The sequence below is a fragment of the Bombina bombina genome, chromosome 3 (genome assembly GCF_027579735.1).
Source record: "Bombina bombina isolate aBomBom1 chromosome 3, aBomBom1.pri, whole genome shotgun sequence".
NCBI classification, from domain to species: domain Eukaryota; kingdom Metazoa; phylum Chordata; class Amphibia; order Anura; family Bombinatoridae; genus Bombina; species Bombina bombina.
This window is the reverse complement of record NC_069501.1, coordinates 542,342,834-542,614,849: the sequence shown is the minus strand read 5'-3', so window position 1 is coordinate 542,614,849 and position 272,016 is coordinate 542,342,834. Positions and strand designations below refer to the sequence as shown.

Genomic DNA, 272,016 nt, shown 5'->3' with positions numbered 1-272,016 from the left:
CCCATCCATCTGGCCCATCAAGACTCACTCTCATTTCATCAGTCCATAAAACCTTAGAAAAATCAGTCTTGAGATATTTCTTGGCCCAGTCTTGACGTTTCAGCTTGTGTGTCTTGTTCAGTGGTGGTCGTCTTTCAGCCTTTCTTACCTTGGCCATGTCTCTGAGTATTGCACACCTTGTGCTTTTGGGCACTCCAGTGATGTTGCAGCTCTGAAATATGGCCAAACTGGTGGCAAGTGGCATCTTGGCAGCTGCACGCTTGACTTTTCTCAGTTCATGGGCAGTTATTTTGCGCCTTGGTTTTTCCACACGCTTCTTGCGACCCTGTTGACTATTTTGAATGAAACGCTTGATTGTTCGATGATCAGGCTTCAGAAGCTTTGCAATTTTAAGAGTGCTGCATCCCTCTGCAAGATATCTCACAATTTTTGACTTTTCTGAGCCTGTCAAGTCCTTCTTTTGACCCATTTTGCCAAAGGAAAGGAAGTTGCCTAATAATTATGCACACCTGATATAGGGTGTTGATGTCATTAGACCACACCCCTTCTCATTACAGGGATGCACATCACCTAATATGCTTAATTGGTAGTAGGCTTTCGAGCCTATACAGCTTGGAGTAAGACAACATGCATAAAGAGGATGATGTGGTCAAAATACTCATTTGCCTAATAATTCTGCACTCCCTGTAAATATATATATATATATATTTCTTTTTTTATATATATATACCCACATCAGCATTGGAGTACTGTGGGTCCTTTACCATAGCCACTATATCCATTATCAGCTGGTACAAACGTTATTTATATATATATATATATATATATATATATATATATATATATATATATATATATATATATATATACACATACACTGACATAAGTGCATTGGAGCCCTTTAAGTAGATGAAATCATGAAAAAAAACTTATTAACCCCTAATCTGCCGCCCCAACGTTGCTGCCACTATAATAAACATATTAACCCCTAAACCGCCGCACTCCTGCATCACAAACACTAGTTAAATATTATTAACCCCCAAATTGGCCGTCCCTAACGTCGCCGCCACTATATTACATTTATTAACCCATAAACCTAAGTCTAACCCTAACACCCCCTAACTTAAATATAATTAAAATAAATCTAAATAAAACCTACTATTAATAACTAAATAATTCCTATTTAAAACTAAATACTTAGCTATAAAATAAACCCTAAGCTAGCTACAATATAACTAATAGTTACATTGTATCTATCTTAGGGTTTATTTTTATTTTACAGGCAAGTTTGTATTTATTTTAACTAGGAAGAATAGTTACTAAATAGTTATTAACTATTTAATAACTACCTAGCTAAAATAAATACAAATTGACCTGTAAAATAAAACCTAACCCGTCTTACGCTAACACCTAACCTAACCCTACAATTAAATAAATTCCCTAAATTAAATACAATTAACTAAATTCAAAACAATAAGCTAAATTACAAAAAAAAAACCCACTAAATTACAGAAAATAAATAACAAATTACAAGATATTTCAACTAATTACACCTAATCTAAGAGCCCTATCAAAATAAAAAAGCCCACGCAAAATTAAAAATAAAAACCCTAGCCTAAACTAAATTACCAATAGCCCTTAAAAGGGCCTTTTGCGGGGCATTGCCCCAAAGAATTCAGCTCTTTTACCTGTAAAAAAATATATCTAAACAACCCCCCAACAGTAAAACCCACCACCCACACAATCAACCCCCCAAATAAAACTCTAACTAAAAAAAACTAAGCTCCCCATTGCCCTGAAAAGGGCATTTGGATGGGCATTGCCCTTAAAAGGGCATTTAGCTCTATTGCAGCCCAAACCCCTAATCTAAAAATAAAACCCACCCAATACACCCTTAAAAAATCCTAACACTAACCTCCGAAGATCCACTTACAGTTTTGAAGAGCCGACATCCATCCTCAATGAAGCCGGGAGAAGTCTTCATCAAAGCGGCAAGATGTCCTCAACGAAGCCGGCAGAAGTGGTCCTCTAGATGGGCAGAAGTCTTCACCCATACGGCATCTTCTATCTTCATCCTTCCGACGTGGAGCGGCTCCATCTTCAAGACATCCGGCGCGGAGCATCCTCTTCAATTGACGGCTTCTTCTGGAATGAAGGTTCCTTTAAATGACGTCATCCAAGATGGCGTCCCTTAGATTCAGATTAGCTGATTGGCTGATAGAATTCTATCAGCCAATCGTGGCGGCGACGTTGGGGGCGGCAGATTAGGGGTTAATAAATGTAGGTAGGTTGCGGCGATGTTAGGGACAGCTGATTAGGGGTTAATAATATTTAACTAGTGTTTGCGAGGCTGGAGTGTGGCAGTTTAGGGGTTAATATGTTTATTATAGTGGCGGCGATGTCCGGAGAGGCAGATTAGGGGTTAACAATTGTATTATAGTGTTTGCGATGCGGGAAGGCCTCGGTTTAGAGGTTAATAGGTAGTTTATGGGTGTTAGTTTACTTTTTAGCACTTTAGTTATGAGTTTTATGCTACAGCTTTGTAGTGTAAAACTCATAACTACTGACTTTAGAATGCATTATGAATCTTGCGGGATAGGCTCACTTTTTCGCCTAAAAAAAAAAAAAGCTTGTAATACCGGCACTATGGAAGTCCCATTGAAAATAGACTATACGCAAATTGCGTAAGTTGATTTGCGGTAAGGTCAAAATAAGTGTGCGGTGCCCCTAAATCTGCAAGACTCGTAATAGCAGCGGTAGTAAAAAAGCAGCGTTATGAGCCTTAATGCTGCTTTTTTACTCATAACGCAAGACTCGTAATCTAGCCGTTAGTTTGTTATTATTTATTAAAGATAGCACTAAGATTCTCCTATGAATCATAGCAGCTTTAGCCTATTACACTGGATATTGAGCTGGTTATATACAGGTCAGTATTGCATTGATATAGAGGAGGTATTTTGCTACAGAATCAAACCTAACATAATATTTAGTCACTAAACTTAGGTTAATACAAAATCTATTAAACTATATAAAGTCTCTTTTGTATAACCTGTTTAAGAATGGGGAAAAATTGTCTTTTTTTATTTTTAATGTTCTAGGAAGCTATAGACCTGTTGGTCTGACATCAATAGTGGGGAAGATAATTGAAGGGATTATACTGATGAGTATATTTGTGTAAAAAAGAATATGAGTTCAAATCAGCATGGTTTTATGAGAAATAGATTATGCTAATCTAATTAGATTATAAGAGGAAGTAGGTAAAAAATATAGATAAAGGGAAATTATTGGTTTGTGATATACTTGGATTTTGCAAAGGTGTTTAATACAGTGCCACATGAGAGATGTACAAAATTAAGGGACTGGGAATAGCTGAAAATGTTAGCTCATGGATAAATAACTGGATAAAAGAGGGAGCAACAAGTAGTAGTAAATTGATCATACTCCGATTGGCGAAAGGTAATCAGTGGAGTCCCCGAGGGATCAGTACTGGGTCCTGTTTATTAATGACTTGGAGCAAGGATTAAATAGCAATATCTCTATTTTTGCTGATGATTCAAAGTTGTGTAAGGTCATTAGGTCAGTGTAGGATGAACTTGCTTTACAAGGGATTCTACAAAAATAAATAAAGAATGGGCATGTAAATGGAAAATTAGATTTAATACTGGAAAATGTAAGTTTCTTCATTTTAGAAGTAAAAATAAGCAGCCAATTCATTATTTAAATGGGACTAGCTAAAGATTGGGTGCACAATGCAGGGCAGTGACTTATATGGTTAAAGGGACATAAAACAAGTTGGGTTAGAGACAAAAAAATATAATATGTACTTCAATTACTGTACCTGCAAATCTATACTGCAGTGCCTCGCCATTAACCCTTTTTTTTAAGTTTCTGAATTGTACAGCTCTAACTCTCCCCACACATTTCCTTCTATGGCTGTATCTATATCTACCATTGCTTTGGTAGAATGCAGAAGTACAGTGATTATCTGCTAGTGCATGTCTAGAAGCAAATAAGCTGCTGTGAAATACAATGCCTGTGTTTCTGATGCTAAACAATGATAATGTGGGGCTGGATCAGACTTTTCCAGACAGCATGGCTATACAAGTCATTTTGCTTATTTTTTAAAATTATTTTAAAATACTTGCCAGCAATTTTTAAACAATTTTTTTATGCAAACTATTTTTACTTAATTAGCGCTTTTTAGGATATGCACAGATCAACATGTTTTATGGCACTTTAATAAGATACTAGCATGATACTAGAGGCATTGATGCAAGGAAGGAAAACATAATTTGGTCACTATATAAATCCCTGGTAAGACCTCACCTTGAGTATGGAGTGCAATTCTGGGGAATGTAGAATTTAAGCTATGAGGAAAGGTTAGCCAAACTGCGTCTGTTTTCTCTAGAAAAAAAGACTCTTGAGAGGTGACACAATTTCTTTATATTAATATATTCAAGGCCCATATACAGATATGGCAGAAGCTGTTTATTCCAAGAAAATTGTCTGTGGCAAGAGGTCACAATATAAGGCTGGAAGAAAGGAGATTTAATCTCCAGCAATGTAAATGTTTTTTTTACTGTAAGAGCAGTCAAATTGTCGAACTCATTACCTAAGGAGGTAGTAAATGCCAATACCTTAGCTACATTTAAAAAAAACAAGGCTTAGATACATTTCTGGCTAGAAACAGATTTCAGGGATATGATTGCTTGTGTAAAATGGGTCACCTTTTTAATGGAATTAATTTTTAAAGCATATTAAGATGTGTATAGATTGAACTGGATGGAATTCTGTCTTTTTTTTCAGCCTCATCTACTATCTTACTATGCATTACACAAGATAATTTACATTTGCATAGTAAAAAGGGGGATTTTCAAAATTATTATTTTTAAACTCATGTGTATATGGCACCTCTGAAACAGTTATAAGGAAAAGCTTAGCAATTTAGCACCCTATAGAAGATATGACGACACAAACATGTACACAGCTACGCAGCTCTAGAGACCTCTCTCAGTCTAAGGTATTTCAATATGCCAATTATAGCTGCTGTGTATAATTTGAAAAGAAAAAAAAATCCAAACCCCTATGCATTTGTTTTAAGGCTTGCTTTCTTACCACCAGATCTAGTTCCCACAATGAACCTCCCACTACTCTCATTGGCTCTGATTCGCCATCCCCTTTGCAAACCACGTAATCAGAGACCAAAGCTTAGGTGTGAGGGAAGTGAAATATATATAGGGCAACCTCTGCAGATTGATACATTTCCCATTGGAAAGAAAAAAAAACTGTCTTTGCTCCTGCTGTGCTCACTGAGACTTGTATAATGGTGTACGCACAAACAAGCACCCTCCTTAGAGTAAACAGTGGTGGATAGACTCAGGGGAGAAGTGTGGGGAATGGGTAGTCCTCCTGTGTTAGCAATCAAACCTAGCACATGGTTTGAAACCCCGACTGTCAAGGACAATCCTGGAGAGTTGGCAACCCTATACCCATCAGCTCACTCCCCTCAGTATTTATGTTTTTCTTGTATATTCTTAATTTTTCTTTTCCCCTGCTTTGCTTTATCTTCTTCAAGATTTCACTTCAGATGTGTCTCCCTACTACTTTAAGTAACATTATATGCAATAGAGTTACATAATTAACAAATGCATAATAAAAACGCAATGCAATACATTTTTGTCTAGCAAATTTCAAAATACTTCAATTTCCCTGCCCACTGTATCATATGATGTCACAGACTCATGTACATATACACTGTGAGCTCTTGCACATGCTGTGTAGGAACTGGTGCTTATAAAAAGACTTTTAAAGGGACAGTCAAGTCCCCAAAAAACATTTATGATTAAAATAGGGCATGTAATGTTAAACAACTTTCCAATTTACTTTTATTACCAATTTTGCTTTGTTCTCTTATTCTTAGTTGAAAGCTAAATCGAGGAGGTTTATATGCTAATTTCTTAGACCTTTAATGTGTATTATTATAATTGAGTTGGTTGTGCAAAACTGGGAAATGGGTAATAAAGGGAGTATCTATCTTTTTAAAAAACAAAAATTCTGGTGTTGACTGTCCCTTTAATTTATAAATATGTCCCTTTAAAATACCACCTAATTTATATCATATTTGAACTAGCCCTCTCTTTCTTCATTCTCAGAGGTATATATAGGGCCCCATATATCTCAATGCTTTTGCGGTATATATATCTATATATATATATAATTTAAAACCCTTGGGGCCAGAAACGGTTTGGTTGTCGGAAGTGTTTGGATTTTGGAATATTTGTATATTTGCATCTGTAAAAACAGCTTAAAGGGGATAGGACCAAGTGTAAACCATCTTATGTACAGTAATTTAGGCAATATTTAGCTAATCTAGCATATAAATGCAACCTAAAGTTAGGTTGTTTTTCTTTGTTTTTTTTTATATAAATAAATACACACTAGTATTTGAATTTTAGAACACCATATCCACACCAAATACGCAGACAGAGAAGATTGTGACTTACTGGTGGGGAAATATTTTTAAATTTTGACAATTTTTTATTTAAAAAAAAATATTAATGAAAAAGTCTAGATATTATAGGTCTTAAGGACCGTTGGCCTTTTTATGTCAGATATAGCTAATAGGTGTCTAGGACTAGGATTCCTTCATGCACCCCATAATAAGCCATGCAAGCTCCACCCCTTTATCAAGGAAATCAATGACTGTACTTGACAGGGGTTAATTATATCACACATGACATTAACCATAATGCATTGGGTGTCATTGCTTACCTTTAACTGGCTCAGACATCTGTTTATCAGGTAGAATCATGGCATGTGCACAGCTTATCAAGAAGTGCAGTAAGGAGTTTTGTCTATTAGACACCAGGGACCACCACAGACCTGATAAATGAAATGGTGTTTATCTCTAGAAATATTGGTTTAAATCCCTGCTAGGTTCATGTTAAAGGGACCTGAAACCCAAACGTTTATTATTCAGATAAAGAATACCATTTTAACAACTTTCCAAATCACTTCCATTATCTGATTTGCTTCATTCTCTTGGTATCCCTTTTTGAATAAGCCAATAACATGAGGTATATATGTGCAGCCACCAATCAGCAGCACCTGAGTTTACATAGGTATTCTTTTCAATAAAAGATACCGATTGAACAAAACAAATGATATAATAGAAGTAGATGGGAAAATTGTTTAAAATCATTTTCTATCTGAACCATGAAATAAAAAAGTTGGGGTTTGTGTCCCATTAATGGTTGCAAAGAGGACAAAGCACTGCAATGTGTTAGTTATTTGCAGCATAAGGAATTTAATACTGCATGGTGGTTATATAGGGGTTACATTACTGTTCTGTGTGCACTACTGGCAATGTGTAGGAGCTATAAATGACATCTGTATATTTTGTATGTTACTGCAATCAGTTCAATCTCTGCTGGGTGTTTTACTGGCCATAAAGTGGTTAAATGGACATAAAAGTAAAAAAATAAAATAAACTTTCATGGTTCAAATGGAGCGCGCAACTTTAAAGGGACAGTAAAGTCAAAATTTAACGTTCACGATTCAGATAGAGCGTGTGATTTAAAACGACTTTCCAAATGACTTCTATTTTAAGTGTCTGTTCTCTAGCTATGCTTTGTTGAAGAGTAAAGCTAAGTAGGTTGATAGGATCTGAGGAGCATGCACAATGTGTCTTTAACAGTCTATGACAGCATTGTTTGCAACTATAAACAATGTTTAGATGGCTAAATACACATGCACACCCCTGAGCTCACATAATATTACTCTTTTGCAAAGGATACCAAGAGAACTAAGCAACATTGATAACCTAAGGAAATTGAAATATTTGTTTAAAATGAAATACTCTATTCAATCTATTGAAGCTTTAATTTGACTTTAATGTCCCTTTAATTGACTTTTTATTTTACATCTATTACAAAGATTTTTTTATCCTTTTTTTAAAAGCATACCTAGGTAGGTTCAAGAGCAGCAATGCACTACTGGGAGCTAGCTGGATATTGGTGGCTACAAACATATGCCCCCTGTTATTGGCTCACCAGTGTTAAACTAGTTCCTAGTAGTGCATTGCTACTCTGGAGCTGACTTTAACTATGCGTTTAATGCCTTTACAGGGCTTAAACAAATATCTATTTACAAGCAACAGAGCAATAATAATAAAATGCTCTAACATGAGTTAAAATAAAAGCTCAGATCACCCTACTATGAAACTTGTGATCATATTAGAAGAATGTAGATGATTACAAAGAAGTGTTTGAATGTTAGAGAGCAAATCGTTTCATTGTAATATAAACTGCTTAATTGTGTATTAAAAAAATATTTATTTTGCTACCTTTTCTAGTAATGTGTAGATTTCACAAGCCTAACCCTGCCACGCATCTGTCCCTAGCTGGCCTCAGCAGAGATAGATTAAGAAACAATATTTGCTCCTCTAGGTGAGGCAGTATAGGTGATAGCAGAGTTTGGCAACTGAAAAACAATTGCAGCAAACAAGGCGATGATGCATTTAAAAATGTTCAGTCAGTAGTTAACTTATTGTAAGAATGCAGAAATAAAATGCAATTTGTTTACTGTTTTTAAAAAACAGACTCTAATTGATATGGAATTGGTAATTACTAATGTTTATAAATTGTTATATTAATGGTTAAATAAATTACCACTAAACACCTTATTACAAACCATTTTTGTTGTCCTGCTAAAGAATAACATATCAACCACCTTTAAACATTTTCAAGAAAATTAACACCTTGTTTACTGGACCTGTAAGTATAATTTCTGCATAAAAATGAGCCCTTAAGGATACTGTTTAAAGAGGTTTTATCTTATACCAAATGGAACACAATGGGCGCGATCTGATATACGGCGTAGTTTGTGGCGCAAGTGAGGGAACCCGCGTCGCCCGCAGTTTCAGCTCGCAACTTGAGCTATCCAATATCCAGCGCCGTCAGATGCTAAACTGGCGTAAGTAGGAAAAACCGGCGAGCAGCTAAAATGTGCGCAAATACACATTTTAGTCATCGCAAGTACTTGCGCCAGTATTTTGTTCACGTAAACTCTCAATAAAGTGTAGTTTTATGCAAATTAGCCTACGGCTCTTAAAAAATTACGCCAGTTCTAAGAGATGCGCCACGTAATGATGAGATTCAAAATTCATACTTAAACCCCTGCGCAGCCGCCATTTTCTTTAGTGTGTTTGGTCGGTTCTTGGAGCTACAGCACACTACAGTGAGTAGGAGAAAGTCGTTAGAGTAGAGAGAGAGGCGCATTGCATAATATTTAGTTAGGTCGGATTTGGTGGATTTGTTAAGCTTGTACATTACTGTCACTTTTTTACATATTGCACACATTTTGCATACACACATATACAAAATACACAACACTTTTTTTTTATAACACCTTACACATTTTATTTATCTTTTACAGTGTGAAAGGCTGAGTGTTTGGTTGTGATTGTGTGTGATTGAAGTGGGAGTGAGTGTGAGTGTGTGAGTGTGTGTAGTGTGAGGATGTCAGGGAGAGCTAGGGCTGGGGGGAGGAGGGAAGGGGAGTTGCAGGGAGAGGATTATGGACAGGAGGAGCAGCAGGGTCCCCGTCAGGGAGTGAGCGGAGTGGGGAGAGCCAGAAGGGAGGATGGGAGTGGGGTTGCCCCAAGGCCAGGCACACTCAGAAGAGGGATAGAGGGTGCACATGGGGATAGAAGGGGGGAGGAGGGAGAGGATAGGGAGGAACCCACACCAGGGACATCCCAGGGAGGGAGCCAGGCGGCCTAGGACGAGGAGCGTATGAGGTGCCCTAACTTCACATTCGCAGAAAACCTCGCTCTAGTCCAGGCTGTCCTGGAGAACCATACCGTCCTCTTTGGCCAAGAGAAGGGCAAAGGAGTTGCCCGTAAGCGTAAAGATGCCTGGCAGAAGGTGGTGGAGGCCGTTAATGGTGTGTCCCAGCAGAGGAGGAATGTGGATGGCCTAAAGAAGAGGTGGAATGACTGTAAGAGGAGAGTTAAGGAGAAGATGGGCCAAGAAGCAATGTCCCAGAGGGCAACAGGAGGTGGGCCTCACTATGAGGCGGAATACAACGAGTGGTAGGAGCTGATTCGTAGGTCCCTGAGCGTCACAGCAGTCCGTGGACTTCCAGGGGCTCGTGACTCAGGGATTGCAACATCAGCGCAGCATGCTGGTGAGTAACATCCCACACACCAGTATTATATGTATTTGAGTTATAACATCCTATATTGTCACACATTCATGTACACAATGAGGAGCATGGTATTTGGCCTACTAACAAAAACATCTACAATGAGATTTAACATTAAAGGGACATGAAACAAAAATATTTTTATTTCATTATTCAGATAGAGAATACAGTTTTCAACAACATCCCAATTTACTTCTATTATCTATTTTGCTTCATTATTTTCTTAATCTTTGTTTATTAAATATCAATACACATGGGTGAGGCAATCACACGAGGCATTGATGTGCAGCCACCAATCAGCAGCTTCTGAGCCTATCTAGAAATGCTTTTCAGCTAAGAATATCAAGAGAATGAAGCAAATTAGGTAATGGAAGTAAATTACAAAGTTGTTTACAATTGCATGCTCTAGCTGAATCATGAAAGAATCAAAATGGGTTTCATGTCCATTTAATGCTACTTAACACATTGAAATTCATGATATTAGGTGGAATAGTGAAATACTAACATATCTCAGAGTAACACAGGCCACAAGACACATGTAGAGTTTTCAGTAAATGGACACTATAGTCATCACAACCATAGTGTCACTTAAAGAACACATTTTCTCCATCACTGACATGTACACAGAACTATTGTATGAAGCACATACATGTATACTTTGCATATGAAAAAACCCTCAAATCACAAATCTCAATGTGCTCATGCATGTTATAGAGTTTGACATGAGAATGTGTATAGGCCCTAGCATGTACATTGTATGCCCACATGGATATATATATCTAACTATACTAATCCCTCTCATCATTTGACTCCTCCACAGAACCTCCAGTCACCAGGTTGCCAACGCCCATGCATCCCCCTCCAGCACCGGAACAAAGTATTTCTCCACCTCGACCACCGGTCCGGAGAGTCCATCAGGAGTATGCCAGGCATGACCTGGGTTGGACTGCCTCAATTGATAATCCCAATGTTATGCCGCCAGCATTACAGGAGGATACCTGGCAGGAGCCCTGGCCGGAGGACTATTCCTTTAGCTTGGAGGGGGAGCCAAGCCAGCCCCGAAGGGTAGATGTCTTTACCCCCCCCAACAATATCATGCCACTCTGGGATTCTACCAGCAGGCTGAGTGGATGCACACCAGCAGGCAATGGGACTATCAGTCCATCCGGACATCTGCACCATCGGCTGCAGTTGGAAGAGCTCCACCAGCTGAGATTACACAGCCTACAACCCCAGCTGAGATTACACAGCCTGCACCCCCAGCTGAGATTCCTCAGCCTGCACCCCCAGCTGAGATTCCTCAGCCTGCACCCCCAGCTGAGATTACACAGCCTGCATCACCAGCTGAGGATATAGAAATGGAACCGGTACCTAGAGTCCCTGCTGGGGAAGAGCCCATGGATCCACTGACTTCCGCCATGGGCGATGAATACATTGCCCTACAGAGGAGGCAAACAGTGACCTGCGAGAGTCTCACATCAACCTGCGAGAGAATGCAGAGGGACCAACGCAGGTTCTATAGGAGCCAACAGACATTACAACAGCGTTCCATTGAGCTGCAACGGGACATGGCAGCATCTTTAACTGCTATGGTCCAAAACCAATCGCAAATGCTGAGAGTCATTTCTGACATGCAAATCCAGAGTGACAACAGATGGATGGAACAGAACCAACTGTTGGGTGTGTTGGTGGAGCATTTCACCCACCAGCAGGACATTGCCTCCAGCATCTCATCTGTGGCCAGCACTCCTGCAGGATCCTCACAATCAACACAACCCAGGAGAGGCAGGAGACCCACTCCAGGCCCCTCAGTCCCCTCATCTAAGAAGCCGAAAAGAAAATAAATCTTGTTATATTTAATCCTAAATCTTGTTCTCTGTTATTTACCATATAATTGTCATCCACATCCATGTGAGGGGTGTTTTAGTACACTAATATCTTTGAGAAATATAATAAGGCCTGTGTGGAAATGGCCCAGAAAAGGTAATATCATCATGTTTATGACATATTCATGTTCTCTAAACCACATCACATAGTTGTGTATGAAGGGTACATATAGTGATATTCACTTTTAAGATGTAAATCAAGGTTTCTCACATCCAATAGAAATTGACCCATGTGCAGGGATAGGCACGAGCCAAGGCTGTTGCTGACATTTTCTAAGGTAAAGAGTTTTAGTGAAGGACACCTTGCCTATCCCTGCACATGGGTATATATATCTAAATAATAATGTTTTTACAGAAGGTGTGAACATAAGGTATAAACATCCATTTTCATTCCTCAAAATGATAGTCAATAAATCATAGTGACCAAAACATGAATTGAACTAATGATATATTTTCAGTAATTAGGGTGGTTAAGGGAATGGGGGTGGGATATAGTAGTTTCACTTACATGCAGTGGAACTCCGCAGTATGTAATTCAATGACCAGCTGCAGCAGGGGCAGCACCATCACCATGGACCTCAGCAACAACTATAGATTCAGCATGTGTAGACAGAACAACAGGGGATTGTAGGGCTTCCAGCACCCCCTGGGCCCCATGATGTCTCCCTTGGCCCCATGATGTCTCCCTTGGCCCCATGATGTCTCCCTTGGCCCCATGATGCACCCCTTTGTGATTGGTTTGACAAACTTGCAGGGGCAGGAATATTAAATGCTTTTAAGAGGTTAACTATTGTGATCAAGCTGCTGATATGTATGTTGTTAAGCATGCACTTGTTAGGCCTTCCAAGAGTTACGTTGGTTTCTAAGTCAGTGCAAGGGTTCCTGCGGCTGAAATTTGTGGCGAGATGAGATTGGAGTAGATTTTCTGAAATCTGCGCGCGTAAGTACTTACGCCGTATATTGGATACCAAACTGCGCGTGTTTTGTATGTCAGTCTATGGCCCAAAAAACTACGGGCGACGCCAGAAATCTACGCGCGTAACTTCTAAGTTACGCCGTATATAGGATACCAAACCAGCGCAAATATTGGCGTCGCCAGCTTTTGCGGGCGACGATTTCTATCGAATCGGGCCCCTGATGTTCAAAATGTTAAATACATTTTTTTTTACAGACTTTTCTAATTCAGCCTAGAAAGATATAGTACAAGAGTGAAATGGATTCCTTAAAGGGATATCAAAGTCAATATTTAGTGGAGTGGAGTGCTAAATTATTGTGCGCCCATTTGCGCATGCACAAAAAATAACCAGCCATTACAAGTGGCTGGTTAATGCTACCAGTAGCAATTAGAGCTTATAAAGTTAACCAGAGATCATATCTCTAGTTAATTTTATAAATGTGCCCCAAAATTAAGTGTTCTTTTTTTTTTTTTTTTTTTTTTTTTTTTTTTTTAAAAAAAAGAAAACTAATGTAGCATTTTATTTATTTATTTTAAAAAGAAAAGTGCACTTAGCAGTTATTTGGGGGCTAAAATCGGCAGCTGTGGGGTGTTAGAAAAAGAAAACAGCACAAAAATGGTCTTTACATTGCTGTCTGGGAACTGTGTGTTCCCAATAAATATATATGTTACTATATGCTTATATACATATATATTTGTGTGTTAATATGTGCATTATAGATAGATAGCACAGGCAAAATCAGCTATTTAAAATGCAGAAGTAAAGTAAAAGGAGTTATTTGTAAACAATTTAATACACTCTAGAACATAAAATGGAACATTGGGAACAAATTAAAGGGGAGAAAAAAAATTAAGGTAAACTGTACATTTAATCTCACGTTAGTGATTATTTCCCTTACACTCTGTACAAAGGGTTAATTCAAAACAACTGTAGTGCAACCTTACGATGTGTGAAATGGCCGTTGTGCATGTCAGTTTCGGTTGGATTCCCAATTTTGATCGTGATAAGTACTTAAAGGGGTATTCCAGCGAAAATTGGAATCCACATGGTTGCATTTCAGTTTGAATAGAAGCTTTTTGTAATATACTTGTATTAGCAAAAATGCTTCTAATAAAATATATAGCTGTGTCAAGTATATATAAAGTGATAATAAACTTACTGAAATTTGTATGTATGTGTGTGTGTATATATATATATATATATATATATATATATATACCGGTATGTGTATGTGTATATATATATATATATATATATATATATATATATGTGTATTGTTGAAAGGCCACTGCAAATACGGTCAGGCAACTGTATTGTGTATGAAACTTTTCTTTAATAAAAGTAAAACAGTCTTTTTCCAGAGTCAGTTTATACTTCCCCTTTAAATGAAAAATGCTTTTCAGCAGCAACAGAAAATACAAAACAAAAAGGCCTACTCCTGTTAGGAGACTGACTAACAGTAGTTTCCCTAACTACTATTACTGGTCCAGCTACTCTGGCCCCAGTGAAAAACAAACAAGCATTCACAGCTTTTACAAAACAAGTGTTTTCTCACCAGACCTTTAACTTCCATGCAAACATAGGGTTGCCACTTTTTCCTAAAAAAAATACCGGCCATGTGTGGGCGGGGGCCGCAAAAGGGTGTGGGCGGGGCCACAAAGGGGTGTGGCCACAAAAAGGCAGGGACAAAAAAGAGGCAGATTCTATCAATGAGACATGCCCTTATTAGATTGAGCTTCAGGCTCTTCGGTACAGATCTGTGCAGACTGCCGTGCACTGCTGATGTCTAAATTTAAACGTACACCGTTACCTGCTGCTACAGCTTTCTACCTCAGTTTGATTTTGTTGTAGATAATTATATAATTAGAGAGGAAACAAAAAATATCTATTTTGATCGTGAACTTCTGCTAATTCCCAAATCCCAATATTAAATCAATAATTACTGGACTTAATTAACTTCAAGTTAATTAAGTCCAGTAATGAATGATTTAATATTGGGATTTGGGAATGAGCAGATGTTCACAATTAAATTAGATATTTTTGGTTTCCTCTAAAACTATATAATTATTTACAACAAAATCAGTTCTTTCAACTAAATTACACATTACTATGGTGAACTTGAACTTCTGCATATTTAACCGTTACCCACCCACCAAAATAAAATGTTTATCGTGATATCTGATCATTTTAGTAAAGTTAAACAGAACGAGGCTGAAAGGCTCCTTACCTGCGCAAGTCTTCTTGTATGATGAATGATCAGAAGCAGCGCGCACTCAAGCCGGTCAGCATCAGGTCAGCCACGCCCACACAGTCACATTAGTCAAGCAGCACGTCACACACGCTCCCAGCCTCCCCAGAGACAGGCAAAGCGCAGCGCAGCCATGGATTGGGTGATCATGGCTTAAGGACCTGCCACCCGGCAGTTAGAAAGTGTGTACACAACAATAGTCAGACCCAGTCACTCAGACAGACACACAGCAGGGGGGGGGGGGCGGCGGCACTGACACTGTCGTGCCTGCAGGATGATTGACTACGCTATGAGTGACAACGTGAATACTGATTGAATAGTGATGAAAATGACGTCACTGGCGCTAGCGAAGTAGAGGTTTTTTTTTTAAAAGTGCTAGCGTAGGGGAAATTTAAAAAAAAAACTGCTTTTGCATTACCGGTATTATACTAATTCCGGCACCGGCTCCAAATCTCTAATTACCAGCTAAGCCGGTAAAATACTGGCTGGGTGGCAACCCTATGGAAACAGGTCCTTTACAGGTCTCCACACCTTCCCAGTGCAGCCTGATACTGAAACCCCTTCCTGCTTTCTCAGAGCTATGATATAGCCCTGGGCCTAATTAACAAGGAACAGGTATACTAGCTAACAGAAAAACATTAACCACTTAACAACCGGGATAAATTGCTCTTTGTAACCTCTGACTGATATACACATGTTCCTGCACCCTGTAACAGTATATATATATATATATATATATATATATATATATATATATATATATATATATATATATATATATATATAAAGGAGGGGAATGTAAAGGAAATGGATACAGGAAATGGTTATATGGAAAGGAACAGGGAATAAAAAATAAATATATGAGTTATAGAGAAGTTTTGTATAGGGCATAGATAAATATTAGAGAGAATATTTACAGGTATATGATATAACGATGGAGAAGGAATTATAAAGGAAATATTTGGAAACATGAAGTATTATGGCCTAAGGTTACTGGAAGTTATATAACTGGTGTTGTAGGGGAAGACATAAGGAGAGTTTGAAATGGATTGAGATTAAATTGTTGTAAAATGTATATAACCTGAGCATATGATACAATCGAGAGAGTTTAAATAAAGATTCATGTGTTATATAGAAGAGTTATATTGGGTAGCTTGAATGCAAATATAAAAGGGTTAATGAGAATTGTGTCACATTTAGTGCTGGACTTTTGTTTTATTGAGAGGTAGGAATTCGAGATTGAGAATTAAGACCTGCAAAAAAAGGTTAAAAATAGCTGTAAGCCTCTTACATTTTCTGAATGGGAAAGATGAGTTCATCTCATTTTGCTTTTTCTCACATTTCCTGATGTTTCTCTCCCCCACCCTGTCTTTTTTTAATATAGAATTACCAAAGCTCATCCCATAATGCACCTACATGTAGAAGGCACATGCTACTGTTACACGGTTACTTAATGACTTCAGACAGCTGTCCCTCTGATACTAACAGCAGGAATAGAATAAATATACATATAATATGTGTGCTGTGTGTATGTATGTATGTGTATATATATATATATATATATATATATATATATATATATATATATATATATATACTGTGTGTGTGTATGTATATATATATATATATATGAGGCATATATCAAATAAACATATTTGTTTAAATATTTATGTACTATATATATATATATATATATATATATATATATATATATATATATATAAATTTTGAGTGTGAAAAATTAAAATATATTTTTTATTTTTTTTTACTGAAGTATATTGTCTCTTGTTCCATATAGCTCCTTTTAGTTTCATTTATTCTTCATTCATGCAATATGATAGGTACCTGAAAGGCACATACATTTCAAGCAATGTCCAAAAACAACATCTCAAGCTCATCTCCTAATTAGTAGCCCCTTCTTACCTGACTGAAACAGGTCTCTTGTTTCTGTGCTCAGATTTGACACACAGATGGGTGTACTCTCCCTTTTCTAGGTGTCACAATAGAGCATCCTTCATCCCTGCATTTCTCCTCTGGGTATCAGTAAGGGAACAAACCAAGACTACAAAGGGGGTGTTTGAGTATGCAACCACACTTCTGGCAAAACGTAAAAGTTTTCTGTAAAATTTAAGACAAATTTCTTCTTGGTGAATTTGTGATTATGTCTGAATGACAGAACACTTAATTAAATGTTGATTTTGTACCTCAAGTGACTTCAATTATTCACACCTCCCCCATCCTTTAGCACAGTGGTTGACTCTATTCTTTCCATTATAAATCAGCCTTTTCTCTGTGTAGATAAGGGGAGTACACTGTGCTTTACTAAGTGATAATAGCCAGAAAATGCTGGGGAGGAGAGCACAGCTGATGGATATTAAGACACATTGGTGACCATGCTAGTATAATATAAGTGATAACTTTCAGGCACCTAATGAAAAATAAACTCTTAAGTGCAGCTCAGGGATATGCAAAGACAAGGTTTAAATGCTATAATACTATAATATCTAATCATCAGAATTTGACTGGTGGCAGGTAATTGCAGAAAGTATTTCTGTATTTGGTTCCAAATGGATTGCTGCACTTCAGAAGTAACATTTCTTAAATTAATGAGTTTTTCCCCTGTCAAGCTCCAAAAGCATAGCATATTAGATCAACTTTTCAAGCTTCACATTTTTTTAAATGATGTATCTTTCCATCTCACATAAGCAGCTGGTTTTCTGAGTGAAGATGCTCTGTCTGTTGGTAATGCTATTTTTAGCTCTCAGTAAAAGCATTTGTCCTGTGTTGGTTGGCTGAATATTTAACCTATTTTTCTTGCAGATAAATTTACTATATCTTAACAAAAAACGTTTGTTTTATATATATATATATATATATATATATATATATACATATATATATATTATTATTATTATTTTGCAGTATGTAGCCATGTATTACTTTGTAGCTTGTTGTTTAATTGAGCCCATCCCAATTCTCATTAGAGATTGTAGAGACAACCATAGGTATGTGTGTACAGTATAACTGATTTTAAATGCATTACGTAATGAAATTAATTTGAGTAATACTCACCTATGGGATTTGCATGACACTAGCAGGTAACCTTACATACTTTGGCCAAACTATGGTAGTAAAACCTCCTCTTTTTCATATCATTTTAATTATAGTGCTTAGAAAATGTCTCATTTTGTTCTTGCAGGGCATTAAGCGTTTGATTATAAATGGAGCACTATTTATCTTGCATGCTAACTCCGCTAGAAGTAAGCTTTTTGCGAGTTCGGTAGCCAAACTTTGAATATCGCAATCACGTTAATGTGTTCTCCCACAGACTTCCATGGAACATGAAAATTGGTTAGGTGCGCTAATCCAAAATGAAATATTAAAATTTTACATTGCAATGTTCCTTACATAGAAGAATATGTTCTATTCTTAAATACATTTTTTTATATATATATATATATATATATATATATATATATATATATATATATATATCTCAATAGTCCCAAATATGTGCACTCACTGAATGTGGGGCAACTGCCAGGGTGCTTTCACTATAGACAAGGAGAGAAGAAATAGGCGCAGAGAGGCAGGACTCAAGTGAATAGCTTTAATTACACAAAGTAAGACACGCAAATAGAAATGCACTTACTAGATAAAAAATTATAAAATGCAATCAGATGGAGCGTTGGTGGTAAAGCTCTTAGTCACTCACAACAGGCTTGTTAGATCTGCCGTTTGATGCTGCATCAGAAGTGTCTGACAGGTTGTTCCGGATACACTGTCAGATGATTCCGTGGCTTTGCGAGGACAAGGAACATATACCTCTGTCGCCTCCACGCAGTTTGCTAGTTCCTGACGCGTTTCCCCCAGTCAGTGGCCGGGCTTCTTCAAGAGGAGAAAATGTAACGAATACTTCAAAAATTGCTCCCTTTGTGTTTTAAGGGACTTTAACCAATCAAAACATGTGGGTGTGTTTGATGGCTTCTTCATGATTAAAAATCAATATAATTGCTATATACAAATGGATATCTATCTTAATACAAATAACAATGTTATACATATCGCAGAAAAAAACAATACATCATATATTCAATTCATAACGTGCATATAAATAGTAGTATTACCACTGAATTTCATATTTAGTTAAAACATTTTGAGATTTATCGATGTATAATGCTGTGGATAATGTCGCTGTTGATTAACCTTAAAATTTATTTTTCGTAACATTCGCAATGTGTGTAAACTGTACTTTTTCAAATTGACTCACATAGTTAGCGGAAGATGCCTTTGCCTGGAAGATGTAGACATATATTGATACTACATATTTACTTTGTGTCAAGCTCATTTGGAATTACTATGTATGTTTTGTTTTGCTGTTTGGCTCGAATCTCATATATACAATTACTGATATAATGTATTACATTTGACATTAGATTTTCATGCCATTATGATAATACTTGAGCCAAACTAGTAAAACCAATACATCATGCAAAGAGCTGTGATAGGGAATAAACAGCTATATATCCCCTGTTTATAATTACTTATAGATAGTGCATATAATGGAATTTAGTTTTAAAAATACCTTATATCAGCCAATCGGACTTAAGGTAGAAAAAATCCTATTGGCTGATCCAATCAGCCAATAGGATTGAACTTCAATTTAATTTAAAAAGCTAGGTAGAATGGGAAACCCTTTTAGGTGCATATTTAAATATGAAATACAGTGTTCTCTTATGTATATTTAATTTATGTCCAATATAAAATAAGATATTTGAATTTGAATTGTTATTAATTGTTTTTAAATATGGGCATGGTATGTAATAGTTTTTAAATCTTTATTTAGCAATGTCCAAATAAGAGATATATATATAGATTAACAATGGCAAAGTATGAAATTTACTGCTTCGCAATATTAGACCATGTATTTTGTCTAAGATGGGCATTTATGCAAAGTGTCATTTTACACATGAGGTTACCTTTTAATTTTGCTTGCCGTTTTTAGTTATAGACATATGTTAAACTTATTTGTAGATTGTAGATTTTTATATGTTTTTTTATGGTATGTCTATTCCTTTGTGTGTCTTTCTCCGTGTGAGCTGTATACAGAAGTTAGGATGACGATAGCGATGTGTTTATTTTTGCTTAGAGGCTGGTCCTAATTACCTGAACGGATAGGCCGATGGTAAAACACATGGGATGGCCATAATGATAACAGATTGGGCCATGTTAAGATGACGTTAGTATTCTCACGCCCATAAACAGAAGGCTGGTCTGGATTGATCTAACGTATTGGCCAGATATTAACCAATTAGGAACTGCCTTTAAGGATTTAAGGAGACGCTGTATTACACAGCGTAGAATCATTTCCTCTTGAAAAAGTTTGCATAGGGCGAACGAAATGCATTGGGGCGGAGCTTGTCAAGGCTCCTTAGGACAGTGTCTGCAACAGAGAAAGAGCTGTGTGACTGAAACACCACTTTGATTCTAACTGGGGCTTTCTTCTCTTTCCCAAGATTGGGATACAGGCTTGTGATTTCTTTTTAATCTTGTAAGTGTTTTTAACCGCTAATGCTTAATAAAAACATAAAAAGTCTACTTTGATGTGGGTGTGCGCTTTGTTCTTTTTGCTACAAGCTCAGTGGACCCAGGTATCCAGAAGACGTACAACTGATTCTTCAATCAAGTGAATGGACTTTAACTATGCCAAGAGACAGACATTCTCTATAAGGACCATCTCACCAAATTAACAGGTCATATCTATATATTTAATGCAAAATATGAATACCCAATAACTTGTAATAGATATCACATTTAAAATAATTGTAAACTTTAGATATTGTTAATGTTGGTTATTTCAAATGCCTCCTGGGTACAACGGGAAAGACACAAAAAATAGACTTTTGTGAAAATAATCGCTCACCTATAGTAGCTCTTTATTTGTTTATCTCTTAAAAACTGATAATATGCCTATTTCTTTTAAATGTTTGTTAGGTGCTGCTTTTAATAAGCAGCCATTGCCACAACGCTTCTAGTTTCACATTTTGTTATTGTCATAATTATAAAACATTTTAAATAAGTTGTTTGACCATTGGAAAGCTGTCAAAATGCTTATTTGTACGGAGTGGGGTGCAGCCAGAGGGTTGAGATTTTGAATCTAGCTGCAGTTGATTTTCCCTTCACTTTTCAGTGACTATGTATGGAGGGAATTGGTCTGATGGTTTCCATGGACATCCCTTTTTGCTATTTTCTATACGAGGAAGATCATTCGGATCTGTCTCAGGAGATAGATTCGGATCTGTCTCAGGAGACTTTCTCCCGTGGTGGTTTTTCAGTAGTATCTGTCTCAGGGCGCGTGCTTCTGGAGACATTCCTGGGTGATGTGACCACGGATGCCAGCCTGCTGGGCTAGGAAGCAGTCTGGGACTTATTTAAGGCATGGATGTGTCTGCTTTCCTTTTGAACATCTTGGATTTTAAAGAGATTTGCAATGTTCTGATGGCTTGGCCTCAGCCGTCCTTAGCTTGGTTCCAGTCGGACAAGGTCACCTCAGTGGCTTACATCAGTGACCGTGCTGTCTAAGGCACTGGATTAAACCTCCAGTCTCCTTGGAGGCATGGGTTCGGATCCCACCACTCCAGAATCCATTTAACCTATGCGGTGCATGGACATTATTTAATCCAGAGGAACTCGGAGTTCCTTAGTCATAGGAAATGACTTGGATTGTCTGTGGGCGGAAGCTCACAATTGCTGTTTGTTATCCACTGGGATTCTAATTTCTGAACAGACAGATATTTAATCCGGGGAGTGGGACTCTCCACCCGGAGGTGTTCTCTGGGTAAACCCTCATATGGGGGGTTTCCGGAGTTGGCTTTTGAGGGCATTTCAGCAGAACGCAAAGCTTCCAAGCTACTGTTCAAGATCTAGTGATCAGCAGACCATTCTGATAGATGTTCTGGTGGCTTTTTCTGGGATTTCAATCTCACATCCCTGTTTCCTCTGTTTGCTTCCTTCCATGAGTCACTGCTCGTGTCAAACAGGAGAGAGTATCAGTAGTTCTGATAACTCCTGCGTAGCCTCGCAGGATTGGGTATGCAGACCTAATGGAGATATCATCTCTCTCACCTTGGAGATTACCTCTGAGGAAGGCCCTTCTAATTCAGGGTCTTTTCCTTCACTCAAATATTACTTCTCGGAAGCTGACTGCATGGAGATTGGACGTTTAGTTCTGTTTAAGCGTGGGTTTTCTGAGTCGGTCATTGAGACCATGTTTCTGGCTTGTAGCCTGTTACTTGAAACATTTACCATAAGATATGGCGTAAATGTCCTTATGGTGTGAATCCGTAGGCTATTCTAGGAGTAGTGTCAGGATTCTTAGGATTTTGCCCTTTCTACAGGTGGGCCTGGAGTTTTGTCAGTCAGTTCCCTGAAGGGTCAGATTTCTGCATTATCTTTTCTTGCTGCATAAGCGCCTGGCGGACGTGCCAGATGTGCAATTTTTTTGTCAGGCCTTGGTCAGAATCAGAGGTGTAAAAAATATATAGTGAACAGCGCCAAAAGAGAGGGCACACAAGCTCACTATGTGAAAACGATCACCTAACAGGAATGTTCAAAATTGTGAAATAGGACAGTGTATGAGTGCCACACAAAAGGAGGCTGAAGTGTGCTAGGAAATAGTTAAAATATATGAAAAAAATACTAGTAATGAAGGAAGTGAGTAACCGATTAAGCTATGTAAAATAATGTAAAAGGTATTATGTCTACAACCAACATATAGAACATATGTCAGATAAACATATGACAAACATAAAACCAGATAGAAAAAGTGCTCTTACAATGGGTTTGTATAAACCACTAGACATATATAGATGACAATCGTATATAAAACAAGATAAAGTGTACAATAATGTGCACTAAACAATCAGCTGATGCAATTAGAGTATGACATGTCATAAAGTGAGGAAGGGACACTGGGGTCCTTAAGATAAAGTCCAAGAAAAAATAATCCAGATAAAAATATATAAAAATTGTATAATATATAGTCCACAATAAGAATAATCCGTTGCCAAAAAAACAGTGTGTCAGGAAGTGAAAAGATGCTGTCAGATAGCTGGGAATCTATGTATTTCTCAAAGATATCTGGCAGGTACCTAAAAAGATAAAATATACAAGATGCACAAAATCTGCAATGCTAATGGAGATAAATAAGAAATGAGCTCACCATAGATAATGAAACTCGGGCTGGTTAGTCAGGGGTCAACGCATTTCGGCCTTTTTCAAGACAATACCAGCTAGTTCTAGTACCTTGTGTTATTTCCTTTTTCTTCATTTTCCTTCGGTCAAATGCCTGGGGATTGTGGGAAGGGAAGTGACATATAACAGCTTTGCTGTGGTGCTCTTTGCCTCCTCCTGCTGGCCAGGAGTGATATTCCCAACAGTAATTGATGATTCCGTGCTCTCACCGTATCCAGAAAGAAATTTATCAGGTACATTTTGTTTTTTTTAATCAGCTCAGTAAAACAAAAACATTTGTACATATCTTTATGTAAAGACCATGAATAATTTGTCATATGCATAAAACATCACCTCCTTAGTGACACTGATCAGTGAGATAGGAGACTGCTTTCCTCAGGGTGATTCCTCTCCTTTTTACTTTCAGGTTTAGCTCTAAGTACTTATCCGGTCTTAATACGCCCCCTTTGTGATCTTGTTGCTCTATTAGTATGATTGACATCCAATGCAATGCAATTTAACAGCTTCCTTTTAAATATATATATATATATATATATATATGTTTTTGGTGTTTTTTTTTTTTTAAATGTATATGCTTGTGATCTGTGTATTTTAACCTTTGCTATACCAGTAGTTTATCAAACAAGCAGTAGTGTTTGATAAACTACTAATATTTATTTCACATTACTTGTTAGTTATAGCAAGTTGTAATGTCTGTCTCAGGTCTCAGTGCGGGGTCAGGTTCTCAATATGACAGTCAGTCACAGCTCTCTGGGGGCAGACTGTGAGATGGCGCTGGGAGCCAGAAGGGGAACTTAACGGCTATTTTTCCTAATAGCAGCAACTTAAGCAACACTCTGTGCAGATCTCTTGCCGGGCACGGGGATAAAGGTGCAGCCAGTGCACAGCACTTTGGAATCGGATGATGCTGTCAGAGACTCAGAGTGTCACCTGCTTGCTGTCCATATCGCTGTAGCATGGGAAAAGTCTGTCTCTAACATAAGCTTGCTTCTCACTGCAGCCACCAACAACACCACGCCCACTCACGCTGATAGAGACAGATCAGACAGACTAGTGTGACAGGCACAGGAAAAAGGAAACTACTTCATCCCGCTATAACTGCCTGTCTCTGAGTGCTCTGACTTCCACCACCCAATCCACTGGCGCCCTGCCACTTTAAAACAATAAAAAAAAATATTAAAGTGCTCCCCACTGCTCCCTATTGTGTCCCAGGCCACTGCCCGGTCTGCCCGCCCCTATAAACGGTCTTGGGCCAAATACAAGCAATTAAAATGACCACCCTCCCGCAAATCTTATATATACTCCAAGCTGTCCCTATCCATTTGCCCCACTCTTATCTGACCGAAATACAGTCACTAATTAACACTTTCATTTGGGGGGGCATTAAACCTCAAATTAAAAGAAAAATACTATGCTGTCCTCTGGGTAAGGGAGGTATGGGGCTACCATCTATTCTGCAATACTATAATGCAGTAGCCCTTTAAAGAGTGTTATAATGGCACGAACACCTGTACACTAAACCACAAATGACTATAGACTCTCACCTACTAAACTCCCCAGCTCTAGGTCCTTTATGCTTAATCAAACATACCAATAGGCCGGTATTAGCGAAACACTCTTTATTATACGCCCACCTCTTCAAAACATGGGACCAGGTACGACTCAGAATGAAAGGAATATCTTCTACATTCTCCCCGATGACCCTCATCCCTATCAATAGAGAGTTGGCGGGTGGCCTTATTCTGAATGATCTACTAGATAGGAGACTAGGTCAAACCATCCCACTAACCAGGCTAACAGATAAAGGGAAACTTAAAGAACGAACAATTTTATTAGCTGGAGGCGCATTTACTCCTTGGCTTAAATATGCACAACTAGCGCACTTACTAGGAACATCCCCTCATAGCCAATTCAGAAGAAACTGATCCAATTTTGACACCTTTAAAGAACAAAGAAAAGTCCTTTACCAGAGGTTCATAGATAAGAGATATCCTAGAGATATTTTAGACAATGCTTTAGAGAAAACTGCCAGTCAAAATAGGGAATCCATTCTGAATACTAGAGCGAAGAACAAAAATTCTGATAAAGAAAACAAAATTATGTTCATCACCCAATACAATATTAATCACAAGAAAATTCATCTATCAATAAACAAACACTGGCTAAAAGAGACCCTATTTTGGAAAAAAATTATAGATGACAAACCAAAGATAGTTTACAAAAGAAACAAATTGGCACCCAGTAAGAGGGCCAAACACATACATTTTCACAAATCTTCAGGTTCATCAAACGTTCTTAAAGGGCCATGATACCCAAGTGTTGAAACACTTGAAATTGATGCGGCATAGCTGTAAAACGCTGACTAGAAAATATCACCTGAACATCTCTATGTAAAAAAGAAAGATATTTTACCTCAACATGTCCTAAGTATTCAAACACCATTGCAAAGGACTTTAAGCAGCAAAGCAGTATATGTCTGTCCCGGGACAGCCAAGGGAGCTTTGTGCACACTCATATTATTTCCCTATTCAGTTTAAGGAAGTTTACTATGAAATCTCAGGAGAGTTAAGTGAAATCTCATGAGATCACAGTAAAAGAGTTCATGACCTTAGCACTGCTGATGCGGATTGGCTGCTGTTCATTTCTTCATTTCTTTATTTATTTTTTTTACCTGCAGCTAAGCAGCAGCTGAAGTATAACTTTTTACACAGAACTTACTCTGATGAGCTGAGGAAATTGTGAGGTAAAATATCTCCCTTTTTTACATAGAGATCCTCAGGTGATATTTTCCTGTCAGCTTTTTACAGTTATACTGCATCAGTTTCAAGTGATTTAGCATATAAGTATTATGTCCCTTTAAGAAAAATCCTTTCTGTTTAAAAGGCATATACAAATGCAATAAAAGAGGCTGTACTGCCTGTAAGTACATCAAAGCAGGAGAAAAAAAATTTACATCCACAATTACGGGGGGGGGGGGGGTAATTTGAGATCCCCTATTTTTTCAGTTTCGAATCCAACTATGTTGTTTATCTTATAGAATGTTTATGTGGCCAACAGTATGTGGGGCGCACCTCTAGAAAAATCAGAATTAAATGGGGCGAACATTTTCGCAATTGCAAGAACTGTGATGATAGAAAAGTTAAACACAATATTCCCAGTCATTGTTATACCATGCATTCCATTCATTTTAATATCTACACGTTTGCCCATAGACTACATTCCCAAATCCACAGATCAGATTATAATAGATTAGTCAGACTTCGCTGGAGAGAGACTTTCTGGATCCACCAACTCAAAACCTTATTTCCTCAGGGACTCAATGCCAACATTGATCTGGCCGCTTTTAATTGATCCTTAAATTATTCGGTCACCCCTCAGGTAGTGCCTAACTCAAATATCAAACATTTACTCAACATCACAGAATTTAAAGCGACCCTAAACCCAAATGTTTTCCTTCATGATTCAGATAGAGCATGCAATTTTAAGCAACTTTCTAATTTACTCCTATTATCAAATTGTCTTCATTCTCTTGGTATCTTTATTTGAAAAGCAAGAATGTAAGTTTAAATGCCGGCCCATTTTGGGTGAACAACCTGGGTTGTTCTTGCTGATTGGTGGATAATGATAAGCAACGACAGACTTCGTTTCTTTGAAGTAAAAATGAATCAGACTGCTTTTAACAAATGTGGGTCATGGGTGGGAATTACGCATATAGAGTCAATTCATATATTAAAGAGGCTCAATGCACCACACCTACCGCATATGTAAGTCAAGCAGTTGTATTGCAAATGGAGTTTGTAACAGCGTCCATATTATTCAGATTCCAGTGCTTGACAGAAGAAAGTAGATCATGGGTATGATGGTATTTCCAAGAAAAAACAACTCTGTGAATTAGAGTTGGTCTCAACCACCTTACCTACTACTTAATTTCACAAGTTATGAGCAAATTTCTACGCGTTTCAGCCTAGTCAGGCCTTTATCTTGATAAAGGCCTGACTAGGCTGAAACGCATAGAAATTTGCGTTTCTTGGAAATACCATCATACCCATGATCTACTTTCTTCTGTCAAGCACTGGAATCTGAATAATATGGACGCTGTTACAAACTCCATTTGCAATACAACTGCTTGACTTACATATGCGGTAGGTGTGGTGCATTGAGCCTCTTTAATATATGAATTGACTCTATATGCGTAATTCCCACCCATGACCCACATTTGTTAAAAGCAGTCTGATTCATTTTTACTTCAAAGAAACGAAGTCTGTTGTTGCTTATCATTACTCCTGCACTCTGACCTCCTGACCGGAACCGGTCCACAGCACGGGACATCCCGCAAATACGGCTGTGAATGTGTCTTTGAAATTTAACTCACAGTCATTGGATACAAGCCAGAAGATTTTGCAAGCTTTTCGCTGTTTTAAAAACAACGCAGAGGGAATTTTCCAAGTCATACCTGCATTCATATAAACAGCTGGATCAGACACTCTAATCACTGGCCTGATTGTGAAAGGACGGTAACATTGACTCTGTTTCAATTTTAACATTGTGTTACTTTGCAACATATTATTATTTTTATAGTTTCTTATAGCACTACACACTGATGTTTTATAATTTATGCTGATTCTCATCCTATTTTAATTGTACTATTTTACTTTGTATCAGATGCCGGCATCACTTATTGTAATATAATTATAAACAAATATAAACGTTTTTATTATACTCTTGTGTAATCCACATTCCTTATATAGTTCTTTACCTCTCATATGCTGTTTTTTACAGCGCGTTCCCATATCCCCTTGTTCTTTTTCTATTTTGGTTTGATTTTAGGAGGTGCACTTACCTTTTGGGAATAGCATTTGAGATTTGAGCGTTGTATCTTATACCTACCCTGTTGTTTTAAAGGATATTGTATCTAGGGATGTATAATGAGACTGAAGCAGTGAGTAAGCATAGTCGTACATTAACTCTGTATATTGTGTGCGTATCATAGTATCCATCTAATGTGCTTTAAAGATTTGATTCCTATATAAAATAGGTACTTAAAGGGACGGACAGTAAATGTTGTTGGGAAAAATTTTAAATTCTGTCAGCGACTTTAGTTAGAGCAGATGTGCACACTACATGTAACTCAATGGCATGATCGTGCTCACTGTGATTAGTCAGTAAGACCATGATACACTGTTTCAAAAAAATGGAATGTTTTGCTGTTTCCAAAAAAAAAAAAAACTTTTGCACTTTGCATTGAAAGCAACAATGGCTTCTTGCTATTGGGCTTTGGGTACAAATTTTTGCATGTGAATTTTTAATGGGGGAAAGTACAAACTGTTTGCAACTGGGCTGCTGGTATGGATTGTTCCTATTTAAAATCACTGCACCATGATTGAGATCTTACCCTGTATTTTGTTCAAGTTGAGAAGTTTAGAAAACTTGATCCCAAAATGTATTATATTGCATTCTTTATATTTATTTTATTTGTGTTTGAGAAGTCTTTTTGTAACAGAATAAGTGACTATATCTGAAATAAATATCTGCATCTTTATTGAATATTTTTTTATACAGTTGGCAGTCAGAAATTTGCATGCATCTCAAACAGTATAATGAATTATAAAAAAATATGTTTGTGACTGACAAATAGCAATAGTATACATCCACCATACAATTGGCTAGAGACTTTTATTATCATGAAGTCTTCTTAGCCAATGTTCCATATGTATATGTAAATAGATAGGCACTTTTTGTTTTAAGAAAATAATGGCTGTATTATGAATCTGTATATATATATATTATCATGTACAGTCAGGCACATATTGGCAGTTCCATATTTTAGCAGCTGTACTTAGGTGATTGAACAAGAAATCTAATACTTAAAGGGACATGAAACCCAATTTTTTTCTTTCAGGATTTTGTAAGAGCATGCAATTTTAAACAACTTTCTAATTTACTTCTATTATCTAATTTGCTTCATTCTCTTGATATCATTTGTTTAAAAGCATATCTAGATAGACTCAGTAGCTGCTGATTGGTGGCTGCACATAAATGCCTTGTGTGATTGGCTCAGCCATGTTCACTGCTATTTTTTCAACAATAATATCTAAAGAATGACCCAACTTAGATAATAGAAGTAAATTGGAAAGTTGTTTAAAATTGTATTCTTTAACTGAATCATAAAAGAAAAATGTTGGGTTTAGTGTCCCTTTAAGTCTTTTTCTCAGGCATTTTTACAAGTATTTTATTTAGCTTTAATGGACTTTAAAAAAAAAAATTCAAATGTGTTTATAAGGGGCAATAAATTATGTATGCAAGTCAGTACTTAGAAACACAGTCAAATAACCCAATGCCAGGATTTCAGGATATCTCAAGCCATGAAATTGTAGATAATCCGTATAGCTCAAGAATGCAGACAAATTCATCTGTACACAGGGATAGCCTGATTTATTGGTATGTTGTGTTGGGACTATGGTGATAACCACTTTTCTATGGGATTGACAGTGATGTAGAACTATACACCACTGTTGCAAATCCAGTTTAACAATCAGGAAAGAGATATTGGTCTATTTATCAAGCTGTAAAAGCAGATTCTGAGCCCATGTGGTGCCGTCCCGTGTGTACAAGTCTGCATATGCAAGTTAAGATGAAGCGATCTGCTTTATAAGTTATTCACCACCTCAAAGGTAAGAAACTTAAATCACCCCAGGCTGACTTGCCCAGTATGGTTTACAAGCCCTGTTTTCATACAACTTGGTTAAGTAATTTGAGAAAGATAAATACAATTAGCAGATGACGCCTCACTAGCCCCAAAAGGGGCCCATAAACTCATTCTTCAGCGATATTCAGTTTTAATTTTATATATCCATTGCAGTTTTCACTGGAACATGATTATCCATTTGAGAAGCATACCTCAGTATTTCCTTGAATTCATTTAAGTGTAAAGCAAAAAGGCAGTTTACAATGAAAGAAGCAGTGTTTTTAAATACATAGAACAGCTGCCCAGCAGAAGAGGTCACAACTGATGTAGAATACACAAGTTGATGCTTAGAACCAACAAGATAGATGGAAAATCTGCAGCATATTTTCACAGTGTACTTTTTGTATATGCTGAGCTAGTGTCTTTCTTATGTAAACATTAAATGATGTCTTCTGAGCCATCTACATATTCTGTGATCTGAAACAGCCCATTAAATGTTGCTTGTCATCAATCAGGTATCTTGATGTTGGTGCGCTAGGATGAAGTCATCTTCTTCAGGCTTTCAATCTCTGACTGCAAGATACAAATATGTATTATTGACTGACTGTAAGGGATTGACAACTTTACATGATTCTATGCACAGATAATTAAACAGTAAAATATTAAAAGATCTCAAATCTTTGCTTTCAGAAAAAAACTAAAACATTCACCTGCTGCCAGGCTAGCAGACAAAAAATGAGGATTGTTTACGTTTTGCTCTGAGCTGTGGCCTTGAAGATATTTAGTGCAGTAAGTTTTAATACAGAGCATAGAATGGGAACTTAACTTTATTATGATGAATACTGTATTTTGTGTTTTTTAAATGGTGTAGGGTGGGCATTGCAGCTGGGTAAAAGTATAATGTTTACAGTATGACATAACTGAAGTATCAAGAGATAGACAGAGGGTTGGATTAAGAACTGGAGTGAGAAATAATTGATTAGATCAGAACTGAGAGCAAATTGAATAAAGCTGCAAGCAAATGAAACTTGAACATGGACTTTAATTGAACATAGAAATCTGTAAGATTTGGTAGCAGAGCTACTTCCTATCAGAACAAGTAGCTGTAGAGGTGAGACTTTGTGAAACACCTTCCACAAAGTGTTTTGTCGCCTTATGAGATGAAGTTCCTCTTGTTTGTAATTTCAGTGGTCTGTCTTCCTGCCAGTGTATGCCATCTTTTACAACTAACAAGCCATTAACTACTCACAGTTAAAGGGACATTGTACACTAGATTTTTATTTGCATAAATGTTTTGTAGATGATTCATTTATATAGCCTATACAGGGTTTTTTTATATATATATATAGTTTTGCTTATTTTTTAATAACATTGACTGATTTTAAGACTTCTAACCAAGCCCACAGTTTTAGAAGTATACTGATGTATACCTATTAGAGCTTGCTCCTGTTTGTGTAAAGAGTATTTTCATATGCAGGGGAGGGGGATTGTCTTCTCTTTTTGGTATACAACCACTTTCAGTGGGTGTTCCAGCTACCTTTTCAACAGAGCTAAACTAAGAGTTTCTAAGTAAGTTTTTAAACGGTTTTATACTGGATTTTTAGATCAGTATCTGTGCATATTATTATTTAACAGTAGTGTCTATTGCATGCAGTTATATGAAAATTGGTGTATACTGTCCCTTAAAGTATTGCGTAATTTATTCTCATTGATTTGTTTTATGATACGATCTGATTTCATAGCATTCTGATGTTCTCCCTTTTTCATCACTACAAGGTACACTTACCACTCTCCACACTGTCAGTTTATGTACTCAAAATGTTGTGGTTAAAAAGCTTATAGAATTATAGGAAATAATAGAAGCTCTTTGTAACAAAAATACAACACTTAAAGGTGGGCAAGCAATCAAAAAAAGCTATAATTATAGTATTAGCAGCAGCTAAAGGGGGAAACTTATTTCATTTTATAAACCATTAACTCAAATGTCATCTAGAATACCTGAGTGGGGAAAAATAATAGACATTTTCATATATATTTAAATATTTATTAGCACTCAGGAGAAAAGCATTCAAATAATTTTTAAATAATACAATATCATGGGATAATGATTTTAGTGTTTGGCAGGGTAACCAATTTAGAGATAAATATAAAAGTCTATTGGTTAGATTACGAGTTTTTGTCGGTAATGGTGTGCGGGTCTAACGCTCAGTTTCAGCTCACCGCTCACCTACAAACAACGCTGGTATTATGGGGTTTTTTTCAACCCGGCGTTAGCCTCTAAAAAGTGAGCGGAGAGCAAAATTTTGCTCCACATCTCACCTCAATACCAGCGCTGCTTACGGTAGTGGTGAGCTGGCTAAACGTGCTCATGCATGATTTCCCCATAGGAATCAATGGGGCTGAGCCGGCTGAAAAAAAACCTAACACCTGCAAAAAAGCAGCGTTCAGCTCCTAACGCAGCCCCATTGATTCCTATGGGGAAAGAACATTTATGTCTACACCTAACACCCTAACATGAACCCCAAGTCTAAACACCCCTAATCTTACACTTATTAACCCCTAATCTGCCGTCCCCGACATCGCCGACACCTGCATTATATTATTAACCCCTAATCTGCCGCTCCGGACACCGCCGCCACCTACATTATCCCTATGAACCCATAATCTGCTGCCCCCAACATCGCCGACACCTACATTTTATTTATTAACCCCTAATCTGTTGCCCCCAATGTCGCCGCAACCTACCTACAATTATTAACCCCTAATCTGCTGCCCCTAACGTCGCCTCCACTATAATAAAGTTATTAACCCCTAAACCTAAGTCTAAACCTAGGTCTAACCCCCCCTAATTTAAATATAATTTAAAATAATCAAAATAAAATTACTACAATTAAATAAATTAATCCTATTTAAAACTAAATACTTACCTATAAAATAAACCCTAAAATAGCTACAATATAACTAATAATTACATTGTAGCCATCTTAGGCTTTAATTTTATTTTACAGGCAACTTTGTATTTATTCTAACTAGGTACAATAGTTATTAAATAGTTATTAACTATTTAATAACTACCTAGTTAAAATAAAGAAAAATATACCTGTAAAATAAATCCTAAGCTAAATTACAATTACACCTAACACTACACTCATTATTATCATTAAATTAATTACCTAAACTAACTACAATTAAATACAATTAAATTAAATAAACTAAAGTACAAAACCCCCCCACTAAATTACAGGAAAAAAAATTATTACAAGAATTTTAAACTAATTACACCTAATCTAATCCCCCATATAAAATAAAAAAGCCCCGCAAAAAAGCCCTACCTTATACTAAATTACAAATAGCCCTTAAAAGGGCTTTTTGCGGGGCATTGCCCCAAAGTAATCAGCTCTTTTACCTGTAAAAAAAAATACAATACCCCCCAACATTAAAACCCACCACCCACACACCCAACCCTACTCTAAAACCCACCCAATCCCCCCTTAATAAAACCTAACACTAACCCCTTGAAGATCACCCTACCTTGAGCCGTCTTCACCCAGCCGGGCACAAGTGGTCCTTCAGAGGGGCAGAAGTCTTCATCCGATCCGGGCAGAAGAGGACCTCCAGATGAGCAGAAGTCTTCATCCAGGCGGCATCTTCTATATTCATCCATCCGGAGCGGAGCGGGTCCATCTTGAAGCCATCCGACGCAAAGCATCCTCTTCTGACAACGACTCCCGACGAATGAAGGTTCCTTTAAATGACGTCATCCAAGATGGCGTCCCTTGAATTCCGATTGGCTGATAGGATTCTATCAGCCAATCGGAATTAAGGTAGGAAAAATCCTATTGGCTGATGCAATTAGCCAATAGGATTGATCTCGCATTCTATTGGCTGATTGGAACAGCCAATAGAATGCAAGCTCAATCCTATTGGCTGATTGGATCAGCCAATAGGATTGTTCCTACTTTTATTCCGATTGGCTGATAGAATCCTATCAGCCAATCGGAATTCAAGGGACGCCATCTTGAATGATGTCATTTAAAGGAACCTTCATTCGTCGGGAGTCGTCGGAAGAAGAGGATGCTCCACGTCGGATGGCTTCAAGATGGAACCGCTCCGCTCCGGATGGATGACGATAGAAGATGCAGCCTGGATGAAGACTTCTGCCCGTCTGGAGGTCCTCTTCTGCCCGGATCGGATGAAGACTTCTGCCCCTCTGGAGGACCACTTGTGCCCGACTGGGTGAAGACGCCTAAAGGTAGGGTGATCTTCAAGGGGTTAGGTTTTATTAAGGGGGGATTGGGTGGGTTTTAGAGTAGGATTGGGTGTGTGGGTGGTGGGTTTTAATGTTGGGGGGTATTGTATTTTTTTTTTACAGGTAAAAGAGCTGATTACTTTGGGGCAATGCCCCGCAAAAAGCCCTTTTAAGGGCTATTTGTAATTTCGTATAGGGTAGGGATTTTTTTTATTTTGGGGGGCTTTTTTTATTTTATTAGGGGGATTAGATTAGGTGTAATTAGTTTAAAATTCTTGTAATTATTTTTTTATTTTCTGTAATTTAGTGTTTGTTTTTGTACTTTAGTTTATTTAATTTAATTGTATTTAATTGGTAATTAATTTAATGATAGTGTAGTGTTAGGTGTAATTGTAATTTAGGTTAGGATTTATTTTACAGGTATATTTGTCTTTATTTTAACTAGGTAGTTATTATATAGTTAATAACTATTTAATAACTATTGTACCTAGTTAAAATAAATACATAGTTGCCTGTAAAATAAATATAAACCGTAAGATAGATACAAATGTAACTATTAGTTATATTGTACCTATCTTAGGGTTTATTTTACAGGTAAGTATTTAGTTTTAAATAGGAATTATTTATTTAATGATAGTAATTTTATTTCGTTTTATTTAAATTATATTTAAGTTAGGGGGTGTTAGGGTTAGGGTTATACTTAGAATTAGGGTTTAATAAATTTATTATAGTGGCGGCGACGTTGGGGCGGCAGATTAGGGGTTAATAAATTTAGGTAGGTGTCGTGATGTTAGGGACGGCAGATTAGGGGTTAATACAATTTAACTAGTGTTTGCAAGGCGGGAGTGCGGCGGTTTAGGGGTTAATATATTTATTATAGTGGCGGCAATGTCCGGTCGGCAGATTAGGGGTTAAAAAATGTAATTAAGTGTTTGTGATGTGGGGGGGGGGGCTCGGTTTAGGGGTTAATAGGTAGTTTATGGATGTTAGTGTACTTTATAGCACTTTAGTTAAGAGTTTTATGTTACGGCGTTAGCCCATAAAACTCTTAACTACTGATTTTTAAATGTGGTAGGAGTCTTGACAGTAGAGGGTCTACCACTTACTTTCTCCAAGACTCGTAATACCGGCATTAGGAAAATCCCATTAAAAAGATAGGATATGCAATTGACATAAGGGGATTTGCCGTAAGCTCGAGTCGCGGAAAAAAAGTGAGCGGTACACCTGTACCTGCCAGACTTGTAATACCAGCGGGCGTTAAAAAGCAGCGTTGGGACCTCTCCACGCTGCTTTTTAAGGCTAACGCAAGACTCGTAATCTCGGTGAATGATTTTAAAAATGCATAGCAAATGTATAATGTTATTGAGATGACTAATTATGTTTATTCTTTAGCTTGGAATATCGCTAGATTAGATGGTACTTTTGTATTTTATATATTCAAAGAGTGCAAATAGCTGTCAATAACTTCATATTATTTAAAGGGATACTCAAGTCAAAATTAAATTTTGATGATTCAGATAGAGCATGCAATTTTAAACAACTTTCCTATTTACTTCCATTAACAAAATATGTTCAGTCTTATTATATTTACTGAGCATATGCAAGAATTCACAAAATATACATATATGCATTTGTGATTGGCTAATGGCTGTCACATGATACAGGAGGAGTGGAAATGAGTAGTAGATTTTTTCTGACAAATTTCAAAGCTATGTGTAAGTGCTATTGAATTGTCTTTTTATCATGCATTTGTTTATTATGCAAATCACCTGTATTTACTGGTCCTTTAAATTCATTTCTTGCTATATTGCTTACCTGCAATGCTGTTCTCTTGGTTCGTTCTTCATTTATCTCTCCTCTTAGAGTTTCTATGTCTTTCCTGCATGCATACAATAGAGTGAAGTGGTTAGTCTGTTATATGCTAGGTTAATACAATGAGAGGTACATTAATCAATCAATAAAAATATTTGTTGCAGGGTAGCTTTCTGTTTTTGTTATCAGCTAAAGAAACTGCTTATTTTTCTTTATCTTTTTAGATACATGAATCACATATATTTTCTTCTTTATAGCTTCTCTCTATGGCCCCAATATTCAAAACATCGATATATGTCGATATATTCTAAAAAAGTAGACAGTAGACTGAACCTCGCTGTGCCGACAAGTGGTGATTTATTTTCCTTAGGAAATAATAGGGATTGTGGCTTCAGTAAAAGTCTACCCACATCTGCGATATCAGTGGAAGGGGGGGGGGGGGGCTGTATTTGAAGTGTTCCTATACAACACAGGCAGTGCGTTTGCTGAAACAAAAAAAGGTTTCTGTGTAGAAACACTTCAAATAATGCCTGTGTAAGCTTTTGCTGAACCTATACTACATACCTCACACAGGGCAGCTTAGAATATATCGCAGTACTGGCGATGTTTCCCCATTAAAGCAGGTTATGTCAGGACTCATGTCACTGTACCTTTAAATCTTACCTTTTACACTGATCTCTCTGATTGGTTGCCTCACCTTTTTTAAGATTGACTCTCACTTCTCACCTTGCTTAGTATTTTGTATGTAGTTCTCATACCACTTGAATCCTGAGCCTTGGATTACAACTTATGAATTGATCTAAAACCTCACACAGTGGAATACTTTTCATTCACGGCACCTCACCGCATCTACTCTTCAGCTTCACTAACCGAGGATTAAAGCATTGCTTATGAGCTATATTGAACCGCAAGTATTATCAGCTACTTCAGTGGGGTAGTGTTTATCATATACATTAACATCGCACTGTTAACTTACCATCTTCAAGCTATTATCTTAGTAACCGGGACTCCGTGAACCGGGACTTTCACTGCAGCCTGACATCACATCCAGTAGCTACCGAGAACCTGCATCTGCGTTACAGACTACAGGGATCAGAGCTAACAGGACGCCAAACGCTGCAAGAGCACACAAGCAGGTACACTCTACCGAATACTGTTTACTACCTTGTAAAGAGATAATAGCGGAGTAGGAATAAATTGTATATATGTAAATAGTTATTTTGTGTACCCCTTCAATCAACTTGATACAACTTGTTACAGCCAAGTATTTAGACGCCTGATTTGAACTGTGGCATTTATTTATAGGAGCAGTCTCAGCACTAAATATTCATTCTCTCATATACCAGTATTACATCTAAGTGTTAGATAAGTAATACAAACTAAGTCTATGGACTAAGAAAATTATAAACATCACCAAAATAACAGGAGTCCATTCTCACCTTAGTGGATTACTCAATTTGGTGAAACAAAACACTCATTTATACTACCTTAAACTGCAGTTGTGTTCCAGAACCTTAATTATATATTTGAGAACATTTATCTTCACATTTGTCCAGAGGTGTGACATTGGTTTGACATAATACTAAGCCCTAAAAAGAAATGGAACCAGCAGATATTTCACAGGTGGTGTACAACCTATCTCAAAAGGTTGATCAACTTGCACAAAGATTACATGAAGTAGAAATTGAAAATAGAACCTTAAAATCTGTTATTAGAGATTCCATTGCGCTAAAAACTAATCAGCTGGATATGACATTGGAGCCACAGGTCCCTTTGCCAGATGTTTTTGCCGGAAAAAGAAAGGGCTACAGACATTTTAAAAATGCATGCCAACTGATTTTTACTATGAAGCCCCGAACCTACCCCACTGAGAGGCCAAAAGTTTTGACAACAATATCACTGTTAAAAGGTGAACCTTGCAATTGGGCTGACAACCTATTAGAATCTGATGACCCAATACTTGGGTCTTTAGAGGGGTTTTTTTTCTGCTATGGACGAAATGTTCTAAGATTCTGATGTACAGCTAACTGCTGAGACCTCCATGAGATCTCTTAAACAGGGAAAATGTCCTGTGGAGGATTATATCAGTGAATTCAAACAGCTTGCTAATGATTCCCTTTGGAATCCTATTGCTCTGCGAAACCAATTTCGCTTGGGACTCTCTGAAGCTCTCAAAGACGAGTTCGCTCAAGTGGAGATACCTAAGACCTTAGAAGGGGTCATGAAACTGGCAATTCAGATAGACCGTAGGCTAAGAGAGAGAAAAGCAGAGAGTAGTTGGTCAGAACCCAAACCACAACCTTTGCTCTCTTCTCCCATTCCTGTTTTCCACCCATCCCTCAAACCATCAGCTGAGGCAATGGAGATTGTAGTTATAAAGGGACCCCTAAGTCCCGAAGAAAAATTACGTAGGAAGGTTAAGAACCTCTGTATGTATTGTGCTAGTCCGGCACATACAGTACAGGATTGCTCGATTCTTCTTAAAAACAAAAGAAGTAAGTTGCAACCTTATATTTCTTCACTACAAAATGTATCTAATCCATCTTATTGCTTACTACCTCTCTCATTACAGTGGGACCAAGGTCAAGTGACGACTGACGCCATTATAGATTCTGGTGCATGTGGGAATTTTATCGATCAACAATTCTGCTCCAATAATAAAATTCCACTCGTACTTAAAAGAACTCCTGTACCTACTAGAGTGATAGACGGATCAACTATTACATCTGGTCCTATTACTCAACAAACCGTACCTCTCATTGTAAATATATCAGGTCATATTGAATTATTGGTATTCAATGTATTACCATCCCCCCATTTTTCTGTGATTCTGGGTTTAAAATGGTTGCATGTGCACAATCCCGCTATAAATTGGTTCCCACTCCAAATAAATTTTTCTTCACCTTATTGCAAAACTACTTGTCTCCATGATTATTTCTTATTGCATACTACAACACCACAACCTGACATACCTATGGAATACAAAGATTTCAGTGATGTCTTCAGCAAGACTGAAGCTGAAAATCTTCCACCCCATCGGGGGTACGATTGTCCTATATAATTACAACCAGGTGCCAGCATACCTGTTAGTCACCTGTACCCTCTAAGTCAACCTGAATTAGCACATTTAAAAGGTTACTTAGAAGAAAACCTAAAAAAAAGGCTTCATCCGTCAATCTACTTCTCCAGCTGGGGCTGGAATGTTTTTTGTACGTAACAAGGATTCAACACTCAGGCTGATAATAGATTATTGTGAATTAAATAAACGTACAATAAAAAATCGTTACCCGTTACCCCTGATTCCAGAAATGATTGAGCGGTTGTCTGAAGCCACTATTTTTACAAAATTGGATTTGAGAGGGGCATACAATTTAATTAGGATAAAAGAAGGCCACGAATGGTTAACCGCTTTCCGTACTAGATACGGTTTATTTGAGTATCTTGTAATGCATTTGGCCTTTGTAATGCACCCGCCACTTTTCAACATTTTATAAATGATGTTTTTCGTGACCTATTAGATGTTTGTGTTGTCGTGTATTTAGACGACATACTCATTTACTCCAAAAATAAAACAGAACATGTGAAGCATGTTAGATGGATTCTTTCTCGACTCAGAACACACAAATTATATGCTAAACCAGAAAAGTGTATGTTTCACACTGACAATGTGTCCTTTCTTGGTTACAACATTTCCCCTAGTGGAATCCAAATGCAATCCGAAAAAGTCAATGCAGTCACTGACTGGCCTCAGCCAAAAACCAGAAAACAATTACAACGGTTCCTCGGTTTTTCAAATTATTATAGGAAGTTTATTAAGGATTTCTCCAAAATCGTGAAACCACTTACACGTCTTACAGGTGCTACTACCCCTTATTGTTGGTCGCCTGAAGCAAATGAAGCTTTTGTTTTTCTGAAAAACAGATTTACTACTGCTCCCATTTTGCAGTTTCCTAATCCTTCATACCCCTATACCTTAGAGGTGGATTCATCTGGCTTCGCCATTGGAGCAATCCTCTCTCAACAAAAATCTTTAAAAGAACCCTTACATCCAATTTCATATTACTCCAAGATTATGAGTCCTGCACCTTTTTTAAGATTGGCTCTCACTTCTCACCTTGCTTAGTATTTTGTATGTAGTTCTCATACCACTTGAATCCTGAGCCTTGGATTAAAACTTATGAATTGATCTAAAACCTCACACAGTGGAATACTTTTCATTCACGGCACCTCGCCGCATCTACTCTTCAGCTTCACTAACCGAGGATTAAAGCATTGCTTATGAGCTATATTTAACCGCAAGTATTATCAGCTACTTCAGTGGGGTAGTGTTTATCATATACATTAACATCGCACTGTTAGCTATTATCTTAGTAACCGGGACTCTGTGAACCGGGACTTTCACTGCAGCCTGACGTCACATCCGGTAGCTACCGAGAACCTGCATCTGCGTTACAGACTACAGGGATCAGAGCTAACAGGACGCCAAACGCTGCAAGAGCACACAACCAGGTACACTCTACCGAATACTGTTTACTACCTTGTAAAGAGATAATAGCGGAGTAGGAATAAATTGTATATATGTAAATAGTTATTTTGTGTACCCCTTCAATCAACTTGATACAACTTGTTACAGCCAAGTATTTAGACGCCTGATTTGAACTGTGGTATTTATTTAAAGGCGCAGTCTCAGCACTAAATATTCATTCTCTCATATACCAGTATTACATCTAAGTGTTAGATAAGTAATACAAACTAAGTCTATGGACTAAGAAAATTTTAAACATCACCAAAATAACAGGAGTCCATTCTCACCTTAGTGGATTACTCAATTTGGTGAAACAAAACACTCATTTATACTACCTTAAACTGCAGTTGTGTTCCAAAACCTTAATAATTATATATTTGAGAACATTTATCTTCACATTTGTCCAGAGGTGTGACATTGGTTTGACAGGTTACTCCCATGGAATATCCAGCAAACAGAACACCTATATTTACACCATTTACACCATGTCTGCAATCTGCCTTGCTAAAAAGACAAAAAAAAAACTTCCTATTAAAGCTATAGAAGCTATGTTGATACATGTATATACAGTGTTTCATGTATATGTATCCTATTGTACAATGTGAGACTATATATGTTAAATATTGTATCAGTTTTAACCCCGCCGTTAGGACGTCCTACCTTATATGGCGTCCTGCAGCCTCCCCCTTTGATGAAAGCAAGAATTGGACTGGTGCGTGCCTAGCAGCATTGGCAGTTCCCCATGATCCAATGCCAGCTTTGAAATCACGGGACTGCATGACAATCACGTTATTTCATTTTTATTGCAATTGTTTACATCGGAACTTTGTTCTGATGTTAACACTTTGATGCCGGCATACAGGAGTTAAAAAGCTTCTTTTTTTTTCTTTTTTTTTTTAAATAAACAATATTTATTTTTCTTTAGAAAACATTGTAGTGCTACTTTATGGTTTTACATAACTGCATAATGTTTAACATTGCAAAGTTAAACAAATGCAGTTATGTAAAAAATGTAAAGTAGTCGCTACTGACTTTTATAATATTTATATAATGAAAAATAAATATTGTTTTTTTGTTTTTGTTTTTAAATAGAACACGCAAACAAATCCGAAAAACAGCTGTTTAAAATCAATACAATAATGAAAATAATATGCATTATACAAGAAAATGCATATAAATAAAACAGTTTATACATATAATGTGCCGCTAAACTATTAACCCCTTACGTGCTCTCACCCCCAGCGCAACCTAACCCCACTATACTATTAACTCCTAATCCACGACATCCCCCATCACAAACTTCCCCACTACACTATTAACCCCTAATCTGCCGTAACCCCTACACTATTAATCCCAAAACCGACACAACCCCCACCACAATTAACCACTAACCTATTAACATCTAAACCGCTACAACCCCAAACCACAATAACCCCTACACTACTTAACCCTCTAACAGCTAACCCCCCAAGACACCTAAGACCCCCTAAATGACAAAAAACACACTACCAGTAAAAAAAATTTTACCAAAAATAAAAAACACTACTAAAAAAAAGCCTATCCTAAAACGAAAGTACTCTTAAGCCCCCTAAAAAAAAGCCTAATCTAAATACGCTAAACCCCAAATTTTGTACTCGCCATCTTGAAGCCTTATATAGGGTGCCCTTGCATATCTATTGGTTGATTTTTTTTTTATTTCAATTCAAATCAGCCAATAGAAAAAGCTTTAATTCTATTGGCTTTTTTAATTAGAAATCAAAAATAATCTAATAGAAATGCAAGAGCATTCAATCTTCAGTGTGCTGCAGTGACCGCATGAAGACAAATCAGGTAGAAGAAAAGAAGATGACCGCTAAAGAGCATCCAGGAGCGTCGCCAGGGGACTACCACAAAAGTGGTGGACCCGCCACTGACCCCCAAAGAAGCCGGATTCAAGATGGTGAATACAACATTTTGGGGTGGGGGGAGGTTTAGTATAGGGTTTTGTTTTTTTAACAAAAAGCTATAATCACTTATGCCATTTTCAGGGCATTTTTTTAGAATAGGTTTTTTCACGAAAGAGCTGTAATTACTGCCCAACAAATGTCCTTTTAGGGCAATTTTTAGATTAGGTTTTTTTAAAGAAAGTTTTATTGGGGGTTATGATAGTTTTAGAATAGGTTTTTTTTGGGGGGGGGGGTACTTTAGTTTTAGGATAGGGCTTTTACTGGTTGGGTTTTTTTTATTTTTTTGTAACTTAAAAGGAAAATCAGCACCAAAATGTTTATTGTTTAAAAAGATAGCTAATGCCTTTACTACCCTTTCCCCAGCTTTGCACAACTCACATTGTTATATTAATATACTACATTTATACCTCTAAATTTCTGCCTGTTTCTAAGCCACTACAGACAGCCTCTTATCACATGCTTTTGTATTAGCTTTTCACAACAGGAGACTGCTAGTTCATGTGAGTCATATAGATAACATTGTGCTCACGCCCATGGATTGTGGATGACACTTCACTAATTGGCTAAAATGCAAGTCAATAGATAATAAATAAATAGCCATGTGATCAGGGGGCTGTCAAAAGAGGCTCATAGAGGTATATTAATATAACCATGTTGACTATTTAAAAGTGGGGCATGGATAATAAAGGGTTATCTATCTTTTTAAACAATAAAACTCATTGGGGCCTATAACTCCTACTGTGATAAAAAAAAGCAATTGAAGTGGCTTCATATGAAAGTCTTAATAAATTGCCTTCAAAGATACCCAATATGCTAATGCTAAGTATGATCAGTCCAATTGAAAACCCATGGGGTTTGAGAATGACCAACCCATACACTATGAAGTCATCTTTAATATAACATACTATTAATCAAAGTACAAGCATAATAACAATAACTTCAAGATACATATAAGATGGAGATAGGAACACATTGCAACAAGGTATAGATTAGGATGCAGTGGTAGAATAACTAAAAATGTAGGCACAAAGTCAGACAAACCAGGTAGAAGGTCAATATCCAGATGAAGAAGGCAAGCAAAATCCACAGGTAAGAGAGTGACTATAGAAAAAATGGCTCCAAAACATCATACAAAATCAAGATCATAAACAGGTAGTGGCCAGGCTCCAGCAAATCAACAAGTGACAAAGTACATATTTTATTAACAACAACAAACAAGTATCAAATAAGATGCAGAAGGGACACACACATTTTGCTTTAAAGATGGCACCTGGAATACAATCTGTCATGTAAAAAAGTTGTACAACAAAAGCAATCACAAAAATTAACAAAACGTGTACTGGCAAAAAAAAGGGTCCCATAATCCTGCATTAACTGCCAAATGATTCCAATACGAATAATAAATCGGTAAAATGCACTCATAAGTATAAAGCACCTGAATGAAAGGTGCTAAATATCACATGCTAGGAATTTCGTACAAGCCTCCAAGCTGATTTTATCTACATTCTCATTATACTCATTATCCATCCTGTACTTTGCTGGGAGGGTTAATAGTGACAATATTAAATCTACCTATCATATCGCATTCCAATATAGGAGCCTTTGATGTTAATTTCTGATTTACTGCTTTAAAATTATCCTCTAGAATTTGTGTAATTTCCTTATTTTTTATATTGTAATAATCTATACACTTATGTGTACGCACGTGTACCAATGATTCTTATTTGTGTATGATTATTACTTAAAAATGTAATAAAATATTTAAAATTAAATTAAAAAATGGACTAAACCTTAAGAAAATTATTACTTCATGGACAGAAACGTGTACTGTTTTACTTCATGTAATACACTGGTGTGAGCACTAATTGGGGCATATGTATCAAGCTCCGATTGGAGCTTGATGCCCCGTGTTTCTGGTGAGCCTGCAGGTTCGCCAGAAACAGCAGTTATGAAGCAGCGGTCACAAAGACCGCTGCTCCAGTCCATAACCTGTCCGCCTGCTCTGAGCAGGCGGACACACATCGCCAGAAATCAACCCGATTGAGTACGATCGGGTTGATTGACATCCCCCTGCAGGCGGCCGATTGGCCGCGAGTCTGCAATGCTGAATACGGCGAGCGTATTGCTCGCCGTATTCAGCGAGGTCTGGCGGACCTGATCCACAGTGTCGGATCAGGTCCGCCAGACCTTAATAACTAGAGGCCATTGTTTCTTTTTATGATCCTGTTTATTACTTCATGGACAGAAACGTATACTGTTTTACTTCATGTAATACACTGGTGTGAGCACTAATTGGGGCATATGTATCAAGCTCCGATTGGAGCTTGATGCCCCGTGTTTCTGGCGAGCCTGCAGGTTCGCCAGAAACAGCAGTTATGAAGCAGCGGTCACAAAGACCGCTGCTCCAGTCCATAACCTGTCCGCCTGCTCTGAGCAGGCGGACACACATCGCCAGAAATCAACCCGATTGAGTACGATCGGGTTGATTGACATCCCCCTGCAGGCGGCCGATTGGCCGCGAGTCTGCAATGCTGAATACGGCGAGCGTATTGCTCGCCGTATTCAGCGAGGTCTGGCGGACCTGATCCACAGTGTCGGATCAGGTCCGCCAGACCTTAATAACTAGAGGCCATTGTTTCTTTTTATGATCCTGTTTAAAGGGACATTAAACACTAAATATTTTAAACATATTTTTTAAACATAATTATAATTAATAAATATGGGATGCCGCCATATTGAAATCTTATTTTCATTATATTTACTGCATTCCAGTACTGCAACTCTCCTTCAGATATCTGCAGTGTAATCTAGGTTCCAAAATGGCGGCACTCAAAATTAAAGGGGTTACATGTAAAGGGTTACATGTAATATATGTAGTGTTTAATGTCCCTTTTTAGATTATTTAGTAAGTGTTTTGGGCCAAACATTAGCATTGCCATTGTTGCAGTAATTTGTGTTTTGTGTACATGTACTGGCATTAGAAATATTTGGAAGCCCTAACATCACCATGTCAGATCTAAGTTGGAAATTTAAAAAGGTAATAAGGTTTGTTATTTGTTCAATACAATGTCGGTTTTTCTTTTCTTTCTTTTTTCTAATATAACTGTGAAACCTCAAAATTAAACAAAAAACATAATTTATGCTTACCTGATAAATTTATTTCGCTTGTGATGTATCGAGTCCACGGATTCATCCTTACTTGTGGGATATTCTCCTTCCCAACAGGAAGTTGCAAAGAGAGCACCCACAGCAGAGCTGTCTATATAGCTCCCCCCTTAGCTCCACCCCCCAGTCATTCGACCGAAGGCTAGGAAGAAAAAGGAGAAACTACAGGGTGCAGTGGTGACTGAAAGTTTTAAAATAAAAATATATATGCCTGTCTTAAAAAACAGGGCGGGCCGTGGACTCGATACATCACAAGAGAAATAAATTTATCAGGTAAGCATAAATTATGTTTTCTCTTGTAAGATGTATCGAGTCCACGGATTCATCCTTACTTGTGGAATACCAATACCAAAGCTTTAGGACACGGATGAAGGGAGGGACAAGACAGGGACGTTAAACGTAAGGCACCACTGCTTGCAGAACCTTTCTCCCCAAAATAGCCTGCGAAGAAGCAAAAGTATCGAATTTGGAAAAAGTATGAAGCGAAGACCAAGTCGCTGCCTTACAAATCTGTTCAACAGAAGCCTCATTCTTAAAAGCCCATGTGGAAGCCACAGCTCTAGTAGAATGAGCAGTAATTCTTTCAGGAGGCTGCTGTCCAGCAGTCTCATAGGCCAAACGGATGATGCTTTTCAGCCAAAAGGAAAGAGAGGTAGCCGTAGCCCTTTGACCTCACAGTTTACCAGAATAAACAACAAACAATGAAGATGTTTGACGGAAATCTTTAGTTGCTTGTAAGTAGAACTTTAAAGCATGAACCACATCAAGATTGTGTAACAGACGTTCCTTCTTTGATGAAGAATTAGGACACAGAGAAGGAACAACAATCTCTTGATTGATATTCTTATTAGAAACAACCTTAGGAAGAAACCCAGGTTTGGTACGCAAAACCACCTTATCTGCATGGAAAACAAGGTAAGGGGAATCACATTGTAAAGCAGATAGCTCAGAAACTCTTTGAGCCGAAGAGATAGCTACTAAAAACAAAACTTTCCAAGATAGAAGCTTAATATCTATGGAATGCATAGGTTCAAATGAAACCCCTTGAAGAACTTTAAGAACTAAGTTTAGGCTCCATGGCGGAGCAACAGGTTTAAATACAGGCTTGATTCTGACCAAAGCCTGACTAAATGCTTGAACGTCTGGGACATCTGCCAGACGTTTGTGTAGTAGAATAGACAAAGCAGATATTTGTCCTTTTAGGGAACTAGCAGATAATCCCTTCTCCAAACCTTCTTGGAGAAAAGACAATATTCTAGGAATCCTAATCTTACTCCACGAGTAACCTTTGGATTCACACCAATAAAGATATTTGCGCCAAATCTTATGATAGATCTTCCTGGTGACAGGCTTTCTAGCCTGAATCAGGGTATCAATGACCGACTCAGAGAAACCACGCTTTGATAGAATCAGGCGTTCAATCTCCATGCAGTCAGACACAGAGAAATTAGATTTGGATGCGTGAACGGACCTTGAATTAGAAGGTCCCGCCTCATTGGCAGAGTCCACGGTGGAACCGAGGACATGTCTACTAGGTCTGCATACCAAATTTTGCGTTGCCACGCAGGTGCTATCAGAATTACCGAAGCTCTCTCCTGCTTGATTCTGGCAACCAGACATGGGAGGAGAGGAAACGGTGGACATACATAGGCCAGATTGAAGGACCAAGGCACTGCTAGAGCATCTATCAGTACCGCCTTGGGATCCCGGGACCTGGACCCGTAACGAGGAAGTTTGGCATTCTGACGAGACACCATCAGATCCAATTCTGGTGTGCCCCATAGCTGAATCAGCTGGGCAAATACCTCCGGATGGAGTTCCCACTCCCCCAGATGAAAAGTCTGATGACTTAGAAAATCCGCCTCCCAGTTCTCTACCCCTGGGATGTGGATTGCTGAGAGATGGCAAGAGTGATCCTCTGCCCACCGGATTATTTTGGTTACCTCCATCATCACTAGAGGACTCCTTGTTCCTCCTTGATGATTGATATAAGCTACAGTCGTGATGTTGTCCGACTGAAATCTGATGAATTTGGCCACAGCAAGCTGAGGCCACGCCTGAAGTGCATTGAATATCGCTCTCAGTTCTAGAATGTTTATCGGGAAGAGAGCTTCCTCCCGAGACCATAAGCCCTGTGCTTTCAGGGAGTTCCAGACTGCACCCCAGCCTAGCAGGCTGGCATCTGTCGTTACAATGAGCCACTCTGGCCTGTGGAAACACATTCCCTGAGACAGGTGGTCCTGAGACAACCACCAGAGAAGAGAGTCTCTGGTCCCCTGGTCCAGATGCAGTTGAGGAGATAAATCTGCATAATCCCCATTCCACTGTTTGAGCATGCATAGTTGCAGTGGTCTGAGGTGTAGGCGGGCAAAAGGAACTATGTCCATTGCCGCTACCATGAGTCCGATTACCTCCATACACTGAGCCACTGATGGCAGAGGAATGGAATGAAGAGCTCGGCAAGTGGTTAAGAGTTTTAATTTTCTGACCTCCGTCAGAAATATTTTCATTTCTACCGAATCTATCAGAGTCCCTAGGAAGGAAACTCTTGTAAGAGGGAAGAGAGAACTCTTTTTTATGTTCACCTTCCACCCGTGAGCTCTCAGAAAAGCCAACACAATGTCCGTGTGAGACTTGGCTAGCTGGAAAGTCGACGCCTGAATTAAGATGTCGTCTAGATAAGGCACCACTGCTATGCCCCGTGGTCGCAGAACTGCCAGAAGGGACCCTAGCACTTTTGTGAAAATTCCGGGAGCCATGGCCAACCCGAAAGGAAGGGCCACAAACTGGTAATGCCTGTTTAGAAAGGCGAATCTGAGAAATTGATGATGATCTCTGTGAATAGGGATGTGTAGATATGCATCCTTTAAATCCACGGTAGTCATATATTGACCCTCCTGGATCAGAGGTAGAATAGTCCGAATAGTCTCCATCTTGAATGATGGAACCTTGAGGAACTTGTTTAGAATTTTGAGATCCAAGATTGGTCTGAAAGTTCCCTCTTTTTTAGGAACCACATGGTATGTAGGTTTTCTACACAGCGTAAGAACGCCTCTCTCTTTGTCTGGTTTACAGACAATCGAGAAATGTGAAATCTCCCCCTTGGAAGGGAGTCTTTGAATTCCAGAAGATACCCCTGGGACACAATTTCTAAAGCCCAGGGGTCGTGAACATCTCTCGCCCAAGCCTGAGCAAAGAGAGAGATTCTGCCCCCTTCATGCTGTTTTAGAAGCAGCTGCAGGCTTCTTGGCCTGTTTACCCTTGTTCCAAGCCTGGTTAGGTCTCCAGACTGACTTGGATTGGGCAAAATTCCCCTCTTGCTTTGCAGTAGAGGAAGCTGAAGCGGGACCACTCTTAAAGTTATGAAAGGAACGAAAATTATTCTGTTTGGTCCTCATCTTTCTTGATCTATCCTGAGGGAGGGCATGACCTTTCCCTCCAGTGATGTCTGAAATAATCTCTTTCAGTTCAGGCCCGACTAGGGTCTTACCTTTGAAAGGAATGTTCAAAAGTTTAGATTTAGATGACACATCAGCAGACCAGGACTTAAGCCATAACGCCCTGTGTGCTAAAATGGCAAAACCTGAATTCTTTGCCGCTAATTTAGCCAGTTGAAATGCGGCATCTGTAATAAAAGAATTAGCCAACTTAAGGGCCTTAATTCTGTCCATAATCTCCTCTAATGGAGTCTCCATTTGAAGAGCCTCCTCTAGAGCCTCAAACCAGAAAGCAGCTGCAGTCATTACAGGAACAATGCACGCAATAGGTTGGAGAGAAAAACCTTGATGAACAAATATATTCTTTAAGAGACCCTCTAATTTTTTATCCATAGGATCTTTGAAAGCACAACTGTCTTCGATAGGTATAGTTGTACGCTTAGACAGAGTAGAAATAGCTCCCTCCACCTTAGGAACTGTCTGCCATGAGTCCCTTATGGTGTCAGATATGGGAAACATATCTGACACCATAAGTGAACGGAATACCTGGTCTATCCCACTCCTTAGCAATAATATTCACAATCCTCTTAGGGACTGGAAAAACATCAGTGTAAACAGGAACCTCTAAGTATTTATCCATTTTACACAATTTCTCTGGGACCACTATAGGGTCACAATCATCTAGAGTTGCTAATACCTCCCTAAACAATAAGCGGAGGTGTTCAAGCTTAAATTTAAAGGCCGTCATATCAGACTCTGTCTGAGGAAGCATCTTTCCTGAATCAGAAATTTCTCCCTCAGATAACAAATCACTCACCCCTTCAGAGCATTGTGAGGGCATATCAGATATGGATACTAAAGCATGAGATGGCTCAGCATTTTTCCTTAACTCAGAGCTGTCCCGCTTTCCTTTTAAACCAGGCAGTTTGGATAAAACCTCTGTGAGGGTTGTATTCATAACTGTGGCCATGTCTTGTAAAGTAAATGAATTCGACGCACTAGAGATACTTGGCGTCACTTGTGCGGGCGTTACTGGTTGTGACACTTGGGGAGAGCTAGATGGCGAACCCTCATTTACTTCTGACTGAGAATCTATTGCTCTATTTTTAAGTGCTAATATATGTTCTTTATAATTTATAGACATATCAGTACAATTGGGACACATTCTAAGAGGGGGTTCCACAATGGCTTCCAAACATATTGAACAAGGATTTTCCTTGGTGTCAGACATGTTAAACAGGGTAGTAATGTAACAAGCAAGCTTGGAAAACACTGTAATCAAAGTAAATAACACTTAGCAATAAAACGGTACTGTGCCTTTAAGAGAAAAAAAACTGCACAAGTTCTGCAAAACAGTGTAAAAAAGCAGTAAACTTAACAACATTTTTACAGTAGTATCTTACAGCCTTAGTAACTTTGCACAGCTATGCAAATAAACAATTAACCCCTTAATGGCAAAACCAGATTGAAAAAACTTCAAAATCGGTAAAAAAGACTTTCAGCGCCTTGCCACAGCTTTGCTGTGGCACCTACCTGCCCTTCAGAACGATTTGTGGGGGAAAAACCTCATTTACAGCCCTCAAACACAGCAGGAACCACTGGAGAAGCAGTTGGATGTCTTTAAGGAAAAGAAACTGCGCAACTAAGGCGCGAAAATAGGCCCCTCTCACCTCACTCAATGTTTTAAGGCCTATTAGAAAAACACCTGAGTGTCTCTTAATTAACCATGTGGGTTAAAAAACCCTAAAACAAGCCACAATGACCCCTTAAGTCCCTTCAAAAAAACGTTAGAATTGCATCATTGACTGAACAAACAAAAACGTTTTTTCCTAACAGTGTCACCAGTAACTTATGAGCCCTTCAAGCAAGCTGAAATTTCTATCCAAGTGTCTGAATACAGCTTACCCTTCCCTCATGGGGATATTGCCAGCCTTTTATAGAATTAACACAGTCTGTCTAGAAAAAATATATACTGAACATACCTCATATGCAGCTTAGCATGCAAACCGTTCCCCCAACTGAAGTTTTCCTGTACTCTTCAGCGCTTGTGAGAACAGCAGTGGATCTTAGTTACAAAGTGCTAAGATCATAATCCTCCTTGCAGAAATCTTCATCCCTTTTCTGCCAGAGAGTAAATAGTACACACCGGTGCCATTTAAAATAACAAACTTTCGCTTGAGAAATAAAAAACTAACATTTTTGTCACCACACTCACTCTGCCCTTCCTAGTTTCTTAGAGTAGGCAAAGAGAATGACTGGGGGGTGGAGCTAAGGGTGGAGCTATATAGACAGCTCTGCTGTGGGTGCTCTCTTTGACACTTCCTGTTGGGAAGGAGAATATCCCACAAGTAAGGATGAATCCGTGGACTCGATACAGCTTACAAGAGAAATACATATATAAAAGAATATGGAGGCAAAATTGGACCAGTCTGTAGTTGAATCGGCTTAAGTAAAACTGGGAGATTTCTGCCTACTTCAAGAAGGGCAGGAAGAAGTATACTCCACTAGAGCATGAAAGTGTGACAGAAAATACATTTTTGCGAAGTAATACTCCTTTTGTGATATTAAGATTGTACTCATGCATATTTGTTTTTCAATATTATTTACTTCATGAGCTTTAGCTATTAGTCTTTGGAAATACATCTTTCTTTCCATCAATGTTGTACTTACGTATGATTGTTTTTCAACATTTCCATCATGAGTTTTAGTGCTTTTATCTCTGCCATCAGCTCCTCTATTTGTAAAGTCTGGGAAGGTGTTACGTGGTTTTCCGTAGGCTCTGGACTCCTCTTGGGCGTGCTGTTTGTTGAAGGTGTTCGTGTAATGGTCTTTGTAGTTGTTGGGACAGGTACTTGATTCGGGGAGGTGGAGAACTTAGGTGAAGCCTGTAAAGATATATAATTAGCCATCTATTGGCTAACAGACATCACCACCCAACTACACCTTTTTATGCCTGTACCCAATATTTATACATACAACAAGTATGTGTGCAAATATAAACCAATTTAATTATAATTATAAAATCTAGTTTAATTAAAATAGACAGCTATTGTCTTTTCATTTGTAAACCACTGACATATACCATAATGTTGCTGTTACTCAAAAACAAATAATTGGTACATTAGATATAAGGCTAATGCAGATAAGATTTTATGGATTAGTTTAGAATATTTTACAGTATGTATAATAACTTTAAATAATGTTTTGTAATATCTAATATTTAATATTTTTTCTTGTGCGCTAAGTCTCCCCATATCCGGCCTCCTGTGCTACTGAGAGGGAAGATTCAAGTACACAGTGAAAGAGGGAAGAATCCTTTTACCATACTAAAGCGGCACTGAAGCGGAACAACTGCGGCATACGGGACCAGCTTTCTTAAAGGGACATTACACTTACCTCATACGATTGGGGTAACTTCTAGTAAGTGGGCAGTTATATCATTTTTATGTGGAAATTTCACAAAAGGATTGTTACATCAGATACAGAGTGACTTTATCCTACATCTAATTCAGATTGGATTTCCTTTTTATTGTTATATATTTTTTCCTGGATTTGAGGAGGAAATAACTGTGCAAAAGAACTTTCATTTGATTATTTTATACTGAACATTTGTGTTTTTATTCTTATATATATACTTTCACACTACATTTCTATATTCATATTTATTCCTACAGTCAGTAGAAACAATCATTACTGCTTTTCTGCTTTGTACCAGTTATATGATAGTATAAATAGAGAGTGTATTGGTTTTATTTATCTATTTATTACTATACTAGCATTCTCTCTAGAATTATAACTGGTAGGGGTCAGACAACACACTTTGGTCTGCCCCCTTTTTTTGCCTTTGTCATTTATTAATCTCTTCAATTGAATAGTGCACCTTTATACCACTCTTCTTATACTATACATATATATCTATAAGAATAGATACACAGGGATAGGTATATATAGAAATATGTATTTACAATAAAAAGCACATTGTGCTATGTGTGAAGAATATTGTAATGTGACATTTTCATAGCTCCTGTTGGGTTAGCGCAGTATAGGTTTTTTTTTTTTTTTTTCAACTCATAATACGCGCACTTCCTAGCGCACGCAAAAACCCTCAGTCTAAAGCCCCATTCATAACCTAGCCCTTAGTTGTATCTTGAATGAGTAAGTGACACATTCTAGTTAGAAGCAGCAGGAGATAGCTATGAACTTAATGTAGAAAGCAAAACAAAGTTGATTGAGTTGTTTCTGTGCTCTCGGTTCGGCCTTAATTGAAAGCTAAGGGTTTATATTCCTCTAAATTCTGAAAATGTATCCATATTTTATCTGCATTAATTTATCTTCATAACCTTTATCTAAATGATTACTTGATTCCTAAAATTGTTCTGTTCTCCCATAATGTTTACCTGTAATCTGGACACTAAAGTATTATTTAATTATTCTTTAGTAAAATGATGAGACCAACATCCAGAAATTTTAAACATTTCCACAGTGCAAATTTGTCTGCGAAAAAGAACTGCAATTTGCAAATACTGTCAAAAGAAATATGCTTTTCCAAATGCTACCAGGATGTCAAAACGCATCCTTGCATGCCAGAGGTGCCCTAAAGACATTGGAAAATACTAAATGTAATTATATAAGGAAGGCCATAGCAACAAAAATGCAAGTAGCTTTTCCCTCTTTCTGCTCCTTCGGTAACAGCTGCATCATCACCGGCTTCTCCACTAGAAGCATCTTCAAATAGGCAAGTGTTGCAAACAGCTGACTCCAAAAAAATATACAACACCTTCATTTATAGATAGGATGAGAGCTGAAAATCAGGAAACCTAAACTAACAGTTCAGAGTAATACTCACAAAGATGTTTGCACATGCAGTGCAATAACAGGTGAGCCGAAGCTTCAGAGCCGCTCGGCTGACTCGCTAGAGGGTGAAATCAGCTGTTCACTGGGTAATCACTTCACCAACGATGTGGGGAAAAAGATACCTATGACATAAAATATAGATACCGCCCTTGGTGCAGATTATCCCAGGCACAGAATACACATACAACAGGTGTCGAGAAGTTATACTCACAAACGGAGTTGCACAAGCAGTGCAATATCAGGCGTGCCGAATCTTAAAGAGCCGTTCGGCTGACTCCCTGAGGCCTGTACAGCTGCTCCTGGATCGTTGGAGGAGTGGTGGAAAATAAAGGTGGATATGCCGATAGAGGTTAATCCAAGCAAGGGATCAATAAGGCAAATAGAACAATTCACCAGCAAGGTAGACAAAATAAAAGTATTTATTAAAAATATAAAAATTACTTAGCAACGCGTTTCTCGGCTAACATGCCGTTTCATCAGGCTACATAATTCTAAGAGCTACCTTGCTGACTTAAAAGGACTGACAGGACCAATCAAAACCCTGAAAATTCACACACCTCCCTTGCTCAGGTGTACTATCTGATTACAGGGTGTCGCCCTGAGATACATAGCACTTTTGTTAAAAATGAATACAATTTATACAAACTTCAAAAAAATCTTTCTATATATACAAGGGCAATTTAACATGAATCGATAGCAAGTTTTAATCTCAATAATTGTAACAATAATATTTAGATATTTCAGTCTTACAAACAATATAACAATATAAAAGAAATACGATATAATAATCAAATATTTATAAATATAATAGATGAATTCTCAGTAATAAATTTATAATAAACATATAAATCATATAATAACAAATTATATATAAATACAAGAATAAATACTAAAAAAATATAAAAAAATAATTACTAAAAATATATATAAAGCCATATAATCGATCATATTACTACATCTAATGGTCGGATTAGAACTCACGACCTAGTGGCTGGGAAACCATCAACCCAGCCACTAGGCTATAAGCGGGCTTCTGATGCAAGTGTTCATAGTGTACTGAATGTATCTTGACAATGCTGTGACTGGTGCAAGTGGTGCATTATACAAAATAAACGTGTGTGTGAAAAAAGGTGTATAAATGTGATGTACTTGTGCCTAACAGATAGTGGTATTTACCTTTATAGTGATGTACATATAAGGGAAGCAATGATGTACCATTATGTGATGGATTGCTATGTGTGGCCATAGCAGATATATGTGACGTGTTAGTTAACATACTAGTGTGATGGCTAAAAATAAAATAAGAATTGACTAAAAGCCAATATTGGAAGGGGATACTAAAAACTTTACACCCATTAGGACTTAACCTTAATGTAGATCTGGCAGCCTTTTAGATTAATGTAGATTTGGCAGCCCTCTAGATTATATTTATTAACTAAAAGTATAAAGCTGTTATATAATCTCTCTCTGCCTATCAAAATTACCCCTATCTTATGTATTAGTATAGTATTGAATTAGCATATGAATAATCTTAATAGACCATATACAGCTGATTATAAGAAAATTCGACCAATTTTGGTACACATGCAGTTGTGGCCTAGTGGTTAGGTTGATAGTCTTTATATTATTAGGTCAGGAGTTCAAATCTGGCCATTATTGTTTATTAGTATTAATTTATACTAAATTTTATTTATATATTTTTTTTTTTTATTTATTTTTTTTTAAATTAACAATATAGACGCACAATTTTGCTATATCAGGAATATATTTAGCATATCAAACATGTCACACGAGTAAACGGAGCATTCTTAATATTCACCCACAATATCTTTTTAGTTAAAAATCTTTTAATACATTAGCACTTTAATAATCAATATTATTTATGATATTGGCTATCAGTCAATATTTATATTTAGGCACCACATTAGTATTTTAACTATTTGACCACTCTTTGCACACAGGCAGTTATGGCCTAGCGGTTAGCTTGTTAGATATTTATACTATGAGGTCGGGAGATCCAATCTAGTCAATGTTTAATACTAATATATATCACATTATATATAGTGGCTTAATACTGTCACATTAAGAATACATTAACATAGTAAATATGTCGTATGAATACACCAAGTATTCTTAATAATCATTCATAATATCTTTTTAGCAAATTATTAACATATTAGCACTATAATAATTACTAGTATCCCCTTCCAATATTGGCTTTTAGTCAATTCTTATTTTATTTTTAGCCATCACACTAGTATGTTAACTAACACGTCACATATATCTGCTATGGCCACACATAGCAATCCATCACATAATGGTACATCATTGCTTCCCTTATATGTACATCACTATAAAGGTAAATACCACTATCTGTTAGGCACAAGTACATCACATTTATACACCTTTTTTCACACACACGTTTATTTTGTATAATGCACCACTTGCACCAGTCACAGCATTGTCAAGATACATTCAGTACACTATGAACACTTGCATCAGAAGCCCGCTTATAGCCTAGTGGCTATAAGCCACTAGGTCGTGAGTTCTAATCCGACCATTAGATGTAGTAATATGATCGATTATATGGCTTTATATATATTTTTAGTAATTATTTTTTTATATTTTTTTAGTATTTATTATTGTATTTATATATAATTTGTTATTATATGATTTATATGTTTATTATAAATTTATTACTGAGAATTCATCTATTATATTTATAAATATTTGATTATTATATCGTATTTCTTTTATATTGTTATATTGTTTGTAAGAATGAAATATCTAAATATTATTGTTACAATTATTGAGATTAAAACTTGCTATCGATTCATGTTAAATTGCCCTTGTATATATAGAAAGATTTTTTTGAAGTTTGTATAAATTGTATTCATTTTTAACAAAAGTGCTATGTATCTCAGGGCGACACCCTGTAATCAGATAGTACACCTGAGCAAGGGAGGTGTGTGAATTTTCAGGGTTTTGATTGGTCCTGTCAGTCCTTTTAAGTCAGCAAGGTAGCTCTTAGAATTATGTAGCCTGATGAAACGGCATGTTAGCCGAGAAACGCGTTGCGAAGTAATTTTTATATTTTTAATAAATACTTTTATTTTGTCTACCTTGCTGGTGAATTGTTCTATTTGCCTTATTGATCCCTTGCTTGGATTAACCTCTATCGGCATATCCACCTTTATTTTCCACCACTCCTCCAACGATCCAGGAGCAGCTGTACAGGCCTCAGGGAGTCAGCCGAACAGCTCTTTAAGATTCGGCACGCCTGATATTGCACTGCTTGTGCAACTCCGTTTGTGAGTATAACTTCTCGACACCTGTTGTATGTGTATTCTGTGCCTGGGATAATCTGCACCAAGGGCGGTATCTATATTTTATGTCATAGGTATCTTTTTCCCCACATCGTTGGTGAAGTGATTACCCAGTGAACAGCTGATTTCACCCTCTAGCGAGTCAGCCAAGCGGCTCTGAAGCTTCGGCTCACCTGTTATTGCACTGCATGTGCAAACATCTTTGTGAGTATTACTCTGAACTGTTAGTTTAGAATCATTTGTAGCCAAGGATCATCTGCACCAGAGCGCCTCTTCTCTTTTTTTGTTTCTATACAGAACGCAGTCATCTCTTTTTCAACATCTTTGGAGAGAGCAGCTATCGTTTGGGACATCATTTCCAGATTGGACATCACTCTATATTGGGACTTTCACTTGCATCTATGGATGTATAATTTCCTAACCATATGACTGTGGTGACTATTGTTATGTATTTGTATTTATAATTATACAGTTCATATTGTTTATTTTTTGTAAGATATAAAACTTAGGATATATCCATATTATCACTTTTTTGAAATAGCATAAATTAGGCGCACCTTATTTCTGGACACACTACTTAGATATAGTAGAGCCCCATTGTTTTTGTATAAATCAGGAAACCGTTGATCAAGCTCTTCCAAGAGCAGTATATTCTTCTGCGATCAGTCGCCCAATCAGATTCTTCTCATTATCTAATGTCTATGTGAAAACTCATTATAATAGAACTATAGTTTTCTCATACTTAGGGGTCTATTTATGTAGGTGCGGACAGACATGATCCGCTATAGCGAATCATGTCCGCCACACATCGATAAATGCCGACAGCGGATTAATCATTGAACCAGCAGTTATGGAGAACTGCTAGTGCAATACCCCCCTACAGATTTGCGGCCAATCCGCTGCTAGCAGGGGTGTCAATCAACCCGATTGTATTCGATCGGGCTGATTGCTGTCCGCCACCTCAGAAGTGGCGGATGAGTTAAGGAGCAGTGGTCTTAGGACCTCTTCTTCTTAACTTCCGCTTCAGTCAGAACTGAAGCAGAGAGGGTTGGAAGCAGCATCCGCTGCTTCATAAATAGACCCCTTAGAGAGGAAGTCATTCTGGCTGTAAGTGCCTTTTTATGAAATAGCCACTTTAATAAAACAGGGCTATGAGGGACCTTCTAAACACCCATAAAGCACTTTAGCAATTCCAATTTTTTTTTCCAGAGAAAAAAAACTGTTTTTTTCATGGCTTGGAAATTTTACATCTCTAGTCATATATGACCCCAAGGCAGTAGACCAGAGGGTAGAGGTGATAACAGATATCCAAAGTAAGTGAGACTTGGGGAACAGGGAGATTGGTAGGAGGAGGAAATAGAAGGAGCTTGGTTTTAGAGATGTGCAGCTTTAGGTAGTGAGAAGCCATCCAGGATGAGATACTAGATAGGCAATTGGTGACACAAGTCAACAGGGAAGGGGATATGTCTGGTGCAGAAAGGTAAATTTGGGTGTCATCAGCATAGATTATATCCTTAGCAAGAGGATACTGAAATCCACAGGACTAAAGGAGTATACCAGGCAAATGCCTGGTGGGCCTGACTGGTTGCAGTAGCTCTGCCCAGCTATTTATTATGCACTGCACACACCTATCTGCTTTTGCCTCCCTCCCCCAGCTGCAGTGCGGTGTGCAGGAGCGCTCATAGTTAGCATGGAAAATTAGCACTGGGGTCATTATGGGTCCAGTGGTAGAGCTGATACATACCACAGGAATTTAGGAGACAGACTGAGACTTAAACTTCGGGGTCAAACGTCCATAGTTCTATAAGAGCTTTTCCACCTTTGCACACAATCTGCAGCTTGCATGGGACACATGGAGTGACTGCCTGGCTGTCGGAGGGCAGCATTGGAGTGTAAGCTGAAGACAGGCTTTTGAAGAAACGTAATTGAAATATGGCTGGTCTGGGACAATGTTTTAATTAAAATTAAGGTCTATTTGAATCATTTATCAGGGATAAATGGTCCATTAACAGTACACCACTCTTAGACCATGTCTTGAATAATATAAATGTGTGAAAACAATTATTTTTTATTACATTATTTGTACAATATGTAAGGTATTTCTGGCATATCCCAGAACATACTTGAAAAGAAGAGAAATCTCAATGTATATTTTCCTTGTAAAACATTTTATAAATAAATACACTATTAGCATATACATGCTGTAGCTAAAGTTAGCTCCTGTCTAGAGCAGCAGTGCTCTACTGTGACCTAGCTGGACATAAGTGGTGAGACAATGACAAGGCATATGTGTGTTGCCATCAGTCAAGAACAGCTAGCTCACAGTGGTGCATTACTGCTTCTGAGCCTACCTGTGTATGCGTTTCAACCTAGGGTACCAAATGAAAAAAGTAAATGTAATAAAATAAGTAAATAAAGAGAGTTTTTAGAGCATGGAATTTATCTGATTGATTAAAGTTTAAAGTTGGCTGTTATGTCCCTTTTAAGATCATAAATGTGGACCATAGAGGGGATTCTATTTATAAGAAATGTGCTTTCTTGTTTCCCATCTTAAAGAGATAGGAAAGTCACAATTAAACTTGCATGACTCATCTAACCTTTGTTAAAAACTATATGTACCTATACTCAGCCGTAGCAATACTAGTTGCAGATTGGTGTCCACGCACATTTGTCTCTTTGCATTGGCTCACCAGATGTGTTTAGTATGCTCCCAGTAGTGCATTGCTATAGAGCTGACTTTATGTGTTTAATGCCTTTGTATACGGGGGGGTGACAGAGAATTGCTCCTCAAAAAGCGAAAGGCTTTCTGGATTAATAAATTAGATTGCTTAATGCCCAATGGAATGAATAGGGAATTGGATTACAGTATATTTATGTAAACAGTGAATTATTAATAGGTTTGGAAATTTAAATGAAAAGGTTTTTCTTAAACACAATCGCCTAGATTACGAGTCTTGCGTTAGCCTTAAAAAGCAGCGTTGAGAGGTCCCAACACTACTTTTTAACGCCCGCTGGTATTACGAGTCTGGCAGGTACAGGTGTACCGCTCTCTTTTCTTCCGCAACACGAGCTTACCGCAAGTCCCCTTACGTCAATTGCGCATCCTATATTTTCAATGGGATTTTCCTAATGCCGGTATTACGAGTCTTGGAAGAAGTGAGCGGTACACCCTCTCCTGTCAAGACTCCTACCGCATTTAAAAGTCAGTAGTTAAGAGTTTTATGGGCTAACATCGTAACATGAAACTCTTACCTAAAGTGATAAAAAGTACACTAACACCCATGAACTACCCAGTAACCCCTAAACTGAGCCCCCCCCCACATCGGAAACACTAAAATAAAGTTTTTAACCCCTAATCTGCCGACCGGACATTGCCGCCACTGTAATAAATATATTAACCCCTAAACCGCTGCACTCCCGCCTCACAAACACTAGTTACATTTTATTAACCCCTAATCCTAACATTGCCGACACCTACCTACATTTATTAACCCCTAATCTTCCGCCCCCAACATCGCCGCTACTATATTAAATGTATTAACCCCTAAACCTAAGTCTAAACCTAACCCCCCCAACTTAAATATAATTTAAATAAAACAAAATAAAATTACTACAATTAAATAAATTAATCCTATTTAAAACTAAATACTTACCTGTAAAATAAACCTTAAGATAGCTACAATATAACTAATAGTTACATTTGTATCTATCTTAGGGTTTATTTTTATTTTACAGGCAACTTTGTATTTATTTTAACTAGGTACAATAGTTATTAAATAGTTATTAACTATTTAATAACTTCCTAGTTAAAATAAGTACAAATATACCTGTAAAATAAATCCTAACCTAAGTTACAATTACACCTAACACTACACTATAATTAAATTAATTACCTAAACTAACTACAATTAAATACAATTAAATTAAATAAACTAAAGTACAAAAACCCCCCACTAAATTACAGAAAATAAAAAAATAATTACAATTTTTTTTAAACTAATTCCACCTAATCTAATCCCCCTAATAAAATAAAAAAGCCCGCCAAAATAATAAAAATCCCTTATATATACTAAATTACAAATAGCCCTTAAAAGGGCTTTTTGCGGGGCATTTCCCCAAAGTAATAAGCTCTTTTATCTGTAAAAAAAAATACAATACCCCCCCAACATTAAAACCCACCACCCACACACCCAAACCTACTCTAAAACCCACCCAATACCCCCTTAATAAAACCTAACACTAACCCCCTGAAGATCACCCTACCTTGAGCCATCTTCACCCAGCCAGGCACAAGTGGTCCTCCAGAGGGGCAGAAGTCTTCATCCGATCCGGGCAGAAGAGGACTTCAAGACGGGCAGAAGGCTTCATCCAGGCGGCATCTTCTATCTACATCCATCCGGAGCGGAGCGGGTCCATCTTGAAGCCAGCCGATGCGGAGCATCCTCTTCTTCCGACGACTCCCGACGAATTAAGGTTCCTTTAAATGACATCATCCAAGATGGCGTCCCTTGAATTTCGATTGGCTCATAGGATTCTATCAGCCAATCGGAATTAAGGTAGGAAAAATCCTATTGGCTGATTGGATCAGCCAATAGGATTGAAGTTCAATCCTATTGGCTGATCCAATCAGCCAATAGGATTGAGCTCGCATTCTATTGGCTGTTCCAATCAGCCAATAGAATGCGAGCTCAATTCTATTGGCTGATTGGATCAGCCAATAGGATTTTTCCTGTGGTTACAAAGGTTTCAGGGTTTCTTAGGACTCCCTGTAGAGGTGCGCTCACGGAAGGTTATAACAAATAATGTCAAATATACAGTCCAATCGAATCCAAAATACGGCAGCTCTTCCAATTGTTTGTGGTACGATGAGCGAATCTAGATTGAAAGTAAGAAGGCGCCAGACATAGGGTAATATTGTTACAATCTGCAAACACGCTCAAGTAACATATAGATGGAATACTTACAAACGAAACGGCACCAAATCGTGCCTAGTGAGACAGACCGGGACCTCAACCGTCGCCCGGAAGACCAACCAATGGCATGCACCAAACTCCCGCAGTCACGTGAATGTTGTAGCCAATCACCGTTTCTTTGGGCTCACACACCTTCCTTGCAGACGTCCGATTCAAAAAATAGGATCACAGTGTAGACAAACCAGGTGTCCCATACACTGCGGTTTCAAGATATTGATTGGTAACAGTGCTAGAGTGAAAGTAAAACCCACTCCAAACGAGGTACACTAAAAACAATTTATTTAAAATGTTTTAAAATCAGCAACGCGTTTCTCGACCATGCAAGGTCGTTTCATCAGGCTTAAATACACAGTATGGTATTCCCGCTGCTTATGTACCTCTTCTAACCAATCACAACATCTAAAGCCTCACACACCTTTAAGGAGGGCGGATATGTTATTCTCAATGAGCACGTTTATTTCAGACCACATTGGAAATCATGCTATTATACTTAACTTTGCATTATATCATAACAATGCTAATATACGTCCTCTACATATTTGAATTTTATTTTGATCTTATGTTATTTCATTTCATTATACTATCTTGCGTGACTATTTCTCTTTGAATATTTCATTAATTATTATTATTCTATTTCCTCTATCATGAACTATATACTATTAAAAGATGTATTATATATAGAGCCCCTTTTAATAGTATATAGTTCATGATAGAGGAAATAGAATAATAGAGAAATAGTCACGCAAGATAGTATAATGAAATGAAATAACATAAGATCAAAATAAAATTCAAATATGTAGAGGACGTATATTAGCATTGTTATGATATAATGCAAAGTTAAGTATAATAGCATGATTTCCAATGTGGTCTGAAATAAACGTGCTCATTGAGAATAACATATCCGCCCTCCTTAAAGGTGTGTGAGGCTTTAGATGTTGTGATTGGTTAGAAGAGGTACATAAGCAGCGGGAATACCATACTGTGTATTTAAGCCTGATGAAACGACCTTGCATGGTCGAGAAACGCGTTGCTGATTTTAAAACATTTTAAATAAATTGTTTTTAGTGTACCTCGTTTGGAGTGGGTTTTACTTTCACTCTAGCACTGTTACCAATCAATATCTTGAAACCGCAGTGTATGGGACACCTGGTTTGTCTACACTGTGATCCTATTTTTTGAATCGGACGTCTGCAAGGAAGGTGTGTGAGCCCAAAGAAACGGTGATTGGCTACAACATTCACGTGACTGCGGGAGTTTGGTGCATGCCATTGGTTGGTCTTCCGGGCGACGGTTGAGGTCCCGGTCTGTCTCACTAGGCACGATTTGGTGCCGTTTCGTTTGTAAGTATTCCATCTATATGTTACTTGAGCGTGTTTGCAGATTGTAACAATATTACCCTATGTCTGGCGCCTTCTTACTTTCAATCTAGATTCGCTCATAGGATTTTTCCTACCTTAATTCCGATTGGCTGATAAAATCCTATCAGCCAATTGGAATTCAAGGGACGCCATCTTGGATGACGTCATTTAAAGGAACCTTCATTCATCGGGAGTCGTCGGAAGAAGAGGATGCTCCGCGTCGGCTGGCTTCAAGATGGACCCACTCCGGATGGATGAAGATAGAAGATGCCGCCTGGATGAAGCCTTCTGCCCGTTCTTGAGGTCCTCTTCTGCCCAGATCGGATGAAGACTTCTGCCCCTCTGGAGGACCACTTCGCCCGACTTCGTTGAAGACTTGTACCCAGCTGGGTGAAGATGGCTCAAGGTAGGGTGATCTTCAAGTCTTCAAGGGGGTAGTGTTAGGTTTTATTAAGGGGGTATTGGGTGGGTTTTAGAGTAGGGTTGGGTGTGTGGGTGGTGGGTTTTAATGTTGGGGGGGTATTGTATTTTTTTTACAGGTAAAAGAGCTGATTACTTTGGGGCAATGCCCCGCAAAAGGCCCTTTTAAGGGCTATTTGTAATTTAGTATAGGGTATCGAATTTTATTATTTTGGGGGGCTTTTTTATTTTATTAGGGGGATTAGATTAGGTGTAATTAGTTTTAAAAAATGTAATTATTTTTTTATTTTCTGTAATTTAGTGTTGTTGTTTTTTTGTACTTTAGTTTATTTTATTTTATTGAAATTAATTGTAGTTAGTTTAGGTAATTAATTTAATGATAGTGTAGTGTTAGGTGTAATTGTAATTTAGGTTAGGATTTATTTTACAGGTAAATTTGTACTTATTTTAACTATGTAGTTATTAAATAGTTAATAACTATTTAATAACTATTGTACCTAGTTAAAATAAATACAAACTTGCCTGTAAGATAAAAATAAACCCTAAAATAGATACAATGTAACTATTAGTTATATTGTAGCTAGCTTAGGGTTTATTTTATAGGTAAGTATTTAGTTTTAAATAGGATTATTTTATTTAATTGTAGTCATTTTATTTCGTTTTATTTAAATTATATTTAAGTTAGGGGGGTGTTAGACTTAGGTTTAGACTAAGGTTTAGGGGTTAATAAATTTAATATAGTAGCGGCGACGATGGGGGTGGCAGATTAGGGGTTAATAAATATAGGTAGGTTGCGGCGACATTGGGGGGCAGATTAGGGGTTAATAAATAGTATGTAGGTGTCGGCGATGTTGGGGGCAGCAGATTAGGGGTTCATAGGGATAATGTAGGTGGCGGCTGTGTCCGGAGCGGCAGATTAGAGGTTAATAATATAATGCAGGTGTCGGCGATGTCCGGGGCGGCAGATTAGGGGTTAATAAGTAAAAGATTAGGGGTGTTTAGACTCGGGGTTCATGTTAGGGTGTTAGGTGTAGACATAAACTTTATTTCCCCATAGGAATCAATGGGGCTGCGTTAGAAGCTGAACGCTGCTCTTTTGCAGGTGTTAGGTTTTTTTTCAGCTGAATCTGCCCCATTGTTTCCTATGGGGAAATCATGCACGAGCAGATTTTACCTGCTTACCGCTAACGTAAGCAACGCTGGTATTGAGGTGAGATAAGGAGCTAAATTTTGCTCTACGCTCACCTTTTTTTGCGGATAACGTCGGGTTTAAAAAAAAACGTAATACCAGTGTTGTCTTAAGTGAGCGGTGAGGGAAAACTGTGCGTTAGCAACGCACCACTGTTACCGCAAAACTCTTAATCTAGGTGAATCTTTGTTATTCTGGATATTAGATCTTTTGCTGACAACATTTGTGTGTTGATGTGTTTTTAATTTTAGAATTTTTTATTACTGTAGGTGTAGGCCACTAAAGGCAGTAGAGCTAAGACATTTTGTGTAATTAAAATGCTAATTAAAGAGGTGTGGCTTTACCTGCCTATAGGTATTTAAGGAGACTTGGATATGCACATTTTGTATGAACATGACTAAGGGTTTGTAACCCGAAACATTGTTCTTTTAATACCTGAAGAGGTTGAGGGCAGAGGAGTAGGAACATAGCATCATCTTGTAATGCAAAATGTCAGCAGAGGAGTGAGACTTCCTCCTATGTCGTTCTGCCGTGCAGATACATTTTTGCAAGTAATGTGTTAGCTGTGAATGCCATGGTTGGGGGTGTGAGCTATAGAAGGGGGGAGCTATTTCTTCAAGACTAAAGGTTAGAATGGACTTGTACAAATAGCTTCCTCGATTATAAGAAGAAGTGGATTTAGAGTGTTAGAGAGTAGTTTTGTGTGGTGGTGTGTATACTTCTGTCTATTTGAAGGTTTGTTTAGTGGGTGTATAGTAGGTGTAGTGATGCTACATGTTAAGAAATGGTGGTCAGAGAGTGGGAATTGTGAGTTAGTGAGGTGAGAAACAGAACAATGGCTGAAGATTAGGTCAACTGAATGGCCATCTTTGTGAGTGGTGGAATTAGTCTACTGTGAAGAAGGAAGAAGTGTTTCAAAAACTACAGGAGTACTTGAATTATCAATGGGAATATTGTATTCACCAAGAATGAGAGTAGGTGTGTCACAGGAGAGGAAGTCAGGTAGCCATGAAGCAAAGTGGTCAAAGTAATAAATTACAGCAACCCGTACAGATAAGGGTGAGAATAAACATATGGGCTTCAAAGGAAGAGAATGTGAGGGGAAAAATAGGGGGTATATGTTAAAAAGTACAGCTGATAGAGAAAAGGATCCAAACCCTTGCTTGTTGCCGGGCCTGGGTGTATGGCTTAAGTGAAATCCCGCATATGAAAGAGCAGTAGGGGAAGCTGTGCCTGAGGGGGAGAGCCATGCTTCAGTGAGGGCCAATAGGTTAAACAAGTGGGAGATAAAGAGGTCATAGAGCGAGTGTTCCATAGTGCACAAGTGAATGGAGTGTATGCTTTTTAGAGACATGGGATGGAAATTAGATAATGTGCATTTATTTTATTAAAGTTATGTATGAATAAAGTTACACACAAAAATAAAAAAACACGTATTATTGCAGTACTGAAATTAAAATAAGAGTTTAAGTTTCAAAATTTAAAAAAAGAGCTGAAATGTAACTGCTTTTTTATACTTATGTAAACGTGTGTTGCCATTGCGTTAACATATAAACACATTAACTTATTATAAATTTACTGTGTCACAAATGTCACTGTAATGAGGAATTTACAGAAATAGAAAGTGATCACTTGTGATGAGGTATAAAAAAAAGAAACAACATAAATTCTAGTCACTGAGTGATGCAGAATTCCCATTCCAGTCAGTACAATAGCCTTACAATTTGAGTCTGTATTCCGGTGTGGTGCTGCATGAAAATAACAGCTTTAAACCATTTTGTTTTTATATTATAGATTCACTGTTTTAAGCAACATTACAAGACAAGAACAGGTCAATGAGGAAATGCAGTTGCACTTTTACCTTTGCTGATGTGGGACTTTTACAGTGAGAGTTCACCTGTTCTTCATTCTTTTTTAAAACAGGTTCTGGAAGACTGATTACATTCTTTAAAAAAAAAAAAAATTAGACAGTACTAAGAAAAAAATAAACCAAATTACCTCTTGAACAATAAAAATAAGAAATTATGATTCAGAGATATTGCATGTTTGTTTCCAGACCATAGCAATAAAATGAGTCACATTCATGTTTTTGTTTCCCAGTGTAAATATGGATGGTCATTAAAACAGCAAATCTAATATATATTTATTTATTTTTTTAAAGTTGGAAGGTTTAAACAAATGATCAAATGAACATCAATGATATAATCTTAATGCACTATGTTTAAAAGGTATTAAATAGAAATTTCATTAATTTTTTGAAGTCAGTTGCGGAACTGATTTTATTATCTACCCCACTGGTTTTAAAACCTGTTCTCAGGCCTCCCTAACAGGCCAGATTTTGAGGATATCTGACTGGAGCAAAGGTGAAATAATCAGCTGAATAACAAACATGGTTATTTTACCTGCTCTTACCCACGGTGATCATGAAAATCTGGCTTGTTTGAGAAGCTTGAGGACAGGTTTAAAATCCAGTGATCTATCCCTATGGAATCTTAAGGAGAATTTTTTTTACCTAGTTAGAATATTGCAGAAGTTCTATAGAGCCAGAGTAAGACTCTCATACCAACAACATATACTCGCCTCAGGTAGACCTGTCTTGTTCTTCGGTAAACGTTTGCCAGGCATCTTTGGTCTGTCTGCTGTGGGATGTGCTAGCTTCACAGATGACACTCTGAGTCCATCTAAAGTAGGGTCTGTTCAAAGGAAAGGAATAAAGTAATTTGAAATGACAATAACCAAGATCAAACACAACTAGAATGGGCTTATTTTACTGTAAGTGTTCTTTCCAATCGAAGCCTGCTGCATAGCATTCCAACGATTAATTCTGAGAAGTATGTGCTCTGGGCTATACGATCAACTACCCTGAGTAAAAAAAAGCTTATGATCTAAGAAATTGAGTATGGTATACACTATTTAACATTTATAGTTTTTAGAATATGTCTACTTCATAGTTTCTCAGAAAGGACAGAAAAGGCTTTGAAGAATTATCTAGAATGAGAGGAATCCTAAATAGAGATTTTTAAAATAGTCCAAAATTTTAAAGCTGAAATTTCAAGTTCTACCATCCACTCCCATGTTGCCAAGTGTCCCAACTTACTTGAGTCCTTGGACTTTACCGTTGTATCTTCTACAGGTTTTGTTGGAGTTTCAGAGGCAGGTCTTGAAAGATTGAAAAATATCATTGTAAAGTATATCGAAACCATATAAAAATCAGATACAAAAAAGTGCATAAGATACAATGCACAAAGTGCAGGAGCATACAGAGAAAAGCATTAACTGAACACAATAATTGAGAGAAATAGAAATAACAATTCAAAGCCAACTCACTTTGCAGTAGGCACAGGATTTGGTTTGGACTTTGGCACTGGTGGAGGTGGAGTGGATTTCTTTGCTGGTTGATTTGTCACTTTAGGTGTGGAATTATTCTTAGCATCTTTTTGATCTAAAAACAAATGACACGTTAACTCTTATACATAATAAATAAAGCATGTTTAGCAACATTCCATAGCGTAAAGACTATTGTGTAATATCAAACCTCTGTAGCCAGCAAAATCCAAAACACTTTCACTCTCTGGACTGCAAAAATAGACCACATGCTGAAAATAAAAATACTGGTGCAAATCTGCATATATTTTAGATAATTTAAATCATGAAGGTTTGATCTGGACAATATGCAACCTGTTAGATTTCTTTAGTGTCCTAGGATTCAAAATTAAAATGGTTTGCAAAATGTCTTACCTTTCTTTAACTGCCAGCCTTACTTTCTCCTTTTACTTCAAAACTGCATGCAGAGCTTGTAATAAAGCTGTTTACTCATCCTTCCATATCTGACGTCTCAACCAACAATTCCACTGAGAGATAAGCTCTACACTCACAATCTACCTTTTCATAGGAAAGTCTAAATTCCTCTTCTCAATAATTTGCACCTTTCTAAGCTTTTATCTTTTCTCACAAATTCTTCCATGACACCATGTCTATGGCATGTTTCCCCTAGTTTCTATCCTCCCTTTCATGTGCTCTTTTTTCTGGCTCCACTCTACTACCACTTAACAACTAGAAATACTAATTGTACAGAGAAATACATTTAGAATTGATAGAAAAGAATACCACAAAAGTAATACATTTCAAACTCCAACTGAATGATATGGAACATTTTAATGTATAGAGTAATCCTATATCTACACCAATAGTTGGAGTTTGAAATTTATTACTTTTGTGGTATTCTTTTCTATCAATTCTAAATGTATTTCTCTGTACAATTAGTATTTCTAGTTGTTTAGTTCTGCTTACTAAGAATCCACAACAGATACGTATCTCACTTTTTATAAACTACTATATAGTACTGGTATATAATATACCTGTCGCGATTTATATAATTGGTACAGTATCTGTTACTCATTAACTCCTACTAATCCCCCCACATATTGCAAAGTCTACTACCACTTACACATGGGACATAACAAGTCTCATTTATCAACATTGCAAATGTCAGCATCACAAATTTTAAATTCAGAATGTTGCACTTTGTATTGACAATTTTCTTTACAACATTACTACAGCACCACCTGGAAGCCAAGGGGGTTAAGTAGAGTTAATAAGTTATGGGTAGCTGGAATTAGGACTGAACTCCAGCCATCTGATGGTGGTTTTAATTACTGGATATAGGTTTAGTGGCCAGTGCAGGTTCTCTTATACAGTGTGTCATAGGTGTATGCCCTGTGCTCAGCAACACAAGGTTGCCTTTTCCTCACCCTCTTTACAGTTTCCCATGCATAACTCATCCCAGCTTTTATGCCTTGGCTGCCAGGATGTACTGTAATGTTGTAAAGTAAATATTGACATTACAAACAATATTTTTATTGCGACATCTGTATCACAATAGTAAGACGGTAAATCCCTTGCCACCCAATTCTGTTCTTGTTGGTGTCAACATTACTCTCATTTATTACTCCACACCAGACTCTCTGATTCCTGGGGGGCGATTTATCAAGTGTCTGTCCGACATCCCCTCAATGGATCATGTCCAACAGACATCGCTGAATGCAGACAGCATACGCTGTCGGCATTTAACATTGCACAAGCCGTTCTGGTGAACTGCTTGTGCAACACCGCCCCCTGCAAATTCACGGCTAAAGTGTCAATCAACCCGATCATATGTGATCGGGCGGATTGCTGTCTGCGTATGAATTAAGGAGCAGCGGTCTTAAGACCACTGCTTCTTAACTGCTGTTTCCGGCGAGCCTGAAGGCTCGCGCGGAAAAAGCTACATTGGGGCCAATTGACAGCTTGTTAAATCGGCCCCCATGTATCAAATGTTACCAATCAGATATATGTTCTTAAATGTCTCCCCACTACCTAAATCACAACATCACAAAAACTGTGGGTTAAAGGGATGTTTAGTGTCTCTTGCTTCTGTGTAAAAATTGTGCTGTGTCTAATGCTGCCTAGAGAGGTCAAAAAGCTAAATCGGTAAACTTAGGTTTTCAAAATTTTGCACATTCCGTAAACTAGAGCTTTGATTTGCAGCATTTGCAGGTTACAAAATTTGTTTTTGCCTCTCTAGGAAGTGTGTGACAAAGCACATTTTATTTGTTTAAAGGGATATAAAAGCCAAATTTGTCTTTCATGTTTTAGATAGAGTATGCAGTTTTAGGCCACTTTCTAATTTACTTCTATTAAACATTTTTCTTATTTTTCTTTGTTTCTTTTGGTGAAAATCAGGAACATAAGCTCAGGTGCCTGCCCTTGTCTAGAGCACTATATGGCAGCAGTTTTGCAAGAATATTATCCATTTGCAAGAACACTAGATGGCAGCACTATTTCCTGTTGTGCACCCAGCCACCTACCTACCTAGGTATCTCTTCAACACAGAATATCATCAGAACAAAGCAAATTTGATAATAGAAGTAAACTGGAAACTTTTTTTAAAATGCACTGCCTGAATCACAATAGAAAACGTTTGGGTTTAACCCTTTCAGTGCTAACGACGGCTCTGAGCCGTCGCAGAGTTTCCTACTCAGGTGCTGAGCCGTTGCTAGCACTCTCCCACCTTGAGGGAGATCTAGGGGCTCCAACCCGCTCCTACCCCGGCGATCGGGCCTGTATAGCGACAGGCTGAGCCGGGGCTTCACGTTCTGCACGGTGACGTCACACGCAATGACGTGATGACGTCACGGCGCAACTTTATTTATAAAGGACAATGACAAGTATAGGGAAAGGGGGCATGCTGCTTAGCAGCCTGTATCTCAGGCATCTAAGCAGCTACAGACCCCCAAGACCCACTGTTGGAAAGTTAATCGCCTAACCTGTCCAACGGTCTACGTCTTGGGGATCTGAAATTTTTTAATTTTTTTTAAAATATATATATTTCAAAAATAAAAAAAACACTTAAATCAGTGACATTTTCTGTGAGTACTGTGAGTTCAACACCAACTACTAATTTCATCTTATTCCATTAGTGGGTGTAATCAGCCTTCTTTCCTGTGTTACTTGTTAATATGAGTTACACTGAATGTGTGCAACAAACCACACGTTTTTGCGCATAAGTTTATATTTCAATTCACTGCTAGTCATGATGAGTCACTTGTACTAGGTATGAGAAGTGTGTGTGTGTAACAGTAGATAGAGAAGAAAAGTTTCCTTAGTGGTAAAAAAATAATAATATGTTAAAGGGATATGAAACTCCAAAATGTTCTTTTGTGATTCAGACAGAAAAAAAGGTTTCCAATTTAAGGCTATTATCAAATTGTCTTTGTTCTTTTGTTATCTTTTGTTGAAAAGCAGGGACGTATGCTTAGAAGGCGGCCCATTTCTGGAGCACTATATTGCAGCAGTTTTGCAAGAATGTTATCCATTTGTAAGAGCACTATTTCCTGCCATTTAGTGCTCTGGGTACTTACCTAGGTATCATGGGATCAAAGCAAATTTGATAATAGAAGTAAAGTAGAAAGATGTTTAAAAACACATGCTCTATCTGAATCATGAAAGAAAAATGTTGGGTTTTATATTCTTTTAAGTAGATTCTGAAATATGAAGCAATAATTATAGAACAAAATTCCATATGCAATGGACAAGCAGAAATGTTTTTTTATGTTACAGATCATCAAAATGTTTAATATGATACCACTTTTACATCTTCTGACAAAAATCACAAGTGTCAGCGGTATATTGACTTTTTTAAAGTGAAGGTCCATTTTGATCAATTAGTGCCCGGTTTTTAATAAACCTATTAAAAACAAGGGCACTTTAATTCATCAAAATTGACATTTCACTGTTTTCTTCAAAAACTTACCTTTTAATCCTGGCAGCCGCTCCAGCACTTCCTCCACCCGTCGCAAGCCATCTTAGCGGGTCCAAAATGACGAATCTGGCTTCCTCCGATCACAGCGTTGCATCAGGCCAATATTCCCCCGGGGGGGAAGCTGTTATTGGAGGAAACCTGATTCGTCATTTCTGACGTCTGCAGAGGCTTCCGACGGCCGGAGGAATCGCTGGAGCGGCATTCAGGATTAAAAGGTAAATTTTTGAAAAAAACAGTGAATTGTCAATTTTGATGAATTAAAGTGTCCTTGTTTTTAATCCAAATTCTTTTTTATTAGAGGAATTATAAGAAGTTTACAACATGAAATCAGCCAGAACAAGCTTGTTACAAACATTCAGTTTCGTGAGCAATATCAAAGTCAAATAAACAATATATATATAAGGCTGAAGGGAGAATGGAGCGAGGGCAAGAGGGGAGGGAGAAAAAGGAGGGTAAAGGAAGGGGGAAAAGGGGAAAGCAGACAAAAGGTTTGGTTGGAATTAGGGTGGGGATGTCGTTTGCTTATATTGAATTAACAACGGTCATATGTATCTGCTAGAGTCGAAGTAATAGTGTGTCTGGGTCAAAAAGGAATGGTCATAATAGAGTCTATGAATGAGGGGTAAGAATGGTTAGTTAAGCGGTGTCTTGCACAGCAAGCGATAAGTCGAGAGTGGACTTGAGATACTGTTCCCATGTAATCTGAGCAGTGATAAAATGATCCCTATTATCTAATCTATATGCCCTGTATTCCTCAAGTTCTAGAAGATCTGAAACCTTGGCTCTCCATTGTGCAAGAGTGGGGGGTCTGTGGACTTCCAATTTTTGGCTATAAGGGATTTGGCACTGTTTATAAAGATGCGAAACAAGGTGATGAGTGGTTTGGATGGGAGCTTGATATTCTTATTTAAAAGGTATAGCAAGGGGTCACAGGTTAATGTTTTTTGGAAGATTGTCTCTATTTCCCCAATGATGGATCTCCAAAATGAGTTGATGACAGTACACCACCACCGCATGTGGCCCATGCCACTGCCCACGTGGCCACAGCGCCAGCATCGATTCGTAGTTGTGGGGTATAATTTATGTAGTCTGCGTGGTGTAAGGTACCAATTGTGGAGTATTTTGTAGTTCAGTTCTAGCAAGCCCGCAGAGGAAGAGGAGGATTTAGTGTTGATGAACATAGAGGAGGCCATCTGTGGGAGAATAGTGACCCCCAGTTCCCTCTCCCAGGATTCCATAGAATGGGGTAGGTTGCCAGGAGGGGGAGAGGTTAAGATGGAGTATATTTTGGAGAGGGTGTGATTAAGAATAGAGGTGGAGGAAAATAATTTTTCTAGGTTGGTCAGTGGTCTCAGCATGTTAAGATGTTGTCTATGGGATGTAATGTAGTGGTGGATCCTCCTGAAGGTGAACCAGTTGTGGGCCCAAGTAAAGCCTGACTCTATAAGTTGAGCTTGTGTCAGAAGGTGCTCGTTATCAGTGATATAGTATATGGAAATGTCAGTCGAGGGGGAAGGGTCCTCAGAAAGTCTCCTACAGGTCGTCAGGGAAAACTCATGATTAAAAAGTAGTGATGTCAATGGGGAGGGCCTGGATGAGAGGTAAGGGTTAAGCCTATTGATCTTGTCCCAATGGGTCAAGGTTTCTTTGGTAATTGGGTTCGTTATTCCTTCCGGTACAACTCCGCCCCCCGGGTCCCAGCAACAAGATTGTAAGTTAAGCCCAGTATTTATGAGTTCCTCTAAGACAACCCATCTTTTCTGGGAAAGTGTCCTTGTTTTTAATAGGTTTATTAAAAACTGGGCGCTAATTCATCAAAATGGACCTTCACTTTAAAGGAAAATTAAATACAGTAGAATTAAATAATTGAGAAATACACAATAAAAAGATAATGCAATAGCACTTGCTTTGAATTTCAAATGACCAGTAGTATCATTTCTGGCAAATTTTAAAGTTAATACAAATTTTCCCTACCCCTCTATCATGTGACAGCCATCAGCCAATCGCAAAATGCATATTTGTATATACTAAATCATGAAATTTTAACTTTAGTGGCCCTTTAAAATATAGTTTAACCCTTCTATTGCTGAGTAATTATTTTCTATATTTTGCATCACACATTTTACGGCTTCACACATAATTCACCTTCCCTCATTACCAAAATTTATGATTTTATGTTTTCTAATGGGGAAAAAATAGTAATTTTCAATATTGTTTTAGTCAATTTACATATAATGTAGAAAATGAGTTGAAATAAAATAATCTAACTATACAAAATACCAAACATTTCACAATTCTGAATTAGCAAACTATCCCCTCACAGAAAACATACAGCAAATATGCTACATAAGTGATATAAATGCAGCAATCACCTACCAAGGAGATGGGGATGGAATGGAAAGAAGGTACTCCACAGTTCCTAAAAGGGGCACATATTTGCACGTTTTTATTAAAAGAGGGAGGTGCTTTGAAGAAAAGCAAAAACATCCTTAGAGGTGGAAATGGGCCCTGCTTCAAAGAGGCAATTCCTTACTTTTAAATGAAGTATCTTAAAGGGACATGCACCAACTCCCTTAAAAGTGGGGCTACTGTAAATTAGTGGTGTGAGAGATAAGAATTATGTGCCGTGGTTTAAAAATCTCTCTCTCAGGCAAGATGATCTTAGAAGTCTTGTCAGAACGCTGAGGTCCCTCAAATAATTTAGAAACACTAATGTTGCTTTGAGAGATGTTTATCACACTGTGCAGGGTTCTGTATGTGAAGGACAGACTTCTATATTGCAATATAAGATCTAAAAGAAAGAATTATCCCCATGGCAGCGAGTCTTTGATCAAATGACCCTTAGGGGCATATTTATCAAAGTGTGAGCAGACATGATACAATGTAGCGTATTATATCCGCTGCACATCGATAAATGCCGACAGCATACGCTGTCGGCATTTATCATTGCACAAGCAGTTCAGCAGAACTGCTTGTGCAATACCGCCCCCTGCAGATTTGCAGCCAATCGGCCGCTAGCAGGGGGTGTCAACCTGATCATATTCAATCGGGTTTATTTCTGTCCGCCGCCTCAGAGCAGGCGGACAAGTTATGGCGCAGCGGTCTGTTTTTGGAAACAAGGGGCATCAAGCTCCATTCGGAGCTTGATAATTTGGCCCCTTAGGCTCCATAAGAACCCTCCCCCATAATATGAGGAACAAGAAAGTGCCCCTATCTGTGGACACTTCTTAACATCATCATCACACCAAAACAGAAGCAAAATTACTAAACATGAGGAAGGACCTTATTATTCGGTCTTTCGAAAATGACATGGTGTTATTATCCTCACAGTAAGGATAGCAGAGGAAAACAACATGTCATCTTTCAAACATAAAGAAATGTTCATAAAAAATTATTTGCATATAGGGTTCTTTTATAAGCACATTTCACCTCTGGCTGTCCTGGACCAAAAGAATGTAAATAAAAAAAAGATACTGAAACGCTGATTATATGAAACAGTTTAATTAGTGCATTTTAATATTTTTCTAAATTTTAAATAGTATAAAAATGTTAATGTTGTAACTAAGGTACCTAGAAATTTTACAACATGAAGGTGAAAGTCAATTTAATTCACTTTATTGATTGGGACATGCAACCCAAGCAATTTATTTCATGGTTCAGATAAAGAATACAATTTTAAACAACTTTCAAATGTACTTCTCTTATCAAATTTGATTAATTGGCCTCTATTTATCAAGCCGTCGACTTTCTTGCATTCGACGGCACCAATACGCTCGCCTAACATCGCCGCCGCGGACCTGAATACGTTCTCCAAAATTATCAAAAAAGCTGTCAAAAAGCCGCGCACCAAGTACGGAGCGATGAGCAGCGACTGTTGTTAACTAACAGTCATCGATCTCGCTGCTCTTCAGCTTTTTCACAGCTTTCTTGCTACCCTGTCACTAAGCACCCACACTATACTATACTGTTTTACCCCCTAAACCGCCGCTCCCGGAGCCCCCCGCAACTAAATAAAGTTATTTACCTCTAAACCGCCGCTCCCGGACCCCGCTGCAACTCTAATAAATGTATTAACCCCTAAACCGCCGCTCACGGAGCCCTCCGCCACCTACATTATACCTATTAACCCCTAATCTGCCGCCCCCTATGCCGCCGCCACCTACCTAAAGTTATTAACCCCTATCCTGCCGATCCCGGACCCCGCCGCAACTAAATAAATTGTTTAACCCCTAAACTGCCGCTCCCGGAGCCCACCGCCACCTACATTATATTTATTAACCCCTAATCTGCCCCCCCACACCGCCGCCACTATAATAAACATATCAACCCCTAAACCTAAGTCTAACTCTAACCCTAACACCCCTAACTTAAATATAATTTAAATAAATCTAAATAAATATTCCTATCATTAACTAAATTATTCCTATTTAAAACTAAATACTTACCTATAAAATAAACCCTAAGATAGCTACAATATAACTAATAGTTACATTGTACCTAGTTTAGGGTTTATTTTTATTTTACAGGCAAGTTTGTATTTATTTTAACTAGGTAGAATAGTAATTAAATAGTTATTAACTATTTAATAACTACCTAGCTAAAATAAATACAAATTTACAATTACATCTAACACTACACTATAATTAAATTAATTAAATAAATTAACTACAATGAAATACAATTAAGTAAAATGAAATAAAATTAACTAAAGTACAACCCCCCCCACTAAATTACAGAAAATAATAAAATAATTACAAAATTTTTAAACTAATTACACCTACTCTAATCCCCCTAATAAAATTAAAAAGCCCCCCAAAATAATAAAAATCCCTACCCTATACTAAATTACAAATAGCCCTTAAAAGGGCTTTTTGCGGGGCATTACCCCAAAGTAATCAGCTCTTTTACCTGTAAAAAAAAATATTACAATACCCCCCCAACATTACAACCCACCACCCACACACCCAACCCTACTCTAAAACCCACCCAATTCCACCTTAATAAAACCTAACACTAACCCCTTGAAGATCACCCTACCTTGAGACGCCTTCACCCAACCGGGCCTAAGTCCTCAACGAAGCCGGGGGCGAAGTCTTCATCCAACCGGGCAGAAGAGGTCCTCCAGACGGGCAGAAGTCTTCATCCAGGTGGCATCTTCTATCCATCCGATGAGGAGCGGCTCCATCTTGAAGACATCCGACGCGGAGCATCCATCCAGACCGACGACTACCCGACGAATGATGGTTCCTTTAAATGACGTCATCCAAGATAGTGTCCCTTGAATTCCGATTGGCTGATAGAATTAACCGTCATTCGTCGGGTAGTCGTCGGTCTGGATGGATGCTCCGTGTCGGATGTCTTAAAGATGGAGCCGCTCTTCGTCGGATGGATGAAGATAGAAGATGCCGTCTGGATGAAGACTTCTGCCCGTCTGGAGGACCTCTTCTGCCCGGTTGAATGAAGACTTCGCCCGGCTTCGTTGAGGACTTAGGCCCTGTTGGGTAAAGAGGTCTCAAGGTAGGGTGATCTTCAAGGGGTTAGTGTTAGGTTTTATTAAGGGGGGATTGGGTGGGTTTTAGAGTAGGGTTGGGTGTGTGGGTGGTGGGTTGTAATGTTGGGGGGGTATTGTAATTTCTTTTACAGGTAAAAGAGCTGATTACTTTGGGGCAATGCCCCGCAAAAAGCCCTTTTAAGGGCTATTTGTAATTTAATATAAGGTAGGGATTTTTATTATTTAGGGTTGCTTTTTTATTTTATTAGGGGGATTAGATTGGGTGTAATTAGTTTAAAAATCTTGTAATTATTTTATTATTTTCTGTAATTTAGTGTTGGATTTTTTTTGTACTTTAGTTAATTTTATTTAATTTTAATTAATTGTATTTCATTGTAGTTAATTTATTTAATTAATTTAATTATAGTGTAGTGTTAGATGTAATTGTAACAGGTTAGGTTTTATTTTACAGGTAAATTTGTATTTATTTTAGCTAGGTAGTTATTAAATAGTTAATAACTATTTAATAACTATTGTACCTAGTTAAAATAAATACAAACTTGCCTGTAAAATAAAAATAAACCCTAAGCTAGCTATAATGTAACTATTAGTTATATTGTAGCTATCTTAGGGTTTATTTTACAGGTAAGTATTTCGTTTTAAATAGGAATAATTTAGTTAATTATAGGATTTTTATTTAGATTTATTTAAATTATATTTAAGTTAGGGGGTGTTAGGGTTAGAGTTAGACTAAGATTTAGGGGTTAATAAATGTAATATAGTGGCGGCGGTGTAGGGGGGACAGATTAGGGGTTAATAAATATAGTGTAGGTGGCAGTGGGCTCCAGGAGCGGCGGTTTAGGGGTTAAACAATTTATTTAGTTGTGGCGGGGTCCGGGAGCAGCGGTTTAGGGGTTAAACAATTTATTTAGTTGCGTCATGGTCCGGGAGCGGCGGTTTAGGGGTTAAATAATTTATTTAGTTGCGGCGGGGTCCGGGAGCGGCGGTTTAGGGGTTAAACAATTTATTTAGTTGCGGCGGGGTCCGGGAGCGGCGGTTTAGGGGTTAATAAGTATAATGTAGGTGGCGGCGGTGTGGGGGGGGGCATATTAGGGTTGTTTAGACTTGGGGTACATGTTAGGGTGTTAGGTGTAAACATTACCATAGAAATCCATGGGATATCGGGCAGCAGCAAACATAAGCTTTCGCTGCTTTCAGACTCCCATTGATTCCTATGGCATCCGCCACCTCCAGGGTGGCGGATTAAAAACCAGGTACACTGGGCCGGAATAGTGGCGAGTGTACCTGCTAGTTTTTTGATAACTACCAAAAGTGGTCAGATTGTGCCGAACTTGCGTTCGGAACATCTGTAGTGACGTAAGCATCGATCTGTGTCGGACTGAGTCTGGCGGATCGTATGTTACGTCACTAAATTCTACTTTTGCCGGTCTGTAGGGATTGATAACTACGGCGAATCAGGCTTGCCACAAATACGCTGCGGAATTCCAGCGTATTTGCGGTTGACAGCTTGATAAATAGAGGCCATTATCTTATCTCGGATCAGTAATGTGTCAGCTGTATATGTGACAAGCTTGATATTATTTTATTTTCTTAAAGTTTTTTTAAACAAAAAAATGTATTTATCTAAGAATAAATCAATGTTTATCCTTATGACAATCTACAATATTAGACTGTACTAATTATATCAAGTGTTGCACACACTGACCACAGTGTCTAGAAAAAAGACATACTGTGGTTAGTCTGTCAGTATAGCATAGACTAGGTGCAAAAATATTACCAAGGTCACTGTCATACTGTCACATAGGTCTGCAAATGGGTTGCCACTTCAGTCATGTTAACCTGGGCAGTTATGAGTTACACATGCTGCAGGGTATGCAGAGAAGAACATCTATTGTGCTATTCATAACTAACTCACCCTGACGTCACATTAGAGTGACGAAATGTGTTGGTGGGCGGGGCCTGAAGTGTTTGATTTGTGCGTGCTTAAATGCCTGGATACATTATAGCTTACTATGGGTCAGATAACAAGTGTAGCTCTAATTAATTCTCCCGCTCGAGCATTAATTGCGCTAGAAGTAAGCTCTTAATTTCACATTCCAATGTTCTTCACATAGAAGAATATGTTCTGTTTATTCATAAATAACTATTTCTACAAATATCTGAAGGTTTTGTGGTACAATATATATAGGAATATCTATTTAGAAATACTTTTAAAAAGTGTTATACTGTGTATTTATTGGGTTCCAATGCATACTGTACATGCATATATCTTTAGAGATGTATATGTATGTATCTCAATATTAAAGCCATTGGCCTGCCTTTTTTTAACACCTGAGACTTTATATCTTTGAGCCCTTATAACTTTTATGTGCAATATTTTTTTTTAATAATAATTTTAATTAGTGTTATGAGTGTAACTATACTTTGTAATGTATTTCTGATGTGTTTTGTGCAACTTTTTATTTTTTGCAAAACAGTTAACCAGAGCTCTGAAGTCGCGGTAATCATTCTAGCTTAAATCGCAATTGCGCTCAAGCGATCACTTTACTTTCAACTCGTAATACCAGTGGTAAGCCCGACAAGCGCAAACACCTGTGATAAACCCCTCCTTGCTGGTGCGCACATGTTTGCGCTCCATTTGTAAACTGACCCTATGTAAGTTGTTAAAAGTATACAGATACAGTTAACGTGGATACTAAGAAAATATAATTTATGCTTACCTGATAAATTCCTTTCTCCTGTAGTGTAGTCAGTCCACGGGTCATCCATTACTTATGGGATTATATCTCCTCCCTAACAGGAAGTGCAAGAGGATCACCCAAGCAGAGCTGCTATATAGCTCCTCCCCTCTACGTCATACCCAGTCATTCGACCGAAACCAAACTAGAAAGGAGAAACTATAGGGTGCAGTGGTGACTGGAGTTTAATTTAAAATTTAGACCTGCCGTAAAAAACAGGGCGGGCCGTGGACTGACTACACTACAGGAGAAAGGAATTTATCAGGTAAGCATAAATTATATTTTCTCCTGTTAAGTGTAGTCAGTCCACGGGTCATCCATTACTTATGGGATACCAATACCAAAGCTAAAAGTACACGGATGACGGGAGGGACAGGCAGGATCTTTACACGGAAGGAACCACTGCCTGTAGAACCTTTCTCCCAAAAACAGCCTCCGAAGAAGCAAAAGTGTCAAATTTGTAAAATTTTGAAAAAGTGTGAAGTGAAGACCAAGTTGCAGCCTTGCAAATCTGTTCAACAGAGGCCTCATTCTTAAAGGCCCAAGTGGAAGCCACAGCTCTAGTAGAATGAGCTGTAATCCTTTCAGGAGGCTGCTGTCCAGCAGTCTCATAGGCTAAACGTATTATGCTACGAAGCCAAAAAGAGAGAGAGGTAGCCGAAGCTTTTTGACCTCTCCTCTGTCCAGAATAAACGACAAACAGGGAAGAAGTTTGACGAAATTCCTTAGTTGCCTGTAAATAGAATTTCAGGGCACAGACGACGTCCAGATTGTGCAGAAGTCGTTCCTTCTTTGAAGAAGGGTTAGGGCACAATGATGGAACAACAATCTCTTGATTGATATTTTTGTTAGTGACTACCTTAGGTAAGAACCCAGGTTTAGTACACAGAACTACCTTGTCTGAATGAAAAATCAGATAAGGAGAATCACAATGTAAGGCCGATAACTCAGAGACTCTTCGAGCCGAGGAAATAGCCATTAAAAACAGAACTTTCCAAGATAACAGCTTGATATCAATGGAATGAAGGGGTTCAAACGGAACACCTTGCAGAACGTTAAGAACTAAGTTTAAGCTCCACGGCGGAGCAACAGACTTAAACACAGGCTTAATCCTAGCCAAAGCCTGACAAAAAGCCTGAACGTCTGGAACTTCTAACAGACGCTTGTGTAAAAGGATAGACAGAGCTGAGATCTGTCCCTTTAACGAACTAGCAGATAAACCCTTTTCTAAACCTTCTTGTAGAAAAGACAATATCCTAGGAATCCTAACCTTACTCCATGAGTAACTCTTGGATTCGCACCAATATAAGTATTTACGCCATATTTTATGGTAAATTTTCCTGGTAACAGGTTTCCTAGACTGTATTAAGGTATCAATCACTGACTCTGAGAATCCCCGCTTTGATAGAATCAAGCGTTCAATCTCCATGCAGTCAGCCTCAGAGAAATTAGATTTGGATGTTTGAAAGGACCCTGAATCAGAAGGTCCTGTCTCAGAGGCAGAGACCATGGTGGACAGGACGACATGTCCACTAGATCTGCATACCAGGTCCTGCGTGGCCACGCAGGCGCTATTAGAATCATCGATGCTCTCTCCTGTTTGATCCTGGCAATCAATCAAGGAAGCATCGGGAAGGGTGGAAACACATAAGCCATGTTGAAGACCCAAGGTGCTGTCAGAGCATCTATCAGTACCGCTCCCGGGTCCCTGGACCTGGATCCGTAACAAGGAAGCTTGGCGTTCTGGCGAGACGCCATGAGATCCAGATCTGGTTTGCCCCAATGATGAAGCAGTTGGGCAAACACCTCCGGATGAAGTTCCCACTCCCCCGGATGAAAAGTCTGGCGACTTAGGAAATCCGCCTCCCAGTTCTCCACGCCTGGGATGTGGATCGCTGACAGGTGGCAAGAGTGAGACTCTGCCCAGCGAATTATCTTTGAGACTTCCATCATCGCTAGGGAACTCCTTGTCCCTCCCTGATGGTTGATGTAAGCCACAGTCGTGATGTTGTCCGACTGAAACCTGATGAACCTCAGAGTTGCTAACTGAGGCCAAGCCAGAAGAGTATTGAAAACTGCTCTTAATTCCAGAATGTTTATTGGAAGGAGTCTCTCCTCCTGAGTCCATGATCCCTGAGCCTTCAGGGAATTCCAGACTGCGCCCCAACCTAGAAGGCTGGCGTCTGTTGTTACAATCGTCCAATCTGGCCTGCGGAAGGGCATCCCCCTGGACAGATGTGGCCGAGAAAGCCACCATAGAAGAGAATCTCTGGTCTCTTGATCCAGATTTAGCATAGGGGACAAATCTGAGTAATCCCCATTCCACTGACTTAGCATGCACAATTGCAGCGGTCTGAGATGCAGGCGTGCAAAAGGTACTATGTCCATTGCCGCTACCATTAAGCCGATTACCTCCATGCATTGAGCCACTGACGGTTGTTGAATGGAATGAAGGACACGGCAAGCATTTAGAAGTTTTGATAACCTGTCCTCTGTCAGGTAAATTTTCATTTCTACAGAATCTATAAGAGTCCCTAAGAAGGGAACTCTTGTGAGTGGCAATAGAGAACTCTTTTCTACGTTCACCTTCCACCCATGCGACCTTAGAAATGCCAGAACCAACTCTGTATGAGACTTGGCAGTTTGGAAACTTGACGCTTGTATCAGAATGTCGTCTAGGTACGGAGCTACCGCTATTCCTCGCGGTCTTAGTACCGCCAGAAGAGAGCCCAGAACCTTTGTAAAGATTCTTGGAGCTGTAGCTAACCCGAAGGGAAGAGCTACAAACTGGTAATGCCTGTTTAGGAAGGCAAACCTTAGATACCGGTAATGATCCTTGTGAATTGGTATGTGAAGGTAGGCATCCTTTAAATCCACTGTGGTCATGTACTGACCCTCTTGGATCATAGGTAAGATGGTACGAATAGTTTCCATTTTGAACGATGGAACTCTTAGGAATTTGTTTAGGATCTTTAAGTCCAAGATTGGTCTGAAGGTTCCCTCTTTTTTGGGAACCACAAACAGATTTGAATAAAACCCTTGATCGTGTTCCGACCGCGGAACTGGGTGTATCACTCCCATTAGTAAGAGGTCTTGTACACAGCGTAGAAACGCCTCTTTCTTTATCTGGTTTGTTGATAACCTTGAAAAATGAAATCTCCCTTGTGGAGGAGAAGCTTTGAAGTCCAGAAGATATCCCTGAGATATGATCTCTAACGCCCAGGGATCCTGGACATCTCTTGCCCAAGCCTGGGCGAAGAGAGAAAGTCTGCCCCCCACTAGATCCGTTTCCGGATCGGGGGCCCTCACTTCATGCTGTCTTAGGGGCAGCAGCAGGTTTTCTGGCCTGCTTGCCCTTGTTCCAGGACTGGTTAGGTTTCCAGCCCTGTCTGTAGCGAGCAACAGTTCCTTCCTGTCTTGGAGCGGAGGAAGTTGATGCTGCTCCTGCCTTGAAGTTACGAAAGGCACGAAAATTAGACTGTTTAGCCCTTGGTTTGGCCCTGTCTTGAGGCAGGGCATGGCCCTTACCTCCAGTAATGTCAGCGATAATTTCTTTCAAACCGGGCCCGAATAATGTCTGCCCTTTGAAAGGAATGTTAAGCAATTTAGATTTAGAAGTCACATCAGCTGACCAGGATTTAAGCCACAGCGCTCTATGCGCTTGAATGGCGAATCCGGAGTTCTTAGCCGTAAGTTTAGTTAAGTGTACTACGGCATCAGAAATAAATGAATTAGCTAGCTTAAGGACTTTAAGCTTGTCTATAATCTCATCCAATGGAGCTATGCTAAGGGTCTCTTCCAGATACTCAAACCAGAATGCAGCCGCAGCCGTGACAGGCGCAATGCATGCAAGGGGTTGTAATATAAAACCTTGCGGAACAAACATTTTCTTAAGGTAACCCTCTAACTTTTTATCCATTGGATCTGAAAAAGCACAGCTATCCTCCACCGGGATAGTGGTGCGCTTAGCCAGAGTAGAAACTGCTCCCTCCACCTTAGGGACCGTCTGCCATAAGTCCCGTGTGGTGGCGTCTATTGGAAACATTTTTCTAAATATAGGAGGGGGTGAAAAAGGCACACCGGGTCTATCCCACTCCTTGTTAACAATTTCTGTAAGCCTTTTAGGTATAGGAAAAACATCAGTACACGCCGGTACCGCAAAATATTTATCCAGCCTACATACTTTCTCTGGAATTGCAACCGTGTTACAATCATTCAGAGCCGCTAATACCTCCCCTAGTAATACACGGAGGTTCTCAAGCTTAAATTTAAAATTTGAAATGTCTGAGTCCAGTTTACTTGGATCAGATCCGTCACCCACAGAATGAAGCTCTCCGTCCTCATGTTCTGCAAATTGTGACGCAGTATCAGACATGGCTCTATTATTATCAGCGCACTCTGTTCTTACCCCAGAGTGATCGCGTATACCCCTAAATTCTGGCAATTTAGATAGTACTTCAGTCATAACATTAGCCATGTCTTGCAAAGTGATTTGTATGGGCCGCCCTGATGTACTTGGCGCCACAATATCACGCACCTCCTGAGCGGGAGGCGAAGGTACTGACACGTGAGGAGAGTTAGTCGGCATAACTTCCCCCTCGTTGTCTGGTGATAATTTCTTTACATGTACAGATTGGCTTTTATTCAAAGTAGCATCAATGCAATTAGTACACAAATTTCTATTGGGCTCCACATTGGCCTTTAAACATAGTGAACAAAGAGATTCATCTGTGTCAGACATGTTTAAACAAACTAGCAATGAGACTAGCAAGCTTGGAAATACTTTCTAAATAAATTTACAAGCAATATAAAAAACGCTACTGTGCCTTTAAGAAGCACAAAAAACTGTCACAGTTGAAATAACAATGAACCAAAATAGTTATAGCAACCAATTTTTTACAGTAAATGTATTAATTTAGCAAAGGATTGCACCCACCAGCAAATGGATGATTAACTCCTTAATACCCAAAAAACGGATAACAATTTAATATTAACGTTTTTATCACAGTCAAAACACACTATCACAGGTCTGCTGTGAGTGATTACCTCCCTCAAAACTAGTTTTGGAGACCCCCGAGCTCTGTAGAGACGTCCTGGATCATGGAGGAAGAAATAGGAAGACTGTGACTAAATTTTTACTGCGCAATAAAGCGCTAAAATAGGCCCCTCCCACTCATATTACAACAGTGGGGAAGCTCAGTAAACTGTTTTTATTCAGAAACAAACGACAGCCATGTGGTAAAAATCATGCCCATAAAGTTTTATCACCAAGTACCTCAGAAAAAACGATTAACATGCCAGTAAACGTTTTAAAAATGAAAATTATGAAATGTTATTAATAAGCCTGCTGCTAGTCGCTTTCACTGCAGTGCAGGCTCAAATATTACTTAAATATAGACAGTATTTTCTTAGTGAAATTCCATTCCCCAGAAATACCTCAGAGTATACATACATACATATCAGCCTGATACCAGTCGCTACTACTGCATTTAAGGCTGCACTTACATTACATCGGTATTAGCAGTATTTTCTCAGTCAATTCCATTCCTTAGAAAATAATATATTGCAACATACCTCCTTGCAGGTGAACCCTGCCTGCTATCCCCTGTTCTGAAGTTACCTCACTCCTCAGAATGGCCGAGAACAGCAAGTGGATATTAGTTACGACCGCTAAGATCATAGACAAAACTCAGGTAGATTCTTCTTCTAATGCTGCCTGAGAAGAAACAACACACTCCGGTGCCGTTTAAAATAACAAACTTTTGATTGAAGAAATAAAAACTAAGTTTAACAACCACAGTCCTCTCACACGTCCTATCTATTAGTTAGGTGCAAGAGAATGACTGGGTATGACGTAGAGGGGAGGAGCTATATAGCAGCTCTGCTTGGGTGATCCTCTTGCACTTCCTGTTAGGGAGGAGATATAATCCCATAAGTAATGGATGACCCGTGGACTGACTACACTTAACAGGAGAAACAAATATATAGTCATTATGTGCTCAGAGTGGTTTATATGAAGACATTAGGGTCTCAGTCGGAAATCGGCAGATCAGGCTTTACCCGGGACGCTTGCAGGCAGGCAGGACGCCTTTCAGCACTTAGGTGTGCCTGTTTTTTATTGTGGCAGGAATACCCTTACCATTTACCCTTTAGTCTGTATGAAGTGTGAATACCACTCTATATGTGGAACTGTTTATCATGTACACTCGCATTTTACTCTCTCCCGGCCCTATGTTCTCCATTTCTTTTAAATTTCTGGACCACCGACTATAGCTATTAGGCAGGAAAGCTAGTGGTCCAAGCTTTTCAGTGTAGCCGAGTGTGTCCTTGCCTTTCTTTTTGAAGTTTTTAATGAGTTGTCTAAGATTAACCATAATAAAGTATTGTGTTACATTTTCGTAAAACCCACTTATTATTTTGTATTATTTGACTCATAACTGTCCACATGGTCAAGGTGACACCCTAGTCTACAATGGGATTACCTTAAAGTCATTAAAGGTATCCCCTCTAAATCGTATTTTTTTTTTTGTTTATTTAGTTCAGAACCAACCAAAATTGCCCATTCTAAGTACCAAAAGGTATACACATATCCTATAATCAGGTATATTGTAGACATTCTATTTAAAGCTCCAAGTTTAAATCCCTATAAAATGTATAATTATGCATAGTATAAAAAAAAAGGAAAAAAAACTGCAAGGTAGTTTTAATTTATTTTAGCTGCTTGCTTTTCCTAAAATTTCAGACAAACAAAGGAACATAGGGGGCGCCACATAGCATATCACCATTATGTATTCAAAATGAAATGTGCAATTCTACTCAAATTTAATAATCACCCATGAATAGTGAGAATGAGCTCTCAGAGCCGTTAAGCTGGCTCACTTCCAAATTGCAGGAACACTCAGGATAACCCACTGTTGTAAACTTTAGGGGAAGGTAAGTATTTTGACAAAAAAGATGCTTCCAAGTAGTGTGTAAAAGTTTAAAAACTTTGTGAGGCTGAGAAACCGGTTGCAGTTTTTACTTTTTAATTTTGACCTTATTTGGTTTTTTAATAGACTGGCTGTTTCATCAGGCAGTATAATACATATCACACACAGAAAGCTTTAAATATACATAAAAATGGTAAAACACGTGTGCATTCAATTACAAGAGTTAGTCACCTAATATTAACACATTCTAAACTATTAGGTATCACGAATACAATATTGATAACCTATACCCATTCACAATGAAATAGTTAACAATAATGTTTCAGTATGCCTGTATTAAATATTTTATCTACATAGATCTTGGTGCTGAGGTAACAATGTAAGAAGTTAAGTCTATGTTGTTATTGGAAGTTAAGCAAACCAGGAAAAAACAACATTGGCAAAGTATAAGTAATGTCAGACCTATAACCATAGAACCTGTAAGTTTTAATGCCTGGTTTACAGGAGAAGTAAAATTGCTCTCTGAGATCAAGCAGACTAAGGAGCCTATTTAAGAATGTGTGAGCGGACATGATCCGATATTGCGGAACATGTCCGCTGCACATCGATAAATGCAGACAGCATAAGCTGTCAGCATTTATGAATGCACCAGAAGTTCTTGTGAACTGCTGGTGCAATGCCGCCAAGCCGCTAGCAGGGGGTGTCAATCAACCCGATCGTATTAATTTGGGTTGATTTCTGGCGATGTCTGTCTACCTCCTCAGAGCAGGCGGACAGGTTATGGAGAAGCGGTCTTTAGACCGCTGCCTCATAACTTGTGTTTCTGGCGAGCCTTCAGGCTCGCCAGAAACACAGGGCATCAAGCTCCATACGGAGCTTGATAAATATGCCCCTTACCCTGCTCTACTGTCCCGGGCGCAGAAAGCTCGGCAGAAGTCATATAAAACAGTGGAGAGCTAATTACTGGTACTATATGTATACCAGAGTGCAAAATCCAGTATTATGCTTAGAAATCCTTCTTATTATGACAAAAAATATACATTACTCAAAGAGAAAACTTAAAATGTTAAAAACAAACAGTTGTAGCAGAACCACAATTATCGTATATGTCATATCTAACAGGATGAGATTGTGCATACATATAAAGCACTAATGAAAAAGGACACCGTTAAGGAATATCTTAGTCTGTATAACTTGGTAAATATCTGCTGTCTCTAGCATGTAATTATACTTAATAGGGTAACATGTGTGATCAAGTGAATAGGGAATGGTGGTCATATAAGTCCCTTAGATTATCAGATTGCCCATCTTCATAGTAAAGAACTCTAAATGGTTTTCCCTGACCATAGCACGTTAGACTAGCAGCATTGGTATAGTTACTGTTGTTATCAGTATTAATTTCAGTATGGAGCATTGCTGTCCATCGCAATGTCTATCTTGTAGTGGATGAAGTAATATAAGTCACTCCAGGGGTAGAGCTAATGCTTCTTTACCTGTAGTTGATGGCCAACTATTAAGAGTAGTAGTCTATTAGCCTACTCCTCTATTGCAGGTCGCCGGCATCTCCTTGTGACCCTTCCTTGCATTGCACTGTACATTGGCTGCATCCAAAGCACTGTACAGCCAAAGAGCTTTCCTGACAATCTTTAAAGACAAAGTAACAGAGGTGTGAGGTTTGCATGGTGGTGGTAGCCAGACTTCTCCGTAGCGCCGGTAATCCTCTGGTAGCTGAGTATCAACTGTCCCATCTGAGGGTCGCCTCAAGTCAGGGACTGTGTATGAGCCGGATGTTTGTAGGGTAGCTTTAGAATCTCTTGGCCTACTCACAATACTGATCTTTTGCTCAGTTTCAGAAGTGACCTCCGAGTGTAGCGAGATAGATGTATGTGATCTCCTTTTCCCCTTTTCCTCACGGTCTCCATCAGCATAGGTTGATTTTATCAACAGGCTCATCTGATTCTTCTTGGAGGGATGTTGAGAAAGAGGGGCCTATCTATCCAGCTCCGTATGGAGCTTGAGGGCCCGTGTGCTCGCCAGAAACACCAGTTATAAAGCAGCGGTCTAAAAACCGCTGCTCCATAACCCTGTCCACCTGCTCTGATGAGGCGTACAGGAATCGCCGCAATTCAACCCGAGTACGATCGGGTTTATTGACACCACCCTACTGAGCTGCTGGTGCAATGCTGAATACGGAGAGCGTATTGCTCTCCGCATTCAGCAATATCTGTCGGACCTGATCCGCACTGTCGGATCAGGTCCGACAGACATTTGTTAAATAGGCCTCACTGAGGCCTAGATTTAGAGTTCGGCGGTAAAAGGGCTGTTAACGCTCCGCGGGTTTTTTTCTGGCCGCACCATAAATTTAACTCTGGTATCGAGAGTTCAAACAAATGCTGCGTTAGGCTCCAAAAAAGGAGCGTAGAGCATATTTACCGCAAATGCAACTCTCGATACCAGAGTTGCTTACGGACGCGGCCGGCCTCAAAAACGTGCTCGTGCACGATTCTCCCATAGGAAACAATGGGGCTGTTTGAGCTGAAAAAAAACCTAACACCTGCAAAAAAGCAGCGTTCAGCTCCTAACGCAGCCCCATTGTTTCCTATGGGGAAACACTTCCTACGTCTGCACCTAACACTCTAACATGTACCCCGAGTCTAAACACCCCTAACCTTACACTTATTAACCCCTAATCTGCCGCCCCCGCTATCGCTGACCCCTGCATATTATTATTAACCCCTAATCTGCCGCTCCGTAAACCGCCGCCACCTACGTTATCCCTATGTACCCCTAATCTGCTGCCCCTAACATCGCCGACCCCTATGTTATATTTATTAACCCCTAATCTGCCCCCCACAACGTCGCCGACACCTACCTACACTTATTAACCCCTAATCTGCCGAGCGGACCTGAGCGCTACTATAATAAAGTTATTAACCCCTAATCCGCCTCACTAACCCTATCATAAATAGTATTAACCCCTAATCTGCCCTCCCTAACATCGCCGACACCTACCTTCAATTATTAACCCCTAAACTTCCGATCGGAGCTCACCGCTATTCTAATAAATGTATTAACCCCTAAAGCTAAGTCTAACCCTAACACTAACACCCCCCTAAGTTAAATATAATTTTTATCTAACGAAATAAATTAACTCTTATTAAATAAATGATTCCTATTTAAAGCTAAATACTTACCTGTAAAATAAATCCTAATATAGCTACAATATAAATTACATTTATATTATAGCTATTTTAGGATTAATATTTATTTTACAGGCAACTTTGTAATTATTTTAACCAGGTACAATAGCTATTAAATAGTTAAGAACTATTTAATAGTTACCTAGTTAAAATAATTACAAATTTACCTGTAAAATAAATCCTAACCTAAGATATAATTAAACCTAACACTACCCTATCAATAAAATAATTAAATAAACTACCTACAATTACCTACAATTAACCTAACACTACACTATCAATAAATTAATTAAACACAATTGCTACAAATAAATACAATTAAATAAACTATCTAAAGTACAAAAAATAAAAAAGAACTAAGTTACAGAAAATAAAAAAATATTTACAAACATAAGAAAAATATTACAACAATTTTAAACTAATTACACCTACTCTAAGCCCCCTAATAAAATAACAAAGACCCCCAAAATAAAAAATTCCCTACCCTATTCTAAAATACAAAAATTACAAGCTCTTTTACCTTACCAGCCCTGAACAGGGCCCTTTGCGGGGCATGCCCCAAGAATTGCAGCTCTTTTGCCTGTAAAAAAAAACATACAATACCCCCCCCCCAACATTACAACCCACCACCCACATACCCCTAATCTAACCCAAACCCCCTTAAATAAACCTAACACTAATCCCCTGAAGATCTTCCTACCTTGTCTTCACCATCCAGGTATCACCGATCCGTCCTGGCTCCAAGATCTTCATCCAACCCAAGCGGGGGTTGGCGATCCATAATCCGGTGCTCCAAAGTCTTCCTCCTATCCGGCAAGAAGAGGACATCCGGACCGGCAAACATCTTCTCCAAGCGGCATCTTCTATGTTCTTCCATCCGATGACGACCGGCTCCATCTTGAAGACCTCCAGCGCGGATCCATCCTCTTCTTCCGACGACTAGACGACGAATGACGGTTCCTTTAAGGGACGTCATCCAAGATGGCGTCCCTCGAATTCCGATTGGCTGATAGGATTCTATCAGCCAATCGGAATTAAGGTAGGAATTTTCTGATTGGCTGATGGAATCAGCCAATCAGAATCAAGTTCAATCCGATTGGCTGATCCAATCAGCCAATCAGATTGAGCTCGCATTCTATTGGCTGTTCCGATCAGCCAATAGAATGCGAGCTCAATCTGATTGGCTGATTGGATCAGCCAATCGGATTGAACTTGATTCTGATTGGCTGATGGAATCAGCCAATCAGAATATTCCTACCTTAATTCCGATTGGCTGATAGAATCCTATCAGCCAATCGGAATTCGAGGGACGCCATCTTGGATGACGTCCCTTAAAGGAACCGTCATTCGTCGTCTAGTCGTCGGAAGAAGAGGATGGATCCGCGCTGGAGGTCTTCAAGATGGAGCCGGTCGTCATCGGATGGAAGAACATAGAAGATGCCGCTTGGAGAAGATGTTTGCCGGTCCGGATGTCCTCTTCTTGCCGGATAGGAGGAAGACTTTGGAGCACCGGATTATGGATCGCCAACCCCCGCTTGGGTTGGATGAAGATCTTGGAGCCAGGACGGATCGGTGATACCTGGATGGTGAAGACAAGGTAGGAAGATCTTCAGGGGATTAGTGTTAGGTTTATTTAAGGGGGTTTGGGTTAGATTAGGGGTATGTGGGTGGTGGGTTGTAATGTTGGGGGGGGGGGTATTGTATGTTTTTTTTTACAGGCAAAAGAGCTGCAATTCTTGGGGCATGCCCCGCAAAGGGCCCTGTTCAGGGCTGGTAAGGTAAAAGAGCTTGTAATTTTTGTATTTTAGAATAGGGTAGGGAATTTTTTATTTTGGGGGTCTTTGTTATTTTATTAGGGGGCTTAGAGTAGGTGTAATTAGTTTAAAATTGTTGTAATATTTTTCTTATGTTTGTAAATATTTTTTTATTTTCTGTAACTTAGTTCTTTTTTATTTTTTGTACTTTAGATAGTTTATTTAATTGTATTTATTTGTAGCAATTGTGTTTAATTAATTTATTGATAGTGTAGTGTTAGGTTAATTGTAGGTAATTGTAGGTAGTTTATTTAATTATTTTATTGATAGGGTAGTGTTAGGTTTAATTATATCTTAGGTTAGGATTTATTTTACAGGTAAATTTGTAATTATTTTAACTAGGTAACTATTAAATAGTTCTTAACTATTTAATAGCTATTGTACCTGGTTAAAATAATTACAAAGTTGCCTGTAAAATAAATATTAATCCTAAAATAGCTATAATATAAATGTAATTTATATTGTAGCTATATTAGGATTTATTTTACAGGTAAGTATTTAGCTTTAAATAGGAATCATTTATTTAATAAGAGTTAATTTATTTCGTTAGATAAAAATTATATTTAACTTAGGGGGGTGTTAGTGTTAGGGTTAGACTTAGCTTTAGGGGTTAATACATTTATTAGAATAGCGGTGAGCTCCGGTCGGCAGATTAGGGGTTAATAATTGAAGGTAGGTGTCGGCGATGTTAGGGAGGGCAGATTAGGGGTTAATACTATTTATGATAGGGTTAGTGAGGCGGATTAGGGGTTAATAACTTTATTATAGTAGCGCTCAGGTCCGCTCGGCAGATTAGGGGTTAATAAGTGTAGGTAGGTGTCGGCGACGTTGTGGGGGGCAGATTAGGGGTTAATAAATATAACATAGGGGTCGGCGATGTTAGGGGCAGCAGATTAGGGGTACATAGGGATAACGTAGGTGGCGGCGATTTGCGGTCGGAAGATTAGGGGTTAATTATTTTAAGTAGCTTGCGGCGACGTTGTGGGGGGCAAGTTAGGGGTTAATAAATATAATATAGGGGTCGGCGGGGTTAGGGGCAGCAGATTAGGGGTACATAAGTATAACGTAGGTGGCGGTCGGCAGATTAGGGGTTAAAAATTTTAATCGAGTTGCGGCGATGTGGGGGGACCTCGGTTTAGGGGTACATAGGTAGTTTATGGGTGTTAGTGTACTTTAGGGTACAGTAGTTAAGAGCTTTATAAACCGGCGTTAGCCAGAAAGCTCTTAACTCCTGCTATTTTCAGGCGGCTGGAATCTTGTCGTTAGAGCTCTAACGCTCACTGCAGAAACGACTCTAAATACCAGCGTTAGGAAGATCCCATTGAAAAGATAGGCTACGCAAATGGCGTAGGGGGATCTGCGGTATGGAAAAGTCGCGGCTGAAAAGTGAGCGTTAGACCCTTTAATCACTGACTCCAAATACCAGCGGGCGGCCAAAACCAGCGTTAGGAGCCTCTAACGCTGGTTTTGACGGCTACCGCCGAACTCTAAATCTAGGCCTGAGTGTTCCGTAGGTAGGTGCAAGAGCTCATTCTTAAGGTCCAGCAGCATTGCATCCACAACGCTACAGAACTCTTCCATGGTGGTAAAAAAAGATGTGGTGAGGTCTTTCTTGGTAGTGTAGGAGGTGAAGGGGAGAGTAGCCGCTCTTCTGGCTTATCTCATTAATCCGGGTAGATGGAGAATGCAGGAGTTGCAGTCTATTGGAACTTTGTGTTCCCAGTAAATATATATGTAAATGACTATATACACATATTAACACATAAATATATATGTATATCGTCATATAAAAATATGCTGCCATCACTGTGCTACTTACCCCCCTTCAATGCGCAAGGTTCTGATGCCGTCTGTGAAGTCATCAGAACGAGGCTCCCATTGGAGCTTATAGACTAGCGCTCTCATGAGCGCAATGCTTTCCAGCAATGCAAGCGCAAGTTAACTTGTAATACCAGCGCACATTAGCAGACGCTGGTATTACACAGTGTAGCACAAATATTGCTTTCATGGCGCTAAAGGGGATGTTTGTGATTCATTTCCTATGGTGATCACTTTTGAAATCTAAAAAATTGTTGGAATCAACCTCTTTGAAATAGGTCTTAGTACACACTTTCTCTTCTATATCCCAACTTAATACTAAATCTAAAAATTCTATAGATTGTTCAGTTTTAAAAGATAAATTTAAGCCACATTTATAATTATTAAGATATTCCATAAATCTAGTGATACTTGCCAAGTTGACAAATCACCATCTCATATAAAAATAGTCATCAATAAATCTGCCATAGAAGACCAGACTAGCCCCAAAAGAACTCTCATAAATGTTTTCTAGTTCAAACAAACCCATATAAAGGCTTGCAAAACGTGGGGCAAATCTGGTCCCCATGGCAGTACCCTTAATATGTAAATCTAATCCTGAAAAACAAAATAATTTTGATCCCAAATGAATCTCATAGCATCTATTAAAAATTCAACTTGTCTATTAGGCATGTAGATGTCAGTTTCTAAAAATATTTAAAGGGATAGGAAAGTCAAAACTAAACTTGCATGATTCAGATAGAGCATGCAATTTTAATAAACTTTTCAATTTGCTTCTATTGTCAAATGTGCTTCGTTCTCTTGGTATCCCTTGTTGAAAAAGAATACGCACATATCCTACACTAGTGGGAGCTAGTTGCTGATTGGTAACTGCACACATTGTCTCTTGTGATTGGCTAACTAGATGTGTTCAGCTAGCTGCCAGTTGTGCAATGCTGATTAGTTCACCAGCATGAACAGCCAGTGAATGACTCTAGAGTCATCTCATTTAAATATTTTGGCCTGTGGGCATACTTCAGGATGACTTCTAATGACTAGTCTGGAGTCATCAATTACTTCAGATCATCCTTTTTGACTAGGGAAATTATGTGTGTAAAAAAAAGACCTGAATTTCCCTTTTTAAGTATATTTTTAATACAGCATATATTAAAAGCCTACTCTTCATATATATTACCCTTTCTGAAAACAATGCTTTAAGATACTAACACAAACATCTCTTGCTCAAAGATTTTTCATTAATAAATTATCAGCTTAATCTTAAGGATTTTCATTGCTCAATGAAAGCCAAATATCAGAATAAGATTCCATAGCATGTATATTACATCAATCACTCAAAATATTTCCATCAAACTGGTTGTTGAGTTAATAAGCAGTTAAAAAAAAATTGCTAAAATGTAGAGCTCTCTTTTGTCACATCCCGTGTGAATACAGATGTAATTGTACTCATGTCAGTAAATGAATTGCATTAGAGACATGGAATTAGATATATGCAGTTTCATTATTTAATGTTAATATTTGTACAGGGATTGATATATATATATATATATATATATATATATATATATATATATATATATATATATATATATATATATGTGTGTGTGTGTGTGTGTATATATATATATAATATATATATATATATATATATATATATATACTGTATATATATACATATATACATATATATACAAGTGTGTGTATATATACACACTTGTATTTCATGCTTCTAAACCTAGCTCCATTACCTTTCTGGCCCTTTGAGGCAGGAGACTCTGGTCTGCTGACTTCTGCAACTTTCTTGTCCATTGTAGTTACTTCGGCTTTAGCTACTGAAAGAAGAGATAACTATTATAAGTACATGCGCTAACTAACTCAACTCCTTACACCAAAAATATCTTACTTAATATATCCCATTCTTCTATACCCGATTTGGAAGCACTGCAACCAGTTAATACTGGAGTTAAACCGAGGCTTGTGTATTCTGCTGTGTTTCATTAAAATGACTTTGTAAATACCAAAGTAGATCTAACCTGTCAATTTCCTGCTCATACATCAGCAAGCTTCACCCTGCAATAGTCTGCACTTTTTTCTGGGGTTTGAGACAGCGTGCAAATCTGCTCATTATCACCCGGTTACTCAGTCTCTTCCTGTGTGGTTTACTGAACTGTAGGTTGTGCAGAAAAAAAAATATTTACCTCTGAGGATTTCCTATCTATTTTCACCTGAGAGTTAAAGATTGAGGCTGACAAATCAAAATGCTCTAAACAGCAAAGTATCAGGAATTCTTTCAATGGAAAGATGGAAACTTCAAGGTTGCTTGAATTGTGAAGACAATTTCAGATGAAGCAGAATATTGGACAAACCCTTTCATCTTATATCACTATGGTTTACTAGTCAGGGGTTAAAAGCTTCTAGCCCAGAGGTAAAAAGTTACTAGTCCACTCAATGTTAAAGACAGGAAAAAGTAAAATTTCTAACTTGTCCGCTGCAATTTCTAAGTCGTCCGGGACTAGTGGACCACTGGAAGTTTCAAGCCCTGTGCATATGTGTGTATATGTATATATGTGTGTGTGTGTGTGTATGTATATATATATATATATATATATATATATTTAAAATTAATTGTATCTACTTTAGTAAAATAACTGCTTTCATTAGGCAGTCTTCAATATTGAATTAGTTAGCAACCATACACATATATTTTTTTTTATTTAGGTTATATTGCTTTTGTTAAGGTTTGTAAAAATGATTGCGAAAATCCATTTGAAATTAAAGGGACACTGAACCCAAATTTTTTCTTTCGTGATTCAGATAGAGCATGACATTTTAAGCAACTTTCTAATTTACTCCTATTATCAAATTTTCTTCATTCTCTTGGAATCTTTATTTGAAATGCAAGAATGTAAGTTGCTGGCCCATTTTTGGTGAACAACCTGGGTTATTCTTGCTGATTGGTGGATAAATTCATCCACCAATAAAAAAGTGCTGTCCAGAGTTCTGAACAAAAAACAGCTTAGATGCCTTCTTTTTCAAATAAAGATAGCAAGAGAACAAAGAAAAATTGATAATAGGAGTAAATTAGAAAGTTGCTTAAAATTGCATGCTCTATCTTAATCACAAAAGAAAAAAATTGGGTTCAGTGTCCCTTTAATGTGATATTTCAGTTTCATAACAGTTTTGTTGTGATGCTATTTGTTAATCCAAGCAGTTTTTTTTAATTTGCACAGCAACTCTTCTTTTGGGTTGCAATTGATTATAAAACAAAGCAAAAAAAATAATCCAATCTGCCATACAGAGTTTTTTTTTTGTTTGTTTTTTTCAAATGGGAATTCTAATGGCCAGGAATGGAGCAATTGTTTTGAAAATGTTTACTTTCTGGCTTACCTGGTGCTTTTATGGCTGATCTGCGTGTGGGGAGCTTCTTGGTTTTCTGCAAATTTAAAGGACAGAAGGCTATTAAAGGGGCACTTAAGTCAAAATTAAACATTGCAATTTACTTTCATTATCTTAGTATATATATACACTTTTATTGGGCATACGTATACTAGTCTGTGATTGGCTGATGGCTGTCACTTGATACAGGGGGTTGGAAAATGAAAAAAAAAATACATTTGTCAGAACAAATCTACTGCTTATTTGAAATTCATAGTAAGCGTTATTACATTGTTTTTTTTTATTGTGCACTTGTTGAGTATGCAATTCTACTGTATTTCATGGTCCTTTAATTCTGACAGAGTATACAAGTAAAAAATAAATATTCCAAGTATTATTAAATGTACCTATTGTTCTTAATATATTTATCTCCTCTCCATGAGAACAAGCCTACATAGGCTCAGGTGCATACATGTGTCTTGATCACTATATGACAGCTGTGTTTACAATGGGGGCCAATTTCAGTCTTTCTGAAATTATCATTCACATTCAGTATCGATAAAACAGGATCAGCCGATATATTTTTATTAAAAAGGAACACAGTCTTATTGAGTCAAACACAGTTGAGCTTTATAACTCCCATGATATTCCATTTCCTCACAGTGGTACCATTAACAACTGATAATGGCTGGCGATCACCAAAAACTGAATCATTACACAAAACAATGCAAGTGTTCTCCATGATGCCCAGCTGCTATAACCAAGCCACTGATCCTCTGGTCCGGCATTCTCTCCTTGTCTAACCGTCTCCTCTTTCTATCCTCAACTATCAATATCTTGTAGATATGTTTTCTTCCTGGTTTCCTGGTATTCAGTATGTCTTTTTATTTGTTGGGATTCAATCATCATCAAAAAGGCCAATGCCATCTGCCCAGCGCCATCTTTCGTTTTTCCTCTTCTATTTATTTTCAGGTTTCAGTATGCACAGATAAGTGTCTGTAATCATAATTGTTTATTCAATGTGCTGAGAATTTATAAAGTACCTTTGGCTGTACAAATTGAGGTGTCCATTTTGTTGTCGATGTTTAGCTAACAACATGTGGATGGGAGGATTGTAATCACCAAATTCAATACTGTCCATGAATTGTATAGAAGACTTTTCCAATCCAATTAGATATTTGTTAAATACTAGTTGGTGGTATTGTTTGCATTGTGATCCTTCCAATGTTCAAAAAGGTGTATTGCCAAAAACAGCCGATGAACATGATTAACAAGATTGAGATTGACCACAATCACATTAAAACAATGTTATACATACAGTATAGTGCTCAAAATAGATTAGGTTACTGTAGAATGATATCATGGAAAGGAGGTAAGTTGCTACAAAAGATACCAACAGAAAGAGGTAAATATTGCAACAAATGTAACTGTGTACACTCTATCTGAATTATTATCATCAGTTTTAATATTGATAGGTGTTCATAAATAATCTGTAATTCACTTGGCTAAATGATCCGTGCACAAGAAATCACTTGTCCATTTTTTTCTCTCCTCTATGGTTTCTCCTATTTCTTGTATCAATTTATTTTTTATTTTATTTTTCTAATCTTTTTCACCTCTCACTACGTTTCCTTTGTGTAACAAAAGGTAAATAGATATTTTACAGTTACTCCCCAAATCTTACCCAACAGCACCTCCAAGACTTTTTCCATTGTACATTTAATGCACATATTTTTTTTACTTTAGAATATCAACTATCTCTGTGAAAAGGTGTATTGCCTACTAAATCCATCACTTTTTTGTGTATAATTCCTTAAATAGTCACAGTTCAGCAAAACTACCCAGAAGCTGTACAACAATTTCTTCTTTTACTATGTGTTTAACTTCTACAAAGGATATGACCAAGAATAGTGGGTCAATCACAAGCAGGCATGTGTTTGTTTGCTCCAGTGACTAGATGAATCCTTATCTGGAGTGACACATGGGTGTTGCAGGAGAATGACTTTTACTATATGAAGTGACACAGGTGTTGTGGGAGCATGACTTTGACTATACAGCGTGACACAAGGGTATTGCATGACCATGTCTTTGACTATACGGCGTGACACAGGGGTGTGGCAGGACCATGACTTTGACCAATTGATTATGACCTTTGCGAGGGTTAAACACATAATAAAAGAAGGATCATGCAACTAATGCTGTTATATCAAATAACCTATAACAAATATTTAATTGAAAAACATAACCTCCTATTTTCTCTGCCCTATAGATGCCCCAGACAAGCAGAACACTTACTGGCATTTTTGTGAAGCTACAGAAAATGTACATTTGACTCCCACAAAAAAAAAGAAAAGAAATCTTACAATATTAGATTTTGGAGGCAGCAATATTACAAAATTGTCTGGGAACAGGCCACTCCTTCCGTTAATTTCACCTTTCCACCAGCCTTCATCTTCAGTCTCCTGCAATGGAAAATCACAGTGTCTTTCAAACCAAGGGAACCACAGAACACTGCTAATGCAGCCACAGTGACTCAGTATTTAGCAGAATCCTTCTTTAAAAAAAGTATAGCAGAAAAAAAGAGGTAGCATACGGAAGAATGTTGTATGTTGGACAGAAGAGCTGAGGTGCATATGTGACTGAGAGACTGCAGAGCCAAGTGTCTGATCTTATATGGGTATGTGGCTAACAAAGGGGCTGCAGGGCCGGGAAGAAAAAATATGGTAGCATACGGAAGAAGAAATTATAAGCTTCCAATATATATATATAAATATAAAAATAAAATTAGACATCTGGAAAATCAGATCTGACTTCCTAATTTTATTTCATATTCTTGATTGTCTATCGTTTAATCTGTTAGAAACTTTCAATCTTAATTTGTCTCAACATCCCAAGAGCAAAACAAATTACCTTCCAGCACTTTTTACATCAGATAAACTTTTGGGATTTTAAAATTAATGATGGAACCCAACAAGTTTTGAACACAAAGCTAAAAAGGCACCCTAGAAACGATTTAATGTACTAAAAGGAATGTTTACATCAAAATTTAAATGCCTATCAGCGCTTTAATTTTTGATTGAATGCATGTTTGTAGTATTTTTATGTATTTATTTATTTTATTTATTTAAGCAAAAAAAAAACTTTTACTAAAGGCTATCACATCTAACTTTTGAAGCATACTTATGTATGTATGCCACATTAACTTGCATTTACAGTTTGTAGCTAGGGATGTGTTTATATTCGAATTTGAATGATAGAACAAATGTTATTGTAGAAATTTTATTTACATAATAGAATGTTGATAAGAATGAATATTCTTGAAAATTCTATTATCGAATGGTATAATGGCACTTTCGAATTTGAATGTCACATTCGAATTTGATTACATTTATAAAACACAGTTGTAGACTAGAAATACTATTTTGAATTCGAATGTCACATTCATAAAACACAGTATTAGACTAGAAATACTATTACGAATTTGAGTATTACATTCGATTTCTAATGTAGCATTCAAATTTGAATATTACATTTATTAAACACAGTTGTAGACTAGAAATACTTTTTCAAATTCGAAAGTTACATTCAAATTTGAATGTCACATTCGAATTTGAATATTACATTTTGAAATTGAATATATAGTTAAAGGGACATTGAACCCAAATTTTTTCTTTCGTGATTCAGATAGAGCATGCAATTTTAAACAACTTTCTAATTTACTCCTATTATCAATTTTTCTTCGTTCTCTTGCTTTCTTTATTTGAAAAAGAAGGCATCTAAGCTATTTTTTGGTTCAGAACCATGGAAAGCACTTGTTTATTGGTAGGTGAATTTACCCACCAATCAGCAAGAACAACACAGTGTGTTTACCAAAAATGGGCCGGCATCTAAACTTACATTCTTGCATTTGAAATAAAGATACCAAGAGAATGAAAAGAATTTGATAATAGGAGTAAATTAGAAAGTTGCTTAAAATTGCATGCTGTATCTGAATCACGATAGAAAAAAATTTAGGTTCAGTGTCCCTTTAAACATTCTATTATTCAAACGAGTATTTTTGAATTTTATTGAAAAATTTGAAATTAGAATGTTAAAATGTTATATAAACATTCGAAATTCGAACAAACGAATGTATCAAAATTCGTTTTAAATTTCGAATTTTTAGAAACATTCGGCCATCCCTATTTGGAACTACGCAGAGACCTGGGTGATGGATTATATAACATTGATGCCTACACCGTATGCGTCACCACCTACACATTTAGTATCCGCAACCTGTAAATATGTGTGGAGACGTATGTATTACTAAAACAGTGCTACCTTTTACTAGAAGCATTTTTGCTTAAAGGGACACAAACAGGCCCATTTATCAAGCTCCGTATGGAGCTTGAAGGGCCGTGTTTCTGGCGAGTCTTCAACTTAACCCTGTCCGCCTGCTCTGAACAATCGCCAGACATCAACCCGATCGAATACGATCGGGTTGATTGACAGCTCCCTGCTGGCGGCCGATTGGCCGCGAGTCAGCAGGGGGCGGCGTTGCACCAGCAGCTCTTGTGAGCTGCTGGTGCAATGTTAAATGCGGAGAGCGTATTGCTCTCCGCATTTAGCGAGGTCTTGCGGACCTGATCAGCAGTGTTGGATCAGGTCCGCAAGCCCTTTGATAAATGGGCCTGCAAAAGTGAAGGTCAATTTTTATGTGAAAGTGCCCGGTTTGTAAAAAATAATATTAAAAACAAGGGCACTTTCATTCATTAAAATTGACATTTCAGCCGTCTTTTTAAAATATACTTACCTTTTCTTCTTGAAGCCACTCCAGTGCTTCACCAGCCCATCACAAGCCTCTTCATACATCAGCAATGACGATTCCGGCATCCTCCAATCACGGCTTCCCCCCCGGGTATTTATTGCCTGAGGCAACTCCGTGATTGGTGAAAGCCGGTTTCGTCATTGCTGGGTAAGTAAACCAGGAAGAAGCAGGTGGGGCATCGTTTCAGAATGGAGCTCCGGCATTTCAGAAGAAAAAGGTAAGTATTTTTAAAATACGGTGCTATGTCAATTTTCATGAATGAAAGTGCCCCTGTTTTTAATAGTTTTTTTAAAAAACCGGGCACTTTTACATGAAAATTGACCTTCACTTTAACACATTATAAACTACATGATTATAAACCTTCATAAATAAGAATAATTTTGCATTGAAAAACTGCAGCTTTATTTTGTCAAACGATTATATTGTTTTATGTTTATTCTTTTCACTGATTTCCCTGTCTCCTAGAACAAAAGAACCCCTGCTAACAATCACAAACTAATATTCAGATACAGCACAAACTCTGGGTAGCCTGCACTCTTGTATTCCTCTAAGATGGTTTAGCAATGAATTAACTTGGTTACTATTGCAAAGAATGATTTGCCTATCATGATTGTTGATGCAACACTGATAATCCACCGTTTGCATGTGGCACCATAGAAGCTTAGGGAGGGAGGGTAAAGTTGTTTTACAGACATTAAGACTTAGCTGATATGTTATTTTATAGCAACACAGCAGAAATGCCTTATAATAACAAGGTTTATTGTCCCTTTAATTTCCTGTTTCATTTTATATAATGAAAATCAAAGGACACTCACAAAGAGGAAACTAATTTCTATATATTATGACTTATAATGTACTATAAAAATAATAAAATCCCCGGAAATATCTTTGGAATAAAGAAACAATGTAAAATAGGTACATTGGTCTTCTGCAGGTATTACAATGTAAGGTAATGTATTTGTGACTAAAGCAATCCTCAATAAACCAGTGACAAAGTGACAATTAATTTAACAAAAAATAAGTCTTGTAAATCTGTTAGCACCGTATCTAAATGTTGTTGATCTATGAGTAGAAGTGGTATTGGAATACTCCATAAAGGACTGGATGATTTTCGCCGAGCAGGAACAAGATTAATAATGGATGGTCTCAACAATAAGATTAAACTAATATAAAAGAGAGAGGTATAAAGTGATGGTAAAGTTTCAAATTAGTATAATCAGATCCGGAATGGAAATCATATTTTAGATGGACTTTAATTCATCTATTCTAATGAAGATGCGCTATGACTTACCTGCTCAAAAACCTCCTACATAGGTACAAACTGGAAACAATCTCTTACATTGTAAAAAAGTAAAACAAACACAGTATTTACAATGTAAGAAATTATTTCCAGTTTGTTCCTATGTAGGAGGTTTTTGAGCAGGATTCTATGAGTGGCAATTTAAAGTGATGGTAAAGTTTCCAATTCGTATAATGATCTAAAATATAATTTCCATTCCGGATCTGATTATACTAATTTGAAACTTTACCATCACATAAATTGCCACTCATAGAATCCTGCTCAAAAACTTCCTACATAAGAACAAACTGGAAACCATTTCTTACATTGTAAATACTGTGTTTGTTTTACTTTTCACAAAGGCATAGTGTACATTAAATATTTTCCCACTATTACTGAGATTAGCAACCTACAGCATGTGCAGCCTCCTCTTTGCTTGTCAATTTTGGCAGCCAGGCCTAGCACTGCCCCTCATCTTCATTCTGGCTATACAAAGCAGCTGCTGTTCTGAAGTCTGGTATGTGTATGATTATTATTATTATCACTGCTAATTTATAAAGTGCCAACATATTAAGCAGCGCTGTAACATTAAACCTATAGTTATGGAGTCAAATAATCAGAAGACATTTACATAAATGATAATGGTAGCGGGCCCTGCCCTTGAGTCACTATAAGCTGTAAACCATCTTTACATAAAATTATCAACCGGACGAGTGGACTCATGAGCTTGCATTATAATGGTATCATATTGATGTAATATTTTGGTATGAGGCTAATGGCGGGGCTGCAGGGCTCAGCTGTGGGTGTGGCTTGCAGTTCTAGGAGTCTGATCTCATGTGGGTATGTAGCTGATAGAAGGGCTGCAGGGCTCTGATGTGGGCGTGGCTAGCAGTCCTAAGAGTCTAATTTGATGTTAGATGTGATGTAGTTTTGATAAACATATACAACTACCATTCATCTAGTTACGTATGGAATTTAAGAGCTCTTAACAGTTATAATTAAATAAAAGCTGATTCTGGTTTACCAGATGACTATATTTGTTTGTTGTTTGTTATAGTCCTTCTACTTTCTTCCTCTATATTTAAATCTGTTACAAACATTCAACTCTAAAGATTCGTAGATTGTTACATCATCAAAATATTTAAGGCAAATAACCTTGGATCAAATTAATTTAACTAATTACTTACTACTTACTGCAGATAAACATGGGAAATGTAAAATTAGGTGAGACCTGAGAGAATTTTGAACATGAAGAAAACAAGGAAATATTTTTGTATTCTTAAAGAGTCAAAATTGAAATGCATACCAGAGCTTTCAGTTTTAATAAACCTCATTGTGTAATATACTTTAAAACAGCAATAACCTTTACTAGAAGCATTTATCCTTTAATAGTGATCACTTTTACTACACATATGACTTTTGGAGCATACTTATGTATACCACATTCACTAGCATGTTGAGTTTACAGCTGCTCAGATAGCTGGTGGTTGATTACATTGCATCAGTGCCTACACAATATGAGTTACAAACTGCACATTGAGCATCTGCAACCTGTGAATATGAGGAGAGGCTTACGTATCACTAAAACTGTGAAAGCTTTTACTAAAAGCATGTTTGTTAAAAAATCTCCAAGCCCTGCAGCCTTCCTGTGTACCACATACACACCAGATCAAACTTGTGGCACTGCAAGCGATCTGATTTTATGTCTGATTTGGTTAAGAGGTACTACAAGACCAAGGTTTTTTTTTTTTCTTAGCTCTTATGTCAGTATGGGGCTCTGAGGGATTTCAGCCAGTAGTAGCCTTATCTGATGTGGGTATGAGGCTGCAGAAACAGAAGTCTGATCTGAGGTGGGTATGTGACTAACAGAGGGGCTGCAGGGCTGGGAGTCTAATTTAAAGCAGGTATGTTGGACAGAAGAGCTGAGGTGCATATGTGACTGAGAGACTGCAGAGCCAAGTGTCTGATCTTATATGGGTATGTGGCTAACAAAGGGGCTGCAGGGCCGGGAGTCTAATTTCAAGCGGGTATATGGTGGACAGAAGAGCTGCAGGGCCAGAAATCTACTCTGAGGTAGGTCTGAGATATGTTTGTAGCTGTCTGTTGCTGTGTGGCCGACAGAGGGGCTACAGGGCCAGAGGTATGATCTAATGTAGGTATGAGGCTGATAGAAAGGTTGTAGAGCTTAGTAGTCTGAACTAATATTGATAATTTCCTGTTATTATTAATATGCAGAGGCATTAAAAAACTCTTAGTTTTTTTTTTTGGGGGGGGGGGGTTGTGCTTGTCCCACACTCCCTAGAGAAGCTGATTATATGTGTTAGATTTTTCAAATCCTGCAAATCATATAGATGAATTAGGCAATTTACACAGTAATTTCTAAACCTCGGTTACAAAGTTTGCTGTAAACATTTTGAAACACAAAAGCAATAAGTGTTTAATGTCCTTTTATTTATCAAAAACGATTCTGAAAAAAGAAAACACTGGCACACTGGGTTGCTTTACTGAGTTACTTTGATTGCTTTACCCTGGATTTACCAATGTGTGATAAATGTTGACATTTACAAACCTTGCTCAGAATTAGCACCATGTCTCCCTTCTTCATTGTCAGTTCATCAGGAGCAGATGGTTCATAGTCAAACATAACCCTGCAGAACTCCTTGATTATGGGTGGTAGTGGTGCCTGGTCTACAACAAAAGAATATATTATTGTTCTGAAACAAAAGATGTCTGCAGTCAGGATGTATGTACAAATATTGAGTCTGATAACATACAACATAGAAAAACTCAACAGGAAGAATACCCTTGAATTTCTAAAACTATAGAATAGCTTCTGTCTATAATATTCAACTATTTCAAAGCTTCAATACTTCTGAAACAATTTTAGAAAATGACAATATTGCACAAAATACGATTTAGCAAAATGTGCCGACAATATAGCAATGTTTTATAAAAACAAGGGCACATTTTGCTAAATCATAAACACTATTTTTATAATCCTTAGCACATTTCTCCAGGGCTCTTTACTGTACAGAGGAATGAAAGGGTCACTAAATATAGTAGAATTGAATAACAGAAAAATAGGCAATAGTACTTATTTTGAATTTGAAACAAGCAGTAGAATATTTTCTGGCAAATTTTAAAGTTAATCAGATTTTTCCTCCCACGTATCATGTGACAGCCATCAGCCAATCACAAAATGCATATACGTATATACTGTGTTTGCACATGCTTAGCAGGCACTGAAGCCTTATATAATGCATAAAGAATGTGCATGTTTTAATAATGAAAGTAAATTGGAAAGTATTGCTAAATTGCATGCTTTATCTGAGTCGTGAAACCTTAAAGGGACATTAAACCCAAAAAAATTTCTTTCATTATTCAGACAGAGAATACAATTTTCAAAAACATTCCAATTTACTTCAATTATCTAATTTGCTTCATTCTTTAGCTATCCTTAGTTAAAGAAATAGCAATGCACATGGGTGAGCCAATCACATGAGGCATCTATGTGCAGCCACCAATCAGAAGCTACTGAGCCTATCTAGATATGCTTCTCAGGAAAGAATATCAAGAGAATGAAGCAAATTAGATAATAAAAGTAAATTAGAAAGTTGTTTAAGATTGTATTCTCTATCTGAATCATGAAAGAAAAAATTTGGGTTTAATGTCCCTTTAACTTTGACTTTAGTGGTCCTTTAACAGTTTTACACCAATGAAGAGAAAGATCAGTTTTCTGTGCATTCAAATATCTAAAACCTTTCCAAAATTTCAATGATGACACAACATCAGCCATTGGGTGTCTTTTGTTTAGCTGTGCCCAATGACCTTTCTGCAAAAAATAAATAAAATCTTAGATATTTATCATTCATCTTCAAAAGTCCCTTCTTTTAGCTTCTTAATAGGTGTCCTAATTATGTAATGTAACTAGTCTTGAAACTTGAGAAGAAGGTGGCCGCTCGTGCCATTTGGCTATTTTCAGAGCTGAATTTATTCTTGTGAAACTGCAGCACAAGTATCTGGGACAGCCGAACAACACAGGCAGCCGCTCCAAATGCACATATCTAGTGTTTAGAGGTTTTCCCTAATTAGTTCCTGATTATGAAAATGGGTTTTAAATAAATTGTGAGCACAAATTAGGAAATTATGCCCACAGTTTATTAAAGCACTGTGAGAACAATTCTACATTCTACAGCAATGACACAGATAAAAATGTATTCTATTTACAGGAATAAACGTCCAACCAAGGACTGGCAATAATATGATGTCTTGTTAAATAGACAGTCTACTTGATTTTTTTTATTGTTTAAAAAGATAGCAAACACCTTTACTACAAATTCAACAGCTTTGCACAGCCAACATTGTAATATTAATATACTTTATAACAGCTAACTCTCCGTCTGTTCCTAAGCCCTTGCAGGCCGCCTTTATCTCAGTGCATTTAATTAGCTATTCACATCCAGACAGCCCTTGTTCATGTGTACTCTATAGATAACATTTCTGAGTCAGCACTGAGATAATGGGGCAGTCTGCAGAGGCTTAGATACAAGGTAATAACAAAGGTAAAAAGTGTATTAATATAAGAGTTGGTTGTGCAGAACTAGGGGAATAAATAATAATAACATAATCGGAACATTTCAAGTTCAAGTATACACCTTTTTTCTCAAGCCAGTGATCACTGTTTACAAGTTAAAAGCTACTTTGAAAGTGAACTGTTTTGGAAGTAAACGATCGAATTGAATTGATTTTAACTCCTTGTGTTCTATTTTTAATTATTTTTATTGTGGCCACAATTTTTCATAACAAGCGCTTTTTATCCTATTGTTATATCCATTGTTCTATATATTGCCTATTTTATATGATTTGTCCTACAATCATACCCACACACGATGCACTTTAACTATGCACTTATCTAACTAATTTATCACCTAATCTCTTGCACACCAAATTCGCTTTATCCTAAGTTTGATCAGACTTACTTGAATACACAGAAGAATACACAAAATCCACTTTTCAGCATCTCATTTAGAACCTCCAGTTAGGTGTTTTGTAATTGTGTTACATTGATCTTGTAATAAACTTTTAAACCTAACCTATTTTTTATATACATATTTATTAAATATCCTAACCTAGCTTTTTTAGCGCTCCTCTCTTTTTTTTCAGAATAAATAATAAAGGGCTTATCTATCTTTTTAAATAATAAAAATCTTCAAGTAGACTTTAACATTAAACTGCTCTGCAAGTCTGAACACTGATAAGGCCGTAGACGAGTATTGCAGAGAGACCTATTGTTTATTTTCTTGTCATTTAAATGTTTCCACTGCCCATAGACTGTGTAATGTGCATTCTGTGGAATTCAGAACTCTCACCCACCTACGTGAGGCACGGTGATATTGATATGATCAAGGGGCTCATTTATATATGTGATCCTAGCAGGTCACAGAGAACAAGATAATATAAACATACTCGAGAGGCCTTTCCGTCACAGGACTGCAAAAATAATTTTGCAATACAGTAATTTTAAATGTCCTATTAAGATATAATAAGGTACACACACATGTTTTTAAAATGCTGGTATTATTAAAGGTGAACTAAAGCTAAATGTGGAAGCTTAAAACTTCTGATTGCAAAGGTTACACATTTCACATTGCTATTTGCATGGTAGACTATAGTAGACTATTATCTGAATATTGGGTAGTTTACCACAATAAAGAATATGTGTTCAGTTTAAAGGACATAAAACCCTTTTTGTTTTTTTCTTTCTTGATTCAGACATTGGGGCCTATTTATCAAATGTCTGTCCGACATGATCCGATCAGCGGATCATGTCCGACAGACATCGCTGAATACGGAGAGCAATACGCTCTCCGCATTCAGCATTGCACCAGCAGTTCTTGTGAACTGCTGGTGCAACGCCGCCCCCTGCAGATTTGCGGCCAATCACGTGATCTCTGTCCGCCTCCTCAGAGCAGGCGGACAGGTTATCGAGCAGTGGTCTTTATAACTGGTGTTTCTGGCAAGTCTGAATGCTCGCCAGAAACACGGCCCTTCAAGCTCCATACAGAGCTTGATAAATGGGCCCCAGAATCTTAATGATGAAAGAAAATGTTTGTATTTATATAAACAACTTTGCATTTGAAATTTGAAAATAGTATGTTTTCCAAATCTGAGGAATGGAAGTGAATATTGCAGATTTCACCAGCCTAACCCTGCTACATACATGTTGCTAACTGGCTTCTGCAGGGGTTATCAGATAAGTAAAAAGTCCAGTTTGGCTCCACTAAATAAAGCAAGTGTTGGGAAGGAGTTTGTCTATTAAAAAACAAATACAGTTTTAATGAACTAAAAAAAATATTCACATGCACAGCCTGATATGTTAATTTCTTGCCAGACTGCAGAACAATAATTGTAATCACAAAGTGTCCCTTTAATGGTATCTTTTGAGAATACATATTTTCTTAATGATTCAGCTGAGAGTTTGCGTGCATGGAAAGCTCAGAAAATTCTTGAGTAAATTAAGATTCCAAAATATAAAATTAAACTATTTAAAGCATGAGGAAGACAAAGTTTGATGGGTTGCAAGATGAAATATGGAGGATGATTCTATCCCAGTAAAAAAAATATATATATATATCGTAAAATTCACATTCATAAAAAATTACTGATAAACGTTTCAGTAGGAATAAAATCTACCCATGGTTAAATGGACGTTAAAGTCAAGATTATAAATGTTCATTATATAATTTTAAAATACTTTCAAATTTACTTCACTTATAAAATGTAGCTTTCTCTTTGATGTACTTTGTTAAAACTTGGCTTTTTTGCATGCAGGCATACTGAGGTAGGCTCATGAGCATGCACGAGATTTGCATACTGTGGGCTAGATTATGGAGTGGAGTTCTATTTATTTCTCTCACTCGCTCGCGTGTTATGCATTATACAAGTTGAAAGTAAAAAGTTTTTGTACGAGTACTAACCTGACGCGCGCAAAAAGCCGAACTTCAAATCTTGTGATTTTTTTTGTACAATATATATATATATATATATATATATATATATATATATATATATATATATATATATATAGTGTAGCAGGGAAGTGCACTCTCACTCAAACGTCGGCTACCAGGGTGCTAGTGAATGTTCATAAACAGCATAGAAAGAAACTTGCACTCGCTGGATTTTCCAAAAACAAATTTACTGTGACCGTGTAACGTTTCGGGGATAATGTATCTGAGGAAAGGGATACATTATCCCCGAAACGTTACACGGTCACAGTAAATTTGTTTTTGGAAAATCCAGCGAGTTCAAGTTTCTTTCTATGCTATATATATATATATATATATATATAGTTATACTGTAGATATATACAGATATATATATATTTAGAAATACTTAGAATATATTCCCCATGTGAAGAACATTGGAATGTGAAGTATTTACAGCAAATACATAGTTAAACACTTTATTAAATATGAATATTGCATAAATATAATTTTACATGTTTTTAGCTACTTGACTGCAAAGGGCTCTATTGTACTTATATGTGTGTACATATGTATTTGTGTTAATATGTGTATATATGTCTGTAAATATATATATATATATATACATATAAATACATATGTCCACGCATATAAATAGGTATATGTGTGTGTGTATGTATATATATATATATATATATATATATATATATATATATATATATATATTTGTTATATAGAATGGTACGCACTACTTCATTAATCATAGCCTACTCATTCGAATTACCTGATTTTTAAAATCATATCAGGACAAGACTGTGCTCGGGGGGATAGATTAAGTACTATGAGTCTGGGGCTCATAGTAAGATCCCTATATCCGGCACCAGAGTTTGTGGTTATCTCTCACTAACTAGTAATTCATCAGAAAAGTGGTTTACCCTGTTAGTTCCCAAATAACTGTGAACACAAATTGCAATAAGTATTTTTACTCCAAAAAACCTATCGTACGCAGAAAATAAAAAATTATACTTTTAACAGTGCACATATGATTAAATTACTGCTGACAGAACCAAAATAATAGTAACTTGAAATAGTAATCTGAAACATTATAACAGTTCTATTGTTTGAAAAACAATTCCTTGTTTGTTCCAAAATGATTCCCAACTGTATCCAAAACTGAATCCAAGAACTATATCCAACGTTGTGAATCCAGCAATAATAGTAAAGTCACTGTAATGTGACTCAGCGGATTGTGAGGGGGACTTATCGCTCACGGGATCTATGAAACTTCACTATAGAAACATAGAAACATAGATATTGACGGCAGATAAGAGCCATAGGCCCAGCAAGTCTGCCCCACCTTACCTAACAGTATAAACTTATCTAGTTCGTAGGATAGCCCTATGCTTGTCCCATGCATTTTTAAAGTCCCCCACAGTGTTTGTTGCTACTACCTCTTGAGGAAGTTTATTCCATAAATCAATCACTCTTTCTGTAAAGAAGTGCTTCCTCAAATTACTCCTGAATCTACTACCCTTTAGCTTGAGCTCATGACCCCTTGTTCTTGAATTTTCCATTTTATGTAAAATACCCACAGCCTCAGTTTTACTAAACCCTTTAATGTACTTGAAAGTTGCTATCATATCACCTCTTTGTACAGTAGTTACTTCTTTCAATAGTGTAAGTTCATCAACAACAATATATGCTGCAGTTAGGAATACGATGAGAATGCCTACCTCGTTAGGTTATCATTTGAACTCCATTACAGGTAACTCTTTTACATTTACCTTGATTGTAGTTTTAGCAATCTCAGCTCACCTTTCTCCCCTTTGGGGAATATTTCACTTGCCGTCTTGTTTTGCCTCTATTTCAAGGTGTTATTCCGATCCCACCGTGAGCGTGCCTTTCTCTGCTCCACTGTTTTAGGTCCGGTTCAGCATGTAGAGGGCTCAGCTGCAGCCCTCTCAGTAATTACCTTCTAGCTACGCGCGTTTCACCCTTCAAGGGCTTCATCCAGATTAGTTCCCATTGGTCTCTCTTCCGACTCTTATGCCGTTCAGTTGTTCTAAATACTACAGACTATGTAAAAGAATGCTCAATGCAACTTTTTGATAGCAAACAATATACAATCTTAAAAAAGAATTCAACAGTATACTCTTTGGAACAACTGATCAAAGAAGGGGTACAAAATGGTTTGCTAAATAAGATGGAGGCAGAATTCCTTAAAGTAAAATTTCCTAGACTAGCAACATTTTACACAATACCTAAAATACATAAAAATAAATTATTACCACCGGGAAGGCCCATTATTTCTGGCCAGGGTTCTTTAACAGAAAAGACATCACAATATGTTGATTATATACTGAGACCAAGCTTACAAAGTTTGCCATCCTATGTGAAGGATACTCAGGATGTGTTAAAAATTATTGATGGAGTGTCTTTTGAGAATAGTTGGACTCTAGTGGCAATAGATGTAGAGTCCTTATATTCATCAATACCACATAAACAGGGTGTTGCAGCATGTGAATATTTTTTGGAACAAAGAGGTCAACTGTTCTCAGATCATACAAATTTTGTGAGTAAACTGTTAAGTTTTGTGTTAGAACACAATTTCTTCACCTTTGGTGGTAAATTTTATCAACAGGTGAGGGGCACAGCAATGGGAACTTGCTGTGCCCCCACCTATGCATGCCTTTACTTAGGCAAATGGGAGAAAGATGTTGTATATGGGGGAAGCCAGAGTGAACATATAAAACTCTGCCTTCACTTCATAGATGACATTCTGTTATTCTGGTCAGGAACAGATCAAATGTTACATAATTTCATGAAGGAATTAAATACAAATAATTTTAATTTAAAGTTCACTTATGAACTTAATAAAACAGAAATTACATTTTTGGACTTAAGAATTTCAGTTCAAAATGGCAAGGTAATCACAAACACATTCAGAAATAATCTTTTGATCGCAGATAGCCATCATCCCCCTTCTTTGATTAAAAATATCCCTAAAGGACAGTATCTAAGACATCGTAGAAATTGTACTGAATCCAAAACATTCAAAGAAGAGGCAGGATTTTTGAAAGACAGATTTAAAGTCAGGGGGTATTCGCAAAAATATTCTCAAACAAGCTTACACAGTTGCTATAAAAAGCAACAGAGAGGAATTACTATATAAGGAGAAGGAAACTGATAAAGAAAAGAAAATCAGATTTATTTCAATCTACAATAATAAATGGCAGGACATTAAAGCAATACTACAGAAACACTGGGCAGTCCTCACAATAGAGAAAGAAATTATAAAGTTTGTGGGAGATAGACCCTCAGGCCTCTAGTTATCAATGTGTCTACTTACCTGCCTTCGCCGGCCCCAATACGCCCGCCTAAGCTCGCCTCACATCGCCGCCGCGGACCTGAATACGCTCGCCAAAGTTATAAAAAAAGCTGTCAAAAAGCCACGCACCAAGTACGGGGCGATGAGCAGCTGACTGTGATAGTTATCACTCATTCGATCTTGCTGCTCTTCGGCTTTTTCCCAGCTTATTGATAAGCTGTCACTAAGCACCCACACTAAACTACACTGTTCTACCCCTATACCGGCGCCCCCGGAGCCCCCCGCAAATAAATAAAGTTATTAACCCCTAAACCGCCGCTCCTAGACCCCGCCGCAGCTATAATAAATGTATTAACCCCTAAACCACCGCTCCCGGACCCCGCCGCCACCTACATAATACCTATTAACCCCTATCCTGCCCCCCCTATACCGCCGCCACCTCTAATAAATGTATTAACCCCTATCCTGCAGATCCCGGACCCCGCCGCAACTAAATAAATTGTTTAACCCCTAAACCGCCGCTCCCGGACCCCGCCACCACCTATATTATATTTATTAACCCCTAATCTGCCCCCCTACACCGTCGCCACCTCTGATAAATTTATCAACCCCTATCCTGCCTCCCCTACACCGCCGCAACCTATAATAAAATTATTAACCCCTAAACCTAAGTCTAACACTAACCCTAACACCCCCCTATCTTAAATATTCACATCGCCACCGCGGACCTGAATACGCTCGCCAAAGTTATAAAAAAAGCTGTCAAAAAGCCACGCACCAAGTACGGGGCGATGAGCAGCTGACTTTGATAGTTATCACTCATTCGATCTTGCTGCTCTTCGGATTTTTCCCAGCTTTATTGATAAGCTGTCACTAAGCACCCACACTAAACTACACTGTTCTACCCCTATACCGGCGCCCCCGGAGCCCCCCGCAACTAAATAAAGTTATTAACCCCTAAACCGCCGCTCCTAGACCCCGCCGCAGCTATAATAAATGTATTGACCCCTAAACCGCCGCTCCCGGACCCCCTACACCGTCGCCACCTCTGATAAATTTATCAACCCCTATCCTGCCTCCCCTACACCGCCGCAACCTATAATAAAATTATTAACCCCTAAACCTAAGTCTAACACTAACCCTAACACCCCCCTATCTTAAATATTAATTAAATAAATCTAAATAAATTTAACTCTTATTAAATTAATTATTCCTATTTAAAACTAAATACTTACCTATAAAATAAACCCTAATAATTATATTGTAGCTATTTTAAGATTTATTTTTATTTTACAGGCAAATTTAAATTTATTTTAACTAGGTACAATAGCTATTAAATAGTTATTAACTAATAGCTACCTAGATAAAATAAAGTAAAATTTGCCTGTAAAATAAAAACTAACCTAAGTTTCAATTACACCTAACACTACACTATCATTAAATAAATTATTCCTATTTAAAACTAAATACTTACCCGTAAAATAAACCCTAAGATAGCTACAATGTAATTAATAATTACATTGTAGCTATTTTAGGATTTATATTTATTTAACAGGTAACTTTGTATTTATTTTAACTAGGTACAATAGTTATTAAATAGTTATTAAATATTTAATAACGACCTAGCTAAAAGAAATACAAAATTACCTGTAAAATAAATCCTAACCTAAGTTACAATTAAACCTAACACTACACTATCATTAACTTAATTAAATTAATTAACTACAAATACCTACAATTAAATACAATTAAATTAACTAACAAAAAATAAAAAAAACTAAGTTACAAAAAATAAAAAAATATTACAAGATTTTTAATCTAATTACACCTAATCTAAGCCCCCTAATAAAATAACAAAGCCCCCCAAAATAAAAAAATGCCCTACCCTATTCTAAATTACAAAAGTTAACAGCTCTATTACCTTACCAGCCCTTAAAAGGGCCTTTTGCGGGGCATGCCCCAAAGTAATCAGCTCTTTTACATGTAAAAAAAAATACAACCCCCCCAACATTAAAACCCACCACCAACATACCCCTACTCTAACCCACCCAAACCCCCCATAAAAAACCTAACACTAACCCCCTGAAGATCTCCCTACCTTGAGTCGTCTTCAGCCAGCCGACCACCGATGGAACAGAAGAGGACATCCGCAGCGGCCAAAGTCATCATCCAAGGGGCACTGAAGAGGTCTTCCATCCGATAGAAGTCTTCATCCATGCGACGTCTTCAATCTTCATCCATCCGGAGCGGAGCGGAGCCTTCTTCAAACGAGCCGACGCGGAGCCATCCTCTTCCAATGACGCCTACCCGATGAATGGATATTCCTTTAAGTGACGCCATCCAAGATGGCGTCCCTCGAATTCCGATTAGCTAATAGCATTCTATCAGCCAATCGGAATTAAGGTAGGAAAAATCTGATTGGCTGATGCAATCAGCCAATCAGATTGAGCTCGCATTCTATTGGCTGATCGGAACAGCCAATAGAATGCGAGCTGGATCTGATTGGCTGATTGGATCAGCCAATCGGATTGAACTTGAATCTGATTGGCTGATTGCATCATCCAATCAGATTTTTCCTACCTTAATTCCGATTGGCTGATAGAATCCTATCAGCCAATCGGAATTCGAGGGACGCCATCTTGGATCACGTCACTTAAAGGAATATCCATTCATCGGGTAGGCGTCGTTGGAAGAGGATGGCTCCACGTCGGCTCGTTTGAAGAAGGCTCCGCTCCGGATGGATGAAGATTGAAGACGCCGCATGGATGAAGACTTCTATCGGATGAAAGACCTCTTCAGCGCCCCTTGGATGATGACTTCGGCCGCTGCGGATGTCCTCTTCTGTTCCATCGGTGGTCGGCTGGCTGAAGACGACTCAAGGTAGGGAGATCTTCAGGGGGTTAGTGTTAGGTTTTTTTAAGGGGGGTTTGGGTGGGTTAGAGTATGTGGGTGGTGGGTTTTAATGTTGGGGGGGGTTGTATTTTTTTTTACATGCAAAAGAGCTGATTACTTTGGGGCATGTCCCGCAAAAGGCCCTTTTAAGGGCTGGTAAGGTAATAGAGCTGTTAACTTTTGTAATTTAGAATAGGGTAGGGCATTTTGTTATTTTGGGGGGCTTTGTTATTTTATTAGGGGGCTTAGATTAGGTGTAATTAGATTAAAAATCTTGTAATATTTTTTTATTTTTTGTAACTTAGTTTTTTTTTGTACTATAGTTAGTTTATTTAATTGTATTTAATTGTAGGTATTTGTAGTTAATTAATTTAAGTAAGTTAATGATAGTGTAGTGTTAGGTTTAATTGTAACTTAGGTTAGGACTTATTTTACAGGTAATTTTGTATTTCTTTTAGCTAGGTCGTTATTAAATAGTTAATAACTATTTAATAACTATTGTACCTAGTTAAAATAAATACAAAGTTACCTGTAAAATAAATATAAATCCTAAAATAGCTACAATGTAATTATTAATTACATTGTAGCTATCTTAGGGTTTATTTTACAGGTATGTATTTATTTTTAAATAGGAATAATTTATTTAATGATAGTGTAGTGTTAGGTGTAATTGAAACTTAGGTTAGTTTTTATTTTACAGGTAAATTTGACTTTATTTGATCTAGGTAGCTATTAATAACTATTTAATAGCATTTGTACCTAGTTAAAATAAATTGAAATTTGCCTGTAAAATAAAAATAAATCCTAAAATAGCTACAATATAATTATTAGTTAGATTGTAGCTATATTAGGGTTTATTTTAAAGGTAAGTATTTAGTTTTAAATAGGATTAATTTAGTTAATAAGAATAATATTTATTTAGATGTATTTAATTAATATTTAAGTTAGGGGGTGTTAGGGTTAGACTTAGGTTTAGGGGTTAATAATTCTATTATAGTGGTGGCGGTGTAGGGGGGGCAGGATAGGGGTTAATACATTTATTATAGGTGGCGGCATTGTAGGGGGGCAGGATAGGGGTTAATAGGTATTATGTAGGTGGCGGCGGGGTCCTGGAGCAGCGGTTTAGGGGTTAACATATTTATTATAGTTGCGGCGGGGGCCGGGAGCGGCGGTTTAGGGGTTAACATATTTATTATAGTTGCGGTGGGCTCCGGGAGCGGCGGTTTAGGGGGTAATACATTTATTTAGTTGCGGCGGTGTAGGGGGGGCAGATTAGGGGTGTTTAGACTCGGGGTACATGTTAGGGTGTTAGGTGTACACACTTCCCATAGGAATCAATGGGATGTCCGGCAGCAGCGAACATGAGCTTTCGCTATGGTCAGACTCCCATTGATTCCTATGGGATCCACCACCTCCAGGGCGGCGGATTGAAAACCAGGTACGCTGGCCCAGAATAGTGGCGAGCGTACCTGCTAGTTTTTTGATAACTCCCAAAAGTAGTCAGATTGTGCCGAACTTGCGTTCGGAACATCTGGAGTGACGTAAGAATCGATCTGTGTCGGACTGAGTCCGGCGGATCGAAGCTTACGTCATTATATTCTACTTTTGCCGGGCTGTAGTGCTTGATAACTACAGCGAATCAGCCTCGCCACAAATACGCTGCGGAATTCCAGCGTATTTGAGGTTGACGGCTTGATAACTAGAGGCCTTAATGTCAGCACGGAGGGCCCCAAATTTAAAAGATAGATTGGTTCATAGCCATTTCTCTGATACAACAAACATTAACTGGCTGCAGAAATATAAGGATAAAAAAGGAAATACTAAATGAAAAAGATGTTCAGTTTGCCCCAATATGCTACAGGGAACTAGTTTTGTTGATAAATTTGGGACAAATTATAGAATAAAAGGAAAAATTAACTGTAGAAGTGAGGAAGTTATTTATCTAGTTTTCTGCAATTGCCCCATGTATTATGTTGGGAAAACGTATCGTGAATTAAAGGAACAAATAAAAGAGCATAAAAGGGATATTTCACATGAAGTAAAAACAAGCAGTGTAGCAAGACACTTCAAAGCATTTCATGGTAGTAATGAGGAATCATTAAGATTTTGGGCCTTGGAGAAAGTGGATCTATCAATAAGAGGAGGCAATCTTGACAAAGTATTATTGCAGAAAGAATGTAGGTGGATATATAATCTTAAAGCCCTGAAACCTTCTGGTTTAAATGAAGAGATTAACTATGCCCCGTTCCTCTAACTTCATTTACAGATAACCCTAAATTCAAAGTTGCATTTTGTAAAGGAATTCATGAAGTCAGTTCAAGTAATATTTAGTAAAATTAATAAACTACTAATGCCATTTGTAGGTAGCTTAACAATCTCAAAAATTGTATGATATAGTGGTTATGTGTAACTACTGAAAAATAATATGTATCAAGTGTTAAAGTCAATTTATTTTTTGAAGAATTTTTCAATACATAGATTATTAATATTCCCTATAACTGAGGATACTGCATTGAACATATTAGGTGAATATATTAGTGCCATATTGATCTTGATAATATTTCACCCAGAGGGCGGAACAACTGAACGGCATAAGAGTCGGAAGAGAGACCAGTGGGAACTAAGCCAGATGAAGCCCTTGAATACATCACCACTAAGGGTGAAACGCGCATAGCTGGAAGGTAATTACTGAGAGTGCTGCAGCTGAGCCCTCTACATGCTGAACCGGACCTAAAACAGTGGAGCAGAGAAAGGTACGCTCACGGTGGGATCGGAATAACACCTTGAAATAGAAAACAAGACCGTCAAGTGAAATATTCCCCAAAGGGGAGAAAGGTGAGCTGAGATTGCTAAAACTACAATCAAGGAAAATTTTAAAGAGTTACCTATAATGGAGTTCAATTGATAATCTTGCGAGGTAGGCGTTCAGCCATAATCCCTTGGGGTGTCACGTACTCCTAACTGCAGCATATATTGTTGTTGATGAACTTACACTATTGAAAGAAGTAACTACTGTACATAGTGAAGTTTCATAGATCCCGTGAGTGATAAGTCCCCCTCACAATCCGCTGAGTCACGGACGTTTTATAAGTGCCCCACCACATTACAGTGACTTTACTATTATTGCTGGATTCACAAAGTTGGATATAGTACTTGGATTCAGTTTTGGATACAGTTGGGAATCATTTTGGAACAAACAATGAATTGTTTTTCAAACAATAGAACTGTTATAATGTTTCAGATTTCAAGATACTATCAGCTGTAAAGTGGGCCCACGTTCGTTAATTAATTAATAATTTAATCATATGTGCACTGTTTAAAGTATAATTTTTTATTTTCTGTGTACGATAGGTTTTTTGGAGTAAAAATATTTATTGCAATTTGTGTTCACAGTTATTTGGGAACTAACAGGGTAAACCACTTTTCTGATGAATTACTAGTTAGTGAGAGATAACCACAAACTCTGGTGCCGGATATAGGGATCTTACTATGAGCCCCAGAGCCCATAGACTTTTTTCTCTTTTTTGCAACAATATATATTTACACACACACAGTATACATATTTAGACATGTACTTGTATGTATCAGTATGTTAAAGTCTTTTGCAGCCCTTTTTTTCTAATACTTGAAACCTCGTATCTTTGAGCCCTTATACATTTTTAGTGCAATATTTTAATAATTTTTATTACACATGTTGTTATGAGTGTAAAACCCTGCTTTAAAAGAACATAAAAAAAATCACTGCCTTTGAGTATAAAAATGTCTTTGTTGAACAAGTTTCCTGTTGCAGAGTTCAGATATAATGATAATGTATAAACAACTGTTAGCTAAACTGCTCTATTCATACCATATATTCCTGAACTTTATAGCGGAAAGAGTTTAAGCTTGACATGTGCAATTCAATTCGGAAAATTCAGCAAATTTGGAGATTCGGATCGATTCAAATTTCCGAATTAAAATACTGCCGAATTTACCGAATTAGTTTGGATTTATTCGGTAAATTCGGATGGCCATGGATTACACTAGTATTGTACAGTATATTAGGTTATATCACTCTGCTATGGGTTACACCTAATATACAGTACATAATACTAGTCTAATACACAGCACACATACCGAAATTCCAAATTTCCGAACCGAACCGAATCCAGCCGAATTTTTCCGAATCCGAATGAATCCAAAACGAATCCGAAACAAATTCATTCGAAGTTTTCCGAATTCGAATCGATCCAAAACGAAATTCGAAAAACTCTGAATCGATCCGAACCGAAACCAATTTTTCGATCATGCACATATCTAGTTTAAGCTTGACTTAGAGAATTTGCCTCAGGGTTGAGGAAGTGTATAGTAAATGTTATAAGGGATGTTGTGCCAAGATGGCTGCAAAAGCAGTTTTTGAATCATAGTTATGTTTTTACTGTCAGGGGTTGTTCTAGACCAGTGATTTCCAACTTTCAAGCACACAGGGCCTGCAAATGAATATTTTAGAAGCCTTAAGGTGCCTCATATACAGTAAATGTATTGATATTAAAAAAACACAATATATAATTAGATAACAGATGTAGATAAGGTTGCAAGGTATTTTTTATCTGCTCTTCTTCCCGCAGTCTTCTGAGTTGTGGTCATCCTAAAAGCAAACATTTTGTATTACGCCAATTGGCCATCCCTGTTGTAGACCATAAAATTTTGGGGTGTAAAAAGCTATACACGGAAAGCTGAATATCATAGGTATAGGGAGTACTATTGGGTTACTTCATCCACAGTTGCCAAAATTAAAAAAAAAAATACAAAAAAAATTCCAGGGTCACTTTGCAGCAAAGCAATCCAGCTTTCAGGTAAAGCTAGCTAGTATTACTCAGTCCCAATGATGGTTTCCAAACCAAAATACTCAATGTAAAATGCACACAATTGCCAAGATTACAAGCAGATCGCTATTGATAGTGCAGAGTGCGCTATGAATATCGTAGGACCGTGCTAGGATTAGCGGGCAAATTCGTTTTACAAGTTCATGGTAAAGAAGAATTACCAGAAACATCCCTTTAGCATTACCTATACTTTCAATAGATATTGAGGCCACACTAAATATTGATGAGTTGCACTCGAGTAAAAGCCAAAATAGCACTTGAAGAATTAGAGCAACCTGAAGTCAAGTGTTAGAATGGGAATAAAACACATTTAAAACATATTAAAATGAAGTATTACGCTTATTATATATATATATATATATATATATATATATATATATATATATATATATATATATATATATATATATATATATATATATATATATACAGTATATAATATGAAATATATGTTTATTGTTGAAATAAATGTATTAAAAGGGTTTAAAAGAGATATGGTATATGTCAAGGTGTTTGATATATATATATATATATATATATATATATATATATATATATATATATATATATATACATATATATATATATATACAGTATATATATGTATATATACAGTATATATATATGTGTGTGTATGTGTGTGCATATATATGTTTAAGTTTAATATATATATATATATATATATATATATATATATATATATATATATATATATATATATATATATATATATAGCATGAGTTGGCCAGAGAAAAAAAGCCTCAGGAATGTAATCCTGAATAAAAGACAGGGAAATTCAGCACTCTTTTATTAGAAAGCAGCTCGTCTCACACATTTAAGTAAAAATAGCAAGATTTGGATGAGTTATGACGCTCCCCCCTCCACTCCAAGAAAGGCACACACAGACTTCAAATTGTAAATGTATAAGTTTTTATATCAATAATTGCAAATAAAATACATAAACCTAATGAAAATTAATAAAACAGAACTAGAAATAATAAATAAATCAAGTGAACCTGACCGGTCAGGGGTACATGCAAATGTCATAAGTAAAGCATCTATAACATTATATTAAGTAGACCATATTCAAGGTCTAGACCTAAATTGGCCCTGTCATGAGCTCCGCTCGTAAGCGTAATAATAAGAACTAAATCTGTAATAGAAACATGTCAGGGTTTCAACAAGGCCGAAAAGTTAAATAATGGTATCTCGTTACAAACCTGGATTAAAGGATATATAAGTGTGCAAGCTTAGTTAGATATACAGCGTTTCAGGCTTATATCTCATAGGTCCACTACAGTCAGACTACACCCGGCTGCACACAGCACCCCTGTAAGGGGGAGTAACGCTGGGCAGGTTTTCAAAGGGGATCTAAGCAGACTGTATAGTGGATCAAATGGATATGTACAGCGTATTATGCATACATGGAATATAACACATCAATATCCACTCTTGATGAAGGAAACATGTATGGCACTGCTTTAGGTCCCGCCATAGACTGTAAGGCAAGCGTGTAGGAAATCATGCAAGTTAAGGGTTAAAGCAACTGCTGTTGTTAGAGCAAGTTCATCAAGCAGTCAGATTAGTTAGTGCGGTCCAGAACTTCTCAAGTCCCATACATTCACTGTAAAAGCTTCCAAATATCAGAGGTAGTCAGCATGTATAACACAACAGATAAAGGTAATGCAACTGCCGTCACTTATACAAAGTACCATCGGCAACTTCAACCTTTGAAAACCTGCCCAGCGTTACTCCCCCTTACAGGGGTGCTGTGTGCAGCCGGGTGTAGTCTGACTGTAGTGGACCTATGAGATATAAGCCTGAAACGCTGTATATCTAAGTAAGCTTGCACACTTATATATCCTTTAATCCAGGTTTGTAACGAGATGCCATTATTTAACTTTTCGGCCTTGTTGAAACCCTGACATGTTTCTATTACAGATTTAGTTCTTATTATTACGCTTACGAGCGGAGCTCATGACAGGGCCAATTTAGGTCTAGACCTTGAATATGGTCTACTTAATATAATGTTATAGATGCTTTACTTATGACATTTGCATGTACCCCTGACCGGTCAGGTTCACTTGATTTATTTATTATTTCTAGTTCTGTTTTATTAATTTTCATTAGGTTTATGTATTTTATTTGCAATTATTGATATAAAAACGTATACATTTACAATTTGAAGTCTGTGTGTGCCTTTCTTGGAGTGGAGGGGGGAGCGTCATAACTCATCCAAATCTTGCTATTTTACTTAAATGTGTGAGACGAGCTGCTTTCTAATAAAAGAGTGCTGAATTTCCCTGTCTTTTATTCAGGATTACATTCCTGAGGCTTTTTTTCTCTGGCCAACTCATGCTACATTTTTCAAGGGTCTGCACCACTATATCCTTAACTTAACTGAGGCTATCCTGCCTACACATTAATAGTGATTTATACTATTATTCAGCTCTAAATATTACAATATATATATATATGCACACTATGGCCTCTAGTTATCAATGTCTGTCGGACCTGATCCGACAGTGCGGATCAGGTCCGACAGACATCGCTGAATACGGCGAGCAATACGCTCGCCGTATTCAGCATTGCACCAGCAGCTCACAAGAGCTGCTGGTGCAACGCTGCCCCCTGCAGACTCGCGGCCAATAGGCCGCCAGCATGGGGGTGTCAATCAACCCGATCGTACTCGATCGGGTTGATTTCCGGCGATGTGTGTCCGCCTGCTCAGAGCAGGCGGACAGGTTATGGAGCAGCGGTCTTTGTGACCGCTGCTTCATAACTGCTGTTTCTGGTGAGTCTGAAGACTCGCCAGAAACAGGGGCCGCCAAGCTCCATCCGGAGCTTGATAACTAGAGGCCTATGAGTAAAGAAGAACTAAATGACATACATTACTGTCACTTTAAAGAAAGGGAAATTTGCACACAAAAACGTTTTAGATAAAAGTGGATAAAAGTGATATATGTGACATACAAATAAGCAAATAGTATGAAAACTCAACAAAACATATAAAAAAAGAAAATGGAACAAATACAGGAGGATACTACCAGCCTCCATTATACAGCTCTCTCTGGAGTAGCACAAAGGTGGACACTTTTGGGAGGTACCCCCATGTTTGGTTTGTTTACGGTAGTTAGCTGGCCAGCTAAATTAGCAGAAGTTTGTTTGCTATTATCAGTATACATATTTACCGTATTAGCCTCTCTACCCTGGGAGTTAGTATCCTCCTGTATTTGTTCCATTTTCTTTTTTTATATGTTTTGTTGAGTTTTCATACTATTTGCTTATTTGTATGTCACATATATCACTTTTATCCTTGTAAATGGTATCCAATTCTGACACCTGCAAGTTGCAGTTAATAAATATGAGAGGAACCTTGTTCTCTCTAAAACGTTTTTGTGTGCAAATTTCCCTTTCTTTAAAGTGACAGTAATGTATGTCATTTAGTTCTTCTTTACTCATAGTGTGCATATTATGTCAAAGGGTTGCACTTTAAACTAATTATATTGTGGTATTATCTCCTCCCTCATATCCCTATATATATTTATATATATATATATTTATATATATATATATATATATATATATATATATAAATATGCTGTTTTTTTCTCTCTTTTGAAACAGTTTTATAATCATATTTTCCATACACCAGAGACAGTGAAAAATATTGCTTTATAACACTGTCGCTGTAGCTTAAAAGACTTTAATTAATTGCTCTTTGGTGCGGACCAAATTCTTTTTGCATACATATTTGTATATGTACATACACACACACACACTATGGCCAAAAATATGTGGACACCTTACCATCACACATATGTTTGATGGACATCCTGTTCCAAAACCATGAACATTAATAGTCCCCCTTTGTGCCTAAAACTCTTCTGGGATGGCTTTCCACAAGATTTTGGAGTGTGTTTGTAGGAATTTGTCCCATTTAGCCAAAAAAAACAGTTGTGAGGTCAAGAACTGATGTTAGACAAGAAGGTCTGGCTCGCAATCAGCTTTCCGTGGGGTTAGATTCAGGGCTCTGTGCAGACCACTGAAGTTCCTCTACACCAAACTGGTTGAACCACATCTTCATGGACCTTGCTTTGTGCACAAAGGAAAAGTCATGCTGGAACAGGAAAGGGTATTCCCCAAGCTGTCACCACAAAGTTGGGAGCACCCAATTGCCTAAAATGTCTTTGTATCCTGTAACATTAAGAGGCCATGCCCAAACCCTGAAAAATAGCTCTAGACCATTATCCCTCCTCCACCAAACCTTACAGTAGGCACTATGCATTATGGTAGGTAGCATTGTCCTGGCATCCACTACACCAAGATCCTTAAACCAGACCGCCAGATAGTAAAGCGTGATTAATCACTTCAGAAAACACATTGGTTTAATGTGAGGCGTGTGTACAGCTGCTCAGCCATGTAAACTCATTTAATGAATCTCCAGATGCTCAGTTCCTCTGCTGATTGTGCTAGCAAAGGCAGTTTGTGCTTTAGGACTCGGCAGCCCTGCTCTGTGAGTTTGCATGGTCTACAAATTTGTGGCTGTGCTTTTTTTTCTCCTAGACAATACACAATAATAGGACATACAGTTTACCAGGACAGATCTGGTAGGGCAGAAACTTCACAGACTGACTTGTGACATAGGAGACATCTTATGACAGTGCCATATTTAAAGTCAATGAGCTCTTCAGTTCGACCCATTGAACTGCCAATGCTTTTCTAGGAGAATTCATGGCTACGTGCTGGATTGTATGCACCTGTTGGCAATGGGTGTGGCTGAAACACTTCAACACAATAATTAGAAAGGGTGTCCACTTACTTTTGGCCATATAGAGTATACTGTACATACATACATTTACAGATATATACAGAAACATAAAAAAATGTGAACAATATTTGTTTTTTTACAGCATTAAGGGCATACAGTAGCCCCATATATATTTACCTTTATTTTGATTCTTCACTACAGGTTTATTTTCTTGAGCCTGTAATTACAGAAATAAACAATTCATATGAATAGAGTAGAAGGTTTCTAAGTTGATAAATATGCAAGCAGGAGCTAAACAGAATTATTTCTAAACATGTATGGAAAAATCATATTTACGGTGACAGAAATATCTCCAATCCCCTTGCTATAAAAGCATTTAAACACTGTTGCACAGAAAAAAATGAAAGTAATTTAACACTGTCAGTTTACAAGGTCTTGCAAATCAAAAGCAGACCAAGTATACTGCTTTGGAAAAGCCTGGTGAAATCCATGTTTCTGGTGTATTTTGCTGTGGTCAATTTGAGGCAGGGTTAAATAAACTTGCTGATCTGATCAATTTACAGTGAAGAATTCTGAATACTCAGGAAATTATATTATACATATATGACAAAGATTATCCAGTCTTTCTAGAAGTAGTGGAACAAGCAGACTTTTCTGAGGTATTTTACAGTAAAAGCAGGCAAATAATAATAATAAAAAAATATATTGCAATGTTTTATTTTTCATAATTCAATTTTCTTAGGAAGATCAATGTCTGCATTACCTACAACATTAAAGGGACAGTAAACTTACAGAATAATGTTATATAATTCTGCACATAGTGCAGAATTATATAACATTATCTTAGCAGCAGCTTTCTCAATCAAAAGCATTGCGAGATTTTTTTATTCCTAAATTGGACTTACCTGGTCTCCGCTCCAGGCTCTACTAAGCGGGTCTTTCTCTTCAAATGCGATTTGTGGGTGCGCTATCTAGCCACAGCGCACCCGATCGCGCCATTGAACTGAATGATCTGGTAGTGGGAGCGAGCTACATTCAGTTTAATGGCGCGATCGGGCGCGCTGCGACTAAATAGCGTTCCCGCAAAACAAGACCCGCTTAGTAGAGCCTGGAGCGGAGACTAGAAATCTTTAAAATAAAAACTTTTGCAATGCTTTTGATTTAGAAAGCTGCCGCTAAGATAAAAACATATCTGTGTTTGGCTATAATCTATGCCAACATGATATGGCTACCTCTCACAATATAGCATTTTGTAATGTAGCCTAACTGATAAAGTCAGAATAAACATAAAGAGCACCATTAAACATCTAACAGACATGGTTGCCAGCTAGGGAATTTGTCCACCCATATTCAAGGACGAGTTGTTTGTCCACTGTCTGCATTTATTATTGTACAAGAAAATTCTTATGCAGTACTGTCCCCTGCTCTTGAGTGACCTGTCAATCATTCAAAAAAACAGAATTTATGCTTACCTGATAAATTACTTTCTCCAACGGTGTGTCCGGTCCACGGCGTCATCCTTACTTGTGGGATATTCTCTTCCCCAACAGGAAATGGCAAAGAGTCCCAGCAAAGCTGGTCACATGATCCCTCCTAGGCTCCGCCCACCCCAGTCATTCGACCGACGGACAGGAGGAAATATATATAGGAGAAACCATATGATACCGTGGTGACTGTAGTTAGAGAAAATAATTCATCAGACCTGATTAAAAAACCAGGGCGGGCCGTGGACCGGACACACCGTTGGAGAAAGTAATTTATCAGGTAAGCATAAATTCTGTTTTCTCCAACATTGGTGTGTCCGGTCCACGGTGTCATCCTTACTTGTGGGAACCAATACCAAAGCTTTAGGACACGGATGAAGGGAGGGAGCAAATCAGGTCACCTAAATGGAAGGCACCACGGCTTGCAAAACCTTTCTCCCAAAAATAGCCTCCGAAGAAGCAAAAGTATCAAATTTGTAAAATTTGGCAAAAGTGTGCAGTGAAGACCAAGTCGCTGCCTTACATATCTGGTCAACAGAAGCCTCGTTCTTGAAGGCCCATGTGGAAGCCACAGCCCTAGTGGAGTGAGCTGTGATTCTTTCAGGAGGCTGCCGTCCGGCAGTCTCATAAGCCAATCGGATAATGCTTTTAAGCCAAAAGGAAAGAGAGGTAGAAGTCGCTTTTTGACCTCTCCTTTTACCAGAATAAACAACAAACAAGGAAGATGTTTGTCTGAAATCTTTAGTAGCCTCTAAATAGAATTTTAGAGCACGGACTACGTCCAAATTGTGTAACAAACGTTCCTTCTTTGAAACTGGATTCGGACACAAAGAAGGTACAACTATCTCCTGGTTAATATTTTTGTTGGAAACAACTTTTGGAAGAAAACCAGGCTTAGTACGCAAAACCACCTTATCTGCATGGAACACCAGATAGGGCGGAGAACACTGCAGAGCAGATAACTCTGAAACTCTTCTAGCAGAAGAAATTGCAACCAAAAACAAAACTTTCCAAGATAATAACTTAATATCTACAGAATGTAAGGGTTCAAACGGAACCCCTTGAAGAACTGAAAGAACTAGATTTAGACTCCAGGGAGGAGTCAAAGGTCTGTAAACAGGCTTGATCCTAACCAGAGCCTGAACAAATGCTTGAACATCTGGCACAGCTGCCAGTCTTTTGTGAAGTAAAACAGATAAAGCAGAGATCTGTCCCTTCAGAGAACTTGCAGATAATCCTTTCTCCAAACCTTCTTGTAGAAAGGATAGAATCTTAGGAATTTTTATCTTGTTCCATGGGAATCCTTTAGATTCACACCAACAGATATATTTTTTCTATATTTTATGGTAAATTTTTCTAGTTACAGGCTTTCTAGCCTGAATCAGAGTATCTATTACAGAATCTGAAAACCCACGCTTTGATAAAATCAAGCGTTCAATCTCCAAGCCGTCAGTTGGAGGGAAACCAGATTTGGATGTTCGAATGGACCCTGAACAAGAAGGTCCTGTCTCAAAGGTAGCTTCCATGGTGGAGCCGATGACATATTCACCAGGTCTGCATACCAAGTCCTGCGTGGCCACGCAGGAGCTATCAAGATCACCGAGGTCCTCTCCTGATTGATCCTGGCTACCAGCCTGGGGATGAGAGGAAACGGTGGGAATACATAAGCTAGGTTGAAGGTCCAAGGTGCTACTAGTGCATCTACTAGGGTCGCCTTGGGATCCCTGGATCTGGACCAGTAGCAAGGAACCTTGAAGTTCTGATGAGACACCATCAGATCCATGTCTGGAATGCCCCATAATTGAGTTATTTGGGCAAAGATTTCCGGATGGAGTTCCCACTCCCCCGGATGGAATGTCTGACGACTCAGAAAATCCGCTTCCCAATTTTCCACTCCTGGGATGTGGATCGCAGACAAGTGGCAGGAGTGATCCTCCGCCCATTGAATTATCTTGGTCACTTCTTTCATCGCCAGGGAAGTCCTTGTTCCCCCCCTGATGATTGATATATGCAACGGTCGTCATGTTGTCTGACTGAAACCTTATGAATTTGGCCTTTGCTAGTTGAGGCCAAGCTCTGAGAGCATTGAATATCGCTCTCAGTTCCAGAATGTTTATCGGGAGAAGAGACTCATCCCGAGACCATAGACCCTGAGCTTTCAGGGATTCCCAGACCGCGCCCCAGCCCACTAGGCTGGCGTCGGTCGTGACAATGACCCACTCTGGTCTGCGGAAGCTCATTCCCTGTGACAGATTGTCCAGGGTCAGCCACCAACGGAGTGAATCTCTGGTCTTTTGATCTACTTGAATCGTCGGAGACAAGTCTGTATAATCCCCATTCCACTGTCTGAGCATGCACAGTTGTAATGGTCTTAGATGAATTCGTGCAAAAGGAACTATGTCCATTGTTGCAACCATCAATCCTATTACTTCCATGCACTGCGCTATGGAAGGACGAGGAACAGAATGAAGTAGTTGACAAGAGCTTAGAAGTTTTGATTTTCTGACCTCTGTCAGAAAAATCCTCATTTCTAAGGAATCTATTATTGTTCCCAAGAAGGGAACTCTTGTTGACGGGGACAGAGAACTTTTTTCTTTGTTCACCTTCCATCCGTGAGATCTGAGAAAGGCTAGGACGATGTCCGTATGAGCCTTTGCTTTTGACAGGGACGACGCTTGAATCAGGATGTCGTCCAAGTAAGGTACTACTGCAATGCCCCTTGGTCTTAGAACCGCTAGAAGGGACCCTAGTACCTTTGTGAAAATCCTTGGAGCAGTGGCTAATCCAAATGGAAGTGCCATAAACTGGTAATGCTTGTCCAGAAAAGCGAACCTTAGGAACTGATGATGTTCCTTGTGGATAGGAATATGTAGGTACGCATCCTTTAAATCCACGGTAGTCATAAATTGATTTTCCTGGATAGTAGGTAGGATCGTTCGAATAGTTTCCATTTTGAACGATGGTACCCTGAGAAATTTGTTTAGGATCTTTAGATCCAAAATTGGTCTGAATGTTCCCTCTTTTTTGGGAACTATGAACAGATTGGAATAAAATCCCATTCCTTGTTCTCTTATTGGAACTGGATGTATCACTCCCATCTTTAACAGGTCTTCTACACAATGTAAGAATGCCTGTCTCTTTATTTGGTTTGAAGATAATTGAGACCTGTGGAACCTTCCCCTTGGGGGTAGTTCCTTGAATTCCAGGAGATAACCTTGAGAAACTATTTCTAGCGCCCAAGGATCCTGAACATCTCTTGCCCAAGCCTGAGCAAAGAGAGAAAGTCTGCCCCCCACTAGATCCGGTCCCGGATCGGGGGCTATCCCTTCATGCTGTTTTGGTAGCAGTGGTAGGCTTCTTGGCCTGCTTACCCTTGTTCCAGCCTTGCATTGGTTTCCAGGCTGGTTTGGGTTGTGAAGTATTACCCTCTTGCTTAGAGGATACAGAATTAGAGACTGGTCCGTTTCTGCGAAAGGGACGAAAATTAGGCTTATTATTAGCCTTAAAAGACCTATCCTGTGGGAGGGCGTGGCCCTTTCCCCCAGTGATGTCTGAAATAATCTCTTTCAAATCAGGTCCAAATAATGTTTTACCTTTGAAAGGAATGTTAAGCAATTTTGTCTTGGAAGACACATCCGCTGACCAAGACTTTAGCCAAAGCACTCTGCGCGCCACGACAGCAAACCCTGAATTTTTCGCCGCTAATCTAGCTAATTGCAAAGCGGCATCTAAAACAAAAGAGTTAGCCAATTTAAGTGCTTGAACTCTGTCCATAACCTCCTCATACGAAGATTCTTTACTGAGCGATTTTTCTAGTTCCTCGAACCAGAAACACGCTGCCGTAGTGACAGGAACAATGCATGAAATTGGTTGTAGAAGGTAACCTTGCTGTACAAAAATCTTTTTAAGCAAACCCTCTAATTTCTTATCCATAGGATCTTTGAAAGCACAACTATCTTCGATAGGAATAGTAGTGCGTTTGTTTAGAGTAGAAACCGCCCCCTCGACCTTGGGGACTGTCTGCCATAAGTCCTTTCTGGGGTCGACTATAGGAAATAATTTCTTAAATATAGGGGGGGGAACAAAAGGTATGCCGGGCCTTTCCCACTCTTTATTTACTATGTCCGCCACCCGCTTGGGTATAGGAAAGCGTCGGGGGGCACCGGAACCTCTAGGAACTTGTCCATCTTACATAATTTCTCTGGAATGACCAAATTGTCACAATCATCCAGAGTAGATAACACCTCCTTAAGCAGTGCGCGGAGATGTTCTAATTTAAATTTAAATGTCACAACATCAGGTTCAGCTTGATGAGAAATTTTTCCTGAATCTGAAATTTCTCCATCAGACAAAACCTCCCTCATGGCCCCTTGAGATTGGTGTGAGGGTATGTCAGGACAGTTATCATCAGCGTCCTCTTGCTCTTCAGTGTTTAAAACAGAGCAATCGCGCTTTCTCTGATAAGTAGGCATTTTGGATAAAAGATTTGCTATGGAGTTATCCATTACAGCCGTTAATTGTTGCATGGTAATAAGTATTGGCGCACTAGATGTACTAGGGGCCTCCTGTGTGGGCATAACTGGTGTAGACACAGTAGGGGATGATGTAGTATCATGTTTACTCCCCTCATTTGAGGAATCATCTTGGGCAATATCATTATCTGTTGCATTACTGTCCTTACTTTGTTTGGACACTATGGCACAATTATCACATAAATTTAAATGGGGAGACACATTGGCTTTCATACATATAGAACATAGCTTATCTGATGGTACAGACATGTTAAACAGGCTTAAACTTGTCAACAAAGCACAAAAAACGTTTTAAAATAAAACCGTTACTGTCACTTTAAATTTCAAACTGAAAACACTTTATTACTGAATATGTGAAAAAGTATGAAGGAATTGTTCAAAATTCACCAAAATTTCACCACAGTGTCTTAAAGCATTAAAAGTATTGCACACCAAATTTCAGAGCTTTAACCCTTAAATTAACGGAACCGGAGCCGTTTTTACATTTAACCCCTATACAGTCCCAGAATGAGGCTCTATCTATAACTAGAAAGGCCCCCATCTGAAAAAGGTGTCCAACACAGTGCCTTCCGTTTTTCTAAACGTTCCCCAAGATTATAATACCAATAATTAGTTAGAATCTGCATAATATGCCTAGTAAAGCAATTGTTTTAGCCCAGAAAAATGTCTACCAGTTTTTAAGCCCTTTTTGAAGCCCTTTATTCTTTTATGTTTAACTAAGAAAATGGCTTCCCGGTCCCCATGAGGGGAAATGACAGCCTTCCAGCATTACATGGTCTTGTTAGAAATATGGCTAGTCATACCTTAAGCAGAAAAGACTGCTAACTGTTTCCCCCAACTGAAGTTACTTCATCTCAACAGTCCTGTGTGGAAACAGCAATCGATTTTAGTTACTGTCTGCTAAAAATCATCTTCCTCTTACAAACAGAAATCTTCATCCTTTTCTGTTTCAGAGTAAATAGTACATACCAGCACTATTTTAAAATAACAAACACTTGATAGAAGAATAAAACTACAAAAAACTCTTAACCATCTCCGTGGAGATGTTGCCTGTGCAACGGCAAAGAGAATGACTGGGGTGGGCGGAGCCTAGGAGGGATCATGTGACCAGCTTTGCTGGGACTCTTTGCCATTTCCTGTTGGGGAAGAGAATATCCCACAAGTAAGGATGACGCCGTGGACCGGACACACCAATGTTGGAGAAATAGAAGTTTGTTTGATTTATCTTAACTACCTCTGAGGTTACAGAAAGTTTAAGAAGTGCAGTGGTATTGTTACACATGCTTCCTTTAATTCCATTGCTTAAAGGACCAGTAAATACAGTAGATTTGCATAATCAACAAATGCATGATACAAAGATAATGCAATAGCACAACTTCAGATTTATAGTAGATTTGTTTTCTGACAGATTTCAGTTATGTCTATTTCCACTTCTCCTGTATCATGTGACAGCCATTAGCCAATCGCAAATGCATATACTTATAATCTGTGAATTCTTGCCCATGCTCAGTAGGAGCTGGTGGCTCAAAGTATAAATACAAAAAGAATGTGCACTTTTTGTTAATGGAAGTAAATTGGAAAGTTGTTCAAAATTCTATGCTCTAGCTGAATAATGAAAGTTTAATTTTGACTTGAGTGTCCCTTTAATAAATAAAGCCCAAAAACTGTATAATTGGCTGCCTTGTAGATTACCAGTTGGATTCTATAAAATAGTTACCTTGCTTAGCATTAAGAATTATAAAAATTCAAGAGACATCAAATTCTACATGCTTTGATTTCATACAAAATGTAAAAAGTATTCTTTCATTTTGAAGTTAATACATATGTTTATATATATGTTTATGTGTGTAAATATATATATATATATATATACATACACTGTAGATACAGTTTATTTATTGGTGCAAACTTTTAACCACCTATAGCATAACCTAATCTTTTTCTGTCTAGCTGTCCCTATTTCTCTTTTCTCAATTGCTAAACATCTTTACTCACCCTCTACTTGTGTCTCTTATTTTAATACTTAAGCAGCAGTTGTTAGCTTTTATAATGTTTACCTTCTCTATGTCCTTAGGAGCAAAGTTGATGTCGGCCATTTTCGGCCTTTGTTTATTGTTTTTCTTCAGATCTGGCACCTTATCTGCAAAAAGAAATGAATTAATATGATACATTGTGGTATTTAAAATGGCATTAGAATAAGGTTATACAAGAGGCATTAAAGTGAAATGATCTTTCAAACAGAAACATTATAGAGTCTTGACAATTTTTTTATTCATAGACAGATAATTGGCTAGATTCATATATACTCGGAAAGTATTGTTAAAGTAAAATCATGTTCAAAATGCTTTGAGTCACTCTCTACCTATCTTTTATAGCATTTAATTAGTAGCCATTGCTGTTATTGATATATTTATAGTTGTGTTAAGTGCCCCGATACATGATATCTTGCACCTCAAATGAGAACTGGTAGCTATGCAGAAATGCAATATTTACAGCAATAACAGTTGGTAATTACAATTGTAAAATATTTGCACGTCTGTTTATTAGAGTAAAATAGTCTTGGTGGACAGAATGAGGACCATCCTAGAAACCACACAGGCGCAAACAAAGGGCAGGCCATGTGTGTTCTGGTCTAGAGAAATGCTCAGGATTTTTCACCTAAACTTCAACAAAAATAAAAGAATGTAACGACCTTTGAAATCGCTATAATTGATATTGACAAGAGATATTTCACAAGAGTAATAGAGTATGAATTATGCCTGCTTGAATGAACATTTTCTAAGTTTTTTTTTTCCATTTGTTCATATGTTAGAGGGGATTGTTTTATAGAGGGTGTATTGTTTCATGTTCATTAGCCTGTTTAGTAAGGTTTTGTACATGTTTTTTGGTGTCAGTCTCCTTTACAGTGGAACTAGTTCTATGCAGTGATAAGTGAATGGTTGTTAAATAGATCATCATCATTGATTATAATGAGCGACTCACAAAAAGCTAAGGATCCTACAGAGTAGAGAGAAGGGGATAAATGGTCTCCCAACTGAACTTGTTTGCATTATTATTAGGAGTGGTAAGCAGTAAGGAGTGTGCTTAGAGCATAAGGCAATATAAGGAATTCAAAGAAACACTCTATTGGAGAAATGGGGAAAAGGAATGCTCTTTCTGCACATCATTATTTGACTCAACTTTAAAATATAACTTTTACTTATAATTACGTTAAAATGACAGCCTCAATAATAATATGGGTATACTATTGTAGCGTGCCAGAAGAAAATAAAATCACAACTCCATGGGGTAGACTTGTTACATTCGCAACATTGTTGCTGGGTTCTGTATTGCTCCGGATGGGTGATATATTAGAAGGAAAAAGGGGTCAACAATAATTTGTTAAGGAAAACCTCTATTTAGGACCAGTGTCCTGTATTGCCCTATATTAGGGTAGAGTTATCACTTATTTATATTATAATACCCATTCCCATCTTTCCCCCCATACCAGAAGTTTTACAGCAATATTTTTAAATTACATTTTTTTTTTTAAGTTAGTCTTAACCAACAGAGTGCTATTAAAAAGTAAAATGGATGCCCCTGACGCGGTCGCGTTTTACTATACGTTTCCTCAGAGGGGTCCGGCCCGCGCACCGTTTAACCGCAATGGTTATTGGGTTAGGAGAACCCGCCTACTGAGCTCGGATTGGTAATTGCGCAATGCGGAAGTATTAGCTATTGATGCGTTAAGCTGTCAGTTTGGTTAGATATCTTAAACATGGGTGTTAACTCTGAATAGTCCGTGGTGTTTGAGGTAAGGACAAATAGTTGGAGGTTTGTGCACATATCGACATAATGATGGGAGATTAGATTATAATCACTTGTACTCCTCTGTGTTGTGAAAATGAGAGAATAAGTGAAGAGTGAAAGTATTGATAACTTTCAGTGTTGAACGTATGGCATCAATTTTAAAAAGAAAATAGTTTTTTATTATTATTATTATTATTATCATTTATTTGTATAGCGCCACGAAATTCCGTAGCACTTGGTACAGTTATAGGGGTATACAATGACAAGGATTTGTGATAAAATACAAAACATAACAAACTAAAAACATCTAGTACAGGAGGAGAAGGACCCTGCTCCGGAGAACTCACAGTCTACAGGTTTAGAGTGCAGAGACTTAAGACTGGGGGGAGCTTGTCACATCGGTTTTAGTTGCAGCAGTGAGTCAGGAAGTTCATGTATTAGTTTGGTTAGTATGAGAGATGGAGGAGAGATGGTAAGCCTCTCTAAATAGGTGGGTTTTTTAAGGATCGTCTGAAGCTATACAAGGTTGGAAACAGTCTTATGGAGCGGGGTAGAGAGTTCCAGAGGACAGGAGCAGCACGTGTGAAGTCTTGGAGATGGGAGTGGGACGTAGAGATAACAGGAGAGGAGAGACGTAGGTCAGAGGTTGATCGAAGAGGACGGGATGGGGAATATTTCACGATGAGAGAGGAAATATAGTTGGGAGTTAGACTGTTGAGTGCTTTGTAAGTTAGGGTTAATACTTTAAATTGTTTTCTGGAGTGTTTGGGGAGCCAGTTTAGAGACTGGCAGAGCAGAGCAGCTCATATAGATCGGCGATTTAGGTGGATGAGTCTAGCAGAAGGATTCATAATAGATTGGAGGGAGGAGAGGCGGTGTTTTGGAAGGCCATTTAGAAGTAGATTGCAATAATCAATGCGTGACAAAATGAGGGAATGAATAAGTATTTTTGTAGTTTTTTGAGTAAGGAAGGGACGAATTCTGGAAATGTTGCGTAGGTGTGAACGGCAGGATTTGGTAAGTGCTTGTATATGTGTTTAGTGCACATATTAAATAAAGTTAATGTTAAAATTTATAGAAGTGGTAATTAAATATTATAAAAACTAGTCCTAAAGCCCGTGTACACGGGCCAATTTTTTAGGTACCGCGGTTCCAACCCTTGCTCCCTCTCTCTCCCCCCTCTCTTTTGCGCTCTCTCTCTCTCCCCCCCCCCTCTCTTTTGAGTTCTCTCTCTCCCCCTTATTTTGCACTCTCCCCCCTCTTTTGCTCTCTCTCTCTCCCCTTTTTTGCTCTCTCTCTCTCCCCTTTTGTGCTCTCTCTCCCCCCTCTTTTGCTCTCTCTCTCCCACCTCTTTTACTCGTTATCTCTCTTCCCCCCCTCATCTGCTCTCTCCCCCCTCTTGCTCTCTCTCGCCCTCTTTTGCTCTCTCTCCCCTATTTTGCTCTCTCCCCCCTCTTTTGCTCTCTCTCCCCCCTCTTTTGCGCTCTCTCTCCCCCCTCTCTTTTGCTCTCTCTCCCCCTCTCTTTTGCTCTCTCTCCCCCTCTATTTTGCTCTCTCTTCCCCTCTCTTTTGCTCTCTCTCTCCCCCTCTCTTTTGCTCTCTCTTCCCCTCTTTTGCACTCTCTCTTCCCCTCTTTTGCGCTCTCTCCCCCTTCTCTTTTGCGCTCTCTCCCCCCTCTCTTTTGCACTCTCTCTCCCCCTCTTTTGTGCACTCTCTCTCCCCCCTCTCTTTTAAACTCTCTCTCCCCCCTCTCTTTTGAGCTCTCTCTCCCCCCCTCTCTTTTGAGCTCTCTCTCCCCCCACTCTTTTGCGCTCCCTCCCCCCTCTTTTTTGCGCTCTCTCCCCCTCTTTTTGCGCTCTCTCCCCCTCTCTTTTGTGCTGTCTCCCCCTTGCGCTCTCTCCCCCTCTTTTTTGCGCTCTCTCCCCCTCTTTTTTGCGCTCTCTCTCCCTCTTTTGCACTCTGTCTCCCCCTTCTCTTTTGCGCTCTCTCTCTCCCTCTTTTGCTCTCTCTCTCCCTCTTTTGCACTCTGTCTCCCCCTTCTCTTTTGCGCTCTCTCCCCCCTCTTTTGCGCTCTCTTTTAAACTCTCCCCCTCTCTTTTGCGCTCTCTCTCCCCCCTCTCTTTCGCGCGCTCTCTCCCCCCTCTCTTTTGTGCGCTCTCTCTCCCCCTCTCTTGCGCGCTCTCTCTCCCCCTCTCTTGCGCTCTCTCCCCCTCTCTTTTGCACTCTCTCTCTCTCCCTCTTTTGCGCTCTCTCTCCCACCTCTCTTTTAAGCTCTCTCTCCCCCCTCTCTTTTGAGCTCTCTCTCTCTCCCCTCTTTTGTGCGCTCTCTCTCCCCCTCTCTTGCGCTCTCTCCCCCTCTCTTGCGCTCTCTCCCCCTCTTTTTTGCGCTCTCTCTCTCTCCCTCTTTTGCGCTCTCTCTCCCACCTCTCTTTTAAGCTCTCTCTCCCCCCTCTCTTTTGAGCTCTCTCTCCCCCTCTTTCTCTCTCTCTCCCTCTTTTGCTCTTCCCCCCTCTTCTGCTCGCTTTCTTTCTAAATTCTTTCCTTCCTTCCTCTGTTTTGGTCTCTACCGCCGGCCACGCCCCTCCCGCGCACTCCCGTGAGGCCACGCCCCTCGCCACGCCCGTCGGCCACGCCCCCATCACGGCACGCCCGACGCCGGTCACGCCCCCACCAGGCAGCTTCCGCAGTGTGCACTACTCTGCAGCTGAAGGCCAGGTGTGTTTGTCCGCGCGCAGTCTCTACTGCGCATGACGGCTTCAGACAAACACACTTGGCCTTTTATAATATAGGATGGTGAAACGGCTCAGATACAGAAATTGAATACCGCTATAAGAGTGACGAATGAAAAGTGGAATGTGTGATATGGGGTTACATTACGTTGATTATGCAATGTTAGAATCTAGACTAGAGATCTATATTATAATTAATGAACTTAAACATGAAAGTTTTTTAGTGTGTATGAGAGTGTGGTGAATGTAAATAGATTGGGAGTGTTGGTATAGTGAATATATAACGTGAAAAATAGATGAGTGTGACAAAATAAATTGCTTAATAAATGTGATAAGTGACTTTATTTAATATGTGCACTAAACTATTTTCTTTTTAAAATTGATGCCATATGTTCAACACTGAAAGTTATCAATACTTTCACTCTGTACTTATTCTCTCATTTTCACAACGCAGAGGAGTACAAGTGATTATAATCTAATCTCCCCTCATTATGTCGATATGTGCACAAACCTCCAACTATTTGTCCTTACCTCAAACACCACAGACTATTCAGAGTTAACACCCATGTTTAAGATACCTAACCAAACTGACAGCTTAACGCATCAATAGCTTATACTTCCGCATTGCGCAATTACCAATCCAAGCTCAGTAGGCGGGTTCTCGTAACCCAATAACCATTGCGGTTAAACGGTGCGCCGGACCCCTCTGAGGAAGCGTATAGTGAAACGCGACCGCGTCAGGGGCATGCATTTTACTTTTTAATAGCATTCTGTTGGTTAAGACTAACTTAAAAAAACAAACAAAAAAAACGTAGTTTTATTGCTGTAAAACTTCTATCATCTGGTATGGGGGAAGGATGGGAAGGGTATTATAATATAAATATATGTTAACTCTACCCTAATATAGGGCAATAGAGGAGGACACTGGTCCTAAATAGGGGTTTTCCTTAACAAATTATTGTTGCCCCCTTTTTCCTTCTAATATATCACCCATTCCGGAGCAATACAGAACCCAGCAACAATGTTGCAAATGTAACAAGTCTACCCCATGGAGTTGTGATTTTATTTTCTTCTGGCACGCTACAATAGTATACCCATATTATTATTGAGGCTGTCATTTTAACGTAATTATAATTAAAAGTTATATTTTAAAGTTGTGTCAAATAATGATGTGCAGAAAGAGCATTATTTTTCCCTATTTCTCCAATAGGGTGTTTCTTTGAATTGATTATAATGAAGCTGATCTCGCAGTTTGCAGTGACAAGGAGCAATGATGGCCATTGTTTTTTCAGCGAAACTATTATGTAAAAAATAAGTTTATTGAATTTACACCAAAATTACTTTTTTAAACTTACATGGAAATGGAGACAGTCTTGCCTATCTAATATACTGCCCTGTTGTATTAATTTTAAGTATCAACCTAAGCCTAAAATATGTCTGTGCTTCTTGCTAGTTATAAGAATGCAGAATGTTTTACCTATTAGTTGCCACTCCTCTGCCACAACCTCTTTTCCTTTAGCACCCACCATCTATGTCCTCTGTTATCCTATATAACTCTTGTTGCTATCATTGGACCCTGTTTTTCTTAGGAGACCTTCACTTAGCCAAACCACTAGGCCAAAAGACCAAACGGAAGAGATGTTAGTGTCTCTGTTTTCTTCCCTCCTCATGTTGCATTTATCCTCCTCACCGACCATGCACACATCTGTCATCTTGAGTTACTGTAGTATTCCTGCTCACCTGACTACTGCTGCTGTCTGACTTCTGTCTTTAACTTCTTCCCTTGGTGTCAGATAGTGGACAACATTTCTAATACATGATCACTACTTGAATCATGTCTTCTCCTATGTCTGTTTTCTCTTTAAATTCTCCAATCCCTCTTACATTCTCACTATACCCATCTCAGTACTCCTACACCCATCCCTCATTTTGCATCCACAGGGTGATCCATGCTATCGACCTTCGGTAATTTTTAAAAGTTCTCTAACAATTTTTCTCAACTGTCTCTGCTCTTGCCTGGTCCGGCCTTGTAATTGCCCACTGTAATATTCCTGTAAAATATTCTATCTAGATAAGACTACATGTTAACTCCATAAAGCCACAAACCTACATACTAGACCAGTTCTCCAAACACTTACTCTCCACAACAGGCCCAGTTTTACAACCAGCTCACCATGCATACAACAACGTCACCCTTTGTCTCTAACACTTAGAATGATTAGAGGGCCACATAGCCCTGGGGAGCTTAGAATTAAAGTGCTATCTTAGTTTGTTTATTTTTGTGTTGCAGTTATTTATTGAAACCCACTGCATAGTCCTGAAGAATATGTTGGCACATTGCACAAAACTTATAATAATAAAAGTAGGTGTAAAAATTAATGGATATGAGGGTTCAAGGAACTAAGAAATTAGTGAAAACTCACCTGTTGGAGGCTCAGTAATTTCTTGCACAAAGTTTGACGGAAAAGCTCCAACTACTTCACCTTTCTTACCCAACCACCAACCATCTTCAATCTAGAAAAGTAGAAACACAATTTAATCTTATAAATTTTACTATTTACATGTTCCACAACCACATACTTCTATAGTGTTGCAGAATCTGTTGGCACTAATAATAATCCCATAACAACTAAAAAGACAGCCTAAAGGAACGGTGTCACCAGCACACTTAAAGGAAAATGAAACACAATTTGTTTATTTAATGATTCAAAGAGAGCATGCAATTTTAAACTTTCCAATTTACTACTATAATCAAATTTGCTTCATTCTCTCGGTACCCTTTGTTGAAGGAACAGCTATACACTACTGGGAGCTAGCTGAACACATCTATGGAACTAAGTTAAAGAGGCATTTTTGTGCATCCATCAATCAACAGCTAGCTCCCAGTAATGCATTGCTGCCCCCTGAGCCTACCTAGGTATGCTTTTCAACTCAGGATACCAAGAGAATGATGCAAATTAGATAATAGTAGTGAATTGTAAAGTTGTTAAAATCACATGTTCTGTTGGAATCCTGAATGAAAAAAAATTGAGTTTCATGTCCCCTTAAGACTGTGTGCTACCATAATGATTATATATGTATGTGTGTATATATATATATAAAATACAAAAAATATAACAAGTTAAAAACTTCTAAAACAGAGTGATGCTGCGATCGGCATGTTACAAACACCATGACTTAAGGTGGGGGCGTGGCCTTGCGCGTTTCACAGACAAAATCCGCTTTGCAGCATCGCTCTGTTTTAGAAGTTTTAAACTTATTATATTTTGGCCAGATATTGGTCTTTTTGTATTCTGTATTTGACATATACAAGTACCATTTACCTATAAGATCCGAGTCACCAAAGTACCAAGGACTGCAGTCTGGATTAATCTTTGCTAAGACAGTAACTTTTACCATTGAACGCTTACCTCACCTCAAATAGATTGAGGTTTTGGAAAGTGAGTAGCCATTTACTGGGGATCTGTTATTGAATACATTAGATGTTTATATGTATTAAACTTATTGCGCTATGAGGAGGTTCTTTGTGTGCTTTTCTCAGATGGTGATATACTAAGAAGATTTTAAAAAGGTGCTGGATGGATATTGCTTAACCCTTTAACGACCAGCGCCGTACCGTTAAGGACCAGCGACGTACCCTGTACGTTGCTGCAGTCCTGAGCTTCTCTCTGCCGCGATCTCGCTCAAAATTGCAAGTGGGGCACTGCAGAAATAGAGCTGCATCCGACAGCGGTGGGACCGATCGTTGGTGGGTGGGAGTGTAAGGAGGGAGGTGGGTGGGCGACCCATCGCTGGAGGAGGTGGGAGTGGGTGGGACCGCTACGCCACGCTACGGGGGAGGGGAAATTAAAGTTACCTCATTGAGGGAGAAGGAGGGAGGAGGGGCAATGAGGGGGATCATATGTGGGATCATTTGAGGAAAAAGGGATCTGGGAGGGGGAGGGGGGTTTGGGTATTGAGGGGGGGCAGCTACACTACAGAGAAATGGTTATTATATATTTTTTTTGTTTGCCTATTTTGCAGCAAACTGGGTACTGGCAGACAGCTGCCAGTACCTAAGATGGCCGCAAATAGGTAGAGGGGGGAGGGTTAGAGAGCTGTTTGGGGGGATCAGGGAGGTTGGGAGGTAAGGGGGGATACTACCCTGCAGAAAATATATAATTTGTTTTAAAAAATAAACCTTTTATTTTTATACTGGCAGACTTTCTGCCAGTACTTAAGATGTGGGTGACCTTTGGGGGTTGGGGGAGGGGAGCGAGCTGTTTGGGAGGGATCAGGGGGTGGAATGTGTCAGGTGAGAGGCTGAACACTACACTAAAGCTAAAATTAATCCTACAAGCTACCTAATTAACCCCTTCACTGCTGGGCATAATACAAGTGTGCAGCAGCGGCATTTACCTAAAAGCAATGCCAAAGCCATATATCTCTGCTATTTCTGAAATAAGGGGATCCCAGAGAAGCATTTACAACCATTTGTGCCATGACTGCACAAGCTGTTTGTAAATCATTTCAGTGAGAAACCTAAAATTGTGAAAAAGTTAACATTTTTTTTTTTATTTGATCGCATTTGGCGGTGAAATGGTGACATGAAATATACCAAGATGGGCCTAGATCAATACTTTGGGTTGTCTACTAAAAAAAAAAAGTTTTGATAGGTAAAAAATAAGGGCTCTATTTCTGTTTAAATATAGTGATGGCAAAAATACTCTGGTCTTTTGGGGAAGTTTTTGTCTGAAGTGCCCAGTTCTTAAGGGGTTAAGAAGCAGCCATTCTTATTATATTTTTCAGAGTGTGCAGCTTGCTTTGTTTTTGTAAAATATATATATGGAAGCAGCCATTCTTATTATATTTTTCAGAGTGCGCAGCTTGCTTTGTTTTTGTAAAATATATACAGTATATATTATCAGTATGTTACAGTTCCTCCAGTTTCTTTAAAAAATAGATACTACTGTGCTCAACAAAGCTACTTTTAAGTACAGGTGGCCCTCGTTTTACAACGGTTCAATTTACACCATTTCAGAATAATAACCTTTTTTTCCAGTCATTTGACTGCTATTGAAAAGCATTGAGAAGCAGTGCATTTAATAAAATAGCCAGTAGGTGGAGCTGTCCGCTTGTGTTGAAGCAAAGCCAAGCAAGCTGAAATGAATCAGTTTAACCAGACCTGAGCCATCAAGCAGATTTCAAAGGAACAAGATCTTCCTGTCTATAAATCAGTCCAGATTGGAATGCATAGAAATAACTGTTTGCAGAAAAATGCAAGTGAAGTCTGTGTTGTGTGATTATTTTATTAGGTTTATAATGCTGTTTAGCAAATGTTTTTGTTCATTTAACTTAGTTTAATTTCATATTCTGTGTTGTGTGATTATTTTATTAGGTTTATAATGCTGTTTAGCATTTAAAGTCTTCATTTCAAAGCTTTAAAAATAATGTATTAGGTGTTACTTATGACAATTTTGAGAGGGGCCTGGAACCTATCTTCCTCACTTCCTATTGACTTATATTCTAAACTGGGTTTCAATTTACAACGGTTTCGATTTACAACCATTCCTTCTGGAACCTAACCCCGGCGTAAACTGAGGGCTACCTGTATAATGTTGTTTATAGATCTGTGGGTTTTGCCTCTATCAACCAGCGGCAATGGATACTTAAAGGGTCAGTAAACCTTAAAAATAATGTTATATAATTCTGCACATAGTGCAGAATTATATAACATTACATTAGCCAAACTTTTTAAATCATATTATTGCCTTTTTATTTTGAAAAAATATCGCTGTTTTACAGACCCGCTCTCTGTACTCTGCTGAGCGGGTCTGTTGTTTTTACTGAGCGCATCGGGCCAGCTGTATAGTCACAGCCCGGCCCGACCGCGCCATTAGACACAGTGCAGCTCGCTCCTGCTCTGTCTGACAGCGGGAGCGAGCTGCACTGTGTCTAATGGCGCGGTCGGGCCGGGCTGTGACTATACAGCTGGCCCGATGCGCTCAGTAAAAACAACAGACCCGCTCAGCAGAGTACAGAGAGCGGGTCTGTAAAACAGCGATATTTTTTCAAAATAAAAAGGCAATAATATGATTTAAAAAGTTTGGCTAATGTAATGTTATATAATTCTGCACTATGTGCAGAATTATATAACATTAGTTTTAAGGTTTACTGTCCCTTTAAAGGGACTGTAAACACCTTGTAACTACAAGATGTTTCTGTAGTCTTATAAGAAATTTACATACCACGGGCTAGTTTCCATCGATGTGGTAAATTGTGGAAAGTATATGGAGACTTCTTAAGTTACCACCAGTTTCCAAACTTTACCACCTCAATGGAAACTAGGCCTATGTTGGTGTGATTTGCTGCAACATTCTACATAGTGATTGGTTAGGTAAGATCATTTACATCTCTCTCTAATAGGTCACAGCATAAAAGATCAGGAACATGGAACCCACCAGGCTTTTCAAGGAGAGTATATATCAGCTACTCTTAATTTGCAAAGCTGTATAATTTGGTTTTACAAAATGATACTATTAAATTATTTTAAATGCAGTGCTAACATATTCTGTGAGTTTAACGTAACTGTAAACATGGACTTAAAATGTAAATTGATTAAATGCTCTTAAAGAGACATGAAACCCACATTTATTTATTTTTTTCTTACGTGATTCAGATAGAGCATGCAATTTCAAACAACTTTTCAATTTACTTCTATTATCTAGTTTGTTTCATTCTCTTGGTATCCTTTGTTGAAAGGCATTCCTAGTTAGGCTTAGGAGGTGCTGATGGTGGCTGCACAGATATATCTCTTGTTATTGGATCGCCCGTATGCAGTGCTGTTTCTTCAACAAAGGATACCAAAAGAATAAAGCAAATTAGATAACATAAGTAAAATAAAAGTTGTTTAAAATGGTATTCTCAATCTGAATCCTGAAAGAAAAATCTTGAGTTTCATGTCCCTTTAAACCGCATACACTAACTTATCTTGCTTTGGAATCTTGGCAACAATACTTAATTAAAGGGTATTTTTTAAATTCCAAAAATGCATTTACCAGCAACTTAATTTGTGTTTTCTATGTCATTTAATAAACTTAAACACGTTACTTTAAAGGGAAATAAAACTTGTATTAGAAGTACTTGGAGCATACAAGTGAGATAAATAGCCTAACGGGCAGTGGGTTGCACACCTGATAAACACCTTGTAATTACAAGATTTTTTTCTACAGTTTTGTAATAAACTTACATACTGGGTGAGTTTGAAAATATTTGAAATGTATAATCACCTTGTATGCTGTAATAACTTGCCTTTTTTGGAGGAACCAACCTGAACTTGTTACTGGAGTAGCCAAGTCTAACTACTGTCATTATTAGGGATGGGCGAATGTTTTGCAACATTCGAAAATTGAAATTAATTTAACACGTTTGTTTGTTTCGAATTTTGAATGTTTGCACAACAACAACATTCTAACATTCGTTTTATTTAATAGTATTTCTAATGCTCTCTTTAAATGTAATATTCAAATTATGCAATTTTCAAATTTGAAAAATTAGAATCTATATTTCTTCTGTTAAGTGTGATCAGTCCACGGGTCATCATTACTTGTGGGATATTAACTGCTCCCCTACAGGAAGTGCAAGAGGATTCACCCAGCAGAGTTGCTATATAGCTCCTCCCCTCTACGTCACCTCCAGTCATTCTCTTGCACCCAACGACTAGATAGGATGTGTGAGAGGACTATGGTGATATATTTAGTTTTTATATCTTCAATCAAAAGTTTGTTATTTTATAATAGCACCGGAGTGTGTTATTCCTTCTCTGGTAGAATTTGAAGAAGAATCTACCTGAGTTTTTCTATGATTTTAGCCGGAGTAGTTAAGATCATATTGCTGTTTCTCGGCCATCTGAGGAGAGGTAAACTTCAGATCAGGGGACAGCAGGCAGATTAATCTGCAAAGAGGTATGTAGCAGTTTATTATTTTCTGACATGGAATTGATGAGAAAATCCTGCCATACCGTTATAATGTAAACTCAGCCTTGAATGCAGTAGATGTAGCTGATATCAGGCTGTCATGTATGTATATTTTACACTTCAGTTTTCTGGGAAATGGTACTTCTCTGGCTTTTAAACTGTATACATAGACTTAACCTATTTTGCAGGGACTTGCAATAGGTTTTAAATGACAATTAATTATTGAGGTAAAACGTTTTTTTGCTGGCATGTAAAAACTTTTTTTCTCTGAGGTACTGAGTGAAAAAATGTTTTGGGCACTTTTTTTCCACTTGGCAATAGTTTTGATTTAAATTAGAGCAGTTCACTGATCCCTCTCACTGTTATGTGTGTGGGGGAGGGGCCATTTTTGGCGCTTTTACTATGCATCAGAAAAACTCAGTCAGAGGTTCATTTTCTTCCTGCATGATCCGGTTCATCTCTACAGAGTTCAGGGATCTCAAGAGTCTTTTTTGAGGGAAGTAATCTTTACAGCAGAGCTGTGCTGATTGTATTGACTGTGATATAAAAAACGTTTATTTGTGTATTTTTTTTCTGCTGCCTGGGTTAGTTATCATTTGCTGAGGGGAACAATCCTTTGCTAAAACTGTATATTCTGACAAAGATTGATGCTATAACTTAATTATTTTATCTGTTATAATATTTTCTGTGCTTCTTAAAGGCACAGTTCGTTTTCATATTATTTGTAAATTACTTTGAAAAGTATTTCCAAGTTGCTGTTTATTTGCTAGTGTGTTAAACATGTCTGATTCAGAGGAATATCTCTGTGCTATATGTGTTAATGCCAAAGTGGAGCCCAATAGAAATTTATGTACTAAATGTATTGATGCTACTTTAAAAAATAGTCAATCTGTACAAATTGAACATATTTCACCAAACAACGAGGGGAGAGTTATGCCGACTAACTCGCCTCACGTGTCAGTACCTGCATCTCCCGCTCAGGAGGTGCGTGATATTGTAGCGCCGAGTGCATCTGGGCGGCCATTACAAATCACATTACAAGATATGGCTACTGTTATGACTGAAGTTTTGGCTAAACTACCAGAACTAAGAGGTAAACGTGATCACTCTGGGATGAGAACAGAGTGCGCTGATAATGCAAGGGCCATGTCTGATACTGCGTCACAGTTTGCAGAACGTGAAGACGGAGAGCTTCATTCTGTGGGTGACGGTTCTGATCCAAATAAACTGGACTCAGACATTTCAAATTTTAAATTTAAGCTTGAGAACCTCCGTGTGTTACTAGGGGAGGTATTAGCGGCTCTGAATGATTGTAACACAGTTGCAATCCCAGAAAAAATGTGTAGGTTGGATAAATATTTTGCGGTACCGACGAGTACTGACGTTTTTCCTATACCTAAGAGACTTACTGACATTGTTAATAAGGAGTGGGATAGACCCGGTGTGAGTTTCTCACCCCCTCCTATATTCAGAAAAATGTTTCCAATAGACGCCGCCACACGGGACTTATGGCAAATGGTCCCTAAGGTGGAGGGAGCAGTTTCTACTTTAGCTAAGCGTACCACTATCCCAGTGGAGGATAGCTGTGCTTTTTCAAATCCAATGGATAAAAAATTAGAGGGTTACCTTAAGAAAATGTTTGTTCAACAAGGGTTTATATTGCAACCTCTTGCATGTATTGCGCCTGTCACGGCTGCAGCAGCATTTTGGTTTGAGTCTCTGGAAGAGACACTTCAATCATCCACACTAGATGACATCACACACAAACTTAAATTCCTTAAGTTAGCTAATTCATTTATTTCAGATGCCGTAGTACATTTAACTAAACTTGCGGCTAAAAATTCAGGATTCGCCATTCAGGCACGCAGAGCTCTGTGGCTAAAATCCTGGTCAGCTGATGTTACGTCTAAATCTAAATTGCTTAATATTCCTTTCAAAGGGCAGACCTTATTCGGCCCGGCTTGAAAGAGATTATTGATGACATTACAGGAGGTAAAGGTCATGCCCTGCCTCAGGACAAGGCCAAAGCCAAGGCTAGACAGTCCAATTTTCGTTCCTTTCGTAATTTCAAAGCAGCAGCAGCATCAACTTCCTCTGCACCAAAACAGGAAGGAGCTGTTGCTCGCTACAGACAAGGCTGGAAACCTAACCAGTCCTGGAACAGGGGCAAACAGGCCAGAAAACCTGCTGCTGCCCCTAAGACAGCATGAATTGAGGGCCCCCGATCCGGGACCGGATCTAGTGGGGGGCAGACTTTCCCTCTTCGCCCAGGCTTGGGCAAGAGATGTTCAGGATCCCTGGGCGTTAGAGATCATATCTCAGGGATACCTTCTGGACTTCAAATCCTCTCCCCCAAGAGGGAGATTTCATCTGTCAAGGTTGTCAACAAACCTAACAAAGAAGGAAGCGTTTCTACGCTGCGTACAAGATCTTTTGTTAATGGGAGTGATCCATCCAGTTCCGCGGTTGGAACAAGGACAAGGGTTTTACTCAAATCTGTTCCCAAAAAAGAGGGAACCTTCAGGCCAATCTTGGATTTAAAGATCCTAAACTAATTCCTAAGAGTTCCATCGTTCAAGATGGAAACTATTCGAACAATTTTGCCCATGATCCAAGAGGGTCAGTACTTGACCACAGTGGATTTAAAGGATGCTTACCTTCACATACCGATTCACAGAAGTCATTACCGGTATCTAAGGTTTGCCTTTTTAGACAGGCATTACCAGTTTGTAGCTCTTCCATTCGGACTGGCTACGGCTCCAAGAATCTTCACAAAGGTTCTGGGCACTCTTCTGGCGGTACTAAGACCGCGAGGAATTTCAGTAGCTCCGTACTTAGACGACATACTGATACAAGCTTCAAGCTTTCAAACTGCCAAATCTCATACAGAGATAGTACTGGCATTTCTAAGGTCGCATGGATGGAAAGTGAACGAAGAGAAAAGTTCTCTCTTTCCACTCACAAGAGTTCCCTTCCTGGGGACTCTGATAGATTCTGTAGAAATGAAGATTTACCTGACAGAGGACAGGTTAACAAAACTTCAAAATGCATGCCGTGTCCTTCATTCCATTCAAGAGACCAGAAATTCTCTGAAGGCTCAGGGACTATGGAATCAGGAGGAGAGTCTTCTTCCAATAAACATTCTGGAATTGAGAGCAGTCCTCAATGCTCTTCTGGCTTGGCCCCAGTTAGCAACTCGGGGGTTCATCAGGTTCCAGTCGGACAACATCACGACTGTAGCTTATATCAACCATCAGGGAGGGACAAGAAGCTCCCTAGCAATGATGGAAGTATCGAAGATAATTCGCTGGGCAGAGTCTCACTCTTGCCACCTGTCTGCAATCCACATCCCGGGAGTGGAGAACTGGGAGGCGGATTTCTTAAGTCGTCAGACTTTTCATCCGGGGGAGTGGGAATTTCATCCAGAGGTCTTTGCCCAAATACTTCGACGTTGGGGCAAACCAGAGATAGATCTCATGGCGTCTCGACAGAACGCCAAGCTTCCGCGCTACGGGTCCAGATCCAGGGATCCGGGAGCGGTCCTGATAGATGCCTTGACAGCACCATGGACCTTCAGGATGGCTTATGTGTTTCCACCTTTCCCGATGCTTCCTCGATTGATTGCCAGAATCAAACAGGAGAAAGCATCAGTGATTCTAATAGCGCCTGCATGGCCACGCAGGACTTGGTATACAGATCTGGTGGACATGTCATTCTGTCCACCTTGGTCGTTACCTCTGAAACAGGACCTTCTGATTCAGGGTCCTTTCAAACATTAAAATCTAACTTCTCTGAAGCTGACTGCTTGGAAATTGAACGCTTGATCTTATCAAAGCGTGGTTTTTCTGAGTCAGTTATTGATACCTTAATACAGGCTAGGAAGCCTGTTACCAGAAAGATTTACCATAAAATATGGCGTAAATACCTATATTGGTGCGAATCCAAAGGTTACTCTTGGAGTAAGGTTAGGATTCCTAGGATATTGTCTTTTCTACAAGAAGGTTTAGAAAAGGGGTTATCCGCTAGTTCCTTAAAGGGACAGATCTCAGCTCTGTCCATTCTGTTACACAAGCGTCTGTCAGAAGTTCCAGACGTTCAGGCTTTTTGTCAGGCTTTGGCCAGGATTAAACCTGTGTTTAAAGCTGTGGCTCCACCATGGAGTTTAAACCTTGTTCTTAACGTTTTACAGGGTGTTCCGTTTGAACCCCTTCATTCCATTGATATAAAGTTGTTATCTTGGAAAGTTCTATTTTTAATGGCTATTTCCTCGGCTCGAAGAGTCTCTGAGTTATCAGCCTTACATTGTGATTCTCCTTATTTGATTTTTCACTCGGATAAGGTAGTTCTGCGTACTAAGCCTGGGTTCTTACCTAAGGTAGTCACTAACAGGAATATCAATCAGGAGATTGTTGTTCCATCCTTGTGCCCAAATCCTTCTTCGAGGAAGGAACGTCTTTTGCACAATCTGGATGTAGTTCGTGCCCTTAAATTTTATTTACAGGCAACTAAAGATTTTTGACAAACGTCTTCCCTGTTTGTCGTTTACTCTGGTCAGAGGAGAGGTCAAAAAGCTTCTGCTACCTCTCTCTCTTTTTGGCTTCGTAGCATAATTTGTTTAGCTTATGAGACTGCTGGACAGCAGCCTCCTGAAAGAATTACAGCTCATTCCACTAGAGCTGTGGCTTCCACTTGGGCCTTTAAGAATGAGGCCTCTGTTGAACAGATTTGCAAGGCTGCAACTTGGTCTTCGCTTCATACTTTTTCCAAATTTTACAAATTTGACACTTTTGCTTCCTCGGAGGCTATTTTTGGGAGAAAGGTTCTTCAGGCAGTGGTTCCTTCTGTATAAAGAGCCTGCCTATCCCTCCCGTCATCCGTGTACTTTTGCTTTGGTATTGGTATCCCACAAGTAATGATGACCCGTGGACTGATCACACTTAACAGAAGAAAACATAATTTATGCTTACCTGATAAATTCCTTTCTTCTGTAGTGTGATCAGTCCACGGCCCGCCCTGTTTTTTAAGGCAGGTAAATATTTTTTAAATTATACTCCAGTCACCACTACACCCTTGGCTTCTCCTTTCTCGTTGGTCCTTGGTCGAATGACTGGAGGTGACGTAGAGGGGAGGAGCTATATAGCAACTCTGCTGGGTGAATCCTCTTGCACTTCCTGTAGGGGAGCAGTTAATATCCCACAAGTAATGATGACCTGTGGACTGATCACACTACAGAAGAAAGGAATTTATCAGGTAAGCATAAATTATGTTATTTGTATTAGTATTTCTAATGCTGTCTTTAAATGTTATGTTTGAATTATGCAATATTCTAAATAGAAACATTTGAATTGATATATTTGCATCTATTATGTATCAATTTATTAAATTCCCTACCACATGAACTATTGAACTTCTGAATAGTATTTGTCAAATCGAATGTTACATTAGAAATTTCGAATGTGGATAATCAATTTCATTATGAACATTCGAAAACTAAAGTAACATTTGATTACCGAATTTTCATAGATTTTCATTCTTATCAACATTCGATTGTCCAAAACGAATGGCCACAGGACTATTCGTTCTACCAAACGAATTACACATTCAGCACATTTGCCCATCCCTAGTCATTATGTTGTCAAGCTCAGCATTGTTTAGCAGTTTTTATTTTATCATCTTTACTGAAGCCAATTAGTGACAGATATGGTGCAGGTGTGTTCTCACAACTGGAAAACTTAGTTGTCTCACTCAAAGGACAGAAAAGGGAGGCAAAATATGTGCTAAAGTAGTTGTTTTACTACATATAAATTAAGATTTTATAGTACAACCTTAAAATATTTACCGCCTTTATAAATCAGTGATAATTTTTAAAGTAACATTATTGCAGACAAATATCTATATGCCAAAATGCTGCTAACCGTAACTGAAATTATGTCCTATGTACTTTACTTACAGTTTGTTAATCCCTTTAATGATAGCCACATACAATTCAATAATCATTAAAAATAAATCCTGATACAACATAAGAACACTACAGATATTTTAATAATATACTTTGGCCACTCATAAAATAGTGTTATTGGTTTTAAAACTGAAGGGGGTGTATGCTTTTTGCTATACTGGCTGTATGGTTGCTCTGTTTAAAAGCACATTAAACACCTCTTTGCTTCTGTGTAAACATTGTTCTTTGTCCTACGCTCCCTAGAGAGGCTAAACAGCAAGATCTGTAACCTGCAAATGCTGCAAATCAAATAGCTGATTTAGGCAATTTTCAGCATTTTAAAAAACTAAGTTACAGATTTTGCTTTTTTGGCCTCTCTTTGGAGGGTGGGACAATTGGTAGTGGTAGTAAGGTGTTGCCCGCAGGTATCCTATATATGGTCTGCAGTTTGTGGTTGCCTAAACGTTGCTTTAGCGGCCAAATTGACCATTGCCATCACATTTTTAGTGCAAGTATCTATTTTTTATTCTTATTGTTGATATATCACTGTGTATAATTTTATATAAGTGATTGTCTTACATTTTGTTTAACCTTTTTGTGTATAATATTGCATTTCATCTGAAGTACATATTTGTTCACAGTACTTTTTATTGAACATTTATGTTCTCTATTTTTAATAAATTTACATAATTTTTTTTTATTTTTGTGTACATTGCATGGTGTTTGTAAGCGCTGTCCCATCTTTCTTTCTTTGAAAGATTAAATATACTGCTTATTTCTACTACGCATAGCAGCTAATCCATTGGTTTTCAATACAGATAATATATAGATAAACTACTCTATTTACTGATAAAATCTATTTACTGATAAAATTATTGTAAGGAGATATATCTATTTCAAGATTAATATATATCTTTGGAATGGGACCTAAAATACATAAATTACAAAATTCCCATCTTCGCATCAAAACAAAATCCAATTGCACGCTGACCGCAGTCCACTCTTTCAAATACTTGGGTATGTTGTTAGACCCCAATCTATCTTTTGGACTCCACATAGAAAAAATTGCCTCTAAACTTTATCCAAAACTAGGTGCCCTGTACAGAAACAAATCTTGCCTCAGCCCTACAGTAAAGGAAAAGATTGTACAGCAAATGCTGATGCCTATCTTGGATTATGGGGACATAGTATATGCACCTGCACCGCAAACTCACCTTAATAAACTTAATACATTGTATAACTCGTTCTGCTGCTTTGTGCTACAATGTAACTACAGGACCCACCATTGTGACATGCTAAAAGAACTAAACTGGCTGTCGCTGGAATCCAGACGCACCCTCCATCTTTCCTGCCTTGTCTTTAAGAGCCTTTCTGGGAAGCTCCCACCCTACCTGAGCAGAATGCTCTCCCCAGCTGTTCGCACCTCCCATAACCTCCGATCCAATAACAGCACAATATTTAGCTTGCCTCAATACAAAAAAAAAGCAGCTCGATCCTCGTTTTCCTACAGAGCGCCACAATTATGGAATGACCTCCCTCACACTTTAAAAACTTCCCCAAGCCTAAAATCCTTTAAGAGATCCCTCTCTACATATCTCAAAACAGAATGCTCCTGTCATGGTTGATTACATATTTCTTCTGTTAAGTGTGATCAGTCCACGGGTCATCATTACTTCTGGGATATTACTCCTCCCCAACAGGAAGTGCAAGAGGATTCACCCAGCAGAGCTGCATATAGCTCCTCCCCTCTACGTCACTCCCAGTCATTCTCTTGCACCCAACGACTAGATAGGATGTGTGAGAGGACTATGGTGATTATACTTAGTTTTATATCTTCAATCAAAAGTTTGTTATTTTAAAATAGCACCGGAGTGTGTTATTACCTCTCTGGCAGAGTTTGAAGAAGAATCTACCAGAGTTTTGCTATGATTTTAGCCGGAGTAGTTAAGATCATATTGCTGTTCTCGGCCATCTGAGGAGTGAGGTAAACTTCAGATCAGGGGACAGCGGGCAGATGAATCTGCATAGAGGTATGTAGCAGTTTTTATTTTCTGACAATGGAATTGATGAGAAAATCCTGCCATACCGATATAATGTCATGTATGTATACTTTACACTTCAGTTTTCTGGGGAATGGTACTTCACTAGAATTACACTGTAAGAAATACATAAAGCTGTTTAATAACTAGAGATTATGTTTAACGTTTTTGCTGGAATGTAAAATCGTTTTCATTTGCTGAGGTACTGTGTGAATAAATGTTTGGGCACTATTTTTCCACTTGGCAGTTGCTTAATCTGTTTTTCTGACAGTTTCTGTTCTCCCTCACTGCTGTGTGTGAGGGGGAGGGGCCGTTTTTTGGCGCTTTTACTATGCATCAAATATTTCAGTCAGCAACTCATTGTATTCCCTGCATGATCCGGTTCATCTCTACAGAGCTCAGGGGTCTTCAAAACTTATTTTGAGGGAGGTAATTTCTCTCAGCAGAGCTGTGAGAATTATAGTTTGACTGAGATAAAAAACGTTTATTCTGTAATTTGTTTCCTGCTTTCAGAATTTGTTATCTTTGCTAATGGGATTAAACCTTTGCTAAAGTTGTGTTGTTTACAAGGATTGAGGCTATAACTGTTTCAATTTATTAATTTTCAACTGTCATAGATCTTCTGTGCTTCTTAAAGGCACAGTACGTTTTAATATTATTCTAATTGAATTGTATTTCCAAGTTGCAAGTTTATTTGCTAGTGTGTTAAACATGTCTGATTCAGAGGATGATACCTGTGTCATTTGTTGCAATGCCAAAGTGGAGCCCAATAGAAATTTATGTACTAACTGTATTGATGCTACTTTAAATAAAAGTCAATCTGTACAAATTGAACAAATTTCACCAAACAACGAGGGGAGAGTTATGCCGTCTAACTCGCCTCACGTGTCAGTACCTACATCTCCCGCTCAGAGGGAGGTGCGTGATATTGTAGCGCCGAGTACATCTGGGCGGCCATTACAAATCACATTACAGGATATGGCTACTGTTATGACTGAGGTTTTGGCTAAATTACCAGAACTAAGAGGTAAGCGTGATCACTCTGGGGTGAGAACAGAGTGCGCTGATAATATTAGGGCCATGTCAGACACTGCGTCACAGGTGGCAGAACATGAGGACGGAGAACTTCATTCTGTGGGTGACGGTTCTGATCCAAACAGACTGGATTCAGATATTTCAAATTTTAAATTTAAACTGGAAAACCTCCGTGTATTACTAGGGGAGGTGTTAGCGGCTCTGAATGATTGTAACACAGTTGCAATACCAGAGAAAATGTGTAGGTTGGATAAATATTTTGCGGTACCGACGAGTACTGAGGTTTTTCCTATACCTAAGAGACTTACTGAAATTGTTACTAAGGAGTGGGATAGACCCGGTGTGCCGTTCTCACCCCCTCCGATATTTAGAAAAATGTTTCCAATAGACGCCACCACAAGGGACTTATGGCAAACGGTCCCTAAGGTGGAGGGAGCAGTTTCTACCTTAGCTAAGCGTACCACTATCCCGGTGGAGGATAGCTGTGCTTTTTCAGATCCAATGGATAAAAAGTTAGAGGGTTACCTTAAGAAAATGTTTGTTCAACAAGGTTTTATATTGCAACCCCTTGCATGCATTGCGCCGATCACGGCTGCAGCGGCATTCTGGATTGAGTCTCTGGAAGAGAACATTGGTTCAGCTACTCTGGACGACATTACGGACAGGCTTAGAGTCCTTAAACTATCTAATTCATTCATTTCGGAGGCCGTAGTACATCTTACTAAACTTACGGCGAAGAATTCAGGACTCGCCATTCAGGCACGCAGGGCGCTGTGGCTAAAATCCTGGTCAGCTGATGTTACTTCTAAGTCTAAATTGCTTAATATACCTTTCAAAGGGCAGACCTTATTCGGGCCCGGGTTGAAAGAGATTATCGCTGACATTACAGGAGGTAAAGGCCATGCCCTGCCTCAGGACAAAGCCAAAGCCAAGACTAGACAGTCTAATTTTCGTTCCTTTCGTAATTTCAAAGCAGGAGCAGCATCAACTTCCTCTGCACCAAAACAGGAAGGAGCTGTTGCTCGCTACAGACAAGGCTGGAAACCTAACCAGTCCTGGAACAAGGGCAAGCAGACTAGGAAACCTGCTGCTGCCCCTAAAACAGCATGAATTGAGGGCCCCCGATCCGGGATCGGATCTAGTGGGGGGCAGACTTTCTCTCTTCGCCCAGGCTTGGGCAAGAGATGTTCAGGATCCCTGGGCGCTAGAGATAATATCTCAGGGATACCTTCTGGACTTCAAATACTCTCCTCCAAGAGAGAGATTTCATCTGTCAAGATTGTCAACAATCCAGACAAAGAAAGAGGCGTTTCTACGCTGCGTACAAGAGCTCTTGTTAATGGGAGTAATCCATCCAGTTCCACGATCGGAACAGGGACAGGGGTTTTACTCAAATCTGTTTGTGGTTCCCAAAAAAGAGGGAACTTTCAGACCAATCCTGGACTTAAAGATCCTAAACAAATTCCTAAGAGTTCCATCGTTCAAGATGGAGACTATTCGGACAATTTTACCTATGATCCAAGAGGGTCAATACATGACCACTGTAGATTTAAAAGATGCTTACCTTCACATACCGATTCACAAAGATCATTATCGGTACCTAAGGTTTGCCTTCCTAGACAGGCATTACCAGTTTGTGGCTCTTCCATTCGGATTGGCTACAGCTCCAAGAATCTTCACAAAGGTTCTGGGTGCTCTTCTGGCGGTACTAAGACCGCGGGGAATCTCGGTAGCTCCATACCTAGACGACATTCTGATACAAGCTTCAAGCTTTCAAACTGCCAAGTCTCATACAGAGTTAGTGCTGGCATTTCTAAGGTCACATGGATGGAAGGTGAACGAAAAGAAAAGTTCACTCGTTCCACTCACAAGAGTTCCCTTCCTGGGGACTCTTATAGATTCTGTAGAAATGAAGATTTACCTGACAGAGGACAGGCTAACAAGACTTCAAAGTGCTTGCCGCACCCTTCATTCCATTCAACACCCGTCAGTGGCTCAATGCATGGAGGTAATCGGCTTGATGGTAGCGGCAATGGACATAGTACCCTTTGCACGCTTACACCTCAGACCACTGCAACTGTGCATGCTAAGTCAGTGGAATGGGGATTACTCAGACTTATCCCCTTCTCTGAATCTGGATCAAGAGACCAGAAATTCTCTTCTATGGTGGCTTTCTCGGCCACATCTGTCCAGGGGGATGCCATTCAGCAGACCAGACTGGACAATTGTAACAACAGACGCCAGCCTTCTAGGTTGGGGTGCCGTCTGGAATTCTCTGAAGGCTCAGGGACAATGGAGTCAGGAGGAGAGTCTCCTGCCAATAAACATTCTGGAATTGAGAGCAGTTCTCAATGCCCTCCTGGCTTGGCCCCAGTTGACAACTCGGGGGTTCATCAGGTTTCAGTCGGACAACATCACGACTGTAGCTTACATCAACCATCAGGGAGGGACAAGAAGCTCCCTAGCTATGATGGAAGTATCAAAGATAATTTGCTGGGCAGAGTCTCACTCTTGCCACCTGTCAGCAATCCACATCCCGGGAGTGGAGAACTGGGAGGCGGATTTCTTAAGTCGTCAGACTTTTCATCCGGGGGAGTGGGAACTTCATCCGGAGGTCTTTGCCCAAATACTTCGACGTTGGGGCAAACCAGAGATAGATCTCATGGCGTCTCGACAGAACGCCAAGCTTCCTCGTTACGGGTCCAGATCCAGGGATCCAGGAGCAGTCCTGATAGATGCTCTGACAGCACCTTGGGACTTCAGGATGGCTTACGTGTTTCAACCCTTCCCGTTGCTTCCTCGATTGATTGCCAGAATCAAACAAGAGAGAGCATCAGTGATTCTAATAGCACCTGCGTGGCCACGCAGGACTTGGTATGCAGACCTGGTGGACATGTCATCCTGTCCACCTTGGTCTCTACCTCTGAAACAGGACCTTCTGATACAGGGTCCCTTCAAACATCAAAATCTAACTTCTCTGAAGCTGACTGCTTGGAAATTGAACGCTTGATTTTATCAAGACGTGGATTTTCTGAGTCAGTTATTGATACCTTAATACAGGCTAGGAAACCTGTTACCAGAAAGATTTACCATAAGATATGGCGTAAATACCTATATTGGTGTGAATCCAAAGGTTACTCTTGGAGTAAGGTTAGGATTCCTAGGATATTGTCTTTTCTACAAGAAGGTTTAGAAAAGGGTTTATCTGCTAGTTCATTAAAGGGACAGATCTCAGCTCTGTCCATTCTGTTACACAAACGTCTGTCAGAAGTTCCTGACGTCCAGGCTTTTTGTCAGGCTTTGGCCAGAATTAAGCCTGTGTTTAAAACTGTTGCTCCACCATGGAGTTTAAACCTTGTTCTTAATGTTTTACAGGGCGTTCCGTTTGAACCCCTTCATTCCATTGATATAAAGTTGTTATCTTGGAAAGTTCTATTTTTAATGGCTATTTCCTCGGCTCGAAGAGTCTCTGAATTATCAGCCTTACATTGTGATTCTCCTTATTTGATTTTTCATTCGGATAAGGTAGTCCTGCGTACTAAACCTGGGTTCTTACCTAAGGTAGTTACTAACAGGAATATCAATCAAGAGATTGTTGTTCCTTCTTTATGCCCAAATCCTTCTTCAAAGAAGGAACGTCTACTGCACAACCTGGATGTAGTCCGTGCTCTAAAATTTTACTTACAGGCAACTAAGGAATTTCGACAAACGTCTTCTCTGTTTGTCATTTACTCTGGGCAGAGGAGAGGTCAAAAAGCTTCCGCTACCTCTCTTTCTTTTTGGCTTCGTAGCATAATTCGTTTAGCTTATGAGACTGCTGGACAGCAGCCTCCTGAAAGAATTACAGCTCATTCTACTAGAGCTGTGGCTTCCACTTGGGCCTTCAAGAATGAGGCCTCTGTTGAACAGATTTGCAAGGCTGCAACTTGGTCTTCGCTTCATACTTTTTCCAAATTTTACAAATTTGACACTTTTGCTTCATCGGAGGCTATTTTTGGGAGAAAGGTTCTTCAGGCAGTGGTTCCTTCTGTATAAAGAGCCTGCCTATCCCTCCCGTCATCCGTGTACTTTTGCTTTGGTATTGGTATCCCAGAAGTAATGATGACCCGTGGACTGATCACACTTAACAGAAGAAAACATAATTTATGCTTACCTGATAAATTCCTTTCTTCTGTAGTGTGATCAGTCCACGGCCCGCCCTGTTTTTAAGGCAGGTAAATATTTTTTAATTTATACTCCAGTCACCACTTCACCCTTGGCTTTTCCTTTCTCGTTGGTCCTTGGTCGAATGACTGGGAGTGACGTAGAGGGGAGGAGCTATATGCAGCTCTGCTGGGTGAATCCTCTTGCACTTCCTGTTGGGGAGGAGTAATATCCCAGAAGTAATGATGACCCGTGGACTGATCACACTACAGAAGAAAGGAATTTATCAGGTAAGCATAAATTATGTTTTCCTACCTGTTCTATGTTAAATGTTTGCATATATTGTGTATTAATATTGTTTTTGTATTTTATTGTACCCTATTGTATCAATGCAATGTTTTGTGATCCCAGGACATACTTGAAAACGAGAGAAATCTCAATGTATCCTTCCTGGTAAAATATTTTATAAATAAATAAATATTTAAATAATACATCTATCATCAGAGTATATTTAATTTATAGGCACTCTCAGTTTAAGAATACTATAAAAAAATACTTTTCATGTAATTTAGCTCTGAAAATTGAGCACTTTCTAATTCTCAGAACTTAAACGGCACCCTGCTGACTTCTCAAGGCTAACTCTGCTACATATATGTCTCAAATTGGCTTAATGATATAACAACTGCTAAACAATGCATTCTATAATACCATTATAGTCCGGGCTAGCCTTGTTGTCTGCAGACTAAAGCCCAGATTGGCTCCTCCAAATAAGGCAAATGGGTGAAGTTTGGCTATTGATAAATAAATGTCTTGTAATGATAAGACCTACTGTCCCTTTAATTGAAGCAGCTGTAAGTAAAGTATCCTGTCTACCATAACAGGTGCTAAATACATAGTTATAAAAAAAATTACCCATCTCCTTTATCTTTATCTCACCTCTTCTATAACTTCAAAGATTTCCCCCGCCACAAGCTCCAACTCATCTGCTTTTAATGGTGTATAAGAGTATTCAGCTTTACACAAGCGTTGCTTTTTCGTCTGAAGAGGTGCTGGGGTTACAAATGAAATAAGTTAAAATGAGGTTCGGAAACTCAAACTGTTTCATGTCAAGAACACAGCCTATAGTCTTCCTAATGTAACTGGTGACAGAGAGAAGGGATTTTGAGGAACTACATAAAAGGTCAATATGTGACTTATAATAAAGGTGTCTAACTGATCTGACTCAAACTGTAACAGGTTTACCAAAGGTCATTATACAATAAAAAAAACTTTATCAATGCAGTATATAAATGAATGACAAACAGAATATTTCACTGTAATATCATAGTAGGTACAGCATGGGTGACACAAAAGGTTAGGCATATTTAGTCAGACAGGCTGCCTTCACAGGAAATATAGATCATTTCTTATTTTCATTTTCAGTATTTAATTTGTGAATTGGAGCTTTTTTTTCATGGTAAAACAGTCAATGCTGTAATTGCCAGGTGTCAGGAAAGAGTATATGATGAGCACAGCTTATTAACGCAATGCAAATGAGGAAATGTCACAAGACGCATGCATCTAATCATACACGAGTGCTTGCACGCCTGTATTAAAAGGAAACCACATCATGTTTTCACAATTTGAAAATAAAATGTCACCAGTTTGCATTTTTTGAGAAGGAGGTATCAGGTAATAGATGAGCAGCCAAGTTATATATTACACAATTTCCATTTAACCACAAGAAACCTTCCACCAATTCCTCCCTGAGTCAGAGATTTGCCATCTGATATTTGCAATAGATATAATTAGCAACAAGATTATATAATAAATATACTAGAGTCACAATAAGGAAGGGCTGTGTTTATTTAGCCTTTAAAAAAAAAGTCAAACTTTTAAATGTTGTAATGTTCTTCAACTTGTGAAAATTTTAGAGACACTTTTGCTAAAGAACACTCATGTGAGCAGGTTACAGGAGTATTCATTATTCACACCAAATATTTCCATAGCTCCGCCCACTCTTCTCCTTCCCAAGACACCCAATATGAATTGTACAAAGTATTAAATATTATATTATTCAATCTATAATCTATAAACTGTGGGACACTTTGATGCCACAATATGCAAATATGTACATATGACCAAGGGCTCCTTTTATGATACGGTAGATGCGGCTTCAGAGCTGTTGTAGTACAGACTCACTTATGCAAGACTGCTGCTTCCTAACCTCTTCACCAACTTAGAGGTGGCCGACCTAAATATCCCAGACTGATCCGCACAAGATTATTGGCTAGCACTGCAGGCATCAGCAGATGTTGCCTTGTTCCCAGTGAACTAACCACGTGCATTTTCTGACAATTTTATTTTTTTCTCCCATTTTCCGGCCCCCCTATATCATGTGACAGACATTAGCCATTCACAGACTAGTATACGTATACCCTGTGAGCTTGTAGGATCTTGTTACCCAGAAATTGTGTATATATAAAAACTGCAAAATTTGATAATGGAAGTAAATTGGAAAGTGTCTTAGAACTGCTACAGCGAATCGTGTCTGCTCGACATCACATAAACTGTCCGCATTTGGCATCGCACAAGCATGCCACCCCCTGCTCACTGGTGACTAGCAGGAGCATCTTCAAAAAGCCCTCACAAAGGGAGAAACATGTTGATGTTTGCTAACAAGTTGCAGCAAGAATAATTTACAATATCTAAATACTTCCCATTCTCTATGCTGGGTACAAAGTTGTCTGCTGGGACTTTTATATAGGCAGATACTAAGGCAAATTGGCACATATACCTGGAGCCTGTGTTTACATTCATAAATCTTTGCACTGCATAAATACCAAAGATTTTACCATCGCTTGCTGAATAAGATTTCTTTTGGAATTTCTCAAGCACTATCTGAGTATCCTGCGTGCAAACTGCACTTAAGAGCGGATACATCCTTTTACTACATTAGGAGCATACAGATTAACCAGCTGGAAAAGTTTTTTTAAAAAAGAAAATCGACACCAGCCAATAAGATCTGAGTACTCTGACAGCCTCTGCACATGTGACCGCAACGGTCGAGGACTCGAATCTCCACGGAGGTAGAGCAGCTTGTAAGTTTGGTGTTCCCTGTGTCGAATACCACCCTGAATGAGTAAGGTAATATGTACTTATCTGTCTGGGACTGCTAACATAACGAACACTCTGCCTTGGATCCACATTGTCTTTTAACCGTTTTGAAATTTTTATTAATCAGCGGTCCTGACTGGAACTTTTAATATCGTTTGATAATCATCTTAAGTGGTGGCAATATTCTAGAGCAACTGATTTTATTTCTTTAAGTATATCGGAGACGTTCGATTTTTATATTATTTGTATCCAATGATTATCTGTTGTAGCTTTTTACTTATTTGTAAATGAGGTGTAATTAAACTTCCTTTATATACCTTTCTTTTGCCATCTAGTAGTTTTCACTTAGAACCAGTATAGATCTAAATTGCAAATGTGCCAAACTATCTGTAAACCTTTAGCCTTTGAGCGCTCCTAAGATATGTTTTGATTTTTTTAGAATACGTATACCCTGTGAGCTTGTGCACATGCTCAGTAGGATCCTGTTACCCAGAAATTGTGTATATATAAAAACTGTGCAACATTTGATAATGAAAGTAAATTGGAAAGTGTCTTAGAACTGCTACAGCAAATCGTGTCCGCTCGACATCACATACACTGTCCGCAATTAACATTGCACAAGCATGCCACCCCCTGCTCACTGGTGGCTAGCAGGGGCTGTCATCATGATTTCCGACAGGTTAAGGAGCAGTGGTCTTATGAAAGACGAACCTGAAACGATGGGGTTTCAAAGCAGCATTCGCCGCTTCATACATTTAAGATTTTTATATATAAACCCAGAAAATAAGCCAAGGGTGGTAATTGTATATAGTTTTACAACATCTATGTACTTATGCCTCCATTTTGTGTACGGGGTCGCCCTGGGTGGGGCTGAGTGATAGGCTGCACCACATTGGTAGCACAAGCAATCAGAAGGCAGGGCTTATGCAGTCTCTTAAAACACACAGAGATGTTGCAGATGGCAAGTGCCCAGATTCCCCAACATGTGACAGTCTTGCATAATGGACTTTTAATGAAATGTTCCGCTATAAGAACCCTGACATATGGATTTTTCATAAAAGTCCTTTTTTTTAAAGTGGCAATATGGCAACCCTAGTTTGGAAATATGGCTGTGGGTCAGACTTTGCTAATGTTTTGTGTGCAAAGGAATGATAGACATTGGTGGGGTTCTTTGGGCAAGGATGAGGTGATGCAGGGACGTGTATAGGCAGTCCCTTTGGTTTCACTTTGGAAACTGGAACTTTTATAACCACTTCTGAGGTGGTGAAGAGGAAAAAAGAAGCAGTTTCTGCTTCTTAAATATGTGGTAGCCGGCTCATTTACGTGAATATGCTCGCCGTAACAAAAAAATCCTTTAAGGGACATTCCGGTCAAAATTTAAATGCACATAGATTATTTACACCTTTAGTTATCACTGTTTTAGTGTTAGCATTTTTCTATGCACATTCTCTGAAGCAATGTTAAGTTAATGTTAAAAAAAACACAGACATAAATTCTTGTAGCAGGCAGAATTTAGAGCTTGATTAAGTCAGCTGGTTAATACAATCAGAGAACTATATATGATCAAGGAAGACACTGGTTAAAGGGAAAATAAAGTCAAAATTAAACTTTCATAATTCAGATAGAGCATGCAATTTTTAAACATTTCTATTGTACTTAACCAATTTGCTTCTTCTTTTGGTATCCTTTCTTCACAAGCATACCTAGGTAGTTTCGGGAGCAGGGAAGCTAACTGCTGATTTGTAGCTGCACATACGGTCATGGCCAAAAATATTGGCACCCCTGCATTTCTGTCAGATAATGCACCTCTTCTACCAGAAAATTGTTGCAATTACAAACATTTAGGCATTCTCATGTTTATTTCTTTTGTTTGTATTGGTATGACACAAAAAAGTGGATAAAAAAAGACAAATCTGACACATTACATGCAAAACTCAAAAAATGGACTGGACAAAATTATTGGCACCTTCTCAAAATTGTAAGAAATGATTGCATTCCAAGTTTGTGATGATACAGGTGAAGTTTAATTACAAATGACATGAGCAAATAACAGGTGCTGACTATATAGAAATCACACCGGCAACCAGTTAAAATGGTAAAAAACTGACACAACCTTTCTGTTTTGTGTCTCTGTGTGCCACACTGAGCATGGAGAAGAGAAAGAGCAGCAAAGAATTGTCTGAGGTTTTGTGAACAAAAATTGTGGTAAAGCATGGACAATCTCAAGGTTACAAGTCCATCTCTAGAGATCTTAATGTTCATGTGTCCACTGTGCGCAACATTGTCAAGAAGTTTACAGCCCGTGGCACTGTAGCTAATCTCCCTGAATGCGGACGAAAGAGAAAAATTGATCAAAGATTGCAACGAAGGATTGTTCGAATGGTGGATAAAGAACCTCAATCAACTTCCAGACAAATTCAAGCTGACCTAAAGGCATAGGTTACAAATGTGTCAGTTTGCACTATACGTTGCCATCTTAATGAAAAGGGATGCTATGGTAGGAGATCCAGGAGGACCCCACTGCTGACATAGATTGGAGTTTGACAAAACTTACATGAGAAAACCAAAATCCTTTTGGGAGAATGTGCTTTGGACAGACGAAACAAAATTACAACTTTTTAGTAAAGTCCATCATTCTACTGTTTTCAGAAAAAGAAATGAGGCTTTTAAAGAAAAGAATACAGTCCTTACAGTCAAGCATGGTAGAGGTCCACTGATGTTTTGGGTTTGCTTTGCTGCTTCAGGCACTGGATGTCTTGAGACTGTGTGCATGGCATTATGAAATCTGAAGACTACCAAAGAATTCTGTGGTGCAATGTAAGGTCCAGTGTCAGAAAGTTGGGTCTCCATCAGAAGTCATGGGTCTTACAGCAGGACAATGACCCAAAGCACATGTCAAAAAGCACCCAGAAACAGTTTAAGACAAAGCACTGTAGAGTACGGAACTGGCCTGCAATGAGACCATATCTCAATCTCATAAAGCATATGTGGAATGATCTCAAAACAGCAATCTGAGAGACCTGGAGCAGTTGGCAAAAGAAGAGGGGTGTGCTACCAAATATTAAATTAAGGGTTGCCAATAATTTTGTCCAGCCCATTTTTGGAGTTTCGCGTGGAATGTGTCAGATTTGGGGGGGTTTTCTACACTTTTTTTGAGTCATACCAATACAAACCAAAGAAATAAACATGATAATGCCTAAACATTTGTAATTGCAACAATTTTCTGGGCGAAGTGGTGCATTATCTGACAGAAATGCAGGGGTGCCAATATTTTTGGCCATGACTGTATGTGCTGCTTCACTTTGTAATCAGCTCACCCAATGTGCTCCTTCACCAAAAAATACCAAGATAAAAGAAGTAAAATGAAAAGTTGCTGAAAGGCATAATAAGGTCAAAAATGAAATGTGCATGGGTGCAATTCAATTTGACATAGAAGCATTTTGCAATATACTTCCTTTAGCAAAAAGGCTTCTAATAAAAGTTCTTACTGTTTTTCTGTGGCATACTCACATATGCTGTGAGGGCCGTGCACAAGTATTCAAACACCACACCTTCTCAGAGAGTCACCAGTAGTCTGTATGACACAAATTAAGTTTTCAAAACCAATTCACACCACAGCCACCTCTCTGTGCATGCATAGTGTTTGAATACTGGTGCACGGGGCCTCACAGGATATGTGTGTATGCTGCAGAAAAACAGTAAAAACTTTTACTTGAAGCATTTTTGCTAATAGAAGTATAGTGCATAAATGTTTATATTTCAAATTGCAATGCCCCCATGTACATTTAAATTTTGACCTTTCTATTCCTTTAATATTCTATGCTCTACCTGAAACATGAAAGAACATTTTTGTCAAATAATAGTACATAAAAAGATGGATAGATTAGATTTACAAATTAGCATGACTTGCACTGATTTGCAGCCATATAATATTTAAACTAGTTGCATTAGCTGAAATTCCCCTCACCTTGGGTTCTTCGGATAGATCTTGGGTACCTCTGATCATTATCATTTTTAAAGTTAGAGGGTATTTCCTGCAATGAAAACAAAGCGTATAAATCATAAGAGATGCTTCTTAAAGACACATTAAACTCAAATTGAATTCAACATAAAACATTTTCTTATGCATAATTAAATAATTTTGCAATAGACTTTATTTATTTTGCCTGCTTATCCTGTAAATATCACTGGTCCACTCATTCAAGGGAGGATGGAGTACATTCCCTGGAATGCAGTAGCCTGACACTGCTATTTGCTGCACAAGCATTGGATAATGTGTGGAGGAGCCTTTTATATCTTTTTGTAATTGGCCACAGTGCAGGAAGTAAGTGAAACAACATTAAATACATTCCTAAAGGGTTGTATCCTAGGCTGCAATACATTGTTTATTTGGGTAACAAAATAGCAGTTTTTAATTGATTTTAAAACATTGATTGTGTATGTAGGTCTGTTGAAATGGGGTAGCTATGACATCGCTTTTATCTAAATACTTGTGGCAAAATACAGCAAAAAAACAACAATTGGCTAGATAGATGCTATTGCAGTTATTTAAGGAAGAATTAAAATAAGATCATTTATGTAAGAACTTACCTGATAAATTCATTTATTTCATTCTTTCATGGTGGCGAGAGTCCACGAGCATAGTTTCTGATGCGATATACATTCCTACCAGGAGGGGGCAAAGTTTCCCAAATGCCTATAAATACACCTCCCACCTCACTCATACCTTAGTTTAACGTATAGCCAAGATAGTGAGCTGTATAAGGAGTAAAAGCATAACAAAGAGGAACAGGATAAATAATGTGCTTTATACAAAAAAATAATAACCACAAAAAAATGGGTGGGTCTCGTGGACTCTCACCACCATGAAAGAAATTAATTTTTCAAGTTCTTACATAAATTGTTTCATTTCATTTAGGTGGCTAGAGTCCACGAGCTAGTTACTGATGGGATATAATACCCAAGATGTGGAAGTCCATGAGTAACTATAGAGGGAGGGATAAAATAAAAACAGCTATTTCTGCTAAGAAATTAAATCCAAAAAAATAATTAAGTTTTCTTAAAAATTAAAAAAAAGTAAATTTATGCTTACCTGATAAATTACTTTGTTTTACGATATGACAAGTCCACGGATTTCATCCCTACTTGTGGGATATTAACCTCCTGCTAACAGGAAGTGGCAAAGAGCACCACAGCAGAGCTGTATATATAGCTCCTCCCTTCCCTCCACCCCCAGTCATTCGACTGAAGGTTTAGGAAGAGAAAGGAAAAGCTAAAGGTGCATAGGTGACTGAAGTTTACAAAAAATAAAATAAATCTGTCTTAAAATAACAGGGTGGGCCGTGGACTCGTCATATCGTAAAAAAAATTAATTTATCAGGTAAGCATAAATTTACTTTTCTTTTACAAAGATATGACGAGTCCACGGATTTCATCCTTACTTGTGGGATACCAATACCAAAGCTATAGGACATGGATGAAAGGGAGGGAACAAGACAGGAACCTAAACGGAAGGCACCACTGCTTTAAGAACCTTTCTCCCAAAAACAGCCTCAGAAGAAGCAAAAGTATCAAATTTGTAAAATTTGGAAAAAGTATGAAGAGACGACCAAGTCGTAGCCTTACAAATCTGTTCAACAGAAGCATCGTTTTTAAAGGCCCATGTGGAAGCCACAGCCCTAGTAGAATGAGCCGTAATTCTCTCAGGAGGCTGCTGTCCAGCAGTCTCATATGCCAGGCAGATGACACTCCTCAGACAAAAAGAAAGAGAGGTAGCCGTAGCTTTCTGACCCCTACGCTTTCCAGAATAAACAATGAATAATGAAGATGATTGACGGAAATCCTTAGTTGCCTGTAAGTAAAACTTCAAGGCAAGGACCACGTCCAGGTTATGTAACAGATGCTCCTTCTTAGAAGAAGGATTAGGACACAAGGAAGGAACAACAATTTCCTGATTAATATACTTATTAGAAACAACCTTAGAAAGAAATCCAGGTTTGGTACGCAAAACCACCTTATCAGAATGAAATATAAGATTGTAACGCTGAAAGCTCAGAAACTCTACGAGCAGAAGAAATAGCAACCAAAAGCAAAACTTTCAAAGATAACAATTTAATATTTATGGAATGCATGGGTTCAAATGGAACCCCTTGAAGAACTCTAAGAACTAAATTCAAACTCCAGGGAGGAGTAATTGGTCTAAATACAGGCTTAATTCTAGTTAGAGCCTGACAAAAAGACTGAACATCTGGAACATCTGCCAAACGTTTGTGAAGCAAAATTGACAAAGCAGAAATCTGTCCATTTAAGGAACTTGCTGATAATCCTTTCTCAAATCCTTCTTGGAGAAAAGACAGAATCCTGGGAATCCTAACTTTACTCCATGAGTGGCCCTTGGATTCACACCAATAAAGATATTTACGCCATATCTTATGATAGATCTTTCTAGTGACAGGCTTACTTGCCTGTATTAAAGTATCGATGACCGAATCTGAAAATCCCCACTTAGATAAAATCAAGCGTTCAATCTCCAAGCAGTCAGCTGCAGAGAATTTAGATTTGGATGTTGAAAAGGCCCTTGAATGAGAAAGTCCTGTCTCAAAGGAAGTTTCCACGGAGGCAGAGAGGACATGTCCACTAAATCCGCATACCAAGTCCTGCGTGGGCACGCAGGCGCGATCAGGATTACCGAAGCTCTCTCCTGTTTGATTCGAGCAATCACGCGTGGAAGGAGAGGAAACAGTGAAAACACATACACTAGGCTGAATTACCAAGGCACTGCCAAGGCATCTATCAGTTCGGCCTGGGGATCCCTCGACCTGGATCCGTAACGTGGAAGCTTGGCATTCTGTCGAGATGCCATCAGATCCAATTCCGGTCTGCCCTATTGGTGAATCAGTGAGGCAAACATCTCCAGGTGGAGTTCCCACTCCCCCGGATGAAAAGCCGCAGTCGTGATATTGTCCGACTGGAATCTGATGAATTTGGCCGAAGCCAACTGAGGCCATGCCTGAAGCGCATTGAATATTGCTCTCAGTTCCAGAATATTGATTGGAAGTAGAGACTCCACCTGAGTCCAAACACCCTGAGCCTTCAGGGAATTCCAGACTGCACCCCAGCCCAGTAGACTGGCGTCCTTTGTCACTATCACCCACAAGGGTTTGCGGAAACATGTCCCCTGGGACAGATGATCCAGCGACAACCACCAAAGAAGAGAGTCTCTTGTCTCTTGATCCAGATTTATCTGAGGAGATAAATTTGCATAGTCCCCATTCCACTGTCCGAGCATGCACAGCTGCAGTGGTCTGACATGAAAGTGAGCAAACAGAATGATGTCCATTGCCGCTGCCATTAATCCAATCACCTCCATACACTGAGCCACTGATGGCCGAGGAATGGACTGAAGTGCTCGGCAAGTATTTAGAATCTTTGATTTTCTGTCCTCTGTCAGAAATATTTTCATGTCTACCGTTCTACTAGGAACTAGTGAACTTTTTTCTATGTTCACCTTCCAACCGTGAGTTCTCAGGAAGGACAACACTGTGTCCGTGTGAGATTTTGTCAGATGATAGGTTGACGCCTGAATCAAAATATCGTCCAGATAAGGTGCCACTGCTATTCCCCACGGTCTGAGAACCGCCAGAAGGGACCCTAGAACCTTTGTGAAGATCCTGGGTGCTGTGGCCAACCCCAAGGGAAGAGCCACGAACTGAAAATGTTTGTCCAGGAAGGCAAACCTTAGGAACTGATGATGATCCTTGTGAATAGGGATATGAAGGTATGCATCCTTCAAGGCCATGGTAGTCATATATTGACCCTCCTGGATCATTGGTAAAATTGTTCGTATAGTCTCCATCTTGAATGATGGGACTCTGAGAAACTTGTTTAGACACTTGAGATCTAAATTGGGTCTGAAAGTTCCCTCTTTTTTGGGAAACACGAAAAGATTTAAGTAAAACCCCTGTCCCTGTTCCAGTTTTGGAATGGGACAAATTACTCCTATGGTAGAGAGGTCTTTTACACAGCGTAAGAACGCCTCTCTTTTTATCTGGTCTACAGACAATCGTGAAAGATGAAATCTCCCTCTTGGGAGAAAATCCTTGAATTCCAGTTGATACCCATGGGTCACGATTTCCAATGCCCAGGGGTCCTGAACATCTCTTGCCCAAGCCTGGGCAAAGAAAGAAAGTCTGCCCCCTACTAGATCCGGTCCCGGATCGGGGGTCGCCCCTTCATGCTGTCTTTGTAGCAGCAGCGGGCTTCTTGGATTGTTAACCTTTATTCCAAGCCTGGTTGGTTCTCCAGACGGACTTGGATTGAGCAAAATTCCTTTCCTGCTTTGTGGAGGAAGAGTAAGCAGAGGGTACTCCTTTAAAATTTTGAAAGGAATGAAAATTATTTTGTTTACCCCTCATCTTAACAGACTTATCCTGAGGTAGGGCATGGCCTTTACCTCCAGTAATGTCAGAAATGATTTCCTTCATTTCAGGCCCGAATAGGGTCTTACCCTTGAAAGGAATAGCTAAAAGCTTAGATTTTGATGACACATCAGCAAACCACGATTTGAGCCATAGCGCTCTACGTGCTAAAATGGCAAATCTTGCATTTTTCGCCGCTAATTTAGCAATTTGAAAAGCAGCATCTGTAATAAAAGAATTAGCTAGCTTGAGAGCCTTAATTCTATCTAAAATATCCTCTAAAACTAAAGGAGTTTCAACCTTTAGAGATTCTTCTAGAGCATCGAACCAAAAAGCTGCTGCAGTAGTGACTGGGACAATGCAAGCTGTTGGTTGTAAAAGGAAACCCTGATGAATAAATAATTTCTTTAGAAGACTCTCTAACTTCTTATCCATAGGGTCTTTGAAAGCACAACTGTCTTCAATAGGTATAGTTGTACGCTTAGCCAGGGTAGAAATAGCTCCCTCCACCTTAGGGCCCGACTGCCAAGAGTCCCGAATGGTGTCTGATATGGGATACATTTTCTTGAAATTAGGGGGAGGAGAGAACGGTATACCCAATCTGTCCCATTCCTTTTTTATAATTTCCAAAATTCTTTTAGGAACCGGAAAAACATCAGTGTAAGTAGGTACCTCCAAGTATTTGTCCATTTTACACAATTTCTCTGGTGGGATTACAATAGGGTCACAATCATCCAGAGTCGCTAAAACCTCCCTAAGTAACAGGCGGAGGAGTTCAAGCTTAAATTTAAAAGACATGACGTCCGAATCAGTCTGAGGTAACATACTTCCTGGGTCTGAAAGTTCTCCCTCAGACAATAATTCCCTGACCCTCAACTCAGAGCCCTGTGAGGGTATATCAGAAATAGCCAACAAAGCATCAGAGGATTCAGTATGTACATTAATACTTGACCTACTGCGTTTACCCTGTAACACTGGTAATTTAGATAATACTTCTGTAAGGGTAGTTGACATAACTGCAGCCATATCCTGCAGAGTAAAAGAATTAGACGCACTTGATGTACTTGGCGTTGCTTGTGTGAGCGTTAAAGGTTGTGACACTTGAGGAGAATTAGATGGCATATCCTGATTCTCTTCAGACTGAGAATCATCCTTAGGCACACTTCCTTTACCTAAAATATGCTTTTTACATTGTAAGGCCCTTTCAGTACAAGAGGTACACAAAGTAAGAGGGGGTACCACAATGGCTTCTAAACACATAGAGCAATTAGATTCCTCAATGTCAGACATGTTGAACAAATTAGCAATAACCACAATAGTCGTAAATCACCTTATTTATTGATTTAAAACACTTTTTGAAAAATGTGTACTGCGCCTTTAAGAAATAAAAAGCGCACAATTTTTCTCAGATTGTCAAAAAACGTTAATAAATGTTACACAATTAAATATTTATATTCAATTGGCCCAAAAATTATTGCACCCTTTAAGGAAAATGGAAATTTACCCTCTAAGAGACATTTTTAAGCAAAAAAAATATGTTTGACTGAAAAATGACCCCTGCACCTCGCCACAGCTCTGCTGTGGCGCCTACCTGCCCCCAGGGTACTGCAGAAAAGACTCAACAACGATCCAGTGAACAGAACAGAAATTTAGGCCCCACCGGAGCAAATGCCTGCTGCCTTCTCAGTCAGAATCAACTGCGCGTCTGAGCGTGCGAAATAGGCCCCGCCCATCAAGGACGTCGTGCTAATAGTCTGAACAACCGCATGGGAAGCAGTCTGAAAACAAGCCATGTGGTCCCTTTAAAAATAAACTTGCAGCCCTTGTTAATAAACTATAATTACTCAAGCTGCCTCTCCCAGTGTCAAGCCCCATATAGTATAACGTTATATGTTAGGCAATATGAACATAGGTCTCTCAGTAACACCCTCAGTGTACAGGTCTACTGCTTACCTTTTCCCTTGCAGGGAAAAAATGTCAGCCAGCTCTAATATACCAAGTCTCCTCAGAATAAAAGACTGAACATACCTCAATGCTGCTTGTAGCATGACACCGTTCTCCACACTGAAGATTTCTCTTGCACTACCTTCAGAAGCTCTGTGGGAACCAATATGGACCTTAGTTACATCTGCTAAGATCATCAACCTCAGGGCAGAAATCTTCTTCTTATATCTCCCTGAGGAAAATAGTACTCACCGGTACCATTTAAAATAAAAAACTTCTTGATTGAAGAATCTAAAACTAACACCTCGCTTTACCTCTTCCTATTACTAACACAGGCAAAGAGAATGACTGGGGGTGGAGGGAAGGGAGGAGCTAAATATACAGCTCTGCAGTGGTGCTCTTTGCCACTTCCTGTTAGCAGGAGGTTAATATCCCACAAGTAAGGATGAAATCCGTGGACTCGTCATATCTTTGTAAAAGAAACTTAAATCATAGGCAGTACAATCAAACTGAGACAGCTGCCTGAAGAACCTTTCTACAAAAAGCTGCTTCCAAAGAAGCAAAAACGTAAAAGTGGTAAAATTTAGTAAAGGTATGCAAAGACCACCAAGTGGCTGCTTTGCAGATTTGATCAACTGAAGATTTATTCTTGAAAGCCCAAGATGTGGCAACTGATTTTGTAGAATGAGCTGTTATTCTCTGAGGCGGAGACTGCCCCACCTCCAAATAAGAGATTGTGAAATTAACAACTAAAAATCAATGCGCTGGTGGTAGATAAAGCTCCACATAAAAATCAGATACCCCAAGTAGTCTGAATAAGTAACTAGTTTTAAGAATTTTTTTTTTCTATTATGCGTGCGCCTATGTTAAAAAACACTAGCTAAATATCTACCAAACAACAATGGTCTTAAGAATTGTTAGTTAATAATAAATAATAAATTAATGAAAACATGTATATATATATTAAAGAGTATATGCAAATAAATGCTCAAATAATACCATTAAACGTTTGAAAAAATAATAAATGTTGTGTTATTACCACTGTAATAATACTTTCCCAATGATACTGGTTGAAAAATATCTATTTATTAAATTCACATGTAACACATAAAACAGTTTAAAAGGTTTTCTAGTAGCGTGTATATATATAAAAGTTGGTACCAACCATTACAAAATAATAAAAAAAAAAAAAAAAAAATAATAATAAATAAATAAATTAAAGAATTACGATATACTCAAATCTGTAAAAAGTATATAGTAGATAAAATATAGTTGTGTGATTCAAAATCCTGTGAACATAAGAATCATACAAGAAGGGTACAGCAAATGTTTGCTATTTAGTGCTACCCCTCGAAAAACTAACCATCTATTAAAATAGAACAAACAAAAGGTTATATAAGGTAAAACCACTTGTAGGTTTTTCTTTAGTGAAACTGAATGATACACACAGCATTCAATAGTCTATATTACGTGGTTTGATAAACCGTTTGCAGTTCAGGTATTTTTCAGACAATTAGCAGTCTTTTGTAATGCAATTTTTAGGCACAGTCTTATTTCTTTTAATTTTGTTTTCTAATAAGGTACCTTATTTGCACAATCAACGATCCAGGTAGTGTGTGGTCACAGCGATAAACCACTGTGTATAGGTAGTTGCAGGTAAAAACTTATTGCAGGTATACTTTAAGTATTTTTCAACGATGCTCCGGCGTGTGCGTCTCCTGTTGTGCTCCTATGTCACTACGTGTCCGGTTCCGGGCACGCCCACCAATTGCGGGCTTGACAAGTAAGCAGATAGTAACGATGTGTGTGGTAATCCAGTGCGGTGTGTTCTAACACCTGCTTCGTTGTAGCAGTCTGTGTCCAAGTAGCTTTTTTTATTATTTTGTAATGGTTGGTACCAACTTTTATATATATACACGCTACTAGAAAACCTTTTAAACTGTTTTATGTGTTACATGTGAATTTAATAAATAGATATTTTTCAACCAGTATCATTGGGAAAGTATTTTTACAGTGGTAATAACTCAACATTTATTATTTTTTCAAACGTTGCATATACTCTTTTATATATATATATATACATTTTTTCATTAATTTATTATTTATTATTAACTAACAATTCTTAAGACCATTGTTGTTTGGTAGATATTTAGCTAGTGTTTTTTAACATAGGCGCATGCATAATAGAAAAGAAATTTCCCACCTCCAAATAAGTTTTGTAAATCAGAAGTTTTAACCAAGATGCTAAAGAAATGGCAGAGGCTTTCTGCCCTTTTCTGGAACCAGAAAAAAAAAAAAGACTAGAAGTATTTCTGAAATCTTTAGTAGCATCAACATAATATTTCAAAGCTCTTACCACATCTAAAGAATGTAAAGATCTTTCAAGAGTATTCTTAGGATTAGGACACAAGGAAGGATCAATAATTTCCCTATTAATGTTGTTAGAATTCACACCTTTAGTCAAAAATGTAAACGAAGTATGCAAAACAGCTTTATCTTGAATGAAAATCAGATAAGGAGACTCACAAGAGAGAGCACACAATTCAGAAATTCTAGCAGAAGAGATAGCCAAGAGGAATAACACTTTCTATGAAAGAAGTTTAATGTCCAAAGAATGCATAGGTTCAAAAGCAGCCTTCAAAGTCTGTAATACCAAATTCAGACTCCAAGGAGGGGAGAGAGATTTAATAACAGGTTTGATACGAGTAGAAGCCTGTACCAAACAGTGAACATCAGGAAGATTAGCATTTTTTTCTGTGAAATAAAACTGAAAGGACAAATCTTGGCAGAAAAACCTTTATCCAAACCAACCTGAAGAATCCTAGGAATTCTATAAGAATGTCAAGAATAACCATGAGTGGAACACCATGAAATATAGGCTTTCCAAACCTTGTAATATATTTTCCATGAAACAGGCTTACAAGCCTTTATCATAGTGTTTATCACAGAGTCAGATAAACCTCTATGACTAAGGACTAAGTGTTCAATTTCCATGCCTTCAAATTTAGAGATTTGAGATCTGGATGGAAGAAGGGGCCTTGAGGCAGAAGGTTTGGTCTTAAAAGAAGTGACCAAGGATGGCAACTGGACATTTGGACAATAACCACATACAAGAACCTGTGAGGCCATGCTGGTGCTATCAGAAACACATAAGATTGTTCCATTATGATCTTTGATATCACTCTTGGAAGAAGAACCAGAGGCGGAAAAATGTAAGCAGGTTGGTAAAACCAAGAAACTGCTATAGCATCCATCATTTCCGCCTAAGGATCCATGGACCTGGAGAGGGATCTGGGAAGTTTCTTGTTCAGACGAGAGGCCATCAGATCTATGTCTGGAAGACCCCACATCTGCACAATCTGATAGAATACATTTGGATGGAGAGATCACTCCCCCTGGTATAGAGTCTTATGGCTGAGATAATCCGCTTCCCAATTGTCTACACCTGGTATATGAATCGTAGTTATAAGACATGAGTTGGATTCCACCCAAGAAAGTTTTAGAGATACTTCCTTCATTGCTAGATGACTGCGAGTCCCTCCTTGTTGATTGAAATATGCCCCTGTTGTGACCTTGTCTGTTTGAAACCGAATATATGGTTCTCTCTTTAAAATAGGCCAAGCCTGAAGAGCTCTGAAAATAGCACAGAGTTCTAAGATAGGGATTGGTAACCTCGCCTCTCGAGGATTCCAAACTCCTTGTGCTGTTAGAGACCCCCAAACAGTTCCCTAACCTGTGAGACTTGCATCTGTTGTGATCACAGTCCAGGTAGGACAAACAAAGGAGGCCCCTTGAACAATAAGGTGATGGTTTAACCACTAAGTCAGAAAGAGTTGAGAGTTGGGATGTAAGTATATCAGTTGTGATATCTGAGTATAATCCCTGCACCATTGGTGCAACATGCAAAGCTGTAGAGGTCTCATATGAAAACGAGCAAAAGGGATTGCGTCCAATGCTGCAATCATGAGACCTAAAACTTCCATGCACATAGCCACTGAAGGGAATGATAGAGACTGAAGGTTTAAACAAGCTGAAATAATTCTCAAACATCTCTTTTCTGTTAGGGATAGAGTTATGGACATTGCATCTATCTGTAAACCTAAAAGGTGACCTTTGTCTGAGGAACCATGTCTTTGAAGAAACAAAGATTCTGCTAAATGAAAAGATTGAACTAATACCAAGATATCGTCTAAATAAGAAAACACTGCAATACACTGCTCTCTGATTACAGATAGAAGGGCACCTAGAACTTTTGAGAATATTCTTGGTGCTGTTGCAAGGCCAAACGGAAGAGCGACAAATTGGTAATGCTTGTTTAGAAAAGAGAATCTCAGAAATTGATAGTAATCTGGATAAATCGGAATGTGAAAGTAAGCATCCCGTAAGTCTATTGTGGACATTAAGGGACCTTGCTGAACAGAAGGCAGAATAGTCCTTTTAGTCGCCATCTTGAAAGTTAGGACTCTTACAAACGATTTAAAGTTTTCAGATACAAAATTGGTCTGAAAGAATTTTCCATCTTTGGTACAATGAATAGATTTGAATAAAAACCCAATCCTTGTTCCTGCTGTGGAACTAGGACAATTAACCCTGAAAGTTCTAGATCTGAAACACATTTCATAAAGGCTTGAGCTTTTACTGGTTTTTTTGGTACATGGTTAAGAAAGAATCTTCCCAAGGGAGGTCTTATTCTAAATCCTATTCAATACCCCTGAAAAATTATATTCTAAATTCCCTGATTTTGGACAGAATCTGTGCAAACTCTTTGAAATCATTTTACCAGAAGAACCGGCTTCATGTAGGTTTAGTGGCAGGATTTGGTTTCTTATAAGGTTTATTCTAATTCGGAGATGGTCTCCAATTAGAGTCAGAGGCCTTAGGGGAAGGAGTGGTTTTCTGTTCTCTATTCTGACGAAAGGAACGAAAACGATTAGGAGCTTTAAATTTACCCCCAGTAACAGTGGCGATAATAGAATCCAATTGTGAACCAAAAAGATTTTTATCTTGAAAAGAAAGAGATAATAATCTAGATTTAGACACCATTTCAGCATTCCAAGATTTAAGCCATAAAGCTCTTCTAGTTAGACTGGCTAAAGACATGGATTTGACATTGATCTTCACAACATCATATATAGCATCACAAATAAAATGATTTGCATGTTAAAGTAAAACAATAATGTTAGATAATTCAGAATCTAAAGACAACTGCTGTGCTAAACTGTCCAACCAAAAAGTAGAAGCAGCAGCAACAACAGCCATATATATAACAGGTCTAAGAATATAGCCAGTATGTAAATATTCCCTTCTTAGATAAGATTCAAGCTTCCTATCTAAAGGATCCTCAAAAAGAAGTACTGTCTTCCATAGGAAAAGTAGTACGTTTGGCAAGAGTGGAAATTGCCCCATCAACTTTAGGAACTGTTTCCCAAAGTTCTAAATTGGCCACAGGTAAAGGATACAATTTCTTAAACCTAGAAGGGTTAAAAGAGGTACCAGGCTTAGACCATTCTATAGCAATCACATTAGAGATAGCATCTGGAATAGGAAATACTTCAGGAGCAATAACAGTAGTCTTAAAAACAGAATTTAGATACTAGCTTTATCATCAGGAGGTTTAGACTCCTCAATACCCAAAGTAAACAAAACTTCCTTTAAGAGCGAGCAATATTCTATTTTAAATAAAAAAGATGATTTGTCTATATCTGTCTCTGACGTGGCATCCTCTGAATCAGAGGGAACCCCATCAGTAGAGGATACATCAGTATGCTGAAGGTCAGAACTTAATTCACTAGCCCATTAAAAGATAGACACAGTTACCAACAAGCATTCACTTAAAGGGTCATGAAACCCAAAAATTTTGTTTCATGATTCAGATAGAGAATACAATTTTAAACAACTTTCTAATTTACTTCTATTATCTAATTTATTTAATTCTCTTGGTATCATTTGTTGAAGGAGCCGCAATGCACTACTGGTTTCTAACTGAACACATGGGTGAGCCAATGACAATCTGCATATATATGCAGCCACCAATCAGCAGCTAGAGCCTATGTTCTTTGTTGCTCCTGAGCTTACATAGATACAACTTTCAGCATAGGATAACAATAGAAGGAAGCAAATTAAATAAAAGAAGTAAATTGAAAAGTTGGTTAAAATTGTATTCTCTATCATAATCATTAAATAAAAATTTTGGGTTTCATGTCCCTTTAATAATAAAAACATAAATAATTTTATTTTATTTTTTTTATTTTTTTTTAATAAGTAAGTTTTTATTAGTGAAAAGAATACAGAACCACATAACAAGACAATTATGCTCGGCAAAATTGATAACAGATTACATTTTAACAGTCAAGGGTTCATTAACATAAAAAAGAGAATCGTGTTACCTAACTCAGTGGAGAGGACTATAATGAGATCATTCATGAGCTGTGTATTCGTACGTTTCAGGAGTTATGTATTGGTCTGTCATAGAGAGAATTTTGCCTTTTTTTCTTAGGAATTTTAGGTATAGTATGGCCATTTATGCCATACATATTGAGCCTGACAGTGAGGGGAGATAAGGTATAGAACATATAAAATATGTACACTTGAAAGTAATACTGGGAGGGGTAGGCATCTACCTCTCTTTACAGGGAGGGGGGGGAGGTATCGGAGGGAGGTAGCGGCTTCAGAAAGTGGAAGGGGGGAGGGGCAGAGCAATGAGGGGCACCTCAAACCCTACACGGTGGGGCGCTTCCTCTAGGGAGGGGCAGTCCAAGTAGTCACAGGGAGGTCGCTAGGTCTGAGGAGACAGGGGACATCGTGTAGTTGGCTTTAGGTAAGTCTCCCAAGGTTCCCAGATTAGGGGAAAGATATCCGACTGTTTCCTAGTCCGGAAGACATAGTCTTCCATTGATTTAACGTACTGCAGGTAGTCGACAACTGCCTGCCATCTTGGGGGCTGTTGTTTCTTCCAATTCCTGGCGATTAACATCTTGACTGATGTCAGTATGTAGACTAACAGGTATCTCTTGTGTCTCGGTAGTTTTTTAACTCCCAGATGTAACAGGGCCAGGCCTGGAGTGTCCGGGGTCGGGAGTTCTAGAGCCTTGCAGACCTCACAGGTTTTCGACCAAAGAGGTCGGAGTTTGCTACATGACCACCACACATGGAGCGGGGTACCCGTCTCTCCACACCCTCTCCAACATAAGGGTGAGTACTCAGGGTACAGGGCCCGGAGTTTGGTCGGCACTAAGTGCCACCTGGAGATGATCTTGAAATAAAGTTCATACATTGTAGCACAATGAAGTGCTGATTTAGTCAACTGTATCGCCTTAGTCCAGTCAAGTGTCGAAAAAGTGAGTCTCAACTCAGCCTCCCAGGAGGTCATATGCCTGGTTTTCACCAGTGTGGGAGGACCCATTAGGGATCGATAATGGGCTGTGAGAGGTTTGCTCAGCTGGAGGTTTGCCCTCCATCTCATCTCCCAGATGGTAGGAGCTCTGAGTTTGTCAACTAAGAAACCCCAGGCTTTCATCAGGGATCTCAGTCTCATAAAGTCAAACTCGAGGGATCTGGGAATAGCGAATTTAGACAGCATGTCTTGCGGCATGAGAAGTTTCTCATTCAGGTAGAAGTCGCTCAAGGAGGTGACCTCTAGGGCTTTCCAGGGGGCAAGTCGAATATTTGTTAGCCCCTGAAGGAGCGACATGAGAGGGTGAATGGGCGAAGGGTGTGGGGCTATCAATTGGTGGTGTCTGAGGCGGAACCAAACCGATTGACATTCTTTGATGAGAAGGTTGGAGACCGGTATCTGTGCAGTCAAGTGTGGTGGAACCCACAGGAGGTCAGAGAGGTCGACATAGGCAGGGAGAGAAGCCTGCTCCAGTTCCCGCCATCTGGTAGGAGGCAGGGCAGGTCCCCACGCTGAGACGTGCGAGATCATCGCCGCATGGTGGTATAGTTGGACGTTGGGTAGTCCCAGCCCACCTCTGTCTATAGGAACCTGAAGCGTGGCCGCAGCCACCCTTGGGCGCTTATTGTTCCAAACATATGCATTGAATGCAGTCTGGAAGCCACTTAATGTCTTTTCCGGGACCGAGATGGGGATACACCGCATAAGGTAGGTTAATTTAGGGAGGATCATCATCTTCAGAGCAGAAATTCTGCCCATCCAGGAGATTTCCTCATATTTTCTAGATTTCAGTCTCGTCTCAGTCTCCCGTAGAAGAACACTGTAGTTCTCCTGCAATACCGTATTTTTGTCATGTGACAAAAAGACACCTAAGTGTCTGATCCCATTTGTTGACCACCTAAACGAGTAGAGTCGCCTAAGGCGTCTCTGCTCCGAATGCTCGATGTGAATCATGTAGGCCTCTGTTTTAGACACATTGACCTTATAATTCGAAATGTTACTAAAGGCGTCAATAATCTCAAAGAGATAGGGGAGTGATTCTACTGGGTTGGTGAGGAAGAGAGTGAGATCATCGGCAAAGAGTGCCAATTTCTGAAGTGTGTCGTGTATCTGTAGGCCCTGGACCTCAGGACTTTCTCTGATTGCCTCCGCCAGAGGTTCCATCACCAGCGCGAAGAGGAGCGGAGACAGGGGGCACCCCTGTCTGGTTCCGTTCCTGATCGCAATTTTAGGGGAGCAGAAGCCCATTCCCTTAATAACAGCCGTCGGGGAAGCGTAGAGAGCGGCAACAGCTGTGCGAAACGTCGCAGGGATCCCAAAACGTTCTAAAGTGTAAAACATGTAATCCCACCTCACCCTGTCAAACGCTTTCTCTGCGTCCATGGACAGGGTGAGGAGGGGTAGTCCCATATCAGCTGTTTCCACAAATATGTTCAGTAGTCTACGGGTGTTATCTGTGCCTTGCCTTCCTTGAATGAATCCCACCTGGTCCAGATGGACCAAAGAGGGCAAGTGTTTTCCAAGCCTAGTCGCAAGGACCTTGGCATAGATTTTCACATCTACATTAATGAGGGAGATGGGCCGATAGCTCTCGCAGAGCGTTGGGTCCTTCCCCTCCTTGGGTATAGTCAAGATATTAGCCTCCAAGAACTCAGGAAGGAAAGCTCCCTCTTCTCTAACCTCACCGAAAAGATGGAGTAGGATAGGAGACAGTACGTGGGTAAGGGAACGATAAAAGAGGCCCGTGAACCCATCTGGACCTGGAGCCTTGTGGGGCTTCAAGGTCAATATGGCTGTTTTGATTTCCTCTAAAGTGAATGGGGCAGTTAGATCCTCGGCTGAGTCTTCTGTTAGGAAGGGGAGGTTCAACTTTGCCAAGAACTGCTGAGCAGCTATTCTGCAGTCTCTGGATCCCGAGGAATTGCTATCAAGGTCATATAAGGAAGCATAGTAGTCAGCAAAAGCCTTCCCTATGCTTCTAGGCGAGTGGACTACGCCAGTCGCCGAAGAAATCATGGGGATTCTGGCCTGGACCGCACGATCCCTGAGTTTACGGGCCAACAATCTGTCTGCCTTGTTCCCCTTGTAAAAATACACCTGTCTGAGTCGAAGTAAGGTTGCCTGGACTCGTAGTTGCTCTCTCTTGGCAATTTCCTCCCTGATAGCGCCAACTCGGTCGCCCATAGTGGGAGTGGGAGAATACTTGTTAGTCAATTCTGCCTGTCTCAGTTCCGCATAGAGCTTAGCAAGGGAAACCTTGTTTTTAGCCTTTAATGATGCGCTTTTTTTTATAAAATGGCCCCTAAGGTAGGCTTTGAATGCGGCCCACAGGATTCCCTGGGTCGTGTCACCCGTGTCATTATGTCTCAGGAAATCCGAGATTGTCTCCACTAGCTGAGGGATTTCCCCCTCTGACAAGAGATGGTCAGGTAGCTTCCAAGAGGGCCTGGAGTCCGGGGGGCGCAAGATGGAGCACCCAGCACTGACAAGGTCATGGTCTGACCAGGGGCATGGTCTAATACGTGGGGCACAGAATTGATCCAAGGTCCAGGAATCACACAAGAGGTAGTCTATCCTGGAGTAGGAGTTATGGGGCTTGGAGAAATGGGTGTAGTCTCTTTCTGTCGGTGCAAGGCAGCGCCAGATGTCATACAGGCCATGTTGGTACATTAGTTTGCGCAGCGCATTTGACTGGGTGTTAAGGTTTCGGTCAGGGGGGCAAGCTTTTGGAGTTTTTTTATCTAGGGCAGGATCCCAGACCAAATTGAGGTCGCCCCCTATCAGTAGGTGTCCCCTCTTGACTTCTCCCAGTCTCCCTAGAAACTGTCTCAAAAAAGGGATCTGTTTGGCGTTTGGGGCGTAAAGAGAGACTAGGGTATAGAGGATTCCGTTCAGTGTGCAGATTAAGATTAAATATCTACCCTCCGGGTCACGATCTACGTATTCCACACTGCAACAGATATCTCTGTGTATCAATATTGCTACCCCTCTCTTTTTCTCAGAGAAGGAAGCGGTTTCGCATATGGGGTAGTGTATCGGGCTACGGAATGGCTTGGATTTGGAGTCCCAATGGGTCTCCTGGAGGAATACTATATGCAATTTGTGGGCATTGAGATAGTTAGATAAAAGGCTACGTTTAGTGGGGGAGTTTAAGCCCTGGGCATTGAGAGTGGCTATAGTTGTGGGTGCCATTGGGTTAAGAGACTCTAAGTCACTAGTTGAGTGAGCCTAGCGGGAAGTTTGTCTGTGGGGGCAAGGAGGGGGGGAAACAAAGGAGGGAGAGGTAAGGCTGTCTACTCTCAAGTAAGAAGTTAAGGTTGTTAAAAACTGTCAGGAAATAATTTGATGTGTATACTACACTATCGCTATGAGTGCTCTTACAAAAAAGTGTAAGAGATCACAACTATCAAGGTGGGGGGGAGGCCAGCATGCAGAGCCTGGCCCCAGTCAGTCATTCTGTGGCATGTGTCAGGTGGCCCTTAAGAGGAGGGTTCTCTGGGTAGGGCCCTGTGTATCATTTCGCATATGGTGTGCGGTAGGTCGTACATGGCAAATACACAGCTTAACATGAACAAAGCATTAACACGTCTCAGCTAGGGTAAACATAGCATAAGAAATTGAGCATTGACATAAACTTATTAGGTATCAACTAGAGCAGGCCATTTTTGGTGAACAAAACTGTGTTGTTCTTGCTGATTGGTGGATAAATTCACCCACCAATAAACAAGTGCTTTCCATGGTCCTGAACTAAAAAAAATAGATTAGATGCCTTCTTTTTCAAATAAAGAAAGCAAGAGAACAAAGAAAAACTGATAATAGGTGTAAATTATAAAATTGCATGATCTATCTGAATCTCGAATGAAAAAAAAATGGGTTCAGTGTCCCTTTAAGACAGGAGCTCCTCTGCTAAATTGCAAGTCATGTATACCTGGTGATGCAGTGGTGATGTCAACAAACACAGCGTGGACAGCTGGCCCGCAAGGAGCAAGTCAACACCTGTGGAGTGTGAGACGGACCCAACAGTGGGAGCGGCAAACATCTAGAGCTGGAGCGTTAAATAAGTTACCATACCAGTATTGAACTGTATGTACAGAGGGGTGTATACATGGATTAATGAGTCCAAGTAGTTTGCAGACGAGTACCCTTAGACTTGGGATGCAGTGAATACAGCAGTCATTGGGTACTGTTTTTTTAAACAGCTGGAGGATTCTCAATGCTCAGCAAAAAAAGTAACGTACTGTTTGCATCACTAAGTGCTTATTTACTACAAGGTTGACTTGAGGTGCCGCGGTCGTCATTGTACGCCAGTGATTATAGGTGAATATAAAAGCTGATGAACTGGCTTGAGAGAATAATGGATTTATGCTTACAGGATCTTTTTCTATTTAGGATGGACAATCTGTTTTAGAAATGTTATGAGAGAAGTATTTATGTTGGTTTTTCCATTTTTTCAAACACTCTTAGGGGGTATGTGTTTTGTGGTGATGTATAGGTATGTCACATACGGCTAGATTTAGAGTTTTGTCGGTAACGACCCGCGTAGCTAACGCTGCCTTTTTTCTGGCCGCACCATAAAAAAACTCTGGTATTGAGAGTCCACAGAAGGCTGCGTTAGGCTCCATAAAAGGAGCGTAGAGCATATTTAACGCAACTGCAACTCTCGATTACCAGAGTTGCTTACGGACACGGCCAGCCTCAAAAACGTGCTCGTGCACGATTTCCCCATAGGAAACAATGGGGCTGTTTGAGCTGAAAAAAAAACCTAACACTGCAAAAAAGCCGCGTTCAGCTCCTAACGCAGCCCATTGTTTGCTATGGGGAAAACACTTCCTACGTCTGCACCTAACACTCTAACATTTACCCGAGTCTAAACACCCTAACCTTACACTTATTAACCCCTATTCTGCGCCCCCGCTATCGCTGACCCCTGTATTTATTTTTAACCCCTAATCTGCCGCTCCGTAAACCGCCTCTACTTACATTTCCTATGTACCCTAATCTGCTGCCCCTAACACCGCGACACCCTATATTATATTTATTAAACCCTAATCTGCCCCCCACAACGTGTCTCCACCTGCCTACACTTATTAACCCTAATCTTCCGACCGGACCGCACCGCTATTATAATAAAGTTATTAACCCTAATCCGCCTCACTAATATAATAAATAGTATTAACCCTAATCTTCCCTCCCTAACATCGGCGACACCTAACTTCAAACATTAACCCTAATCGACTGGAGCTCACCGCTATTCTAATAAATGTATTAACCCTAAAGCTAAGTCTAACCCTAACACTAACACCCCCTAAATTAAATATAATTTAAATCTAACGAAATTAACTCTTATTAAATAAATTATTCCTATTTAAAGCTAAATTATTACCTGTAAAATAAATCCTAATATAGCTACAATATAAATTATATTTATATTTAGCTATTTTAGGATTTATATTTATTTTACAGGTAACTTTGTATTTTATTTTAACCAGGTACAATAGCTATTAAATAGTTAAGAAACTATTTAATAGCTAAAATAGTTAAAATAATTACAAATTACCTGTAAAATAATCCTAACCTAAGTTAATTAAACCTAACAGCCGAGCCAAATTCTTCATCCAAGCGGAGCAAGAAGAGGTCTCCATCCGGTAGAAGTCTTCACCCAAGCGGGGCAGAAGAGGTCTTCCATCGATTGAAGTCTTCATCCAAGCTGCATCTTCTATCGTCATCCATCTGCAGCGAAGCGGCAGCATCCTGAAGCCTCCGACGCGGAAACATCATCCTGGCGACGACTGAACGACGAATGACGGTTCCTTTAAATGACGTCATCCAAGATGGCGTCCTCGAATTCCGATTGGCTGATAGGATTCTATCAGCCAATCGGAATTAAGGTAGGAATATTCTGATTGGTGATGGAATTAGCCAATCAGATTGAGCTCGCATTCTATTGGCTGTTCTGATCAGCCAATAGAATGCAAGCTCAATCTGATTGGCCTGATCGGATCAGCCAATCGGATTGAACTTGATTCTGATTGGCTGATTCCATCAGCAATCAGAATATTCCTCTTAATTCCGATTCGCTGATAGAATCTATCAGCCAATCGGAATTTGAGGGACGCCATCTTGGATGACGTCATTTAAAGGAACCGTCATTCGTCGTTCAGTCGTCGGCCGGATGGATGTTCCGCGTCGGAGGTCTTCAGGATGCTGCCGCTTCGCTCGGATGGATGACGATAGAAGATGCAGCTTGGATGAAGACTTCAATCGGATCTAAGACCTCTTCTGCCTGCTTGGATGAAGACTTCTACCGGATGGAGGACCTCTTCTTGCTCCGCTTGGATGAAGAATTTGGCTCGGCTGGGTGAAGACGACTCAAGGTAGGGAGATCTTCAGGGGCTTAGTGTTAGGTTTATTTAAGGGGGGTTTGGGTTAGATTAGGGGTATGTGGGTGGTGGGTTGTAATGTTGGGGGGGGGTATTGTATGTTTTTTTTTACAGGCAAAAGAGCTGAAACTTCTTGGGGCATGCCCGCAAAGGGCCCTGTTCAGGGCTGGTAAGGTAAAGAGCTTTGAACTTTAGTAATTTAGAATAGGGTAGGGCATTTTTTTATTTTGGGGGGCTTTGTTATTTTATTAGGGGGCTTAGAGTAGGTGTAATTAGTTTAAAATTGTTGTATTTATTCTAATGTTTGTAAATATTTTTTATTTTTTGTAACTTAGTTCTTTTTTATTTTTTGTACTTTAGTTAGTTTATTTCATTGTATTTATTTGTAGATATTGTATTTAAATAATTTATTGATAGTGTAGTGTTAGGTTTAAGTGTAGGTAATTGTAGGTATTTTATTTAATTAATTTATTGATAGTCTAGTGTTAGGTTTAATTGTAACTTAGGTTAGGATTTATTTTACAGGTAATTTGTAATTATTTTAACTATTTTAGCTATTAAATAGTTCTTAACTATTTAATAGCTATTGTACCTGGTTAAATAAATACAAAGTTACCTGTAAAATAAATATAAATCCTAAAATAGCTATAATATAAATATAATTTATATTGTAGCTATATTAGGATTTATTTTAGAGGTAAGTATTTAGCTTTAATAGGAATAATTTATTTAATAAGAGTTAATTAATTTCGTTAGATTTAAATTATATTTAACTTAGGGGGGTGTTAGTGTTAGGGTTTAGACTTAGCTTTAGGGGTTAATCCATTTATTACAGTAGCGGTGAGCTCCAGTCGGCAGATTAGGGGTTAATGTTTGGAAGTTAGGTGTCGGCGATGTTAGGGAGGGCAGATTAGGAGTTAATACTATTTTTTATAGGGTTAGTGAGGGGATTAGGGGTTAATAACTTTATTATAGTAGCAGTGAGGTCGGTCGGCAGATTAGGGGTTAATAAGTGTAGGCAGGTGGAGACGACGTTGTGGGGGGCAGATTAGGGGTTAATAAATATAATATAGGGGTCGGCGGTGTTAGGGGCAGCAGATTAGGGGTACATAGCTATAATTGTAGGTGGCGGCGGCGTGCGGACGGCAGATTAGGGGTTAATTATTGTAGGTAGCTTGCGGCAACGTTGGGGGGCAGGTTTAGGGGTTAATAAATATAATATAGGGGTCGGCGGTGTTAGGGGCAGCAGATTAGGGGTACATAAGTATAACGTAGGTGGCGGTCGGCAGATTAGGGGTTTTAAAAATTTTTATCGAGTGGCGGCGATGTGGGGGGACCTCGGTTTAGGGGTACATAGGTAGTTTATGGGTGTTAGTGTACTTTAGAGCACAGTAGTTAAGAGCTTTATGAACCGGCGTTAGCCCAGAAAGCTCTTAACTACTGACTTTTTTCTGCGGCTGGAGTTTTGTCGTTACATTTCTAACGCTCACTTCAGACACGACTTAAATACCGGAGTTAGAAAGATCCCATTGAAAAGATAGGATATGCAAATGACGTAAGGGGATCTGCGGTATGGAAAGTCGAGGCTGAAAGTGAGCGTTAGACCCTTTTTTGACTGACTCCAAATACCGGCGGTAGCCTAAAACCAGCGTTAGGAGCCTCTAACGCTGGTTTTCACGGCTACGCCAAACTCCAAATCTAGGCATAGTCTTTTGGATATATCAGATGTGTTGTTAACAACAAATATTAAATTTTAAAAAGTTAAAAAGAGTGCTGTGTTCCTTACTTTGTAAAAAAAAATGGGTTTATATTTATATATATATATATATATATATTATATATATTTATATATATATATATATATATTAAATAAAGATGAATTATTACATTCCACAAAAACCTGTAGTTTTCTAACTGTAAGAAAAAAATAAAATGTGTTCATTAGCATCCTCTGAATAAGCTAAGACCAATCTTGTATATATTTTTCATTATTTTTGATTATTTATATTATTTAAAAGTCTGAATCTGCATCTATATCTAAAATGATGCATTGGGGATATAGTAAAAATAAATGGTATAGCACAACTGCCCAATTCTCAACATGACATCAAAACTATATATATGTAAACTAGCGCTACAGAATTTGGCGGCGCTATACAAATAAATAAATGATAATAATATTATAATAGACAACCCAAGGTATTCATTTAGGTCCATTTTAGTTTATTTCATGCTACCATTTAACCCCACCAAATGCCATCATATAAAAAAAACTTTTTTACAAACTCGGTTTCAAACTAAAATTATTTACACAAACTACTTACATGGTTGTAAAAGTTCTCTAGGATCCCCTTTGCTCAGTAATAGCAGACATGCATTGCTTTGGCATTTATTTTTTTGTAATTAGCTGAAATTTCTGACAGTGAAAGGGTTAATCAGATGTTAAAGGGACACTGTACCCAAATTTTTTCTTTTGTAATTCAGAAAGAGCATGCAATTTTAAGCAACTTTCTAATTTACTCCTACTATCAATTTTTCTTCGTTCTTTGCTATCATTATTTGAAAAAGAAGGCATCTAAGTTTTTTTTTGGGTTCAGTACTCTGGACAGCACTTTTTTATTGGTGGATGGATTTATCCACCAATCAGCAAGGACAACCAGGTTGTTCACCAAAAATGGGCGGCATCTAAACTTACATTCTTGCATTTCAAATAAAGATACCAAGAGAATGAAGAAAATTTGCTAATAGGAGTAAATTAGAAAGTTGCTTAACCCCTTAATGACCACAATGTACCCTGTATGTCACTGGTCGTTAAGGGTTTTTTCAGGACATAATAGCACAAGTCTAGCAAGAACACGTATTAATGCCTCCCTCCAGCAGGCTTTGTGGAATAGAGCAGTCTCAACGCTGGTGGCAAGACACGCGCTATAAAACAATCAAGTCCCAAAAAGGCCAGTGACATACAGGGTACGTCGCTGGTCCTTAAGGGGTTAAAATTTCATGCTCAATCTGAATCACGAAAGAAAAATTTTGGGTACAGTTCCTTTAAAGGGACAGTCAACACCATAATTTTTGTTGTTTTAAAAGATAGATAATCCCTTAATTACCCATTCCCCAGTTTTGCATAACCAACACAGTTATAATAATACACGTTTTATCTCTGTAATTACTTGCATCGAGCCTCTGCAAACTGCCCCTTATTTCAGTTCTTTTGATAGACTTGCATTTTAGCCAATCAGTGCTCACTTCTCTGTAAATTCACGTGCATGAGCTCAATGTTATCTATATGAAAACATAACTAACACCTCTAGTGGCAAAAAACTGTCAAAATGCATTTAGATTAGAGGCGGCTTTCAAGGTCTAAGAAATTAGCATATAAACCTCCTAGGTTTAGCTTTCAACTAAGAATACCAAGAGAACAAAGCAAAAAAAAAAGTTTAAAATTACATGCCCTATTTGAATCATGAAAGTTTTTTTTGGACTTGACTGTCCCTTTATGTGTATAATGTATTATACTGCAGTCATTACTAGATATGTATTAGATAAATAGAGGCGCTGGTCTTCAATATTATGGTGCACACTGAAGAAAGAAAACTTGACTTGTGATTTGCAGAAGTTAACAAACAAATATAATGTGCAGTATACTCACTCCGAAAATTTCAGGCAGCAAAAATACTTGTTGTATCAAACAAATATTTATTAAAACGTATTAAAAAGCTCTTTTTCAGCTTGGCTCTACGTGTTTCAACGACTAAATCGTCTTTTCAGAGCAGTAAAAAACAAGTATTTTTGCTGCCTTTTTTGGAAGTATTCTAAAGTTACCAACTATCTTTGAGGAGCCGGATTCGAATTACTCGGAATACTAAAGCACATCATGGGAAAACCAGGATATATATCTTTGAAGAAGCTGAACTCTGAATTTTCGGAGTGAGTATACTGCACATTATTTTGTTGTTAACTTCTGCAAATCACAAGTCAAGTTTTCTTTCTTCAGTGTGCACCATAATATTGAAGACCAGCGCCTCTATTTATCTAATACATATCTAGTAATGACTGCAGTATAATACATTTTACACATAAAGGGACAGTCAAGTCCAAAAAAAACTTTCATGATTCAAATAGGGCATGTAATTTTAAACTTTTTTTTTGCTTTGTTCTCTTGGTATTCTTAGTTGAAAGCTAAACCTAGGAGGTTTATATGCTAATTTCTTAGACCTTGAAAGCCGCCTCTAATCTAAATGCATTTTGACAGTTTTTTGCCACTAGAGGGTGTTAGTTCATGTTTTTCATATAGATAACATTGAGCTCATGCACGTGAATTTACAGAGAAGTGAGCACTGATTGGCTAAAATGCAAGTCTATCAAAAGAACTGAAATAAGGGGGCAGTTTGCAGAGGCTTCGATGCAAGGTAATTACAGAGATAAACGTGTATTATTATAACTGTGTTGGTTATGCAAAACTGGGGAATGGGTAATTAAGGGATTATCTATCTTTTAAAACAACAAAAATTATGGTGTTGACTGTCCCTTTAAAGGGACACTGTACCCAAAATTTTTCTTTCGTGATTCAGATTGAGCATGAAATTTTAACCCCTTAAGGACCAGCGACGTACCCTGTATGTCACTGGCCTTTTTTGGGACTTGATTGTTTTATAGCGCGGTCTTGCCACCAGCGTTGAGATGCTCTATTCCACAAAGCCTGCTGGAGGGAGGGCATTAATAGCGTGTTCTTGCTAGACTTGTGCTATTATGTCCTGAAAAAACCCTTAACGACCAGTGACATACAGGGTACATTGTGGTCATTAAGGGGTTAAGCAACTTTCTAATTTACTCCTATTATCATATTTTCTTCATTCTCTTGGTATCTTTATTTGAAATGGAAGAATGTAAGTTTTGATGCCGGCCTATTTTAGGTAAACAACCTGGGGTGTTCTTGCTGATTGGTGGATAAATCCATCCACCAATAAAAAAGTGCTGTCCAGAGTACTGAACCCAAAAAAGCTTATATATCCTTTTTCAAATAAAGATAGCAAGAGAATGAAGAAAAATTGATAGTAGGAGTAAATTAGAAAGTTGCTTAAAATTGCATGCTCTTTCTGAATTACAAAAGAAAAAATTTGGGTACAGTGTCCCTTTAACATCTGATTAACCCTTTCACTGTCAGAAATTTCAGCTAATTACAAAAAAATAAATGCCAAAGCAATGCATGTCTGCTATTACTGAGCAAAGGGGATCCTAGAGAACTTTTACAACCATGTAGTAGTTGTGTGTAAATAATTTTAGTTTGAAACCGAAGTTTGTAAAAAAGTTTTTTTTATATGATGGCATTTGGTGGGGTTAAATGGTAGCATGAAATAAACTAAAATGGACCTAAATGAATACCTTGGGTTGTCTATTTTATTATTATTATCATTTATTTATTTGTATAGCGCCGCCAAATTCTGTAGCGCTAGTTTACATATATATAGTTTTGATGTCATGTTTGAGAATTTGGGCAGTTGTGCTATACCATTTATTTTTACTATATCCCCAATGCATCATTTTAGATATAGATGCAGATTCAGACTTTTAAATAATATAAATAATCAAAAATAATGAAAAATATATACAAGATTGGTCTTAGCTTATTCAGAGGATGCTAATGAACACATTTTATTTTTTTCTTACAGTTAGAAAACTACAGGTTTTTGTGGAATGTAATAATTCATCTTTATTTATATTATATATATATTATATATATATATATATATATATATATATATATATATATATATATATATAATTACCCATTTTTTTTTACAAAGTAAGGGAACACAGCACTCTTTTTAACTTTTTAGAAATTTAATTTTGTGTTAACAACACATCTGATATATCCAAAAGACTATGGCCTAGATTTGGAGTTTGGCGGTAGCCGTGAAAACCAGCGTTAGAGGCTCCTAACGCTGGTTTTAGGCTACCGCCGGTATTTGGAGTCAGTCAAAAAGGGTCTAACGCTCACTTTTCAGCCTCGACTTTTCCATACCGCAGATCCCCTTACGTCATTTGCATATCCTATCTTTTCAATGGGATCTTTCTAACTCCGGTATTTAGAGTCGTGTCTGAAGTGAGCGTTAGAAATGTAACGACAAAACTCCAGCCGCAGAAAAAAGTCAGTAGTTAAGAGCTTTCTGGGCTAACGCCGGTTCATAAAGCTCTTAACTACTGTGCTCTAAAGTACACTAACACCCATAAACTACCTATGTACCCCTAAACCGAGGTCCCCCCACATCGCCGCCACTCGATATAAAAATTTTTAACCCCTAATCTGCCGACCGCCACCTACGTTATACTTATGTACCCCTAATCTGCTGCCCCTAACACCGCCGACCCCTATATTATATTTATTAACCCCTAACCTGCCCCCCACAACGTTGCCGCAAGCTACCTACAATAATTAACCCCTAATCTGCCGTCCGCACGCCGCCGCCACCTACATTATAGCTATGTACCCCTAATCTGCCCCTAACACCGCCGACCCTATATTATATTTATTAACCCCTAATCTGCCCCCACAACGTCGTCTCCACCTGCCTACACTTATTAACCCCTAATCTGCCGACCGGACCTCACTGCTACTATAATAAAGTTATTAACCCCTAATCCGCCTCACTAACCCTATAATAAATAGTATTAACTCCTAATCTGCCCTCCCTAACATCGCCGACACCTAACTTCAAACATTAACCCCTAATCTGCCGACTGGAGCTCACCGCTACTGTAATAAATGGATTAACCCCTAAAGCTAAGTCTAACCCTAACACTAACACCCCTAAGTTAAATATAATTTAAATCTAACGAAATTAATTAACTCTTATTAAATAAATTATTCCTATTTAAAGCTAAATACTTACCTGTAAAATAAATCCTAATATAGCTACAATATAAATTATATTTATATTATAGCTATTTTAGGATTTATATTTATTTTACAGGTAACTTTGTATTTATTTTAACCAGGTACAATAGCTATTAAATAGTTAAGAACTATTTAATAGCTAAAATAGTTAAAATAATTACAAATTACCTGTAAAATAAATCCTAACCTAAGTTACAATTAAACCTAACACTAGACTATCAATAAATTAATTAAATAAAATACCTACAATTACCTACACTTAAACCTAACACTACACTATCAATAAATTATTTAAATACAATATCTACAAATAAATACAATGAAATAAACTAACTAAAGTACAAAAAATAAAAAAGAACTAAGTTACAAAAATAAAAAAATATTTACAAACATTAGAAATATATTACAACAATTTTAAACTAATTACACCTACTCTAAGCCCCCTAATAAAATAACAAAGCCCCCCAAAATAAAAAAATGCCCTACCCTATTCTAAATTACTAAAGTTCAAAGCTCTTTTACCTTACCAGCCCTGAACAGGGCCCTTTGCGGGGCATGCCCCAAGAAGTTCAGCTCTTTTGCCTGTAAAAAAAAACATACAATACCCCCCCCCAACATTACAACCCACCACCCACATACCCCTAATCTAACCCAAACCCCCCTTAAATAAACCTAACACTAAGCCCTGAAGATCTCCCTACCTTGAGTCGTCTTCACCCAGCCGAGCCAAATTCTTCATCCAAGCGGAGCAAGAAGAGGTCCTCCATCCGGTAGAAGTCTTCATCCAAGCAGGGCAGAAGAGGTCTTAGATCCGATTGAAGTCTTCATCCAAGCTGCATCTTCTATCGTCATCCATCCGGAGCGAAGCGGCAGCATCCTGAAGACCTCCGACGCGGAACATCCATCCTGGCCGACGACTGAACGACGAATGACGGTTCCTTTAAATGACGTCATCCAAGATGGCGTCCCTCAAATTCCGATTGGCTGATAGGATTCTATCAGCGAATCGGAATTAAGGTAGGAATATTCTGATTGGCTGATGGAATCAGCCAATCAGAATCAAGTTCAATCCGATTGGCTGATCCGATCAGCCAATCAGATTGAGCTTGCATTCTATTGGCTGATCAGAACAGCCAATAGAATGCGAGCTCAATCTGATTGGCTAATTCCATCAGCCAATCAGAATATTCCTACCTTAATTCCGATTGGCTGATAGAATCCTATCAGCCAATCGGAATTCGAGGACGCCATCTTGGATGACGTCATTTAAAGGAACCGTCATTCGTCGTTCAGTCGTCGGCCAGGATGGATGTTCCGCGTCGGAGGTCTTCAGGATGCTGCCGCTTCGCTGCAGATGGATGACGATAGAAGATGCAGCTTGGATGAAGACTTCAATCGGATGGAAGACCTCTTCTGCCCCGCTTGGGTGAAGACTTCTACCGGATGGAGGACCTCTTCTTGCTCCGCTTGGATGAAGAATTTGGCTCGGCTGTTAGGTTTAATTGTAACTTAGGTTAGGATTTATTTTACAGGTAATTTGTAATTATTTTAACTATTTTAGCTATTAAATAGTTCTTAACTATTTAATAGCTATTGTACCTGGTTAAAATAAATACAAAGTTACCTGTAAAATAAATATAAATCCTAAAATAGCTATAATATAAATATAATTTATATTGTAGCTATATTAGGATTTATTTTACAGGTAAGTATTTAGCTTTAAATAGGAATAATTTATTTAATAAGAGTTAATTTCGTTAGATTTAAATTATATTTAATTTAGGGGGGTGTTAGTGTTAGGGTTAGACTTAGCTTTAGGGGTTAATACATTTATTAGAATAGCGGTGAGCTCCAGTCGGATTAGGGTTAATGTTTGAAGTTAGGTGTCGCCGATGTTAGGGAGGGAAGATTAGGGGTTAATACTATTTATTATAGGGTTAGTGAGGCGGATTAGGGGTTAATAACTTTATTATAATAGCGGTGCGGTCCGGTCGGAAGATTAGGGGTTAATAAGTGTAGGCAGGTGGAGACGACGTTGTGGGGGGCAGATTAGGGGTTAATAAATATAATATAGGGGTCGGCGGTGTTAGGGGCAGCAGATTAGGGGTACATAGGGATAATGTAAGTAGAGGCGGTTTACGGAGCGGCAGATTAGGGGTTAAAAATAATATACAGGGGTCAGCGATAGCGGGGGCGGCAGAATAGGGGTTAATAAGTGTAAGGTTAGGGGTGTTTAGACTCGGGGTAAATGTTAGAGTGTTAGGTGCAGACGTAGGAAGTGTTTCCCCATAGCAAACAATGGGGCTGCGTTAGGAGCTGAACGCGGCTTTTTTGCAGGTGTTAGGTTTTTTTTCAGCTCAAACAGCCCCATTGTTTCCTATGGGGAAATCGTGCACGAGCACGTTTTTGAGGCTGGCCGTGTCCGTAAGCAACTCTGGTATCGAGAGTTGCAGTTGCGTTAAATATGCTCTACGCTCCTTTTATGGAGCCTAACGCAGCCTTTCTGTGGACTCTCAATACCAGAGTTATTTTTATGGTGCGGCCAGAAAAAAAGGCAGCGTTAGCTACGCGGGTCGTTACCGACAAAACTCTAAATCTAGCCGTATGTGACATACCTATACATCACCACAAAACACATACCCCTCTAAGAAGTGTTTGAAAAAATGGAAAAACCAACATAAATACTTCTCTCATAACATTTCTAAAACAGGATTGTCCATCCTAAATAGAAAAAGATCCTGTAAGCATAAATCCATTATTCCTCTCAAAGCCAAGTTCATCAACTTTTATATTCACCTATAATCAACTGGCGACAATGACGACCGCGGCACCTCAAGTCAACCTTGTAGTAAATAAGCACCTTAGTGATGCAAACAGTACGTTACTTTTTTTGCTGAGCAATTGAGAATCCTCCAGCTCTTGTTTAAAAAAACAGTACCCAATGACTGCTGTATTCACTGCATCCCAAGGTCTAAGGGTACTCGTCGTCTGCAAACTACTTGGGACTTCATTAATCCATGTATACACCCCTCTGTACATACAGTTCAATACTGGTATGGTAACTTATTTAACGGCTCCTCAGCTAAGATGTTTGCCGCTCCCACTGTTGGGTCCGTCTCACACTCCACAGGTGTTGACTTGCTCTTGCGGGCCAGCTGTCCCACGCTGTGTTTGTTGACATCACCACTGCATCACCAGGTATACATGAACTTGCAATTTAGCAGAGGAGCTCCTGTCTTAAAGGGACACTGAACCCATTTTTTTTTCATTCGAGATTCAGATAGATCATAGCAATTTTATAATTTACAACCTATTATCAGTTTTTCTTTGTTCTCTTGCTTTCTTTATTTGAAAAAGAAGGCATCTAATCTATTTTTTTTAGTTTCAGGACCATGGAAAGCACTTGTTTATTGGTGGGTGAATTTATCCACCAATCAGCAAGAACAACACAGTTTTGTTCACCAAAATGGGCCTGCATCTAAACTTACATTCTTCCATTTCAAATAAAGATAACCAAGAGAATGAAGACAATTTGATAATAGGAGTCAATTAGAAAGTTGCTTAAAATTGCATGCTCTATCTGAATCACAAAAGAAAAAAATTTGGGGTTCAGTGTCCCCTTTGCTTAGCCTACAGTGCTCAGAAGGATACATTGTGTTGCAGGAAAAAAACACTTCAATATACGAGCAAAGTGCTGCATGCCCACCCGGTGTTCCCAGATGGTCTCCATCCAGGTACTGACTAGGAGCCTGCCTCTGCTTAACTTACGAGATCAGGGCTGGATCGGGTGCCGCCCACACTGCCTGAATGCACCAATATAATATCCCTTTACGTCTGGAGTAAACCACAGATGGTTGGATGAACATCAATCTGGACCTTCTACAACAGAGGAAGCATATGTTGTCCCAAGCTGCAATCCTTTGAAATAAGACAGACCTGGAGATCCCTGAGGAGACTCTGGAAGGGATCGTTGACTTATGTTCATTACTTATTGTTGACAACCCATCCATATTTCCCAGATTCTCCCATAAAATTATCTTTTTTTTCTTTCTTTTTATTCTCCTGGCTCCCGTTTTTACTCTTGGCCTCACAAGTATCTCCCGGCTTGGGTTTCAATTTGGAATAAAAAAAACAACTGCCATTTTTTAAAAAAAAAAAACTAAAAAAAAAACTAAAGTACAATGGTTGGACTTAGTTCTTTGTTGGTTTTTGTTTTTTGTAATGGGACCATTTCCCCCCCCCCCACACACTAAATACAAAAGAGCTTGAAACTCTGGAGGTGGGGGTAGCATGAAAGGCACCAGTGGTGGCTGATAGTATAAGAGGGCTGCGGAGGGCAGATACAGGGTGTGAAGCAGACTGACTCTGTGTGGAGTACTGTTGTCAGTGGGGGGGGGTTTTGGCGGCCGAGCATTGAGCTTGTCAGTGTTTGGACATGGCAGTGATGGACAGAGGGGTCCCTGGCCTGATGGGCAGAGTTAACTGGTAGCAGAAAGAGTGAGAGACAAGTGTCTTGGAGATGGAGTTTCTGAAAGACTGGTCAGGTGAGTTTTGGATGTGGATTCAGGGGTCAAGTCCAAAGCATGGGAATGGAGTTCCTGCACTAATTTTTGCAGGGTGGAACTATTTTTTTTCTGGACAGAGAACAGAAACACACTTCAGTAAATGCTGCTGCTGGTGGGAGGGAGCTTCGGCACAGTCTGGTTAGAGGGATAGTGAGATCCTCTAGTAATGGGCCGTAACACTTCCAACAATACACTAAATGCAAGCCCTGTCAGCAATCCTGTTGTGTGATCACTCCAAACTTTGTAGAACACATGGTGCTTACATTTCTGTGTGGCTGCTCTGGGGTTATTTAGCTGCCATCAGCAAAAATAAGACTATTGCATCTTAAGTGGGTGAGACTAGTGACAGAGGAGGAGACTGGAATTGCTGTCAGACACAGAGGTCTCAGCCCACCCTGGAAAGGAAGGAGGGTGTGAGAAACTGAAGGTAACCTTGCTATGTACCATGTGAGTTGAAAAACAAAGTATGGACACTCCTGGATCATGACATTAAAAAAACGGACGTTCATGTGTGTCTAGTTTAATTATTTTAAAGTTGTTTTTAAAAAAAAGTTCAGTGTTTCACCACAGAAAAAAAAATGTGCTCATCATGCAGGGAAAAAGACATGTCCTTTCAGCTTTCTCTCTGATTGGAATTCTCTTTAGTTCTTTCAGAGATTACAAGGGAAATACATGTGTACACACAAAGGAAAATAGTCCTTGCAATTAAAGGTGTTGTTGAAACATCTTGTAGTAGGATAAGCCCAATTACTTTAATTTATACACCAATAGTTTGTGCTGTCTGTTTATCTATGTTGGGGGTCTGTAGGTCTATCAATTTATGGTCAGCAGCCAAGGTTCTATGCAGAATGCTGACCTGTGCAAGATAATGTATTTGTTTGCAGATTCAACCTTACCAAATAACTGGGTGACCTGTTTTGCTTTCAATGTTACTGTGCCCTCATGCCTCCTGCTTCCTCTGCCAGTGTTACTTGCTTCACATTTACTTTGCTTTGTTACCATCATTTTACTTTTAAATCACACTATCATTGTTTCTTACTAGCAGAGTGAGTACACGCACAAACCTTATCAAGATCATTCAGATGTTTACATTACAGAGCCTTGCACATCCTGAGAGCCAGGGAGTAACATCTGCTAGATTATAACTAAGGCTCTTAGCTTTTTGGATTACTCAACATCATCTATATACAAATGGCCCCTTCATGTGTTCTAAAAAGTGTGTCGTCTGGCTTCTCAGTATTCCGTATCAGTTTAATCCTAAATTACAAATAAAAATGTCACCCCAGCCATGTAAAAATGTAACTATGGGTGTCTATCCTCAGGCCCAAAGGCAACTATTCAGTCCCTTCGTTAGTTTTAATTTGCTTTAATTAACCAGAGTGCATATAATAGTTTATACATATAAATAAAGTGTGTGTGTGTATAAAACAATATTAATTTGTGAGGGGGGAGGAGTCTTGGTTAGTTCCCACACTTTTTTTGTAGGACTTGACCCCTGATTGTGGACAGTACTTTTGGAATGTGCAGTACTTTTGGGAAGGGGGGGGGGGCTGTTGCATATGTGGAGTAGGTAGGGGAGGGGGGGGAGGGGCAGCTAGGCGGGAGCGAATGGACGGGGGTGTCGGCAGATCACACTATGGTGATCTACCCACAAAGACAGGTGCGTTACAGTCCTCTACCTGTCCAGGTCAGAGGTCATCAGTTCATGTGTAGCAAGTCTGCTAGTCTTGAGGTAATGATATCTTTCTAATTTTAGCAATTCTTCCACTCTAGCCTTCCACTCCTGATTGGTCTGGGACCCGGTTTGTTTTCCAGTGCCTGGGGATCAAGCCTTTTGCACTGTTTAACATGAGCAGTAGGAGTAAGATATCTGTCTTCCCCGATATATTTTGGGAAGCCCATAGTAAATTAGATAGGATGGGTTTTGGTGGGATTATGACCCCAAGTATCCTGCTCATTTCTCCCAGCACCTCCTCCCAATAAGACAGTATTCGTGGGCAGCTCCACCAGATATGAAGTATGGTTCCCTCCCCCCCCGCACCCTCTCCAGCAATCCCCGCTTGTGTGGGGGGTAAATCTTTTGTAACCTACTGGGAGTCAAATACCATCTGCTAAGCAGTTTGAAGTGAGCTTCTTGTATTTCATATAAATTGATGCCCTCCTAGCTCTACTAAAGATCTGGAGCCATTCCTTGTGTTCTATCTCTAGGCCTAGTTCTGTCTGCCAAGCGACGGTGTAGCTGGGAAGCTTATTTCCATCTCTCAGCAAGAGGACTTTGTAAATCCGAGAGATAAGGTGAGACGGTGTCTGTGTCATCGTGCAAAGAGTTTCAAATATTGTCCCTCTCTCTAGTGAGTTAAGATTTGTCTTTATGTGTCCTGAAGTAATGTGTGATCTGTGCTGTTCTGAACCAGGAGGTAAAAAATGTCTGGAGCCCACTCTGCCATTTCTGCCTGTGTCTTTGAGCTCACCCTGGGTGTAAGATGTTGTGTATAGAAATTTCTTTGAGGGTGTGTTGTGTTTCTTTCCTCATATGGTGTATTTTCTATTCCCAAGTCCTGGGTTCCCACGGATAGGTGTGTTAGGTGAGTCTTGTGAGGAGAGGTGAGGGTTTTCCCTAATTAGTTTATCCCAGGTCGCGAAGACCTCCATCATTAGAGGATATTGCTGTATTATAGGTGGGCGGTTTTTAGGCCGATACCCACGCCTGTGCCCCTGTATTGGTACGCATCATAATATCATTATCCATTTGGACCCATGCCTTATTTTGAAGATTGTGACTCCACTCTACTAATCTTTGTAACGATATTGCTCTCTGGTACTCCCTCAGTAGAGGTATACCCAGTCCCCCTCTGTCCCTGGCAGATAGGTGGTCTGTTTCTTAATTCTGGGTTTCACCCCGTTCCATATGTAGGATTCTATTGCGGCTTGGATGTGCTTAATAAAAGGTGAAGCTGGAGAGATCGGGAGTGTTTGCATAATGTATAACACCCTTGGAAGGATATTCATTTTAACTACCCCAATTGCGCCCCATCCATGAGATGGTTTTGCTTTTCCAATCATTTAGGTCCTTAAGGACTTCGTCTTGAATTTGTTTATAGTTAGTCTCTACCATCTCCTGGATGTCTGAGGTAATCGAGACACCCAGGTACTTAATTGAATGTTGTGCTATTTTAATAGGAACAGCCCGCCAGGTGGCTATCAAATACCACAGGTGGCTCCGTGATATTTAGTAATCTCTGATTTCTGGGGGTTGAGATGAAAAGTTTGAGACTTCTCCAAAGGCGGAGAACTCTTGTAGTGCCTCTGCCAAGGAATCAGGGGAATTAGACAACGTCAATAAGACGTCGTCAGCGTACATTGATAGTTTATACTCGTCTTCCAATTTAAGACCCTTAATGCGCGGGTTGGCTCTGAGTTTGCTCGCAAGGGCTTCAATAGTGAGAGCAAAAAAGGAGCAGTGACAGGGGGCATCCCTGCCTAGGGTCCCGTTATGAATGTGGAATGTATTGGGAGAGTGTACCGTTTACCCTGACTTTGGCGGTTTGGTGTCGAGTAGAGGGACATAATCATATTTATTAGCTTGGCCCAAAGCCGAATTTCGCAAGGGTATGTTGTATAAAAGACCAGCTCACCCGGTCGAACGCTTTCCTCTGCGTCCGTTGTGACCAAGGCGAGTGGCAGATTATGGACATGGGCATACGTGATCATCTGGAGAGTTTTGAGAGTATTGTCTCTTGCCTCCCGGGTGGGGGACAAAATCCCACCTGATCGGTAGAGATTAGGTCGGTAGCAGCCTATTAAGGCGGTTGGCTATGACTTTGGCCAATATCTTCACATCAGAGTTCAGCAAGGATATTGGCCTATAGTTTTCCGGCCTATTAGGTGGTTTACCAGGCTTCGGGATCACAGTTATATATGCTTCGAGCATAGAGCTCGGCAAGGCTGGGGAGTCAGAGAGAGTATTGAATGTCTTCAGCATTATTGGGGCCAAGGTGTCTGCATATTTTTTGTAATATTTAAGACCGAAGCCGTCCGGCCCCGGGGCTTTTCCCAGAAGCCGAATTTCGCAAGGGTATGTTGTATAAAAGACCAGCTCACCCGGTCGAATGCTTTCTCGGCGTCCGTTGTGACCAAGGCGAGTGGCAGATTATGGACATGGGCATACGTGATCATCTGGAGAGTTTTGAGAGTATTGTCTCTTGCTCCCGGTGGGGGACAAATCCCACCCTGATCGGTAGAGATTAGGGTCGGTAGCAGCCTATTAAGGCGGTTGTAGGCTATGACATTTGGCCAATATCTTCACATCAGAGTTCAGCAAGGATATTGGCCTATAGTTTTCCGACCTATTAGGTGGTTTACCAGGCTTCGGGATCACAGTTATATATGCTTCGAGCATAGAGCTCGGCAAGGCTGGGGAGTCAGAGAGAGTATTGAATGTCTTCAGCATTATTGGGGCCCAAGGTGTCTGCATATTTTTTGTAATATTTAAGACCGAAGCCGTCCGGCCCCCGGGCTTTTCCCAGAAGCCGATTTCGCAAGGGGTATGTTGTATAAAAGACCAGCTCACCCGGTCGAACGCTTTCTCGGCGTCCGTTGTGACCAAGGCGAGTGGCAGATTATGGACATGGGCATACGTGATCATCTGGAGAGTTTTGAGAGTATTGTCTCTTGCCTCCCGGTGGGGGAAAAATTCCCACCTGATCGGTAGAGATTAGGGTCGGTAGCAGCCTATTAAGGCGGTTGGCTATGACTTTGGCCAATATCTTCACATCAGAGTTCAGCAAGGATATTGGCCTATAGTTTTCCGGCCTATTAGGTGGTTTACGAGGCTTCGGGATCACAGTTATATATGCTTCGAGCATAGAGCTCGGCAAGGCTGGGGATCAGAGAGAGTATTGAATGTTTTCAGCATTATTGGGGCCAAGGTTGTCTGCATATTTTTTGTAATATTTAAGACTGAAGCCCGTGCCGTTCCCGGGCTTTTCCCAGAAGGCAGGTCTTTGATCGCATTTTTGACTTCTGTCAAGGAGATTGGAGAGTTCAAGTGCCTCCATATCCTGCTCTGTGATTTTAGGGAGAGCAGCCCCATCTAGATATTCCACAACCTTTCTTTCCTCCCTCTCCCTCTCAGAGGGATCAACAGCTTCTCCCCCCCACCTCTTTGATGTTGTATAATGTTGCATAATACTTTCTAAAGATGTCTGCTATCGAGTCCCGCATCAGACCTAACCTCTCCTCTATCGTCCTCCAATTGATATACATGTGATTTTAGTTTTTTACGGGCTAATGCTCTAGCCAGGATTTACCTGGTTTATCCCCTTGCTCAAAATATAGTTGCTTCATTTTTAAAGCCTGCTTCTGATAGTCTTCCTTTAAGAATTGCAATAGTGGCCTCCCTAGATGTGGTCAGTGCTTTTTGTGTGAAGTTCATCTGTCGGGTGTGTTTTATGTAGCAATTCTGTTCTCTCTACCTGTGTCAGTAAAGTTTGGTAACGCTCTTCTCCTGGCTTTCTTAAGCCTGGATCCCCTTTTGATGAGGAGGCCCCCTGATGGTGCACTTATGTGCCTCCCATATGGTTGTGTCTGGTATCTGGTCGTCAAGATTAATATGGAAATACTCTATGATTGCCTTATTAATGTCTGGTGCCAAACAGAGGGTCATCCAGGGAGGGTATCGTCTAGCCTCCATATATAGGGTGTGATAGGTACAGTGTGGCCACAAGATTGCGCACCCCACTGGAGCGTGATTCGACCATGTGATCGGGTAGATATTACTGCATTTCGTGATCGTAGGCCGATTGTGTCTGTGAACAGATAATCAATTCTAGAATATTTTCTGTGAGGATATGTGTAGAATGTATAATTTTTAACCAAGGGATGATGCGTTCGCCACACGTCATAGACAGCTAAGTCTGTCAGTGAGGAGGCGATACGCTTCAGGGTCCTATGGGGGACGCTGGAGAGGCCGTCAGATGTGTCCATCGATGGGACAAGTGGTGCGTTAAAGTCCCCTCCCACGTACAAGACCCCCACCTTCAACTCTAGGATCTTTCGGCTAACTTTTGATAAGAAAAGGTGCTGGGAGTGATTAGGGCAGTAAACATTTGCCAAAGTAATGGGTCTGTTATGTAGGAGCCCTGTGACTACTGGTATCTACCCTCCGGGTCTTTGTAGGATTGGTATAACCTGGAAGGGCATTTTGGCGCTGAGAAGCATTCCCACCCCGTTCTTCTTGTTAGGACCTGAATGCAAAGAGTGTTGTGGGATAGTGGCGGGAGTACCATTTCGGCTCATTATCCGCCTTAAAAGTGCGTTTCCTGCATAAATATGATGTCCGCACCTAGTCTGTGCATATCTTTAATAAGTATTGAGCATTTGTTAGGGCTGTTCAACCCTTTCACGTTAATTGTGATAAGCTCCACTGGCGTGGGTGTTTCTGTCTGTGCGTCATAATGTAAGAGCTAGGGTGTAGGTGGTTGGAGTACTTACTAGAGTTTTACTAGTTTCTATAACAAAGCAGGGGTAGTTATCCCTGCGCTTTCGCATTAAATATAAACCTATAAAAAACAACTTAGTGAATAAACGTTCTCTAGATATATTAACATTAACAGTGCATATAACAGTTAAGATGACCGGTAGTGCTGGGTCCCACAGGTCTGACAGTTAAACATTTGTTTCACTTAAGCAAAGGTATCAGAAAAAATCATAATTAATTTCTTCAGCATTTCTAGTGATATACATCATCTGAAATATATGTTTGCTCACTATTACAGTATCCTCTGTTTACCTACCCCCCCCCCCCCCCGTACAGGAATATCTTCGTTCCCTCTATGCTTTCCAATTTTACTAATGCATCTTCTTAGTGTAAGCATGTCAGTTTGCCCCCTGTTCTGTGTGTCTACCGTATAGTGTTTGGAGATGCTGTGGGAAATCACTATTGTGTTTTGCGCATATTTTCTGGCACTCCCAGAAAGGGCGAGTATTATCTACAAAACAATCATTAGGGGGCTTAATAGAGCGGTATAAGGGATAGGGGGTACAGCCTGGATCTCTGTCCTATGTGATATGAAGGCAGGGGTGTTTGGTAGCCAACTGCGTATCAGGCTTGGTTGTATCGTTAGTGGTCTACCCCCGCTAGTGTGAACAATGGGTAGTGCATTATTTGTGTGGTAGCCCCTACGTGTGAATTTTAATTCCTTACTTATCAGGTGACAGAGAAAAATGGCAATTAACATTCAGTATATATTAAAAAGTTCAACATAATACCAGCATACGACCTGTCAGGAGTCCATACACTGCCCGATCTGCTAGTGCAAATCTGTATGAATTAAATAAGGGAATATACTCAGTCACATTAACTCAGTTTGGCCTGATATAGGCTAGTGCTCCTCCCCACGGGGTCGACCAGGAGCCCTGCGAGTGTCTTCACCTGAGTCCTGCAGCTGAGTGATGCGGAGACCCAGGGCTTGGTTGAAGCTTGGGAGGTCTTCTATGGATTTAAGGACATGTGAGGCATTATTATTGGTTGCAATCAGGCAGGTGGGGAAGTCCCATCTGTAAGGGATACTTTTATCCTTGAGGACCGCTGTGATGAATCTCATGTCTCTTCGCTTCTGTAGCGTGGTTGGACACAAGTCGGAGTAGATCTGGATTTCGGAACCTTTGAAATCTATTGGATGCTGTGTTCTGGCTAGCCTCAGTATGTCTTCTTTGTCCCTGAATGACAGCAGCTTCATGATAACATCCCTGGGGGGGGGCTCTACTTGGCGGTTTGGGTCTCAGGGACCTGTGGGCTCTCTCTATTTGGACCCCTGAGGCTGAATCGTCTCTTTTAAGATGCCTGATAAATTCTTGTATGTAGGCTTGTAGGGCAGGAGGATCGACTGCTTCTGATATTCCACGCAGCCGGAGGTTGTTCCTCCTGCTCCTGTTCTCTAAGTCTTCAACACGGTCCATGAGAGATTGTACCGTGCCATCCTGGGCCTGCATATAGCTGGTTTGATGTTGTAAGTCTGAGCTTAAGGTTTCCTGTCTCTCCTCAATTAGGGTGACTCGCTGATCCACTGCCGCAATGTCTCTCTTGAGTTCCCCAAACATGCTTTTAAAATCATGCATTGCTTCTTTAATATCTTCTTTTGAGGAGAGATGTTTAATATCCTCTTTTGTAAGGAAGAAGGAGCTGTGTGCCTGCCCCCCAGGTTCTTGTGTCTGTGCCATTGTGGTTTGTTTTGCTGTGCTCTGGTTAGGCCCACCGCCCGTTGTCGCAGGGTCAGCAGGGATCAAGTAGTTTTCAATAGCTGAGGATTGTACACTTTTTAGTGGTTTAGCAGCTCTTTTACTTGCCATCACATATGTTTATACTCTGGTCTCGCTGAGACCCTGTCCCCCTCAGATCAGGAGAGTGCTGTATTTTGGTGTAGTGTTTAAGCTTCTATATGAGTCGCTGTGGAGAATTAGAGCTTCTCTATAAGGGTAAATTGCAGCTGTATGACACCGTGTCCTCCGGTGGGGTCTTATCTTATTCCCAGCAGTGAGGTGATCTTGCTTATGTGTGCTTATAGTTCATACTCCAGTGTCACAAAACCAGGCCTCTGTAAAGTATGAGGGGCGCTCAACCAGGAACAGCTTGTGTGAGTTGTTATAACCCCCACAGCCCCACGGCACTATGCAGGATGAGTATTTGTCTTAGTGTGCTAGGATTACTTACTGGCACCGCTTCTGGCTTTTATCCCCACTAGCTCCCCGCCGCAAGGTCAGCTTCTGCAGGGCCCAGTCCGGTCACATGGGCGCGGCCTAGTCTCGCGGCATGGAGCCGCGGCCGAGTGTGATGGTCCCCCCACAAGAGAAGTGCGGTAGGAGTCTCCGATATAGAGGTGAGTACTGGGTGTGCTTCAGGGGCCAGCGGGTGCGTTCCGGTCCTTTGTAGTTCTGCTCCGGGCGTGCAGGGAGCTGTAGTTTGGGCCGTAAGTGCCGATGAGACTGGCTCTCCAGATGACACAATGCTTTCTTCAAAAGTGGGTCTCAGGTGGTCTCCTTTGCCTCATTGAAGCGTGTGTGCTGTTAGTGCTGTTTATATTGGTGTGAGAACGCAAATTCTATGCGAAATACTACAGGGACTACGGAGCTCTAGAAAATTGCTGCCATCTCGGTTTGTGGCTAAGCTCCGCCCCCCCATCTAATTTTTAGGTGATCACCATGGTAAATACTTGCCCTAAGTATACACCCCTACTGTGTTTGAACTTTTAGAGTCCCCATCCCCCCCATTAAATAAGTATGAGGCCCCAGTTATATGGGGATTGCCATCTTTATGCCAATCACCCACCTTATGTATTTACTGTATGGGGCACAGTGGACCAAAAGGTTCCCCTATCCCTTAAAAACCGCATTCAACACACATACACAAAATACCTTTAAATATCAGGTAATTGCTATAGAAATAGCTTGATGCCTTTTACAGTTGTCTCTGGATAAAAAAGTACCCTTGCTCTATTGGAAGAGGCAAGGCAGCTCTTTCAAAGGAAGGGGTCACATGCCCAAGTGGTTATCCTCTGACCACTGTATTAACAGTGATCACCTGTTAGAACCATAAGCCTATGGAACAACAATAGATCATTTGTGTGGGTACCTCCGGAAAAAAAAAATGTATGTGTAAATTCAATGAGGGCCAGACAACTAAAAACTCCTCTAGCAGAGGGGTGTGAAATTGTCTCAGAAGTGAAAGGGTTGATTGGCAGACAAGCCAGCGCATTGTGTATACACATCTGAGATTGGGACCAGGCAACTGCACATGGTGTCATTTTTTTAAAAGGACATTAAAGTAAAAAAAAATTATACTTGCATTACATGTATCGGGAATTAAGTATTGGATTGTAAATTATCTACAAACCAATTAAATGCATTCAAAATTGTAAAATTATTATCTCCCTTATGTCTGACCAATCAGAGGTAGCTGAAAATGAACACATTGCACTACTCTATCCAATCACATAGCTGGTTTAGATAATTTGCAGCCTTTTGAAAAAAGTTGAGGTTGCAGAATTTGCTTTTCAGCATCTCTAAGGAGCATAAGTCAAAGCACAATTTTTACACAAAAGCAAGAGATATTTAATGTCCCTTTAAGTTTGAAAGAAAAATGCCATTTGTACTTATTTTTTAATGTATTAATAGTACAATGTGCATTAGAACTGTTATTTTTATTGATTGCCTTTTCTGTATTTGTGCAACTTTTCATTGTGATTTTCAATAAAGTACATGGCTTATCTGTAAGGTTTCCTGTCTCACTCAGAAGACATTTGACTGGTATTATGTTTTTCCTATGATTGAAAACCAGTCTCACTAGTTCTATGACATAGTTCACACCTCTGCATCCTCACTCCATAGCATCAGGCACTGTATTATAGTCTCATACTTTGATGTTTGATGTTCATATTCTGTTCATCCGTTTGTCTTTCTGTAGCAAATAACTTAGTGTTTGTGTACCTGTGACAAATCACACAGTGTAACACCACACCTAATAAAAAACAAAGGGCCGAACTTAGATTCCCCCATAGAAGTCAAAGGAGCGAAAAAGTGGGGGGAAAAACTACCCTACTTGCGCGCAAACCCAATTTCATATTTTCAAGTGCGCTAACCCAACATGAAAATATGAATATTTCACATTCCAATGTTCTTCACATAAAAGAATATGTTCTATTTATTCATAAATACATATTTCTACATATATCTGATGGTGTTTTGGTACAATATCTTTCTATATACTGTATATATATATATATATATATCTATCTATATATATATATATATATATATATATATATATATATATATATATATATATATATAAAAGGGTAACCACATGTGAAATAGGGCCCCATACACAGGCTTTTGGAGGTTATATTATAGTTTAGAGAGGCCCCATTGTTCAGAACAGAAATAAAAACATTTTTTTCTTGCAAGTTCATATCTTTTTTTTGAGTGAGGGACTTCTGTAGTAGAAAATAAACTGATAAAGGGTCCCTACACCTACCAGATTTTTTTATTACACATATAATGACCAATTCCCATAGACATCTGCTCTATGGTACTGCTCCATGTGATTATCTTTCAAATGAGGGGTCTTGCAGGTTTGTAGCTGCTATGGGAGCTGAGATCGAGGGGTGTGAAGAACCTCTTTCCATCCAGCTCCCTAACAGCTACACTGAGGTTCCCGGTTCTGTCCCCTTAGTGATATCACCATGTGCATACATGGTGACATCACCGCCACTCCCATGAAGCCTGGTAGCGCCTCCCACTAGGCCACCATTGATCCCCGGGCTGTAGTACGGGGGATGGCTGAAAACAGTGTTTGAGCGGTGATCTACCTGCATGACGAAAAGGGCTTGTTATGCGCACACAGGCCACAATATGCAGGACGGTTTCTGTTTCAACCCCCATTAAGCCCTTAATTCAGGCATTGTTTTTGTTTGCAGCAAGGTCCCCCCTGTACATTTACATATATGGAAGGTGCTAACCAGGCCATAGCTTCTGCAGAATGCACTCATGCTCCTACACAATAGGGGGCAGGGTCACATTGCATCTGACTAAAGTAAGGCACAGTATAATGCTGAAGCTTTCACAAAGCATGTGACATTATCCCCATGGAAATGAGCAAGTTTCTTGGCAACAAACAATAGCAGTACCTGATGTTCCTCCTCAACCCCCCCCCCCTTGCTTGCATAAGTAATTATCCTCACATGCACACTGTGATATATGATAGCACAAGGTTTGCACTAGGACACTGATAAGGGGGGTGGAGCAGGCTACATTTGGCAACAGTAAAGTGTAAGTAATTTTGCAGATTTTTAAAAGCGTTATTAAAATGCTTTTTTTTCTTCTTTTACACAGTTTTACCTCAGTTAACCCATTTATATTAGTATGCACATAACTCAAAATGTTTTATGGCAATTTTATCATGCATAGTAAAAAAGGAAATTTATGCTTACCTGATAAATTTATTTCTTTTACGATATACAGAGTCCACGGTTTCATCCTTTACTTGTGGGATATATTCCTCCTGCTAACAGGAAGTGGCAAAGAGCACCACAGCAGAGCTGCTATATAGCTCCTCCCCTAACTCCTCCCCCAGTTTCATCCTTTACTTGTGGGATACCAATACCAAAGCTTTAGGACACGGATGAAAGGGAGGGACAAGACAGGAACCTAAACGGAAGGCACCACTGCTTGAAGCACCTTTCTCCCAAAAATAGCCTCAGAAGAAGCAAAAGTATAAAATTTGGAAAATTTGGAAAAAGTATGAAGGGAGGACCAAGTCGCAGCCTTACAGATCTGTTCAAAAGAAGCATAATTTTTAAAAGCCCATGTGGAAGCCACAGCCCTGGTGGAATGTGCCGTAATCTTCTCAGGAGGCTGCTGTCCAGCAGTCTCGTATGCCAAACGTATAATGCTTTTCAGCCAAAAAGAAAGAGAGGTAGCTGTAGCTTTTTGACCTCTACGCTTTCCAGAATAAACCACAAACAGAGAGGATGTTTGACGGAAATCCTTGGTTGCTTGCAAGTAAACTTCAAAGCACGAACCACATCTAAGTAATGTAACAGACGCTCCTTCTTCGAGGAAGGATTAGGAAACAGAGAAGGAACAACAATTTCCTGATTAATATTCTTATTTGAAACAACCTTAGGAAGGAATCCAGGTTTAGTCCGCAAAACCACCTTATCAGAATGGAATATAAGATAAGGGGAATCATATTGCAATGCAGAAAGCTCAGAAACTCTTCGAGCAGAAGAGATAGCAACTAAAAACAAAACTGCATGGGTCCAAAAGGAACCCCTTGAAGAACATTAAGAACTAAATTTAAACTCCATGGCGGAGCAATTGGTTTAAACACAGGCTTGATTCTAATTAAAGCCTGGCAAAAAGCCTGAACATCTGGTACATCTGCCAGACGCTTGTGAAGCAAAATTGACAAAGCAGAGATTTGTCCCCTTCAATGAACTAGCAGATAAACCCTTCTCCAAACCTTCTTGGAGAAAGGACAAAATCCTAGGAATCCTAACCTTACTCCATGAGTAACCCTTGGATTCACACCAATAAAGATATTTACGCCATATTTATGGTAACTTTTTCTAGTGACTGGCTTGCAAGCCTGAATCAATGACCGGCTCAGAGAAACCCCACTTAGATAAAATCAAGCGTTCAATCTCCAAGCAGTCAGTTGTAGAGAAGTGAGATTTGGATGTTGGAAAGGACCTTGAATGAGAAGGTCCCTTCTCAATAGAAGTCTCCACGGTAGCAGAGATGACATGTCCACTAGATCTGCATACCATGTCCTGCGTGGCCACGCAGCCGCTATCAGAATTACCGAAGCCCTCTCCTGTTTGATTCTGGCAATCACACGAGGAAGGAGAGGAAACGGTGGAAACACGTAAGCCAGTTTGAACGACCAAGGTACTGCTAGGGCATCTATCAGCACCGCCTGAGGATCCCTTGACCTGGACCCGTAACGTGGAAGTTTGGCATTCTGTCGAGATGCCATCAGATCCAATTCCGGTGTGCCCCACTGATGAATCAGGGTTGCAAACACCTCCGGGTGAAGTTCCCATTCCCCCGGATGTAAAGTCTGACGACTTAGAAAATCTGCTTCCCAGTTCTCTACTCCTGGGATATAGATCACAGACAGATGGCAAGAGTGAGCCTCCACCCATCGAATTATCTTTCAAACTTCTATCATCGCTAGAGAACTCCTTGTTCCCCCTGATGATTGATGTACGCCACAGTCATGATGTTATCCGACTGGAATCTTATGAATTTGGCCGAAGCCAACTGAGGCCACGCTAGCAGCGCATTGAAAATCGCTCTCAGTTCCAGAATATTGATTGGTAATTGAGACTCCGCCTGAGTCCACACACCCTGAGCCTTCAGGGAATTCCAGACTGCACCCCAGCCTAGAAGACTGGCATCCGTCGTTACTATCACCCAAGATGGCCTGCGGAAACACGTCCCTTGGGATAGATTGTCCTGCAACAACCACCACCGAAGAGAGTCTCTGGTCTCTTGGTCCAGATTTATCTGAGGAGATAAGTTTGCATAATCCCCATTCCACTGACTGAGCATGCACAGTTGTAGTGGTCTGAGATGAAAGCGAGCAAACGGAATGATATCCATTGCCGCTACCATTAGTCCAATGACTTCCATACACTGAGCCCTGCAAGTATTTAGAATCTTTGATTTTCTGATGAAGATCCTTGGAGCCGTGGCCAACCCGAAGGGAAGGGCCACAAACTGATAATGTTTGTCCTCAAATGCAAATCGCAGGAACTGATTATGGCCCTTGTGGATAGGGACGTGAAGATACGCATCCTTCAGATCCACCGTGGTCATGAACTGACCCTCCTGGATCATAGGCAGAATTGTACGAATGATCTTGAACAATGGGATTCTGAGAAACTTGTTTAGACCTTTGAGATCTAAAATTGGTCTGAAGGTTCCCTCTTTTTTGGGAACCATGAAAAGGTTTGAAAAGAATCCCTGCCCCTGTTCTCGAGCTGGAACTGGGCAGATTACACCCATGGTGTAGAGGTCTTTTACACAGCATAAGAACGCCTCTCTTTTTGTCTGGTCTACAGACAATCGAGAAAGATGGAATCTTCCCCTTGGGGGAAAATCCTTAAATTCCAACTGATACCCCTGGGTCACGATTTCCAATGCCCTGGGATCCTGTACATCCCTTGCCCAAGCCTGAGCAAAGAAAGAGAGTCTGCCCCCTACTAGATCCGGTCCCGGATTGGGGGCTGCCCCTTCATGCTGTCTTGGTAGCAGCAGCGGGCTTTTTGACTTGTTTACCTTTATTCCAAGCCTGGTTAGGTCTCCAGACCGCCTTGGATTGCGCAAGGTTCCCTTCCTGCTTAGCGGAGGAAGGGGAAGCAGATGATGTTCCTTTAAAATTCTGAAAGGAACGAAAATTAATTTATTTAGTCCTCATCTTGAGGGGCTTGTCCTGAGGTAGGGTGTGACCCTTACCTCCAGTAATGTCAGAAATTATTTCCTTCAATTCAAGCCCAAATAGGATCTTACCCTTGAAGGGAATAGACAAAAGCTTAGACTTAGACTACACGTCCGCCGACCAAGATTTTAGCCATAACACTCTATGCGCCACGATGGCAAAGCCTGCATTTTTCGCTGCTAATTTCGCAAGCTGAAAAGCAGCATCCGTCATGAAAGAATTTGCAAGCTTTAGAGCCTTAATTCTGTCTAAAATGTCCTCTAAAGGTGTCTCAACCTTCAAGGACTCTTCCAGGGCGTCAAACCAAAAGGCAGCTGCAGTAGTTACTGGAACCATGCACGCTATAGGCTGCAAAAGAAAACCCTGGTGAACAAAAAATTTCTTTAGAAGACCCTCCAGTTTTTTTATCCATAGGGTCTTTAAACGCACAACTGTCCTCAATGGAGATAGTTGTACGTTTAGCTAAAGTAGAAACAGCTCCCTCCACCTTGGGAATCAATTAGCAAAAATCCCGCATGGTGTCAGATATGGGAAACATTTTCTTAAAATTAGGAGGGGGAGAAAACGGTATACCTGGTCTATCCCATTCCTTCTTAACAATCTCCGAAATTCTCTTAGGAACCGGAAAAACATCCGTGTAAGTAGGTACTTCCAAGTATTTGTCCATTTTACACAATTTCCCTGAGCAATAAGCGGAGGTGTTCTAATTTGAATTTAAAGGACGTGAAGTCCGAATCTGTCTGAGGTATTAAATTTCCTGATTCTGAAAGTTCTCCCTCAGACATAAAATCCCTAACCCCCAAATCAGAGCATTGGGAGTTTACATCGGAAATAGCGACTAAGGCGTCAGAAGGTTCAGTATTTGCATTAATATCTGACCTATGGCGTTTACCCTGCAAGGCTGGCAGCTTAGACAATACCTCTGTAAGGGTAGTAGACATGACTGCCGCCATATCTTGCAAAGTAAAAGAAGTAGACGCACTAGAATTACTTGGCGTCACTTGTGTGGGCGTTAAAGGTTGTGACACTTGGGAAGAAATAGATGGTATACCTTAATTCTCTGCAGACTGAGAATCCTCCAGAGGCCCACTATCTTTATTTAAAATGTGATCCTTACAGTGTAAGGCCTTTTCAGTACAATAAGGGCACAATGTAAGAGGGGGTTCCACCATGGCTTCTAAACACATAGAACATTGATTTCCCATGTAAGACATGTTGTACAGACTAGTAATAACAGCACAAGTCTTTCCCAACTTTATTGTGTGTAAAAATAATACAGTACAAAAAAACGGTTACTGTGCCTTTAAGAAGAAAAAGTGTACACTGTTTTGCAAAATCGATAAAACGATAATTAAAATGCAATATTTTGTTGTTTTGAGAACCTAAAATGCCTTTGGATGTTGCACCACCAGTAAAAGGAGAGTTAATTTTAAATTTCAACAAGTTAAGCAGGAGTAAAACGATCTGCAGACAATAAACGGTTAAAGTCTTCTGCACCTCAGCTGTGGCGCCTACCTGCCCCCAAGACCTGGGGAAAGAAAATAGGCCCCGCCCATCATATCTGACGAGCCAAAAATACAGAAAACCGCATGGGAAGCGTTTTCAAGTAATAAATGTACACACTGCTTCTATTAACAAATATGCCATGTGAACCCCACAAACAAAATTCAGCCTCAATAAACCTCATAATCGTTCTTCATTAGGTTTCCTAGGCTGCCCCAGTGTCTAACCACAAAGCCCTTAAGTGTCCCATGTTATTATAATGGGATAATAATACAGGTCAGCACAGTACCACCCTAAAACAAGGACTACTGCTTACCCCTGCCCCGCATGGGGTATATGTCAGCCAAATTCTGATATAACATGTCTCCTCAGAATGCAAATGACTGCACATACCTTGAAATTGCTTGTAGCAAGAACGCGTTCCCCCCTACTGAAGACTTCTCATGTATTTCCTCAGCAACGCTTGTGGGAACGAAAATGGATCTTAGTTACTACTGCTAATGTCATCAGACTCAAGGCATGATTCTTCTTCCATATCATGCCAGAGTAAAAACAGTACACACCGGTACCATTTAAAATAAAAAAACTCTTGATTGAAGAAAAATAAACTATCTTTTTATCACCACATAAACTTTACCCTTCCTATTGCTATGCATAGGCAAAGAGAATGACTGGGGGAGGAGTTAGGGGAGGAGCTATATAGCAGCTCTGCTGTGGTGCTCTTTGCCACTTCCTGTTAGCAGGAGGAATATATCTCACAAGTAAAGGATGAAACCGTGGACTCGGTATATCTTGTAAAAGAAAAAAGTTTTGCAACACATTTTCATTTTTTATTTTTCTTGCTTTTTACTGTAATTCAACTCTCAAAATTATGAGGTTATTTCAATTCTGGGAACTGGAAGTACAAACTGCAGACTTCACAAGCTTAACCTTGCCATATATTGGACCCTAAATGGCCTTGGCAAAGGTAATAAGATAAGAGTGCTGCAAAACACTATGTTTTGCAAACAAGAGTGGCAAGCATTATCTACTCCAGTAACAAGTTTGAGCTGGCTTCTCCAAATAAGACAAGCAGTGGGGTGAGCTTGGCTATTGAATGACGATTATGTGTTAATGTATTCAGAAAGTATTCATTCTTGGCTGGTATGTAACTTACCACAGAAATGTCTTGTATTTTCAAGCTGTTTCATGCACCTTTACATTTGTATATATATATTGATATTTTTATTTTCTTGTTTTCTTCTCACAAACTGAGCACATGCAGTACTTTAAATTTAAAATTGATACTTTTGTAAAGATAAATATAATCTTAACTATACCTTTTAAAAATAGCAATCATTTTACATATGAAACAAAAAAAATGTTGACACGAACTCCTAGTATTACTCAATATCCCCTAAATGCAATGATATAACATCCCTGTAATACAGCAGACAATTCACCACAATGTTACAATTACTCCAAATTTAGGGAAGTAGGTGATTCTGGGCTTATAAGTATTGTTGCTATTAGTGCAATATTGGTTGGTGGTAGCGTTTATAAAAAAAAATAATTTAATATACACAATAGATATAAACAATAAACAACACGCATAGAACATAGAAAATGCGGGGGGGGGGGGGGGAAAACAAACAGCAATGTAGGCCGATACATAGGAAGGCCTTCCATTAAATAGGCACAGCTCTGACCTGTGAGGTAGCTCAGAGGCTTAATTGGCCAAGTGAAGTACCTGCAGTAAATCTCTGTGTTCCCAATGGAAATAGCATTAGGAGAAATAGTGCCTTTAATTACTGTAAGGTTTATAAAAGGAGCACAGTCCAATCTAATAATAATGGATTTTAACATATAACTGACATTAGATAATTAATAGCTAAGGCCTTTGGTCTAAGAATTTTAAAGTCTCTTTAAAAAGTAAAGTAGCATTCAAATAATACTATTGATTTTTTATTAATTATTATTATTTTTATTATTATTATATTTGGAATTGATTTGACAAATGAATATCCATATAATGAATTTTGCACATTCCTTATTATTATTATTATTATAAGTAGTACTGTAGTAGGTTTTGATTACAATCTACTACAGGATATAATGAATACAAAGGAAAATTATAGCGTAAAATTGTACAGCAATTTAGTTTATTTTGGGGTTTTTTGTGTAAAACTACTATATTGTGTTTGAGTATTTTATTCTTGCACTATTACTTACATATAGCTGTATATAGTCCTTACAAAAGTCAGCTTTAGAGCAGCAATGCACTACTTGTGAGCTAGCTGAACTTATCTGGTGAGCCAATGTCAAGAGGCATAAGTGTGTAGTTACCAATCAGCAGCTAGCTCCCAGTGTATTTTGCATTTTTGAGTGTGTCTCCCCAACTGGAAATATCTTGGCTGCTTTGATTTCAACATTGTCACTAGAGATTATAAGAACCATTTTGGAATGTAAAGAAAGGTGCCATATATGGTTACTGTACATAATTAGTGAATAATTAAATTTGTAAGTTTTACATGTCCAACTTTATTTAAAGGAACATACAAGTTTAAGAGGGATCACGTGTGTAACCCATTACACTAATGTGCAGCTGCTGTTCTAATGCAGTTTTTTTTTTTCTTTCGAATCTTTAAGAACCTCTACAGTAGAACTGAACAACTGACAAATACAATAAAAAGACAATACAATAGCACTTACTTTAAATTTGAAATAAGCAGTAGAATATTCTCTGGCAAATTTCAAAGTTAATCCAATTTTACCTCCCCTGTACCATGTGACAACCATTGGCCAATCACAAAATGTATTTACATAAATTTAAATTCTGTGTACTTTTGCACATGCTCAGTAGTAGTAGTATATAAAGATCATGCACGTTTTGATAATGGAAGTAAATTGGAATTTTTTAACATTGCATGCTTAGTCTGAATCACAAGTCTTTAATTTTAACTTTATTGGCCCTTTAAAGTTGCTTTAGCCGGGGGGCGGAGCTAGCCTTTGTGGAGAGAGGACGTTAAATCCACCACTTAAAAGTGACTTTTAATGCTCTCTGGAGAGAATCTTATGCTCTGCTGAAGGGTGTTAGAACTGAAGAGGCAAAGAATTGAAAGTTATTCACATCGCCCCCTTTGTGTCAGAGAACAGCAGAGGCGATCTCGCAGAAGCACCGCAGCCTGACCGGAACATACAGAGACCTCCACCCGGCTGATCGGGACACACAGAGGAGGTATCTACACGCTGCGGAGCGGGTGAGTCAGACGCTTACTTGGACCCACATTCCCTGAAAGATAAGCCCACTGGTAATACAATTATAAAAAGGCGCGAAAGCACGCCATTACTAACCAGTGAAACCCGGAAGAGAAGGGGGAAGGCGGCCCCGGAGCGGGACATTATACAATAAACGGGGGCTTTGTCTCTATAACTAAAGAGGCACTAAAAGTTAACTCCACACACTCCGGCAACCTGCCTTTAAGATATAACAAAACAGAGTGGGGAGACTTGTTAAAATCCAAAGGGTCCAAATATCACTTTGTTGGTTCACTGCACACGGAGGGGAGTTTTATTACTGCTGCTGCTCTGGAGCAGGACTATAAATAACAGAGCGCATTGGCACACTATAAGAGGAGAAGAAAGTGTATGCTAATCTAACTAAACAGAAGTCAAAGCACTAACAGTAAGCAAACAATAACGCCACTGTAAGAACAAAACCACACAAATATTGGATACTGAGATTAGTCTATACAACTTAGAGCCTGACTGACACTCTAGCAGTACATGATCCTTGTGTACCTGTGCACCCCACAATATAAAGAGGTCTCCTTCTAACACCCTCTCCCCTTCCCTTTCCTGCCAGCCCTGAGTGGTGGTGGGTCATACCCCCCATACCCTTTCCCGAGATCATCCTGTGAGGATAACTGCCCTGGGGAGAGGGCAATCGCTGACTTACTCCACAACGGAGGCTACTTCTGAAATAGCACTACAGCATAGCCACTTCCGATATAGATACCATAACACAGTCTGAGCAATACATATTGCAGCTCCTACCTGCCATTAACTGACCTATAGCCATTCCCTAAGAGTTGCATTCAGCCACAGAAGCGGGGACCATCTGAGGAAGAGAATGTAAATAACACTCTGAATACTATAGGGGGAACGGGAAATTTAATCTCATAATGCCTACAACACCAATGTGAGTCTCAACATACAACGAGAAGAAAAAACATATCTTTTGTATATCTGAATACAATGCCTGCCTAATTATACAATATACAACCAAGTCTGTATGGTCAATACTTTTGAATAGGGTCACAGCTTATTCCTCTGGTAGCCCAATAATAAATAGCAACCCCATCTGCCAGCAATATAGATCTCCCCCCTGCGCTTTACATTTGTCCCAACCATCTCCACAGCGCAGAATCATGGCCTCTAGAAGACCCACTAAAGGAGATAAAACAATTAAATCCACTCCTGTGTCCACTTTCTTTAAAAACTCTCAAACAAATAAACAACAAACAGACACAGAAGTGGAAGAAGAATATGACATTGACTCTCAATTACTACCACAAGATCAAAGTCCACTAACAAAAGCTGATCTTAAAAATTTAGTATCCAAAAAGGACATTGCAGATAACTTTGAAAAACTGTGGGAGAAAATTGACTCAATTGACTCATCTGTCACCAATAGCCTCTCTGACATCAAATCCGACTTAATGGAAATGGGGAACAGGATTGAGACACTGGAAGACCAAAAAGATGCCATGGTAGATCAAATGGATGAAATGTCTCAGACCATGTCCTCTCAACAACAAATGATGGAAGAATTTCAAGACAAATTGGAGGATTTGGAAAACAGGAGCAGAAGGAACAATATTCGCCTCAAAGGTGTTCCAGAAGAAGTGAGTCCTGCAGAAATTCCAGCTTATCTCACCCAACTTTTCATGCAGATTACAAATTCCGCAGCTGATTATGTCTACCATATAGAGAGGGCACACAGGGCCTTAAAAGCCAAACCCAAAATGGGTCTTCCCCCAAGAGATATCATAATCAAACTTACCTTCTTTCAAGACAAAGAAAAAATCCTACAAGCGGCAAGGAAACATTCTACCTACAAATATCAAGGCAACGTGATACAATTTTACCAAGATCTTAGTGTCAGGACACTGCAAAGGAGAAGTGCCCTACGTCCTCTCACTACTCTACTCAGAAAACATCAGATCTCATACAGATGGGGATTTCCGTTTGCCTTGGACATCACAAAGGACTCTAAAACAATCACGCTTAAAGACCCAGAAGACATACCTGAAATCTGCAAAATTTTAGGCTTAGAGACACCTATAATCCCGGCTACAACGCAGAACCCAGAGAAAAATAAAGACCCAGACAGACAATCCGAATCATCTAAATGGCAATCTATAAACCACAAAAAACAAAAAATTAAGGAGACAAGAGGGAAAATTTCCTAGATGACAACAGATTCGTATGGGAGAACATGGATAAATGGACTCCATATCTTTTCTTTTTTCCTTTTTTGGAATATGAGACTTGTAGAAGCTAATTGAAGGAACACACCACAAAGATAATTCTAGATTACCTTTAACACATCTGAAATTACAGTTTAATGTCTCCTTTTCTGGAGACGTGGTCTTCCTCATGGACATTTCTTCTCAGAGACTCTCACCAATATATCATTATAGAATTTATACGATGTTGTGGGACTGTTAGCTTCCCCCGAAGTATAATAATATAATATAATTCAATTCTTATCTTATTTTTTTTTCCTAATTTATTTTGATGAAACTTCAAAGTTCACTCCCCAGAGGTCCCAATGTTGGGGACCCCAAACTGTTTTCTCCAATGTTATTAACACTATATTTCTCTTCTAGCTCCCTCTCCTTCCCCAGTGACGACACAACACGGTTCACCAATCATAACCCAGAGCACCTACAATCTACACCACTAGGTTTTCGATCCTGGGACCCACAGGTAAAGAATCTTCTGTTGCACCGATACACAGTAGACATACCTCCATGATCCCTAGAATAAAGATATTATCCCATAATGTAAGGGGACTAAATACTGATATAAAAAGACGCATGGCAATGACACAGTACACCTCCCTGCATGCTAACATTTTATTTCTTCAAGAGACTCATCTACTTAAAGATAGAATCCCAAAATATTGGGCAAAATACTTCAATACCCACTATCATTCCACAGCAACAACTAAAAAAAGGGGTACATCTATTCTCATACATTCCTCACTTAATTTCACACAAGAAGAGATAATTACAGACACCGAAGGGCGATATATAATAGTAAAAGGGAGAATTCTAGACTCAGAGATTACTCTCTGCAACATCTATGCACCAAACAAAAATCAACATAATTTCTTTCAACACATCTCATACCTACTCACACAATGGTCCCACACCAAAATATTTATAGCAGGAGACTTCAATATCACCATGATGCCTATTGAACCCAGGGAACCTAGATCCTTAACCAACAAACAAATTAGACATAATCGCATAGTTAAAGCAATACAGGAAACCTTACTACCTCACTCTCTGATAGACACATGGGCCACGTTATATGGTTCGACTAACGACACTACGTTCTACTCAGCACCACACAAGTCCTACATCAGACTAGATTATATATATGTAAGTCAAGTATTACAGCCCCTCTTACATAGCTCACAGATTCATGCCTGTGTGTGGTCTGACCACTCGATCATCACTTTACAGCTGGAGGGTCTATGTGACCCCCACAGGAGTAAGACATGGACCTTTGATAGGTCGTGCATCAAAAACCACCAGACACATAACAATATACTTAAGCTCCTTACTGAATACTGGAACATTAATACTGATACAGCAACTAACCCAGGGATCACGTGGGCGGCTCACAAAGCAGTATTAAGGGGGATACTTATTAAAGAAAAAAGCAACACAGACCAGGACATACAGACAACAATTAAAACAACTCCACACAGAAATTGAGGACTTAGAAAAAAAACACAGAATAACTAAAACAGCGACCATTCAGAAAACTCTCCAATCCAAAAAATCAGCACTAGCCACTCTCCTTCAATCACGAGCTACTAGGGCCAGCCAAAATCTACAAGCACAGTACTTTTTATTCGCAAATAAACCAGATAGATACATGGCACATAAAATCCAGGAACGTAGTAGGGCCTCAGTAATTTCCTCAATTGAGACATCCACTAACTTAAGACATCACACCCTCAAGAAATAGTAGACACCTTTGCAGCATACTACGGGGACTTATATGACGGGAGAAAAGTTTTACATGATACAAGGACAGAGACACTTACCTCAACTTTTTTTAATCAAGACCTACTGCAAACCCTTTCAGAGGAGCAAAGGGAAACCCTGAATGCGCCTATATCATCCATAGAGGCACTAGGGGCTATTAGAGACCTCAAGCCAGGGAAGGCGGCGGGACCAGACGGGTTCCCTGGCGAATACTATAAGCTTTTTAAAACCGTGTTAATCCCGCATCTGGTTAAATTCTGTAACCATATTATGGAAGGGGGAGTTATCCCACCTGAACTGCTAGCTGCAAAAATAGTTGTAATCCCTAAGCCAGGAAAGGACCATAAAAAATGCCAAAATTATCGCCCGATATCCCTCATCAACCAAGACCTTAAAATATTTACTAAGATAATAGCGAACCGACTTAAACATATTATACCCCAACTAGTACACCCGGATCAGGTAGGCTTTATCAAAGGTAGGGAAGCCCCAGACAATATCCGCAAAGTAACTAATTTAGTTCAGACCCTAACAGACTCAAAAACGCCTTCTCTGCTCCTATCACTGGACGCGGAGAAGGCGTTTGATCGCATCGACTGGGAATATATGTTTTTAGTGTTACACAAAATGGGGTTTGAGGGGGCCATAGTGAAAGCATTGAGGGCTATATACTCCACACCGGGAGCTCAGGTCTCATCAGCGGGATATAAATCTAAACCCTTCCCAATACGTAACGGGACCAGACAGGGGTGCCCTCTGTCTCCGTTACTATTTGCTCTATGTATAGAGCCTTTAGCCGCTAAAATTCGTTCACATACAGACATCACAGGAGTTAAGACGACTAAAATGGAATATAAAATGGCCCTATTTGCGGACGATATACTTCTGACCTTGACAAACCCCCTAATATCATTGCCCAACCTCCACCAAACATTAGAGACATTTTCTACTATTTCGGGATTCAAAATAAATGCAGAGAAATGTGAAGCCCTGCCTATAGCGATCCCCCAACGGACACAAGAAGTGTTAGAGTCAAGCTTCCAATTTAAATGGATGAAGCACACCTTAAAATACCTAGGAGTTCATCTCCCCTCTTCCCCCTCACTACTATACAAAGTTAACTATCCCCCACTATTCAAACAGATCAGAAAAGATCTATCAAAATGGAAAAGTTACAAATTCTCATGGCTAGGTAGAGTGGCCTCGGTCAAGATGAATATTTTGCCAAGGATACTATATATGTTTAGAACCCTACCTATTAAATTGGTGAAAACGGACCTAGAGACCATACAAAAGGACATACTAGTGTATATCAGGGGAGACAAAACAAATAGAATAGCGAAATCAGTCTTATATAGACATAAAAACCTGGGAGGCATAGGTGTCCCTAACCTGTTAGAATACTATAATGCAGCCAGACTAGCACAGGACAGCCTCTTATTAAAGAGAAATAGGGAGACCATGTGGCCTACTTTAGAAGCAACTCTGGGAGGATGGGGCGAGACTGATGCTATACTTTGGGATCAAGAGAGAACACAAGCCCACAGGGAGACAGATGGACCTTACACTACAATCCTTACAGTAGCCACCTGGAAAAAAGCAAGATCGAAATTTAACCTACTGCCACAATACTCCAGATACATCCTGATAAGATATATCCTGCCGGATGAACTTAGGGCCCAACCACAGAAGTGGGAAAATAAGGGGTTATATAGAGTAGCAGACTTCCTGGAAGGTGGAGCTATACTTACATTCAACCAACTGCAGACAAAATTAAGCCCCTTTAAACTACACTGGTATTTATACCTACAGATACAATCCGTAATACAAACATATCTGAGACACCCTAGTGACAACCACACAACACCGTTAGAAACCATGTGTAAATCAGAAGACCGCACTAGACATACTATATCTATACTATATGTAGCTATACAGGCCTCACAAATCTCGACTAAAACCTCTACTATGCTAGCATGGGAAAGGGAACTATTCATTACTAAAGATATCAAAGAATGGGAAGCAATATTCCACGATGCAGACAAAGGACTGTTGAGTGTAGACCTAAAAGAAAATATCACTAAAACTATACACCGTTGGTATCTAACGCCCATAAGAACGGCTCATATGTGTGCGCAGGGAACCCCTCTGTGTTATAGAGGATGTGGACAAATAGGAACATACCGACACATGTGGTGGGACTGTAGAGAAATCTCAGGCATATGGAAATGTTTGTCCTCCTTCCTCAACCGACTCTTGAACGAAAGCGTGGATCTAACAATCCAACAAGCTTTATTACACATACCCGTTAAGAGACTTAACAAACATATCAATACATTTATAAGGATATTATGTACAGTCACCCGGACATGTATAGCCAGATACTGGAAGATAGGCAGTCCGACATGGACAGAGATTTACAATAAAATCCAGTACACATACACTATGTACCACCTAGCATCCAACACCTTAGATAACAAAGAAATAGTCCAAGCGATATGGTACTATTGGATAGCGCAATAAACAGCAACTACATAAAATCAATGAGAAAGATAACCTTAGGTGACCAATAGGAACATTAATATATACAACTATTATAACACTTACAACTAACAATGAAATAAGATGTGTCGTCACTTCTCATCCCTACGCCTCCCCCCCCCCCCCCCCCCCCCCCTCTGACCTCCTCTAACCAATCTTATTTAACCTTACCTTCTTTTGGAGTTATATTTCCTAAAAAGTTTAGATATATATAGACAGGATGGTTTGGTTCAGAATCATTAAATTATCTTGGTAGGGTTCTTCCTTTTAGACATAAGAACTATATAATGCCTTATCAATGATCGTATGAAAATTGGAAGACAGAAATGAAACCTGAATATCATTGGTAACAAAAACCCTATGGATATGACCTCTGTTTTTTCTTTTTTTAACTGCTGGCCCTACATAGTCATAGTTATATAAATGTCAATAGAAATGATTAAGAAGTTATAAAGAATGTTAATTGTATCATTTATTATTTAGAAATGTTTCTGTGCAGACCTATACTCTGGAATCCATAATGATGGAGATCGATGCAGAGGAAGGTATCTCTGTAAATGTTTACTTTTTCTGAAAAATAAATAAAAAATATTCAAACATAAAGTTGCTTTAGCCTTTTCACTATATGGATGTATGAAGATCTGATCTCAGCGCTAACAGACATGACAACTGGTACATTTGCTAGCTGTGCGCAGAACTTACTAATCAGTGTATGTGCTTGAACACAGCGTGTATGACCAATATGGCAAGAGTGTAAAAAAAAAAGCTTAAAGGGACACTAAACCCAAATGTTTTCTTTCGTGATTCAAATAAAGCATGACATTTTAAGCAACTTTCTAATTTACTCCTATTATCAAATTTTCTTCATTCTCTTGGTATCTTAATTTGAAATGCAAGAATGTAAGTTTAGATGCCGGCTCATTTTTGGTGAACAACCTAGGTTGTTCTTGCTGATTGGTGGATAAATTCATCACCAATAAAAAAGTGCTGTCCAAAGTTCTGAAACAAAAAAAAGCTTAGATGCATTATTTTTCAAATAAAAATAGCAAGAAAATGAAGAAAAAATTATAATAGGAGTAGATTAGAAAGTTGCTTAAAATTACATGCTCTATCTGAATCACGAAAGAAAAATTTTGGGTTCAGTGTCCCTTTAAGCAGCCTTTTTTTATGCACGTCAATAGCTTGCATTGACTTCCATGTCCCTTTAAAGGGATATATAAAAATGCAAAAGAAAATGCTGAAATGTGTTTGTTATATGCAAGCAATAGTGCAATAATAAAATGCTCTATTTGTTTAACCACTAGTTTTCAACAGGCCACATTTTGTGGATTTCTGAACTGGAGCACCGGTGAAATAATCAGCTGATTAGTAAACCTGCTTTTATCCAAGGTAACCTTGAAAACCTGGCCTATCGGGGAGGTCTGAGGACAGGTTTGAAAACCAGTGGTTTAAACCCGTCAAAGGGCTGAAAGGGACAGTCTAGTCACAATTAAACTATCATTACATTTAAAACTTTCCAATTTACTTTTATAATCAAATTTTCTTTGTTATCTTGGTATTCTTAGTTGAAAACTAAACCTAGGTAGGCACATGTACTAATTTCAAAGTCCTTGAAGGCCGCCTCTTATGTCAGTGCATTTGGATCGTTTTTTATAGCTAGACAGCGCTAGTTCATGTGTGTCATATAGATAATATTGTGCTCACGCATGTGGAGTTACCTAGGAGCCAGCACTGATTGGCTAAAATGAAAGTCTGTCAAAAGAACTGAAATAAGGGGGCAGTCTGCAGATGCTTAGATACAAGGTAATTACAGAGGTAAAAAGTCTATTAATATAACCGTGATTGATGGTTATGCAAAACTGGGGAATGGGTAATAAAGGGATTATCTATCTTTTAAGCAATAAACATTCTGGCGTAGATTGTCCCTTTAAATACATAGTTAAAGTCAGTTTTAAAGCAGCAATGCACTACTGGGAGCTAGCTGAACACATCTGGTGCGCTGTCAAAAGGCATATGTGTGTAGCCACCAATCAACAACTAGCTCCCAGTAGTGCATTGCTGCTCCTGAGCCCACCTAGATATGCTTTTAAGTACCTTTTATCACAGAAGTAAATTGAAAAATCATTTAAAATTGCATGCTGTGTCTGAATCTTGAAAGAAAAAAAATTGGGTTCAGTGTCTCTTTAGTAAAACTAGTACAATAAAGCTCCCAATGTTAAAACACAGATGTGGCAAGAAGACAATGTATTACACTGTAGAATGTTTAGCAACTGAAACAAGTTATAATATTGACCCCTATTGCTTCAGAGGAAGAGAGGAGAGACTTGAAGCGTGTATTTTAGTAAATGCATTTAGTCTAATAAAGGGTATTCTACTTGCAGCAATACTCTAGTTATTTTGTCTTCTGAATCTCTAACACAGATAGTTCAGACAATATCAGCTAAAGCAGCTAACTTACAACACAGCATTGCGTAGTAAACATATATTAGCAAATATTAACACAGTGATCAGATAGCTAAACAGGTCCCTGCCCATAACGGTTTACATATTAAAGACTTTTGAAATAAAAAAGCATGGAAGACCAGAGCAAACATTCTTCTTGGCTTTCAACACATTTTGACACCGCAGTTTGGATCCTGGTATTATATGGAGATTCATTCATTCATGGAATCCTTTAACAATAAGTCTTAACAGTTTAAAGGAACTGTGTACCTCATTTTTTTTCTCCCCTTTATTTTGTTCGCAATGCTCTATTTTACATGCTCAATTGTCTTAAATTGTTTAAAAATTACCTTTATTTCAGCATTTGAAATAGCTAATTTTGCCTATGGTAACCCTACCTATATTGAAAGTTTCTATACTTAAGTATTGGCTATATAAATGCTGTGTAAACATAGCCAGTAGTGAGGATTAGGAGAGAGCAGTTCTCTCTACGTATCGGGCTTTGGTATACATACAGATATACTAAAAAAGAAACACGTATATGTACAGGAAGTGATACAATAAGGATATCTGATTTCACTGCAAGCTCAACCTATTTTAATGGGTTGTTGTTTCAAAGATCAAAATAACATATTTAATATACAAAAATAAATATAAATAAGCAATTGCCATTTTATACTCTGCAGCTGGTATAACAAGTATTTGGAAAATAAAAATATTATAGTAAACTGTCCCTTTAAGTAGTGTTGCTTATTTAGAAGCTATTTTTAAAAAGTGCAATTTACATGCTTGTATAGGGCAAATAAGTGCGACAAAAACAGGGCTACCAGGGTCATGGAGAGAGGAAGTCAAAAACATCTGTCTGGCATTGCCATGCCCTTCACTTAGCATAACTATGATCTAGTGATTCCTAAGGTTAACCTCATTACATTTAGCCAATATGCCTGTGGTAGTCATGGCAACTTGGCCACAGAGTTGGGGCAGTCAGATGCAGTATGGGTTCATTTGTATTGTGGTTTCTATTTACAGGACAGGGGCAACTGGATAGAGCTTTTTAAGCAGGACTCTTCAGCAAAATGCAGGCCAGTTGGGAGCTCTAAGAGTACAGGAGACAGCTATTACACATTTATTCCCTGAACCATTTATATATTAGCATCAAAGTTGCTATCTTTCTTGGAACAAAAATACCAGCCATGCTAATTAGAATAAATTAACATAAATAATTATGCAACATTACTCAGAAACTAAATCTGCAAAGTTGATTTTTAAAGGGACAGTAAATTATAATTGTGTTACTACAATTGTGCTGTATGTGCACAATCTGTTATTTTTAAAGGGACATGGAAACCACATTTTTTTCTTTCATGATTCAGATACATCTTCTATAATTTAATGTGCTTCCTTCTCTTGTTATCCTTTGCTGAAAGGTTTATCTAGGATCTAGCTGCTGATTGGTCGCTTCATATATATACCAATTGTCATTGTCTCACTCATGTGTTCAGTTAGAAACTAGTAGTGCATTGCTGCTCCTTAAACAAATAATACCAAGAGAATGAAGCAAATTTGATAAAAGAAGTTAATTGGAAACTTGTTTAAAATCTCATATTCTACCTAAATCATGAACATTTTTGGGTTTCATGCCCCTTTAATGCTATCCTCACCTTGTAAAAAAAAAATGCTGTTTCAGGAATGAGGTTATTTGTAAAGGACTTTTTGGAGCTGAAAAATGAATCTGTCTTTATTTTTTTACAAGGTGGGGCTATCGGTAAAATTACTGATTGTGCACATGTAGTAAAAAAATTAAAATATTGATTATTGTTCTTTTAAATGACCATTTATTTCAAAGTAAATCCTTGCACACTTAGACGTTTCATCTTAATAGAGTATTTATTATTATGTACATTGACCTGAATGTTAAAAATAAAGGCTGTGTGGCAACCTTAGACAGCAGGTGAATTATTACATTTTACTAAACAATTTTAAATGAATAAAGCCATTTTTAGAACTTTAAAAACATCAATTCTGACGCTATATACATATAAATTAATCCATAGCCAGTTTTAAATAAATCACTTTATTTGAGCGCTACTATTTCTATTATATTAATAGTCATTGAGAGATCTTTATAATAGATTTAAAGTAAACTAAAACATAGCTCTAGAAACTAGAATGAGCTACAGGGAAGAAACCACAAGATTTTTGTTATTGTTTTCCCCTCAACAACACAAAATAAAACACACAGAAAGTTATTTTTTAACCTAATGTAAGAATAAAAACACCTTAGCCATTCTCGCTCCTCCTTTAAACACACACAGGTTTGCCACTGTTAGTTAGATAACGATTCATACACTATTATACAGTGTAATGTCTCATTCCCTGTCATACTGATACACATACAAATATTTATTTTTATAACATTTCAACATTAACAGCTTGTTTGTTCTTGACTTTAATTGTAACATGGTTGAGCTCTCTTTAGCATATTTGTTCTTACTATACATTTTAAGTAAATACCACTTTTATAGCTTTTTATGTAGGAACATGGGATTCATTTACCTTTCATTTTCCCCACATTTTCTTATTAGCACCTGTACAAATATCTTTTGAACTATAGTGCTTTTTACATTTCTATCCCCCCCCCCCCCCCCGATATACAGCAGTTCCACCTACCTTACAAATCCGTTTCCCTTCTAATTATCATTCATAAAAAGTACTTACCTAGTGTTCCCATAATGATAAAAAAAAAAAACGCAAATGAAGGAAAAATACACTCCTGGTTTTTTCACATACAAATGTGGCCGACACAACCTTGCTGTGGTATTATTAAAGAGCCACTACTTCCTGCTTTTCAAAAGCCGGAAAAAAAAAACAATCTAAAGAAACAGTTCCTTAATCCTGTAGCTCATAAATGAAGCTTGCTGTAACACGAGCAAAAAGATTGGTTAGTGGAAAACAGGAAAAGCAAGTCAAAGGAATGAATGAGGTGAGACAGATTTTAGTGTCTGATACATTTGGTTTAGTGGAGAAGAAGAAGAGAACAGGTTTTACAAGTGTGAGCTCAGAAACAGTGAAAAGTTTGGTATTTGTTTGTAATAGGAATGGAATCTAGTAAAGGTCAGGGTACACACGTTTGCAAAGCTGTGTTTACTATGCAGTACTTGTGAGAAGTGCTCAGACTAACTTGTAGTAATTATCTGTATAGTCCGTTTCCTAGGAAGAGTCACTGTTGCTTTGTCTCAGTACCAAATTAGAGCTAGAGTACGAGTGGATCACTATTTATAGCTCCTGCTCGAGTGCTAACTCTCCTAGCAGTAATCTTTTTGTGCTCGTCAGGTAGCGCTCGTATTACAATTTGAAAGTAAAAACGTATTCCCCCATAGACTTCAATGGGGCGTGAAAAGTGGGAAAAAAACACCCTTATTCACGCACAAACCCAATCACATTTTTTCAAGTGCACAAATTTTTATTTGATAATGTTATTATGAATGTAGATGTATTTTTAATGTTTTTTGTGTTCAACTTTTTAGTCCAGTGTAATAGTTAACCAGAGCTCAGAAGTCACGATATCCAGACACGTGTTAAATTCAATTACGCTTGAGCGAACGTTTTTACTTTCCATTTATAATATGCACGCTACTTCCAATGTGCACAGAGCCACAATAAACCTCTTAACGCTTGCACACCACTTGTAATCTAGCCCTTAGTGGCGCATTTTTATATATTGCTTTCATATTTTAGATAGAGCATGTAGTTTTAAGACTCTTTTAAATTCACTTCTATACCAAATCTACTTTGTTCTTTGAAATGCATATGTACATATGCTCAGCAGTAGTTATTAACTAATTAGAGCTAGATTGTGATTGGTGGCTACACACATTTGTCTTTTGTCATCCGCCTACCAGATGTGTTCAGTTAGCTCTCAGTAGCACATTGCTGTTCTTGAGCAGACATTAACTATTTGTTTAATCCTTATACAAGGGTTAAAGACATAGGGGTTGATTCCAATCTTTCCGTTTTTTTCTTTTTGTTTGTTTGTTTGTTTTTTGTAGATATTGAAAAAATGGGAACGGGTGTTTATTTTTTTCTTTAACAAAGTGATCACAATCTTTCCAAGTCAAATGCACCCAAGAATGTTACCGCACACAAGATTTTCCCACAACGGCACTTGGAACTACTGATAATGGATTCCGATCACTGAAATCCCAAATGGATTAATGGGGTTAATGGAATCCGTGTGTGTGTTTTGAAATTAGAGTGGTGTTTATGGTAAGTGTTAAACAACATGAATGCCTTTTGTTAATAGGTATGATGAGTAAAACTGGACATGTTTTTAATAAAAAAAAATAAAACAAAACATTGTTTTCCATTTTGGGGAAATTTTCATCTAAAATAGATTATAACACTAAGAGAAATTAATATTCTAAAGAAAAAAAGTGGCCGCAACTTATTTCATCTACTATATCAGAATTTTAAAAGTTCTCACTATGCGTGTACATTTGGAGGTTTTGAAAACCTCCAAATGCGGACGAAGGCGACCTTTTGAGACGTTCGACTTTTCAGAGCTGGATTTTTTATTGTGAAAGTGCAACACACTAAGATCTGTGCAAATCCAGTGGCCACCTTCTTCTGAAGCCTCTGAATGCACATGCCTACACTGTAAATCGTGAAACCGCTAAGTAATAAGGTTTAAAATATTGTCAAAGCGTCCAAACCGCACTGCCCAATATCTATTACTGTAAGACAATCGCCACCCAATTATGTTTTTTAAAAATACGATTATTAGTAATTATGTTTAGTAAATAAACCCATGCAATAAACAAGACGGAATGGCAAACTGTTAAATCCAGATCACAAATACATGATCGCTGATAGAAATACTGTTTATGAAGATGAAAGTACTGTAACCTAGATCAACAATAATGTGAGTGTAAAAATTTAAAGAAACATTTTAAGAGTGCAATTGATAAATGGCATTTCTAGATGTTGCGGTCGTGTTTTCCATTTTCTCGCATTTCTGCGGATCTTGTTAGCTGTACAAGATCACATATCTGTCTATATAAGAATATATATACATATGTTAATGTCTGTCCTTCCCAAGACCAAGGGAGTATACAATAGTGCTAAATATAGGTTTAATAAATCAAGACTATGTATTCATAAATCCATCTGTGACGATTTCAGAGTATTACACAAGCACAAGAAAAGTATTCCAAATCATCTTGGATTACATGGCAAAAAGTCCACTTAGTTTATCAACATCCTTAGTGTGTTGAATTCTATGTGTCCATTTTGTTTCCAAAATAAAGTGCAAACCCGTGGTCAGGAGGATTGTCATAGCCGAAACATTTGCTGTCTGTGCATCATATGGGTGATTTTCTGGATATTTGCTCGGATCCGAATCTGAATTTTTTCCAATAACGAACTGGTGTTGTCACTTGGATTGTGATCACTCAGAACTTGAAAAATATGGATCGTGAGCTGAAAAACCATCTATAAACCAGATTGGAAGGCTTAGAATCTACTCCATAGCTATCTGCAAGCAATAGTGCAATCATAAAAATGCTCTAATATATGAGCCTTTTCTTTTTGCCTTTTTTATATCCTAGTGATAGTAACACTGTATATAGGTTCATCAAGTTGTGTTTTAATAAGAGCCCAAGAAAAGTATATTTTTATATTTTTAATCCTACCTGAACTCTTGCAGCTGCACGTCCCCCTGTAATACATGTATTTTCTACAATGGTGATGTGGTCTGCTCAGCACATTCAAAGATGCAGGGGCGATACTACCAGGGGTGCAGAGGTCGCAACTGCGACTGGGCCCCTGAGGTTGAGGGCCCAGCTTTAAAAAAAAAAAATGTCCCCAATAAAAAACGTTGACCTGCCACTGCCTGCACTGATATCATGTGAGTGTGACATGATGCTTTACTAGTGTCTCTGACTACAGGGGTTATTCTTAGATTCTTGCACCTGGGCCCTGTGGTTTCTAGTTACAAAGATGTATAACCCCCGTTCAATTGCTGTTAATGACAGCTCATTCCTGCACCTGTGTAGGAAGAAGCTGCTTCTTCCTTCTCAGGTGCAGGAGCACACTACAATTGAAAGCTATGGGGCTGTGATGACTAGCCTTGGCACCCCTGATGTTTTGAAACTACATTTCACATGATGCTTAGGCACTCTGCAATCAAGTTGAGCATCATGGGAAATGTAGTTCTGAAACATCAGGAATGCCAAGGTTAGCCAGCACTGCTATAGGGCATGTAACTCAGCTTACTGCCTGATTTGTTATCACTTTAAGCATTGATAATTCTATACAGGTGTCCGTAGGTTTTATACAGGTGCACTCCATATTCATGAACAGATTTTTTTTTTGCTTATAATTCACTTGGCTGCTTGTGGACTTGATAAACAGTTCTGCAAGGAACTATAATGATATGGATCTTTCTAGCAGTAAGATAAGTTAAATATTAAAAAAATAAACACACATACAACTAGCCATGAATATGTTTGAGAGAGGTTCTAAATAAATACCTTACTGACTTTTAGAGTAAATTGAGACAGGAAACAATACCTCCTTAAAAGGATATAAACCCAAAATTTTCTTTCATGATTCAGATAGAGCAAACAATTTTAGAAAAGTTTCCAATTTACTTATATTATCAAATTTGCTTTGTTGAAGAGATACCTAGGTAGGGAGCTTGCGCATGTCTGGAACACTACATTGTAGGAAATAGTGCTGCCCTCTAGTGCTTTTTCAAAAGTATAACATTCATGCAAAACTGCTGCTATATAGTGCTGTAGATAAGTGCACACTTCTGAGCGTATCTTCCTGCTTTTTAACAAAGGATACCAAGAGAAAAATAAATATTTGATAATAGAACTATATTGAAAAGCTGTTTAAAATAGCATGCTTTATCTGAATCATGTTGGGTTTTTTAAATACAGCTATTGCTATCTTATTTGAAAGATCATTAAACAATAAGTCATATCACTTGTTAAGAATCCCCAATTTTTTCATTCATCATTCAGACAAAATGTGATTTTAAACAACTTTCCAATTTACTTCAGTTATCTAATTGGCTTCATTCCTTAGTTGAAAAGCATACCTAGGTAGGCTCAGGTGCTGCAATGCATTTCTGGGAGCTAGTTGCTGACTGGTGGCTGCAAATAAATGCCTCTTTTCATTGATTCACCAGATGTGTTCAGCTAACTGCCAGTAGTGCATTGCTGCTCCTTCAACAAAGGATACCAAGAAAATGAAGGAAATTTGATAATAGAAGTAAATTGTAATGTTGCTTAAAATCACTTTCAGTCTGAATCACAAAATTAATTTTTTTTGGGGTTCATGGCCCTTTAATGTGTTTACATTGACTTGTCATAGCTGCAGAGTTTAAAATGTATTGGAATTTACTTCTTTAATTATACTTTTGTATATGAAATAGCAAAACTTTTTAGAAAATCCACTGCTTAGTGCTTTTTTGTACCTTCAATGAAACAGACTGCTTAACATATATTTAAGGTGGTTTAGCACTGATTCAACTTGGTTACTACTGCAAATAAGGATTTTCCTATTACGATTATTGATGCAAAACTGATAATCCACATTTTAAAAGCATGTGACACAATAAAAACTTAGAAAGAGAGGGAAAAGTAACGAAAAGCTCACATAAATTGCCTAAATTATTAACCCAAGACTCTCTCAGAGAAAATGAAACAAACACAATTTTTAGATGTATTTTACAGCAAAAGGCTGCAAAATAAATAATGAATGTAGAATGCAATACTTTTTCACTTGCAATAACGAAACAGCTTATGCGTATTTAATTTGTTGGGCTCAAAAGTGTGTGTGTGGAGGCGTATATATATGTGTGTGTGTATATATGTGTATATATATATATATATATATATATATATATATATATATATATATATATATATATATATATATATACAGGGAGTGCAGAATTATTAGGCAAATTAGTATTTTGACCACATCATCCTCTTTATGCATGTTGTCTTACTCCAAGCTGTATAGGCTCGAAAGCCTACTTCCAATTAAGCATATTAGGTCATGTGCATCTCTGTAATGAGAAGGGGTGTGGTCTAATGACATCAACACCCTATATCAGGTGTGCATAATTATTAGGCAACTTCCTTTCCTTTGGCAAAATGGGTCAAAAGAAGGACTTGACAGGCTCAGAAAAGTAAAAAATAGTGAGATATCTTGCAGAGGGATGCAGCACTCTTAAAATTGCAAAGCTTCTGAAGCGTGATCATCGAATAATCAAGCGTTTCATTCAAAATAGTCAACAGGGTCGCAAGAAGCGTGTGGAAAAACCAAGGCGCAAAATAACTGCCCATGAACTGAGAAAAGTCAAGCGTGCAGCTGCCAAGATGCCACTTGCCACCAGTTTGGCCATATTTCAGAGCTGCAACATCACTGGAGTGCCCAAAAGCACAAGGTGTGCAATACTCAGAGACATGGCCAAGGTAAGAAAGGCTGAAAGACGACCACCACTGAACAAGACACACAAGCTGAAACGTCAAGACTGGGCCAAGAAATATCTCAAGACTGATTTTTCTAAGGTTTTATGGACTGATGAAATGAGAGTGAGTCTTGATGGGCCAGATGGATGGGCCCGTGGCTGGATTGGTAAAGGGCAGAGAGCTCCAGTCCGACTCAGACGCCAGCAAGGTGGAGGTGGAGTACTGGTTTGGGCTGGTATCATCAAAGATGAGCTTGTGGGGCCTTTTCGGGTTGAGGATGGAGTCAAGCTCAACTCCCAGTCCTACTGCCAGTTTCTGGAAGACACCTTCTTCAAGCAGTGGTACAGGAAGAAGTCTGCATTCTTCAAGAAAAACATGATTTTCATGCAGGACGATGCTCCATCACACGCGTCCAAGTACTCCACAGCGTGGCTGGCAAGAAAGGGTATAAAAGAAGAAAATCTAATGACATGGCCTCCTTGTTCACCTGATCTGAACCCCATTGAGAACCTGTGGTCCATCATCAAATGTGAGATTTACAAGGAGGGAAAACAGTACACCTCTCTGAACAGTGTCTGGGAGGCTGTGGTTGCTGCTGCACGCAATGTTGATGGTGAACAGATCAAAACACTGACAGAATCCATGGATGGCAGGCTTTTGAGTGTCCTTGCAAAGAAAGGTGGCTATATTGGTCACTGATTTGTTTTTGTTTTGTTTTTGAATGTCAGAAATGTATATTTGTGAATGTTGAGATGTTATATTGGTTTCACTGGTAAAAATAAATAATTGAAATGGGTATATATTTGTTTTTTGTTAAGTTGCCTAATAATTATGCACAGTAATAGTCACCTGTACACACAGATATCCCCCTAAAATAGCTATAACTAAAAACAAACTAAAAACTACTTCCAAAACTATTCAGCTTTGATATTAATGAGTTTTTTGGGTTCATTGAGAACATGGTTGTTGTTCAATAATAAAATTAATCCTCAAAAATACAACTTGCCTAATAATTCTGCACTCCCTGTATATATATATATAGTTCAATAAACCATCACTTTCTGTTCCTGGAATATCTCCATAATGTCGGGGTGCCACCCAGATATAAATAACAAATAGTCCAAAAGGTGCACTCGCCGTGTGAATCAAAGTAAATTTATTGCAGAGTTAACGTTTTCGGGAAGTAACCCCCGTCCTCAGACTCTAGTGAAAAAACAATATTGTTTTTTCACTAGAGTCTGAGAAAACGTTAACTCTGCAATAAATTTACTTTGATTCAAACGGCAAGTGCACCTTTTGGACAATTTGTATATATATATATATATATATATATATATATATATATATATATGCACATACATGTTTACACACATAAATACATATGTATACACTTATATACACATGTATACATATACACATACAAATATATAGACCATAATAAACACTTTTAGACCCTTCCCAGCTAAAGACCTTGACATATGCCATTTCCCTGTAATACATTTATTTTAATGATAAATATATTTTATATTATAAATGTTTATATATGAGTGTAACACGTTATTTTTATTTTTTTTTAATAATTTTTATTAAAGGCAAAAATATATCTTTGTTACATAAAACACAGAGAAGACTGTAAAACTAGACAAGATAGTAATTACACATTCAGTTTACATAGTAATCAGATTTACTAAGAAGCAGTTGTCCAGTTCTTAGAGTCCATCTTGATATATGCCTGTTTTTATTTTTAGTGCAGTATATACTAGATACATTTCTATATCTACGAGTGGTTAAAGGGTACTGCGTCCATTAACTGTAAACTTGAACCACTTAAAGAATCAAAACATAAATAACAATATTACAAGCAGACATTAGATAACCTTTATAGATAGAGAGGGGTCTGCAGTAGCATCAGATCTGCATAATACCAGTAAAGTCAATGGGGGGGGTGGGGGGATGGGGGGAAAGGGAAGGATCAAGGAGGGGGGAAGAGAAAGCGAGAGAAGAAGGAAGAAAGAGGGAGAAAAATTAAGAAAAAAGTCTCTTGAAAGTATCTAGGATATGAATGTGGGTTGGTCATTCCTGTCTCTTTGGTTTTGTATAGAGGGAGTTCCAGGGTTCCCAGATCCTGGAATAAAGATCAAGGGTACCTTTATTGATTGACACTACCTGCTCCATGCCTCTAATATAGTTGACAATTTCTAACACTTTATGTATCGAGAGGGTTACCTGCTGTTTCCAGTGTCTCGCTAGAACCAGTTTCATTTCTATCATAATGTAAACAAATAAATGTTTTTGTACTTTAGTGCTTTGGAGAGTCCTATATGTAGTAGACATCTCTCCCGGCTCCTAATTGCTGGAAGACCCAATTTCACACAAATGTCTAACACCACTCTCCATAGATTGTGTATGTGTGGGCATTCCCACCATATATGCAGGTCATCTCCCCTATTCCCACAATTCTTCCAACATAAGTCTGAGATAGTGTTTGAGAGTCTGCACAATATATCAGGTACCCAGTGCCACTTAGTCAGTAGTTTGTAATAAAGCTCAAACAGTGTTACGCGGTGTACTGCTGCCTTATTTAGGGAAATAGCTGTTTCCTAGCTCTCCAGTTCCCCAACGAATCCAAGGTCCTTTTCCCAAGCTAAAATGTAATGGGTCTTATGCAATGTCAGGGAGTCTATTAGGTACTTGTAGTGGACTATCATAGATCTCTGTCCCTGTAGTCCTGCCTTCCATCTCATTTCCCATAAGGTCAAGTCTCTAGGAGCCGAGGAGATGAAACCCCAACTATGTATGATAGAACGATACCGTATTGTTTCAAATATGAGTTTCTGAATAATACCAAACTTTAGATTTAACTCAGTAGAAGTGAGCCACCGAGTTCCATCGTATAGGTCTGCTATAGTTTGAAATCCAGGAATTTCCCAAAGATTAGGGTTAGACTCGGGAAGTCCTAGGACAAGGCCTCTAACACTGTGGATTGGGGAGGGATGGGGGGCCAGCTGGGGGCAATGTCTTAGTTTATGCCAAGCTTTTAAACAGTCAAGCAAGACTATATTGGTAATCGAAAATTTGACTAGGCAATGCTGGGGTAGCCATGGAAGGTCCTGTAAGTAAATATTACTCAGGAGTGATGCTTGCTCTATTTCGTACCATCTGGGCCGTTCCCCTGAGCCTCGCCAATTAGAAATGTGTGTCAACATTGCTGCATCATAATAGGATTTCAGGTTGGGCAGCCCCAACCCTCCCGTCTCTATGGGTGATTGGAGAATATTACGGAATATAAAGGGTTTGGTGTTACCCCAGACATATGTGTTTAAGATTGATTGAAATTGGTCCAAGACAGCTTTCGGTACCCTTAGGGGAAAACATCGGAATAGGTAGGTGAGCTTCGGGAGCAGCATCATCTTGAAAGCAGAGATTCTCCCCATCCAGGATATCTCTCTATATCTGGGGAGTGCAACATCATGTTTTAGCGATTGTAAAATACAGGAATAGTTCCTATCAATCACTCTTTTCGGGTCATGTGAGAGGTGTATCCCAAAATGTTTGATGCCATCTCCGTTCCATTTGAAAGAATATTGCTTCCGAAGGTTTCTAGTTTAAAGTTCAGATAAATTCAAGGGTAGGCCTTTGTCTTATCTACATTTAGCTTAGGATAGGGTACCAAAATATTTGAACAGGTCTAGGGGGTGGGGCAAGGAATTAGTGGGGTCCGACAGAAAAACTGTTAGATCGTCCGCGAAGAGACTCAGTTTCTGAAGTGTACCATGCAGATAAAGACCTTTAATATTTGGGTTCTGTCTAATTGCGATTGCTAAGGACTCAATTGCCATAGTGAACAGGAGTGGGGACAGGGGACACCCCTGTCTAGTTCCATTACTGAGGGAGAAGAGGTCAGAGCAGAAGCCTAGCCCCCTCACTCTGGCTGTGGGGTTAGAGTACAAAGCACCAACCGCTATTTGGAAATCCTTTGGGATACCTATATGCGTCATCACCTCATTCATTTATTCCCACATGAACCTGTTGAACGCTTTCTAATCATCGAACAACAGGGTCAATAGTGGGAGGCCTAGCCTATGAGCCTCTGCAAAGATATTTAAGAGTCTCCTCGTACTGTCTATACTATAAAGTGAAACCAACTTGATCCCTATGGATGACTTCGGGTAGGAATTTACAAAGTCTAAAGGCTAAGATTTTGACGAACAGCTTAAAATCTGTATTTATAAGTGATATGGGGCGATAGCTAGAACATAATTGGGGATCCTTCCCTTCCTTTGGTATTGTCAAGATATTGGCCTCAAGGAATTCCGTGAGTAGCGATCCCGACTCAAAGGCCTGAGCAAGAACTTAAATATATCCGGGCGTTCCGCAAGGTTTATGGCTTCTTGCTTTCAAATATTATATACGTTTTTGTAATAAGTCCTGAACGCCTCACCAATTTCTTTCGGAGAATAAACTACTTTATCGTTTCAGTTTTTGGATATGGGACGATTTAAGTCTAGCTCTGAGCTTATTTGCTAAGAGCCTATCGGCTCTGTTTCCCTGATAATAGAACAATTGTTTGTTAAGAAGGACATTGTCTTGGACTCTTTGCAGTTCTCTATTTGTTATTTCCGCACGCACTTCCCCTATGCACGCAGCCAATTTACTATTAGGGTTTGCTTTATTGTCTCTTTCTAGGGTCCTCAATTCCCCAAATAACTGCAGTAGAGTCGCCCCCATTTCCCGACGTAAGTGGGCTGCCCTCTTCAGGAAAGTCTGCCTCATATACGCCTTCATGGAGGCCCAACGGATGTTGTCTTCTGTCTGTCCGGAGTCATTAAGGGAGAAGAATTCCTGTAGGTCTTTGGCAGTCTGGGATACCCAAGGGTTTTTATTCAGGTATTTTGATAACCTCCATGTCTTCCCCCCCTGTGGGGAGAGGGAAAGGGTGATTGTGACCATATCATGGGCCGACCATGAGCATACCGTGATATATGCCTGGGAAATTTTATTAAGGGACCAAGAGTCACAAAAAAAGGTGTCAATCCGAGAGTAGGAGTTATGAACTTTGGAGAAGAACATATAGTCGTGATCATTGGGATTCAGATACCTCCAGGAGTCAAATAAATTATGGTGTATCATGATGTTTTGGAATTTCTTTGAATCCATAACTATTTTATGATCAGGTTTAAATTTCTTGGGGTGTATTTTGTCTACTAGTGGATCCCAGGTGATATAAAAATTGCCACCTAACAAAAGGGGGTCCCGTCTAACTTGTGCAACTCATTTCAGAACCTACTGCATAAATGGTCTCTGTTTCTCATTTGGGGCATATATGTTCACAAAGGTACAGATCACGCTATCTAATTCACATACTATGATTATATATTTACCTTCTGGATCTGTATCAATTACAATCGGGGTATAAGCAACTACTCCTCTCTTTTTTGATTGGTGTGTGGTGTGTAGACATGTGTTATATAGATTAGATTTTAGAGTGCATTGGGGAGAGTTAGTCCAGTGGGTCTCCTAGAGGTAAGCAATGTCAATGTTAGATTTCTGTAGGTGTCCTGATAGGAGACTTCTCTTAGTAGGGGAGTTTAGGCCCTTGACATTAAGGGTGCTAGTCTAATTGGAGACATTTAATTGTTGTTGGGGGGTATCTGTTTTTTTGTCTAGGGCGACCTCCAATAAGAGGACTACAAAGCAAAAACTAGACCAGAACAGAGAAGCACCAAAACAAAGGAAGACAGGGCAAAAAGAAAGAAAAAAGAAAGAAAAAGCAGAGAAGAGAGGGGAAAGAGAAGGGAAGGGGGGGTAGTCACTTGCATAAACAGTAGAGGTATACATTTCTGAGCCTGCAAATGGAAGCATCAACAAACCAAAGGTTAGACATAACATGTTTGCAATAAGCTCATAAGAGTGCTGTTCAAGGTCACGCTGTAGGCCCTTCTCCAAAGGGTTCAGCGAGGCACAAATATAAGTATGCATATACTTAAACTGGGGGGGGGGCATTTGTAATTACCTCCCTGGCCAGGGCAGGTGTCTGGGGATAATCAGGTCCCTGGGCAATGGGGGGACATAGGGGTCTTTAAGTAATAAATACCTCTCTCTTCCAGAAAGAGTCTGTAGGGAATATGCTCTTTATTTACGATATCCCATCTCCCACAACTAGAGACTTCTTAAATTTAGGGTAGAGAGATGGGAATATCACCAATTGGGTCTTACTCCATAGGAATAGTTTAGGTGTCTGGGGAGTCTCACTTTTAATAAGGATAGGTTGATCTCAGACTACAAAACACTATGGGATGGGTTTGGATTTATAGCTAATAAGGAGGGTAACAGTCTTATTCGGGTGGGTCCGAGTTCTATGGGAAACTGACTGTATATAACCTTAGTGCACAATCAACAAGAACATAAACAACAGTGCAAAGAAAACATTAGATATTTGAAACTTTCAGAACCCTGCAAAAAAAATATTAAGACAATACATTTGAAAAGGATATTTGTAGAAGGGGTTTAAGAGTCCGTCTAATGGATGACATAATCTAGCAGTTCTTGACTCAAAAGGATATCATGGGGGTTTCTGTTTACTTATCAAGGACTCCTGTCTTTGCTGATGTACCCTTTGAGGCTGAGGTTGCCACTCTGAGGCATTGATTCGCAGGGCCGGAGGGCCTGCAGGTGTGGGGGCTGGATCATCAGCAGAGGTCTCCAGTAACTTCCATTTCTGGAGTAGTGATTGAGCCTGTTGAGGAGTCGATGCTGTGTAGAGCTGGCCATCCTTCGTAATGTGTAGCTTCACCAGGAACCCCCATCTATACCTGATCCCCTGGGTACCGAGGATTCTGGTGTAATCATAGAAAGTTCTCCGTAAGAAAAGGGTATGTGTAGAGAGATCCGGGAAGATCTGGATATTTTCAAATTTCTCAGGTAGGCTCTTTCCCCTTAGGGAAGTTGCTTAGCAATTTGTTCTTAAAGACAAAATAATGGAGCCTTGCCACTACATCTCTAGGATTGTCCATTGCTATGGTTCTGGGCCTCACAATTCTGTGAGCCCTATCCATCATGAGATCGCTGTCTGAGGCTTCTGATATAATTTCTCTAAATAGTTCCTTTAGCTAAGGTTCTATGTCCTGTGGTTGGACCGTTTCTGGGATACCCCTGATGCGGACATTGTTCCTCCGAGACCTGTCTTCTAGGTCTGCCATTTTCCTTTCTATATCCAACATTTGGTTGGCAAGAGACTCTGTATAGGCTAGTAGATTAGACTGATCCACAATCAGATATTCCTGCTTTCTTCCTAATGCATCAGTTTTATCACCTATAGAGGCAATGTCTCTTTTTAATTCTGCAGTGGATTTATCAAATCTCTTTGTTAAAGAATCATGGTGTCCCGCTAGCTAGGCTGTGATGGTTTCAACTAAAGCTGGATGAGTCTCCAAGTTAGCTGCTGTGAAAGATATTTGATCCCTGTTTTGTTGTACTCCCCCTTTGTTTATAGCGCTGCAGAATCTGTTGGCGCTCTACAAATAACCGATAATAATAATAAAAATTATAAGTCCTACCTCCTCTGCAATACTGTCTGACTCAGGCACACACTGTACAAACAAAGTGTCAAGTCTGTCTCACACTGTGCATAGTGGTTTAGTGCACACTCAGAAATCCTACTTTACTCCTTGTAATAACATTTCCCATGCTCAATTAGCACTCTGTTGTAGTTCCCACTGGTGGCTGCCAAAATTAAAAAAAAAAAAAACACGTCTGTCCCGTTAGGCTGTCTGCTCCGCCCCCCCCCACCGTAATACAGTATGTTATTTTAATGTGTTTCACGTGTTTTGTGAGACTTTTATTAGAAGTTTGTGCTATATTAAAAAATTATTTCCCTTTGTTATATGGTGACAAAGAACTCAAAGATGTGGCCAACAAAGGGTTCAAATGTGTGTACTCTAAAAACATGACACTTGGCAACATATTATCTCCCACCCAATTACCACATGAACAACAACCAACTACCTGGCTCAGTGTTCAGGGAACATACAAATGTGGAGATGGGAGATGCAAGGCTTGTGAATTGAATTTTTGGTTGAAGGAAAAGAGTTGTATTCATGTATCACAAATAAAATCTTTAAAACCAAAGGATGTATTAAATGTTCAACAACTTATGTTGTGTACCTCATTGAGGGTGTACAACATCATTGCCAGTATGTTGATATGACTAGCAGGGACATACGTACCAGAATACGTGAACATCTGGGCTATATAAAAAAACAAGAATTTTTGCTCAGCTTTGTCAAGACACTTCATTGAGATACATGAAGGAAATGTGAGAACATTTAAGTGGAGGGCAATTGAAGTAATTAGGAGACCCCCTAGAGGAGGTGACAAAGATAGGCTTTTAGCCAAACAGGAAACTTTCTGGATTTTTAAACTCAGGACCCAGGTCCCTGAGGGTTTTAATTTGGCGTTCAATTTGATTAATCACTGGCAATGAAACAATGAGAAGAAATGTCCATAAATTTATACCCTTTGTCCATTATTACATTGTACCCTTTGGTGTTGCTGTGTAGCTTGTTCCATATACACTGTTACCCTTTACATGTTTTGGGTTAAAAACCATACCTGGCCGGTGCCCTCTCTGCCTTTATACTTTGGTGTGTTGCTATAGCTTGTGGATATCAGAATCCCTATCTGAGTTTTTTCCATGTTTGTACATTAACACCAATAGCATTTTAGTGCATAGAGACATCTTGCTAATGTTTATATATCTTTCTAATATTAGGCATTTTGGGGAATATATTTGCCATTAGTATTTACGATGTATACCTGTTTATATTCCTATGTATGTATAAATTATGTATACTATTATATTAGATATACATGATGTAGGCATATTTTTTGATACTATGGTATCCTGACAAAATCGATATACCTTACTTTATATATGGCCACTAATAGGAGTTTTACCTAATATGCCTCTAATATAAATATTGTTCAAATTGTTCGAAACGCTTTAACTGCTTAGATTGTCCTATTTTGATCTGTATATAAGATAATTTGTATTCAAAAAAATGTACATACATTTATAGAATTATAGAACTAATCTACAGTGTTAAATCATTGGCATACACTTTATCTTACCGTATGAGTCTGGCATATTAGGGGTTAATGGAAGAGGTGTATTCCTCCCTGTTAATTAACCAATCATTGAGTAGTACTAACCCTTTTTAAACTACCTCAGGAGTATTGTATTGCAGGTTTATGATTACGGCCACAAGCTGAAACTAGTCAAACCCTTTCGTTGTTTGTCCTGTATTTCTGAAACTGTTGGATTTTAACCCATTTTCTAATAAATAATTTTTAATTACATTGAGGATTTCTGCACCTTCTTTTGCTATCTACTCTGCTCGGATTACAAGGAATCCTTTTTCGGCAGTTACCTCTTCTTTGAGTCCCCGCACTCGATTACCACAGGAACCCATAATCTTTTATACAATCCTTGACACAGCATTACTATGGCATAGCTGGATCAGCGAGGAGGCGGTTTAGCCAATCAGCATTCATTTACCCACACACACCCCCGCTGACGTCAGGTCCCAGTCCCGGACAGAGAAGCTGGAGAGGAAACGACACCTTACATGAAGTGGGTGATAATGCGGGCAACATTTACAGGCCTGCTCCAGTTTATACTCTTACGGAGGGAGGTATGACGACATTCAGCATGTGTTTCTCGGCAGAAGGGTGAGTGTTTGAGCCCCTTACTCCGCAATAGTGGATGCCGTTCTAACTTTACTGGGGGTCACTGTGTGTGTGTCTGTTTTCTCCTGCATGATTTGCCATTTATTTGCTACTTTCTATTTTTGGGTTACCTATTGTGTTACGAACTATGTGGACATGAGTTATACTAATATCCTCCTTCTCACATGATTTACTTTCCTGGAAACTGTTGTTTGTTTGTGTTTTATTATAACCCTAACACTTTACTTCAGGTTTCAAGATAAACTAACTTTTCTAGAGGATATATTTAAGAATCCAGAAAATCAGAGGCAGAGCTTGACCGTGCCGGAACATGGTCGCAGGATAGAAAGGCTCAGAGCAGAGACGGCACCATTAAGCAGCTGGAAACCGTAATTTTAATCCTATGTCGATACCATCTGCATAGTAGGATATGTGAAACAATACTCGACACACTGCAAAATAAAAATCTAAAATAACTGAGTATTTACCTTGCCAATTCGATTAAGGACATATTCAACTTTAAATATATACCCTTATATAACGCTATTATAGCGGATATGTCGAGATGGCGCTCTAAACACATATCTTGGCTTGGAAGAATTTATTGCACCAAAATGAATCTGTTGCCCCGAATATTGTATATAATGCAAACTTTACCTATCCCTTAAGCCCCATATATATATATATATATACCACAACTACAAAGACAAATATTTAACTTCATCTGGGACAAAAAACAAGCCAGAATAAATATAAAATATAATGACCCTTCAAACACACCTGGGTGGGTTAGAAATCCCAGACATACAAAAATATAGAACAGCAATATTGTTTCTGGATAAAAACAGAACACAACAGAACAAACAGAACACAACATACTTAAGTTTGGGCACCTAGGAGTGCATTATTGGACATCTAAAAATAAGAACCCATTATACTCCTCTTTTAATGTTTAATGAAATAATAAAATAAACATGTGATACATGGGAAAAAGCGCTAAATATATATCCACTTCTCTCCTCTCAATACTCACCTGACAGATAACTCAGAATTCACACCAGGATTAGGCTACATTAAAAAAGCTTTACACGATTCAATCAGGTCCTTTTACATATTTTCAACATAGCAACAGAAACAGTTACTTATACTCAATCAGAACTAACGAATAACAGTGGTACCCATATCACCAATGCCATTCATATATATTCAAACACAAAGATAAACGCAACCTACTACGACCACAAACAAATTTTGAGAAACTATGCTCACAATCCCCTATTGAGCATCTAAGACACTATTTAAACATTTTAGTTCACAAGCACCACCCATCCAACCTGAAACACCTTGAGCAAATTTGCCAAGAAGAATGGGTAAGCATTACTCCCATCCAGTATGCAAAGCTTGTAGATACTTACCCTAAAATACTTAAAGGGACGTTGAACCCAAAATTTTTCATTTGTGATTTTGATAGAGCATGCAATTTTAAGCAACTTTCTAATTTACTCCTATTATCAAATTTTATTCATTCTCTTGGTATCTTTATTTGAAAAGCAAGAATGTAAATTTAGATGCCGACCCATTTTTGGTGAACAACCTGGGTTGTTCTTGCTGATTGGTGGATAAATTCACCCACCAATAAACAAGTGTTGTCCGGCCTACTGAACCAAAAAAAATTGCTTAGATGCCTTCTTTTTCAAATAAAGATAGCAAGAGAACGAAGAAAAATTGATAATGATAATAAGAGTATTAGAAAGTTGCTCAAAATTGCATGCTCTATCTGAATCCCGAAAGAAAAAAATTGGGTTCAGTGTCCCTTTAAAAATGAAATTACAGCCAAAGGTGTCTCAACAAGGTATTAATATGAGGGTTATATATATATATATATATATATATATATATATATACACAGTATACATATATACTGTATATAAATGTGTGTGTGTGTGCCATATGTCACTGAATAAATACCTTGCTAAAATGCAGACAACCCCTGTTATATTATTTGTAGTTGTAGTACAGACAGTAAAGGGTAATTGTTGTGTGTGATTTTTTTAAGTGTTAGCAGCTTCTGTCAATTCATTTTCAGAGCTATATATATACACCTCTAAGCATCTGCGACTAAGGCAATACAGCCGAAACGCGTCAGAATTTGACAGACTGCTGCTTGTCTAATGCAGCTTTTAACACTATGTTGTGGTTTTTCCTTTTTAGATTAAAAATTGTTTGAAAGTATGCTTTGAGGCTTGCTGGATTTTTTATGTACCTGCAATTATTTGTAGTTGTGTCTGTATTTTTGGTAAGTTACAATAATATCTTTAAAAGGTCATTAAGATACAATCAGATCAGATTTTAGAACTCAGAAAGATCTTGTGAGTTTCTACCTAGAAAATACTCCACAGCAAGTCCTGCTTGCCTCATCCACTTACCCTTTCTGAAGCTGTAGAGAAGGCAGATGTTACCTTTTTATCCAGCTGATGTGTTTCAGGATGATCACTCATGAGTTTGTCAGCAGAGTGTTGCCTGCATGGTTATGTAGTGAATTACTTTTGCCTGTGGTGTGGGGGTGCTCCCTTCTGATTAGAACTATGGATCTCTGGCCAGAATGGGGAGAGTGGTTGCCCTTCCAGGAAGATATGATGAGTGCTCACACAGTATACCAAGATGTGCTGTGTAATCTGCAGTTTCTTAGTTCCATTGCAGCTTGCTTGTGTACTGCAATACTTGGCCTGGGTCACCTGCCCCTTTGACTGAGATTAGATGTGTCTGCAAGGAACCGCCATTGCAAAGGACCTCTTCTTGGGGACAAACTTGTGAGTTAAATAAAAACTTGTGGATTTACTGAGAGACAACTGGAGGTCAGGAGTCAGTTGATCTAAGTGACTGTGAAAAAGGAGGCATCTTGCATCAGGCCTGTGTTCAGCTGTATAAAGTCTGTTTTCTTGTAAGATTTTTTAATGTTTTTAGTGTTAATATAGATTTATTAAAACCAGTCATACAAAATGATCAACTGCTCTGTTCAATAGATTTTTTTATTGCTATTATATTTATATTGTACAGTAAGCCAATATCATGTCTTTGACGTTGATTGATTTTACAAGGATGGCATACTTGTATTTATACCTATTTTATATGATGATTAATCCCTTAAGGACCAGCAATGTACCCTGTACATTGCTGGTCTTTCTATGGGGACTGAGTTACTCATAGCGTGGTCCTGCCACCAGCGGCAAGACTGCGCAATTTCTGGTGACCAGCAGGAGGTTATTGCAGCAGGACCCTCACTATTATAAACAAGAATACCCTTAACCACCGACGACTTACATGGTACGTCGCAGTCGTTAAGGGGTTAATTAATGTAAGGTCTTCTTTAGATTAACATTTACAACCAGGGCTTAAAATTTTCACTAGTCCGGGAAAAGTAAGAAATTGTGTCGGGCAAGTAAACAAATTTGACTTATTTATATCTTTAATACTGAGTGGACTTGTAACCCCTTACTATTAAAACAGATCTTAAACCCTATAACCAAAAGTGAAAAAAAATATCACTTTAGTTTAGCATAAACCCTCTCGGGATGTTCATTTATCAATACATTGCTTTAGACTTAAATATCTTGCACAAAGATGTGTGAATAGATTAGCTGTATTTATGACAAGACTAGTTTGAAAAATATACAAACTATTTGCCTCGCCTATATATTTTTAGGTCCAAAGCCAGCTGCTTTAGCATTAATGTAGATCAGACTAATGATTTGCCTTATGATTAGTCAGTTAAACATTACAAGGACCTGTCTCTATTAGGCCTACACAATGGCATCTCATATAGCTTTATAAATGATTCATTGTTGTCATAAGGATACAGCTCAGTTCTGCTCTATATTTATTCAATTTATTGAGGAAACATTTTGCCAAGCCTGCGATTATAGACAAGTACTTGTAGAATAAACTTCAAATATATGCTGATGTCTATATAGCTTAGTCCTACTCAATGTATATGCAGAAATCCCCTGGTAAATACGCATATACCCATAAATGCTCACTCATTGGAGTAGCTCTGAACGCTGTCTAATCACATAAGTGACTAACAATTGATAAACAAAAACAATATGTGGTGTTGCATTTGATTTTACTTTTTTAAAGTCTCATCTTTAATACACAAACTTTTTTTTATTCATTCTTTTGGGAGGGGGTTCTTAGCTAAATGCATAGACTATAGATATTCTTTTGCTTGTCATACTCTTTGCCTGTATGTAACCTCTGTCTCTTAAAGTATCAAAATATGCAACACAGTAGCTACATCCATGGCTAAACAGCCATAAAATAAGAGCTATATATAAATATCATAGCAAATATATACACAGATATGTTGATATATGCTGCAACCTTTTTAAGACACTGAGCAATTGGACACATTCATAGAGGAAAATTTACAAAAATAAGGTAAAATCCAACTAAGTTTGTGTATCCAGAATGCCTCTTTCCTTTTAAGAAGCAACTCTCTGTCACCTTCCCGCCTAGGACGTGGTACTGCATCTATTATCTGAAAACAAACTTGGCTAATATGTCCACACTGCAAAAAATGGCTATATATATATATATTATTATTATTATTTTTTTATTATTTTTTTTTTATTAAGGGTTATATACCCGAAACGTCACTTTTTTGTAACTCTGGTATGGTGAATTAAAGACTTTTTATCTATTGGAAGGTGCTGCGGTCTGTGACATTTTGACTTATAAGGGGTTACAGCACCCTTACATCGGCTACTCTGAGAGTGTCCAAAAAATAAGAGCTGTGAGGATGCCTCTTTAAAATCAAGTGTCTTAGTGTCTAGCTTTTGTATATACTTTCCATTAGTTTCAGCATTTTCTTATCAAACTTCTAATGTGTTGCTTATGCACATGTTGTGTTTTATACATACCAAGCTATGTAATTTACTGCCAAACGGCCTTGGTATTTCCAGTTTGGTTGAACGCACAGAAATGAAGACCTGATAAAAACGTTTCAGGCCTATTTTGGGTTCCTAAGGTAATTATATTATTAGATAATTGGTTATTTTTCAATTTCTTTGTACTTTGTGGTGCCACATGAACTAATCAATTATACGCTGCTGCACATATTACTTAACTAATGTATAAAAAGTGAGTTTGGAAAGAACCTGGAGTGAAACTTATATATGTATACTTAGGTCTAGTATAACACCAACATAACACAGTTATTTTATATTGTTATAGATTATCCTCCACAAGGTTTCAGCTATGATTTTCTAGTTGTAATGTATGAATGTGACCTTAAAAATACTTTATGGGTAGCTTTGCCTCATAAGTCAAATAAATCAGTGGCAGGTAACAAAAACAACAACTATGGGGTATACTTTCTATACTAATTGAGTATAGCTATAGCCACCCATAAGCTGCTGTAGTTTCACTCATTGAATTTATCTCATATCAAGACTCCCTCTCCTCCTATAAGGAATATTTCATTTTTTCAAGGTTAATCCTTGAGTTTTTATCATGTTTTCTCAAAGTGCTTCTAGAAGTAAGCTATGTTAATTTTCAGGCCCAAATACATCTTGTCCATTTCTGTGTTTTTTCTTTTCTAAGAACGCAATGTCAAAAAGGTATTTGCCAGTAGCAAATTAGTTAAAGGAATTCTATTTCATTAAATCGGTCTACATATTTGTTATTCTCTTTGTTAAACCAATATAAAATATACATTAAACTTTCATGATTAAGATAGAGCATACAATTTAAAAAAAAACTTTCTGGTTTACTTCTATTGTCAAATATATTTTGTTCTTTTGGTATCCTTTTTTGAAGCACAGATCTAGGCTCAGTAGTGTGCAAGTATCTTGAGCACTTTATGTCAGCCATGTTTGCAACAAGGTTTATAACATTGTTTAATTTTGACTTTGACGTAAATTAATAATATCTTGTTTCTGGGCTGGACATATTTTAGTTGTATATTAGTACCATCCTTGCAGGCAGATAGATTCACAAGTAGTTAACCTGTCTGCCTGCAATCACCATTTGCGATGTTGGATCACACAGCAAAATGTAAAGGTTTTCTTTTGAGCTACCAGTTGTGTTAGAGCAGGTCATGTCAATCACCCCAAATCAGCGAGTGTCAGGTTGATTTGATTTTACCACCTCTGAGGTGGTATAGAGGAAAATGAACATGTTCCATATAGCTCAAAAAGCTGCAAATGCAGCCTAATAAATTTATCCCTAAAATGGAGTTCCCTTTTGAGTATTGCCCACTTATGAGTATTATTGTGCTTCTGAACACTGGATCCCTGAGGGCATTAGTTACATTTTTTTATTTTTTAAATATAATTGTTATTGAGGTGTTGAAGAAATACAGAGAATCAATACATTACATTTTTCAAACGTATCATGCATCAGAATGTACAGATGTTATGAAACAGCTTAAGTATTACAAAATATGACGTTCTGTAAGAGTTGTTGTAGGATGCTATATATACAGTACTAGAATATAAGAATGTCTCAAAATATATAACATATATAAGAAGGTCTCAAAGAATTTAAGCAAACAATTTAACACCTAATTTTTTAAGTATTGAAACAATATATATAGTTATATATCCATTTCAAATATAATTAAACAGCTTGTGAAATATTATCCCCAAGTAGTAGACACAGGCCTCTCATGGACACTAGAATGTTACCTTTACCTGAGGGGGATTTCAGGGAAAATAGGATTTTCTAAGGATGCATTTTCCTATGCTTACCTTGTAAGCTATATCTGGGGGGGGGGGGGGGGGGGGGTTGGCGGAAAAGTACTATGGGAGTTAAATTAACTGTATAGAATATAAACTGGAATTATAGGGTACCAAACAGAGATATGGGCCATTATGTTGCAATATAAATTAAGTAATTACTTAAGTTTTAGGTAACATAATAGGTAAAGGCTATATTTGTGGCCAAAATCAGAGGGCTATATTCCTTGAGAGTGTCTATTAGGTAGAAAGTAGGTAGAAACAGAAATAGGACTATCAGTCCATGTATCATATAATAGGTAGGTGGTCTATAAGCTGTTACCTCTCTTAAAGTAGTTAATGAGATCATAAATTGGTGTGTGTCTAATGATAGGGTATAGTAAAATGAAATACTATAAGACTGCGTCAAAGGTAGTATCGCTATGTATATAAGCTAAATATTTACTGCGTAAATCAAAGTGGGGAACAAGCTGGTGGATATCTAAGTGCTGAGGCAGCTATGTTAAAAGTTAGGTTTACGTGTCTATTGGGGTTACTCAAACCAGTAAAATCTATCGGCGAGATTACGAGTCTTGCGTTAGGCTTAAAAAGCAGCGTTGGCCGGTCCCAACGCTGCTTTTTAACGCCCACCGGTATTACGAGTCTTGCAGGTACAGGTGTACCGCTCACTTTTTTGGCCAGACTTGGAAATACTGCAAATCCACTTACGTCAATTGCGTATCCTATTTTTTCAATGGGACTTGCATAGCGCCAGTATTATGAGTCTGACAAAATGTGAGCGGTTGACCCTCTTCTGTCAAGACTGGTACCGCATTTTAAAGTCAGTAGTTAAGAGTTTTACACTACAACGCCGTAGCATAAAGCTCTTAACTAAAGTGCTAAAAAGTACACTAACACCCATAAACTACCTATTAACCCCTAAACTGAGGCCCTCCCACATCGCAAACACTATAATAAAATTTGTAACCCCTAATCTGCCGAACCGGACATCGCCGCCACTATAATAAATATATTAACCCCTAAACCGCCGCACTCCCGCCTCGCAAACACTAGTTAAATTTTATTAACCTCTAATTTGCCGTTCCTAACATCACCGCAACCTAACTACATTTATTAACCCCTAATCTGCCGCCCCCAACGTCGCCGCCACTATATTAAAGTTATTAACCCCTAAATCTAAGTCTAACCCTAACACCCCCTCCTAACTTAAATATAATTTAAATAAATCTAAATAAAAATAACTATCATTAACTAAATTTTTCCTATTTAAAACTAAATACTTACCGATAAAATAAACCCTAAGATAGCTACAATAAAACTAATAGTTACATTGTAGCTATCTTAGGGTTTATTTTTATTTTACAGGCAAGTTTGTATTTATTTTAACTAGGTAGAATAGTTATTAAATAGTAATTAACTATTTAAAGGGATACTGAACCCAAATTTTTTCTTTCATGATTGGGATAGAGCATGCAATTTTAAGCAACTTTCTAATATACTTCTGTTATCAATTTTTCTTCGTTCTCTTGATATCTTTATTTGAAAAAGAAGGCATCTAAGCTAAGGAGCCAGCAAATTTGTGGTTCAGTACCATGGACAGCATTTGTTTATTGGTGCTGTCCAATCAGCAAGGACAACCCAGGTTGTTCACCAAAAATGGGCCGGCATCTAAACTTAAATTCTTGCTTTTCAAATAAACATACCAAGAGAATGAAGAAAATTTGATAATAGGAGTACAATAGAAAGTTGCTTAAAATTGCATGCTCTATCTGAATCACAAAAGAAAACATTTGGGTAGAGTGTCCCTTTAATAACTAGCTAGTTAAAATAAAGACAAATTTACCTGTAAAATAAAACCTAACCTAAGTTACAATAACACCTAACACTACACTATAATTAAATTAATTCCCTAATTTAAATACAATTAAATAAAATTATCTAAAGTACAAAAACAAACAAACACTAAATTACAGAAAATAATAAACAAATTACAAGATTTTTAAACTAATTACACCTAATCTAATCCCCTAACAAAATAAAAAAGCCCCCCAAAATAAAAAAGCCCTACCCTACACTAAATTACAAATAGCCCTTAAAAGGGCCTTTTGCGGGGCATTGCCCCAAAGTAATCAGCTCTTTTACCTGTAAAAAAAAGTACAAATCCCCCCAACATTAAAACCCACCACCCACACAACCAACCCTACTCTAAAACCCACCCAATACCCCCTTAAAAAAACCTAACACTAACCCCTTGAAGATCACCTTACCGGGAGAAGTCTTCACCCAGCCAGGCCGAAGTCCTCAACGAAGCCGGGAGAAGTCTTCATCCAGGCTGGGCGAAGTGGTCCTCCAGACGGGCAGAAGTCTTCATCCAGATGGCATCTTCTATCTTCATCCATCCGGCACGGAGCGGGTCCATCTTCAAGACATCCGGCGCGGAGCATCCTCTTCTATCGAAGTCTTCTTACTAAATGACGGTTCCTTTAAGTGACGTCATCCAAGATGGCGTCCCTTCAATTCCGATTGGCTGATAGAATTCAGCCAATCGGAATTAAGGTAGAAAGAATCCTATTGGCTGATGCAATCAGCCAATAGGATTGAACTTCAATCAGCCAATAGAATGCTAGCTCAATCCTATTGGCTGATTGCATCAGCCAATAGGATTTTTTCTACCTTAATTCCGATTGGCTGAATTCTATCAGCCAATCGGAATTGAAGGGACGCCATCTTGGATCTTGACGTCTGGCGGACCACTTCGTCTGGCTTGGATGAAGACTTCTCCCAGCTTCGTTGAGGACTTCGGCCCGGTTGGGTGAAGACTTCTCCCGGTAAGGTGATCTTCAAGGGGTTAGTGTTAGGTTTTTTAAGGGGGTATTGGGTGGGTTTTAGAGTAGGGTTGGTTGTGTGGGTGGTGGGTTTTAATGTTGGGGGGGGGGATTTGTACTTTTTTTTACAGGTAAAAGAGCTGAATACTTTGGGTCAATGCCCCGCAAAAGGCCCTTTTAAGGGCTATTTGTAATTTAGTGTAGGGTAGGGCTTTTTTTATTTTGTTAGGGGGATTAGATTAGGTTAATTAGTTTAAAAATCTTGTAATTTGTTTATTATTTTCTGTAATTTAGTGTTAGTTTTTTTTGTACTTTAGATAATTTTATTTAATTGTATTTAATTTAGGGAATTAATTTAATTATAGGGTAGTGTTAGGTGTAATTGTAACTTAGGTTAGGTTTTATTTTACAGGTAAATTTGTCTTTATTTTAACTAGGTAGCTATTAAATAGTTAATAACTATTTAATAACTATTCTACCTAGTTAAAATAAATACAAACTTGCCTGTAAAATAAAAATAAACCCTAAGCTAGATACAATGTAACTATTAGTTATATTGTAGCTAGCTTAGGGTTTATTTTATAGGTAAGTATTTAGTTTTAAATAGGAATTATTTAGGTAATAATGGTAATTTTATTTAGATTTATTTAAATTATATTTAAGTTAGGGGGTGTTAAGGTTAGGGTTAGACTTAGATTTAATAACTTTAATATACAGGGAGTGCAGAATTATTAGGCAAATGAGTATTTTGACCACATCATCCTCTTTATGCATGTTGTCTTACTCCAAGCTGTATAGGCTCAAAAGCCTACTACCAATTAAGCATATTAGGTGATGTGCATCTCTGTAATGAGAAGGGTGTGGTCTAATGACATCAACACCCTATATCAGGTGTGCATAATTATTAGGCAACTTCCTTTCCTTTGGCAAAATGGGTCAAAAGAAGGACTTGACAGGCTCAGAAAAGTAAAAAATAGTGAGATATCTTGCAGAGGGATGCAGCACTCTTAAAATTGCAAAGCTTCTGAAGCGTGATCATCGAACAATCAAGCGTTTCATTCAAAATAGTCAACAGGGTCGCAAGAAGCGTGTGGAAAAACCAAGGCGCAAAATAACTGCCCATGAACTGAGAAAAGTCAAGCGTGCAGCTGCCAAGATGCCACTTGCCACCAGTTTGGCCATATTTCAGAGCTGCAACATCACTGGAGTGCCCAAAAGCACAAGGTGTGCAATACTCAGAGACATGGCCAAGGTAAGAAAGGCTGAAAGACGACCACCACTGAACAAGACACACAAGCTGAAACGTCAAGACTGGGCCAAAAAATATCTCAAGACTGATTTTTCTAAGGTTTTATGGACTGATGAAATGAGAGTGAGTCTTGATGGGCCAGATGGATGGGCCCGTGGCTGGATTGGTAAAGGGCAGAGAGCTCCAGTCCGACTCAGACGCCAGCAAGGTGGAGGTGGAGTACTGGTTTGGGCTGGTATCATCAAAGAGCTTGTGGGGCCTTTTCGGGTTGAGGATGGAGTCAAGCTCAACTTCCAGTCCTACTGCCAGTTTCTGGAAGACACCTTCTTCAAGCAGTGGTACAGGAAGAAGTCTGCATCCTTCAAGAAAAACATGATTTTCATGCAGGACAATGCTCCATCACATGCGTCCAAGTACTCCACAGCGTGGCTGGCAAGAAAGGGTATAAAAGAAGAAAATCTAATGACATGGCCTCCTTGTTCACCTGATCTGAACCCCATTGAGAACCTGTGGTCCATCATCAAATGTGAGATTTACAAGGAGGGAAAACAGTACACCTCTCTGAACAGTGTCTGGGAGGCTGTGGTTGCTGCTGCACGCAATGTTGATGGTAAACAGATCAAAACACTGACAGAATCCATGGATGGCAGGCTTTTGAGTGTCCTTGCAAAGAAAGGTGGCTATATTGGTCACTGATTTGTTTTTGTTTTGTTTTTGAATGTCAGAAATGTATATTTGTGAATGTTGAGATGTTATATTGGTTTCACTGGTAAAAATAAATAATTGAAATGGGTATATATTTGTTTTTTGTTAAGTTGCCTAATAATTATGCACAGTAATAGTCACCTGCACACACAGATATCTCCTTAAAATAGCTCAAACTAAAAACAAACTAAAAACTACTTCCAAAAATATTCAGCTTTGATATTAATGAGTTTTTTGGGTTCATTGAGAACATGGTTGTTGTTCAATAATAAAATTAATCCTCAAAAATACAACTCGCCTAATAATTCTGCACTCCCTGTAGTGGCGGCGACGTTGGGGGAGGCAGATTAGGGGTTAAGAAGTTTAGGTAGTTTGCAGCGACATTGGGGGCGGCAGATTAGGGGTTAATAAATATAATGTAGGTGTTGGTGATGTTGGGGGCAGCAGATTAGGGGTTCATAAATATAATGTAGGTGGCGGCGGTATTCGGAGCGGCAGATTAGGGGTTAATCAATATAATGTAGGTGTCGGCGATGTCGGGGGCGGCAGATTAGGGGTTAATAAGTGTAAGATTAGGGGTGTTTAGACTTGGGGTTCATGTTAGAGTATTAGTTGTAGACATAAATTTATTTTCCCCATAGGAATCAATGGGGCTGCATTAGGAGCTAAACGCTGCTTTTTTGCAGGTTTTTTTTCAGGCTGCTCTCCCCGATGATTCCTATGGGGAAATCGTGCACGAGCACTTTCAGCCAGCTCACCGCTAACGTAAGCAGCGCTGGTATTGAGATGAATCGTGGAGCACCGCATAGCCTCTAACGCAAAACTCGTAATCTAGGTGATAGTTAACAACGCATAGTAAACTTCAAAACTAAAGCCATAAAACTTGTAAATTTAAATATCTGGTATACAGGAGATGAGAAAGTAATCTATAAATTTAGGCATATGAAGAAAAGAGGGCGCCACATAGGGTAATATCGTTTGGTACAGAAAGCACAAGCGTAGAAAATGTAATGCGCTTACCAGAAACTGTGGTACTGTTCTATGACCAGTACTATCTCGCCTGCTAGCACTTTAATCAGTGGCTAGTACACTGTCAGACGGTCACTTTTAGGATCTTCCCTTTTGGATGTCGGCTCAACCGCAAATGAGCGGATTGTTTGAAATCTTGTATAGTGGCGCTGGATAAAAGGTGACGGACAACTTCCAAGTATAAAAGATTACAGGCTTTATTGCATAACGCGTTTCTCGACCACCAAGGGTCGTTTCATCAGATATAAAAGCAAGTTACTTGTTCTCATCGAGAGCTCAGGACCTATAGTATACCCCATTTCCTTAGCCATATTTAGCCATATATAGGAAGGCATACTCCATGTGGCATCAGTTTCCCATATAGCAGGTGTTAATATAATAGTGGCTGGGGTTAGTACAGTAGCGATCCTTCCAAGACCTCAACACTGTCCTCTATGAGCATTGCTTGAGACGAGGTATAACCCGTGCTCTCTGGCTTCTCCTTATGTATGATAGAGATTAGCTCAAAACCTGGTGTTTCACCTGGATGAAACTTGACCTCTTGTGTTGCTCTCTGTGGCGTTCGCCATCCCATTGCTGACCCTTAGCTGCTTTACATCTACTTGTACTTCTCTGAGATTACGTCTCTCTCTCATGGTGGCATAGAGCCCTAACAGTATTTCCAGAGCGCCATCTTCTCACTGTAGTGTCGGTAGTTAGGCTCTCTCCCCAAGACAACCTTGCCGGCAGGGTTCCAGACTATTAATGTACGTCCTTCTTGACACTCGCAGCCATGTGCTGGGCGTTCAGGTAATCTAGCAGGGCTCCTTCTGTCGAAGAGGCAATTGAGATGTTATCCCATTCAGCACTTAAAGAGGCTCTAATAGTTAAAACAGTGATCCATTGCGTGTAGCACCATCTCTAAGATGGCGTACCTCTAGACTCCATCTTCCCACACTGCTCGCTACACAAGAGACAAAATCTCAATTTTAGTGTAACAGGTCTCCTTGCTCACCAGTCCGGTCTCTTGAGTGATATTATTTAGTAGACTACCCTCTGGTAGCCAGTAGTGAGACAATTTCAATAATGGTGTCTGCTTTCAACATCCATGCAACTCAACCGAAGCACAAAGGTTAGGTTTACAGACTTGTCAATAGTATTTGGACTTACTAGGATAAAACCCTATCTGGGGTGGTGAAATTTATGTCCCAACTATAAAAAACAATATATTGAATTGTAATACAAAATTTAAAATGTAATTTTAAAGTGAATCTCAAATAGAAAGAAATTAAGATATTAAACAAATCTGTTCTTTATGAGAGATATTAACACAAAAATAACAAATCAGTGGCGTATTTAGGTTTTGTGCTGCCCTAGGCATTTAAAATTCTGCTGACCCCAACAAAGGTTTTAGGCCTTTTTTCCCCTTAATATTTTTTTGGGTCAGTATGTAAAATGTTTTTATTTATTTTTTCATAACAATTTAAAAGAAAATAGGCTAGCACTTGCATACAGGTGGGTTGCATTGCATGCATCTCATACCATCTTCTCCCTTAGAGAAGGGAGAGAAAAGAAGGGGAGGGGAGAAAAGGGAAGGAAATGAAAGAAGGATGGGAGGGAGAGAGAAGAGAAAAGTGGGGAGAGGAGGGAAAGAATGGAATGAAAGAAGGCGTTGAGAGAAAGAAGGGAGGGAGGGAGTTGAGGGAGGAAGGGAGGGAAAAAGGGAAAGAAGGGGGAGAGGAAGGGAGGGAAAGAAGAATACACTTTGAAACAATCACTGCCCTTTACATGCAACAACAAACAGTAATTACCATCATTCTAAGTAATGAAACTTTTTAATTGTCCGTTTACTATTTACTCCGTGGGTTTATGAATGCAGAGAAAGCTAGCTATTAGTAGCTAACATACGTTAGCACTGAGAGTTTATGATTAGACATCACAAGCTGATCTAAGCAGAGCACAGACGCATCGTCTTTTAGTTACTAAGACCTGCAATAAGCACTGCGCTCGCAGACCCACCACAGCTGACAAGGGGAGGCAGCATATCGGCACAAGGTCTTCTCCTCCAGCCTCACCCTGAAAGCATATCCCTGGGCAAGTTTCTCACCAAGAACGCTTACACTGCAAAAATGCTGGCGGCTCTAAATGAAGCAATGGTTTAAAGGAGCACTGCCTGTGAAGAGTGACCTTAAAAGCCTGCACTTTAGTGCTCACTGTACTGTGTGCTGACTTTTAGAGAGAGAGGATAGGGCAGATGTGCTGCCCCTCCCAAATCTGCTGCCCTAGGCCATAATACGTCCCTGTAACAATTGTTATTGAAAGGGATATAGCAAAAAATTGATAAAAGCCTTATATGATTAAAAATGAAAAAAATATGACATGTGTGTGTGTGTATATATATATATATATATATATATATATATATATATATATATATATATATATATATATATATATATATATATATATATATATATATATATATATATATATATATATATGTACAAATACAAAATTTGTTTTTTTAGCACACCTTACAAAAAGTTTAAATCCACATCTGGGAGTGCTGCCAATCTGACCCAGTAATTACACAAACAAAGAGGTATCAGGGCACATCCATTTTTCAAAGCACAACATATTTTTTACTGCTGCAAAAAATTGCCTGCAAATACATCAAGAGACAACTATTCTTTTTTAAATAAAATTGGGAACTTAGTCACACAATATGGCCATATTCTGCTTAGCCAGTCACCACTTTCAAGGTGCCCGAAATTCGACTGGTCCTATTCTACAGTCCTTTTTGCCACAGAGGGCTGAAACATTCCTGCTTTTACTCTTCATAATAGAATGAGACTCCCTGGCTTTTTATTCACAACTCTATAACACTGTTATGAGCACACCTGAACTTGGGTGGGGTGCTTAAACCAATGGGAGATGGTCAGTCTCCCTGGTATGGCCATATTGTGTGACTAAGTTCATATATATAATATTATTTAAAAGAGAATAGTTTTCTCTTGATGTATTTGCAGGCAATTTTTTGCAGCAGTAAAAAATATGTTGTGCTTTGAAAAATGGATGTGGGCTGATACCTCTTTGTTTGTATATATATATATATATATGTGTGTGTTTTTTAGCCACCAATCAGCAAGTGCTACTCGGCTCCTGAACCAAAGATGGGACGGCTAGTAAGCTTACATTCCTGATTTTTCAACCAAAGATACAAAGAAAATTTGATATTAGGAGTAAAACGGCTAGATTACGAGTTGTGCGTTAGGGTAAAAAAGCAGCGTTAACAGGTCCTAACGCTGCTTTTTTACGCCCGCTGGTATTACGAGTCTTGAAGGTTTAGGGTTACCACACACTTCTTTGGCCTTACCGCAAAACGACTTACGTAATCAGCCAATAGGATTGAGCTTGCATTCTATTGGCTGTTCCAATCAGCCAATAGAATGTGAGCTCAATGCTATTGGCTGATTGGATCAGCCAATAGGATTGAAGTTAAATCCTATTGGTTGATTGCATTAGCCAATAGGATTTTTTCTACCTTAATTCCGATTAGCTGATAGAATTCTATCAGCCAATCGGAATCTAAGGGATGCCATCTTGGATGACGTCACTTAAAGGTACCTTCATTCGTCGTTAGTCCGTCAGATGAAGAGGATGCTCCATGTCGGATGTCTTGAAGATGGACCAACTCCGCGACGGATGGATGAAGATAGAAGATGCCGTCTGGAAGAAGACTTCTGCCGGTCTGGAGGACAACTTTGCCCAGGTTGGATGAAGACTTCTCCCGGCTTCGTTGAGGACTTCGACCCGGTTGGATAAAGACTTCTGCTGCTTCCTTGAGGATGGATGTCCGGTCTTCAGAACTGTAAGTCGATCTTCAGGGGGTTAGTGTTAGGTTTTTTTAAGGGTGTATTCGGTGGGTTTTATTTTTAGGTTAGGGACTTTGGGCCGCAAAAGAGATAACTGCCCTTTTAAGGGTAATGCCCATCCAAATGCCCTTTTCAGGGCAATGGGGAGCTTAGGTTTTTTAGATAGGTTTTTATTTGGGGGGTTGGTTGTGTGGGTGGTGGGTTTTACTGTTGGGGGGGTTGTTTGTATTTTTTTTTACAGGTAAAAGAGCTGATTACTTTGGGGCAATGCCCCGCAAAAGGCACTTTTAAGGGCTATTGGTAGTTTAGGTTAGGCTAGGTTTTTTTTTCTTATTTTGGGGGGGCTTTTTTATTTCGATAGGGCTATTAGATTAGGTGTAATTAGTTTAAATATCTTGTAAATTGTTTATTATTTTCTGTAATTTAGTGTTTGTTTTTTTTTGTACTTTAGCTAATTTAATTTAGGTAATTGTATTTAAATTAGTTAATTTATTTAATTATAGTGTAGTGTTAGGTGTTATTGTAACTTAGGTTAGGTTTTATTTTGCAGGTACTTTTATATTTATTTTAGCTAGGTAGTTATTAAAAAGTTAATAACTATTTAATAACTATTCTACCTAGTTAAAATAAATACAAACTTGCCTGTAAAATAAAAATAAAACCTAAGCTAGATACAATGTAACTATTAGTTATATTGTACTAGCTTAGGGTTTATTTTACAGGTAAGTATTTAGTTTTAAATAGGAATTATTTAGGTAATAATATTAATATTTATTTAGATTTATTTAAATTATATTTGTTAGGGGGTGTTAGGGTTAGACTTAGGTTTAGGGGTTAATACATTTAGTATAGTGGCGTGACATTGGGGGCGGCAGATTAGGGGTTAATAAATGTAGGTAGGTGGCGGCGATGTTAGGGACATCAGATTAGGGGTTAATAATATTTAACTAATGTTTGCAAGGCGGGAGTGCGGCGGTTTAGGGGTTAATATGTTTATTATAGTGGCGGCGACGTTGGGGCAGCAGATTAGGGGTTAATAAGTGTAGGTAGGTTGTGGAGACATTGGGGCAGATTGGGGGTTAATAAATATAATGTAGGTGTCGGCGATGTTGGGGGCAGCAGATTAGAGGTTCATAAGAATAATGTAGGTGGCGGCTGTGTCCAGAGTGGAAGATTAGGGGTTAATAAATATAATGCAGGTGGTGGCGATGTCGGGCGGCAGATTAGGGGTTAATAAGTGTAAGATTAGGGGTGTTTAGACTCGGGGGTTCATGTTAGGGTGTTAGGTGTAAACATAACTTTTATTTCCCCATAGGAATCAATGGGGCTGTGTTACTGAGTTTTACGCTGCTTTTTGGCAGGTGTTAGACTTTTTTTCAGCCGGCTCTCCCCGTTGACGTCTATGGGGAAATCGTGCACGAGCACGTTAAACCAGCTCACCGCTGACTTAAGCAGCGCTGGTATTGAAGTGAGATTTGGAGCAAAATTTTGCTCAACGCTCACTTTTTGTCTTTTAACACCGGTTTTGTAAAAACTCGTAATACCAGCGCTGCATATACGTGAGTGGTGAGAGAAAACTGCTCGTTAGCACCGCACAGCTTCTAACGCAAAACTCGTAATCTAGCCGAAAGTTTCTTAAAATTGCAAGCTCTATCTGAATCATGAAAGAAAAAAAATTGGGTTCAGTGTCCCTTTAAGTTATCTTTGTGATTTTTGTCCTGAGTACAATCTAAAAGCACAGAAAAATATTTTGTTTCTCTTAAAGGGACACTGAACCCAAATTTTTTCTTTCATGATTCAGATAGAGGATGCAATTTTAAGCAACTTTCTAATTTACTGCTATTATCACATTTTCTTTATTCTCTTGGTATCTTTATTTGAAATGCAAGAATGTAAGTTTAGATGCCGGCCCATTTTTGGTGAACAACCTGGGTTGTCCTTGCTAATTGGTGGATAAATTCATCCACCAATAAAAAGTGCTATCCAGAGCACTGAACCAAGAAAAAAGCTTAGATGCCTTCTTTTTTAAATAAAGATAGCAAGAGAACGAAGAAAAATTGATAATAGGAGTAAATTAGAAAGTTGCTTAAAATTGCATGCTCTATCTGAATCGGGAATTTTTTTTGGGGTTCAGTGTCCCTTTAACTTGCAGCTTTGTTTCCTACGTACATTTTTAGTCAGTAGATCTATGTGTTCATTATGAATTTTCCATCATAAGTAGTGGTCAGATATATCTTGGCTGCTTATTCCTCTTAGATGTTCAGCCATCACAGTATAACATTTACTTATCATTCAATGAGGCCCAGAAACTTTACATTACTTTTCATATAGGGGTATATTTATTAACCCCTTAATGACAGAGGCCGTACCAGGTACGTCATAGAAAAAACTCCCCTTAACGACAATTGACGTACCTGGCACGTCCTCTGTTGTTTGAAGTGCTGGAAGCGATCATGATCGCTTCCAGCTGCTTACAAGGGATTGTAGTGATGCCTCAATATTGAGGCATCACTGCAATCCCCTATTTTACCCACCGATGCAGAAAGGGCCACTCTGTGGCCCTCTCTGCATCGGCCATTGATGTCAAATCATTCTATCACGTTGGTGGGTTGGAGCAGCTTCCTGGAGGAGCGGCACGCAAAATATGATTGCTTGTAAGTGAAAAAAAAAAAGATGCAAATGAAGTGGTATCTCCGTTGTTAAGTAAGGGATCTGGGAGGGGGAGGGATGTAGATTGTTCAGGGAGAGCCAGCTACACTACAGAAAGCTGCCAGTACCCAAGATGGCGGAAAATAGGTAGAGGGGGAGGGTTAGAGAGATGTATGGGGGGGATCAGGGAGGTTGTGGGGTAAGGGGGGATCCATCACTGCAGACTGTATGAAAAAAAATAAAAAACAATAATAAATGCTTTTTATTTCAGTACTGGCAGACTTTCTGTCAGTACTTAAGATGGCGGTGACAATTGTGAGGTGGGGGAGGGAAGAGAGCTGTTTGTGGGGGGTCAGGGGGTGTGATGTGTCAGGTGGGAGGCTGATCTCTACACTAAAGCTAAAAATTAACCCTACAAGCTACCTAATTAACCCCTTAACTGCTGGGCATATTATTGTGGTGCGCAGCAGCATTTAACGGCCTTATTATTAACAAAAAGCAACGCCAAAGCCATATATGTCTGCTATTTCTGAACAAAGGGGATCCTAGAGAAGCATTTACAACCACTTGTGCCATAATTGCACAAGCTGTTTGTAAATAATTTCAGTGAGAGACCTAAAATTGTGAAAAATTTAACCGTTTTTTTATTTGATCGTATTTGGCGGTGAAATGGTGGCATGAAATATACCAAAATGGGCCTAGATCAATAATTTGGGTTGTCTACTACACTACACTAAAGCTAAAATTAAACCTAAAAGCTCCCTACAAGCTCCCTAATTAACCCCTTCACTGCTGGACATAATACACGTGTGGTGTGCAGCAGAATTTAGCGGCCTTATAATTACCAAAAAGCAACGCCAAAGCCATATATGTCTGCTATTTCTGAACAAAGGGGATCCCAGAGAAGTATTTACAACCATTTATGCCATAATTGCATAAGTTGTTTGTAAATAAATTTTGTGAAAGAATTTGTGAAAAAGTCAACAATTTATTTTATTTGATCGCATTTGGCGGTGAAATGGTGGCATGATATATATCAAAATGGGCCTAGATCAATACTTTGGGATGTCTTCTAAATATAAATATATACATGTCAAGGGATATTCAGGGATTCCTGACAGATAACAGGGTTCCAAGCGTTAGCGTTAATTTTGAAAAAAAATGGTTTGGAAATAGCAAAGTGCTACTTGTATTTATTGCCCTATAACTTGCAAAAAAAGTAAAGAACATGTAAACATTGGGTATTTCTAAACTCGGGACAAAATTTAGAAACTATTTAGCATAGGTGTTTTTTGGTGGTTGCAGATGTGAAAAAGTGTGTGTTTTTTCAATTTTTTCCTCATATTTTATAATATTTTTTATAGTAAATTATAAGATATGATGAAAATAATGGTATCTTTAGAAAGTCCATTTAATGGCGAGAAAAACGGTATATAATATGTGTGGGTACAGTAAATGAGTAAGAGGGAAATTACAGCTAAACACAAACACTGCAGAAATTTAAAAATAGCCATTGTCATTAAGGGTAAGAAAATTGAAAAATGGTTCGGTCATTAAGGGGTTAATGTGTGAGTGGACATGATACAATGTATTGTATCATGTCTGCCGCACATCGATAAATGCCGACAGCATACACTGTCAGCATTTATCATTGCACCAGCAGTTCTTGTGAACTGCTGGTGCAATGCCTCCCCTGCGGATTTGCGGACAATCGGCCGCTAGCAGGGGTGTCAATCAACCCGATTGTATTTGATCGGGTTGATTTCTGTTAGCGGCCTCAGAGCCGGCGGACAAGTTAGAGGAGATTGATAAATCGGCCCCATAGACTTTACTGCTGATTCCTCTAAAATAATTGTTGTGCTCTGCCTAATACTGAATAGATGCAATAATCATCTTCAAAGTTGTTGTTTTTTTTCTTCACATTAATCTACCATTGCTGAACATTATCAAATGCAATCATTTTTTTTGTTATTCTAAATTGCTGCATCAATATACCAATATGCAAAATGTTGCATTATTTTCAGCTTTTTTTTCTTCTTCTAACAAAACTCCTATTTTCTATTCTTATCTGCGGATAAAGAATCATAGCTCGTTAGCTATTGAAATAATGAAAACAAATTGAATAAAGATACCTTTATTTCCTGCCTATGTAGAAGCTCTCAAAACCACTTAATATTATTTTTTGAATATTAGCTCTGAATCCCACTCTCTAAGGCCTAGATTTGGAGTTTGGCGGTAGATGGGCTGTTAACGCTCCGCGGGCTTTTTTCTGGCCGCAGCATAAAATTAACTCTGGTATCGAGAGTTCAAAAAAATGCTGAGTTAGGCTCCAAAAAAGGAGCGTAGAGCATTTTTACCGCAAATGCAACTCTCGATACCAGAGTTGCTTACGGACGCGGCCAGCCTCAAAAACGTGCTCGTGTACGATTCTCCCATAGGAAACAATGGGGCTGTTTGAGCTGTAAAAAAACCTAACACCTGCAAAAAAGCAGCGTTCAGCTCCTAACGCAGCCCCATTGTTTCCTATGGGGAAACACTTCCTACGTCTGCACCTAACACTCTAACATGTACCCCGAGTCTAAACACCCCTAACCTTACACTTATTAACCCCTAATCTGCCGCCCCCGCTATCGCTGACCCCTGCATATTATTTTTAACCCCTAATCTTCCGCTCCGTACACCGCCGCAACCTACGTTATCCCTATGTACCCCTAATCTGCTGCCCCTAACACCGCCGACCCCTATATTATATTTATTAACCCCTAATCTGCCCCCCTCAACGTCGCCGACACCTGCCTACACTTATTAACCCCTAATCTGCCGAGCGGACCTGAGCGCTACTATAATAAAGTTATTAACCCCTAACCCGCCTCACTAACCCTATCATAAATAGTATTAACCCCTAATCTGCCCTCCCTAACATCGCCGACACCTAACTTCAATTATTAACCCCTAATCTGACGACCGGAGCTCATCGCTACTATAATAAATGGATTAACCCCTAAAGCTAAGTCTAACCCTAACACCCACACCCCCCTAAGTTAAATATAATTTACATCTAACGAAATTAATTAACTCTTATTAAATAAATAATTCCTATTTAAAGCTAAATACTTACCTGTAAAATAAATCCTAATATAGCTACAATATAAATTATAATTATATTAGAGCTATTTTAGGATTAATATTTATTTTACAGGCAACTTTGTAATTATTTTAACCAGGTACAATAGCTATTAAATAGTTAAGAACTATTTAATAGTTACCTAGTTAAAATAATAACAAAATTACCTGTAAAATAAGTCCTAACCTAAGTTATAATTAAACCTAACACTACCCTATCAATAAATTAATTAAATAAAATACCTACAATTACCTACAATAAAACCTAACACTACACTATCAATAAATTAATTAAATACAATTTCTACAAATAACTACAATTACATAAACTAACTAAAGTACAAAAAATAAAAAAGAACTAAGTTACAAAAAATAAAAAAATATTTACAAACATAAGAAAAATATTACAACAATTTTAAACTAATTACACCTACTCTAAGCCCCCTAATAAAATAACAAAGACCCCCAAAATAAAAAAATCCCTACCCTATTCTAAATTAATAAATGTAAAAGCTCTTTTACCTTACCAGCCCTGAACAGGGCCCTTTGCGGGGCATGCCCCAAGAAAATCAGCTCTTTTGCCTGTAATAAAAAACATACAATACCCCCCCCCCAACATTACAACCCACCACCCACATACCCCTAATCTAACCCAAACCCCCCTTAAATAAACCTAACACTAAGCCCCTGAAGACCTTCCTACCTTGTCTTCACCATCCAGGTATCACCGATCCGTCCTGGCATCCGGTGCTTAAGAGGTCCAGAAGAGGCTCCAAAGTCTTCCTCCTATCAGGCAAGAAGAGGACATCCGGACCGGCAAACATCTTCTCCAAGCGGCATCTTCGATCTTCTTCCATCCGGTGCGGAGCGGGTCCATCTTGAATCAGCCGACGCGGATCCATCCTCTTCTTCCGGCGTCTCCCGACGAATGACGGTTCCTTTAAGGGACGTCATCCAAGATGGCGTCCCTCGAATTCCGATTGGCTGATAGGATTCTATCAGCCAATCGGAATTAAGGTAGGAATATTCTGATTGGCTGATGGAATCAGCCAATCAGAATCAAGTTCAATCCGATCGGAATTATGGTAGGAATATTCTGATTGGCTGATGGAATCAGCCAATCAGAATCAAGTTCAATCCGATTGGCTGATCCAATCAGCCAATCAGATTGAGCTCGCATTCTATTGGCTGATCGGAACAGCCAATAGAATGCGAGCTCAATCTGATTGGCTGATTGGATCAGCCAATCGGATTGAACTTGATTCTGATTGGCTGATTCCATCAGCCAATCAGAATATTCCTACCATAATTCCGATTGGCTGATAGAATCCTATCAGCCAATCGGAATTCGAGGGACGCCATCTTGGATGACGTCCCTTAAAGGAACCGTCATTCGTCGGGAGACGCCGGAAGAAGAGGATGGATCCGCGTCGGCTGATTCAAGATGGACCCGCTCCGCACCGGATGGAAGAAGATCGAAGATGCCGCTTGGAGAAGATGTTTGCCGGTCCGGATGTCCTCTTCTTGCCCGATAGGAGGAAGACTTTGGAGCCTCTTCTGGACCTCTTCAGCACCGGATGCCAGGACGGATCGGTGATACCTGGATGGTGAAGACAAGGTAGGAAGATCTTCAGGGGCTTAGTGTTAGGTTTATTTAAGGGGGGTTTGGGTTAGATTAGGGGTATGTGGGTGGTGGGTTGTAATGTTGGGGTGGGGGTATTGTATGTTTTTTTTTACAGGCAAAAGAGCTGATTTTCTTGGGGCATGCCCCGCAAAGGGCCCTGTTCAGGGCTGGTAAGGTAAAAGAGCTTTTAACTCTATTAATTTAGAATAGGGTAGGGCATTTTTTTATTTTGGGGGTCTTTGTTATTTTATTAGGGGGCTTAGAGTAGGTGTAATTAGTTTAAAATTGTTGTAATATTTTTCTTATGTTTGTAAATATTTTTTTATTTTTTGTAACTTAGTTCTTTTTTATTTTTTGTACTTTAGTTAGTTTATGTAATTGTAGTTATTTGTAGCAATTGTATTTAATTTATTTATTGATAGTGTAGTGTTAGGTTAATTGTAGGTAATTGTAGGTATTTTATTTAATTAATTTATTGATAGGGTAGTGTTAGGTTTAATTATAACTTAGGTTAGGATTTATTTTACAGGTAATTTTGTAATTATTTTAACTAGGTAACTATTAAATAGTTCTTAACTATTTAATAGCTATTGTATCTGGTTAAAATAATTACAAAGTTGCCTGTAAAATAAATATTAATCCTAAAATAGCTACAATATAATTATAATTTATATTGTAGCTATATTAGGATGTATTTTACAGGTAAGTATTTAGTTTTAAATAGGAATAATTTATTTAATAAGAGTTAATTAATTTCGTTAGATTTAAATTATATTTAACTTAGGGGGGTGTTAGTGTTAGGGTTAGACTTAGCTTTAGGGGTTATCCATTTATTATAGTAGCGGTGAGCTCCGGTCGTCAGATTAGGGGTTAATAATTGAAGTTAGGTGTCGGCGATGTTAGGGAGGGCAGATTAGGGGTTAATACTATTTATGATAGGGTTAGTGAGGCGGGTTAGGGGTTAATAACTTTATTATAGTAGCGCTCAGGTCCGCTCGGCAGATTAGGGGTTAATAAGTGTAGGCAGGTGGAGGCGACGTTGTGGGGGGCAGATTAGGGGTTAATAAATATAATATAGGGGTCGGCGGTGTTAGGGGCAGCAGATTAGGGGTACATAAGGATAACGTAGGTGGCGGCGCTTTGCGGTCGGCAGATTAGGGGTTAATTATTGTAGGTAGCTGGCGGCGACGTTGTGGGGGGCAGGTTAGGGGTTAATAAATATAATACAGGGGTCGGCGGTGTTAGGGGCAGCAGATTAGGGGTACATAAGGATAACGTAGGTGGCGGTCGGCAGATTAGGGGTTAAAAAATTTTAATCGAGTGGCGGCGATGTTGGGGGACCTCGGTTTAGGGGTAAATAGGTAGTTTATGGGTGTTAGTGTACTTTAGGGTACAGTAGTTAAGAGCTTTATGAACCGGCGTTAGCCCAGAAAGCTCTTAACTCCTGCTATTTTCCGGCGGCTGGAGTTTTGTCGTTAGAGCTCTAACGCTCACTTCAGAAACGACTCTAAATACCAGCGTTAGAAAGATCCCATTGAAAAGATAGGATACGCAATTGACGTAAGGGGATCTGCGGTATGGAAAAGTCGCGGCTGAAAAGTGAGCGTTAGACCCTATTTTGAGTGACTCCAAACACCGGCGGTAGCCTAAAACCAGCGTTAGGAGCCTCTAACGCTGGTTTTCATGGCTACCGCCGAACTCTAAATCTAGGCCTTAAGCCTGTGTATAGGAGCATAGATATAAAATTGCAAACTATTTATATATTTTTTTATTTTTTTGCAACTATGTCTCAAACTGAATCTGCCTCAGAAGCTACCATAG

The 272,016-nt window shown here is 38.8% G+C and overlaps 1 protein-coding gene across 1 annotated transcript; it reads right to left on the bottom strand.

The window, feature by feature from the left end:
• Positions 1–29,065: 29,065 nt before the first annotated feature.
• On the bottom strand, positions 29,066–184,263 carry LOC128652426 (uncharacterized). Its single transcript, XM_053705364.1, has 18 exons — positions 183,079–184,263; positions 181,585–181,875; positions 167,807–167,873; positions 161,680–161,792; positions 142,057–142,147; positions 135,173–135,255; positions 127,277–127,316; positions 106,827–106,945; positions 100,535–100,633; positions 98,184–98,229; positions 96,545–96,628; positions 68,816–68,930; positions 68,586–68,647; positions 68,069–68,181; positions 67,350–67,433; positions 52,039–52,253; positions 36,299–36,362; positions 29,066–30,807 (listed from the first exon to the last, which is right to left on the bottom strand). The coding sequence occupies exons 1-18, from the start codon at positions 184,261–184,263 to the stop codon at positions 30,769–30,771; spliced, it is 2,910 nt and encodes a 969-aa protein (XP_053561339.1). The 3' UTR covers positions 29,066–30,768.
• Between the last annotated feature and the right edge of the window lie 87,753 nt (positions 184,264–272,016).

What these genes read in the sequence shown, in the direction of transcription:
- LOC128652426 (XM_053705364.1), bottom strand. Translation starts at nt 184,263, where the DNA reads ATGTACCAACATGGCCTGTATGACATCTGGCGCTGCCTTGCACCGACA. An exon ending in CTCCTAAGGACATAGAGAAG is followed by an intron (nt 127,317 to 135,172) that starts GTAAACATTATA and finishes CTGTAATTACAG; the next exon opens with GCTCAAGAAAATAAACCTGT. An exon ending in AATCCTGTGCCTACTGCAAA is followed by an intron (nt 68,648 to 68,815) that starts GTGAGTTGGCTT and finishes CAATCTTTCAAG; the next exon opens with ACCTGCCTCTGAAACTCCAA.